The following is a 258,037-nucleotide window of genomic DNA, read 5'->3' as shown; positions in this document are numbered from 1 at the left end:
GAAAATGGTTATGTTTTACATTACAAAATCCAAGGGGTTACCAAAATCATTCAGGCGTGAACGTCTGTATTAGTGAAAGAGCTGCAAGAGGTTTTCTGCGACTAACTTGTATCTTCGCTTGAATTTCATAAATATTCAAACTGACAACTGTTCCTTAGATCGTTAGGACTTAGAAATCACCAAATCTTGCTATCTATCAACTTTATCATTATGCCCTGGCTGTCACAAGTACAGAGAGAAAGGGCTGTAGGCATGATCCAGGCTGGGGAGTCTCGCCGTCGAGTTGCACGGCATTTTGGTTGCAGTGTTAAGACAATTTGCCAGTTGGTAAGTCGTTTAAACAAAACTGGTTCAACATCCGATCGTCAGGGATGACCGTCGTATACGATTGATACACTTGCGCAATCGATTCGTAACCGCAGTAGAGACTACAAGGAAATTGTTTGGGCGTCGTGTGTCTCCCCAAACAGTCCGCAACAGGTTAAGGGCCTACCAATTGAAAGCACAGCGTCTCTACACTGGACCCAATTTGTTGCGACGTCACCGTAATAATCGGCATTACTTGACCCATGTTCACTGTCGTTGGGCCTTACGACAATGGAACAATGTTCTGTTTTCATATGAGTCCAGGTTTTGTCTGCAACATGGTGACGGAAGGCGCAGAGTGTGAAGGCGACGAGGGGAGCGTTTTGCGAACTGCTGCGTCGCAGAACGGGACCGCTTTGGCGGCGGAAGTGTAATGGTTTGGGATGGTATTTGAGGGGGACTCGTACCAGGCTTGTTGTGTTAAATAGCAATTTAACCGGCATTCGAAATTTTAAGACCAGTGGTTCTGCCATTCTTAAGACGCCATGGCGTTGGCGCCATTTTTCAACAGGATAACGCACCAGCACACACCAGTCGCGTCAGCAGAACATTCTTGCAGCAGAATAACGTACAGGTGTTAGATTGGCCATCTAAATCACCTGATTTGTCACTGATTGAGCATGTCTGGGACGTTCTTGGGCGACGCGTGAGAGAACGTCAAAATCAGCCCAAACCTTGATCGCTGAATGGAACAACATCTCTCCTCGAATTATCCGCCGGTTTACGAGTTCCGGCGCTGCAATGCTGTTTACTTCGCAAACGGTGGCCATACCCGTTACTAATGGTGTTACCTTTGAAATTGACCCCAACGTCCTTTACAGTCGAATAAAATCAACTGAACGCAAAGTTTTATAATGAACCATGACTGCAGTTTTATCAGAATTTATCAATTACTAGGATTTATGAAGGGGTTAATTAATTAATCATAGAATAAAGCAGTGTTACCTTTCTTTTTTTGTTTAGTATATAACGTCATGGACATATCATTAGGACAAAGTGACGTCATACATTACATATAACGTCATGGACGTATCATTAGGACAATGTGAAGTCATATATTACATATATGGTCACTGATATATCATTAGGACAAAGTGACGTCATACATTACATATAACGTCATTGACATATCATTAGGACAAAGTGACGTCATACATTACATATAACGTCATTGATATATCATTAGGACAAAGTGACGTCATACATTACATATAACGTCATTGATATATCATTAGGACAAACTGATCCTAGTTGAGGTCGATTGCTAGTTTTTACACGTTCTTACATACATTGTCATTATAAATCATTACACAAGTGTATGTTTTTAATGAATAAATAATACTAAGTATAAGAAACAGTCAGGTATTGTAGTAACTAGCATGCTAGCTTATATGAATAGAAAAATGTAATACTATTGATCAGACTTGAGAAATCTATATTCCACTTCAAACATATCTACTTGCAATAAAAACAGCCATTTGTAGAAAGTATTGAAATATCTTAAGAAGACGTTGAGACTAGCAACCGTCGCAGAGATATTATATTATTACCAGAGTACCGCCTATTCCAGCTAGGACCAATATTGATATTTCTTTTGTGTCTGTTACTTCACCTAGAGAGGTATGTACACAAATACAATACGTATAGATTTGTATTTTATAAAACATTACAAAACACCCACAGTTTTATTCTCCTCTTATGTTTGTTAAGTTAGAGGGAAAACTGAAACTTACATTTCAATTTATCTTTTCAGCGATTACCTTGTTATCTCGAAATTCACCCGAATTATTTACATCATTGCCCAATAATATGTTGTTCTGTCAATCAGCAAATTGTGTTTGGTACTGTCATCATTAACTTGAAATGGAGACTGATAAACAACAAACAAATAAACTTGGGCTTAAATCTGAATTACTGACTTATGAATCATAATATCTGTTTTTGGGTCTATAAATGGCAGTTGTTTGTGTGTGACTGCGGTAAGGTTTTGACATCACAATAAACTAGGCATAACTCCCGTTATTGATTCCTCTTTCCTACTATCTCTACTGGCCTGAATTATTGCACAACTCTTAACATTCCAAAGGCACTTTGTTTGGCGCAATCGAATTTTCTTATTTTAGAGCAGCATCGTTAATCTGCAAATTAGCACGATAATGAATTGGCACATTCACAATAACATCTATATAAAGAACGCATAGAAACTATGGATGATAGCAATCAAGACATCCACCTCAAACAGCGCTAAAATATAATTACCTACGAAAATATGTAAGATCTTTTGAACGTGTATCTGATCTAATAGTTTCAACATTAATCAGCAGATGAACAATGTTGATAAGTTGGAAATATCACTTGATTTCATTTTCATATGAAACGTTTAAGAACAAGGAAATGTTTTTAAATGAATATAACACTTTTATTGAAAAAATACCATTGCCCTATCTATATTTGTGTAGAAAAAAGTAACTAATGATAAAAAACAGCGCAAGAATATTCATACAGCGATGTTGCGCCGTAAGTTACATAAAGCTGAAAATTGTTCTATAAATACATTACTTCCAATAATTCATTTTATACAATTTACATATAATGGACGCAATCCCTTGGTAAATGTGATTCATACCTGCCAGTTCATTCCATCGATAAAGTTCTGATGGGATTTCATAGCACAAGTATACAAAGGTTATACATTAACACATTATTTTTTTGCTATTCTTCACGTTCAGAACAAAGATCACATGATTTTGAATGTGCTTGGATTTAATATATGAAAATGTGAAGAATTTTCCGAGCCCAGCAAAAATATAAAAAATCAAAAGACTGGAAAACACGATGAGCTGTAAAGCGCTTTCATTTCTTCTTCAGATGTTTTACATAATGTGCATAGATACAATTGTGAAATATTTCCATTTCATAAAGTTATAAAGTATTTCATAAAAACATTCAATCCAAAACTAAATAGTTTAACCTAGAATTATCAATTGTACTTTTATTATCTTCCATATAAATATGACGTCACTATTGAACTGCGTTATTAATGACGTCACAATTGTATCTATTTACATTATGTAAAACATCTGAAGAAGAAATGAAAGCGCTTATGTTTAACAGCCCATCGTGTTTTCCATTCTTTTTGTTATATATATATAATATATATAAGCTGTTAATACTGTTTTCATATAAATAGATAGATGAACACGTTAAAGATAAGTAACACATTCTCAACAGAGAGAATATTAATAGTTCCAGGTACATGTAATTAAGAAGACGTTGAGACAAACAACCGGGTGAGAGATGTTATTGGCACATATCAATAGCTACCAGGACACCGCCTATTCCGACTAAAACTCCCCCAGCAATGGAAAGACCAAACGAACCAGCCCAGATGATGGCAGAAAGGATGATACTTCCAGCTGAAATAAGCGAAATGATCCTTATAATACCGATTGCACTCAAATGAAAATAGTCCCAGAGGCAATATCCAAGGCACTAGGGAATCTCCGATTTATATTATAAGTAATGACGATAATCTCCATCCATAAATACTTTCCAAAAATGAAAATAAAAACAATAAAAACGCCATAAGGACGAACATTTATTAAAACCAAAAGATAGCAAACTATTAGAGAAATATCACTTTCAAGAAAAAAACCAAAAATCCTTTAAACATTTATCAAGTCTTTCTTAAGAAATATGCATTGACTGATGACGGTCAGACGACAAACGGACAATGAACCACAGACGTTGAGAATAGATATAACATGGATTTAAACATGAACTTGATTTTGTTTTAAAATGATGATATGCAATGCATATGAAAGTTACGAAATTTATTGAATTATCGAGCAAATGCAATTTTCCTTCTAAATTTTAACATTTCTTTCAATCAACTTTGATTTCCTTAAAGTGCCTTCTTGGTTTTAATATTAAATCACTGTAGCCGATCTATGCCGAAACCCTTAATTTGGTCAAAAGGCCTAGCTGAATTGTGAAAATAACTGTGTTTTATCTTTAATATATGTCGTTATAACAATCAAACTTAGCTGCTGTTTCATGATTTGACTTTCAAAGGTTCTTTCGTAACTTTATTGATATTAATATCAAAGGGAAGATTTCCTTATTTTTTATAACAAATGAGGTTTTGAAAAGAAAAAAAAAGGAAAAATACAACGAAATAACAAACTTTCTTTGGATAATGATATCAATATCAATTAAAAAATATATTGATAGAACTTTCAGTTATCAAAACATTTTCTATGTGAACATATTATGTATCCTTGCAATATTATAACAAAAATCACATACAATCATATTAATTTTATCCATAAAAGTTTCGACTTAAATAAAATTTTCTCATGTAAATGTCGAAGTGTTTCATACACACAGGGTACAAAGTCCTTTGTCAACTACATGTGTGATTTTACATGTTTACACAACAGGTAATCTAATCGTTTGGACACGTCAACGGTAACGAGTTTGAACATGTTAGAAAACTTCAAATTATTACGATAAAGTGAGAAATCAATCATATTAAAATATTCAAACTCTAGAACACGAGTCCTCTTTTCTATGTTAAATGCATATTATTTGTTAACCAACCGCAAACAGATCTTCTGGTTTTAATCCATTCTTGTAATTGTACCTGTGCGACACAATAATGTATCGTGCAATTGTGTAGATCTATTTCATTAAGCAAGAGTCAATTGACATTCCAGTGCAAATGTAGATATTTTCAGCAATACTTTTTCGATGGCGAAATATAGAAAGGAGGGAAGCAGCTTTATACTCAGACCATTTTTTTGAGGTCACACAAGGTTACATGAATTACATATTGGCATTCTCATCATTATCACTATCTTTCATCACAACACAATATGAGGATATTTGACATTCTACACAAGATTAACATTCTGCAGAGTTCTAGAATCAAAGGGTTTACTTGTTATCTTTTATACACAACAGTTTTATATTTGTTTTGGACATGAAAGCTGACACCTAACCTCATTTTTACATGGTAATAAAGATAATGTCGTTTATGGTATCTGTCATCTTTTAATGCATCTCGGACTAGCATGTCCTAAAATCATTGGTCAAGAGACGTCACATGGTGACACGCTATTAGAAGTTAGATAGTCACTTGCTGACCCTCTATAGAGCAAGAGAGGGTCAGTCAAATTTATAGGGGGCGAGGGCGGAGCCCCCTATTAATTTTACTGACCCTCTATGGCTCTATAGAGGTTCAGTAAGTGACTATCTAACTTATAATATCGTCCTATTACAACCAAAACCATAATATCGCAGGCAGCATGCATATCCAACAATGTTCAGGTATAGAAACGGTTAATATGCTGAAAATGTCAAATTAAAATGACAATGATATTACAAAATTACAGGTGTCATCGCTGGTTTGAAAATGTAGTGTGATGGTTTTTAATAACTTGGTCTTTTAAGTGTAATTCGGTGAACTATAATGTTTCAAAATAGATGCTCGTGATTGATTTTCTGCTATCTATGAAATTATATGCACTCTTTCAATCTTTCATATCAACGGCACTTATACATCGTTTCCGTCATATCACAGAGAAAAATCATACAAATAAAAAAATCCAGGTGAAAATCAGATTAAAAAGTAAACCTTGATGACTAATTCGTCCCAAGCAAGGGTTGGATTTTCCAAGATTGATAACGTGAGCAAAAAGAGAGAGGTCACGTGATCAATCACAGTAAACCCCATTGTATGTGTATTTACATACAATCAATATGTTAATACATTCAACAAACGTGTTGGCAAGTAAATACCTTATAAGGAAGATTAATAACGTATTCCGAAAACAGGACCCCGTGAATCGCAATCATTGCCATCTATAAAATCGTTGAACTTTAATGATTTTGTCTTGGAATTTATCTTCACTGGGTTCATGAGTGTTATGGTTTAGTTATTGGGCTATTAGTATTTAGCCATTAAAGGCCAATAGCCATTTCGAGGCTTATAACTTAATTTTGTATGTTTGCTATGTTCCTTTCTTTTTTCAGATATCTTTTTTTTTTCGTATGTTTAGAGAGTTACAGTCGTCTGGATATCGGTCGCATTGTTGTATAGAGAATTGTGTTTTGGGGAGCTTGGCGTGAGTTGTTTAACTTGAACACGTGTTTTCAATCTCTTCAATTTTGTTCCGGAAAAAGGTAAATTGCAACTAAAACAAGACCCAACATTGAAACGATACGGAAACGAGGACATACCAACACAAAAACAGTAAATTCCGGATATTCATTAATGGTGCATATTTAACAGCATAATACCCATAATCATCATGCAGGTGCTTATCAGCCAAGTTATTCATGCAGAAGGTATATAATGCACATAATGCAAGTACAAATATAGGTTTTCTGGTTCTCATTGACCCCCTGTAAAAGTTTTCCCCAAGAAAATATAAGCTGACTCAGACATGAGCATTTCTATGCAAAATCTCTTTCCATATGTTTGTGTAACAGCAATCATCTACCATTGTATTCTTATGCTGCAGGAGCGTCTGTGCGTATTTAAACGCATTGTCAGGTTTAATTGTCTTAGCTTGAGGGCAATTGAGTATTTCGAATACTCTGTATCATCAGAACTATGGGCTCTCTTTGGATCTCGACTTCCGTATTCGTGTGTAGAGTTAATAGCCTTTTCCCTTTAAGGACAAAAAAGTATCACGTTTAATCATATTTTGTAGTTTAATATCGTGTCAATGACGTAATGGCTCGTTCTTCGTAAAGAAAATGTTATTTCGGATAAACATAAGATGGATATTTATGTAGGGTGCCTGGACAGCCAGCACTGTATAATTTATCGCATCATAAATCACGTTTGTCGAAGATCTACAAGGAAAAGCTTCCTTCATTCACAACGTTTAACTCATTACGTCATGATTTAGCCAAACCCGTGTCTGTTGTCAGGTTTACTGTGCGCTCTAAAGTTCGAGTCAATGCTGTGCAGTGAGTTCATTTGTTCCGACAGTAACCGGTGTTCCGTTGTAATAGCGATGTCAGTTTTGCTCGGTTAATAAAGGGGTGTCATATACAATACCCCGAATATTCCAACACAAGACCGTGACACAGAAAATACACCATGAATGCAACTATGGTATGCTATTTCATTTCCATGATGAATGGTTTGATCGCAAAACACCATCGAATCGATTACGGTATTCCCATTCGCGTTCAAGGACGTTTTAAGGCTGAAAAAAATCCACAAATCTTGACTCCGCACAGAAAAACACTCGTATCGTTCATAGGAAAGCGAAACATCTATCGATCAAGACGTTTTAAAGCATGTAATTTCTATGAAAAATTAATATAACTGCCATATAAATAAACATGAAAACTACTGATTTGGTTGCAGCATGCCATTCTACTTGCCATGAAAAAGGAGAATCGTAACGAGCTTTTCGTATAGTTGTAAACAGTGTTATAGTATCACTATGAGATCACCCAGTACACTCCAGGCGACTGGGTCGACTCCGATTTCTCATTGTACTTGTTTACTTTTACATAAGTTTATGACATTTGATGCAATGTCATTGATCATTCCTAGGTACTGTATTGCTTCAGTTGTTACTGGGACGTTTAACCCGAAATTAACCAGTGCCAAGAATATCATCTGTAGGTTCTTATTCTACTAAATGTACATACCTAAACATCAATACTGAGGCAATCGTGTATTGCTTTGCATTCAAATGCACCCCAATTGACGTCCCCCATAGACCCGTTTCAACTGCGATTACGTACATACTTAGAAACATATATTAGTTTAAGGACGTAAAGTATGAAAGTTCTCACCAACCAGGAAATTGAATTATTCATTAAATATTTCAACTTATTATATTTGACACATGTTGATGGAAATTTTAGAAATAGACAGGCGAATGTCAAAATGTGTTATAATAATTTCATGGGCGTCTCTCGTACAAAATGACTTTGCATATCAGCGTAACAGAGGAGATGGAAGAGAGTTACGGAAAAAGTCAATAACCATTTGATAACCGGTTGATTATATATTCGTGAATGTCTATTTCGACTGGTAAATGTGTAAAAATGTATTCCGTATATATTACTCATATGGTTATGTACAGGATTCTTAAATTTTATGTCAATATTTGTATCTAGCAACAAAACTACACCAAAAACGTAATACGTCTCTTTTTACAACTTCAGATTTCTACTTTCTCATCAATTTAAGCTTTTAAAATGTTCTTTATGTGAACAATATTGTTGACATATTTCAATTTTTGATGCACTTCCATGTGCTCTCTACGAAGGATCATTCATTCATTGATAAAGATTGTGCTGATATCGTTCTTATTTGATCTTATTTGCACCCTTATCTTGAATATGTCGTGTCGTAAACACTTCAAAGAAATAGGAATTCACGTGATTGACAAGACAAAAAAATGAACTTTAGTATGAGTATTGATAATGATAGTCAGGACTGATTGTCATTCTGTTTACGTTATGCAATAATATTCATATCAATGTACTTTAAATGTAATCAAGTTCAGACACATATGTGTATAAAACGATTTTAAATATTCGTTGCCTTCATTCGATTTCTTCACATTAATAAATGCCTATTTTCAAACTAAATTTCTTATTTCAAATGCGAAGAAAATTACAATTAAAATGCATTTAAATGAAATTAATTCGCATGGCAATCATCGCGACAAGGTCTCTTCTCCCAGGTTTTTTATGCATTTTCAAGGACATCGTAACATCTCTTTTATCATATATTGTAAAATTAATGTTATTTTCACCTTGTTATTCAGGTATCAGAAATCAATCACTAAGTTTTGTGTACATTTGTTTTCATTTGTAAATCAAGCTAGCGCAAATGGTAATATGATGAAAGCGATAATATGAAAGTCAGAGGCCCTGACATAAGACACTATAGGAAGTCAGAGGCCCTGACATAAGACACTATAGGAAGTCAGAGGCCCTGATTTTAGACACTATAGGAAGTCAGAGGCCCTGACTTTAGACACTATAGGAAGTCAGATGCCCTGACATTAGACACTATAGGAAGTCAGAGGCCCTGACATTAGACACTATAGAAGTCAGAGGCCCTGACATTAGACACTATAGGAAGTCAAAGGCCCTGACATAAGACACTATAGGAAGTCAGAGGCCCTGACATTAGACACTAAATGAAGTCAGAGGCCCTGACATTAGACACTATAGGAAGTCAGAGGCCCTGACATTAGACACTATAGAAGTCAGATGCCCTGACATTAGACACTATAGGAAATCAGAGGCCCTGACATTAGACACTATAGGAAGTCAGATGCCCTGACATTAGACACTATAGAAGTCAGATGCCCTGACATTAGACACTATAGGAAATCAGAGGTCCTGACATTAGACACTATAGGAAGTCAGAGGCCCTGACATAAGACACTATAGGAAGTCAGAGGCCCTGACATTAGACAGTATAGGAAGTCAGAGGCCCTGACATTAGACAGTATAGGAAGTCAGAGGCCCTGACATTAGACACTATAGGAAGTCAGATGCCCTGACATAAGACACTATAGGAAGTCAGAGGCCCTGACATAAGACACTATAGGAAGTCAGAGGCCCTGACATTAGACAGTATATGAAGTCAGAGGCCCTGACATTAGACACTATAGGAAGTCAGAGGCCCTGACATAAGACACTATAGGAAGTCAGAGGCCCTGACATTAGATACTATTGGAAGTCGATCATGCTGTGATAATAATATACATCAATAAGACAAAATGAACTACTTAGAAAGAAAAACTTAATCATTATTCGGCGAACCATGATAATGGGTATTTTAATATAAAGAGCGGTAGCTTAAAGACTGGTGTCGTATTATCCATGTAAAGAAAGCAGTAGAAAATACATATGTATTTTCATGTGTAGATTAAAAATATCAGCAATCCCTTTGTCATATTGTATACTAAGGATTAACTTGCAATGTAGAAACATGTTTTACCCACATAGAAACAAATTGCCTGACAACGACTGCTTTATCGGTGTAAGTAGGAGATTTATGTGGAAATATACTAGCGACATGTTCGAATCTACCTTAAATTGGGTACTTTTTATCAGTTACTCGTTATTAAGTAAAATGAAGAGCATGATATGATAATATTTTTTAAATAATATAATATGTAGCAAGAGAACAACACATCAAGAATTAAAAAGGTGTATAGATATGAAAATATATTTATATTTATCAAGAAAATGGATAAAGATAAGTTATAATAAGTTTTATAATTCTTATGAAGGTATAGTAATAATAAATTATTACTTATCAAATGAAAGAATTATTATGTAATAATATATATATATATATACTCATACAATATTCAATCGTTCTTTTTACATGAAACACTGAAATTAATCTTAATTGTTCAAGATCATGTTTGTTGTCTTGATAAGTCATAGGGCCTTCCAGCAAAATATTAGTTATATTTTCATCTGACAATGATTGTAAATATGAAGACAATTCAATTGCAGAGATTGACACAATAGCACACCATAAGTCATCACGCATAGCTTCTGTTAGAGAACAATGTATCATAACAGGGTTCAGAATATCTGTGTAAAAATATCCACAAACAGGACACAATAAAGGTGTACTTACAAGTCGTATGGAAATGATAATTTCAACAATGTTACTTACATTGTAAAGACAACTTGGATAATGTAAAGCTAGTTTCCATAAACAGTATGGTTTTAATTGAAATAAAATAAAGTAATAAAAACCTCGAACAATCGGTATCATTGGTTATTCTATGCAATCAAGCACTTGTTTTATGATCTAAAACGAACTTATACAAACTTTTCTTCCAGTATATTTTGTTTGGAAATGTGCCAATATTCTAACAATGTTTGGTAGATAACCGTCTTGGGTATATTCATTTAAGGTATGTAAAAAACACCCCAATAAAAAAAATTTACAAGATAAAATACTTCTTTCTAATCTGAACAATCTTCCTAAAATTTAAAATACTTTGATATCTATATATGCTTCTAAGGACGTCCAACCCAGTAGGGAGGTGCACATGTAAGTTCTAGCCCTTTCCAGGATCAAAATTTCAAAGTTTGAAAGTATCCAAAGTCACAACCGTACAGTGCAGGGGCTATACTTTAATCTATAAACCGCTTGAAACAGTTAAAGGATTAAGAACACATTGATGAGCTCCAGAACGTAGAAGTGCCATAGTACTACTTTTCAATGTATTACAAACCTGTTTTGTTCTCTCAATAGTGTCATGTCTAAAATTCATCAGAATACCAAGATGAGTAATATCGGAAACAACTGGTAATACATTATCATGAAGACAATTTATGTCTATCAATTATTTCTTTGGAAATATTCTTACGTTTTGATGCTGAATGCCAGAATCTCCATCTTTGGCTTTATAACTCCCAGATGTTTAAAATTTTGTGAAGGCTCATAGTATTTGTGCTCACCAAACAGAAATCATCAGCTTGAGTTGGAATAATTACATGTTTATATTTGCACCCCGGCCACAAGTTTCTACTAAATTTAATAATTCAATGATATAGACTAAATATATTTTTGCAGAGAGCCCAACCGCAACCCCCTGTACTATTCCTCTCTCTATCTGAACCGGTGGAAAAAGTACACCATGAAACAGTACATGTACATCAGTATACATATGTTTAAAAATACTCCATACTTTATGATACAACTTTGCAAGTACGCCGTCGCGCCAAACTGTATCAAAAGCTTTTGAGCTATCTTAAAACGAGACATATACGTTAGAATCATTTTCCATATTATAAAAAAACACATTCTTGCAAATCAAACGTTTGGAAATACTTCATAATCAATTATGTAAGAACTTCTACCCGCAATATCCATTTTAAAAATAAAAAAAATACTGGTAAAAGTGTTATTGCCCTATAACAATTTCGGTCATCTTTTGGCTTCCGTTGACCTTTGTGAATGGTTATGCTTCGTTTCCAGGATATGTTATGGATGGATTGATGAGATGGCAGTCCGGCTTCGATGTCCGAGTTGTTTAAGAAGCCTTATGCGACTTAATGTCTCGATGTTCGGCGTAAGCGTTTGTATCACATCACAATGGGTCAAAGCGGTTTTCTAGTGTCACTAATTGTTGTTCTCTAACTGTCGATGTTTTGGTCACCATTCTGTCAGTATCAGTTCTAGGTTCGCTTTTCTGTACATTGTCATGTGCCTTTCCAAGTTTCCTTAGCTGTTGTTGGATGTTGCACCCGTGGCTCGTCGTCTCTTGTAGGTATCAAGTTCATATTAATCAAGATGTTTCATTTCTATTGTTTTATGTTAATTCCAATACAGAAAGATATTTGTTTTTAACGTTTTCCAGGTGCACATTCGATAGTTGACATAATCGAACTTTTAAATGAAAGCCCCTAATATTGCCATTGGAGAGGTTGACTATTTTTCGCAGACCCGAGAAAAGGCGTTTGCTGTTTTTCTATGTATGTATTTTTTAAGTGGAAAATTGTCTGGAGTCGTGCCGAGTGTTTGGTATGGTCGGTATGGTAGTTTCAACAGCAGCAACCACTCTGAAAATGTTGTGAAATATTAGAATGTATACCTTAGATAAATCACATTTGATTAAAGCTCGATAAGATCTTTAGAGTTGAATGTCAAATAATGAGATAGTAAGTTAAAAAGTTTAGAAAAGAATGAACTTTGACACATCAAAAGAAATTCAAATATACAATCAAAATAACAAAGACCATTAAATATATGTAAAAGTCTATGTCCTTAACGCCTATTATCATCAGTGTGTATCGTGCTTTATATCTTCATGAATGATTCATCTAAATTTGATAATCAAAATTCTTTATAAACATTTCGAAATCCACGTCAAACTATACTTCATTATCGTTACATGTGATATTACGCAGGAGAGGAGGGGGCGTATCATGTCCACAAGACGTCCTAGCTGTCAAGATAAAATTCTCGAGATTACATGCGTTTTCAGGAAACAAATCGTTATCTTTTCCTGTAATAACCGTTGAGGTTTCCTTTCCTCGATATTTTCGTCCTTGTATTCATTTTGTCGACGAAAAGCGGTATGTACTTAGACAACAAAAACAGGTGTTTTCAAACAGTTGATATCGATTTATTTCAACAATTACAAATTACAATTACAAATATCACAATTAATAAAAAACACCGATACCAACCTCCAGTTCCTTTTCAAATTATCGATGTAGAAACAAATAATTCAATAGCAAATTTCAATATAAATTCACTTATATAATGCATTATATTCAAATAAACTAAGTTATAATCCTCTTCGGCTTTCGATGACTGATTAACCATGTAAGGAATGACAGTATAAAAATATATGGTCTTCAATAGGCTAAATAATGTTTAAAAGGGTTGTAGAAATGAAACTAACTTACTTAAATCTCTGAAATCGACTGTTTACGAGAAAAGCGTAAGATATTTAATATACACAACAGAAAGACTATCAAATTAATTTACATGTTCTCAATTCGATAAAGTAATAAAGGAGCTACTCTTTTGTTGTCTTATTGAATCGCGGGGTGCTATTGAAAAACAGGGACCGTTTTGATTTAGATAAAGACTGTTGTTGCCAAGTTTTATATTCTAAATCAAACACATAAGAGATAAGCGGACAAGTTACAGTTTGTCGCTTCAGCTACTTTATCTTAGAGGGCTGATAACGACACCGATATCCTCTCATGTCCTTGTATTTTAGACATACAACAGGCAACCGAAATAGGACACAGAAAGTGATTGGATAAAGGTAATTTCACATTCAGCATATCAATTATCTGGATTGCAACATTAGTGGCTGATACCTTCGTGTTATTGCAGATATTGAAATTGTAAATACAGGACAAAACTAACAAAGAATAATTATTTCTTAAAAAAAAAAAATGGCGAATTCATTGGTTTTTTTTAATTATCAGTTATTTCATTTATTAAGATCTCGACCAAAAAGCATTTACCACACGAACTGAGCTAATTCTATAATCTATTTTAACCTGTCATTACAGTTATATTTATATTTTAATTTTGCTTGCAAGTGAATTTCACCTGTCTATAACCGTTTTCAATACGTGGGAGTTCATGCAGTGGTTGTCAAGCACTTAGAAATGAATCTATATTACATTAAAAATGGTTTATTATATACCATATCAGTTTTCCTATTTTTTCCTGAAATATATACAACCTAACACATCCTTGAGAATATACTTCTTGTAAATAACAGATTGCTTGATACAAATGACGGATATAGTTTGAAATCGATTTAAAAGAACCTCACATAAATAAACTCTTACACAAATCCGTTTTATTGGCAACATCTCCGCCAACAATTTAATCACAATTTATTGTGCCAGATTATATTCAGCAGATAGATGACAGAATAAGACATTAGTACGAGAGTCTAAGCGACTAATATATTTATCGCAGAAGATCGAAAAAAAAAAATTCGATACCCTTGCATTACTTTCTGTTTCATACATGGAAACGGAAATATGTTGAAGTAACTGGCTGCAAGTCAACCACTGCATGGGATATATGTCAAATAAAAGGCGACAACATGTGCATGCTTTATGTGTGATTTCCACTCCAGCTCGTTTAGGATCAGTGAACAGACATGAGCTTCTCCGAGTCCTCTATTCTGATGAGGATAAACCTCTTCATCTTTCCGGTTGCTTTGACTTTACATATCATTGGATTAGCCACCCCAAACTGGAGCTATATTAACATTCCTGAGAGTAGATTCGAAGGCAGTGTATCATATGGTCTGTGGAGTAGTTGTGAAAATGAAAATATATTATCTCAAATGATATGTCAGAGCTACCCCAATGGTATGTATTGTCTATCTAAGTTCTTTTCCTTTTCTAATGGTACATGTATAACATATAACTACACTAAAAAACATCTTTACTTACACAAGTATACACAAAAAGAGCATGTATATATTATACTTCATATGCCATTATTACATCATATCAAAGAAGTTTGAAAGATTTGAATCCTAACTTGTATACCTAAACGTGATATACATCAGGGATGAAGTAGTAATGTTATTTATCATTTTACCGAAATGAATACTTTATGAATTTTTTTATTCCTCGGTTCTTGCTGAACCCAATCGCTACTTTCGTATGGTTCTGGCATGGAGTACTGGAGATGACATCTAATTAGCTACGTCACGATGATTTTCTGGCTCCGCTGCAGCCTTACCCCGATGTCTTGTCTCAGTGTGTTATGCAAAACATCAGGAGAGATGGGACGTTTGTTGTGGCTTGCTCTCAGCTTATCTTTTCCAAGGTTGGCGCTTGGCTAAGTAAGATCAAATGACATCGAGTAGCATTTGGGTATTTTTCTGTCTCTCACAAACGGTAAATAGGTTCTGTGTTCTGTCGCGTGCCTCTGTCGCGTGCCTCTTCTGCCGCCACTCAATTGGGCTTGTGCTAGTGTTCCTCTGCCACCGGACAGGGTACAAACTGGATATTCCAAAATGCCCCATCTACACAAGTTGTTTGTGATCGTAGTGTATCATATAACGACATAACCATGAAGGAGATGATAGCTTGTTCTATACTTCCCAGATTACTCCTTGTGATCTTGCATTCAGAAATGTTCTACCGAGTCCACGATCTAAACTGTCTATTCACTTAGTGACTACAGAATTTTCATATTGTTTTATAGAATTATTCTATAACAAATCTAGGTACTTCACCATTTTCTATTTTTCCTCTCCATCAATCTTATTATGACATTCCACATAAGAATACTTAGGTGTTTTGTTTATGTGTCCTTTCTCTATATTTTCTTCTTTCTCACCTTTCACCTTTCCTGTCACGACCTATATATATATCATCCCTTAAGACTGAGTGTTTTGACAATTACATGTTTAATTTAACTGTGGTTTATTTGACCGATGGCCTCTCGATGTTTAAGTTATTGTTTGACGATCAAGGGTAATGATCTAGCCCAGTATCGGGCGGCTATCGGTTGTTTCTATCTTCGTATCACCGGTATACCTATTTCACAAAAGTTTTTCATCTATATGAATATGTTTAAGTGTTTTAATGACTTCAGGTTTAGAGTGATATTTATCTTAACAAGATTGTGCTGTTTCTTTCATGTCCTTCTTTCTTGTATAACTGATAATTCATGTTTCCTGATAATACTGCACCTCCTTCTACTAGTCTGTAATGATATCCATCCTAACCCTGGCCCCTCTGAAAATAACGATGTATCTATCTTTCACCTTAACATCCGTAGTTTGAGGAATAAATTATCTCAAGTAGAAAATTTGACATCTGATTTTGATATTGTCTGTGTCACTGAGACTCACCTTGATAGATCTATAGCGGATGCTGACGTAAGTATCCTACGTAAATTAAAATACATGTTAAATAGACAAACTTTAGTCAAAATCTATAAGGCTTATATACTTCCATTATTAGAATACTGTTGTGAAGTTTGGGATGGGTGTTCTCTCAGTGATGCAGACAAACTTGAAAAACTTCAGTTAGAATCTATCAGAATTATCACTGGTTTACCCTCTTATACCAGTAGAGAATCACTGTATTCTGAGAGTGGTCTAGAACCATTATCAGAAAGACGCACTAGAAGAAAACTACAGCTTTTCTACAAAATAGTTAATAATCTCACTCCAAATTATCTGTCTACTCTATTGCCCCCTTTAGTATCTGAAAATTCACAATATAACCTCCGTAATGCACAAAATTATTCTTTACTAAATTTCAGACTACAACTAACAAACTTATCTTTCTTTCCGTCCACTATCCGACTTTGGAACCAACTTGAACTTGAACTTAGACAAAGTGTTTCTTACTCTATCTTTAAACATTCTCTTCGACCCACTACACTAGTTCCATATTATTATTTGCTTGGTAGTCGTAAGGCTAATATACTACACGCTAGGTTAAGAAATAAATCCAGTACCTTAAATAATGATCTTTTCAGATCCAATCTAATAGATCATCGTTTCTGTCAATGTGGACACCCTGTTGAAGATACTTACCACTATTTTTTTGTTTGTAATATTTATTCGGACCAGAGAGCCATTCTGTACCGAGAACTAAATAATTTTATCCCTCTAGACCTGCAGTTACTCCTACATGGTAGTATTATCTACTCATATGAAGATAATGTAAAAATATGTCAAATCACTCAGCAATATATACTTAATTCAAACAGATTTTGATCTTTATCTCTCTATCTACCTCCCTCTATCTCCTTCCGTGATAAATGTAAAAATATTTGGTCACTCCTTGCTCCGACACAAGTGGTGACGTTTTTTTTTTTTTTTATGAAGGACCCGGATGCCAGGAGAAAGCGATATTCGCACGGGATGTGATGAACTGTAGAAAAGTTTGAAAGTTATGAAAAGCGTTTTGTATTTTTACTTGTGTTGTTTGTATCAGGAGAGACCGCTCTACATGAAGTTATTTAAACTCTCTCTCTCTCTCCCTCTCTCTCTCCCTCTCTCTCTCTCTCTCTCGTTTTTTTTTCGTATAATATAATTGTATTTAAACATGTCGTCTTGTCTTGCTAATATGTATTATGTAAAATTTTATAGGAAAGGGCTTTATATAAGTTAGAAAACTTGTGCCCAATCCTGCTTGTATACTTTGTACAAATAAAATATGTTTAAATCAAATATGCGCCGTTGTTTCTCCTCTGATCTCACCACTATTACAATTCTGTCCCATCTTCCCTTGCCTTCTGCTTTGCTCCATTGCTGAATGTGATCTGCTCCCAGCCCTCTTCTATCAACACAAATATTTTCTAAGATGTCCTGCTGCTCCAGTGTGCTGTCAGGTTTCCTGGATGCATCATCAAATGTCCATTCTTAGCCTGTCCTTATCACCACCCCAACTTTGTCACCTTCAGTTCTCCACCGCTGATGACAGTAAGATATCTAACTTAAAGGTCTTGCTGTACAGCCCTATCACTGTAATACTTCAAGCGCTCAAATGTTTCAACCTCTGTCTCTGGTACCTCTTACAGCAATTTCCTAAATCTATATCTGCTGTATGATATGATAACGTTTTGTAGCAAAATTATTTCCCCATTATATATATGAAAAAAATGCCTTGCCTGTTTCTCAACGTGAATTTCCTTACAGAAATCGAATATTATGTTACCTCCCTCCACCTCGGCAGACCATACGAATGGTCAGTAACAACAGTTCTAACATGTATATCTTTGACGCTATCCATTTCCAAACTAGTACACACGCTTGCTAAAAATACTAAAGATAGACACACTGTCTAAATAAGTGACATATAATAGCCCTGAAAATAGATGGAATTATTTCATTTCAATTACACAAGAGAAATATGTGATCATCAAATTGGTCAACAACACATTCCCGAGAGCATAAAACCTGTTGTAAACATTGTCAATGTAGGGGGGATAACTCTAGAAGAATGTGGTTTTAAATATGTATACATTTAATACATGTAAATTGTACATGGACATACCACAATTTCGCTAATTGTATTAAACCTCTGAAATGTTGTCATTTAGGCTCAAATGAAGTACATAGATAATTGTTACGGTAACTTAAATTTGCATTCGTTGCTTTTTCAGAGATCTTGCCTATTTGGTTTAAAGTATGTCGGGCAACTATTATTGTCGGTGCGGTGGTTGTCGCTAATGCAGCCGTCTTGGAGCTGTTGTGTACGGTCGTCCTGTCTAAGGCCTCCCACAAGATCGTCTTCATTTTGACTACATTAGCAGCCTTCTTTGGTGGTCAGTCACGTGATGAACTTGTATATTGTTTCAGAAATCGAATTTATCATATAACATTACTGTTTTATCATTTCATTGTTGAATATGTTTATAGGTAGTATTAATGTGTAACACCACAGAAACAGTGCGTCACGCGATAGCTTCGACGGTAAAAAAACGTAGTCTGAGTCATCATTATTTTGTTCTTAAAGCAATTTTGTTACAGGACTCGCTTTTTTCTCTCATTGATATATGAGCTATTGATAAACATGACACTTCTGGTGATATTCTGTCAAGTTAACTTAATTCTATTAAAAAAGAATCACCTCGAATCATAGCTGGTTACTGGGCGGTACCTCACATCGTAAATGTAACATGCTTTGCTGTGTACCTTTGCTGCAACAAGGAAGGCACATAAGCTTGTTCTATCTTACAAACTTTACCAAATATGTTCCCGCACTTGTACAAAAATACTATAATGAGTTTGTGGAACCTCACTTTAACCATAGGAATGGCTCATTAAAGAGCGTTCATTATTTCTATGCTTAGAACAAAAAATATTGACCGAAATCTTATACTGATATGTCGCAGAGGCATGTAGGCCTGGCTAACCTCATATCATTGTATTACTTGAAAGAACAAAAAAACTGTAAAGTTCTGTAAGAAACTTAAAGAATAGATCACGAGACGACGAACGTTAACTTGTATAAGGTTGTAGAAAACACTAGTATACTGCCCGTTAATTCAAATTAAGGTACATTCTGATAGAATATTACTTATTCGTCAAGATGTGAAAATGATTTTTGTTTATCGTAGAAACTTTAAAGTACCCTTTGCCATCCTCAAAGAAAGGTTATTTTTTGATACAGAACACAATCTCTTCAGCTTTGATATACTTTTTCCCTGTTGTGGTGATTGTGATGATCAAAGCGATAAATCGAAGAATATCTACGAATTCTAAGAATAGATAATCTGCTTCCATAATTTACGATCAAATTGAGTTAACTTCAAGGCAAACTTCAAACAATTTTCGCGTATTGATCCGTTGTAAATATTTGGTGTATGGTGTTTAAATGATTAACGTCAAATATCAAGACCAAATTGAAATAATGGGTTGATCTTTCATACTAAAAATGCTTATTCTCTTATTATATTTGAATTTGATAATTTCGTATAAATACGAAATGACATACCAACACATATATTTCAGAATGCCAAAACTATATTTTTCCGGTTCTTTTCTAGAAAGTAAGACGTTATCTTAAAATGCGTTTGTCATTTTTCAAGTAATGATGTATATATCTTGACTATAATTTCTGTTGCTAAATCTTTTCAGTGGATTATTGTTTTTCAGCTGCATGTATCCTTTCAATGGCCATTTTATGGGCCTATAAGATTCGCCATGGATTCCTGACAGGGGACGTAGATGAACTGGTTCTGAATCTAAGCTGGTCTTTCGGACTTTCTATCGCTGGCGGACTTCTGGCCGGGATAGGTGGATTATTGGTAGCAATTGACTTCTGTCGTAAACCTACTTAGTGATGTTTCGTGAGGAGGCCGATCTTTCGTGAGGAGACCTCTTTCGAAAACCTTGCATGATTTGTGAATAATGAGAATGTTGAAATGTTTAAAATAGTGTTTTTTGAACTTGGAAACAACAACAACAACAACAACAACAACAACAACAACAACAACAACAACAACAACAACAACAACAACAACAAAAAAGGTTTATATATTTGTGTTACTCCTTCAGGCGACTGTTTACTGGGGTGATTATGTTTTACAAATGATGCTTCATAGTACATGTACCACATACATTATGTAATATAGGTTTGGCGCACTGGAGCGATGGGTAGAAATGGTTGATCTTATAATAATAATAATAATAATATACAACATTTATATAGCGCACTATCTATTTTGACAAAATACTCTAATGCGCTTCACAATTACATTATAATCCTACTACAAAATTTATAGAACATGTATAACACAGTAATCAACATATGTAACACATCTCACCGCAGCCCAAACAGCCCAGTCAGTTATAGACATACGTATCCCATATGTCTTACAGGGGGCGATAGTCCAGTCAGTAAGAGACATACGTAAACCATAGATCTTCAAGGGGGCCGATAGTCCAGTCAGTTACAGATATACATAACCCATTAATCTTACAGGGGGCCCGATAGTCCAGTCAGTTATAGACATAGGTAACCCGTAGATATTACAAGGGGCCCGATAGTCCAGTCAGTTACAGATATACGTAACCTGTAGATCTTACAGGGCCCCTGATAGTCCACTCAGTTATAGACATACGTAACCCATAGATTTTACAGGGCCCCCGATAGTCCAGTCAGTTATAAACATCCGTAACCTATAGATCTTACAGGGCCCCCGATAGTCCAGTCAGTTAGAGACATACGTAACCCATAGATCTTAAAGGGGGCCGATAGTCCAGTCAGTTACAGACATACGTAACCCATAGATCTTATAGTGAACCCCGGTAGTCCAGTCAGTTTGAGACATACATAACCTATAGATCTTACAGGGCCCCCGATAGTCCAGTCAGTTATAGACATACGTAACCCATAGATCTTACAGGGCACCCGATAGTCCAGTCAGTTATAGACATACGTAAACCATAGATCTTAGAGGGGGGCCGATAGTCCAGTTAGTAATAGACAAACGTAACCTATAGATCTGACAGAGCCCTCGATAGTCCAGTCAGTTAGAGACATACGTAAACCATAGATCTTACAGGGCCTCCGATAGTCCAGTCAGTTAGAGACATACGTAACCCATATATCTTACAGGGGGCCGATAGTCCAGTCAGTTACAGACATACATAACCCATAATCTTACAGAGTCAGTTATAGACAGATATAGACAGGGGGGCCCATGATAGTCCAGTCAGTTATAGACATACATAACCCGTAGATCTTACAAGGGGCCTGATAGTCCAGTCAGTTATAGACATACGTAACCCATAGATCTTACAGGGCCCCCGATAGTCCAGTTAGTTATAGACATACGTAACCTATAGATCTTAGAGGACACCCGATAGTCCAGTCAGTTATAGACATACGTAACCTATAGATCTTACATGGCCCCCGAGAGTCCAGTGAGTTAGAGACATACGTAACCCATAGATCTTACAGGGCCACCGATAGTCCAGTCAGTTATAGACATACGTAACCTATAGATCTGACAGGGCCCTCGATAGTCCAGTCAGTTAGAGACATACGTAACCCATAGATCTGACAGGGGGGTCGATAGTCCAGTCAGTTATAGACATACATAACCCATAGATCTGACAAGGGGCCCGATAGTCCAGTCAGTTATAGACATACGTAACCCATAGATCTTACAGGGCCCCCGAGAGTCCAGTGAGTTAGAGACATACGTAACCCATAGATCTTACAGGGGGCCGATAGTCCAGTCAGTTACAGACATACATAACCCATAGATCTTACAGGGGGGCCGATAGTCCAGTTATAGACAGTTAACCCATAGACATACGGGGCCCGATAGTCCAGTAAGTTACAGATAAACGTAACCTATAGATCTTACAGGGCCTCAGTTATTGACATACATAGCCCGTAGATCTTACAAGGGGCCTGTTAGTCCAGTCAGTTATAGACATAAGTAACCCATAGACCTTACAGGGCCACCGATCTTCCAGTCAGTTAGAGACATACGTAACCCATAGATCTTACACAGGCCCCGATAGTCCAGTCAGTTATAGACATACGTAAACCATAGATCTTAGAGGGGGCCGAAAGTCCAGTTAGTTATAGACAAACCTAACCTATAGATCTGACAGGGCCCTCGATAGTCCAGTCAGTTAGAGACATACGTAACCCATAGATCTTACAGGGCCTCCGATAGTCCAGTCAGTTACAGACATACATAATCCATAGATCTGACAGGGGGGCCAATAGTCCAGTCAGTTATACAGACATACATAGCCCCTGTAGATCTTACAAGGGGCCTGATAGTCCAGTCAGTTATAGACATAGGTAACCCATATATCTTACAGGGCCCCCGATAGTCCAGTGAGTTATAGACATACGTAACCTATAGATCTTACTGGGCCCCGATAGTCCAGTCAGTTATAGACATACATAACCCATAGATCTTACAGGGTCCCCGATAGTCCAGTCAGTTAGAGACATACGTAACCCATAGATCTTACCCATAGAGTCTTACAGGGCCCCCTCGATAGTCCAGTCAGTTATAGACATACGTAACCCATAGATCTTACAAGGGGCCCGATAGTCCAGTAAGTTACAGATAAACGTAACCCATAGATCTTACAGGGCCCCCGATAGTCCAGTCAGTTACAGACATACATAACCCATAGATCTTACAGGGGGGCCGATAGTCCAGTCAGTTATAGACATACGTAATCTATAGATCTGACAGGGCCTCCGATAGTCCAGTCAGTTAGAGACATACGTAACCCATAGATCTTACAGGGGGCCGATAGTCCAGTCAGTTACAGACATCCAGTCAGTTAGTCCAGTCAGTTATAGACATACGTAACCCATAGATCTTTACAGGGCCCACGATAGTCCAGTGAGTTATAGACATACGTAACCTATAGATCTTACAGGGCCCCGATAGTCCAGTCAGTTATAGACATACGTAACCCATAGATCTTACAGGGGGGTCGATAGTCCAGTCAGTTATAGACATACGTAACCCATAGATCTTACAGGGCCCGAGCTGGACCGGTAAGTTCTCGACAGCCGTCACCTAGAGGTCTGTGGGGACCCCCGATAGTCCAGTCAGTTAGAGACATACGTAACCCATAGATCCAGTTACGTACAGGGTCCCCGATAGTCCAGTCAGTTAGAGACATACGTAACCCATAGATCTTACAGGGGAGGCCGATAGTCCAGTCAGTTATAGACATTCATAACCCATAGATCTTACAAGGGGCCTGATAGTCCAGTCAGTTACAGATATACTTAACATGTTGATCTTACAGGGCCCCTGATAGTCCAGTCAGTTATAGACATACGTAACCCATAGATCTTACAGGGCCCCCGATAGTCCAGTTAGTTATAGACATACGTAATCTATAGATCTTAGAGGACACCCGATAGTCCAGTCAGTTATAGACATACGTAACTCATAGATCTTACAGGGCCCCCGATAGCCCAGTCAGATACAGACATACGTAAACCATAGATCTTACAGGGGGGCCGATATTCCAGTCAGTTATAGACATACATAGCCCGTAGATCTTACAAGGGGCCTGATAGTCCAGTCAGTTACAGATATACTTAACCTGTAGATCTTACAGGGCCCCTGATAGTCCAGTCAGTTATTGACATACGTAACCCATAGATCTTGCAGGGCCCCCGATAGTCCAGACAGTTATAGACATACGTAATCTATAGATCTTACAGCGCCCCGATAGTCCAGTCAGTTATAGACATACATAGCCCGTAGATCTCACAAGGGGTCCGATAGTCCAGTCAGTTATAGATTACGTAACCTGTAGAACTTACAGGGCCCCTGATAGTCCAGTCAGTAACCAGTCAGTAGATCTTACAGGGCCTCCGATAGTCCAGTGAGTTATAGACATACGTAACCTATAGATCTTACAGGGCCCCGATAGTCCAGACAGTTATAGACATACATAACACATAGATCTTACATGGTCCCCGATAGTCCAGTCAGTTACAGATAAACGTAACCTGTAGATCTTACAGGGCCCCTGATAGTCCAGTCAGTTATAGACATACGTAACTCATAGATCTTACAGGGCCCCCGATAGCCCAGTCAGATACAGACATACGTAAACCATAGATCTTACTGGGCCCCGATAGTCCAGTCAGTTATAGACATACATAACCCATAGATCTTACAGGGTCCCCGATAGTCCAGTCAGTTAGAGACATACGTAACCCATAGATCTTACAGGGGAGGCCGATAGTCAAGTCAGTTATAGACATACGTAAACCATAGATCTTACAGTGGGGCCGATAGTCCAGTCAGTTATAGACATACGTAACCTATAGATCTGACAGGGCCCTCGATAGTCCAGTCAGTTAGAGACATACGTAACCCATAGATCTTACAGGGCCTCCGATAGTCCAGTGAGTTATAGACATACGTAACCTATAGATCTTACAGGGCCCCGATAGTCCAGACAGTTATAGACATACATAACACATAGATCTTACAACAGGCCCCATAGTCCAGTCAGTTAGAGACATACATAACCCATATATCTTACAGGGGGCCGATAGTCCAGTCAGTTACAGACATACATAACCCATAGATCTGACAGGGGGGCCAATAGTCCAGTCAGTTATAGACATACATAACCCGTAGATCTTACAAGGGGCCCGATAGTCCAGTCAGTTACAGATATAGGTAACCCCTGATAGTCCAGTCAGTTATAGACATACGTAACCTGTAGATCTTACAGGGCCCCTGATAGTCCAGTCAGTTATAGACATACGTAACTCATAGATCTTACAGGGCCCCCGATATCCCAGTCAGATACAGACATACGTAAACCATAGATCTTACAGGGGGGCCGATAGTCCAGTCAGTTATAGACATACGTAATCTATAGATCTGACAGGGCCTCCGATAGTCCAGTCAGTTAGAGACATACGTAACCCATAGATCTTACAGGGGGGCCAATAGTCCAGTCAGTTATAGACATACATAGCCCGTAGATCTTACAAGGGGCCTGATAGTCCAGTCAGTTACAGATATACTTAACCTGTTGATCTTACAGGGCCCCTGATAGTCCAGTCAGTTATAGACATACGTAACTCATAGATCTTACAGGGCCCCCGATATCCCAGTCAGATACAGACATACGTAAACCATAGATCTTACAGGGCACCCGATAGTCCAGTCAGTTATAGACATACATAACCCGTAGATCTTACAAGGGGCCCGATAGTCCAGTCAGTTACAGATTAACGTAACCTGTAGAAACTTACAGGGCCCCCGATAGTCCAGTTAGTTATAGACATACGTAACCTATAGATCTTAGAGGACACCCGATAGTCCAGTCAGTTATAGACATACGTAACCTATAGATCTTACAGGGCCCCGATAGTCCAGTCAGTTATAGACATACGTAACCCATAGATCTTACAGGGGGGTCGATAGTCCAGTCAGTTATAGACATACGTAACCCATAGATCTTACAAGGGGCCCGATAGTCCAGTAAGTTACAGATAAACGTAACCCATAGATCTTACAGGGCCCCCGATAGTCCAGTCAGTTAGAGACATACGTAACCCATAGATCTTACAGGGGGCCGATAGTCCAGTCAGTTATAGACATACGTAAACCATAGATCTTAGAGGGGGGCCGATAGTCCAGTCAGTTAGAGACATACGTAACCTATAGATCTTACAGGGCCCCCGACAGCCCAGTCAGTTACAGACATACATAACCCATAGATCTGACAGGGGGGCCAATAGTCCAGTCAGTTATAGACATACATAGCCCGTAGATCTTACAAGGGGCCCGATAGTCCAGTCACTTACAGATATAGATAACCTGTAGAACTTACAGGGCCCCTGATAGTCCAGTCAGTTATAGACATACGTAACCCATAGATATTTACAGGGCCCCCGATAGTCCAGTCAGTTATAGACATACGTAAACCATAGATCTTAGAGGGGGGCCGATAGTCCAGTTAGTTATAGACAAACGTAACCTATAGATCTGACAGGGCCCTCGATAGTCCAGTCAGTTAGAGACATACGTAACCCATAGATCTTACAGGGCCTCCGATAGTCCAGTCAGTTACAGACATACATAACCCATAGATCTGACAGGGGGGCCAATAGTCCAGTCAGTTATAGACATACATAGCCCGTAGATCTTACAAGGGGCCCGATAGTCCAGTCAGTTACAGATATAGGTAACCTGTAAAACTTACAGGGCCCATGATAGTCCAGTCAGTTATAGACATACGTAACCCATAGATCTTTACAGGGCCCACGATAGTCCAGTCAGTTATAGACATAAGTAACACATAGATCTTACAGGGCCACCGATAGTCCAGCCAGTTATAGACATACATAGCCCGTAGATCTTACAAGGGGCCCGATAGTCCAGTCAGTTACAGATATAGGTAACCTGTAAAACTTACAGGGCCCATGATAGTCCAGTCAGTTATAGACATACGTAACCCATAGATCTTTACAGGGCCCCCGATAGTCCAGTCAGTTATAGACATACGTAACCTATAGATCTTACAGGGCCCCGATAGTCCAGTCAGTTATAGACATACGTAACCCATAGATCTTACAGGGGGGTCGATAGTCCAGTCAGTTATAGACATACGTAACCCATAGATCTTACAAGGGGCCCGATAGTCCAGTCAGTTACAGATAAACGTAACACATAGATCTTACAGGGCCACCGATAGTCCAGCCAGTTAGAGACATACGTAACCCATAGATCTTACAGGGCCCCCGATATTCCAGTCAGTTATAGACATACGTAAACCATAGATCTTAGAGGGGGGCCGATAGTCCAGTTAGTTATAGACATACGTAACCTATAGATCTGACAGGGCCCTCGATAGTCCAGTCAGTTAGAGACATACGTAACCCATAGATCTTACAGAGGGGGCCGATAGTCCAGTCAGTTATAGACATACATAACCCATTGATCTTACTTGGGGCCCGATAGTCCAGTAAGTTACAGATAAACGTAACCTGTAGATCTTACAGGGCCCCTGATAGTCCAGTCAGTTAGAGACATACGTTACCCATAGATCTTACAAGGGGGTCGATAGTCCAGTCAGTTATAGACATACGTAACCCATAAATCTTACAAGGGGCCCGATAGTCCAGTAAGTTACAGATAAACGTAACCCATAGATCTTACAGGGCACCTGATAGTCCAGTCAGTTAGAGACATACGTAACCTATAGATCTTACAGGGCCTCCGACAGCCCAGTCAGATACAGAGATAGGTAAACCATAGATCTTACAAGGGGCCTGATAGTCCAGTCAGTTATAGACATAAGTAACACATAGATCTTACAGGGCCACCGATAATCCAGCCAGTTAGAGACATACGTAACCCATAGATCTTACACGGCCCCCGATATTACAGTCAGTTATAGACATACGTAAACCATAGATCTTAGAGGGGGGGCCGATAGTCCAGTTAGTTAGAGACATACGTAACCTATAGATCTGACAGAGCCCTCGATAGTCCAGTCAGTTAGAGACATACGTAACCCATAGATCTTACAGGGCCTCCGATAGTCCAGTGAGTTATAGACATACGTAACCTATAGATCTTACAGGGCCCCGATAGTCCAGTCAGTTATAGACATACATAGCCCGTAGATCTCACAAGGGGTCCGATAGTCCAGTCAGTTGCAGATATACGTAACCTGTAGAACTTACCAGGCCCCTGATAGTCCAGTCAGTTATAGACATACGTAACCCATAGATCTTACAGGGCCCCCGATAGTCCAGTCAGTTATAGACATACCTAACCTATAGATCTTACAGGACCCCCGATAGTCCAGTCAGTTATAGACATACGTAACCCATAGATCTGATAGGGCCCCCGATAGTCCACCCAGTTAGAGACATACGTAACCCATAGATCTTACAGGGGGCCGATAGTCCAGTCAGTTACAGACATACATAACCCATAGATCTTACAGGGCCCCTGATAGTCCAGTCAGTTAGAGACATACGTAACCCATAGATTTTACAGGGCCCCCGACAGCCCAGTCAGATACAGAGATACGTAAACCATAGATCTTACAGGGGGGCCGATAGTCCAGTCAGTTATAGACATTCATAGCCCGTAGATCTTACAAGGGGCCTGATAGTCCAGTGAGTTACAGATATACGTAACCTGTAGATCTTACAGGGCCCGTGATAGTCCAGTCAGTTATAGACATACGTAACCCATAGATCTTACAGGGTCCCGATAGTCCAGTCAGTTATAGACATACATTGCCCGTAGATCTGACAGGGCCAACGATAGTCCAGTCAGTTACAAATATACCTAACCTGTAGAACTTACAGGGCCCCTGATAGTCCAGTCAATTATAGAAATACGTAACCCATAGATCTTACAGGGCCCTCGATAGTCCAGTAAGTTATAGACATACGTAACCTATAGATTTTACAGGGCCCCGATAGTCCAGTCAGTTATAGACATACGTAACCCATAGATCTTACAGGGTCCCCGATAGTCCAGTCAGTTATAGACATACGTAAACCATAGATCTTAGAGGGGGGCCGATAGAACAGTTAGTTATAGACATACGTAACCTATAGATCTGACAGGGCCCTCGATAGTCCAGTCAGTTATAGACATACGTAAACCATAGATCTTAGAGGGGGGCCGATAGAACAGTTAGTTATAGACATACGTAACCTATAGATCTGACAGGGCCCTCGATAGTCCAGTCAGTTAGAGACATACGTAACCCATAGATCTTACAGGGCCTCCGATAGTCCAGTCAGTTAGAGACATACGTAACCCATATATCTTACTTGGGGCCGATAGTCCAGTCAGTTACAGACATACATAACCCATAGATCTGACAGGGGGGCCAATAGTCCAGTCAGTTATAGACGTACATAGCCCGTAGATCTTACAAGGGGCCCGATAGTCCAGTCAGTTACAGTTTTACGTAACCTGTAGAACTTACAGGGCCCCTGATAGTCCAGTTAGTTATAGACATACGAAACCCATAGATATTTACAGGGCTCTGACACCTGTGCAGTTCCCTTAATCATGACCTTTCTAGAGTTAACCTCGTTGATAATGCATCTTGTGAATGTGATCATCCCTGTGAGAATGTCTTGCACTACTCTATTGAATATTACCGCTTCTCAAACGAAAGACGTATTTAGTGCATAATAGATAAGTGGAACGCTGCGTTAGATATAGAAATTCTTTTGTTTGGTAATTTTCAGCTTTATGTAGACCTTAATTTAAACATGTTTAGATTTGTGCACAACTATATTAAACCAGCCAGATATTTTGATGTAAAATTGTAACAATGGCTATATTTGTATTGTCAGTATTGCAATGTCATTAAAAATGTGTACTGAGAGAAAGCGTTGATAAGTTGCAATAACTTGTGCCTTATTCCTTGTCTATCTTTTGGCAATAAACATGTTGAAACTAATCAAGATTTCAGTTCATCATCAAACATCGTCTCATTTGGACATTTTCCTCAAAACCACATATATCAATGCTTTGACTGACCAACGAGATACATGTGCATCCCATATAACGCTGAACGCGTGCGTGTTCTCAGATGTACGTTACAGTAAATGCACGCGTACACACTAATGTAGCTACACATAAAACAAATACGGTATCACATTAATGAAACTTGGTACGCAAGTTCTCTGTCCGCAATTACGAATTCCGGCACATGCGAGCTTTATCTGTTTGTACATTTCAGCCACACAGCAACCTATGAGTATACATAGATTATTTATATTAGGCTAAATTACGGTATAACAATCCTTTATCGCAGACTATAAAAATAACCACGATATGATAACGACGACTAAAGTACATTAAAATACTGCGTGTAAACTGGACTGACCTTAAAAATGTATTACTCTACGATTTACATAGAGCGAATCAATTTCTGTCCTTTTCTACTAAATAAGGTTTGCAGAAATAAACATGTGTTGCTATATAAAGCGAGGGTATCAGCTTACAGTATTAAACGCTCAAATAATTGTTGACCTTAAACGCTGGAGGATAACGTAACAGCCGGTTGTAATCAAATAACTTCAACAAAAACGGGTAATGTGTGGCTATTTACGGATGTGTTAAAAAGTAAACAGTGTTGAATTGAAGTATTTATGTGAATAGCGTGGGCGAACTTGAGTATATATTTTTTTTCTTCGTCATAGATAGAACAACGCATAAAACGATTTGTTATAAAAAGGTGACGCGCTTATCACCGGGAGTTCCAACCTCAAAGTTGTAAAGCAGCACTGCATATCCGAGAATCAGAACAAAATGGGCAAAATGGACAAATGTTTGGCTGTAGTGAAGGACAATCTACTTGTTGTGACGACACTTTTGGGAGTAGCTGTGGGATTTGCGATAGGTTTCGGTGTTCGAGCAACGAATCCCACAGAAGATGAATTGATGTGGCTAGGTAAGTGTAAAACGTTTGTCATTTTCATTTATACTTACAAAATCAATATTGCTAGCAAACAATACAAAGTATTACAAAGTGTATAATTCATGGAACGGTTGACCAATATAACCGCACATGAAGATCCGAGGTTCATGGTTCGATGCCCTATACCAGCAGTGGATTGTGTTTCTCAGGAGTCTGAGGGAAACAAACCAGTCTTTGTTGACGTAGTGTCGTTTGGCAGGACACTCTACCCTAATTGCTATGAATGGTCATTCTGCACAGACTGGTCTTTTTCTTAGCTTCCTGGGAAACACAAACAGCCGGAATAACTGTTCATCCAGCAAACAAGCAATTAGATCTCGTGCGATAATTTTTTTTTTTCACTTTTTCATTAACATAAAACACAAGAGTTATGATCTCAGCTTCTTGAGAATTCAAGCAATTCCCTGTTCTGCCCACCGACTGAGAAATATCGTCAGTGTACGACAATTCTGTTTAGAGATAGATTTTTGATAAGTGATATATCTTTTACAGGGATGATCGGCGAACTCTATCTCCGGATGTTGAAAATGATGATTGTTCCTTTGATTATTGCGTCTGTCATCGCAGGTAAATAGATTGTAACCCCAAGATATTATTAGAGGAATACAGTTCATTGTATACGTCAAACAGATCAACCATCAACATTGTATTTTATCTACAAGAACACTATATGTTACTCTAAGATAAAACGGTTTTATCACACTATTTTTTGGTGAGATAGCAAACACTTGCATAATTTTGGTGGCATTTTTTCGAAGTTATTGTATTAAAATATTTGAATAAATATGGAGATAAAATGCTTTTAGGATCGTATCTCGCTAAAATTCGAACATGACATGAATGGCGCTTAACGGACTTAAATAAATTGAAGCGTGGAATAAAATAGTCTATATTGCTTTTATTATCATCTAATTATCATACATGTCATAATGGACATGAATATACTATATTTGTTGTTTTCTTGTTATAGGTTGTAATAAATTACAATATTTCTAAAAAAAATCCGGAATTATCAGTTTTGGATACTCATTAGAGGTATTTTACTTCCGGTCATGTTACTGTAACCAAAGTTCGCAAACATATTTTTTTTAATTAGAAGAAACACGACCTAATCAACTTTTTGTTGCGTAACCACTATATCAATCACATCATTTTCGCTAGAGATATTTATACGCGATAGAAGTTGTTTACGGATAAATGCATTCCAAGAAAGTTATTTTCTTTACGGATAAATGCATTCCAAGAAAGTTATTTTCTTTACGGATAAATGCATTCCAAGAAAGTTATTTTCTTTACGGATAAATGCATTCCAAGAAAGTTATTTTCTGATTAAATGGTATAAATATTGAATAAATTCCTTTATTGAAGTCTTTGCGAATAAAACCTATTAATAATATTTCTATTATTCAGTTTGACTTCTCATCATCAAAACTTACAAAAAACTTAATGTTAACTTATACAAATTCAATAGCCTTATCTTCTTTGCTTTGTTATATGGAGAGTGATAGCCAATAACCATTTTAAAATCTATTTCCTTTTTCCGATGTGATTTGTCAGAAATGGAAGTCTCTGTGTGTCTTGTATTGCTTCGTGTGCGTCATATGGAAGGGTGTAGCAGTATTAACTGGGAGCCTTCGACATTTTCTGTAAAAAGTTGATTTTTTATTTTCAGGAGGTTCCCTATTGTTAGCTATATTACAAAGTAAATTTAGAAAAAGCGGACAAAAAGTTCCGGATGATTGTAAACCTTTCACTGTAAATCGCTGCATTACTTAAATTACAAGAGTTGAAAAAATCACTAAACAAAGTAATTTAGCTTTATTGGAAATCTAAAACCGGTTTTGTTTGTTATTACGCAGTGTAATGGACGGCAACACAGCATTCCAATCATAGTTCAGCATATGTGTGATATAATTGTCTTTACCATGTGTATATATGCCTCGCAGCACCAAATATTACGTCGATGAAGTTATTGGCGGAATGTCATTGTTCATTCTTATAATAATATTATGAAGATATATGTAAACATGTTACTTTAAAGCGATGGAACGGGATGGAGTAGTGGGTTGTTGGCGGCGAAGACGTGAGAGGAGGAATGAAAGAAGAAGCGGAGAGCGAGAGAGAGAGAGAGAGAGAGAGAGAGAGAGAGAGAGAGAGAGAGAGAGAGAGAGAGAGAGAGAGAGAGAGAGAGAGAGAGAGAGAGAGAGAGAGAGAGAGAGAGAGAGAGAGAGAGAGAGTGTGTGTGTGTGTCATTGATGAAATGAGAGAATGTAAGAGAGGACGGTATGTCTGAGTACGTCAAAATGAGTAATAGAAAGAAGCATGAAAAGTGGCAGCGACTGGAACTGAACCAAAGCCCTGGACATCAGGGTATCGAGTGCGTTGTACAATTAAGGAATGTATTTATTGGAACAACATAATATTTCCATATGAACTTTCACTGCCCTCTGTTTCCCGCGGGTAATTCGTACTTCCGCTTTCAAGATAAAACAAGAAAATGTTCAATATCAGAACGTGATCATGTTGCACCAGGATGTTGTTTTTTAATTTCACCACATTTGCGGTACGTATCTATATTTTTCTAAACCGTGTTTCCTGTAATTAAATTCATTGATGTGTTATTATTTCACAATCAGCGGTACGGAAGTCACCATGGCTTGATAATTTGATAGCCGTCAATAGTATCCCTTCAACGCATTTTTGTTCTGAAACATCGCTTGATTATATTGCCCTTCCATGCAATATATATATATTGTGATGTCCATTCCCAATCGCAGTAAATATCGTTGTAAGATGTAGTTTTTTAATTATCATTTTTAGTTATGTTGTGTTCTGATAATGAAAATAATCACAGTTCGGTTTTGATTGTAACATGTAGTGTGTAGTAGTATGTTGTAATTACAAATGTCTTACCATTGTCGATAAACCTCAAAATAAATAAATAAATAATGATGAAATGAACTACTAAAGCAGTATGGTCGGGAACTATCTTAAAACGTTCGGGAAAGAAATTGAGATTTGAAAGCACAGGTATATGCCAGAAATAAGATGTCATCTTACGTATTCAAATCACGCATAATAAATCTAAAGTCAAAATTGAAATATTGACAATAGAGTGAAATGCTGTATACAAGTATACATAAGTAGATGTAACATCTATATTTCATGACCATAGATTTGAAGAAATGCCGAGACATCAGCAATGTAAAGGTAACTGCTAAGAGCAAGTTATCACAACAAAATGGAATGAAAGAACTGAGAGGCTAAACGTATTGAAAAATGTTCACAAATAACCGCAAAGCTATATTACTTTCCCAATACTCCTACACTTTGGAATGCAAAAATTACTAAAATAAGAGAACCAGAGGCTATTTTTCTTAATTTTAAGCGAATTTATATCTTCTTTAATTCTTATTTCAAATTTTGACGACAATAATGTGAATAAATCAAAATAGGTAAAAAAAATAAGAAAATACACACAACCATATATTTATCGCCAACAAGCCAAATGATAAATAGCTCTATGATGAAGTTGACTAAATAAAACCTTTGAAATACCCAAGATGTTGCAATTACTATCCTATCAATATGAGGATTTAAACAAATCGAAAGGACTTTATACCTACTTCTTTATTTTGAATGTATTGCAAAGTAATAATCCTTACTTATTATAATTATATTTGTAGTTGAGGATAGTAGATAAGGTGTACACAGCATTTCAGATAGATAAAGGTGTAAGTAATTACATGAAATGTATTTACATGCCTATCTTCCTTGAAGTATCATGGTTAGACTTTTCTTCCAGTAATTATGTCTATAAAGGCATAGTTCTATGAGATTAAACCAGACTTCCATACATATACAAAATTTACAATATTTTCACTATAGCTACTACTATTTCTGATCTCCAATGCATTAGATAATGTCACCATGACACGCTAAATGAATAAATATGTTATTTCGTTTTAGTTAATTGATAATTATAAACATGAACATTTTGGGTTTTTTATACGCGCTTTGTTTGAAGGAATATTTCCATTTCAAGGAACTTTGATACACATTAACAAACATTGAGAAATCAGCACAATCAACCTTCATCAAATAAAACTAAAAGGTAAAAAAATATAAGTTATATAACAAAGTCAACATCATGATCAGTACAGTATTAAAATATATCATTCATAAATCATGAGCACCAAATGTACCTTGCCTACGAAGCGCAAACTTTTTATCTTCAAAAACTTAAAAAAGTGTCATGGCGGTGGGTGTGAAAATCCTGAAAAAGTGTCATATCGACGGGTGTGTGCGTGGGACGTACAGTCCAATTTTGTGACGTCTAATGAGGTAAAGTGATGTTATATATTAAGACGATCTTGCCACAACGACAAGGATTAAAGCAAAATTGATGTTCTGTTTGTAAGTTTTGTTTGTTTATAAGTGCTGTTAGTTGATAATTCAAACCAAGCCCCCAGACTAGCTTCTTATCATGGCGCCAACTCGCACGTACAGTGTTCTGTACGCTTACGTCATGTCGAGAATTCCGTAAAACATATTGTTCAAAATTTATCAATAGTTCAACCACATTTTGAAATATATAGTAATCATATTGTTATAAAAAAAACACCTAATTTTGGATGCTTTTAAAATAGCGATTTGAAAAATCGCGGCATTATTTACGCAGAAAATTGCCGCTAGAGGGCTCTAACTCTTTTCGATATTTCAGCCAATGAGAAGGCCAGGATCGGTAAATTTTGTCTGAAAGGCCGTCGCAATAGGCTATGCGTACTGAGTACGTTTAGCCTAAAAACGACAAACAAATGATAGAAGAAAAGCTGCACGCGGTGTTGTCTCTTTATATTACGATGTTATTTAGTACAGTTCACGTAGAACATTTGGTACACTATAAGGATGCCACAAAAACAGATAGGTTCACAGACATTTTAACTATTCAAACAATTTTTAAAATTTGGTTTAAAAAGCGGACACAAAAAAGATCCGTGACCCGCGAATATATTAACCAATAATCATGCAAGTGTGAACTACATTGCTACCGGGTTCGTAGTTAAAAAAGGAGGACAGTTACCTGAAAAAGATTGCAAACCAATACTTACTTTGTTTGAATTATAATAAGATTTTGTGATTATTCATAATTGTAGGAATGAAAACAAACAAACAAAACAAAAGTGAGATGAGTTATTTCTACTTTCACTTTCATGTATCATTTTCATACAATTATTCAACTGGTTGTTGATCGTTGTACTCTCTTAATCTGTACAGCACCAAAGTGACTTCTGAAGTATCGTTGTACCAAAATAATTCCATATCGTTTTCTTCCTTCGTAAAAATCGTTCATAAGTTTAAGTCTTCATTTAATTTTTTATTCACTGTATGCTTATTTCACTCTTTTTGGAGAAGAATATACCAGGTACCTAATAATAATGATAATAATGATTATGATGTTTGATCATAATTATGTAACATGCATATATAATTAAGAATATATATATATATATATAACAATACATTTTAAAACCTAAGTCCATCCCACTACCTATTATCTCAAGGAAGTAGCACATTTTTATGCTTACAAATGGATCATTATGAAGAATTAAGAACATTCACGTTTCGGTTTATACTAGTTTCGATGCTTATAGTTCTGATAGGCAGTATTAAGGTTCATTTTTAAAAATATTATTATCCTCGTTTCAGGGACAGCCACAATGGACCCGAAATCTAACGGAAAAATCAGTATGGTGTGTATTGCCTACCTAATCTTTACCAACTTTCTCGGAGCTCTGACTGGCTGCATCATGGCCGTCATCATCAGACCAGGTAATGTCGCATCAAAGCGTGACATTCAGGGTCAGATGCAATCACTTTGACACAAATGTCATCTACACGTAGCTACAACATCTATCACTACTGACGCTTGCTTAGTAAGCCTTCTTCTGGTTTGAATATTAATATTGATCAGCTAATGCCTTACGCTATGAATGTTCGATATTTTTGGATAAGGTGAACGTGCCAACTGATTTCGTTAGGGATCATGATGGTGACATAGAATTTTGTTAAATATGATAAATCCTTTGGAATTTGGGTTGTCAAGAGTTGTCAAGGGTTGTCAGTTGGTACCTTGGACTGATGTAACTTTGCATAGGTTGAAAACGTTTGCCGGTAGGTAATGTTAGTGTTGCGTTAACATTTGTTCACCGGAGAACTGTAAGAATGAGATAAACAATAACTTATCGACGATTTTGTATCAAAATGGTTTTACGTTTTTGTCAGTTAAATATCGCTGGGGGATGCGATTAAGTTTATATATTAGTTTAGTAAAGTTTATTATATATTATGTATTTGGGTTTGGGAGGTCATGTTTTAGAAAACGTATTACATCATGAAAAATGTGACTAAAACAGACAATAGGACTAATAAATAACCTCCTGGACTCCGGCATTGGTCTGGGATTGATCTATAATGATGTAGTCTTTGATGACATGTTCACTTTATACTGACAAAGGGCTTACACAATTCCAAGAGCTGATTGTCATATAAGCTTTTAGTCTAAATATGAATTATAAAATTAATCCCCAATATTTAACATTAGTTGATATTCTGGTTAGTAAGTATATTAACCTTGTCAGTAATGCCCCAGTGCATCTATTTTTCTGTCTTCAGCACTGCCTCGTCAGCACTGACTTTAATTCTGAAACCCCCAGAAGCATGCTTATTAAAAAAAACTGGTTTATTTCTAAAACGCCAATTTTCATGGAGCAAATTGTTTGTCAGTTGATTGAAATAATCCATTACAAGGTTATAATGACAAAATGAATCATATTCTTACTTACGTAATATAAACTGTTGTCCCTAATAAAACAGTAAGAATAAGACATATTAAATCGTCAGGATTCTAAGGCCACGGACGTATTATACGTCCCTGCTAAGGCTAAACTGAATAATGCCTTGCTGAACACAAATCTAGCAATTATCCTAATCCGCGAGGCCAAAGAAAATTAATTATCTAAATTATAATTTTCTCTCAATGACGCAACTATTCCTCCAAGAAAATGGTGGCTAGTTATAAAATCAGTAACGAATATTCAAAACAATTGTGAAACTGACTAATGAATGGTGAAATATATCATTGATTAATCTGAAAGATTACTACCACTGTAATCAATCTCGACGGGAAATTCCCTGTCTTATGGACAATATTCATTATACACCTATATACAGGAAGAACAGTGAACAAAGTGATTCATCCAACTATAGACTTATCTCTGACACTCCTATCTCCGCAAGAAATCATAAATTTGTTTTTTGATATATGTTTTAACTACCTCTCTAGATACAATATGGTTTCTGCGAATAAATCCGGTTTCTTACCAAAGGATTCCATATATATATATGATAAAGTTGTAAAACGTTTGGAAAAAGATAAAGAAGAAAGAATGAATTTTGAGATATAAGTAAAACATTTGCTGGGAAATGAAATTGCATGGCGGTCTAATTTATAAATTGAAAAAAAAATATGGCATTAGTAACAACATGTTGAAGTGGTTTTCTTGCCATGATCAATAAGACAATATCTGTTGTCCCATTCCTTTGTCTGTAAAATCATGACAACAAAATATTGTGAAATGATATCGTCAAAGAGAGGGAAATATTAAGTATTTTGTTCTTGACATTAATTGCAAATTAATATCGCATTCTGGCGACTAGAGATATTGTAAAGTTATACAACAGGAGGCAAAAGAAGTCAGTAATGCTATATTACGAAAAATCCTCATCCGTCTGTCACCGAAATTTATATCAAATAGTGCGGAAAATTGTTCAGATTATCAAATAGCTTATTCTTCTTTTACTTTACTATTCTCAGTCTTTCCCTAATTTGGTATGATACAATGTTGATATGTCATCCTTTAAAACAGGGTAAGTTAATCAATGGCATTAATGATATGGTTTTAACTTACCTTACAGGTGTTGGTCTATCCAATTCGGGATCAAATAGGCAGTTAGACACAGTTCCCATGGAGACGCAAGACATATTTGCAGACCTGTTGAGGTATTTTCAAAGCACTAATTGATTATCAATATGCTTCCTTTATGACGTCATAGCGTAAGTTAAAACTCATTTTTATAAAACATGTTAATATGATATGTTTTAATGTATATCGTTCGCACTAGATTCAGTACATCCTTATTACTGGTTAAGTATATATATCTCAGTGCAACATTTCACTTTTGTAATATTGAACTAAGATATTTCTTTGTCAAATATCTTTGCAATTTTATTAACTCTATCTCTTTCTCTTTTTTAACGTTCTGTTTGATTTCTCTTTAATCTAGGAATCTGTTTCCAGATAATTTGATACAAGCGACCTTTCAACAGGTAACGTATCAATATCTATAACTTTTCGGATGAGATTTTCATTGATATACAACGGTTCAATGTAACCATACACAGGTGTACAACTATTCCAATAACTAATCTAGTTAAGTAAGATTTCTATTCTGATTCTAGAACCAGTGAAATTAAGTTTATATTCGAAATAAACATTAGTATCTTATGTCTGTGTATAAAGGGAGATAAACCGTATTTGTTCTAGTTCTTCCATCGCAACCTCGTTTGGGTCTTAATCACTGAGCGGATAGAAATAGTACAAGTAAGCCTAACCTCTATAATCAAAGACATTGTAAATTTCACCTTAATATTAGAAGTCGGAGATGAAATAATTGCGAAATTTTCAATGCAGTCTTGCCCAGTTGCTAAGATTTTTACAGTGAAAGACTTAGCTTATGCCTTTATCACTCACCGCCGATGATCATTGTGATGTAATCAAGTCACTGCGGCATTTAAATCGGGCTCGCTGTTACTGAAAATATAATTCTATCGATTATTTACACTGATAGATATTTTGAGAAACATTAGAGCAAGGATGAAAAAATACCAATGACAAGATAATTTTTTTTCAGTTTTAAGTGGTAAATATTCTAATATGTATTAATAAAGTCAATACATCGATTTCAAATGAGAAGTCACCTAACTGCAAGTCAAGGTCAGAGGTAAACTTCAGAGGTCAAGGACAGATTTTTAAAAATTTTTTTCCCTCATGTATATTCTCATCACATTAAGATTCAAAATTGATCAAAATATTAAATTATTTTTAGAATAATAATTGATTTACAAACGGAAGGTATATTTTCTACTTATAAAAATACACAGAAAATTCGACTAATCAACAGAATCTTCACTCATATGCGATGAACCTAGGGTCAACATAAGATTGCACGTTGACTTATGAAATAAAGTTGAAGGAAACTAAGGCCATCTGAAAACAATACAATACATATAGTGTGATGCACAGTTACATGTTTTGTTTAATGGAAGCTATTACAACTGTAAACGTTGTTAATGTCGATTAATTCTATAAAATTTTCATTATGTTTCCCAATTAGAAAATCTGTAATATTTAGGTATAATTAAGATGTTACTAACTTCCTTAGTAAGTTTTCAATGTGAAATGTTTCGAACCATTTTTAAAGATTTCCTATGCTTGTCTGTTTATTTCAGACTCAGACAAAGTACAATATTGAAACTGTCCTTAAAAATATGACGATGAACGGAACGGTTATCCCTAGACAGTTTAAAGAGATAAGCGGCAAATACATCGGTTCTGCAGGTTCCTCAAACATTCTCGGTAAGGTCATAGTTCATGACATCTAATGGAAAAAACGGCGAGACTTTAAGTGATTTGATGTTAGCTTCACATTATGAAAGAATATCGAAAAAAGAATGAGACAATACGATATAGGTGTATACTTCCAGGTCTTATTGTCGGCAGTATGCTGTTTGGTGTAGCTACTGGAGCAGTGCGAGAAGCCGGTATGCCGTTTGGCGCTTTCTTCACCTCCGCTACTGACGTCATCATGCAAATATTAAAATGGATTATACGGTAAATTTTAACCCACAAACATGTAAGCAATGTTATGCAAGGAAAAAATAAATAATAGGAGAGATTTTGTTTGTTTGTTTTGTTTTCGTTTTTTTTTTTTTTTTTTTTTTGGGGGGGGGGGGGGGGGGGGGGCTTATACAGAGTCGTCTTTCAGTTACTTTCCAATATAGGAATTTTTTATGTTGACCATGTAATAAGTATCAATCTCAAAGACAACTCCACCGAAATTTTGTTGATTTCTGATTCAAACCTTTATATTGCAGATATGACATATTTTCTAATCATTCACATTGCTTTCGTTATGACGTCATATTATCATTACATGGCGTCACAATAACAACTCCATCGGATTTTAAAGATTTTTGATTTTTTTTCAGATCGACACCTTTTGGAGTGGCCAGTTTAATTGCTAAAACAATAGCGGGAACCGACAACATTCAGGAGGACTTCCGCCGACTTGGTGTGTACGCGGCCACAGTCATAGTGTCTCTCTTGATTGTTAGTCTCCTCCTGGTTCCCATTGCTTACAGCCTTCTCACCAGGAAGCAGCCATTCTCTTTCCTGTTCAGCATAGTCAACGTTATGATGATAGGATTCGCCACTTCCAGTTCGTAGGTTCACGGCTTGGGTATTCTCCTTCTCAACGTATCAATGCACACCTCACTCTTCATAACAAAAGAGTATCTTCATCAGTGCCCGTATTCATGAAACTGCACAAAATCTATGCGTGAGCATGAGAATGGTTTCATGAATACTGACCCTGTTCTCGTCCATATCATATTTATATATATATTTTACTCTTTATCTCCTTATTCGATCAGTCCACAATAAGAATGAAGATGTGACGTTTTAATGGAAAAAAGGCAACCTACTGCCAATTGCAGCTCCGTTAGGGTCATATTATCTTCAACGATAAAAATATGTAAAGGTTAATTTTAGACTAATAACAGAGTAGATATTCAATAAAACGCGTGTGGTTTTGTATCTGTAAACATTGTATCATTGTAACCATATGTCAGACAGAGAATAAAGTTATAAAATAACCATACGAAAATCACCACTATTTCTAATTGGTCAGATTACAATTTTGTGACAGTCTCTTGAAACAGATTTGTGTCCGATGAATAATAAGACAATCACATACCACGTTGTTTTCCGTGTGTTTTTGTATACTCAGACGGGACCATGATCGCTAAATCGTTCCATGCACTCTACCCTAAGTGGTCTGGAGGGCATACAAACCACCCATATGTCATTCAATGCCCCTTGCTGTTCACGGGAAGATAAACCAAGCAAACAAACTAACGAAAAATCTGTTATTTTCGCTGAACTCAAATTTCGTTGTTTTCCAAAGGTATACATTTTCGTTGCTATTTGAGTTCGTGATAAACCGCTTGAATTAAAATACACACCAACTTTTATGCGCTTATCATTTCGTCAACATATGAATTCATGGATTTAGAGAATCCAAGAAGTCAACGAAAAGAAATCCACCTCGAAAAATACTGAATTTACGGTATATTATGATGTTCATCCATTCATCTTTTGTCTTCCTATTTACCAAATTTATCACTGAAGTTGGAAATTCCATTGTATATTAAAGCTGTTACTTCCATTTCCTTTTGTAAACTGCTCTGTATATTCACAGAGCAATATCCATTCCGGAATCACTGAAGGCTCTTGAGGATGTTAACAGAATAGATAGACGCGTTACTAGATTTGTGGTGCCACTTTCCGCCACACTGGGACGTTGTGGAAGCAGCATTTACATTGCGGCGACATGTGTGTTTCTCATGCAGCTTACCGAGACAGATACGGACGCTGGCAAAATTATACTAGTGTGGTGAGTACATTGACACCAAATGCTATAGTGTTTCCTGTATCAGATGACAGTTTCAATCATCCGTTAGAGACACTTGGTCATACTATCCTTTATTGTAACCTCCGGATGTCGAATTCATTCGGCCATCTTTCAACGACACCTTGTCATATTTATGATTGCAGTTTTTCTATGGTTGTTCATGGGTAGGTATTTCTTCTCAGCATTTCCCATGGTTTCATCGACGTAGTCTTTATAACATTCTGAAGGCATTATGACGGAATGTTTTTATCATTGGTGTTCTCAAAGTGACATGTAGATCGCCAAACTATATTCACGACTATTTCATGTAAAGTGGTTAATATGTTCTTAATTATGGGTGAATAGCTAGAATAACTACCGTGCTAAGCATTAAATAAGATGGCATATTATTTGTTGAAGGTTAATATCGTGCCATTAGCGGTGTTTTTTTCTTAAGCGACTACAAATATAGTGCGGACTTTGGTGTCAATATATCTGGATGGATAATTGTGTGTTGTGTACTCATTTATCATATCATATCATTCTCTCCTTAGCGTATTGACAACGTGCTCGTCTCTGGCTATTCCGTCTGTAACTGGGGCTAGTCTGGTCACTGTAATCATCTTGCTGACTGCTCTGGGTTTACCAGCAGAGACGGCCACCCTACTTTTTACGCTTGAATGGCTTTTGTAAGTATAGAGACAAATATGAACGTGCTGCTTTGTTATAAAATTAATTTGTACAGAAAATATTCAGATTTCGAACTGGGGGCTCTTCTTTTGGACTATCACTAGAAACATGATGAATGCAGTGTTTCAACAAAACATATATCAGATGGAAATGATTTGGTTTCCTTGTTAAAATTACACTGTTAATGACATATAGCTTATTCTTTCTTTTTCACTCATTAGAAGCAAATAACGTTATTGAAGGTTGGAAGATAAGGGTATTCAGACTTACAGAATACCAAATACAAAACTGATAGTAATGTCTGTGCAATACCCTACTGCCGTTTTATATGATAAATGGATACATCAATACCAGTTTAGATATGGAACATTGTAGACACTAAAGGTACACTTTTAGTCCCTTGGTTTACCTATGGTAACCTGCCACATTTTAATTAATTCGAATAATGGCATGAGTAAGAATACACACATCATTGGATATATTGAAATTACAAGATGAATTTACTTACTTTTGTAATGTTTCTCCTCGTCTACATCTGGACATTTCTGTCGATGTCTTTAAAATTTTTCTCAGTCACCTCGTTGGTTTAACATTCCCTTATCATTAGAGACAAGCCCTAGAAGGACGAAGCAGCTGAATTATACAGTTTACTTTATTATTTGGCTCCACTGTATCTGATTCTAAAGCTTGTATTGAACGGTCTTTTCTTTTATGTACAATCTCCGATGTTTTAGGTGAAAGTTGAATCTGTGAGTGTATTGTTACCTGCATTCCACGCATTGTTCATAATACATATATGTACTTGAAGTGTTGTTTTAATTACCTAATATACAGTATTGACATTACGAAAGCTAGTATTTAATTCACGTCCCTCTACATTATAACTTTTATTTTGATCAATTTTAGTCTTTCTCACTTGCCTCTTAGGTTTAAAAAATAGCTTAACTCCACTGATTAGTCCCAGAAGGACGAAACAGCTGTTTGATGCTGTTTACTTCATTACTTCAGTATTCTTTTCACATTATAAATTAGTGTAGAAAAGATTTTATTTACTTTTGTGTTTTGTACAATTTTAAGTGTTAAAAGACCAATCATAATATCTGCGCGATACACCATTCCTAATTAAGATATGCTTGGTGTAGTGGTAAAAAAAACCCCCTCATTATGGAATATGTAGATAACTCGACCGTTACATCACGAACACGATCTTCTCTCTACCGAAAAGATCGAAGTCTTCATTATTATATTATGTTTGTGGTCTACCACCGACATAACATCAGCGTGTAGACATGGAAATAAACGATAAAGTGTGTGTCAAACATTTTATGTACTAACAATAAATAAACCAATCACCCTAGCCTATAAAAAACTGTTGATTTTCGTGACGGGAAATTCTGTTGAGGTTGATGTGGCTTGACTTTTTTGAGAATATTTCCTCAGCATTAAATAAGTTCCGTGCCTGTCAGTGACGGTACAGATAAAGATAATTAAATTTCTTTGTTTATGTTTGTCCATAAATTTGTTGATGTTCGTGAATGTTCTGTAAGGTTTACCTGCAGGTGCACGCAAATATTTATATGTTTATTCATTGCAAATACTACTTTATTCGCCAACAGTTATGATCGACCGTAGTTCCATATTCTCTAAAAGTTTATTAAGCGAGTACTACTGATATTATTGTAACATATATCATTAAATAAATAACAGTTGTTGATAAGTGTTAATGTATATAGATACAAAATTTGATATACTTTTTTTTAAAAACGAGTTTTCGTGGTTTTTATTTTTGCGAGCCTTGGCTAGCAACAATGAAAACTTTGAGACGAGTGTTACAATTCTAGATATAATAACAACTCGTGTGGTAATAAATATTACATTAATCGTTACGACTGCTATGCTTATTGTAATAAAAATCAAAATTATTACATTAAGTCTAAAAGTTTCAACGCCAATGTAATGAAAGGAGTTTATTATAATGTATGTAACAGTCGCAACACCTCATGTAGGAATTATTACAAAAAGCGTTGGTATTACAATAAGAGTTGAATCATTGTCCATATTGTTTGTTTTAACAAAATATTTATATCTAATAGAGGCAGCCATTTCGTTTCGCCATTTTCAACCTGCAACGTAGCGTCATTGTCCATATTCTATTTAATTTCTGACTGGATCACTCAAAAATAAAATTTAAAGTATATTGAAATAGTGACATATTCATGGGTGAATTCGCACGATAACTAGCCTGGTTTGTATATGTGCTTTTTCAGGGGTCTCCGCATAAATCTTTCCTTTGTTGATATTTTGCCCTAGTTTATTGAGTTTGAGTTTGCATTATGTTTATTTTGATATATTGATATTTTCTTGTTTTCTTATGATCAATGCTTTAAGGTACATATCGTGTATGTATTCCATATCACTTATTGTTATTCTTCTTTTTTTTAATAATTTTAATAGTCTCGGAATAGATCTTTTCTTTGTTTGTGTCATTTTATCGATTCACAATTAAAACTACTGTTTATCGTACCCATTAGCATATTTTCCAGTTTGTCAAATAACCTCATGGAAGACATATGAAAGGAAACAAAAGGAAAACACATTGATATTTTTTTGATAAAATATAAGAGTTCCTTCAATTATTTTGATTCATAGAAAAAATATTGATCAAAAATACAAAATTCATGCTTGAAATAAAGTTAATACAGCTATCATTTGAATTCACCATTTCAAAAACAATGAAATCAATTCTTAATTAGAACCAAAATTTTGCGAATGCTCTTGAAAGATATAGATATATAAACACCATTGTTATCATGTGTAGGTGTTTACATACCACAATATATTAACAGGAAAAAGTCATAATGGCTTAAGGTGGACAATAAATGAAGTTATGATCATTTATGCTATATATATTCTATGTATCTGTCATAGGTAGCTTCCTCTAATTGTTTTTTGTGATTGAGTGCTACAGCATATAAATAAACAGGACTGTCAGGGATGTTGTCCATGTCGAAATGTCAACAGTTTTGTTTTGTCAAAAAACTTTGTAGATACCTTAATATAAAAAAATCAATACCAGTGTCGCTGACCGTCGCCTGATACTGACCATCACTGCAGTAATTACCAGTTGTTTCCTGTATTATTTTGACCAAAACAAATGTTTGTACTTTTCCAGGGATCGTTTGCGTACTCTAACCAACTTGATTGTCCAGGCTCTCGGGTCAGTGGGAACGTACAGAGCATGTCGGTCAGCCCTTCCTTACCAACCACGACCTAGCGTGACCCTTAGTGACGGATACCAAGGACCACTTTCGCGCCAACACTCCGGTGTTACCGCTTCTGGTTTGCCAAAAGAAGTACCTGATGAAATGAAATTTGGTACTGAAAATAACGCTTATAATGAGATAACAACGAAGATTTGAATTTCTGCAATGAAAAGAGAAATACTATTTTATGTTATTATGCATATATTGATTCATTTTGTATACAATTATGATTATGAATATATCCTTTTTAACACACAGGTAGACATCCAGATATTATCCTCTTATAAACGATATAGAAGTATTTTTGATTACTTAGATGACGTAAAACGATTGAATGAGATCTTCGCCTATGTTTTTTTTACAACTTATACAACCATTTTTATAATCGTTGCATGTTATTTAACAATCGATATTGTAAACAAACCATTAACGTAAAGTAGCATTTTCATTTTGTACGAAAAGACCAGCAACTGTTTTTATTGTTGCGTTTGCGAAACGGGCCTGTAATAGCTTAATCTTTTATTAGCATTTTTCTACTTGTAAGTGGTATAATTTTATGTAGGTGAAATGATGGATATTTTCCTTTACGGAACAATATGCACAAAATCGAGTTATTCCAGCAAACACGCTATATAATGGTTTCCTTTAGATGAAAAATGCATATAAGTGGCGGCTTTGAGAACACCCTTCAACTATAACCAAGTTAATATATTGCTATCTATATAAGTAATACCTGGCGGCTAGGAGAATACCCTTCAACTATAACCAAGTTAATATATTGCTATCTATATAAGTAATACCTGGCGGCTAGGAGAACACCCTTCAACTATAACTAAGTTAATATATTGCTATCTATATAAGTAAGTCATGGCGGCTTTGAGAACACCCTTCAACAATAACCTAGTTAATATATTGCTATCTATATAAGTAATTCATGGCGGCTTTGAGAACACCCTTCAACAATAACCTAGTTAATATATTGCTATGTATTACCATATGACGATTCATATGACAAAAGGCATAGAATTTGACATAAACATTATAATGTTCCATTTCTTTAAAACAATTTTTCTTAAGTTACATTTCAACTAGTTTTTCAAGGTAAAACGTTGCAAATCATTATCGTGATCTTTGTTACATATTGCCATTGTTATATATGACGTCCATCTCGAATTTTGTTGAAATCCTGAGTTATTATCTACAAAAATAAATATGAAGGACTAATTCCAACATATGGGTATGCGATTTTCTAACAAACGTCGGTGTTGACAATACATATAATGTTGTATGGGGGTCTAGAATGCTTTTTAACATGATGATTAGATAATGAAGATGACGCATATTTAAGTGATCCATACCTCCTATATAGTTGAATAGTTTGGAAATATTTTCAACATGAAATTTTTGGTAAGTAGTGGATATATCTTACTCAAATTGTAAATTGAGCGATTTAGTTAAAGATATATACGTTTTTGTGTAAATATCTTGACATAGCAGTTCTTTATTTTGCATTTATCAATAAAATGTTATACAAATACATGTCTTATAGTTTCGTTAGTGTGTACATCATGTTTTGGTACACTACCATTGTGAGGGAATCAGTGTATCCAGAAGGAAAAAATATGTGGATTGGATGAAGGTGAATAAAAGAATGTCACTGAGCAATACAAAGAAAATATTTAGATTTCCTGAACTTTATTCATGCGTCAACATCCTTATTTCCAGTCATAATACATAGTATGAACAAATCAGGGTTACAGTTTTATTGTGATAATGCTTACTTGAGGTGTCAAACCCTTGCCAAAAAACTTGCATTGAGAACGAAGGTTTGTTCTTATCGTTGCATTAAAAAACATTATTTGTAGCGTAAAAAATTAAAGTTATTCTTGCTCTTCAAGACTGTGTCAAAATGAGAATTGGGGCTGGGGATGGCAAGAAGCGGACGCTTCATTTTCTCTCAAATTGTTATCAATCATTAATGGCTAACCAAAAAAATCTAGATGGATTGGATCAACATTTAGTAAGTTTGTTAAACTACTAAGGAGAAACTTTCGTGATAATTTACAAAGGGTAAGTCATGACATACGTATATCTACTAATGAAGAGGTGTATCAGACATCAGCTGCTGACACGTGATGGAGACATATTAATCACTGTTGTACATTTGTTTATTGTATTTCAAGTATACTAAACATAACGATACAGCACACAACATTAATCACTTAAATCAAACACATATAGAGAAAACTAGCCAACCAACCACGTCGACGTGTTTGAAATACATAAGAATTGGTAAAACATGTATATAAAGGTTCTCCAGTGTTCCAGTATCAACACCATCGTCTTGACGAGTATTGTCTACGGAAATTTTCTCTGATTTCTTCTCGAAACTCCGGTTAACGTCGAAATCGTTCTCTTGCCCGACTGAGATTATCGAGCTTATCAAAACATTTCTTCACTATTAGAATAATTGATGATATCTTTTCTTTAAGTAACATGGCATCTGATCAGCTTCTACATCAGCTTTTTACCGTGAATTTTCCTTACAAAGAAACTAATAAGAGTGATGAATTCTATTTCCCTGTTGTGTAATTGTCATTTCTGGATTTGATGTTCATATGTCATTTCTTCAATATTTGATAACTATTTGTCAATATTAGTGAATGTACCACACATGAATAGGGAATATATGGGTTAATGAAAATATGGGAAAGTTTTATGGCCGTCATATCCTTGTGTGATATAAAGTTAGATGTGATCGATACTCGTGGGTAAAGTCGATGAAGCAGAATACATTTACTCTTCTGGAACACCGTGTCCTTGTTCTGTAGTATTGATATCTTTGTTTCTTTTGTTCATATTTTGCCCCAATTTAAGCAAATTTGAATTTAAATTTTGTTTCCACAATATAGTAAAAATTCTTTAAACATTGGCAATAGTTCCATAAAAAGAAGACAGTATGTAGTTAACTCAGGTGCTTGTAAGTCGGCTATATACAACTATACAGAATAGGTGTTGATGTGAAGGCCACATATGTTTTTATCTAACACAACTATACAGAATAGGTGTTGATGTGAAGACCACGTGTTCTTATCTAACACAACTATACAGAATAGGTGTTGATGGGAAGGCCACATATGTTCTTATCTAACACAACTATACAGAATAGGTGTTGATGTGAAGACCACGTGTTCTTATCTAACACAACTATACAGAATAGGTGTTGATGAGAAGGCCACACATGTTCTTATCTAACACAACTATACAGAATAGGTGTTTATGTGAAGACCACGTGTTCTTATCTAACACAACTATACAGAATAGGTGTTGATGAGAAGGCCACACATGTTCTTATCTAACACAACTATACAGAATAGGTGTTTAAGTGAATAGGTGTTGATTAGAAAGCCACATATGTTCTTATCTAACACAACTATACAGAATAGGTGTTGATGGGAAGGCCACATATATTCTTATCTAACACAACTATACAGAATAGGTGTTGATGAGAAGGCCACATATATTCTTATCTAACACAACTATACAGAATAGGTGTTTATGTGAAGACCACATGTTCTTATCTAACACAACTATACAGAATAGGTGTTTATGAGAAGGCCACATATATTCTTATCTAACACAACTATACAGAATAGGTGTTGATGTGAAGACCACGTGTTCTTATCTACCACAACTATACAGAATAGGTGTTGATGTGAAGACCACGTGTTCTTATCTACCACAACTATACAGAATAGGTGTTGATGGGAAGGCCACGTGTTCTTATCTACCACAACTATACAGAATAGGTGTTGATGTGAAGGCCACGTGTTCTTATCTACCACAACTATACAGAATAGGTGTTGATGTGAAAGCCACATATGTTCTTATCTAACACAACTATACAGAATAGGTGTTGATGGGAAGGCCACATATGTTCTTATCTAACACAACTATACAGAATAGGTGTTGATGAGAAGGCCACACATGTTCTTATCTAACACAACTATACAGAATAGGTGTTTAAGTGAAGGCCACATATGTTCTTATCTAACACAACTATACAGAATAGGTGTTGATGGGAAGGCCACTTTTGTTCTTATCTAACACAACTATACAGAATAGGTGTTGATGGGAAGACCACATATATTCTTATCTAACACAACTATACAGAATAGGTGTTGATTAGAAAGCCACATATATTCTTATCTAACACAACTATACAGAATAGGTGTTGATGGGAAGACCACATATATTCTTATCTAACACAACTATACAGAATAGGTGTTTATGTGAAGACCACGTGTTCTTATCTAACACAACTATACAGAATAGGTGTTGATTAGAAAGCCACATATATTCTTATCTAACACAACTATACAGAATAGGTGTTTATGTGAAGGCCACATATGTTCTTATCTAACACAACTATACAGAATAGGTGTTGATTAGAAAGCCACACATGTTCTTATCTAACACAACTATACAGAATAGGTGTTTAAGTGAAGGCCACATATGTTCTTATCTAACACAACTATACAGAATAGGTGTTTATGTGAAGACCACGTGTTCTTATCTAACACAACTATACAGAATAGGTGTTGATTAGAAAGCCACACATGTTCTTATCTAACACAACTATACAGAATAGGTGTTTATGTGAAGACCACGTGTTCTTATCTACCACAACTATACAGAATAGGTGTTGATGGGAAGGCCACATATGTTCTTATCTAACACAACTATACAGAATAGGTGTTGATGAGAAGGTCACACATGTTCTTATCTAACACAACTATATTATTTCCCTTCTAAACGTAACAAAGACAAATACACAATACTGCAGATGTGTTAATATCATCCGGTCTAGATACTCTTGCCAAGGATATTTATGAAAAAAAAAAACCCACCAAAATGTGATTATATATAAAGTTTTGCTTAAAGTGCTTCCGTCAAATATAACTTACACGTTAGAATTATATAGTATGTATACATTAAATATAATTTACAAGTGATAATTATATAGTATGTATATATAAGTATGTATGTATATATATAAAAAATATACTGTCACAAAATTTGTATTCTAATGTTCCAATGCTCTAGAGATGCACTATCACTTCTGATAATTATGCATAACTATTCATTGTCTGATATTCTGATCATTTAATACGATAAAAACGACTAAAATGACAGTTTACATGGTTTTTTCTTTTGAATTCCGAAAAAAAGTCAAGTACAAAAGACATTTTCAACTCAACGTTTCGTATGCGTGTTACGCCACGTCAAACTTCGACAGATCGATTATGTCAAATACAGATTTGCTTCATATCCCGTGAAATGTGCTTAATAGAAAAAAGCATTGAAGTTAATCGCTTTACTAACGCCTTGTTAAATAAATGAATGATTCTGTAATTGATCAATTTACGGGCATTAACGGTTTTATAATTATTTTTGTTTTTTTATCTATATTGCTGAAATAAACACCTAATTCATAAAATCAATCAATTAATTGACATCTCCGTAGAAGGAAGAATATACACCTTTCTGTCTTATCACAATATTATCCTGTTAATATTAATAATTGTATAACAATCATTTTTATGACGACACTAATTACCTCTTGAACCATGGGATTTCGAAATGAGCTTTTGACGCACCTGTTAACAAAATTGAATAAAAGAATGACTTTAAAAACGTCACTTTTAAAAAAGTTTTTTTTCTCGGATGATTTGTCTTCAATTTAAATATAATCGCAGCATCATTTGGTTAAATCGGTATCTTTTAAGTTCTACCTTCACAAAACACATTTCATTCTCCTAATTTTATTCTTAAACTTGTATCTTAATGGTGCTTTTCACATTTTTAAACAAAGCGATCTCCAAACATCTGGCTCAAAGCCCTATTATTAAGAAATCTGTTGACGACGTTTTTTTCATTCCTGTGCTTCGAGCAATCATTTGGATCCATTTCGTGCTTCCTCAAATGGAACTGAAAACCACAGACAACTCTTTTTTATTTCATATCCGGGAAGGTATGTGAATAAAGCACTAGTGTTGTGTATTGACTACGTCAGCTGTCATTGACTTGGCAAAGCGGAGGACAGGACGGATGACGGATCACTTTATAGCAAGCGAGTGCCAAAAACATCAGTTTTGTTATAGTCGTGTTAGCGGATACACGTTCTGCCCGGAATCGACAGCATGAACACTTCTTGGTGTTGACGGTACTGAAACCATTTCCCAAGCCTAGTTTTAACATGGGATTTTCTATGCGGATTATCACATAACGCCAAAATCATGACGTTGGCACAAGTGTTGCCCATAGTTACCCTTTACGCTACTGTGTTCTGTCCAAATAAGCAGCCTCTTGGTGGGAATTCCGGGAGAGACTATCTGGAAAGGAACGGTCCGGAAACATGGGAAATAAAGTGCTGTCCTCAAGGTTGGAGATTTGTTCACAGGAGATGTTCGTGTGTCCCCATTAATGGATTATCAGGTATTAAACATATCTCAATTAACCTTTAAAGCTCCAAAATGTCCAGATTAATACTAACAAAAGCTGATTTAAGTAATTCATATAAAATACTATAAAGTAATGTATATTTGTCATTTACTGCACAATATGACGGGGTTTCATTAAAATAAGAAGTGCTAATGATCACATGTATCAGCAGTGACCGAAAAAAATCCGCTTAAAATTCACCACAAGTCTCATACAACTTTAAATGCATTTTTAGATCGTTACTTGTGTTATTATAGTTAGTTTTACTTAAGATATACGTCATACATAATGATGGATAATCTTTCACATGAAGTTCTACGCACTTCTCGTGTGAAAGAATTGTGTTAAAAATGTATAATATCTGGATTTGTTAAAAATATAAAAGCAGACGTTACTTGTCACAAGGCTGGTAATGTTAATTGATGAATTAAGATTAAGTGTTATATTTACATGTCTGATAAATCTACGTTTTCACAATATGCGACGAATTCAGGTCTAACGCGCAAGACTTAGCGCTATAGAATTTGTAATATAGAAATAGAAAAACGTGTAAAACTGATATATTTAAAACAAAAAACAGATCAATAACATGTCATACAATCTGGGAATTGATATTTCATGACAGTATTACGGCCAATTTGTCGTCTTGATCTATTCTATAAAGTTCAAGTTTAAAAAACAGGTGTAGAGAGAGAAAACAAAATACTGTGGAAATCAACAACACGCGTGCTGCGCTGTAATGATTTCAAATCTTGTACACGAGTACATCATGATCCGAATTCTGTACAGTATAACTACGGATAAATTGTTTGCAGCATTGAAAACAAAAACCGTTGTATGTTTTAGTTGTAATCCCCAAAAGTATACGTCTAGTTTGGTATGACACCACACATGATATGGACGTATTTTTTTCTTCCTTATATTTATGGAAATGTAAATATTTAGAATAGTACTAAAATTAACATATTTTGTACAGTATATATTCAACAATATGACATTACGCATTACTAACATATAAAGTTTATGTCGAGCGAAATGATGTAAAGTTATATCTGATGTCGTTACTTTTAGCTCCTGAAGAAGTCTAAATGAACTAAAACCTTAGGAAATTTACAAGTACTCTCAAACAAAGAAGTAAACATCCTGTAAAAACTTCAAAATACCACATTTAAAATAGTGTCCTAGTTTGCTTGAAGTTACAGTTCCGATTTCTTACCAAAAGTATTAACAATCTATAGAACAAGCTGAAATCATCATTCCTTACTGAGACATTAAGGACGAAACATGTTCTGTGCTCACTGTGCTGTTTTCATAACATGTGGTCCATATTCTATGCATCTTAATTTGGCAATTACCAAGAAACCATGAAATCTGTCCAGTTTTCACTCTGTAACCTATAGATATATATTAAAAATGTAACCGCCTATATAAGTACAATTGGCCAGCATTGGCACTATATCGCCCGTTCCAAGTTGATAATTTTTACAAGCAAATGATTTTGAGTGAGGTGATAATTTTGATAACCTCTCTCTGAATTGAACATCTATATCGTTTACTAATGTGCTAATTGCTAATTCAAATTCGCCCAAGTATAACACTATCTTATAACATAAATGGCTCACTGCATGATTGAATAGCATACCCTTCCTTGAATTAATTATTATTATGAAAATATAATACTATTTGTTCAATCAATCTTTGGTGCTTGTCAGTTTGTGCAAAATGCTAGATTCTTCCATTGATCGTAAATTACTCATTCCTTCGTTGCTAGGCAACAGTCGATTGACCTGGTGATTTCCGAATATAATGGTGTATTTGACTAATATCCGACAGGTTGATTACCATGACTGACCTACATTAGTCAGTCTGTCCACAAATCAGCAGTTTCACGGCCAGGTGACATTCTGTTTTACTTATTCCATTCCATAGGATGTGGGTAATTGTCACGAAACGGAACCGAACTCGTCAAAGGTAAACTGGGAAAAGGGACTATCTATGATATACCTGTAAGAGTACTCGTATATCAGACCTTGATCAACAAAGATCATCAGCAGTGCTGTTTATCAATGCATAAAAAACAAGAAAGATAGAAAGGAAAAAAAAAACCACTCTCCTAAAGTCTACTTGACTATGAAAGTTTTCCACTAGAAATAAAAGTTTCTGTACACATATATATAATGTATCTTTCTTTATGTTAGACTCTTTCTGAAGGATCAGTGTAGGAGCTTATTTCGACTAATTCATACTAATCAATGCTGTAGGATGAATTATTCAACATAATTAAAACAATTTACAATTATTCAAAACATGATCAGGGACAAAATCGTAGAATACCAATTAAACCAAAGTAATACTGTTATAGGAGTCTTTATTAACTGTCATCCAAAAGATAAAATGACGTCAACCAATTCAGACGAAGAGTTGAAATGAATTAGAAATAATTTGTCGACAAGGAATTATTTTGTAACATTTTGATAAATTACATACATAAGTTCATGGTCGTTTTCCTAATTCACATTTAGGGAAGGATCTGCCAACTAAAGCGGTAGAGGGGAGGGCTTGTGTAGTTCATTGATTACAATACTGTTCATGGCTGTATATATGGTGTTATGGAATTATGGATCCTGGATTGACGTGTTCTGGGGCAAATACTTTAAAAAGGACGTGGTGAATTGTTAGAGCTGAACTATTCGATAACTTACTCCGACGCCATACTCGATGCGCCCTGTTTTATTTGGTTCATTTGGTATCAATTAAGTGATATGTAATGCCTCGGATGAAATGTCATTCAGGGAGGAATATCGTTAAATAAAAAAACCAAATTAAGGTTGTCTTCAGTTTAAAAATGTAGCTCATTCGATAACACTATTAACGCTATTCTGTGGTAGATTTATGTGGTAGATCCTGATCGCAAATGTAGTAAGATTTTAATAACCGATATCGTCCATATCACAGCTGTCACTTATTTACGTTTTATAGCTAAAAAATTAATGAATATACATGCAAGGAAAAGATATCAATCACATAATAGTAAGCCATGTTCCCGATTAGGGCCAATTTCACTGAATAGTAATGAGTTTATATAATAACCCGGGATTTCTGGAACTGTTTCCACATTTTCCACAACATATTGACTTTGAAATCGTATCGATAAATCGTCCATGTGATTGTGACACACTCGAGGGGAAAGGTCCGCTGCTACAAATTTCTAAATATTTTCAAGCACCAAAAGTGGATTGAATAAACGGAAATGAATACGTTCGCATGTCACCCGATGGACACCACACACGGCTGTTGTAAACAAAATGACGTCATTGTGATGTTGACAAATATTTACATAAGTAAAACAAAATCTAAATGAAGATACTTGGACTATTTTGTTTCATTTATTTCATTTTTTGGATTCACATCACATAAGTGACAATATAATTTGTATTACAGAATTATATTGGTATTTTGTTTGTAGGTTTCCGCCGACATACTGGTGTTGGAATGCATAGACTTCAGCCATCCATGGCTAAAGGTTCGGGAAACCTGTACTTTACTCAGGATGGGCGTGGTCAAGTGGATATGAGATCTACTTCCGGTGCCGATTTACATCATTCCATTAATCATAATACATTTCAGCTTGCAAATTTTATAAAGGGCCACCGTGCTAAAGAAAACTTGAATTCCAATCGAAGAAACGCATTGTTACTTCGACAACATAGACTTAAACTTCAAAATAATCTGCGTCAAAACCAGCTGACGCAGAGAAATACAATCAATAGTGACATTCTGCTGAAAGGAAAGCAGATCGTTCATATACAACATCCACACCGTAATGACAAAAGGAAACTCGTGATATCAAACAATAATTCAGGGCAGGAAAATAAAATAAATGTAAACCGCGGACAAAATACATTGAATATCAACAATGGCGGCTTTTCAAACAGTTTAGGAAGCAAATCTATATTAGGAAGTAATGCAAACACTATCGAGGGAACACAATGGTTTCCTGATATTTCACGTGATGGCTCCGGATCCGGAAACGGTCTTCCAGCAAATAATGTTGCTAGTGCGAGCATCTTAAAGAATGGATTTGGTGCAGCTGGGTCTTCGTCAAGTAATGGTAACTTTCGGAACAACATTGGAGCAGGGACAGCTTTAACATCAACAGAAACTATTGATCTCGGCGGTCGAAGAACACCAGGAATGTCTACAGGAATAGGTGGCAATGGAAATACCCTCATAAATGGAGGAGAAAATCTTAATACAATGGTAAACGACATCGGTTTCGGTGATCCTCTACGCTCAAATGGTATTGGAGTTGGAGGTTTTAATGGTAATGGAGGACCAACGGTCAGTGGGATCATTGAACCGAATTTGGCTGATGGCAGAAACTTTGGTTTTAATAATGGTGATTCTTTCTCAACAAATGTGAATCCAGAAACGAATTCTAATTTGAACATACGTAACACATTAAGCGGAAGTTTGAGTCATGGAGGAAATTCCAATGTTCCTCTCCATGTTGCTACTTCAAAATTAAGAAACTTGAATGATAGGAACTCTTTGATTATTCCGTCGCAATCTATAGAAACGGGTTCTGATTTAAACAACTTTGGATCTACTAATTTACTACCTGGCAGAGATTCAAACGTAATAAGTGAAAATCTCATCATGGACCCTTTTATTTCAGAGACACGTGGAGCCCAAAGTTTTAACTTTAATTCACTTGACACCAGTCGCAATCCAGACCATGGAGCAAATAGCTTTGATCAAAGCAGTATGCTCAATATGGTTGGATCATTATCAAGCAAAGACATAACCGAATCAGGTCAGCAATCTGGTAATACTAATACAAATGGAATCGGACTAGGTTTATCAACCGTACATGGAGCTGAACAGTTTTCAGCTTTGATGAGAAATGGAGATGGCTCTGGAGAAGTGGGTGGACACACTATTCCGAATGGTAACAGTTTGGAATCTATAAATGGACAACAGCAAGCATTTTCCAATTTAAACGGCGGCTCTTTTAATGAATTACTAAACGGTCCTAACTCCCGCACGACCATGTCATTAATTGATCAGCTGATCGCCTTAAATATGGCAAATAGTATGCTTGAATCTGGGTCCAAAACTGGAGATTTGTCGGCAACGAATGTCCATGGTAACTCGATGGGTTTACGCGATAACACAATTCCGCCTGCAAATCCTGAGATCATCACATCGTCCTCATTTGAAAACAGTCTACCAACAGATCCTTCAATGATGAATAATGCAATGCTTCTTGCCGATACGAGGATCTTGGAAAGTCCAGTTTCTCCACCGTCAAGACTGGTCACGGAAACGATATTGTTGAACACTAAAGATCCTGGCAGCGAAATGCACACAGCTGATAGGATGGTAAATGTTGATATAACTGCAAGCGATGCCTCATTTCGAGAAATATTCAACAATGATTTATTAGCGAAGAAGACTTCAACTCAAGGACTTTCTGCAGATGAGCTTACAAAAGGATTTCAAACAGGGAGCTTTATTGATAATATGGGTATGGAGGTAACCAGAGGAGCAAACACAGGTGGGACTGATATTGATGTCGTAAACAGCGGAATTGTAGGTAAAGGTATGCTCGGCAGTGATTCAAGCCTAAGGAAAAGGACGGATGGAATGCCTGTAGGATCAAGTCCCTTCAGCTTAAACACAGACATCGGAATAGCTGCAGTTTCAAGTGGTGGTACAAAGGTTCTCTTTGATGGCTCCATTAAAAAATCACCACAACAGCCAATCAGACCTTTGAACACGCCTGGTACTAAGGCATCTATGTCTTCCAGGGTAACTAGCAATGAGTCTGGATTTGGTTTTGTGAACATCCAAAATGTACCTCAAATTGTACCGAGGCCTTTAAATGACCAATCTGCAATAGAGACATCCATAAACCAGATCCTGACAATATCAGCAGCAGAAACAGCAATAGTCAAAGCAGCCAAAAAATCCATGTCGATTAAGGAAACAGCACCCGACACGTCAGCGAAAGGACGTTTCGTTACTCAGACTGGACTGGAATTATCATCTCTCAACATCAACAGAGACAATACCCTCTCTGCAGGTAAGTAAGACATATGGTATCTTGTCTATCGATTGTTTTTTTTAGAGTCAGATGCCTGTAATTAGACTGTTGATGGAAACACCTTGCCTTTTGCTTTTTTCTCTTTTCATTCCAACTACAGTTTAATGTATTTTAATGGAATTTATTTGTTCAATAAAAAATAGAAGAATGTAGACAATCCATCGATTTAACCTTTCTGTAGCAAATATCTCAAAAATGCATTTGCAACTTGAACAAATATCAGTAAAACAATGTAAGGTTTTAATAAGCGAAGTCATCTTGGTTCAACTTTATTTTACCTGAAAGATAAGTGCCACCAGATATGCAAGATCTTCGATGGCCGATCGAACACTACTTGCAACACGTGTTACTTCACAGGTGTAGATTGCCTTTTTAAAGTAGTTGTCTTGTAAACATTCGTTTTGGATTGTTAATTAATTATCTAATTACACCTTATCTGATGATTAATACAAAATTTATGTTTTTTGCTTTTTTTTTTTTTTTGTTTTTTTTTTCGTTTTGTTTTGTTTGTTTGTTTGTTTTTTTTTTTGTTGTTGTTTTTTTCAAATAAACAACACTTAAATAATTCATAGCACTTTATAATATTCACTACAGATGACACAATTAAAGTGTGAAGGAATTTTGCCACAAAATGCCTTTCAGAAAAGGGAAGAAAATCCTAACGAGCCGGAACGTTGGCTAACATGTTTTTTTTTTCGTTAGAAAAGATATAAAATCCTCTTTGCTTAATTCGAGGAATTATGTATCAAATATGACCGATTTCTAGTCAATTGAATCATTCGTGATGAACTACTGTATAACAAAGTATATCAGTCATTCATAATTTTCTCCCAAATCCCCCAAAATATGAATATGAAAAGAAAAGAAGTAGTTGATCTCTTCTTCGTTTTAAATGCTATTTTTTCTTTATCATCTTGTTTTTTTTTTTTTTTTTTTTGTCATACGCAGATGTTTGTATGGGTTGTACTATGGATGGTGGGCTAGGCTACATTAGACATCCCAGCCGCTGCGATCAGTTTGTCGTCTGCTATCCAGATCGATCTGGACTATTTAAGCCCCATGTCCAAGATTGTCCTTATGGTCAATTTTGGAGCAACATTGATGTCACTTGCAAACCTTCCAAGGATGTAAACTGCGAAAACGGTGAGAGGAAATAACATGCTGTTTTTGTTTATCTGTTCAAGCTTTAGATTTTAGTTTTGGGGGTTCTAACTTGAATGTATGTCAACAATTGTGTCATTTCATTATCAATACATGCTCATATAAGGACTGTACACTACACGAAATCGGTTATGTATTTGCGACAACGTGCATACCTATGTCAAATATATTTTGAGGGACATTTGTCTTTTGACAAAGAGAATTAAGGAAATACCAACATGACAACATGATCTTAATCCAAACTCAAATTCCATAAAAATTAGGCCAAATACTATCAAAAACGATTGACACCGATGTTCTTGAAAACGTACAAAAAAAGACCATTCATCGACGACACCTGTCATGTAAACCTTGGTAAATCCGGTACGAAATGTCACGTTCCTATACTTTATTAAGGTATGCACCAAATTAACGAGCATCAAAGACGTCCAGTTTCATATAAGACAAGAAAAGAATGTTTCTCGATGAGATCATTATCTCGACCATAAAACTTCTCCATAATTTTCGTCAACCTTCCTCATTTGAACTCCAGTATTACGAATTTGTTCGTCAGTTGACGACTTTTTGCACGAAAATCGAAATAATGGGAACAGCTCCTTGAATATGGAATCAATTGTGGCATGTTAATACCATAGGTTGGAAATGCAGGATTATTGCTATTCAGAATTGGAAATTCACAAAAGGGAAAATGATTTTTTTAGGTTTATCATACAGCTTTGTGGATGGGTGTCCATGTTGGCTTCGTTGTAAGAATAGATCGAGACAAGGAACTGAGTTAAAAGAGTCTGTCGTGTCTTTGATTTCCAATTGTGGTGGATATATACAATGGACCTGGTCAACAACATTATTGTGTTTTAATACATCTGAAAATGAAATAAAACCACTTTTGTGACCTGGTTTGATAAGCTCTTCAATAAAGTCTGCTTCGTTTGAAAATAAGAACAAGTCAGCCAACAGAGGAGCGCAGTTATTTCCCATAGGTATGCCAATAGTCTGTTGGAAGATCTCACCTCCACATTCGACTAAAATGTTGACACCGAGAAACTCTATCATTTTCATAATTTCGTCCTCCATGTATTTCTTCATTGATATGGACGTTTTTTTTTACCTTTGTTTACAACAACACATTTATACCGCCGGGTGGACAAATCAAACGTTCTTAAAAGAAAATCAGCAGTCCTTCAGTGATTTTGAAGCAATATCAATAGTTAATCTGCCTGATTATAGACATATGGCAGCAATATGAAAAATGGATACCGAATAACAATTTCACATAACAAACTGGATGACCCTTTCTTTCATAAAAATGGGGACAACTGTGTAAATACATGTGATAACGAAAACAAGGAAAACAGAACGAAAAAAACCTTTTTAAGTCATTAGCAAAGGTTAGCCTACCATTAAAATTACGTCTCTTATATGTACATATAGGTTGACTGTACATGTGTTTTTCTATCTGTTTGGAGGGAAATTTAGGTCGTCATGGTGATCTAATTTTCGAATACTCTATTTCCTTTATTTTTGTTTATTGCTCTTGGCGTTTTTCTTCGATGTACACATCTTTCCGTCTTGAAATAACAATGCAGCTAAAACAGAACCGTTTTAGTGCTAAGCTAACAATATTCAGTCCAGGTTGTATCATGGTACGTGTTTACATTTATATGTTATGTATTATTATATATAACCAGGACTTTTTTTATCATGAAGAATATATTACTACTGATCATTGTAATAACATAATTCCCCATATACGTCATAATAACTCCCCCACAACAGAATAATTATGGTGTTTTACCTATTAACTCAACACTTGAGACGACTCCATAGGTTTGACCTGTAGTGTCATAGCATTTGTCCTTGGGCGTTAATGGCGTGAGCATAAACATATTGCTTGACATTTTTTCCCCTGATGTGTCAGTGTGGGATCACAGTGTGGGTTAAGATATTATCAGCAACGTATAAAAACAGTATATATTCCTTAAGACAGGTTGGACATTGACGGTGTAAATTTATACACAAGAACCGGCTTATATACTATGGTCAATGGTTTTGGCTAACACCTTATAAGTACCAAGATATTTAAGATACTCAGCATCGTCGGTATGAAATAATGACATAATACTATGTTTTATTTTTATTTTTTCATTTACACAAATAATTATGTCTTCAAAAGTCGTATTAAAAGGATCTTGCATGAGTAGCTGTTCACTTGAGATTTATGATAAGGAAACACATTTAAGATTTTGTATATCATATAACAATAATACTTTACTATATAATAAAAACAGGGACCTAAGGTAAATGAATAAAAAAAACCCAAACAAAACAAATTTGGAAATGTAATGGGGTTATAACACTGAAAACAAGAAGATTTATATGAAACTTTGTATATAAAATAAGACAAAATGAGAAACCCAATATCCAAATAAGTGAGAAAAGACAATTCGTTTTTGAAAACGCTTAAAATTTTCTCCAGAATAAAGTTTGGGTATATCTTTTTTGTTCCGTATAATTTTCCTACTTTTGTTCGTTAGACCTGGTTGAGATGTGGTATGTGGGAGTACTATGACACTGAGAACACATCCGTTTCATGATTTGAAAAATTGGCTTTCATCACTTATGAAGGGAGGATTAATTTGGGCGGCATTGTAACTATTTCCATTCAGATTATAATTTGTGTTTATTTCTTACTAAATCGGTCCTTTAGCTTACATGTAATTACATGAGTTGCTAATTTGTCTTTTATTTTGGCATACAGAATGGTGGCGGATAGAAATATTTGAATATTTTTACTGTTTGAATAAATAATATGTATTCCGCACTCAACAGATTATTGTAAAAAGCTCACAGACGGGTACCAGTACTCTCATTCAACCAATTGTGTAGCATACTGGCAGTGTCAGGCAGGCCATTCGGTCATCCGATGTTGTCCAGAGGGTCGAACTTTCGTCCAGGGGGAGGGATGTGTTTACAGCTCTGTTTGTACTGACAGATGTCCGGTCAGCAGCCCACTACAATTTATGTGGCAAGGTGAATATTACAAAAGTGTAGTTTTTTGATGAATTACATATTTGATTAAACTTGTGATAGCTATTTCAAGTCTTAATTATAGAGAACGTGAATGAGTGCATTCCTTTTACGAGAAGGACAAAAACAATGCAGGATGCAAAGATCTCATCATTTGCCTATACTTACCTAATTCCAAAAAAATTGTAAAATGTGTTTTTAAATTGTATGTCTTGAACAGTCATAGAAACAAGACTGCTATATAAAGTTGGTTCCATACTAGCCTCTATGTCTTTTGATTTGTTCTTTGTTTAGATGATCATACCTTTGATATAGACTCTCCTGTCTCTGATAAAATTCTGTTTTCGGCGACATTGTTATATCCAAGTTATTGTTTTTTGCTTTTAGTAAATTGTAACAAAAGACCAGTGACAACTGATGTAACGACGTATGAGAAACACGTTTCGACAGGCTGGGTGTCTGAGAAGTGTAGTGTTGGACAGATTTACAAAGGCGAGATATGTGATTGTATACCAGCACATATGGGTAACCCTACCTATTCGTTCCAAGGAGGTATGCATCGCTACTGTTTAAACATTTTACTTAACTATTATTGTGCATTCTGTCACATATCATATTCTCCTGGACGCTATTACTTTCCTTGATTACTAGAAAATTCGAAAAATTATAAAATAATAAAAAGTAAATAGATAAAACAAAATGACAAACCAAAATCAAAAATAGATGAAAATGGGCCACAAACCATTCTATTTGGTGACGGTTATCATGAAAAAATAATCATCACTTCAGATTTGAAAATAGAACCATACGCAAATATTCAAAGTTGATATAATGAAATGTATCTTACAATCATAAACAACCTCAGTTTAACTACGCAAATATAAATACTCTTCCTTTTCATTTTAGATTGCAAACCTGAAGTTTTTCTCCCGTTTGACACTGATTTCAAGGATTATTCCGGAAGCAAAACCTTCGTTAGGACTGAAAACGTTACACTTTCCAATGGCGCTGCGTGTTTCGATGGTACATCTGTTATTGCTATGCCAAAATTTGCAAATATGGATTTCGGTAAAACTGTTTTTATGAAAATCAGATACAAGCAAATGGACCTTAAAGTAGACACCGAAGCATTGTTGTACAATGGCGACTGTGAAGACATTCCAACATTAGTTGTGGGCACAAAACCATCAGGAAATTCATTTTCCGTAAAAACTAATACCGGAGCATTTCAGACATCTTGGGTTCCATCATCTGTAAGTTGAATTTATGGTAGGATTTTACAAAGATTGGTACTGTTTCAAATTCATTGGTATGGCGTGCTGGGAGTAAGAATAAAGACAACTTTTTACATGTATATATGTCAAGCAGTTTGTCAGACAGTTATGAAATCACAGAAAATATAAAGATGTCTGATATATTCTGTATCTTTTTTTTTTTTGCTAGAAGTTCTGTTTACAAGTTGTTTTTTGCTTTAGTATGTAAAATTTTGAATACCAGCAAAAGTTTTCCCCAGGTTCGTCTGTACACTTCGTATAAGATCGTATAATCATGTTATTCTTAACCAATTAAACAAATGTGAATGCAAGTAAATATCAAATAATCTTATGTAAAATATTAATTGACATAAAATATTAAAGTAATTTCATGGCAAATTTCTATTGTGAACAGAAACATCTTATCTGAATACATTGAATGCATATTTACTGCTTATTCAAATTACTTGATGTCTTATGGATAAAACTTTTCTATTTTGATTGAATTTCAAGATATCTTTCAGTGTAATGTCATCTTACTTCAGCAAATGGCTATATTCTATTAAAGAGTAATAATGTTTTTTCATACGACATTTATAACTTAAATGGAATGTAGGTTGATCCCGCAGACTGGAGAGATGTCACTGTAACCATCAGCGGGGGGCGACTTGAGGGTCAATCTGGATTCAACGCTAGGGATTTAGACGTCTCAGGTAAATGATAAAATAACCATTAGCATTATACATAATATTTCTCTACCTTGTACAATGATTTTCTAAATAGTTGTTCAATGTTAAAGGCTTAACCTGAAACGTATTTCGGTATTTGACACTATGCTATATAACTACCAAATCAGTTTTGAGTGTATATTAATATCGCCACAACAATCCCACATTGTCAATGATATCATCAATCATCTGTTCTGTTTCTTAAAAAAAAATCACTTATCATTATCACTTAACACATCATCACTTTTAAACACAAAACAATACCGATGTCATAATTGTGATACTCTAAAACACAAAGAAAGAAAAATGCAACATCATTATCATATTAAATTGTTGATTAGAAAATAAGATACCTTGGCTACGCTATATGTTTGTGAAAGGAAAATAATAAAAATGATAACAATATGGTTCATGTAAACCGTGTAAATATCAATGTTTAGTGTGTGAATTTCATCCATGTATTCTAACTAAACACATGTTAATCCTGCAAACATCTATGTTTAGTGTGTGAATTTCATCCATGTACTCTAACTTAACACACGTTAACCCTGTAAACATCTATGTTTAGTGTGTGAATTTCATCCATGTATTCTAACTAAACACACCAAGTCTATTGTTAAGATTGATATAACATTAAGCTATCTAAGATGCATTGCATATACTTTTTGCGTCATATAAGAAGACGGATTTGATGTTAAGTATGTACAGCATATGGAAATCATCTACACATGGTATCAACAACAATGCAATTTAATACGTAGTTTATATTTCAAAACATTTATGACTTAGATAATCATTCATTTTTTCTGCCGATTTCTCGCTTACTTATGTGAATATTTCTTTTCAACGACGGATGATTGATGAGTATAAATTCATCAATTAATCAACGTAGGTGTTGATATTGTTAATACATAGCATACCGAAAACAATACTTCCCTAATTCTGAGTATAGTAGCTGTTGTATACATATAACACTGCGTTATAAGCGATATGTAATTGATATTTACTTTACCATAAAGGAAATTCTTCATGCATTCAATTAACAATAAAGAGTAACAATGACGTATGATATTGCTACCGTTTAGAATCTGTCTTCATCACAATAAAGCCAGGCAACGCTGAAGTATATAACGGATAGCATCATTAATACACATGTAGATATATGTATATTGGAGAGTAGATATTGATATAGTAACGCTTAAGAAATATTGGATTAATGTTCTAAAAATGTTCAGAGACACGTCAACGAAAAGTTTGAATTAATAATGATCGTTGTGGATTTATTTTCATTTATTTTCTGTTTTTTTTTTTTTATCTCATCTACAGATTTATATTCCCACTACCAATTACTCTTATTCTGTCGAAAACTTAATATTCATTTTTCACCTCAATGGATTAATTAGTAATAATCTATTATTATGGTTATCAACTTATTATTAAAATTAGATAAAGGAGAGGATGTCATTGATGTGTATATTTGTGTGGGTATATGTCTTCAATTTTCAAATTTTGCCAGAATACGGTTCTTTTGCATTTTACAAATTATACATTCACAGAACAGAAATCGAAGTTGGTCTTATATTCTTCTGACGCATACGTTTATGGGACTCGAGTGTTGTTGAGATAGTCCCATTAATCATAATTTCATGTATACTACTGTCCATGGTATGTCCATCGGTAACTGCACACAAAAACTGACCATCACATTGCTGACAGACACATCGTGTACAATATATATGGCTTGTCAACTAGTGATCATCTGGTCAACTCGGTCAAGACACAATGCCTCAGGCTAAATGGTCTCAATACCTTTGTTTGAAAAAAGTAATTGGAACAAGTCTAGATAACACATACGATAAGAAGAAATCATCTGTATATCTGTGAATTCAAAGGCGGTTATAGATACAAATAGAAATAAACCGATAGGTAGCAGCAAATTTATGATTTTACACTACGGAGTATATTGCGGAATTTCAAATGGTGTATATTTGCGAAACACATGTGTTAAGAGAAAGTGATTATTTATGAACATTGAATATTTTGATGTTTTCATATCACCATGTCTAATCACAATATTTCGTTATTGGAAACCTAAGATTTATGTAGCCCTGTTTATACACGTTTCTACATAGATACTTTGCAATATACTATCATGATATAATGTCATGTGACGCAATAATGTATCATAATAACCATTGAACAAAACCATTCTACAAACATTAAATAGTTTTCTTAGGATACATTGTAGGCGTTTTTGTTAATCAATCTGACATGCCTGATTTATTTTAATATTATATAGTATAAAAATATAGCTGAAAGAGACAAGAATAATGAAAATCCATAAAGAAGACAACTAAAAAAAATGAAAAAACAAAAAGAAAAACAATAGACACATCAGAAATAGTATTTGATATTTTTCATTTAAATTGTCTTTATGCTCGTCAGACGTAGCTTTTTTTGATGTATTCATTTCAAACATTCAATTTTGTCATCTCGTTTTGTCACTTTTGATATTTTGATATATTTTGACTTTTGACACACAGTTACAGAACTACCACGGCACAAATAAAACGTATTTTGTGTTTTGCCTTTTATCATTAATATGTTCGATATCGTGATGCATTGGAGATAATTAATATACTTTATCTTGTTTTGAAATCTTAGGTGGGATAGCCAGGTCTCACTGTGGAATCAAACTTGGATGGGGAAAGAAGTTTAAAAGTTTCGTCGGCTGCATTGACGAGGTATGCTTTAATGACTTTAAAAGATATGTTCAAATAATGTTTATTATGACTTTTGTAGTATTGTGCAAGACATTGCGCTGTTTAAAGAAGTACCTAATTTGTAATACTACAATGATAAAATAATAAGGCTATTTAAATCAACATGAAAAAACACTTTTTATGATAAATGGTTAATATCTTCTCTCTTTTTTTTTTTTTTTTTTTTTTGGAAATGCGGCTTCATGAAAGATTTAATATATTTCAACACTTGACAAATGAAAACTTTATCTATATTTTCGATCATGATAACGTTTTGGTTATTTGTGCAATATTTTTTAAACATCATCACGCTTATTTAAGAGATATTGATCGGTAAACGCTGGCATGTGTTATACCTAAATCGATACCACGAAAAGGAACTGTAGGCTAGCCTTGCACTGTCACTCACTCTGCCTATAAGTCTTTCAGTATGTCACATTACCAAAGCCATATCTCAAATACTGTCACCTCCTGTAGATAGATTCGGTATGCAAGTACATTTTAAGATATCATAGCGTCGAATACTGATCAGCGCTAAACAATATTTAAACGTGTATTGTTTCTTTAATTAATCACGTGTTTTGCTCATAAAATCTTCTATTCTCTTATTTTCCCTTTTTAATTCGTTTACCAATTTTTTCCCTAATTGGACATTTTCCTTTTTTATGATATTGATTGTTTTTAACTTTTTTCCATTTATCTGACGTAGTTAATTGCCTACCATTGTTCGTTTGATATGTTACAGGTATCAATATACCGATGTATCCCGAATACCAGTATGGCAGCAGATGGCTCAATACGAACCTCAATTGCTGCAAAATGACAAAACAGAGATCACAACAAGACAAACAAGATTTCAAATAATATTTTTCATTCCGTTTCGAGGTAAATTATGTTATCTTACACCGTGGGGAAAGCTAATTTAGTGAGCAAATACGATGTTTGCCTACCGTTTGAGTTATGCCTTCCACGAGTTGAGAGCCATATGTCTCATCAACGAGGGCATGGATACGTGTTGTCATAAATCTGTTTTGTGAACATGAAGTCATAGTTGTGAAAAGTAATTCATCCGTCTTAACCCTTTGGAAATATCATAAAATATCACACCACCAAATGTTTCGATAGACCTATCCAGGAAAGAGAACATTTAGCTTACTATTACGTGTCAGATGGCATAGAAAGTGTAGGTATATAAACCATATGTTTCACGTTTAATGTTTTAATATTGTACGTGATTAATAAATAAGCTCTGTACACGATTTATTTAAAAGTATCTATTATATATAAAAATAAGTATCTGTGTTCTCGTCTCGTGTTATGAAATTCCGAATATTCAGTGTACAGAAATTAAAAGGTTTAGCTTTCATGTTCATTAGCATACTCTTGAAAAAGGCAATTCCACCTAATTGAGTAATGTAGTAAATTTCAATGTACCTGTAAAGCAAAGAATTCATGTACAGTATTCTGTTATACTTTGTCAAATTATGCTGAATTGCTCATTTGAAATGTTGGATAAAGATCATTTATCACTAGATAGGCCGGCAATGGAAATGGTGTCAACAGGTGTACACCTCCGATGTACATCACATTAGCATATATATGTAAGCATTGAACTGTCTCCCTTTGTTTTATATGATCGGTATAATGCACAGATTTGTATGCAAATACGATACATCATACTAATACAATGTGTATACATTTTTGTGCAAAGTTAGTTGATATGGCTACAATTATGACGTTTAACGATAGCTACGTTAATTGTACTCCTTTAAGTGCATGATCACTTCTTAATCGCGACCAAAAGACTATATTGCTCATTTCACTCTTATTTCCTACACGTGACAAATGTCATCACTCCATTATCCTTGTGCAAAATAAAGGGTGTTTTAAGAAATACAGTTAAATCTTCCATCAATTATATCTAAATAAATGCCATATCCTCGTATAAAAGAGACTTAAATTTTGAATGTTATATTGTTATACCAGAATCTGGTCAAGTCCTTGATTGTATGATGATATGGGGTAAATATAAACCCTAACAATTCTCACAATATGACGGATATATAACTGTATATCCTTAAGAAATGGATAGGTATATCCGATATTTATTTTACAAGCATTGGCAAGTAATATGACAAATAAGTTAACTTTTGATTTATCAGTACCAGTGATTGTATGTAATATATTGGATTTATTTTCTATACTTTGTATATCCCCTTACGACTTTTCCATAATGAAATCTGTATATGTTGTATGTTTTTTTTTTATATAAATGCTTACTTCCCCCTCCCCCCATTCAAAAAAAATATTTTTGTTGTTGACTTAAGTTCTATAGAAATGCACTTTCTAGCTAGTTTGTTTTTCCTTTTTCCCGAAAACTTATTTTTTCTATAATAAACAATCTTCAAAGACAACAAATTTGTATATGATTTTAACATGCACTCAGTGCCATTCTGTGTGCAATGATTAACTGTGTTAATATTTTAAGACCACAGTTTGATTTCAATTTAGAAATATGCAAGGCGATGTCTCAGTGAATTGATATATAGAGCATACTGCAATCGAAGATATCTTGGTTAAAATACATACCTTAATTGTTCAGCATATTTTCTCATTCTTTATGGGACAAAAAGAATACATTATCAAAAAGGTAGATAAAGACTTTGACCTTTAACATTTAAGAATGCTTACTGGTTTCTAAAATTATTTTTATTTATAAGTAGTCCCGCTAATGTTCACGTAAGTTTTGGTAGGTGATAAAATGCGAGATTTTCTCCATACATTTCTAAGTAATATTCTTAGTGTATTGCTTACGATCGTCATATTTGTGAAAGTATCCACAAAGAATGATCTCATATAGCGCAAATTCATTTCAGAATGAAGTATTCAGTATTCTGAATGCAGGACTAATTCTATTACCCATAATAAAAAGTTTAACCGAGTTGTACACCTGAACATCTATGAAAGAAGGGGAGTAACTCTTTTTTCCTCTTTCCTTTGAAATTGAAGTGTTTTTTTTTCAAAGACAAAAAATGTTTTAATTTGTAATTATCAATAATCAGTTGTTGTAATAATTCATTTTTCAAAAATAGGTACAATTATGCACTTTTTTTTAATAAAACGATATTTCCATAACAATCTAGCACATAACATTGCATTATGATATTGCTAAAGTATTATTTCTCTTTATTTTCATATTAATGCTGTGTACCTTAGGTTGGGTATCGACATACATCGGTAAACCTGTTTGTAGTTGTAATTGTTTTATAAATAAAGATACTGAAATTGTTATTAACAAATCGTTTTTTTTATTGTTTTGTTTTCTGACAATTGGACACCAAACTTGATTAAATATTTTAGTACAATTTCTTTCTTGTACATGCATTCTTTACCATCAAACGGAATATGGAAGACATCTCAAATTTTAGCTTGAAAGTATAATAGCTTGTTTGAATACAATATATAACTCTTTTAGAAGCAGATCGTGTTAGAATTAAACGTAACCATTGTGCTCGGATGTATGGAAATTGCGTTTTCGACAAATAGGGTACTGATACCTGTTTTCAGAAAGTTGCGGTCCTGACTATATTTTCAGGTGAAAATGTGCTTTGTATTTCTTTTAAATAATGTCGTATACACTTAAGAAAAGAAAGAAATGAAAAAATACCGTTTCTTTACATTAAGCCACTTTATCTTTGGGATCGTTGTCAAAACACAACAAAACAATAGTTTTAAACAAAATACAAAACAACAAAATATTAGTTATAAACAAACAACAAAATATTAATTATAAACAAAAACATTTTGTATATTAATATTGTATGCAAACTGAATGCATATTTAGTAGTGAAATTAAGAACAACAACAAAAATCAAATGCTGCTTGGAAGATGAAGTTCACCTATGACGTTATATGCTACAAAATTTCACGAGCAACATAATTTCAGATTGTACAATAGACACAAAAATAGATTGCAACTGTTGATGCAGATTAACAGTAGATTAAAAAAATCAATTACATTGCATTATACCGCTGTTTCATCCTAGGACTCATGAATGGGCTAAGGGCCTGCGAAGGGTTTTCGACATTTAGATAATAACCTATACATATGGCAGAGAGCAGACTCAAACCCTAATGTATTTTCAAAACCTTTATTTTCATAGCATCAAGAAACATAAAAAATATCAACATAATCAAAGCCAAAACTTAAACCTAGGGCAAAACATGAACAAAAAATGATTTACACGGTAGCTCATGAACATTTTTCATCATCCATCAGCTTTTGAAACACTATATTACGAGTTTGTTCGTCAGTTGACGACTTGTTGTAAGAAAATCGTGATAATGGGAACATGCCGTTGGATATCGAATCAACTGCGAAATGTAAACGCTATATGTTAGGGATACAGGAATATTGATACCAGGAAATGAAATATTAACAAGAGGGAAATTGAAATCATCATGCTTATCTAACAGCGTGGTGGAAAGCTCTCCATGTTTGTGTCGTTGTACGAAAAGATCGAGATAAGAATCTGATGTATAAGAGTCTATTGTGTTTTAATTTCCAATTGTGGTGGGTATATACGATGGACGTGGGCGATATATTTCTTATTGTCTAAAGACAACACGTCATCAATATATCTAAAAGTGAAATTAAACAAATTTGTCTAGTATTTGTGATTAGTTTTGAATAAACTATGTCAAAGACATAGGCATTTGGATGATTGGACGAGTGCAAATACAGATAGACATGTAGAAATTAAATATCACTTCATGATATCACTGACATTTAGCATGTAAACAACTGAACAAATCACCTGCTTCTTTGTATCTGTAATGATGATCTTATTCAAAGGCAGTGGCATACATTCTATGCTTTACCCAAATCCAAGTCAATCAATGGACGTATTAGTAATTCTTCACCAAAAGCATGTAAAACATTGAAACAGTTCGAGTAGTTTACTGAATATGTTTTTTTCTGTTGACGTTGGTACCAGTGTTAATCACGACAAAAATAATTTGTAAATCAGTGTAAAACTAAACTATCTATCTATAGTGGTTTTCTATGGTATAAACTCGTTGGTCATGCTGTTTATCAAATATGTCTGTTCTATAGGACTTGCCCTGAATTCTCACTGCAGTATACATCGGAACTGAGAGACAAATTTACATGTAAATCAAAGACTAACGGGTATGTAGGGGTGCTGGAAATGGCAGATTTTTTTCAAAAACTTCCTCTTCTATGAAAATACAAATAAGAAGTTAGAAGTAATACAATGCAAGGGGAGTTATGTCCCTTTGGTAGTCAAAGTGGCACGGTCAAATTAAAAAATGAAATAGTACTAAAGCAGATATTACCAGGATGATTGGATAACAAGCTTATAGCTTATGTAAAACCATCTCTTAATTAGTTATTTGTAAAGATATATCAGTAGAGTGATATTGTCTGACTGAACATGGAACGCTGGTGTCAACAATAATCTACATCAACGTAAGTGTTAGTTTATTACAACTACATAATTATGAAAAAGTATACCTACTAGGGTAAGTAATTTACGCTACATAAATATAAACTGATTAACCTAACTAAAGTAAGTACATTTTACACAGGTATGAACTAGTTACATTATACAGGTAAAATATATATATGACCTTGATAAAATTAATTACAATGTTTTACATAATTATAAACGATTATCCCTATTACAGGTAAGTAAACTGTGAGTACATCAATACAATTGTATATACAAATTACCTTAATACTGTTGAGTACATTGAAATCATATAAGTATAAATGGGTATTTATATTAAAGATAAGTACTTTGTAACTTTTTAAACTCTTTAAATCTTAAATAATTCTAAACCATTAAGCCCCATTCCATACACATTCTTAAACTTTAGTCCTCACTCATTAAACTTTCAAAACCCTTTAGCCCTCACTCTTCAAACCTTCTAAAATCATTATCCGTCACTCCTTCAACTCTCTAGAACCTTTGACCCTCACTCCACAAACTCTCTATAGCCTTTAACCCTAACTCCCCACTCAAACTCTCAAGAATCTTTAGCCGTCACTCACTTATTTCTCTAGAACATTTTGTCCTCGCTCTCAAACTCTCTAGAAACTTAAGCCCCAACTCCCTTATCTCTCTAGAACCTTTAGCCCTCCCTCTCAAACTCTTTAGAACCTTTAGTCCTCACTTCTCGAACTGTCTAATACCTTTATCCTCCATTCTTTCAACTTTTCTTAGTACCCATTCTTTATTCCTAGTACTCTATGTATTAATGATCATAATTGTGTTAGGTAAATTAAAATATATAAAAGAAAGAAGGGGTATTCATGGTAAGTTTAAGTTGATTGTTACTACATAAGTAAGATCGGATAAACCGAGCAATCCTAGATAAGATAAGTGTATTGTTGCTAGGTTTTAGCTTTGACTTCTTGTACAGTTGTACAGCTAAGCTAATTTCCTGGTTTTGTTGTACAGTCTGTCCTGGAATTTAAAAAAGTAATCAATCGATATTCGATCCATAATTCCATGCCATGATGAATTGTTCTCTTGAATTTATATACTTTACTCAAAAGATTTTAAGCCGCTGCATTGTAATCGTGATCTGAAATGATGAATGATATACCTTGTCTGTTCGATTACCATAGGAATGGTAACTTAGCGATATACTTATGTCTCTATCAAGATATTTTTACAGACACTCACAGAATCATTTTCTAATAATGTGGAAAGTAGGTTCCGCAAAGTATGTTGTAAAGAGAAGACGTTACATGATTTTTGATCATGTAAGGAAGTTTGGTTATCTTGGGAATCCCAAACAGCATCAGTATATTCGAGAACTGGTATAACATATGAGAAATATATCCTTTCTAAGGTGCCTTCTAAATGCCTTCGAAATGATACCGTCTACATGGTTAGTTCAACTTAAATCAGCACCTTGATGTTCATGTGTTGTCACTTGTTGGATGTAAGTATTGTCCATAAATTGCATTTCGAAACTTTCTTACTAATTATCAATAATTCTGGTGGTGTTAAACGTTATTAACTATTGTTTAGCCAATGCAACAATTTTACATAGGTCGTTCTTTATGATATTGACTGAGTAAACGGCGTTGTCTATTACAAAATAAAGTGTAGCGACATCATGACCTTTTGATGGAGATAAGATATTGTCATTTAGATCACCTGTAATCAGGATGTTTGTAATATCGGTACTTGATGCATTATTTAGCCATACTGTAGCTAATTCTTCATTTTCACCAAAATATGCTATTCACTTGAATTTTTTGTACCATTTTCACTAACAGACCTATCTATGGTTATGATTCAACTGGTTTCTATCTATTGTTGTCACAGTCTCTGTCTGTGGTTTGCTTTTTGATATAGTCCATTTCTGTTACGGTTTCGTCGTTTTTAAAAGTCAATTTTTTTAGGATGCACGTCAAGGCACTTCAAATTTTTTTCATCAATATTATCGTCGGTAAAATGTTTTTAAAAAGATAAAAAAAAAATGATAATAATACTAATGATAATAAAGAACGGATTAATTCAAACAAAAATATTCAACGGCAACATAATATAAGTTCAAATTCTTATTCCATGAAACCAGAGCAAAATTTGAGCAAAAGAAAGATTTACATAGAGACTCATGGAAAAAACGCACAAGGGGAATATAACCAGGTATGCAAGAAGAAACTTGCCTTCTGCTTCATCGTGGAAAGTTTGGTTAATTTAAGTAAGCAATGTCATGTTCTCAAAGTAAAAATAGCAATTTCACATCATTTCTCATCCTAAATCGTTATTTTCCCTGTATGATATGAAGTCCGATGTGTCCAAAACTAGCTAATAAGGCGCAATTCATTTCATGAAGTTATATTGAGAAAATTAAATGTATTCAATCAAACGTCATTAGTTGCATACATTTTTATATATAAATATATTTCTTTCTGATTGTTATCAATGCTGAAGTACATTTTTCAGCATCAGTCATACATTATAATATCATTGAAATCACTGCAAACTGCTTTCTCCAATATCATCAGATCTGACTGGACCATACCAACCAGAAAGATACATGCAATACAATAATTTTACACTCGATGAGGTGACCGATGACATGCTGTCTTAGATAACAGGAGACATCGCCCCTATTTATGATCACTGAAGCAAGCAACATTAATATGACATAGGTAAGATAATTTCCCCTCTATTTTCTACTGTTCTGTTTTACCGGACGTACTCGGTCAGTAAAACAAAAAAGGTTTATTATGACCGTTGTGAGTGAACACTAATATTCCAATAGGATATACTTTTTTGCCATAACTTACATCATGCGTTTGGAGATTTTTTGCCGAGATTAATAAAGCGAAAATGTCGCGTTTCCTCTTTAGTTCAATACAAATCAAGGAATGATAAAACAGATTATTATATATATCAGGGCTGATAACAAAAATAATTTATTTTTAAGCTAAATTAATACCAATGTTTGAATATATTTGCTTGCTTACGTGTAATTTGGTTTGATAAAAACTGAAATGTAACTGATTTGTTTATAGTCTAATAATTTTATTTTGATTGTTTTACTCTCTTCTTACTCTAGACAGTTATATGCTACAAAGTTTCCCGACAAAATGGTACCTACTTGAATTTGTTTGAATATTAGACACATTACAATATTTTGATATGGAACATTTTTATAAAATCATTAGTTATCTATATTTCATGGTCCATTCTGAAATGAGGTACTGATGAATATTGAGTACTATTATAGAATTCATGTCTAGAATCATGTTGGTAAAAATGGGGTATGAAAACAAGTTACAACTCACAAAACCATTTTGTCATGAAAACAAAAAACATAGTTCACATTGTTTCATTAATAGCAAATTCAAAATGGTACGAACCGATAAACAAACAGTATCTAAAATAGATGTGATCAGTAAAACGGCATCGACGTCAGTGATGTGATCAATGAAAGGAAGTCGATAATCTGAAATTCATTTAATATGAACATGATATATGAAAAACACGATATGATAGTGTTTTGTGTGTTTAAGTATGAGTAAGTTATTTGACACGTATAGCTGAGATATCAGAATACTTTTCAGTCAAGTTAATATACCGTGGTTATAGTCTAACACCGAAACATGCATATACTATTTTAGTCTTCATTCTTTCAATATAATCAATTTGTTTCCTTCAAACTGAGATTTATTTTGGCCTTGATGATAAAATCCGATATGGTGCCCATCACATATGCACTTCCCTACAAATGAATTATTTGTTTTTATATAATCTTATACAGAAAAATGACATTTTGAATATATTTAATTGATTTTAAACCCAGCAGAAAGTTTTTAATGAAATACGCCTTCATGAAGCTAACAAGCCTTAAACAGTGTAAGAATGAGAATATGTGATACGCCTTAGGCAGGTAAGTGACTCGATCAACTACAGCATTGCACTAAATCTGCAAACTAGCATTACCTGTCGTTGGTAGAAAGCTAAAACACATTCTTTGAATTGTCTTATGGTATGAAGGTGTACTCACAATAATAAGAGACCGTAAAGTGTTATGGTAGAGGTGTTAATATATTATCTGTATTTCTGTTAAGTTGACCTATGTGAGTATATAAAATGTTTAATATATTATCATGATAGACAGTGATATTGTTATGGAAATGCATTCATAGATTCTTGATGAAATAGATGAGTTTGAAAACTATAGAGATGAAAACATAACATAATTTTATAAATAAACAAGTGATGCAAAATATTTCATAAAAAATCCTTTTTTCGGCAAACGTGTTTTAGATCCAACTCACAATTTCATCTTTTTGATAACGATAACATTCGTGTAGATTTATATTAGTCATATGAAAGAGAGTTGACATTTGTCCAGAAAATGGATCTGATAATAAGAAATGTAAGCAAACTGTAGTACAACATTCTAAATGGAAATGTGGCAGAAATAATTGTAGTTGAGATTTACCGATATCCTGTTAGTGGACAACAGGAATAATGATATAATACAACTTTGTATGTAGTAATCGGTGCATTTAATAACATATTTTGTATTGTTTTCGCTTCTTTATTGGACTAGCATTTTTTTCCTAGCTAGTTCCAGAACGCGTGGCTGTCACTGTAATTAAGAAACCTTCGATAATGACATATACGATATGTCAAACAATGCCCGCAGCATTGTCTATAATCCGCCCAAGCTGTACAGCTATTGTCGCCCCTGGCAATATTGACATACGGCGGCCAACCATATCCACACGTACACATTTTCTCGCAGTGAAAGGTCAGATCTCATCGTAGTAACGATGGTGAAGTATAAGTAATAATGAGGTAAGACTATCCTTTTTGTTCATTGATACTTTTTTACATTTCAAAATTAATTACATGTTTAAATTATTCGTTATAGCATTCAATGTAAACTGATTGGTTACCTTTGATAGAAAGTTCACCACAGAAGTCGTGATTGTGACCTATCGCCTTTCTTTCAGACAAAAAATTTCATTGTTTATATCCTGTCCTTGTCAATACTTTCCAGGTGTATAATGAATCTGTTTGTTTTTGCAGTATTTAATTTGTAATGATTGCGTCATACGATCTTCCTAGTTCTTCCGAATGGATGCCAAACCTACTAAATCATCAGGGATGAGGTTTAGGACTAAACGAGCCTTATCGGCTATACTGGTCTGCTCTGGGATTTTTCTGTTATGGTATATGTAAGTACAAATTAAATAAGTATCAATTTGTTTTCTAACAATAACAAAAGTTGTATAATGAAAACATAGAACTGCTGACAATTTATGTTTAAATATAACCAAATGATTTTAACAAATCTCAGGTTGATGAACGGACATCGTTTCATAAAAAATACAACAGTAAATGACAGACACTTCTTTAAAAAGAAGAGGATCGTAGTTAATAGCTTTAATGCTACAATTCATACTGGTAAATATACAGGGAGTTAATACAAAGAACTGACAGCCTGAGGCTATTAGGCACACGTCTGAAGTGTTGTCAGCTTCATAAACCAAATTTTAAAAATAATTTCTAATATGTATTTGGTATCAAATATCAGCAGTAGACAATTAAATGTATTTTCTGTTTAATGATGATAAAGGATTTTGACAAATATTTTGACCCGACAAAATATATTTATAAGTGATTGAAAGATATCAATTACGTGGTAAGACGTGGAAAGCATTGAACAAAAGATGATAGGTCAGGATATCACGTGATCACTGTCAGATCTAATGAATAATGTATGTATTTTGGACAGTTGTGTAACTGACCGATATCATATAAACATGTGTTCTAAAGAAACATTTCCTGTTCAGGTAGGTAAAGCTGTAATGTAGGTATTGATATACCATCAATCATAATGCCAGCTCAGTGAGTAATGAAAATCAAATATTGATACAAATGTCATTTACCTTCATCTTTTTTTATCAACTCTAACAATTGGATTGATGATTCTTACCACATGTGAAGGGTTGAAATATGAATTGTATCCAGTTCCAATCAACTCAAAATATTCATATTTTCATATCATGACTATGATTTTAGTACAGCACAATTAAAAACCCCGCTACCACCAGTAAAAGCATTAGATATAAGGTTGATGATTAGACATGGTGTACTTATTTCATTAACGTTCCTCCGCCAATTAGTTTCAAATATGAAGAAAGTACAAAGAAAGTGATGTTTTGTAACGTATGTTGCCCTAAAAAACGGCAGTATGCATATTAACCTGAAATTTTAAGCAACCTTGTACTACAATACTGTAGGATGATTCTGCAAATCGGAAAGTCATGGCAAACTTTAAACATGCTTCTATACCTATAGTCTTACAATGTGGTATAACATTTGTGTTTTTCTTAAAAAAAGAGTCATAGTTTTATAGAAAATAAAACTAATTTTACCAGCCTACGGATATGGCGTTATCACTCTGCAACATTAGTTATTAACATGTCATTGGATATGCAGCTTGTCTCAATTTCCGCACCAACTGTTTCACATAATAAATGTATTGTGGTGTAGGTGAGTTGCAGTTTGCTTACCACAAAATTCTGGAGTCAAAGAAATTCCAAAAGTTTTAAAATAGCATTGAATACATAGTCCTCAACAAGGCGTTGTGTTAATCCTTGGAAATAATTAAGTTCTACTCAAAATGCACCTTTGTGCTCGGAACAGATGTGTAGCCATTCTAAGGAGTATGGCAATTTCCTTGTCTCGCCATATGGTCGAAACGGAAATTGTTAAAGCATTGGGTAGGGTTGGTTAAAAAGGTATGACGTCACTCTGATAGGATAGCTTCGAGAGAGATGATCAAAACATAATCATTTAACACCTTGTTAGTGAGAAATGTGATATCAATCTACGGGGTAAGGTCATTTAGTTAATTAACCATTCGGAAACCTCGCGTGTTGGCTGAATCAATGATCTTTATCTCGCCCCAAATACGTGAAATATTCTACAAAATCCCAAATTGGGTTGAGGGGGAGTATTAAATTTGTAATAACAATACTTACCAAAAGCATATTCTTGACTTTGATGATCTCAAACCAAGAAGGTCAACTTACTATATAAGCGCAAAACTTGTATGACAACTAAATCATACATCATTCATATATAATATAATGGACCAATGTTCATACAGAAAGAACACTGTAAAAGGAATAATTTTCATTTCCTAATCAAATATTAGCGCACAACATATTATAAAAAATTAGCACAATGTTGATTTTGTATTACAGCAATAATAATCTTCACATAAACGAAATGGAGAAACGGTGAAATAAGATTACTGGTAGAATAAGATTACTGGTGAAATAAGATTACTGGTAGAATAAGATTAAGATTACTGGTAGAATAAGATTACTGGTGAAATAAGATTACTGGTAGAATAAGATTACTGGTAAAATAAGATTACTGGTGAAATAAGATTACTGGTGAAATAAGATTACTGGTAGAATAAGATTACTGGTAGAATAAGATTACTGGTAGAATAAGATTACTGGTGAAATAAGATTACTGGTAGAATAAGATTACTGGTGAAATAAGATTACTGGTGAAATAAGATTACTGGTGAAATAAGATTACTGGTAAAATAAGATTACTGGTGAAATAAGATTACTGGTGAAATAAGATTACTGGTAGAATAAGATTACTGGTGAAATAAGATTACTGGTGAAATAAGATTACTGGTAGAATAAGATTACTGGTGAAATAAGATTACTGGTGAAATAAGATTACTGGTGAAATAAGATTACTGGTAGAATAAGATTACTGGTGAAATAAGATTACTGGTGAAATAAGATTACTGGTGAAATAAGATTACTGGTAAAATAAGATTACTGGTAAAATAAGATTACTGGTAGAATAAGATTACTGGTAGAATAAGATTACTGGTGAAATAAGATTACTGGTAGAATAAGATTACTGGTAGAATAATATTACTGGTGAAATAAGATTACTGGTAGAATAAGATTACTGGTGAAATAAGATTACTGGTAGAATAATATTACTGGTGAAATAAGATTACTGGTGAAATAAGATTACTGGTGAAATAAGATTACTGGTAGAATAAGATTACTGGTGAAATAAGATTACTGGTAGAATAAGATTACTGGTGAAATAAGAATGTTTAGAGTTATAAAAATCAAAATGAAATACTCATTGTATTCTTGCAGAAAGTATCAGCATCATAACATAGACGTCCATACATGTATTCTGCTGGATATCTTTCGTATCAATATGACATCGATCATGACTATCAAGTTTGGAATCGCATTTTGTCTTGGTAATGTTCATATACTCTCAATTACAGGTATCAATACACAACTGTACAAGACTTATCCAAATTCGAGAAAACTGTGGGAAACATACGTGTGTTTGATATATCGGGAAAGCATTTTTTCGAACATGTCAACGGATCACCTGATGTCTTACGTATTGCTCATTCTGAGAAACAGTCCAGCCTGCTAATTCCGAGAACCGCTTTTCAACGTTATGAGGCTTACACTCATCTATATGTTTCCGATAAGGACCATTTCTTTTCTATGAACAACTCAAAAATTGAAATCCCATTTGGTGCATTCCATGTTGGAGACACCCTAAAGGTACGGATATTATTGTATGACAGAAGTGGAATTCCAATTCCGACAGGAGGAGACTATGTTAGAATATGGTTGAGAGAAAAATCAACCAAATCTAGTGTAAATGGTTATACAGTTGACCATGGTAACGGAACATATACAGGAGTAGTAACTTTGCCATGGGCGGGGTCACCAGAGGTCATCGTATCCATGGGCAACACACGGGAACATGTGACGTTTTTCTTGAATACTACCGAAACACATGGGTTGCTTTTTGCGATGAGATCACAATTTATTAGCTCAGATGAAAAACACAAGGAAAGTTCAAAGTGTAGCCCGTTACTTCAAGGTCTGAAAGACTGTTACACAGGACAAGGTTGCAATTTAACGGGAGTAAATTTTGGAATACCTTGGTATTGTTGCCAGCCGAAATCAAAGCATTTGACTTGTAGTGACATGAAGAAAATCAAATGTAACGATGAAACAAACTTTTTGACGAATGATATGATGTTTGTATCAGAGTAAGTACATTCTTCTCAAAGTAAAACTAAGTTAAAAATAGTGGCATTAATCATTGGAATGTCGTGAAATTGTATAAAAATACATTGTTAATATTAATGACTTAAACATCAATACAATATCCACCACACAATATTATCACATTTTTGAGACTTTTATGGTTAGTGAATTTTCCTATCTTGTTTTTAACGTAAATGTCGAGCATTGGTTTTGATCTGTGCTCAGTGTCTTTATATAGCTGTCAGTTTTATTAGGTGCTGAACAATACTTAACAATCCGACAACGAAATAGTTGTGTGATGCAATTCTATTTAATATTAACCCATACTGTAGATAATTCTTAATTAACATGGACAGGTAGTGTTCACTTCTGTGTCTTTCATTCATTCTTTTAAAATTATTGTGTATATGTTTTAAAGTAATTACAGTTAAGACTTTCCATGTACGTTTATTTACTGGGGGCTTCCTGAAAATCTTCTAAATGATTGATACCAAGCTATAGTTTGCTATCCGAGTGGACGTACACAGCGGTAAAGTAGCAGAAGTCCTCATTCAGAGAAAGGCGTCATATTTTGACCTATGGTAGTTAATAGGGGGTCCTAAAGCAAAATGTAAAGTACACTTTTAAAAGCAATCAATGTTGTTACTGACATAATGAGAGATATTCAATCAGAATGTAAAAATATCCATTTGAAAATTGTTCATGAGATCTTATTGGAAAGAATTGCAAAATAGTTCGTATATGTTTACCTCTAATTTATTTGTTTATTCATTTTATTCGGGGTAACTTCAGGACTTTATAAATTTATTTAAATATATCTAGAAAAAAAATTTCATACTTGAAACAAGACAAGTCAGTATCAGAATTGCCCTGATAAGGCAGATACTTCTGATTAGTGAACTTTATGCAATGAATTTTCTAAAATTCCGTTCAGAAGATAATTATTTATCAAACGTTCTGTTGACATCACGTTCCATTACTCTGTATATGAATAATGGATGCCCGTATTGGTAGACGTATCAAGTGTTTAGTGATGTCGCGTTGTGAATATAAGGATAAGTGACATGGGACATACTTTGCTTTGGTGTAATTAAAACAAATTGGTTTGGGTTTTTAGGCTAAACGTACTCAGTACGCAAAGTCTATTGCGACGGCCTTTCAGACAAAATTTACCGATCCTGGCCTTCTCATTGGCTGAAATATCGAAAAGAGTTAGAGCCCTCTAGCGGCAATTTTCTGCGTAAATAATGCCGCGATCTTTCAAATTGCTATTTTAAAAGCATCCAAAATTAGTTTATTTTTTTCAATAACAATACGATTACTATATATTTCTTAAAAGAAGCACAGTGTGGTTGAACTATTGATAAATTTTAAAACAATATATTTTACGGAATTCTCGACATGACGTAAGCGTACAGAACACTGTACGTGGGATTTGATAAGAAGCTAGTCTGGGGGCTTGGTTTGAATTATCAACTAACAGCACTTATAAACAAACAAAACTTACAAACAGAACATCAATTTTGTTTTAATCCTTGTCGTTGTGGCAAGATCGTCTTGATATATAACATCACTTTACCTCATTAGACGTCACCGAATTGGACTGTTCGTCCCACGCGCACACCGGCCGATATGACACTTTTTCAGGTTTTTCACACCCACCGCCATGACACTTTTTCAAGTTTTTGAAGATAAAAAGTTTGCGCTTCGTAGGCAAGGTACATTTGGTGCTCATGATTTATGAATAATATATGTTTAATACTGTACTGATCATGATGTTGACTCTGTTATAACTTATACTTTTTGTCTTTTAGTTTTATTTGATGAAGGTTGATTGTGCTGATTTCTCAAGGTTTGTTAATGTGTATCAAAGTTCCTTGAAATGAAAATATTCCTTCAAACAAAGCGCGTATAAAAAAAACCCCAAAATATTCATGTTTATAATTATCAATTAACTAGAACGAAATATTTCCATAACATATTTATTTATTTAGCGTGTCATAGTGACATTATCTAATGCACTGGAGATCAGAAATAGTAGTAGTAATAGTGAAAATATTGTAAATTTTGTATATATATGGAAGTCTGGTTTAATCTCAAAGAACTATGTCTTTATAGACATAATTACTGGAACAAAAAACTAACCATGATACTTCAAGGAAGATAGGCATGTAAATACATTTAATGTAATTACTTACACTTTAATATATCTGAAATGCTGTACAATGCAATACATTCAAAATAAAGAAGTAGGTATGAAGTCCTTTCGATTTGTCTAAATCCTCATATTGATAGGATAGTAATTGCAACATCTTGGGTATTTCAAAGGTTTTATTTAGTCAACTTCATCATAGAGCTCTTTATCATTTGGCTTGCTGGCGATAAATATATGGTTGTGTGTATTTTGTTATTTTTTTACCTATTTTGATTTGTTCACATTATTGTCGTCAAATTTGAAATAAGAATTAAAGAAGATATAAAATCGCTTAAAATTAAGAAAATTAGCGTCGGGTTCTTCTATTTTAGTAATTTTTGATTCCAAAGTGTAGGAGTATGGGGAAAGTAATATAGCTTTGCGGTTATTTGTGAACATTTTTCAATACGTTTAGCCTTTAAGTGCTTTCAGTACTTTGCTTTTATTCGCGATCGCGCTGGTCTTTAAAAACCGCAATTTCGCAGTTTTCTATTTATATTTTCAAAATGGTTACCATGGTTTCGGGTTAATGTTAAGAAATTCGTGAACTGCTAGAAAAAACTCACGGAATTAATTTTGCGGCTAAAATAAACGGCTGTATCAGAACAACATAGTTTGGCCTAATGATGGCATATCTAAATTATGTGGATACCAGGTGATAGTCAAAGTTGCAAGCCTATCCAATCTATTATGACGTAAATATGTTGATTTTTACAAAAATTAAAAATAACAATAATACATTAATGTATGTTGGATGTCCAACAATACTTATAGTTTCATCACGATAAACGTATCATGTCTATGAGCCCAAAGCAATCATCTTTCACCTTGACTGAGATTTGCTTTTGTTTATATGTACATATTGTTTTTGTGTTTGATTCTCAGTTGCAAACGAAAATTATGATGCTGGTTTGTTGTACTTACCCACTGCAATTTTGCTGGACCTTACATACTTCTGTTATTTATGCTGATCGCCGTTTTGGACGTCAAGTACTTAACCTTGTTTTTGATAATGGTTAATGACGTTATGAGCTACAGATCGGCGATTGGCACTTTTTATTCCAAATCCTATGGTGGCTTTTAAAATGTATGTACTCTGGTGTACCTAAACATTATATCAGTTTTGGGGTTTCTGTCCGTCTTCTCGTCCAAGTTTTTATCTATGATACATTCTCTAGTCCTGATCCTGAACTTAAGTTTTTTTAAAATTAGAATTCACTTTGGTTTTTATAATTTTATTTTGGTCTCATATGGATGCTGAGACAAATTCAGGTCCAAATGAATTATCTATTTTTCATTTGAACATCAGAAATGTCTGAAATGAAATTCAGGATTTAATGGACCTGACCGAGGAGTATGTTACTATTTGCCTAACAGAAACACATTTAGACGAGCATGTTTCTTCAGACAGTTTGCTTCTTGTAGGTTTCCAGGAACTCTTTCGTTTAGGTCGTAATTTTGCGGGAGAGGGTATTCTAGTTTATGTGAATGACAAACTCAAATTTAAGTGTTTACGTGAACTAGAAACTACAGGATGTGAGATTCTTTGGACCCAGATATAATTTCAGCACTCTTCTATCATTGTATGTACTAATTATCGACCAGAAAACTCTAACAATCCGTTTTGGGAAAGTTCATGTGAATCAGTAGACAGAGCTTTAGATATTTCCCAAACTTGGTTATTAATTGCGATTTAAATGTAGACATTTTAACAGTTCAACCTAGACATAACTTGTCAGAATCACTTTTGACTTATGGTCTTAGAAATGTAATCAAAGAACCAACTAGGCAATAGTTGGCAATACTAGGGCCAGTTTACTTGATCCTATTCTATTAAGTGCCCCAGTCACCTGTATCGAAGCAAATATTTTGACCGTTGACAGATCTTTAAGTAATCACGACGGTAGTTTGGCATCTATTGAAATACCATTTAATACGAAACCTGTGTATAAACGGAATATTTGGTTATATAAACAAGTGGATTTTGTTCGTTTTAATAATTTGATTTCAGAATATGACTGGGAAAGTTTCTTTTCGAGTACTGGTTCTATTGATGGTTCTTGTGATGGTTTTACTCAAACTTATCTTAATTTTTCTAATTCATGTATCCCTAGCAAAGAAGTTACTGTTAGGCCAGGTGACAAGCCCTGGATGACTTCCGAGTTAAGGAAAAATATTAGAATTAGGGACTGATTACACAAAAAGGCACGACTTTCCAGTAAATCTGTCGATATTATGAAATTCAAAGCGCAACGCAACAGGGTCAATAATATGAAGAAGCATGCTCGTTTAAACTTTTATGAAAATGTTGATGGTTTTATAGATCGATATTCAACTAGTGATCCGAAATATTATTGGAAATTAATCAAACGTCTTATGAAAACTGTTGAGTCGTCTCAGGAAATCCCCGCCTCATACATATCACTGAAGGAAATATTGTAATTGAAAATACCGAAAAATCTAATATTTCCAATTCTTACTTTTGTTCTATTACTGAAGTAGCTGATGATAATGTAGAAAGTCCTATTGTTCAGGACAGGACAGAGTGTCGTTTACATACTATTAGAGTTGAATACTCAAAGATTAAGGATATTTTACGTATATTGAAACTTGGAAAAGATTCAGGAAGTGACGGTATTAGTCACTCTATGCTTAGGTACACCGCAGATGCTGTTTGTAAACCTCTTATGTTACTTTTTAATTTATCCCTTACTAGCGGAGTTTACCCTAAAGCCTGGAAATTAGCAAAGGTTATGCCTCTTTAAGAAATGAAGGTGACAAACGTGATGTTACAAATTGTAGACCAATTTCCTTGTTATCCACTGTTGGAAAAGTTTTCGAAAGAGTCATTTTTAAACATATGCATAATCATTTTTAAAATAAATCTCTGTTTTACGAACACCAATCAGGATTTATGCAAGGTCATCCCACGGTTTATTAATTAATATAATGTTTTCATATAGTTAAAATTAATGTCTGGTCTAAAAGGTGGTTGGTAAATTTCAATCCTAATAAGACCGATGTAATTTGTCCTTCTAATGCTATGAATTTGATGTTTTTGAACTGCAGTTTGATGGAATATTTTTAGATTTTAGCGAAACTTATAAACATTTAGGGTGACACTGAATGCTAAAGGTAAACGGGGAGACCACATCCATGGTATATATGTTTCGGTTATGAAAAAAAAATCTATTTATTGAGGAAACTTTAACATATTTTAAAAAGGGAGACCTTATCAAAGATTTATCTTACATTTATTTTACCTAATTTTGAATATGCGTGTGAAGTGTGGGACGGTTGTAATAATGAATGTAATATGTTAGAAAAAGCCCAAAGGGAAGGTGCTAGATTTATTTCTGGTTTGCCTTCCTATACAAGTTATGCCTCGCTTTATTATGAAACAGGTTTTGAAAAACTTTCTGAAAGACGTAGAAGACGTAAATTACAACTTTTGTATAAGATGAAACATGGTATAACACCAACTTTTCTTAATATATTATTGCCACCAACTGTTGAACAAGTTAACCCCTATAGTTTGAGAAATAGAGATAATTTTGCATTACCTAATCATAGATTAACTATTACAAACTCGTTACTTTGTTCTTTGAAAGAATTAGATTTATCAGTTAGATTACAGCCGTCCCTTAGTTTATTTAAAAAATCTTTGCTTTCTGGTCAAAGACAGTTGCCTTCACCACCATATTTTAATTGTGGTCAAAGGGAAGTTAATATTATTCATACAAAATTAAGACATCAGTGCAGTTCATTCAACTATGATCTTTTTCGTGTTAACCTTGTGGCTAGCCTAATGGCCCAATGTGTTCCTATGGCTTTGATGTGAAGATTTACATTATTTCTTTTTTTTTGTTTGTCACAATTATCAAAATCAGAGACTAGCAATGCTAAATAATTCAAACGTATCAAATATTAATCATGACATTGACATAGAACTACTACTTTATGGGGATAGACAATTACCGTCAAAACTTAATTGAAATATCTTAAATTAAGTGCAAATTTACATAAGGTCCAGCAATAGATTTACATTTTAAGATAGGAAACCAGCTTTGTATAAAATTATTATGATATATTAATTGTTCAATGTAGATCATACCTCATTATTTTGGTCATGTATGCCATTGCCTTAAAATTTATATGTATATTGTACTGTATATTGATTGGAGAGGGCGTCGATAATGTTGATAAAACTTGTGCCCAATCCATTTTTCCTTTTTTTGGCAGTAAAATATATTTAAACTAAAAAATACGAAAAGAAATAATTTCTTGATATATATAGCAAACATTGATACTGAGCTAAAAGTAAAAAAAGTGAAAATTCTCTCTTTTCATTTTGCTTGAAATAAATACAAAACTACTCTTAAAACATATATCAGCGTCCTAGCTTATACATATTCAATGTCCTTAGTTCCAATGCTAGAACATTTCATTTCTTGTCGCAATTTAGCGGATAACATTAATGCCGAAACAAACGCCAGCTTGATTCAAACTTTTTTTTTAGAATGGCGAGCTGGAATTTGATAAGACATTTACCGATTCTGTGTTATCTTAGATATTCATATTTGTTGCAAACTGAACATACCTATAACTTTTCACGTCATTTAACAATATGACAACAGTCTAGACACTTAATATTATTTCTATCTTAGTCTTGTTGGTTTTAATTCTTGTAGTATTAACTCTTATGTTAGATATCCACGCAATGACTTAACACGTGTTTCACATTATGTCACATTTCTATCTAAATTCAGTTAATTACAATAAGCACTTTTTTGTGTTGTAAGCAGTAGTCATCTATTACCAGTGATGACGGTATGAAGCTTAGCCCTTTATGTTTCCATCAATCTTGGGAATATGAAACATCTAAAAACAGAATGTGTTGGTCTGCAGTTAATGTATTTTATGTTCGTAACACTTTCAATATTTTAGCAAACATAAAAAAATCACGTATACAGAAAAACATTGTCATCGTTTAGCGAATATATATACACACAATGAAGCCGTATAAAAAAATTCATGTGACTATTGTCACAATCCAAATTTCATAATTCTTCCAACATTTCTTTTTTCATCGGTATGGGCGTATCACGTATATTCTTTTTTCTAATATTGTTATTGATGAAACTGATTACAATATCTGTCATAAAAGTGCATGAATACATACATTTCAGAAATGTTACATCATCATTCATTTCATAACCTGATACCACCAATCACTATTAACATTCTTACGAATAACGCTTAATCATTAAAATAATTTGTTTTATATAATGGTTATATAGATCATAAATGTGAATAAGTGCAGAGATGTTGTGGTAAGACGTTAACAGACATTCCCTCGGGGCGCAACAAAAGACTGATGGAATAGCCCGGTCACTATTACCTGTTGCGTAACCACGAGTTACCATCATAGTTGTTGACGAGTGTACATTTTTGTGTAGGGGTGTTAGGTAGTTCAAGGGAAATGATGATTGAATCTACAGGTGTAAAGCTGTCAGGACGTCCCATCTGAAAGAAAATAAATCACACAAATTACAAACATAAGCGACTGCGGTATATGTGAACAAATATCGCAGGTCAAATACTGTAAAATATATGTTTTGATGACTCCAATTTTCACGGATTTAACAGACGTGTTCGAAGAGGATTCATTTTCGAGCAAGTAATTAACTCTTCTTTTCTTTATTGGTTCTATTTTCATGATATCTATCTATGTCTTTCTTATTTTTTGTTTTTGTTTTTTGTTTTTTTGTTTTGGTTTTTGTTATTTGTCTTTATTTAGAGAATAAATAAAGACCATCCCGCAATACCTGTTTATATTACCTTGGTCTTCTCGCTTGTTTTTTTATAGCTTGCCACCATTTCATCGATCGATTTTGAGTTCTATTTAAAAATCTATTGACATTTTAGTATTGTTGGCGATCATATAATCTCCTTTCCATACACCATATTTTTACCTTTATTCAATGTATTACATGTGTATATTTTCCACCCTGTTACCATATTACACTAATATGTTGATATGTATTTGATGTTACAGTGTAAGACATGTCCGATTTCCCCCGGTGAAAATTAAAGTCAGCGACGGTAAGTAATAATTAATGGATTCTGCGAAACATTTTGATAATGTTTGATCACTTAAAGCTACTTTCGCACTCTTATATGTTATAAATACTCAGTTTCCAAAACATTGCCTCCGGTTCTAAATTAACCTTATAAATTAAAGATTTCCACTATTTTGATAATTCTGCTGTGAGGAAGAAATCGATGGCGCTACACCATTCCTTGACATCCATATATTACATAATAGATGCGATACTATCGGCACAAAAAAGCAAAAAAAAAAAAAAAAAAAACGTACGTCAGCAGCGCCATGTTGATACCTGATTGGTCAATCTAGAAAGTGAACAAAATTTGGTAAAGCAATTTGGATAAAAGACAAAGAGACGAAACATTAAAAAACAAAACAAAATGAGAGTACGGGTTTTAATCCCTTACATCAAAAGTCCATTCGAAGCCATTTAGAGGATTTACAGTGGTCATTGTATTGCAACATCTATGGAACCTCGCAAGCATCCTAAGGATACACACCTAAAGAGAACCTCGCAAAAAGCTTATACAAAACCATATGCAATAACTGCAACACATAGTACATCACAGAAACGCACAGAAAATTCAGTGTCCCACTTTATTAACATTAGAAGGATATGGGATGCCAAGAAGGCGACAGAAAGCACCAGATTAGAAAGTGTTGTCATCCAAATGTCACTCTTAAATCCTCGAATATAAGAATTTTTATCCTATTAACATTACTGACCTGAAGTAACTTATCCAAGAGACTGACTACCGTTAGGAGATGACTCTGAAATCAAATCAGTCGGTTAATCGTACATTGTTGTTTAACCCGTTCGAATCGTTGTAGTACTAGAATGTATAAGATTTATACATGATTCTGTATAAGTATGTCTGTATTGCGTATTCCGTGTCTTTTTTCCAGGCCATTAGCATCACTGTCTTAGAATGATGGAACAGATGTGACATGAAGTTTATTTCATTGTTTGGCTCTATTGTGTCTTATTCTTTTTTTTGTTTTTTTTTTTTTTTTGTTTTTGTTATGTGTCATTCACTTGTGTATCTTTTGTATAGTCTTCAAAAATGCAGGTGATAGGCATTGCTGGTGGACTTTTAGTACCCGAGGTTTGCTGTAACTGAATATGGGGCTGGTGCACTTCACCATCTATAATTTTCCTTTTCTTTTGAACACTTTGGATTCTACACAGTCACCTCCAAAATTTATGCCCTTGGCATCACTGACGAATTCTTGAGGGACGAAACAGCTGTACGGTGTAGTTAAATGCATTGTGTGTTTGGGTCCACTGTACCTAATTCTAAATTTGGTTTAAAATGTGATTTTCACTTGTGTGTCTTTCCTATAGTCTACCAGGAACTCGAAAAACAAAGATGCGATATTTAGGACCATAAATGAGTTTTCATTCCATATGAGACAGTTCTTAGAGGGATTGATATTTGCGCAAATTGGCGAACAAAAGTTGAAACGAATTTCGTATTATATAAAATGAAACCTAATTCGAGATACGTTTTAGAAACATCGCATCGCCCAGAAAAAAAGTTATGTTTTGACAGGTTTTAAGTAAAAATGTGGAGGACAACATTAGAGGCCGTCAGACATCTTCTTGCCGAAATACCAATTAATTATAAATGACAGTAATATTTTAAAATAAGTGATTTTAGCAAATATTTATTTTTATAATTGAATCGGGTTTATGTACTTCATTTTTGCTGCCTGGTAACAAATCAAACTAGTTGTTCTATATATGTTCAAACATGTATTCATAATACCTGGCCACATGTTTAAAGTGACACTACAATATACTGCTGGCTCAACTGAATGCGCAATCGAAAGCATTCGGATTTTTTTCCTGAAATAGATTACATACTTTTAAGGATTGATTTTATGCATGGAATAATGCAGGGAAATGAACCTTGTACAAATGGGACATTAACAGCGTCGCAGTTCACTTCATATTTGAGAGAATCATTTCCCTTCATTAACCCATGACGGCTAAAATAAATTATAGTTCATCCCTGATATTGTATGATATCTTCCAGTTCACGCTTTTTATGTCAATATTGACAAATTTCAAAGTTTTGTCGCATGAGCCGTTCTGATACATTATTGATGATGTGTCATATACATGTAGAATGAGCAGTAAGAAGCCCTTTATTTCCCCTTAAAATTATCTGCCGTAGTTCGCTTATCTTTTCCATTAAAAGCGACGTGATTTCTGCTTGGTATCTGATTGAACGCGGCCCGTGACCACTGGCGACTTATATGCATGTACATGGATAGTTATTACGGGAACGTCAAGATGAACGTTTTATTTATGTATATACACTGTATTGCTGTATATCTATGGGGAGGCGTTAATTCGTCCTCAGTTTTATTTTGACTTTTATAGCTTTCTCGTATATCGTGTTCTGTTATTTTCGTGGCTTTCGTTTTTCTCGTTTCGTATTGAAGTGAGTTGAGATGATCTGTGGTAAGAATTATTACACTGTACATAAAATGGAAGCAAAATAATTATTGTATAATTGAAACTATAAACAAGTGTTATACAATTATAGTCTTTGCCTTCATGTCGATATCCAGATCTATAAACCCAAAACATGGTCATATTAACCAAGACGTAATAACTGTAGACAAACTACATGTAATAAAACTGCGATAAAGTTGTCAATATTTTTTATTTGCAATAACACAAGACAGACAAACTCATTGTCTGCCAACATGAAAAAGAAATAATGTAAAATCATGTTTAGAAAGTACAATGACAATGATAATTAAATAGAGCTGTCGTCTGCAATTCTCAAATTGAAACGCAAGTCATAATGGTTAACAGTAGAGCGTTTGAATGAGAGGGCGTGTTTTGCAGACGTTCTAAAGCTAGAAAAAAAACTTCTAAATTTCTTCTCGCAATAAAGTAGCGTATAAAATGACAAATCTTTTAAGATATTATATCTATAAACAGACGCTTGACTTAATACAGATCAATCTAAACACAATTTTATATATGCAAAAATATAAATATAAATGTGATTTTTGTATCATTCATTTTTTATGAATGCATTGTAAATTCGTCATCCAAAAGGAAGTCAGATATGCTTTGTTCTATGTGACATCAGATGTTCATACAACGCACCTGTCATGTCAACGTTTTCCGAAATATCTTGGAAACTCAACATTTTTTTGATAATTGAACTCTATTTGTGTTTGAAGGTTCAGTTCTTCTTGTTTTACAGGTAAGGTATCAAGTCTGAAATCTCCATCCGTCACATGCTATGATCGGCCCCGAGTTGACACTTGGGAAGATTCCAACCCTGCAGGATACTATTTTCACAACCAGTGGGTCAACCTACACTGTACACCAAAGTTCCGGTCCGGAAGTTATACGTCATGTTTTAAAAACAAACACTTTGTTGTGTTAGGAGATTCCAACAGTAGAGGGACATTCGTACAGCTAGTCACATTATCAAGGTCGACGTTTAAAACATCAAAATATAGAAAGGGAGACCACTGGCATGAACTCTTAGAGGCTGACAACAGTGACTTAAATTTGGAACTAATGTGGGCTCCGCATAATGCTCCATTGTTTGTTTTGGATTTTCAGACACTAGACACTATGCGGTCAGTAGGATCCTGGTTAGACGAAATAGCGACTGACCGGCCATTAGTTGTGGTCATTCACTTTTACTATCACTTGACGAAAGCCACCATTGACGTGTATAAAGCCATGGTCAAGGATGCGCGCGCAGCTCTGATAAGATTATGGAATAGAGCTCCTGACACAGTTGTTTTTATACAAGGTCCTCATTCAATCACCTATAAAGCTGTCCTGGAACCGCTTGATTACATACGAAGATGTTACAGCCAAATTTGGTATGAAGAATTGGAAGGATTTCACGATAAGATTGTTTATCTTGACTGGTGGGATATGACGGCTGGATCAGAAAACGTCAACGTGCATCCTTCAGAGGATGTTCAAATGGATTTGGCACAAGTGCTTATGTCATATTTATGTCCAAGTCATTGACGCGTTTAACTTTTATAAATCATAATCTTAGAGGAATTAGCTAGTTTAGTTTTGGGTTTCCGGTTATCCTGATCACTGATGTGTTTATTTAAAATATCCTAGTCAATGAAATGTGTTTTAGTTAACATGTGCTTTATGGGATTTGTTTTCAATTAATATTCAATTAACTCTTATGGTCCTTTCAACGGCACATAGTCAATGACATTTTTGGATTGTCTCCCCATGTGTTTTATGGTATTTTCACTTTATGTCGTAGTTAGGTTGTTTTATTTATAATGCCGGTATATCGGTGCCATGATTTCGGGGACTAAGAAAACCTTTCTTGAGAAAGATGTTTTCCATGCTCATCAAAGCCATTGAAGAATCAACATTGTGAATGAGAGAGGATGTGATTTAGATTCTATTTAACAAACCACTTATACTCACTCAGGACGAAATGTATTTTGCGCTAAGCAGGAAAAGAGCTGTTGAACGCATTGCAATGGTTCAGTCAATATTTACATGTAAGTTTTAGTATTAGAGGGATTTTTTTATCTAATTCCTGAAGGATTAACCGGTATATAGTAAGAATTCGGAATGAATTTCCTAACATCGGCAATCAGCTAGTTTGTATTACTATCAGAATCAATGTCATCAAAATCTCTATTTAATTCTAAGGAAACACTGACATATCTACATGTAAAATAATATTCTAAACAAAGGAAACACTGACATATCTACATGTAAAATAATATTCTAAACAAAGGAAATACTGACATATCTACATGTAAAATAATATTCTAAACAAAGGAAACACTGACATATCTACAGGTTATTCTGAACAAAGGAAACACTGACATATCTACATGTAAAATAATATTCTAAACAAAGGAAACACTGACATATCTACAGGTAAAATAATATTCTGAACAAAGGAAACACTGACATATCTACAGGTAAAATAATATTCTAAACAAAGGAAACACTGACATATCTACATGTAAAATAATATTCTAAACAAAGGAAACACTGACATATCTACAGGTAAAATAATATTCTAAACAAAGGAAATACTGACATATCTACAGGTAAAATAATATTCTAAACAAAGGAAACACTGACATATCTACAGGTAAAATAATATTCTAAACAAAGGAAACACTGACATATCTACAGGTAAAATAATATTCTGAACAAAGGAAATACTGACATATCTACAGGTTATTCTGAACAAAGGAAACACTGACATATCTACAGGTAAAATAATATTCTAAACAAAGGAAATACTGACATATTCTAAAATAATATTCTAAACAAAGGAAATAACAACAAAGGAAACACTGACATATCTACATGTAAAATAATATTCTAAACAAAGGAAACACTGACATATCTACATGTAAAATGATATTCTGAACAAAGGAAATACTGACATATCTACAGGTTATTCTGAACAAAGGAAACACGGACATATCTACAGGTGAAATAATATTCTAAACAAAGGAAACACTGACATATCTACAGGTTATTCTGAACAAAGGAAACACTGACATATCTACAGGTAAAATAATATTCTAAACAAAGGAAATACTGACATATCTACAGGTAAAATAATATTCTAAACAAAGGAAATACTGACATATCTACAGGTAAAATAATATTCTAAACAAACGAAATACTGATATATCTACAGGTAAAATGATATTCTAAACAAAGGAAACACTGACATATCTACATGTAAAATAATATTTTAAACAAAGGAAACACTGACATATCTACAAAGGAAACACTGACATATCTACAAAAATAATATTCTAAACAAAGGAAACACTGACATATCTACAGGTAAAATAATATTCTAAACAAAGGAAACACTGACATATCTACAGGTAAAATAATATTCTAAACAAAGAAAATACTGACATATCTACAGGTAAAATAATATCTATATCTACAGGTAAAATAATATTCTAAACAAAGGAAACACTGACATATCTACAGGTAAAATAATATTCTAAACAAAGGAAACACTGACATATCTACAGGTTATTCTGAACAAAGGAAACACTGACATATCTACAGGTAAAATAATATTCTAAACAAAGGAAACACTGACATATCTACAGGTTATTCTGAACAAAGGAAACACTGACATATCTACAGACATATCTACAGGTATTCTGAACAAAGGAAACACTGACATATCTACAGGTAAACAAAGGAAACACTGACATATCTACAGGTAAAATAATATTCTAAACAAAGGAAACACTGACATATCTACAGGTAAAATAAAATAATATTCTAAACAAAGGAAACACTGACATATCTACAGTAAAATAATATTCTAAAATAATATTCTCAACAAAGGAAATACTGACATATCTACATGTAAAATAATATTCTTAACAAAGGAAACACTGACATATCTACAGGTAAAATAATATTCTAAACAAAGGAAATACTGACATATCTACATGTAAAATAATATTCTGAACAAAGGAAATACTGACATATCTACAGGTTATTCTGAACAAAGGAAACACTGACATATCTACAGGTGAAATAATATTCTAAACAAAGGAAACACTGACATATCTACAGGTTATTCTGAACAAAGGAAACACTGACATATCTACAGGTAAAATAATATTCTAAACAAAGGAAACACTGACATATCTACAGGTAAAATAATATTCTAAACAAAGGAAACACTGACATATCTACAGGTAAAATAATATTCTAAACAAAGGAAACACTGACATATCTACATGTAAAATAATATTCTAAACAAAGGAAACACTGACATATCTACAGGTAAAATAATATTCTGAACAAAGGAAACACTGACATATCTTCATGTAAAGTAATATTCTAAACAAAGGAAATACTGACATATCTACAGGTAAAATAATATTCTAAACAAAGGAAACACTGACATATCTACAGGTTATTCTGAACGAAGGAAATACTGACATATCTACATGTAAAATAATATTCTAAACAAAGGAAACACTGGGAAACACTGACATATCTACAGGTAAAATAAAGGAAACACTCTAAATTCAAAGGAAATATACATTCTGGAAACACTATATCTACAGGTAAAATAATATTCTAAACAAAGGAAATACTGACATATCTACAGGTAAAATGATATTCTGAACAAAGGAAATACTGACATATCTACAGGTTATTCTGAACAAAGGAAACACTGACATATCTACAGGTAAAATAATATTCTGAACAAAGGAAATACTGACATATCTACAGGTTATTCTGAACAAAGGAAACACTGACATATCTACATGTAAAATAATATTCTAAACAAAGGAAATACTGACATATCTACAGGTAAAATAATATTCTAAACAAAGGAAATACTGACATATCTACATGTAAAATAATATTCTGAACAAAGGAAATACTGACATATCTACATGTAAAATAATATTCTAAACAAAGGAAATACTGACATATCTACAGGTAAAATAATATTCTAAACAAAGGAAATACTGACATATCTACAGGTAAAATAATATTCTAAACAAAGGAAATACTGACATATCTACGTGTAAAATTATATTCTGAACAAAGGTCATCTGCCTAGTTGTTGTCTCCTAAATATTTCTTTTCCATTTCTGCCTCCCTTTTCTATTTTTCTGTTTCTTCTTTTGTTCTAAAAAAATCTAAAACCTTGTAACATATCCTTTGTACTGATTATTGTAAAGTCATTGCCATGCTTTGTATTTGTATATTAGTACCACGAAGAGGGAATTGATAAGTTGTGATAACCCGTGTCCGGTCAATTTGTATACTAGTGTTATGGAGAGGACATTGATAAGTTGTGATAACCTGCGTCCGATCCATTTGTATATTAGTGTTATGGAGATGACAGTGATAAGTTGTGATAACTTGTGTCCGATCCATTTGTATACTAGTGTTATGGAGAGGACATTGATAAGTTGTGATAACCCGTGTCCGATCCATTTGTATACTAGTGTTATGAAAACGGTAACTTTTCTCGTACTATTTTGAATTATAAATGTATATCCACACTGAGAGTTTGTTTGATATTAAATAATTACACTTTGTTGATATAGTACACGATGGCGACAACTTTTATGCCAAAACATAGATATGCCTGTTTATGAAACTTTGACATTTGATGTCGGAATGGGCTTAATGATAATAATAATAAAAGATTGGGGCTAAAACGCATATATAGACAAATCATTTCTTAATTCATTGCATCAATAAAATCACTTCAAATAAAATTGATTTTATTTATCTATTTATTATTAAAAGAAATCAAATAAAGTTTATTAATTTCAGCTAATTTGCTTATACGATCTCTTCATTCCATGGGAATGCAAGTAAATGTTTCAGTCCTTTCTTAATGTTTTTATATGAAATTATCATTGTAGGAAATGGTCCTAAATATAAGGGTTGACGTCACTAACACCAATTCATTCGTTAATTCATTATTATGTTGGAGTTACTTCCCTTAGAACACGTTAATGATCGATTGACGGCACTAGCGAATAAGAAAAATATAGCAAAACTAAATCATTTAGAAATCTCAATACGACGCATCTTACGTAAGGACATTCTCAGAATGGGTTTAAGCACTAAAAACGCATGTATTAGTCCACAAGTTCTTTCAAAATGAAATAAGTATCAAAAGATAAATGTACGTACAAATCTAAGAGACCGAGACGAGAAATAACTAGTGGAAAAGTTCATCTCTTAGAAAAGTGTAACCTCCTTGACGAATACTCATGTTCACATAAAATGTGCCCTAATTTTGACATCTATCTTTATTTCCATTGCATAATGTCACGTGTATTATCCTCTAAAACAGTTCTTCCTTTACACACACACACACACACACACACACACATATATATATATATATAATTTCAAAAATATATTCACAAAAAATAATAGTGATATTAGCAACGAACACTCCCTCCATTTTATCCTTGGAATATGTGTTTAAAAAATCAGGTCCTGTTATGATTTTTTTTCATTTCTGTATAATATCTCTGCATCCCATTATATCGTCGCAATTGATTCGATATTCTCGGACCTGTTCCCATTATCACGATTTTCATGCATGACGTCATCAACTGACGGAGAGACTCGTCCCACAGTTTCAAAAGATCAGGTTTCTGAAAATAATGGAAAGTTTTACGGTCGTCATAGTAATCTCACTGAGATATATTATATTTCTTTGCGCGATGAAGTAACAGATGATTACTCTTCCGGAACACCTGGTCTTAATCTCATTGTAATTTTTTTCAAAAGTCTCCGCATAAAACTTTCTTGTTTTGCCCTAGTTTGATTGAATTTCAGTTTGGATTATGACCATGTTGACATGTGGGTATTTTCTTGTGGTTTTCGCTTACGTTTACTAGCTAAACATTCAATTCATGTCTATTTACTAGTCTATATAATACGCATTTCACTGGCCACTCCTGTTCCGTCTAGGTATACTTACCAATGTACCAGGCAGAGAAACTCACTATATACTTCACTAAACATGGTATGCTGAGCCAGTGACAGGTATACTTTAATCACCCAGAACAGAGAGAAGTGCTATAAAGAGAAGATATTGTACAGTCAGATTAGAAAATAAATAGTCTTAACAGTTTCAAAGATATTTTCATTTTCTGTGTAGCTTGTTTTATGAAGCTTCACGTGAAACCGATTCCAGTCATTCCTCTGTCATCTCCCGGATTTCTTGTTGGTTTACATAACCATACAAATCGTATCCCAAACGTCAGTGAAAGCTTCTCAAACATATAATTTTCAGTGATCGAATGAAACATCTAGAAAAACACAAAATATTTAAGCCGTTGTTTCAGTAGTCACCATTTACCATTTAATGTCATGAGACTGTATTTCTCAAAGGCGTTCGACACTGTCCACCACTAGAGAATTATGAGATCACAGGACACATTCATTCATGGCTACATGTTTCCAACATCGTTCGTGACACAGGAAATGTGCGTGGAGCTGAAAGGGGAATACCCTGACGAAGTTGTTTTTGATTCTGGAGCAGCACAGACACAGTTCTAGGCCCCATAAGCTTTCTGTGTGCGGATACTAATGTTTAGACGAAGATTGATGCAGTTATTAGGTTCGTTCTGTTTAATGAGTACAATGTATATAAAATATTGAAATGCAGATGTTAGGATTTTATGTAGATAACAAATCGCTGAGGATAAGAAAACCAACTTAAGCTGTTTCAAGTTCTGAGGCTTCGTTCAGCTCTGTAGCATTTTACTTTACTGAAGATTTATCAACCGCAAAAAGGCGTAGAGAGGAAGCTTCTTGTATTGCTTTCGGTGAACTTATAAGTTTAATAGTATCTATAATAAATTGTCTTATCTTTGGTATATGAATCTAAGTAAAACTCTCTTTTTTTCGGAATTTTTCATATTCTGCATTTGATTTGCTCCATTTTTTTTTATTGTTTTTTCACAGCAAATAATGTTGGATTTTTAATCAGTACAGGCTTTTTCATGTGATCATCACGTTTAAAATAGTATGTATCATAGGTGCGATGTTTTTAAAAACTTTTTGTATTTCAGGCCTAGATGCCTCTTTCCTTTAGTATTTTTTATCACAAGAATGAGACGAAGTGTTGAGGTTGCTCAATTCGTTAATTCCACTTTATTTGTTTTATGCATTGTAACTACCAGGTAGAACGCGTTTTACAAGATTATTACTATGTGTTCAAGAAACATCTTAAGCACTGGGTTGGAATTTCATTTGATCAAATCGCATTATCCTCAAAATGGCAAGTACCACGGTCCCAGGGGCCGGAACAAAGGGCATGTAAGAATAAAACTATATGTCGCTCAGTGTCAGTGAATGTATACCAATCTACGTCTTAGCCTGTGTTGATTATACATTGTCTGTACATGTTCACAAATACAGTCCGCCTGGTTGATCTGTTCTATCAGCGAACCCTATTCATTGTGCTGACAGGAGACTTGTCGCTGTCTAGTGTTCGCCAGAATACATAACAAGCGATGGCCAGCTTCCCATTATCTCCTGCACGTGATAAGCACATTTTTGTACAACCGTCAGGCTGCATTATCCTAAACAATTCGTTCATGTACAAAAGTAGTGTGACATCTAACAGGATACACATAAAAGAAGACTTAAGATACCTATATATCTTTTTAAATATATCATATCAATCTTGTGTCAATGTATCCTTGGATAGAGACTATGAAGTTTAATGCAACTTGCAAGTATGCAAATATGTAAGGTACACCTTTGATTTTATATAAGTATGTGTTTTATATGAAAAATATGCAGAATATTTTTTAACATCATGATATCTTACAAATCTGATTCAAAATAAATTACATTAAAAAACATTTGGGATTTTATGACTAGAAACAGTTGTGATTATTTAAGAAAACGAGATAAAAAATATGTTGAAGGATATGGACTTGTTCAGCAAATAACATTTATATATAAATAATGTATAGAAGCGAGCGACATGTTGAAAACACTGTACGGTTGTCAGGAGCTCATTATAATCACCAGATAAACAAGGAGTTGAGTACATTTAAGTCAGTCTTTATTGATGTTCTTGATCAATAATTACATCATTTATACTACATCATTAAAACCAATTCAATCATCTTAGAAATCAGCATTGCAGGTACTGGTAACTCTATGCATGCATTGAAAAAAAATGATCGGATACAGACGCATGTCTTTTCTGAAAAACAAACCTTCGACAGTTAATTATTGTTTCGATTCTCTGTTTAATCACCAATGCGTGTTTATCCTACAGGACATTGGCATGTCTGTGAGATGACAATGGATGAGAATTAATGAAACAGCAAAATATGTCCAATTCTGTTGTAATGATGCATCGTTAATTTTACACCAATAAAAACATTCGACAAACATGCTTCATTTATCTGATCACATGCTTTGTAACCAGTCGTTTACATACAATCCCATGTCAGTTCTGAAATCGAGTCATTTTAGTGCTATAAGTTGAGGACAGTTAATCCTTCTTTAGATTTGCTTTTAATTCACAAATGCATGCGACCGGAAATTGACATGTCTACTAGGCTGAGATAGATTACAGGTAAAGAAACATTAAATATGTCCATTTCTGTTGCAAAGATTATTTTTACACGAGAAAGTGTATTTAGCAGTTTTGTGTCATTTATGAAATAGAGTATATTTTGTGCTTAAAGTTCATGACAGTTGATGTCTCTTTCGATATGCAAATGTGCGCTTATCACACGACAGCAAATTGGCGTGTCAACTAGGCGGAGATGGGTTAGAATTTATGGAGCAACTCAATATGTCCATTTCTGTTGCCATGATAAATCCGATTGAATGATAATTTTAAAGATCGCAAAAGTTAAGACATGACATATCTAGAACAGGGCTTTTGTTTAGACACATTTAAAAATCAATAATACAGAAAATGCAGTGTTTGGGGAGGAACTAACGTGATAAGTCGAGAAAGCCATATGGTCAAACCGTATAAATGGATGATGTAGCCAGCAAACTTAATGATAAGAGTAGCTAAGGTTCAAAAGTCAAATAGTTCGTCTATGAAGCATTGGCCTTGTCTTGTCAATGGACAAAACACACACATTTGTTTTGATCTCGTTCTAAATAAAACGAGAAAAGTCTGCATAGTTGACACACTTTCTCTGTATGTACATAACACTTCAAACAGAATGACATTTTAATTAATCACCTACCGGACGGATAGAATACAATGAAAAAACACACGCGGACTAAAAATCAGTCAACATATTAGTTTGTATATCTCTAATAATGGGGAACGTTATCATACCTACCACACACTCACTGGGGCCTATCCTAGTGATCTCCGGTTATCTAGGTTTAAGCGCGTGCTTTCCAAAGCCTCGGATGGGTGTTCATATCTAAACTTCAACGAATCATCTTAATGTGCCAAAGTTAACAGTCACTATGGTCAACGTCATATGTACTAGAAAAGCGTAAAGACACGAAATATGCCAAGCCCTCACTAAGGTTGAGCTAGCGAACACTCTCGCTCACTTCTAAAACATTCTTTCACTGACTGTCACCAGCCGAGGTACAGTACACTTAAAACGGTTCATACGCTCAACGTTTACAACAGTTTTAGATTAAATCATTCTTTCGTTGAAAGAACGTACCATTTACAGAATACATATATTGAGTTTAAGTACCTTTGTCCAGTTGTCTGAATATTCTTAGTATTCTCTAACACTTGTCTGCTTGTGTCGGGTCAAGCTATTTTAAACAATATCCTGATATGTTTTTACATGTAAGAAAACATTCGCAGCCGAAATTTGTCCAATCCTTTAACTTTGCACAAACTATGTTTTTTGTTCCTTATCATCATTATTGTTGCTATTATTATTATTGTTTGTTTCACTTTTTTTTCTTTTTCGTTTTTGTTTTTGTGATATAAATTATTTGTGTATCCAATTGAATAGCACAGTAACAGAGAAATTCAACCGTCAATTTCGTTTTTTGTCGACGGCTTTCGTAGTATTCCTGGTAAAATGTCACCTTTTGTCTTCCCGGTGGGGACCTAATCACTGTAACGCCACCTGGCGTCGGCTTGAGTCATGGCTCTGTAAATACGCACCATTAAGAAACAGAGGATGAAACTCCCACATCAGTGATTACAGTTTGATTCTACGTACGAAAATGTGACATCAGTGTCATCTATTGTTATTGTATCATTAGGTACGACTACTACGTCACTACCCAGAATGTATTTATGCTTTGTTATCGAATAGGTGTGACACTGCCACCTGGTGTTGATATAAAATGTCAAAACCTCAACAGTATTTTGATTAAAAAAAGGTGTTATAGAAATTCTGTACAGCTTTCTTTCAATGTGTATATTACTTATCATCAGCACCACAGTTGTAACAAATCGACCAAAAACAATCACCACTTCTTTCACTTAACGGGGGCACATTGTACAATGGAAGTCAGTGACCCATACCTCAATCCTGTAACAAGCTCGAGAGTCATTCTGTAAGACGGTAACCGATAGCATACTTCAGTATTTTACCCAATCAGCAGTGCCACGTTTAAACCGATGGCAGTTAATTATGTAAATAACAAATTACTTCACAGCTAAATCAAACTCGTAAAACCATCTTCAACAGTGGCATCTAGCTCATAGTGGTACCACGTGACATAGTGCCACATCGCACGTTGGTACCACGTGACATATGCCACCATACTGTATCTCACATTGTCTCATCTTTAAAATAACCATTGGTTAATATCAATACCGCATGCACCTTGTTATGCAATCTCGGTAAAAAGTGGAGTGTCTTGGCACTGACTGACAGCCCTTGATGAAACATTCTCTGATGATAATCAGGTCTCATTATAGCCAACTATTTCCGGGTCCGAGTGCTCTCTTGTGACAGGTAACCATGTCATCCAAACAGAGTTCGTCGGCACATCTTCTGGCAACATCTAGTTGGATTGAAATAGCACATCAGCGCCACCTGGCTAATGGAACAAGAAAGAGTATACGAGCGCTAAAGCGCTTGTCATCACTAGCAAGTTGTCCAACGATGGATTGTTTCCCTTGTTACAGAGATTTGTGGAACAAAAACAGTAGAGGGCGGTGAACCCGATCTCGTTAGTCCATTCCCTGCAACCATCCGTCTCATTAAGGCCATACAGTGTCCCCATCTCATAGCAAACTCTGGCAATCCCGACATATCCATCTACAACAACAACAACAACAAAACTATCAATAAACTATCAATAAACTATCGATAAACTATCGATAAACTATCAATAAACTATCAATAAACTATCGATAAACTATCAATAAACTATCAATAAACTATCGATAAACTATCAATAAACTATCGATAAACTATCAATAAACTATCAATAAACTATCAATAAACTATCGATAAACTATCAATAAACTATCAATAAACTATCGATAAACTATCAATAAACTATCGATAAACTATCGATAAACTATCAATAAACTATCAATAAACTATCGATAACCTATCAATAAACTATCAATAAACTATCGATAAACTATCAATAAACTATCAATAAACTATCAATAAACTATCAATAAACTATCAATAAACTATCAATAAACTATCAATAAACTAATCACGACATTGCCATTTTTATCACGTGGTCTTTGTGGTCCTTACATCCCGAGCTTAAATGTACTTATATTTTAAGACACTGACCACGTATTTTATTCATCCTGCAACACTTAATTAAAATTCTTACTGTCGAAATTCCAACACGTCTATGTTACGTCTATTCAATGTTTGTTTACCTAGCGTTGACGTTACGCTGAATTGTGCCTGACGACGCATATCAAATTAATTACTCCACGCGGAAATGTAGTTCGAACTTCACAGATATAAAAAGCAATTCAATTAATTATCGTAAACAGACTAAATTGTTACAGCAGATAAAATCGTTTATTTAAAGAGTTATTCATATTTTCTGCAGAATTAATGTATGTGCTAATATATACAGCTGATTACAGCGAAAAATATATATTTATGGTAGGTGTATTTCGACAATGGCAGTTCCAGTTGCAGGATGAATAGAGAATGCTTTGTCAGTGTCTACAGATGTAAGCCGTATTTTGGCGAGTGTGAAGAAATCCAAACGGGCGATCCTCTGGCGTTTTGTTTTTCAAGTTTTGTTTAAATAACTTTGACGTTACGCTGAATTTTGTCTGATGTACGTCAAAATAATTAGCAGGTGTATTCCGACAATGGCGGTAAAAGTTTCAGGATAAATCGATATATATTAATCGCACCCTCCATGTGATTATCACATGTGTCCATACGTGTATCACGACAGACATACGTGTATCCAACAGACATACCTGTATCACGACAGACATACCTGTATCACAACAGACATACGTGTATCACGACAGACATACGTGTATCACGACAGATACACCTATAACAGACATGTACCAAACTTAACGTTGTCCCATATTTATCACGATCTTTAAAAGCAGCGAAATACAGAACTCTTAAAATCATTTAAGATTGGTAGTAATTGAAATTCAGTGTCCACCTTTCTTGTCACAGTGTCTTTCGTACTTTCACAAATATGTTACCGGATATCAACGATAATTAATTAAGGACATTTAACAGCTATGATGAATTATAGTTTTGAAAAAATGTATAAAATCTTTTGATTTTACAGAGAAAGTATGCAATTTTAAACCTACAAGGTAGGAACTGGCAGAATCAATTAATTTTCTTTTATTTCAGATCTAAAGTCTATAATTACAATAGTGTGTTTAATCATTAAATAAATCGATACTGGATCGCACATGATTACTGACAGATAAAATCTTTGCTGCGATGAAATCTTATAATTTGATATTCAATATGCCCATAAAAAAGACCTTTAAGTTATGTTATTGCTTACAAGAATATGGATTTCTAAATGCATTGCACTGACTTGCATGTACGAACGAAACGTCTTGGTTAACTAGAAACCTTATGCTTTTTTCTTATATTGTCTCTCATGAGATAACCCACGAAACGCACTCAGTTATACAGTCGCTGAATCACAATGCTGTAAATTGGATAAGAAATTAATAAATGATATCTGTGCGATTAATTTTTGATTTTCTCCTTGTTTGGCTTTCAGCGATTACGTCATCATTTACATTCTTCCGTATAATATATATTACATTTCTGAGTCTAAATGTGTAGGCGTTATATTTAAAATCCAAGTTTTCACAATTTTTACTGTTCTTAAATCATTTTAATCACTTCAGTTTAATTCCGTTGAAATACATTGCTATGTTATAATGATATACTTTGTAACATTATTGTTCTCAAATATATGTACTTTTACTAGTCAAACGAATCGGTCTGAGAGGCTCACTCTTTGACATATTGCAAATTGTATACAAGTTGGTGGCAAAGAGCTAGTTTTCAAAACATTCTAAAAATTGCTGCTATTTTGTTACAACAATATCACCTGCTCTCTCCAATACACTCCAATATAAAACCCCTGCGTGAAATCACACAAACTGAAACAGTAAAACGATTCCGCCATTCTTGTTTATTGCATTTTGAATTGTATTTGGTTAACGTCAAACGGGATACTCATTATACCCATTGGTGATATATATTTGCGGCGAAGAGAAAATGCAATATTTTTCACTGTTATACTACGGAATTTTCATAATAAATAATAGAATGGTGTCTTTCGATGTATAGCCAGACAAAAGATCAGCATCAATATGCTTGTCATAATTGGGCGATAGGAAAAATGCGTAATTGAACAAGATATGAACTAAACGGACACAAACTGTACTGCAGTTTGTTGTAATTTTGTATCAAAATTATCGGTCCTTTTTAGAGCACATATACTCAATTGGTTTCTATTTTGTTAAATTTCTTATCTAATATCTCTAATGTAAAATTTTTAAGAGTAAAAAACACGGATATGTGCTGATGATATTTAGTGATGAAAAAACTTGAGTGAAACTGTTTCTATTCGACTGACGCTCCAAGATCGTAAAAGATAAAAGATTGAAAGTAGGAAGGGGAGTGTTTATCAAAATATAACAATCATGCGACTGTAAATGAAATAGAAATTAGTCCTCAAATGAAATAAAAAGAATTATAGATGAATAAGGATTCGATTTGAAAACATTTCCGAATGAAAGTTTTCCTAATGATCCTTAAACAACCTATTTGTATATGGTTTCACGACCTAGTCAATTACAACATATTTGTAAATGGTTTCACGGCCAATTCCAACATATAAGTACATGGTTTCACGACCAATTACAACATATAAGTACATGGTTTCACGACCAATTACAACATATTTGTACATGGTTTCACGACCAATTACAACATATTTGTACATGGTTTCACGACCAATTACAACATATTTGTACATGGTTTCACGACCAATTACAACATATTTGTACATGGTTTCACGACCAATTACAACATATTTGTACATGGTTTCACGACCAATTACAGCATATAAGTTCATGGTTTCACGACCAATTACAACATATTTGTACATGATTTCACGACCAATTACAGCATATAAGTACATGGTTTCACGGCCAATTACAACATATTTGTAAATGGTTTCACGACCAATTACAATGTATTTGTACATGGTTTCACGACCAATTACAGCATATTTGTACATGGTTTCACGACCAATTACAACATATTTGTACATGGTTTCACGACCAATTACAACATATTTGTACATGATTTCACGACCAATTACAGCATATAAGTACATGGTTTCACGGCCAATTACAACATATTTGTCGATGGTTTCACGACCAATTACAACATATTTGTACATGGTTTCACGACCAATTACAACATATTTGTACATGGTTTCACGACCAATTACAACATATTTGTACATGGTTTCATGACCAATTACAACATATTTGTACATGGTTTCTATCAGGAATGAACTGATTGATTTTCAATTGTAGTAAGAAGCGACGCATTCTGCTGTTAACGTGCTCTGATGCGATCAGGTATGAATATTTCTAGTTTGAAAAGTAATGGACCAAACTGGATTTGTGGACGGCTTTTACACCGATAATGTAAATATGTAGATGCGAAGATTTTTGATACTTGTAAGTAAAATCAACTCGCATCAATTTCAGAATAAGATGAATCAATCTGGAAAATTGTCATTACAGCATCTCCATGACCACTTCGTAGGACTGGACCTTTAGGCAAACTATTACGGTAAAATACTGAGACAATTACAGTACATTTTATCGACATATTGCAAAATAACCTTTTACTTAATTCCCGTGTGGCTGTTAAAACACGTTCGGACTTGCCTAAGAGACCTTCTCTTTTCAAAATGGACGAGTTAAATTATATCAACAGTGACATACCAAGCCTGGCTGTTACGTCAGCTGTTACAGTATTGGATCAACCTTAGTATCAGCAATAGAAAATTAAATCCAAGACATTGAAAAGGATTTACTATAACGTGTCGCGGCAGACTGTCTGGTTCCATGAGATTAACGAGTAGCTTCTATAGACGTTTATCACCGTCTTTATCTTACGATAGGGTGAATCCTTAATTGATCATTGTAGACATTATGACTCATATCTGATGTGTAGTTTCAAAGAAAACTGTAAGAAAAAATCTTTTTCACACTCCAATTCGATGAACGAAGATAAAAAATATGAACAAAGTTAAGATTTACACAAGGTCTATTGAAAATGCTTCACGGAAGACAGAAGCAATTTCATGCTGAACAAAGACAGATTAATACGACACAACTATGTATGTAACTGGGTATAGAACTCATCTAACTTCATGTCCCTCAATGTCTTCCCAACACCCCCGTAACCATGTATTGTAAAGATATAATTCAGTTGTCGAAATATTAAAAACTGAAGGTGAAGAATGCGGAATGACATTATATAGAAACGGTTAATTCAAAAGAAAAAAAATATCAAATGTCTTAGTCGGATGTCGCGCTCAGAAATACCAATGATTAAGTTCATATTGCGAAAATTTCTTTTCATTTATGTCATTTGCATATTTTGACTATAAATAGTCCGTATTTACATATTCGCATTACTTGAACCGTTATATTCTCCGAAAAGGCTATAATAACGTATGATACATTAAGTTCTGAATCATATTGCGAACATTTCTAAGGCATATTTTTGCAATCGTATGAACTACTTTCATTTTTCAAAATAAACTCATTTTTCATACAAGACATATGATGTACATGCACATCATATCAATGTTTTAAAATTATACCGATATTTTCAGGTGAAAATGACGTTTGCTGATGTTTTACTAATTTTCAACCAATCATAACACAATATTTGCAGTGAAAATATCAATTTCTTTTCTCCAAGAATACAGGAACGACAAATACACCCGGATACTCACGCCAATCTAAATGTGACAATTAGAGTGATATATATATACATATGAACTTTATTTCAATCATTTTGAGACTTGTATCTTAACTAAGAAAGTACCGTATATTAACTACCTAAGTAAGGATAAAACAATGCACAGATAGACAGCGAGGCAAAATTCAAAATGGCGTCAATAAAAGTTGAGAAAGTTTTTTTTTAGCTAAAAAAAAAAAAAAATAAAAAAATAAAACATGAGAATAGAATATTGATTTTGTAGTCATCTAAGAAAAAAATATAACTGTTATTTATCAAGAAACAAATAATATCAGCTATATAATCAAACATGATATATTTCTCAATATAAAATTGCAAAAGTTTCATTTCGATTTTTAAAGTGTAAATTACGCATAACGTATATCTGCGTAGCGGTATACGGATGTTTTATATACATATATAAGGACTAACTCATTAGTTGTGAACCAAATATTTTAGGGTTTGACTTTTGAGGGACACAAGTTTTCAACATAATCCCCTTCAGTACCTACACAATTTTTCCAGCGATATTTAATAGCCTCAACGCCACTTTTAAGGACGTCCTGTTCTTGACAGTTAATACAGTCCTCCATTGCATGCATGACGTCATCATCTGACTGAAAGTGGGTACCGAAAATGGCCTTTCTCAATTTCTAAATAGATAAAAGTCTGATGGAGCGAGATCACGCGAATAAGGCAGATGCTTAATCAATTAAACCACCATCGGTTATGGCAGCCATGGCAATGACAGACTTATGTATTGTCCTGGTGGAACAACACACCTTTACTGAGTTTTCCACGGCACCTGTGTTTAATATTTTCTCTTAACTGCCTGAGAAGTGATGCATAATATGTACCATTGATTGTTTGTCCCTTTTGCAGATTATCTACCATTAGAATACCATCAGCATCCCAGAAAACCCGAGGCCATAATCTTTCAAGCTGATGGATTAGTCTTTGCCTTCTATGGCGGGGGTTAATCAGGGTGCTTCCATTGTTTAGAATGTTGTTTGGCCTCTGGGGTAAAATATTACAGGTAATGTATATAAAAATTGCAATAGTCCTCTTTCAACTTAATCAATAGTTAGATACGACACGCACATAAAACTGCGTTTCATAATAAAATTATTTATCTCGCTTAGCAAACTCTACAAAACAGAGACACCAAATTGGATTACTCTGAAAAAAGTAAAACAATGCGAGCATATTCCGTTAGGCAATATTGTTTTCTATTCAAAACGCTGATAATAAAACGCCATAATATTTCTTAATAAAAACTGACATTCTGTGGAAAGGATAGGTTTGTCACCAAAAGCAGTATTATTGTCGATTCGTCATTTACAAGGACATTTCATTTAAAAAACGACATGTGCCAATTCATGACGTTAAACACACATAAAGACATGCATTTAGATTGAATGTGTGATCGTTGCAGTGTTTAACTAGGAAATGGTTCGGGGAACTTTTACAGGATTTCATAAATACGAAACAATGATGATCCTCAAGCACCGAAAGCTGTCAATTTCTTTATTTCCCGGATGTCCTAGCTGTTCCATTAACTTGATGTGCGCTGTCATATGTCAATGGGGACTCAGCAGTTTTCGTCCTTTCTTGTCGCTTGTCTCTGACAAGATCTTTCGCTACAGACCGTTCGGCTACTTGATGAGTATTCACCGTAACACGGCTTTCATGATTGAATGCATTATCACCCAACGTGCCAACATCTTTCCTCAGCTGTCTGCTCAAGAAGAACTGACCCCGCAGGTTCGTTATGAGGAATTGTCTACTAAATAGATTTCATAGAATTCTTCACGACTGAGACGCGAAATACATGTATTGTATTCCACTTATAAGATTTTGGGGCTCAAATTGGGTAAACTAAAACACTTCGTTTAACGATAAGAGACATTGATTTTGTTTATTCGTCGCCATGACTGTATGAAGAAAACCCATTAGTGTTATCAGAGCTATGACATTTGCCTAATTGGATGTTTAGTAAATATCCCATATACCATAGAGAACGTATTTGTTTTATAGAGGCGGCAGACATTTGCCTAATTGCGTGATTCGCTGAAAAAAATCCTAATCCAAGATACGATGGCTCATAGCAGCAAAGCATAAAAACGTGAATTGGTTATAATCTTAAATTAAAAAATTAATCATAGGCTAATGAACAGCAACCTGAATACAAGTACACACAGTCATGATAGAATGGTTACAATGTTGACATTAGACCTTGTTTAAAACGATAATCACATTTTGTCGTTTTATCATGTGTCTCATGTACAATTGTATGTAAGAGTTACAATTTATGGTACAACTTTATGTCATAATTGCAATTCAATGTACAACCTTATGTCATAATTGCAATTTATGAAAGAGCTTCATTAAAGCCCAAGTAATAGATTGAGGTTGTATAAGTGACAGTGCAGTAGGTATGAAACAAAAATTACTTGTAGAACTACCAATGCCTTGTTCAACTTTGTCTCCATCTACCAGTATTACAGTAATATTGACTCTTCATGGCACAGATATGTTGCGATTCCGTTTGATCTTTAAAAGGATTTTTATGAATGCTCATTATCTCTTTTAATGTCTTTTCTTCTTCATTGGAATTGTCAGTTTAGATAAGAAGGCGCTCTATTTATCTTTTATATTCTGATCCTTCAAACATTTCTAATTACATGGGAGTGGGAATGTTTGAATTGAAATAGTTAGATTAACATTGTAGGCTTGGTCGCAATTTGTAACGTAATCAAGCATTTTTATATAAGGTTACAATAAATAAGAGTGTGTGAATGACAAATCAAATAGGCGTCTTCTCAAGGTGTTATTTCACCGAGAAAGAGTTAAATCAATAGAATTAATGTTATCAAAAATATTAAGGTATTGAGGAACATCGCAATGTTATAATTCATGTTTTAAATTTACTTTGTAATTAGTAAATTAAGTTGATTGCTCCTTGCAAGTTGTATTAACAGTTATTTATCTAACTTATACCTCGAAAATAAACGATCATTTTCATCAGACTTACTCTTCGAACACGGAAGAAAAATATCATGATTTCAGAAACCTTAACAGCTAGAGATAATTAACAGATTCTGATACTGTAGATTAGAGAAAAATCTATTATCCCGTAAAACAGAATTAATTAAAAATAGCATTTTTATTAATGTGGATGTAGTGTTTCATACAACATGTGTCAATATAATGTATATTTTTTTCAGTGTGATCCTTTTTTCTTAACAGACCTGGCTGTATCAAAACATAAGCGACTTTTAGTCGAGTATGAAAGCCTTGAAATCAGGCATTACTGACCTACTCTATTATTCATGTATATTGTAATTATCCTTATATCCTGAGCTATTTCACACCAATACATACATACACTTGTATCAGGTCAAAGACAGCTTTTCATTTGCATCTTTCATACCTTGGCTAAAGTTCCCAAACACTCGCAAGGCAATATCAACCTGACGACATTCAGACATAATTGTTTCAAATGAATATCTGGTGTTCCGCGACGAATTCCAAACAAATAAAATTTGATATCGTTTCCGAAACAAAATATATCCTGAAGCCTCAGGATACCGCTGTTATGGAGAGTTGTGCGGTAGCCATTCTCAGCGGAGATCACAGATTTAATTCCTGTCAGCATCAGTGAAATTAAATGTATTTCTCCAAATAACGAGGTGCCAGAATTTAAATCAATTATTTGTTGCACGGAGATAAGGCTCTTTTATTTTCTAGATATATAACACTATTTCGCCCGCCTCAGTTGAGATCATATTCGTGAATCCCAGTCTGTGACTGAGACAATTTTATGTTTCAGAAATTCCACAGAAACATTCAACTTTTCAATACAAGATAAGACAATAATTCTCTGTCTTTTACCTACAAAAAGGCATCCCATAGCCTTTATTTGGAAAATGCTATCACTTACAGAAAGTCATTTTTTCATGTACCGTAATCATTAAAACACGCCATCCATAATGTCACAGAGTTTATATACAATCCAAGACTGTATTTAGATCCATATTACCGACTTAATTTTTTACGATATATTTGTGGTAGCAAAATTTCACCACCTTGTGATGTCGAAGGAAAAATCTCAATTTCTAGGATTAGATAATTTAAGCTCTTTGCTTATGAAATAGCCCCATCCTCAACTTAGAACATCTTATCATGACTGTTGATATATCACTGAAATGATATTTGTAATGCCGTTATAGAAATGTAATAATTTTGGTTGTTCGCTTTACCTGATTCTGTCTGGCGCTGGAGGGCGCACTTGTAGTAAGGACTGCCGTCACCGCATTTCTTCGCCTTGAACTGATACGCTTTGAAGTACTTGCCACAAGCTGGATTAACACCATTTTCACACTCGTAGCAACGGATGCTGGACACTGTTGAAAGTCAAAATATAAATAATGTGTAAGTAAAGCTACAAAAAATCAATTATGTATAACGTCGGGGAATTAATATAACCAATAAATATTGTCAATTATTTAATATATCGTTTTTTAAGAATAGAATAAATGGTTCACGCCTTATAAAATCTATCAAAAACAAAGGATTATGAAAATAACGTGAAATGTGAAACAAGTAAATAAGTAAATACCAATTCGCCAATGAATGCAATATGTGCAGGCTGATGAAAACGTATATTGCATCTCTTTTACATTTCGAAAGATCTTGTATTAACGCTAGAGACCCAAAGTGTTAGAATCTAATGAAAAAGTCCAAACGTTAATAAGCATGTAAATGCCGTAGCCTAAACATTCAATCATGTACCATTGCATACTGAAGATTGATTGAAGGAGATCATGTAAAATGAAACATCAAGGTCAATTGGTAATAGCCTTAAGACATTTTTATACCCCTTCCAGCTTTAATGTTTATGATCAGTAATTTGAACCCTAAAAATGCAAGATTGTCAAACATATCCTTGTCTCGAAGAGTGCTTTATCTGTATAAGTGATATGTCAATTTAAAATTTAACATCGTTTTTGTTGAAAAAATTACTATTAAAACTGCATGCAATATTGTTTTTATCTGTTATGGAGTTAATATGCAAATAGTGACAAAAAATTCTTCCATTTATAACAAAACATTTTGCTTTAAATCTGCAATTGCGTGGGTTGTTGACTATTAAAGAGGAACAACGAAAAGAAACACAAAGTTAAGACCGACATTAAACATATTCAAAATAATGTCATTAGGACATGATTCAATATGACACCGGCTTACTTGCTATCTAATGATACTATTAAGATTTAGAGAAATGCCTCGGCTCTGTCAGAACTGGCGACAGGTCTCTAAGGGTCGTAATTAAGTCGTGATGCACTTCTGTTTGAGCATCATTCTAACTGCAACCTTCTGTCAAAAAGTCCATAGATTGGCGACATTTGCTCAACATTTACTGTGTAGGATTAGCTTAATTTATTGGATGGGGTGTTCAGCTTGCATATTGAAATCATTCATTGCCTTGTAATTGTCAGCAGCTAAAATAGTAATAAGCTCTGTGTTTTATGGCTTTTAATGTATGATACATGAGGTGGTCGCAAACGGCCCTACATAATTTCTTTATTTAAATGGATCTGAACGAGTTCTACGTTGATTTTTCCTATTTTTATTTCTTTGATTTTTTAAATTATCACTATCTAGAGTGGCTCCATTCAATCATAAAAAAATCTACTTGTTAGTTTAACCTTGCTATTTGTTTTTAAAAAATCGTGATATTATTATTCTATGAAAAATAAAGCTATAAACATGAACTTCATATATTTTACCTGTCTATATGCAATACGTTATCTTTTAAACATACTATGATTGTTAATTTCCACTTTTTCCTGTTTTAGTAGATTTCGTTGGCACTCTAGTTTCACGCATTATTTGTTAAAATCTATTTAACTTGTTTTAATTCTATTCTTTTATTTATATTTACGAGCGGAATCAAGAGTTCGGTTTTTTTGAAAAGCCAAAAAGATTGAACGCCACCAAAATATATGATTCTTCACTTTCTTTTTACTGAAATTGCTAACAAGTATTCTTCTCCGTTGTTTTTACCTCTTCCTTATTTCTACGATTTTAATTTCAAATCAAGACCTAGTTGGCAAGTCGTTATTTTCTTGAGTGTTTATCATGATTTCTATATCGAAATATAATGAGTGTTTTAATGAATGCTTGTCCATGTATGAAAAGCAGTAAATTTGTGACGTCAATATCAGCTGATATCTCTTTGATGGACCTCTCGCGTTCCTTTTCGCAAGACAAATCTTCAGACCTATTCACACATCTAGGCGCAGACCAGTTTCTGAACTAAGTCGTTCATCTTAATCCAGTTCATTACCAAATGCTTGGGAACTGTACATTGTCACCAAATGTTGGCTTTTCATAATAATAATTGATTTTAAAGTTCCGTGACAGAAACAACAAGAACATGCCAAAATGTCAATCATAATTCAAACTCAAGTTCAATGATATAAGGGGATATATGAACAAAAGAGAGACCCTTGAAAAAGTACAAGGAAAATTAGATCAAATCTTCAGAAAGAGTAAACCTCTTCGGCTTCACAACGACATCCGCCATGTAAATTTTAATCAATTTAAGAAGGTCACGTCACGTTCGAAAATGAGAAGACGGCAAACAGTAACGAAAACAACAGGTATATTTACAAGTATCAAACGCGCCTAACTTCATATCGCATAAAAATGTAATATTTTTAAATGACTTATTACACATTGAAAACATCACGCTTATCATACAGGTTGGTAAAAAGCTGTCCCTGTGGATATCATTGTAGGCAAAGAGCGAGATAAGCGAATGTCGCTGATGAATCTTTCGGGTCCTTGATTATCAATACAGGTGAGTTTCTATAGTCTTAATACTAAAGACAATACATCAATATAAGATGGACGGCTTTCAACCTTTTATGAAAAGAATGACAATTCAATCAAAGGAGGGGCACACACGCTATTACAATAGTCCGATAAAAAATCTGTCAAGCAGAAATTCAAACTTCTATCATTTCATCAGTTTCTTCTGTCGTATATTTCTTCTTTGCTTTTGAGCTATTTTTCACAAAATACCCTTCTTCGTAGTTTACATACATCTTTAACATCGGCCACCCTTGTTCTAAAACAAAACTCTAATAACAAGAGAACGAAGACGTTTCTTCAGTTTGGAGTGGAAAAATCAAAAGTTCTCATCAAATATATTCTGTCAGAAATGAAAATGTAATGGTGGACATGATTGCCAAAAAAAATATCGCTAATGTTTCAATTCCAGACAAAACTAAAAGAAAACTAATGATTTAAAAGTTATCTGTATATATAGAGAACACGATATTATCAAAGTCGCACGTGGCATTGACGAAACAGAAGACTTTTACCATTCCGGAATACTTTGTCGCATAACCTTTTTTGAAGGTTATCCGTGTATATCTTTCTTTTGTAAACATTTAATCAATTTGGTTACATATTCTGTAGTGTATCGATCTATTAACAGGTTACATGGCTTTCTGTGACCGAGTTGTTTGCATGAAGGTTGACGGTTAATTGAGTCTGATACTTGACTTTTCAGTCTCGTGCAGAATTTGATAAAAAGCGACCATATGATGTGATTATGCAATATGAATAACGTCGATGGTTTCTTCCTTTTCCATCTTTATTGCCCTAGACATCATTGTCTGATCTCGTATCATGGTTACTATAAAAAACATATCTGTCAAATGCATAATCTATCATAGGCGAGGATGGTTTTATACGGACACCTTTCACCTCGCAAATCCACAATAAAGACCAATAAAATTTAATGCATTTCTCAAAAAAAAAAAATAAAATAAAATAAAAAATAATAATAATGAAAAAAATAATAAAAAAGAAAGCTACAACATTTTATCAAATGTACATGATTCTACGTTATCTGCAATTGCTGTAACAACTATTAATCTATTCGATGTCTTTAAAGCAACTGTCTCTGCTTTTTACCAATTGACAAAAGCAAAACTCAACATATAATTCTGATCCATACGCTATAATGCAGCTCTTGGCTGACAAATAAGTGAGTTATTTTTAGAGTGATAATGAAATACACAGTGACTTCACAGATATATTGTTTACCATTATTGAGTGAGTTAAGATGAGGATTATCAGGTCATCAGTCCGTTACGGAGCTAATATTCTTGATACCCATGTCTGGTACTTTTTTGGCCGACTGCTGGTCCTTATTTTGACGGACAAACGCGTTACACAGGGGTTCAAAAGATTTTATGGTCACCATAGTGAATTCTTTTTTGTGTGATATGAAACTGGTCGTGTGTGATGATCGTTTGTTTGTCTCGGCTCCGTTGTAGTATACCTTGTTCCCTTTTGAGAACGTGGCATTACTTACTTGGATTTACCAAGATTTCCATGGCGGATGTCGCCAATGAAACATTTGACGCTTGATCTTCCGGTCTTATTCTTCATGTACCTTTTCACAAGTCTCCGTGTGAATCTTTCTTTTGTTTAGATTTTGTCCTTTTTTAAGGAATTTGAGTTTGGATTTTGATTATGTTGCCATGTTGGTGTTTTCTTGATTTTTTAAGAACAACATATTGATTTAACCTAGAATTACGCTTTGGCTTAGATCGGTTAACGGCTGTTCCTGGAGACCATCTAGCCTTGTTCAGTAGAATACATGAAGCTCTATGTCAGTAGAACAGATATCAAAGAGGCGAAGGATAACCTACGTATAATCAAAGTGGAGTAACACGAGATTACTATAATGGATGACCCATATCTCTCAACGATCTACCAAAGCTGCAGTTTCTCATCAGATATCAAAGCTACTCAATGCCTGAGATCTGATTAAGGTGTGACAGGGCTTCACACACCCAAGGCCATACGCAGAAATGATCATGCTAAGATAAGACTTTTTTATGATAGATGTGCTGGTTTAGTCTTCAACACGAAACAGTTGAATTAAAATATTTCACAAATTAAACATTTCCTTTGAATAACATTATCGACAACATTCTTTGTCTCATATTGAACTATCCAATTTCGAGACAACTCAAAATTTCGAAATTAAATCTCGTTACTTTTAACCAAATATGTAATACATTAGGCAGCAACACGTTTTCATACATCAGCGTATACTGACTTCATCGAAAAATGGATAAATGTACCGATTGACAGTACAAATGCATCTGCAGAAATAGTTCAAGATATTAAAGTTTAAGTCTTGCCGTCAAATGTTGAATTTGATGACGTTAACAAATACATTTGGAATATATATATTTATTCATATTTACGGTGAGAGGATGCTTTTGATGTGTTTATACACTCCAAACCAAGTCGTTATGTACATGTGCAATGAGGTTCTAAGTGGAATGGAAAGACATCACATTGACCTAATTGTCTCTGATTTAATACAACTGCTTGCACATTCACCACCGAAGTCATTAATCTATCCCGCAGATGACAATGTCGTTCAAAACCGTTCTCGCGTCTTGAGAGACTCTCGACTGGCGATATGTTTGATTGTCTTTGACAGAACCAATACAACTTTTCCTTGTCGTAGTATGTTATGGTGGATTAAAGCACAAGTTTTTACATACCAGCCTCAACGAGACTAAATACATCTCTATTCCGTTAAACATTGCATAACATTACATCATAGACGTTAAACTCACGATGATATCATGAACAGATAACACGTTGGTACAGGAAAACGCGGGAATCTTTCACTGAAATTCATGTGCCACATATTATTCAATTTTGCCTAGAAATGATGATATGTTCAATCGAACCTCTGTCGATTTTCCAGGTAAATGTCGATAGCTAATGTTTTATTAATTCGTATCACCAGTAGAGAAACCCTAAACCTGGATGTGGATCAGATTTGATAAAACATTTTGTTTCATCAGTACAACCGCTAATTCAGCATGTATTGATGAAATGTCCATATATATGTGTCAAGGGACCTGTTCTTATTTATTCGTTCACTTTTGAAAGCTTGCAGTTTTACCGTTTAAAGCGGAAATCAAGAATGAAAGAGACTATGACTTGTTCTGATCTGGCTATTTTATTTACAAAGTACATTTTTTTCATTATCAATTATAATCAAATCTGGAAATGCTGTAAAAATGGACACCTCAAAATTAGCATTTACAGTACCTCTAAGCCCAACCATGACATAAAACTGAATCAAACATGCTGTACAACATCGTTACTAGCAGAACTTAGTTCTATAAATAAAGTAATATTCTCATCAAAAGCTACTACCAACGCAGAAATTACATCAGGCCATTAAGTCATTTATATGTATAAATTGGCACCCTGGGGACAAATGATCGTAAATGAAGTTATTATTGCACCTAGTACTCACGAAACAAGTTTGTTTTTAATTATAGCCTGAAATTTTCCTTTATCCTTTTTCACTGCGATGCCATAAAATTACTAATGATTATCAGAAGAGACATTCACGTTCGAAAACATTATAATGGATACAACATGGTTGCCCTTTCGAAATGTTGCATTTGGTAAATTATGGACAAATAATTGTATAGGCATGCTGATAGATATTCGTGATATTTATAGGTGTTTTCAAAAAATATATATAAAGGTTTGAAACCAGAACCAACAACAGTTTTCGTCGTCGTAGTATTTACGGCGCGGAACACCCTAATGGCTTTGAGTAATACGGAAAGATTTTATCATTTTTAACTAGAACAATCCACTTACAATGAGTTGTAGGAATCCCTCGTTTAAAGATATACTTACTGGCATAGCAAATACAAACGGGAAAATAGAAATTTAAATCTTAACTGTATGTTAAAATTTGATTACGGGCCTCCCGCATCCTGTTAAGAGAGGTAGCCACTAGCTACTCCAATAAGATCAAACTAACAAAACTGACCCTCATTTGCCTATAATTCCAGCAAGCAAAAGCTGTTAATGTTTCATGTTATATCGGGTTATAACATCTTGTGGGATGCATATTGTTTCTGTATAAAATGGTAAAATGGTAAATTGTAGTCATATTGATTGTGAACAAAATCTGCAATCCTTAATTGTATTCAAAATGTTTCGTCATATTTTGATATTGCCTACCATTTGCTGTCAGCTCTGTCACATAATTACTGTCAATGGATTCGATTACAGCGTGACATTGTTGATGAACCTTTTCTACTATTTTGTCTACCAATACTTCAATGTTGGGTTTTTATATTATTATTCAGTATTGATCCATTGTGCGTGTCATCACTTTACACACAATGTATTTCATGCATTTAAACACTATTGCCCATATATACAATATATATATATATGTATAATAATATTGACGTTGCTTGTCCAGATAGCAAATATCATTTTGAAATAACCAACAAAGTTATCAGAAAGTCAAGTTGCAATTTGTTATTGGCAATAAATCCTTTGAAAATTCTCAATGAATTCTTTCTCGACGATTTTCCTGATTTGTTTTGTAAAAGATTAAAAACAATAACATTAAAACAAGCTTATCTTTCTGCTTGGTGGAATGTTGGCCATGTTACTTTCACTATAGCAAACGATTGAGATAAGCGGCAGATGTAGAAGAGTCGGCCGTGTCCTTGATTTCCAATTATCCTTGGTATATCCGATGGATATGTTAAAATACATTTTGTTTAAATCCATCATACAACTCTTTTGTCGGTCCTTAACTGCGAAGCCTATGACATGATTAAAGAAAAAAGTGATCCAAACAAAAATCAAAATCTACATGGGAAGACTTGCTCGCCCCCTAATACAACAAACTTTGTAATTCTTATATACAGGTTATATACAGAGTATCTTAAAATCTTGTAAAAACGTCAAGCACATTTGTTTGTTCCTAACAGTACCACTTTTTGAATGAGTTAAAACGAGGCATGCATGTTACACGATCAGCATGGACTAGTGTCTTCAGTGTCGACACTGTCTGCCACCTGTAATATTGTATATTGTACACAATATATTCATGCGAATATCAACTTTAAATACAATTTTAGAGTTAGATAGAGTAAAATCTGACGATGGACTTGACTGCATCATTTAAGCGTTTCAGTATTGTAGGACACGTTCTAAAATGGGAAGACTAGGAGGCAACTAAAAGCTTCCAACGTTATCGAAAGAAATGTCAAAATATAAATCGGAAGGTGCACTAATTCCTTTTTTGCAATTCACATATATCTGAAAGGTTCCAGAAAGAAAAACGTCAAGCACATGAGTATATTCTGAACGCTGACAATCCTCGAATGAGTCAAAAAGTATCTTACCGCAAACCTCGGAGACTTCGTCAACCGACAGTGTCTACCCCTTGCAAAAGCGGAAATTAGCCCAATTCTGATATCTAAAAACGATTACAATGCAGATTTACTTATGTAATATCGTGACGGTGTGATCAAGTTGCTTATATTTTATGATCAGTAGTCGACTTAACACAGCTGGATCGGTGTTAGCCTTGGTGTTATAAAGCTTTATAGGACCTGTGTTATTCATGCCATGTATCTTTTTACCAATTATTTCTGTAAAATCGAAAATACCATCCATATTTGAAGGATGCTGAAATTTCTAGACGTCCGTCATAAAATCTACAGCTGTCGGCTGCTGAAAAAGGTCTGTCAATAAAGACGTGATGACAACCTATACATTTTACTGAGTGTCTAAAAGACACTGGTTGCCATGGTTAATGATTATCGATAGAAGAAGAAAAATGATTCTATTTAAAGTTCTGTGTGGGCCAGTAATATCACCAGTACTAGTAATATTGTTTTAATCAGTTCATACCGCCTGGCATGTCCTTGAAATGTAGGGTGGTGGTAAAAATACAGTAGCGGCAATGTGGACACCATCCGGGCTAAACTAATGACAAAGATCCCATGGAATTTTTTAACGAAAAAATTTTGAAGGAATATATGTATGAAGTTACATACGAACACGATATTCCTTATCAGCGTAAAAAGAGGAAGGTTTTATGGCCATGAATATAAACCCAAACTAACACTCCCTGTCCATTCATGCTCAGGATAGAAGGAGGGGGGGTTTAGGGCCATGAATATGAATATAAACCCAAACCAACACTTTCTACCCAAGATTGAAATAAAAATAATGACATGAACACATGTACTCAGCGAAATACCATCATAGGGTATGATATTATGGTTATGTATCATGTAAACATTATTTCGTTTCTACAGAATTTCCACGTGCTATATACAGTTGCTGTCAAGGTGTACGATTCTCCTTGAATAAAAACTAACGAAGAAAACAACCAATTTTCATCTAAGTTCGATAACAGTTAGAGATAGATAAACAACCCATACTCTTTGAAAACCCCTGTGCGCATGGTTCGCTTGCAATAATATTTTCTTTCTTTCTATTTAGCCATTGATATCTGGTATATTGGTTAGCAACTAAAGAAGCATCAATATTCGTTCTAATGACAAACATTATTTTCCTTATTCCATACAAATATTCTTGTCCCTGTTAATTTGTCTTTCTTCATATCACATGGCAGCCATAAAGTATAAAAGTATGTGATTATGCAGAATCCTCGTTTAGTACAAATTCCTGAATAGAAATATATTGGTATGTGGTTTCTCCCATGACAAATCCATAACGTCAAAAACCGCCGTTAATAATGAAATTATACATATGAACGAAAATGCTAGCAGACATCTGTAAAGCAATAAGCTGTGTTGATTTGATCTCTGATATAATTTGAAGAAAGGCTTTCTTAGACGGGATGGAATGTAAATCGGCCACAGAATACAACTGACCTTTGTTGCTTTGTCATTATTGTCTTTCCTGAACAACCGATATATGCATATATATATGAAAAAATCTTGAGATAAGAAGAAACACCATTCAAAACGACAACACGATGGTAAATATTGAACTCAATACATATTTCTCTATCAAACTAGGGTATAATTATGACGAATCTATTTTAAAGTTTGCACGACTCTTATTAATACCCTTATTGTTCGCAGGTTTAAACAATATCTTTGCGCATCCAATTTTAGATTGAGATTTGTTCTATAATTTCGCTCTGTCACGTGTATAGCATGAAACAAGAGGTCATTTTACAAAGTTAAAGTTGAAACATGGCTGGCAAATTAAGTTTTGGCTAATTACATAAGTATACATATTAAGAAATCATATCAAAACGGCGGGTTATACGAGACTCCGAAAGGTCACGTGACGAAGTCGTCTATCTCCGATCAATACAGCGATGGGTGGTAGACACAAGAGCGAGCGTCGGCTAACGTTAGTTTAGCTGATAATCTTTATCTTTTTCAAACGCATTGGGGGAAAAAAAAAACGTTTAGTCCCTTGAACGGAGAGGTCGCCGCCAAATCACTAAACTATGTGTTACTTAATTAAAACGATTGACTAATTGACTATGTCAATTGTACATGAAAATGTCAATACCGGGTAGAGCCACCACGTCTAGTCTTGTGCCCAACGTCGGGTAACATTGCCCAGACGCCGAAGCTTGTTCTGAGGGAACCTCTGCTACTCCTGAATCAATGCATCCCGCGATTCTCAAATGATTGAGCGTTTACTTCTTTCCGCGATTATCCCACACAAGCTCTCTTTGGTTTATATCTGGTGACATTGTGACGTCATGGGAGCACCTTTGTCACTTTGTGATTCTGACGGCATGTCATATTTTTTAGAGTTCAAATATGGCCAGTCAAACTATATAAAAAGCGCCTTTCATCAAACCAGTGGACTGTTTGTCAATACCTTATATTCAATATCCAGTGATCACGTGTTCCTTGCAATTTTGTTTGTTTGCTCTTTCCAGTCAACAGAGTACGTTTAACTGTTCAGCAAAAGCGAAGACGCCTATTGTTCAAACGTGTGTACGCCAATTAACGTGGACATTACACTGGTTTCTGTGCCTGTTGACAGCGGTAACTGAGGCTTGCCTTGCCTGTCTTCAAAGAAGTCTGTCCTCTCCATCTGTTTTCTTTCAAGCTCTGTTAGACCTGACCGCTCGGTCAACATACCTGGCTTTCGTCAGACGCTGCATTAACGAAGAAATAACAGAATGGCTGACATTGAAACGTGCAAATCCTCGCCTGCATGTTATACCACTTTGAATCATTCCAGAAGCTTGTCATCTTTCAGCATTTGACAATTGTTGACGCACCGTCTTTTAAAATACAGTAGGAGGATGCGTATGACTTACAAACGCTGCTTTATGTGGCAAAACACCTTGAGTTTTGTTAGAGTGTGTGATATCCAACCTTAATAAGACTTTTTGATAAGTTGGGTGTATTGCAAGGGAGCATAAGGATCAAACTAAAAAGAGACACCGCAAGGAGTACAACAAGGTTTGTTATTACAAAAACAATAAGATCAAAATCGATTGAACTTTCGTACTGAAATTGTTGGTCCCTGACTTACGGACAAGTTATGGTTCTGCGCCTTTGTTCTGATAAAGATTTTTGATGTGCGCATGACAAGATGAATGGTGGGTGAGTTTGGTGGCACTCATTGAATTTTGAATATTGACTGTCAAAAATTTACTAGCGCCTTTGAAAATGATATGGAATTATAGTTAAACATCCAGTTACGGTATATGGCTAAGGGCTACACAAGGAAGAAGCTTAACAATAATCGTTGATGGAAAATCAGGAATCACTCCTCCAAGCAAAACACATAAACCCGATATGAATGACGGGTGCACGAGACCTACAGGTGAGAAAAGCGATATGGTCAATTGGGCAATAAAATCTTAGTAGCATAGTCTCACAAGAGACCTCTGCGGGCACTTATTTGTGAGTCAGTACTATGACTATTATTCAAGGATGCCACACCCGGCACCAATATCCCCCAATAAAACACCACTTCTGCACACCAACAAATGAAAACTCCATAGGTGAATGCACCGTCATTTTTCCTTGTGGACATATCATTCCTAATTACACCTATCGGATTTCCGCCTTTCCCAAGCCCTCCACCTGTATCCCCGAGTCCCCTAACAAGGGTAGCGATGAATATGATGTTGCACAACTTCAGCATTTTAAGTGGTAAAGTTGAACAGATGAGTTTTGAACTCAATTCCCGACTTGGTAAACTGGACATGCTTGACTAGATAATGAACAAAGTTGAACGTTTTGAAAAAAGTGCATGAAGTGAAAAACTGAAATAGTGAAAACCATGGTAACACATTAGAAACGAAAGAAGCACACTACCATGACATTGAAAATCGGGTTCGTGATCTTGGAAACCAAAAGTGGATAATTGAACAAGAAAACAATAATTTAAAGACGATTCGTTGAAAATACATGCTCACTCTATGAAACATGAATTTATTTTCAACAATATTGAGGAAACGGTAGGCTACATAGAGACAAAGGTGTTGAAACACCTACTTTTAAAGGAGTGGGCGTGGTACCTGTTCAGTACGGATAAAGTGAATTTTGTTATTTGTTAATTGTTTTACGTTATATTTGGCTCCGAAATAGTCTCCAAGTCCTGGAAGAGAGGTATAATAAAACCTATCTATAAAAATAAAGGCGACCCAATGGATCCAGACAACTACAGGGACATCTCATTAATTAGCTGTCTTTGTAAGTTATTTACACATGTGTTGTACAATAGGCTCACGTTTTACTCTTATAAACACCATAGAATTTCTCGTTGCTAAGCAGGATTATACAATGTATATGATAATATTAAATCATATGCATGTGGAGTTGTAAAATACAGGTCGGAATTATTCTTTTGTCTAGTAGGGGTAAGGCAGGGCGAAAATTTATCCCTATTTTTATTCTCTATCTTCCTCAATGACATTAAAGACTTCTTCCTTCAAACTATTATACTTCCTTTGGAACAATTAAAAGACAAATTCAAACATTTTAATGGAACGTTTTGTCCTGCTTTATGCTGATGATACTATAATTCTTTCCGACACTGGTGAAGTGTTTACAGAAAGCTTTGGAAGTATTTCAAAGGTATTGTTAAACTTGAAAACTTTAATGTGAAAAAAACAAAGTTTGTGATTGTTTGTAAGAGAATGTCAAAAAGGAGCCCTAGTTTTAAAATAAACGGTCAAAAATTAAATTCACTTACAATGCAGATTCTTGATACTCTAGGGAAGACTATTTTACTATAGGGGTAAGGAATATGGTGGAACTAGTTCATTTGAAATTTGGAAAAGAATTTAAGGGTTGAGAAATACTACACCAAATTTTTAGGGGTTTTTTGCGAGCTTGGCCTTTATCCTAATGAATAGCCGTAAAAATAACAAGTCACTAATTAGAAACGAGTCTAAACTCAGTAGTTTGGTATACAGATGGATGTACCAGTGGCATGCTAGTAATTTGTGTAAGTTCAAATGGATAAAATTTATCCAATCATGTTTTGGTGTCATTTTCCAGAACCAGTGTAGCATCACTAAACACTACAGACCTAACTGTCTCTGTTTTATCATGTTTGGTTGGGACGGTACGTATCGCTTGATAATTCGTGGTTTCTTACATAATTGAAACAATGTAGCAATATTGATATTTTGAAGTTGACCGTTCATGTTATTTCTGATAGGAAGGATAAACAATGGCCTGCTGCCGAGGTTTGAAGGTTAATTGTCCTATATCAATTAGTACCTATATCCAGGATAAAGGTAAACGTATTGATGATGAACCAAGTAGTACATGAGTCATTTTGGGATGGTGTAGACAAACGTCTAAAATATGAGCTGTGCACAGATGATGACAATACAATATTGTGAGAAAATTTTTTATAGGGGCGGGACAGGGACATGTGTTCATGCGACGGGATATGAAAAATAGATCTTACTCAAAATTATCCCCTACATATTTACATAGGTATACGTACAAATGTGTGTGTACTTGACTGTATCTTCATTGAAGTGGGTATCAAATAAATTTCGAATGCGAAGAATCTTAAATAACCTTGCAAAGTTCAACAACTGTCATTACTAACATTATCCAATGATCACAGGGTAAGGAGTAAGGAGGGTAAGGAGTGATTGTGATATTATCGACACGGAACTGATTATACAAATTATTGACGGAAACCTGGATATTGGCTGAGAAACAACTGAAAAACAAACAAATCAAACAGACAACAAAGCAATTAGCCTTGATCACTTCCGTACACATGAAAATCTGATCGAATAACTCTTATATATTTATCATTACATTATATGGGCGTGTCGGCAGACCTCTTTAAAATTTCCGAAAGTATCTGAAAGCATTCTGAACCCAGCTGAAACCAAAAAAGATTTGTTATAATCATGGGTACATCGTACCGTCGTTAAAATTGGCTGTACATGTAAGTATGTTCTTAAATGTATCTGAGGAAATGAAATAAATTTGTAAAAAAAAACATACTGACTTAGTACATCATGACAAAAATTTAGGCCACTAACCACGACTTAGATTTCAAAGAGTGCACCAGTCATAATAACACAGATGATTTCTATGATATCGTATCATTTTATATGTTGCTTTTGGTAAAACAGTAGGTCTAATGCATGACGCAAACATACATGTTAATTCTGATATCAGATATAAGATCTTTAATGAGTTTTCTTTTTAAAATAAATTTGAAGAAGCCAGTTTTGAAGTAATTGGTTTTCGAACATGAACGAGACAGGTATTATAACATCTCACGAAGAACGATGTTTATGATTCTATTGATCAGATAACTCACAAACTTTATATTTTGACAGCTTTTTACACCAAATTGTGGAGAATACAAAAATGGTGAAACGTCAACGATTAATTTCTGACTCCGGTGGGCAATGCCAAAAACCCCAGTGACACAAAAATATCATAGGGACACATTCACTAGAAAATAATCCTGTCATCTGATAAAACTATGTAGCAACATGATATCGAGATTCTGAATTATTAACATAGAAAATAATATTGCTTGAATTCGCCATTGCTTATTTTAGGGAAATCGTTTTCCTGTTGAAGTATTATACAGATAGACACAAAAATTTTATATTGGTAAATTATTAATACGATACTTCAATAGGAAAGCAGTTATGATTACAATGCTGTGCGATGACCATCATCATAAACGGAAGTCTCAATACGGTATCTTCATTGATTTTATTGCTATTTTCTAGAAAGTTCCAAAATCATATTTGAATGTCCTTACAAAAAACGACAGAAAGAAAAACACGAAAGGCGTTCAGGGTCTTCTGTCCACTATCGTATCATCAGACAATAGGAAAGTGTACTTGACGGACACGCGACCGTGCGCGTGACTGGTATATGATAAGGCTTGTTTCTCCAATAAAAATCTGACGATATACTTTATAGAGCTTCTGTGTTTAGAGAGAGCCTGCTGATCGTAAGGCAATCTGACAAACAACCTTTTTTCGAGGGGAAATACGTAGCGTGTGCCAATACCGTTATATCTGTGTATATAAACAAACGACAGCGACAAGAGAGGCAAATATCAACTAAATATAACGTGTTTTACGTTATATCTCTTCTTTTCCAGACGCTGAAGTGATTGGGCTATTTGTATCTTATTATGGACGTCATCCTATAATTGGATGTGTCCGGTCTCTTTAAGCACAAATATTAAGAAAAAGAATTTTGCTGTCCTCGGCATTTGTTAGAACTGAATGGTGTATTTAGCAATAAAAAGTACCATTTTCTGTTGATTTATGCAGATAACGTTATCTTCATATATAACATATAAGTGATTATTTCAGACAGGCCATGGTGCTGGTAAACAGCATTACTGCAGAAGACCATTTAGGATATTTCCATCAAAAACAAATAGATGAACCGGAAGTAATACTTGCTGAGCACATTAAAACATCTTCGGAAAACTCACGATAACAAAAATCAGTGTCCATCTTGTGTCGTTAATGTTTTGACAAAATTATTTATCTTGTGCATCGCTTTACCATTAGGCAAAACCAGCGAAAGATATAATATATTATCTATTTTTGTCCGTCGTGTAAGACAATAACTATATGCTCACTTTAAATGTCCGTTGTTAAGACCATCTGAATAATGTCATGTCCGAAAATACTTGTATGATATTGGCATTCCTATTTAGAGCCTAAGTGTGTTTTCCTGTGTGCACTTCGTCCCACTTATTTTTAATGAAAACTTTAAGAGTTTAAAATTATATCATCAATTTTATTGTCGTTTTCCTAAATTTTGAAATATTATCCTTCGTTTTTATTCAACAGAAGGATCCTGTGCTATTTTGCACAATGTTTTAAAAGTAATATCTGCTTAAATAACACAAGAATAGTGTTTGAAAATGAGGCAATCTTTCTTTCGGTATATTGATTAAGTCTATTTTTTCTTTGTGCGTGTACGACGATTGTCTGACATGAACCGATGAAAACATTTTACGGCATTATAATACTATTAATAACATGAACACTACTTCATTATTGTAGTCATCAAAATAGTGACAACACGCTAGCACGATGACTGCTCCATCTGAAGAATCACTTTGTCAACGCAATCGTCAATGTATATTAAACAGTGAAAAGCGTATAAATGTAAATATAATTGCCTTGATGATGAATTTATGGGTGTAATGAATGACAAAACTCTGCCGGTAAACACATCTTACTGTGTTAACACACATTGCAATACCGACAAGGTCTGTTATTAACGGCGGTTATAAATGCTATAACAATGTAATGCTTTATTAATTATTATAATTTTTTTGAATTTCTCATTATTGATAAAAACTATTTTTCTGCTTTGTAAAAAGTTATTGTAGTATTGTAGGTGTTTAATTTTTCAGAAAATATTCTGAAATAATGGAAGCACAGAGTATGTATATTCGGACGAGTTGGAGAACTTTCAAATTGTGTCAATTTGTAGGTATAGGGTCAAAATATTTAGATTCAAAGTCTTAACAATTGTTGTTTAACTGCTGCTAAACAGTTGCTATTAACATTCAGAAAATAAACATTCTATTTAGATATTATTGATTTTTTTTTCGAAGGATTCGGAGTTTTAAAAAACTACTGGATGGTTATCACGCATCACTGTTGATAAATGAATTCTAAAATATTTTTTTCATTCGTGGTGAATCGTATTTAAGAAATACTGTCACTGAGATGGAGTATTAAGAATTTTGAATTTTTACACTGTATGGTTTAGAAATGTTTTGAATTCTGCTTAAATTTTATTTCTATTGTCGGAAATCAGAACTTTCAGTAGCAAAGACTAATACATTTAGTAATTTTGATTATCAGACTCTTCTGAATCTCCTAGTTTAAGGAAATGATATAAAAGTTTCTACAACAATAATAATAAACGCTATTTCTTGTTTTGACGATTGCACAAAAGACATACAATTTAACATTTATGAGTAGAAAATTTAAATAAAATACCGTAGAGACAAATGAGGAATGATACTGCATCATACCTTTGTTTGATGGCTTGTGTTGAAACCCTTATGAGTGACAGCTGAAGAAGTTGCAACGTGCCACGACAGTTGTATCACAAGAACATCATACTTTATGGATGTGTGTTATATCGTGGCTGGCTTCAGGTTTTTTGGGAGTCCATGCGGTCTCGCCGCTGGGAGTAATTAAATTTGGCCGTAGCTATACTGTTTTCAAAGGATCGGTGGCATATGCCAGTTAAATTTGGTTTACTGTTTTGCCTGTGGGGTGAGGGATGCGTACGGTTTGACTTTTGTCTAAGTGTTGTGTAACGATGTATACTGATGGTGATTGATCTAATATCCTGTCTTGTTTAGAGGCGCATATTGTTTTTATATTTCTCAGAGTTTATTTTCAAAATCAGGAAGTTGTGACTGTATTTTAGAGTTGCCCAGGGAAGCATGCTAATGATCGTTTTGTTTATATATGTAGTATCGCGTTCTTTTTGATATTCCTTCCTGTAGTCTTTGTTATGTGTAAAGTAAAAATAGCAATTAACAATGTACAAGTCCTGATACATTCTCAAGTAGTCGCTTGTGTTTTTGGCATTCCTAATCTGATGTACTGGTCATTCAACTTAAATGCAATTTAGTGAATGTCAGGTATAACGTCCCCAATCCATTTCAGTAATTGAAACAGAACTGAATCATTATTCATCCTCCTAAACGACTTCACTGATTAAAACCTTACGCCTTAGTTCGTGACAGTTAACAGCTACCTATTCCGTTTACCTTTCATTTCCATTAAGTTGTTCGTGATCTCATTACAATAACATCATTAAAAGCATTACTTTTGATTACTTGTTCCATGAAACTTGCCAACCACATCAGTGGATTAGTGGGTTTTTCTCATCCTGTAGATTTTTAATGCATTTCTTAATCGCACGTTTGGCTCCTTCCTGTCTTGGCCATCATTTTTGTTTTTGTCCTATTTTTTGTACTTGGTTTCGTTTAGTTTCCCACCATTTAACAAACGACAGTAATTTGTGTTATACAAGGGTCACTGATAGCTAAACTATTTGATTCCTTTGTGGTTGAGTTCGTCTGATGTCATCTCCATACTTTAGTATACCTGTAAAAAGGATTGTAACTTTTCACAAATGTCTAGACATGTAGAGAACAACCAGAGTGGATGTTAGTGTACTTTGTTTGATTATCGCTAATAATTTGAAAAAAAAACTGTTCATTGTGATTCTTCAAATTATCTGAATACTGTATATGTTTTAAAGCAAGTTTGCACTATTTGTAGATATGCCGACGACAGCAAAAATAGAAACCATAAAATAGGTCATTATGAACTTTCCCATCATGATAGTCACGTAAAAATAAATATAAACTAACAGAGTGCATTCAGTGCAAATGGACGAACCACAAAGGCAGTTTTTATGATATCGAGAGATTCCAGGGTGTAACGATAAATTTCTGCATCGATCAAATGTCCGAAAAGCTGTAAAAAAGGAAACATAAGAACTTTCAATGTAGCAATTTGCCTCCAGGATTTTATACATCATCCTGCGGATATTTTCAGGAAGATTACGGTCGGTACCGTATCGTTTCCATGGCCTGATGTTACTGCGTGCGAAATCTTAACGTAAGAAGGAGTGCCATGGGGAAACCAATGCAAACGGGCAGGTGTCGCAACTACCTTTTACATGAGCGCGGGGAATCGAATTCCGATTGCTTAACTTAAAACACTCACTCTACAAACCTCAAACCTATCAATGTTGTATAAAAACTTCATTCGCAAACAGAGCATACCTTTTTCACGTGTGAACCACATATCTGTCTATACCGTCTGGTTAACAAACACCAAATGTTCTATCTTCTCGCCGTGAATGCTTCTGTATAAATAGATAATAGGTCTGTACTATGCTAAGAGCGTAATAAGTATTAATTTCCTTTACCAAGACGAATATTCTCACCTAACGTCATGCAGTGTGATAAATTGCTTCCCACAAACACGGCAGGTGACTTCCCACACATTGCTGATATCAATAAAAGTATATCTCTTTTCTCTAATGCTTTGCCTATCGGACTGATAACTGCTTTAAAGGATAACGTTTCTGTAGATCTCAAACATCCGCTAGAAAGAACATTGAAATTGATTTGCAGTCATCACAATTTGGTGTTCCTATTGCCTGATTTGTATAAAGTTTTAGGCTGTAGATCATCAATATACAACTCAATCAAGTCCTGATCTTGTGATCAATATTAGTTGGTATTTCAACAATGACTTCGAAGGACATTGAACATACAATTGCCAGAGGTAAAATCCTTCTCAATGTAAAAAAGGGGCATTGGTAGATAAGACTTAGGATCGATGCTTAAGGTTTTTGTAGCGAAACATTTCCGAAGGCAAAATAAAACACATATAATACCACAGGGATTCACCACAAATTCCCGACCCATAAATATTCATTATAGTGTTAAGGGGTTTAACTCCGGAGAAGGTAAACACCAGACATTTCTTTTTCAATGTTTTTTCTATATATATTCTAGCGGCTGCAGATCTTAGTAACACATACATTTTCTCGAAGAGAAACGTTTTTAACTTTATTTATTTTACAACAAATGCGAAGCATGTTTTCCCAACTTATGTCAATCACTCTTGTTGGCTCGGATGGAAGAGGTCTTGTTGTGGGAGGAAACTGAGGTACCCGGGGAAAACCCACGTGGTCGGGCAGGTGACCCCCATACCGTTTCACATCCATTCCGGGAACCGATTCCCGGACGGCGTGGTGAAAAGTGAGTGTGTTACCACTGCGCCACCCGACCACGTTTTATCTTTAAATGAGTGTTGTATGAACGAGATTTACCAAGTATAAACGAAGTTACGATCTGAGGAATTCGAAAAAATATAGGTAGAAATTGATGGGAAGATATCTCAACGACTATTCCGAAATCTCAAAATCTAGGCTTGTGGCAGTATACAGTAAGCACGACCACCTTGTCCACACGGTGTGCCCTTTGATGTTACAAACGTCATGCTTTCTTTAATGTTGTCGATTACTGTCGTACGCCGTGTCCGGTCTCGGCCCGGACTGAATTCATTACAGTTTACGTTTGAGTGCTGCGTTCAAATCTTCACTCCTTCAACAACTACGATATTACCAGCATACGTCCAGGATATAAACAATTAAGGTATTTTAATGTATTCATTCAAAGTGTACGACTTCTGAAATACTGAAATAGATTTTTAAAGGAAAAATCTAAATGAATTTTGTTTTTGTTTTTGAGAATATAATTACTATTATTATCCTAGACTGGGTTTTTGATCTGGTCAGAGACCGAGTACCAGTTTACAGTGACAGTTGTAGGGCGAGGTTGTACCCAACATACGAAGCAGTCTTATATAAAAAAACATTTTTAAAAAAATTGAGATACCAAAAAAATTAACTCAAAGACTTGTTATTTATGTAAAATTTGCCACATACTCGTTTATTCTCGAAAACTCCTCAAGTGACTACCTACGTAAACATGTTATAATATGACTTATGCCAGTTTGTACGTCGTTATATTACTAAATATCGCTTAACGGATGAAGGACTAGTCAGCAAATATTTTAAATGCTATAAATAAAAATTCAAACTGAAAAAAGGTGTTTTACAAATATTGCAGGTATTTTTTACATGCAAACATTTTCGACATCAATAGCTGAAACAGAGAACAAGCATGATATTGGATGTCTGTTTGAAGATGTATTGGGATAATTGTCCGAGTTCTCTGAGTTGCTTGTTTATGATTAATTGATAAGATGTGTTGTTAAGATATTATATGTGCTGCCTGGCGTCCATGTTTCCGTGTATTACACATCTGATATGTGAAAAGATGAATGATTGGAACTAGATGCGTGACTTATACCAGAATTGGAAATCCTTGTCTGATGATCTTATTGTAATGATTAATCATCAGAAATCAACTTAACCGTTGACCTTTTTTTAGAATTGAGACTTCTATGTTCTCAGCATACAAAGGTGATTTGCATTCCTGCAGAACCAAACGGGAAAAGAGTTCACAAGTGATTGGTGTGACATTCCTCTACCAGTAGAAACAAGAAATCCATTCAGTAGTCTTGAGGGAGTATCTGAATGTCAGCTTTGCGATTTTTCGAAAACAACTGCCCTTTTGTCTTGTAAAGAGTGCAAATGATCGGTGACGTTATACATAAAGACAACAAATCAATTAGGAACGGAGAGATGCGGCCCCGATTTTCAGGTGTTATGTATCCAGATATTCAGTCTCAGGTTCCCTAATTTTAGTAGCCAGACGGATAGGCCATAGGCTTACTCATTCGTCCATCTCGAGGTGTTAACATTAGACAATTTATATAAATCTATCGGTATCTTTCTTGCCTTTATCTGTTATCAGTTCATCTTGTGCAGACACTTATGTATATTTTTCGTATTTGATAGTGTATTTTCTGTCCCTTTCTAGTACAATTTGAATCTCATGTAGTCGATCACAAACCTATATTTAACTATATGTGTTAACCTTAATGTACCAATAGCCAATGGACCTTCTGATAAGTCCCATAGAACTATAGTGGAAGTCCAGTTAAGGGAAGAGCTAAACTATGACATGACCGGTATACACATTATCACACCACAACACAGAGGGCCAATTGCAAGCATCATAATTATATTGGTCATCTAGTAATGTTGTGATTGGATATGGCTGGGTAAATGTATTATTTACCTATAGTTTCAAATGCATCGTTTTAAACAGATTTATTGTACTTTTTCAATGGAATATTGGTGGTGTTGCTTCTGATCTGTTTGGTGTCTCAGAGAACGATCAAATACTTTAGTTCACACTAAAGAGAAAATATTGACAAACTACCGACAGAAGCCAAGATTTTTAATCAAATTCCTTGTAACACTTGGCAATATTTTTGCTGATGGAACAAGGTCTCCACTGAAGGCACCACAAGAGCATCAGAGAGATGTCAAAACCGCACAGCATAAGGTTCACAATCACTTTTCACAGAAAAAAATATATAAATAAAATAAAATATATAACACAGCCATTTCATGCGATATACCGTTAAATATTTTATTGTAAAAACTTCATTTAAAAGACAAAATGTTCGTTCAATACTAGTATAAAGTCGAAATCAATTTCAGCAGTTGCTTTTGATGACAGGCACACCTTGTGTTTGATCTTAGTCATCATATATATCCGTTGGAATTTTTAGAATAAATCTGCCATTGTTTCATTGAATTAAGGAAGCACTATAATAGATTCATCATACATGTAATACTCTCAGAAATAAAAAAATACCCATTACTGAATAGATTACTTAATGTTATATGTTGTCACGATAAAAAGCAAAGTCGCATGTCTTTGATTGATATGCAGTTATTTGATATGTTCCCAATATCGGAGATTGTACATTTTTTATCTTCGAGACTACATTTCACAAAGTGTTTCAAATCACTTGATATATTGAAATGATAGTTAATACTATACGCTAAATCCAGAAAAGGTCGAATTAATGCCTTGATTTTTTTTATGTGTGTCTTCATCATTGCAAGACAGACAAACAGACAGACAGATGTTACGCACAAATTCATAAAAATTATATTCCACACTTATAATCGATAAAACGTTCAAAACACGAAAACCCGAAAGCTTCACATGAATATTGTTTTTTTTCATTGACAGCACCCATCATGTGAAAAATGGTCGATTAAAGTAAGTAATGCAACACTCACAAATGAGACCAAGATTTATAACAAAATCGACGGGCATATTAATGTGTGTCAAAGGCATGTTCAGTGAAAACATTTGCTGTTTTTTTACATTATATCTTCTCATGCTGTTGTGGCTTTGGAATTAGCTTTGTTATAACATTAATACACAGTAGGTTAAGACACAACAGGTTTACTTGTCTATATCAAGCTACACAGGAAAATGCATTACCAATACTACCGATCAATGGCTGTTATATCTGACAATATGACAACTAAATCTGATAAATGTGATTTATTCTTCGTGGACTCGTTTGATATTAGATGTGTCTATGATGAGCTTCTGCAGACAACGGCCAGGCATTGCTGATCTCCACTGGATGTACTGTTTTATCAAACATGTTTTAATGTAGAAAAAACATTATCGTTTACTGTAATGTGATTATTTTTCATTGAGTATTACGTTTTATGGGTCCAGTTTATCCACGAATGTATATGTCAATGGCCTGTATAAGTAGATTTGTTTTACCCTACAGTACTTATTCACGGTATCAAGTGTTCACGAAAGTTGACTTACTTTGAAAACACACGCACTTTAATTCCCACGAAAATGTATATTTTACAGTAACTGTCGTAGCAGAAACATCGTGCCGTTTCCGTTGTCTGCAAAAAACAGGCACTTCAGGAGAAAAGCCATATTTATGAAACCCGTATGGAATACAAGGCCAGAGTTAACATAATGTCATTGCTGTCTTCAAATGATGCAGGTGGAATCATTATCTGACTATTCGTCAGTGATGCTAGGGGCCTAAGTGTTGACTACTAGCAAGCAAGTTTGGAGAAAAGTAATACATGTTAACATGTAAACCTTATGATTCATAAAAATTCATATTTTTTCGGTAAGTATTCCATTGTAAACTGAGTCGTTAAACTTCACCCTTGCCATCAGCAAGGTTTTACCTATTTGCGATATCAAAGGCTATGGATCTATGATATATCACTATTTTATCTCGAACATGTAATGGCGTCACTATTTCGGGCGCACAAACGCACTACACAGTATCGTACGGTTTGGTAAAAATGGTTAAATAACATTACGGATTGCAAATTAAACGGAAAACTCGGGTAGTTATGACTAAATAGCGCTCACATACATCGTATAACGTTGTGCGATCCCGTAACAGTATTCCAAAAACTCGAATTCTAATTTTGATTTTGATCTTCACCTCTGTTAGTTGACTATGTATTGATCCTTCAAAAATTGAAACTAAAAACATGTCAGTCGTTGACAAAAGGTAGAGAGCAAGAACATCAGCAATGTCAAAACAACATATAAACGAAATCATGATTCAAATTAGGAAGCGCTAAAAGGATGGTGATCTATCAACAAAGGAAAGATTTACAGAGACACTTTAAAAGCGATGGAAATAAACTTATCTATTCCTCCACGTTATTCGGCGTATAAATCTTGTTCATTAGTTCATTGTAAGAGGTGTCACATTCCCGTAAGAAAACATGATTTATGACATCAAAACCACCAGGAATACTTAGGAGCCCAGCAAATAATTCGATAGTGCTAACGTTGATATTGAAACGTCGAGATAAGGTTTTGTTCCACAACAGTCCGAGCAAGCAACGAAACCGGCATAAAATACTTTGAAAGATTGCAACACTTAGGGCATTTGGTCAGTATTTCGCCTATGGAAATGTTGGTAAATGTGTAAATAGGATTTCCTTGGTTATCGAGCATTGTCTTGTCAACAACGAAACTGTAATACTATTTGATAATAAATACTTTAATGATAGTTTTCTATCTGCTGATCACATTAATTTACAGAATATTTTGATGCAAATCATTTAGTGTGTTCTTAATACAGAGATCAAGAGAAATAAATTGATGTGTTGCTATCAGTCAAGATTCTAAGCTTCCCATTCCTGTTAAATAATTGACTATGAATTCGATCGACTAAGTGAATCAGGGCCTGCATGTTTTTGTTTCACCTACCCTCAATCACATTCTTTCATGGAATCCACCATTAATGTGGTATTCACAGATTAAAGAAAAAATACACGACATTTTCCCTCCTTGATGAAATGCCCTCGTAGATTTTCCAAGCTATGGTGATGGTTCGATATTCAAGGGTTTGTTCCAAATATCACGGTATTCGATGACGGCTGTTGGATGATAAACTCACAGCACACAGATTTCAGGACGGCATCAAGGTAGTCTGAAAATTAACTCATTTAGGAAATAATCGATTGCCTTGTGTTTTATGTGTTCAGTAAAGTTGGACATGTTTGAAGCTTGCTCTACTGGTAGTGAATTTATAAAACACACTATATATATTGTCCAATATTAACATGGCTGGTGTCGTCGCCGCTTACTCTTCTAGAACATCCAGTCTTTTTTTCCATGTATTCATGCTGTCAATATGCTCCGTGTATATCGTACTTTAGATTTTGTTTCCTTCATTTCAACGAATTTCAGTTTATTATAAGACATTGTTATTTTCGTTGTTGACTGTGCACAAGCATGTAAACCAATATGACATTAACCTTTATGAACGAATTGGATTCCATGAAATCTGTGCGATTGTGTAGGTCTCGATGTATGGACCAGAACAATTTCCTTATAATAGATGATCTTGAAACGACACATTTGCATTATTATAGTTCTGTAGACAAACATTTAAACGAGAGAATCGCTAAGAATGAACATCAATTTTACGACCTACAACTGTGTGTTTATGAAGTGCTGATGTTATCAAGAATATCCACATAAACGCTAGCTATAATAAGGCAAATAAATTCAGGATGAACGGAAACATTCCGCCTACGGAATGGTAATGACTACAAACTCGATACACATCAACATGGTGATGCCGACAAAATGAAGCAATATCGATGCAGAATTGACAATATGGGAACCATGAATAAGCAATATATGGCTTTCAGGATTTAGAAGACAACTCCGATTCGGTAAGTCATATCGGTGAAGATACACTTCAAGGATATTGTGTTGTAAAAGATCTTTATATATAGACTAAACCTAGTTCTTGAAAGACAAAAATTCTTCATAATACTTGAGCATGAGTCATTATTTTAAAGCAGCAGATGTTGGTCTTCAGAGAACTGAAATTGCTTTCACGATTGCAAATTAAACCTGGGATTGGTTGAAATCCAATGATTAGAAAATTTCTTTATCGAAATACCAGTATTGATGTTTCCTATTGAATTATTATAAAGAAGAATTAATCTTTTATCTATCGAAATACCAGTACTGATGTTTCCTATTGAATTATTATAAAGAAGAATTAATGTTTTATCTTGAGAAGGACATTTACCGTCACCGATCTATGTTCTAGATAAGTTTAATCCAGTCACTAACCGATTAATTCTGTCAAAAACCTGATATCTGTACAATGATCAATCATGTCACTAACCTGATATCTGTACAAGGACTCATCATGTCACTGACCTGATATATGTACAAGGACTCATTATGTCACTGACCTGATATATGTACGACTCATCATGTTACTGACCTGATATATGTACAAGGACTCATTATGTCACTGACCTGATATATGTACAAGGACTCATCATGTCACTGACCTGATTTCTATAGAAGGATTCATCATGTCACTGACCTGATTTCTATAGAAGAATCCATCATGTCACTGACCTGATTTCTATAGAAGAATCCATCATGTCACTGACCTGATTTCTATAGAAGAATTCATCATGTCACTGACCTGATTTCTATAGAAGGACTCATCATTTCAATGACCTGATTTCTATAGAAGAATTCATCATGTCACTGACCAGATTTCTGTACAAGTATTCTTCATGTCACTGACCTGGTATATGTACAAGTATTCGTCATGTCACTAACCTGATATTTGTACAAGTATTTATTATGTCACTATTCTGATATCTGGACAAGAATGATCCTACCACTGACCTGATATCTTGGCATGTATTGTATTCATGTCAATGACCTTATATCTGAACTTGCTTCATAATATCCAGACAAAAACTTATCCGGACACTACCCTAATATCGGTACAAGGACTGACTCTTTCTCTAACATTGAATCTGAACAAGAATTTCTCCTGTCCCAGACCTGATGTCCAGAAAGGGTTGTTGTCATCAATATCTTGGTATCTAGAGCAAATCTTTTGAGATAACCTACCTTATATCTGACATGTTACCTTATCTATCTTTTTTCCGGCAGAATAGGGGAGGTTATGAACATAAATAAATCAATGAATTCTTAAATCATTGAGGGACCTCTTTAATCTGACAACTTAATTTGTTTCTAAGGTTTAAGACGATGGTTGGTTTATTAACCAAGAGCAATCAGTAGCATTATGTCGAAATGACACAAAGGTACAGTTTACTTTAATTCAATAAAATTATATACGACCGATTTTAATTTTAGTTTACTGACTAAATCATTCCTTTCACGATGCTAAATAACTCGAGTTATATCCAAGCGCAATATTGTCATCACACTAGAATTATAGATAATCAATACACTAACTCTATGTCATTTGATTTTTCAATGATAAACAATCATTTACAAATTGGTAGCGGGGGCGATATGTCGTTAGTGAGTCAGTGTGCAACCACCGGGACTTAAGCAAGGACACAGTGGCCCTATCATAGCTTACAAAGATTATTGATTCCTTCATTAGTTTCCTTAGGTGCATACGACTTTGGAATGAATGGAGCTGACGATTACGGATTAAATCAAAGGCAAGTAATTCATCGCTTTATATAAAACAGTTAAGACACTTAAGAACATAGATCGTTAACAATGGTTATTTGATAACGACGTTTTCATTACTGGACAAAATCGGATTATTGAACAACGAGTGATAAGATATTTGATATTACACGGTCTTCCGCTACTTATCCTCGTATATATGTTCCGGAATACACTTCACAGTTCTAGGCTGTCATAGCTATCTGATATAACATTTACAAGTATATCATCATCAACAAAGCTTGGATATTGCAAGAGCTACGATGAAAAAAATCCTGTAACAAAATTAAACCAACAAACCAAAGAACTTAACCACACACCAAACCGTCCTCCAACCAATCGACATTACACACGTTAACGAACACAGCAAATGTAATACCATATTAATGTATGTTATTCCGGTACGTTCCTCCCAGCTATCCGCATAATAATCAGACTAATATGCGGATAGTTGGGGAACCAAGCGTGTGTATAACGTTCACGCTGTTCTCTGACTGCGTGTCTCTCCCGTCGAAAACAGCAATTAGACAGCATGGCTGTGTTTTGTTTCATTATTAATTACGTAGTACAAAAACATTAAAAAGAAAGGGAATATAATTAGTAGTTTATTAACGCCATATATCCTTGTTGATCAATATTGAAGTGTCAATAGATATGTTACCCAAATTTGATTACTCGAAAGTCAGCCATAATTTCGGCAGAAATAGGAAGATGCTTCTTTACGGAATTTCATCTAAAGGCACTTTCTCGTGATAACTTACAATCGATATCCACGTTTTTACTCTTAGATTTCAAATTACCTTACGAACATGTGTCCCTTTTTAAAATTTGTCCAATACATGAGCTAATGATGGTGTTTCTGTATGACGTTGTTTAATCATTGCTGCTATTTGTGATGAGACGGTAACACAGAACTGTTTTATAAGTGCATTGCGTCTACCAAAAATCGTCGTTTGTAAGTCCAAACAAACGATGGTAAAATAAGTGCATTTCGCCGTGTCAATATTGTTGTTTCTTGTGGAAGGAAAACATACATGTCTGTTTCTTTTTGTCTCAAAGATCATCTTCAAGTAACGTCGTATCCAAACAAATCCTGATAAATCTTGATGCGACACACACACAGATACATAAAAAGTACAAGGAGAATACTCCGACATTTGAATTCGGTCAATCCGAGAAAGTCATGTAGTGATTTTAAATGTGAATCAGGTACATCTATAATACAAATAAACAAAAGACGATCCGTCATTTCCATTCCATATGGCGTTGTTAAGCACTGTACGATAACGTATCGACAGAACAACAGAGGCTCGCAGCATATGAATGGTAAGCTGTGAACTGGAGAATAGTAACATATTTCAGGAAGCAAAAGAATTGTTTCAATTACCACCGGAAACATTTTTGCCCGTTATCGACACTTTTTCGAAAAATTACCAAAATGAATATAGTCTCAAACGATATTAGAAACACGTGCCTCTACTTTATAATTAGCAAATGTTCTGATATTGTAATAAGATGCGGGAGGCCTTAATTGGTGCATGCTATTCCTTCACACGTAAGGGGCTATTACATCGGGATAACCAAAGGAAGCTTAATGTTGCTGAAACATAACGGATTTCGTTACTTGTTTTCAACTTTCCTCGCACAATCCAGTAACTATTATCTTATCCTCCAAATACAAATATCATCCATTTTTCGTGTTTATCTCTCAAAGCTCTCAACATGGAAGACATTTCTTGCATGGCATTTCGATCATTACACGGTCACCTTTCTCAGACGAATGCGCAATGCCAATCAAATAAGCACTATACATGGTATACATTCTATGATGGTAATAAAACCAAGGGAATGACGTAACTATCGCCAGTAAACAAGGATATAAAATATTTACAACAACATAGTCGACACAGCATAGAAACAAACACCGTTAAGTACATTTAGAAGGAACATTTTGAAGCATGCAGAAATGATGATTTGTAAACATCACTACTCATCAAAATCAGCAATCTGTTACATGTGTTATCATGATAACTACATATTATATATTAAGTACATTATATATAATAGGTGTGTTATAAACTTTAGAAGAACAAAGTAGGAAGTAAGGAGCATACAGAAAAGGAAGAACAATCGTTAGTGATTGATCCAGCCAACAGTCCCCGCTTACTTCACATTATATGTTGAGCTCAGATAAACAGATTTAATTTAAAAGATAAGAACATAGCTTGTCACTGTCATTACAATTTCCTTGGAAACTGTATCGTTATCGTGAAATATTATGAAGTAAAAAATAATGGTGATGTCACGCATTATTTTATCGGATAATTTCATAATCCAATCCCGATGTACTCATGAATTCTGACGAGAGCCCAGAAATGGCGGTCCTCTTTCCGGCTGAGGCATAATCATTACAGATATTTATTATAACGACATGTTAGAATGTGTCATTGAAATGAGAAGTGGAAATTACGACGATAATAATCTCTATGACATGTTCTGATTTACCTTTCTCTGTTTCAAGTGTCTAATCGTTACTGTAAGTGATGTTTTCAATCCCGCGATCAACTTCAGTTATAACATCACAACTTAAATCATGTCACGTGGTATTGTCTCCTAACTTTACTGGATATTTTTTAAAGAGAAAGATACATGGATCCCAATCTCCATTTTGAAAGAAACGCACTGACAACTTTAGATGAGTCTCTCGTAATGATCTCTTGTCGATAACTCTCCCCGATGTTCATTGTTTTTTCGATCTAATTTAGAGACCAATAAACTTTGTACCTGTATAATTGACGGACAGACATGACGAATTTTGGGTATGTACACCACGAATCAGTGTAAATTACAATTTAGACAGATAATTTCCACAGAGAAACAATTAAAGCGGATCTTCTACGTCATTAGTGGTTGAGGAGTGTTTTGATAAGCTAAGACAAAGTTAATGATCGGTTGGAACAAACTAATGCATGCTTTTTTATTTCTTATGGCGATGTTTACTTTTAACTCAAATTATATTATGATAATAATCTACTCTCCATTGTATGCATCAAAAGAAGCATATTGCTCCCTGAATATCTGATAAAAGCGGTACTTTAACGGGGAAGTCTAAAATTGAAACAAATACAATTTAAATATATATGTACCTATATGTAAGGATATAAAAAAAAAACACACAAATAAAAAAGGAACAACGTTATAAATGTGGGCATAATATTTTGTAGTTAGTGGTTTTACCGTTAACAGTGCTTTGGGAACGGGCACGTACCCGAAGTCCATATTTAACTGTTTATGTAATAGATGACAACACAGTAATGAGTAAATATAAACAGTTAATGTCCTATTGTAACAACCGAATAAGATGATACACTTTCATTAATGACAGCGTGATTTTGATTTGACGAGATAAAAACACACTTATTAATGATGATAAAGTTAATAATTTTCCCGAATAATTAATTTTAACAACCATCATTTGCTGTTTGGTACACGCTACGGCAAATACAAACATACTGGTGTGGTTACTATTATCTTTATAGCTGACAAGAAAAGGAGATTGGTCGATAATATGTAAGGACAGTATTGCATGTTTTTGCCAGTGAGGTCACGTGACCTTTCGTCATTTCCGCTGGGTAAGATACTTTTCGAGGTTCATTTCCCGAATTTCGAGTTTAAAATCTCTTTATATGAGGTTTTCAAGACAACATTGCGTGTCAAGCATCCGAAAAGGATAATTTGTATTCGTTCATCCCTGATTTCTATGACAAACTTCTAGTATTTTAGATTTATACATTGTGAGCAACTAATATAACGACCCTAAGAAATGCTCAGACGGTCTCGTCGACTTGCTAATTACACGAAACCTTAGATGTCCATCACATCTTTGTGGTGTGAAGCTATATGTTCAGTACAATGTCCATGCATATAATGTCTAAGATGACACAGATAATTCGGTCAACCTATATTGTTACAAAGTCGGTTGTCAATATGAGTTTGAAAGGTGAGTGCGCCTCATGCATGTTAAGTAAGTTGATGTCATAAATAGAATAATAACTGATATCGCTAGATTGTATGTATATATAAATATATGAAGTTATGAAGTGTTAATTATTCTTGATGAAAACAATAACATCTAATAATTTCAGAAAGAAGTATGCGTAAGAGGGCGTGTAAGTGATGAAAACTGAAAAAAAACTGTATGAGATTATGGTGTTTGGACGACTCTAATGGACGTTGTAAATATTATACAATCCTGTCTAGTATGAAACATCTAGGTATTACCATAACCCACAGATTAATATGTCCAGTGTATATATGAATATCTCTTGTCAACCTGAGTAAACGCCATTGTTCTTGTAAAATACGTATTGTATGTAGTGTTTCGTTCAAACCTAAATTTCATAATCTCTCTTTCTTCCCCTTGGCCCTTATGTGAAGATGCAAAGACGCTTAAAACAATGACAACAAAGGGATTGTTTTCATTATTTTGGCCTATATATGAAGTGGAAAGGAAGTGAAAACACTATTAGTTTCCGTCCCTAGCTAAGATTATTAACCTTTTATTGGTATTTGTTTTTCATCCATCTGTCTTTTGTTACTGTTATGTAATACTCGCCGTGATGCCATACGGTAAACCATCTCACTTATAGAAAACCTATCAATCCTGTGATATTTGAGCCAAAGTATACAGTAACATTAGATAAATAAGAAACGAACAGAAAGATAAATATTTCAAATTATCTTCCGTGTTGATTCAAAAAGCAATTTTCAACGAAATGCAAATTGCACGTTTATTGTAGTCTTTAAGATATAACATATCTTTCTCGTTGATGCCAATCTAAAAGTTCCATTTTCACAATTATGTATGTGCAGAACATTTGTTTCTTGCCTCAAGACAGATTCGATGCAATCAGTGTCGGACCAATTCATTGACCACTAAGTGAATAACGATACGTGTTGTGTCATTCCATGCTTAATGCGATTGGTAACCAGTGCTTCACATAATCTTGACAACGACGCCAAACAATATTTATTGTTGTTTATACACCTATATATCAGGCCAAGAAATTGTTGTTAAACAAGCTATATCACTGCGTTGATGGATACGATAGAAGGCTTTCTACACAGACAGGTCATTCGGTTACGGCGTTAACTTGGTACTGCATCGCACAGCATGCTGTGTTGGCTCCAGTCTGCTGCTATCCTTGAGATAAGAAAGGAACCTCTTTCACGTTCCATGTATTGAAACAAATTTGATTAAGTCTCCGAAAAGGATTCCAATTTTATTTAACGACGGCTTAATAATTGGTATATGTGTTCATCAACAGTAGATACGATGCTTAATCGAGATAAATAGAAAACACAACCGATTTTAGTATATAACAACGTCACTGATGTTTGCTTTTTATTTGTAACTATGTCAGAAAAAAATAATGATGATAATGCAATGTTCTCATATTCACATGGCTCTTACTTAAAACGTTCTTTAATTATAAACATACACTAGTGGGATATAGGTGTAGTTCAACGGAATATAACAATATCCGGTGCTAAGAGCACACAGGGAACGATACGCGTCGGATGCCACAGTGTCGAATCCATGGTATATCAATTAAAAATGCTTAAATCCAGTTCGATATCGTGTAATGCAATTCATGAGAATTAATTATTATTTTTTATTACAGTCATAATGGCCCGTCAACACATAAAAAGTCATTAGGGCCATCAACCGGTGGATTCATAAGATACTTTCAATATATATAATACTTTCAACATACATATTTTGACGAGCTCAAAAGTCTAGGGGGTAATTACACTGCAACAATAATACACATAAATGAATTGTCGCCTCTGACACAAGGTTTTATACATGTGAGTAATATTAACATCACAAAGAAACTCAAATGCATCATCTTCATGTTTCGATGTGACTGAGAAAAATTTCACTAAATTTTATCATGCAGGGGCAGATTATGTTTATCACCATTCCCTATTGTAAAACGTTTCAGCCACTTTAACAACGAATTTTTTAAAGCAATTAAGTATTTACTGAATGTAATTATAATTGATATACTTGCAAGTGACCGACTGGAAAATCCAATGCAACCAGCTAGGAGTTTATGGCATGCTTACCAGCAGGGCATCTAGCAATAATGTTGATTATAATCATATTCAGAAAATGTTATATAATTGGTATTTAAACTAAAAACTTTTTTTCACAATATGATTAATGTAACTGGTTTTAAAGGAAAATCATCATCTCAAATGATGGGATAAAGAAGTCATTCAAACAGCCGAAGCACAACAGTTGCAATCAAGAGCATTGTGACATTGGAAAACAGCAGGACCAGTTGCCTTATCATTACAATTGCATTCTATTGCTGATATACAGAGACGCTGACGGCAAATTCAATTTTAAAGTTGTAAAACATTGATCAATTGGCTATTGAATCGGTAGATAACAAAATAGCAAAATGAAACAGTTATCAATCTTATCCCATTTTTTCGAAGCTTGGTTTGTATCAGCCAATGTTTGGTGAAAAATTTAAAGTTGTTGCCGTTGGAAAAAAACAAGAATTTCCCCAAGGAAAACAGGCATTCAAAAAAGATTTATTTAACCAGATGCAACATTTCAGCTGTGAAATATTACCAAAATTTTAAGTGTTTCGCTAAATCTTGTTAAATCTATCCAAACCTTGAACAACTGGGACCTGATGTGAATTAAATTTGCCCTCGTGAAGATAACTCCAAATAACTATGATCACAGATCACTAAAAGGGATTAGTATAATCATTGGCGCTGTTGAAGGACATTGTATTAGATAAACAAATATAATCAGTTCAAGCATTTTTTAACATAGAGTTCCCATTGCTTTTATCATTGGCATTTACCGGACAATGAACCATAAATATCCGTAGTTGAGATGAAGCCGATTTATCGGTCGATATTGGTCTGTACCGGTTAGATTGTGGCACTTAATTGAGCATGCAGTTCAGTTCTCGTATGATCAATGATGTCCAGAATTTGATTCGGGCGAACCTAATGGCAGGGTACAGTATGTGTTTTGTTTTCTTTTTTAAGCCTCTTCACTATAGTGGTGAAAGCGTTGCATTCATCATATAAACACATAGTGTTAGGAGAAAGAATGACATTCTGGGATGTGATCAGGTTAAAGCGAAATTCCCCCATAAGGTGTCTTTATAGGTGCTGAAGTAAGCTGTAAACAAATATAAGTCATCGTAATAGAATAAATCAGTCTTGAGACTGAATTGTAATGACACAAACGAATGCCTAAATTTGTCTGGAGCGCTTGTTTTACAGTTTCATATCCTACATTCAGTCAGGATCATATAAAGATGGTTTCAAAGACCCCGAAAGAGCTTTCGATTAATCTTCAACCTTCTCTTCTGAAAACTTCCATAAGAACATTTGATTTTGCAACTCTTTACACCACCATACTCCATTCTTAATTGAAAAAACGCCTTTATTCTTTAGTCATGAGAGCTTCCTCTTCCAAGAAAGGTGAACGACGATACAAATGTATGGTCAAGAATTTTACTGAAGTGTATTTCGTGAAAAAATCAAATAAGAAATTTACATAGGACAATATCATTTAAATAATCGAGTTTCTGGTTCACAACTTCGTCGATATTTGTGGTAAGATCTTTCAAAGACTATTGTCATATTTATGGAAACTAACTGTGTCCCTCTGTTGGCCGAATAGCTTTAGTTGTCATACGTGGTTGAATTTATTGAAGAGCTTACCAAACATGGCACACAGACTTTCTCCGTCAATTCAATTTTTAGATAGTTTGATGACGTATGTGTTTAGATAATAAGACATCTATTAACCACGTCCATTGGATGAGCTGACCAGAATTAGAAATCAAGGGAAGACAGAATCTTCTTCATAAGCAGCTTCTTTCGACATTTTCCTATAATGAAACCAGCATTTACAGCTTTCCACTAAGTTTTATGACAAGCGTTATGATTTTAGTTTCCCAATAGTGAACTATCCGTTTGTGGATATCAACATCAGTGCAAACAAGCTATGGTATGTTCTTATCACAGTTGATTCGATGTTCAAAGGCAAGTTTTAAACGATGCAAGCTGTTTAAAATAGTGGTGAAGTGTTATAGCTTTCATAGTGATTTCATTGAGATATATACTTTTTCGTTGTGCGATACGTGCTTGTTGTTTCTGTTGTTGTATACCTTGTTCACATTTGAAAACGTGACATGTTTACTAAGATTGACCAATATTTACAATATGAGTGTCATCTAAGAAGCATAGGACGCTTATCCTTCCGGAACGCTTTATTATTTCTGAGAATCATCGTGTTTATCTTTCTGTTGTTAATATTTTGTCTCCATTTATTAAAGTTGGATTTTCGATTATGATTATGTTCACATACTGGTAAGACCAATTACGTACATTTTATAGTGTCATTACGCAGAATTATCATTTACCTAATATGGTGTCAAAACGCTCTCTTTTTTACGTAGCAGAAAAAATATCTCATTCATAGATCAACAATAAAGGCATAAATACAATGTCGAATCCTATTAGAATTGCTTAATTATCTTCCTGACATGAACACAAAACGACTGTAATTATAACATGGTTTCCATTTATTTGCAATAATTAGAGGGTCGTTGACGGTATCATGCATCAAAGAAATCAACATTCAGGTACTGTCAATGAAAGGTATCTTATTTTAGTCATTGCTAGTGATTGACCCCATTTCATATCAGCTTTCCAAATCAATTTCATTTGGTTTGGTCGTTTTTGTAAATTTGATGTTTGTTTAGGGAAGGATATGTTATGCTATTTTCTGGAATTTCCTAATTCCCTTTATTTACCGGATTGTCTTTCCATTCTTACTATTTTTACTTTTCTTACTTTTTTACTGACAAACACTTTTCTTCTTTTGAATTTTTTTCTCCATTCCTCAAGAAAAGCGTACCTAACATGTTCTGGCTGGTATCTTTCGTATCTATTAGCATTGCAAACCCATTAGTTTAGGGATTAGCTGTACCGTGTGACAGGGAATCCAGCACAGTAATTAGCACCATGTCTCGATAGCCGTACTTTGTCAGAAAACATTTCCATAGACATGATCAGAGCTTATTGCTTATTACTTTTTTAATGTCACTTTTATCTCGACTACCGCTTCCAGTTGCACATAACGATTCCACAAAATGTATGATAGGATTCAATGTCATCTGTATTAGAAGTTCTGCAAACAATATTGAGAAATGGTGTTAAAAAAGAAATTTACTGCAAATGTATAGTTCAAAAATGTGGAGTCATATAATTAATTAATCCTATTCATACTGCTGGTCGATATTCTAGAACTCGTCAATGATGTAAAGAGTGTGAATTATTGAAACCTCGGAGGTTGCAGGTGTAGTTTTGCACCTAAATGTACTTAAGCAGGTATTCGAACTTGATAGAATCTGTTTCACACCTATATAAAGACAGAAAATTCCTGATGTGGCGATGATTCATCGGACTTATCGTGAATGAACATCATACGGGATACGGGATATGAAATTTCGATGTTAACCTTGTTAACATTGCTAATCAGTGAAATAACCTTTAATGAACAAAAATGACATACCTTTTTATGTTTAGGTATTATTTGACAAATAACAACCTAGCTATTACCACACACTTATAGACAGCTAATTGCTGTAACTGAATAGTGAAAATATAGAATTGTTTTACATATATATTGTTGCTATGATATCGTAGATTGATCAGATGACATTCACTCTACAGAAATGTGTTTCTGGCTCATTTTTCTCTAATTTTGTTGTTTTTGTTTTCAATTTGTCTTTTTTCTCGTTATGGAACTCGTTTTTAATAAATATGGAAATTATGTGATAAACATACATTGAATCACCACACGTTGTACTTCTGTCCTTGTGCTTGGCTTCATCATCTCCTTTCCAATATCACGTAAACAATTAATTTTCTGCTTTTACATCAACAACTTGATGTAAATATATTTTATCATTCACATACCATAGTGTTTTGTTTTTTCTGAAGCTGGTAAATGTCACGTTAAGAAGAAGTCTATAACCGAACTATTTTCGACATTTATTTACATATTATATTTCACTTTTCCTCCCTTTGTTTTTTTTTACTCATATTACTATATCTATTACCCGAACATAGTTTTATAATAATGACGTGTTGCAGTTTTGAAAAAATGTGGTTAAAACTTGTAACAACATGTATATAATACAACGAGTCAAGTTTAATCCTATTGATTTACAGAAATAGAAAAAATAATGATGCTGATGGTTGATTTATTCATTTAATTCTACTTTGTATATATACATATATATATATGAACTAGTCTACATTGTTAAAAAAAATATGTCGTTCACTTTATTTTTGTTAATAACATGTCCTGATCCGTTGGTAACCATTAGAAGCGCTGTGAAAACATAAATTTCCTTATAACGAGACATGCACCTGCTCAAATATCACATCATCAATTCTCTGTTCTGAATCGTAAAAGGCTTTATTACTTTAATCAGCTGCAAAATGAAATCCAAAGACAACTTTAGTTTTGAAATGTATGTAAAACACATTGTTTTTCTTTAAGATCTACCACTGTGATTTCTTTTCATTTCTTTCGAAGTCGTGAGAAATTAAGAACATCAATTAACGCTTAAATTGAGCTTCCAACATATGACCGAATTAAGCTTCCAACATATGATCCAATTAAGTCGACATTTTATCTCTTGTTTACACGTGTTTATTAGGACACTTAATTTGCGCATGCGTACCCTTTCACCGTTTTCTTTCGTTCTAATACTAAAGGAATCAAATTGCACTATGTAACACTTTTTTCAATAAACTTAAACATTTTTGGCAAATGTAATTGTGGGTTATGATTAGAATGTATGAAAGTAGAAGTATTTTTGGTAAGTTGTAAAATTTATCTATCTTTGTGGACTTATTATCTTATTAGTTCTCATTGTCATTTTCAATAATACACTATTATTTTAAGGTAGCAAATTTAATCTTAATCTGTAGTTTGATGAACAATGAAGAATCGACAAAAAACATTTGCCCTGAATAAAAGAAAAATAGAAGAAGATGGTGATGATGTATCAGCTAAAGGGACTTGACTGCCGTGTTTACCTTATTTAAACAATAAATTGCTACTTTGTCATTTACTTTAATGAAACGGAATGTTTTCTACTTAATAATAACACAGTACACAAGGAATTTGGCAACAGGGATTTGTAAAATGCGTGTATATATAAAATATGTAATTATATGATATACTTGATGTACTTAAACAGAGAGAGAGAGGGGGGAAGAGAGAGAGAGAGAGAGAGATAGAGAGAGAGAGAGAGAGAGAGAGAGAGAGAGAGAGAGAGAGAGAGAGAGAGAGAGAGAGAGATAGAGAGAGAGAGAGAGAGAGAGAGAGAGAGAGAGAGAGAGAGAGAGATAGAGAGAGAGAGAGAGAGAGAGAGAGAGAGAGAGAGAGAGAGAGAGAGACAGAGAGAGAGAGAGAGAGACAGAGACAGAGACAGACAGACAGACGAAGAAACGTACATTGTGTTGAGTAAATTCTTCTAAAGAATGACGAAATACCAGCAATAATTTTAATAGAGACACTTCTGTAAAAACAGCAAATAAGACTAACTGTTGCTCTCAGCTATAGGTGTTTATTATCTATCAAGATCGTCTCGACACATTGACGCATCTCAAGTAAATAAAGTTCATACAAAGACAACCGATCTTATCTGAAATATTAAGACAATGCATGATGAAATATGTATCATTATACAGAAACATAAAACATACGTACCCACTGTTGAGGAAAACAGCAGAAACAACAGTATCCGAAGGATATGCAGGTGTATCCGGAGCATTGCGCCGTGTCCGGATCTACACATTAGTTAATATCCTCAATAGTAAATAAAAACACATATTTCATCTCCTGTCCAGATGCGATTTCAATGCATTTTGCAATTCATCTTAACAAAATCACATAGCTTTCATATAAATCCTACTTTCAATAAAATGAAAAGGAGCTGTTTATGTCGTGATAGCGATGACGCAAATGCTTATTTCACTGTTAGGTAATGTACACCTGGCTGTTCAGTACACGTGGAAACTCGTTGTGTTCATACAAGGCATTTACGGCAGTCACTATAAGTTAAAACGCCTACATTACATAGGGGGCTCCGACGTTCCGTGATATCACAAGGAAACCACTGCGAAACGTTATCGAATTTGCGGCGATTGTTTCTGTAGCCATGCCAAAATTAGACTCTACAATAATCATTAGTGGCCAAGGGTTTGCTCTCTCTCATCAGCGAACACAACTGGTTCGGCGTAAGTGCGTTGTGGTGTTTACTGACTGACTTCCCTGATACCTTTATATGAGACGGGCGGTCAGCTATCACTCAGCTATACCCCAGTGCTTACTTGCGTGTTGGTAAAGCGCTGTATGCTTAACGAATGCCTTCGACAAGCTTTTTTGCGTTGTTTTGTTACTACCCGTTAGCTCAAAGCGATGTGCGAACGACAGCAGGTCTAACTATTACTGAATGTCTGTCTCTATGCTAGCGTTGTTCACGATTTATCATGCTCGTTTGCCATTGATCTATATAGCGTTCAGATTGGACACGAGAAGCGCCCTCAAATGTAATTATAAGGAAAGGCTTTGCACCTCACGCGTCAAAGTCAATGGTCGCTGTGACCTCGTGCCTGCCGTTGTAACAAAACATGTTTTGCGGTATTTTGATGTGTTTTCATAGCATAATCGAAATTGAATAAAAAGAAAAGAAAAGAAGTCAGTTTTTTCTTGATATTCTTTTCTTTTTTCAGTACGGAGATAATCTCAAATATGTGTAGCAAATATGATATTTTCAGGCGCTGCACTGCTACAATTGAAAGCATTGCAGTTCTGTGGCGTATTTTGTGCTTTTTGGCTATATTAAAATGATGATATTATTTATATTGTTAATATGTTTGAACAACTTGATTGACATTTTTTTACCATGTCTGCCATGTTATACGTCATTTAGTCAAACATTACTGAATATGTGTCTTTTTTGTTGGCATTTATGTATAATATACCCAAGAACAAAGCTCATTTATCGGAATAGAAATTATAACATAGATGTTATTTTCACCACTATGAGTTATGAGTACCACGTATAATGAAATATAAATGGTCATTGTAACGACAAATAGGGTCAGAAATGATAGATTAAAATATCTGTGAATTATCAATACAAAAGCATATAAATATATTTATTTTAAGAAAAGTATATCCAAGTATTATTATAAAAGAAGACAATACCAACATGTAAACAATATAATATTCCAAATTCTGGACAACAACAACCGTCAGGTAAATATATTCTAGTGCAGGCAAATAATGTCGCGTTCTCAAATGAGAATAAGGCATACAAGAACGGAACGAGCACCAAACACGTTCAGCTTCATTTCACATAAAGACTTAGGTTAGGATTTAGTTATTGACGTATTGCACGAAAACCGTGAAAATGAGAACAAGTTTTTCAATATAGAATCAGTGGCGACATATAAACACCAAAGGCTATGGACAAAGTAAACGCACGTATACAATCTCTCACAGCTGCTGAGAAGTTTATTCTCGACATTTCAATAAATAGGGCAACTGTCAACTCTTCGCCAGATCAAACAGTGATGTAACCCATTGTTATTTGTGACTATTAAATTTTCACGCTTGAATGCAGTTTGAGTCCAGTTTCTTTCAGCATCTGCTTACAGGATTTTTGTGATAGAAACAAATAGTTTTGTATGAATTAAAAAACATTGATGAATAGACCTGTCTTATGTTATACAATTCAAATTCTGAAGGGGGAAACCCATCTCGTTTATCAATTAAATGTACATTCAAACTTAAAGTGAGATAGTCAATGTCACCCTTTAGTCTAAAGTCATAGAAAAAGACTGGAGATTAAAATGTTTGGATGAAAAGACATGTATCAAATTGCCATGTCAATGTTATACATTTCTTTTCTGTGAAAAAAACACAATTTACCAGGTATAGTTGATATATAGCTGGTTAATTGTTTTTTATTTGACAGCATTTGTAGAAACATTGACTGCTAACGAAAAAAGGTTTTGGAGATGCATGTTTATGAAGAGTTCGGGATGGGTTTATAGTCGCGATCAGTGTCTCCTTGGGAAACAGTGTATTTTATTTCGCAATACGGAGCTAGATTTGATATATGCGCGTTAGAGTGTCTGATGGTTTCTTTATCGCAATGTTATTGTTCTATGCAAATATTATGGACTAAACAAAATCGAACACGTTTATCCTTTTATGCATATTCTTTTTCCCGCAAGTTCACAACATCCTCTTACCTTTAACGGATGTTTTCGAAAAGCATTATTCTGGCATTTCTAAGTTTTTGTACAACGAGTCATCAAGGACTGCTTCTCATCAAGCTGTATGGTTAGGCACGTGATTTCAATTTCCCCGTTGTGAATTTGTTTTTGCTTGTTCATTCCTGCTTCTCTCACCTATCGTGGTTGCATGTCGCAGTTAATTCGTTATTTCTGAGCTTGGTATCAATATCATTGTTTTCCTGCAAAAAGTTGACAACTGACAGACAAACCCCAATACGGGGTTTAAAACTTATTTTACAGACATCAGTAAATTGTTATATTCCTATTCATATTTTGTAAATAACAGAGGTGTCTCTTAAGATAGTTCTGTTGAAATTAGGTGGTCTTCGGTTTGAATGTGGTCTTCAATAAAATTCCTTATAGTTCTGTTTATGGTTAAAATAATTTCTTCTTCGCTATGGAAACATTATTTTATGAAGGTTTTCTTTGAATATTAATTAACTGTTTAAAATAAGCACCCACAAGCTTGATAACGAGATCATGTGATATTGAAATGGCGTAAAGAGGTTTTTGACACAATTTATCATAATGCTTTTAATTTTTGTATTAATAATTTCAATTCAAAATAATACAATAATATATATAGACCACAGTATCTCATTTCTCTCGGCAGACAGACGACCGCGAACATCGGCCCTCTAGCTTTGTCTGGTAAATATATGTTTTTAATGCAAAACGTGATCACGTGACGTGTAACGTAAATAGCGATATCTGATATTTGTATACATTGTATAATGTACATTTTATATAAAGATGTTTGACAACAAAAACATAAAGTGTTTTTTTTCTTTCTTATCAAAAATTACTTTGAAAGGGAAGCCACAACGTCAACGACATTGTCCGTGATGATTCATAGCCTATTTCTTGAATAAATATGGCTAATTGTTCTTTTAACGAGTTTCTTTTTCATAATGTGGAATTTGGAAATAGTAAATTGTCAAAGAAATGCCACATTTGATTGTTACAGGATGTATGTTATTGTGTCGCACTCCACACGTAGATATACATTTATCAACAATATACCATTATCAAAGTAGTGACCAAATAAATAATATCAGAAATTTAAAGGAAAATTAAAAAAAGAAGCGTTATCAAATTTCAAGGTAACGATGTAAGTGAAATATGACAAGGCCATATAATTTAAGTCATAATAATTGAAGTGGCGAGAAAAAGGAAAAAAACATCTTGTGTCAAACGAACCTCTCCGGACAGATGACAGTTAAAGTGAATGAAGATTATAACTTGCTCTGTTTAGCTTTCGTGTATATTATCAATAACATTTGCTCAATGTTGTTTTTGATTCTCTTATGAACCAGTTATAATTACAATTTAAACGTGTTCGAGGACAACTTTTGACGTGTACACTACGTACATCCACGTATATGCATGCATGGATATGCATAATATGTATTGGTATATTATACATGTATATATATATATTTCCTCCTACCTCGAAGATAATTCTTGTACTTTGATGTTTTGATATTTACGTAAATGAATGTATACTGTATCACAATCTGGATTTGTGCACGCTAATACCGTAGCATTTCCGTGTTGATATAGACATTTATATCTTAAAACAGTAAATGCATTTCAACGTTCAACATTTTCAACTTTCATATGCTTTTACTGCCGCATGGTTGCTGGAGTCATATTTGATCAATTAGTCCTAGAAACTAGCATAATTACCTTGTTTATGTCAGAATTAACTGTCTTCTATATTACTATATATTAGACACATTCAGTCGAAGTAACACCTTGACATCAGATGGGTCACGTGACTGGTTAACTCGTTAAATATCTCACTAATGCGTAAAGAGTATTCTCGACTGCCTCAAAGCAGGTATCGAGGTATGTTTAAGTGGAGGTTGTGCTAATTAAAAAAAATAATAAAAATCGTGACTTTAACACTATTAAGCGACAGGCGTCATATAAAATATATTATTCAGTGGCATTGACGTCACAGCAACAATGCAATGAATACTGAGATAGCACCAACGATAAATGTATGGAAATACGTACATGCCACCAAACATTAATTCATATTAGATGAAACTAGATTTAGATATTAACAAAAGAAAATGTTTACATGGGAACCCCTGAAAATGTATAAGAGGAATAAAGCCAGATGTTCCGGGATGGTAAGAGGATTTCGCTTCAAAAACGAAACTCCACAACCCATGTAAGTAATGTCATATTTCCAAATGAGAAGAAACTTAACAACGAAACCACCTAGCTTACTATAGGGGATTGAACACTTCATATTGTAAGAGAAAATAAACCATTCCATAATGAGATGATTATGTCGACTATAAATCTTCCCCATAGTTTATATTTTTAAACACTGTATTGTGAGTTGTTTCTATCAGTTGTACCTTAAACCTTGATATTCAGAACAAGCCCGCGGACATCGAAGAAACTTGAACATGTAAACATGATAGGTTGGGAAAGCAAGATTGCTCAGGACAGGTGATGGAATTTCTGAAGGAAATCATCTTGCTATCATACGGATTAGTAGAAGGTTATGCTTGTTGATGTCGGTGTGCGGGAAGAGTTAAGTGGCTGATCAGGAAGTGTCTATCGTGTCATAGGTTTAGAATTCTGTTGGGCGTATAAGATGAACGTTTTCAATAAATTTCTAGTTATTTGAAGGCGAGACACCATCAATATATGTATATAAGAAGGGAAGTGGAAGGATTTAGCAAGGTCTTTGTAACATGCTTTGATAAGCATTTAGGTAACGTATCAAACAAAAGCATCATAGCAAGTAACTGAAGAGAAGGACACTGCAGGTATGATAACAGTTGTTTGGATGACTTTATCACCAACCTCAAGGAAAATAAAGTCAACCTGATTATGGTTCTTCCTTCACTGTGTATTTCTTCTTTGAATATGACGTTTTCTCCTGTAAAATATAGTACTTTTTATCCACAGGAAGTATAAAAATATCCATTAAATGTACTGGATATATGAAGTATACAGCTTAATAAATTCCTAATTCCATATGTATTTCAATCTCTATTTTGTAGTTTGTAGATTTATAAGTACATGCTGAGTGAGTATGAACGTAATAGATTTATTGCTTTGAACTACACCTTTTTCCTATTCTGAGAAATAGAGTGTAAAACCAGCATTTACTCATGAACGAAATCAACATACCAGTGAGAGTTAACGAAGTCAACTCAATTTCTTTGTGTAATGTATATTTCTCGGACATGGATGTCTCGGAAACACTGCGGTTAGATTTTAAACCATGGCATCATTATCCCTCCTTATTCTATACGATTTATGTCTACATTATGAATGGTTGCCTTCGCTGATAAAATGATTGATATCAATAGAATTATAAATAACAAAGCTTGTAAGTCCTCTATGTATTATAAGGATAAGGAAATATGACAGTATGAAACTGACTAACTGTGTATGCTCATACTCGGCCGAATTTGTTTTGCACGGGAATATTGTGGATACCGAATTATATTTGCAGGCAACACTATTTATGATGAACGATGTAATATATTAAGTTTTAAACGAAGGACGTGCGTTTTTTTTTTCAACAGCGATGTTTACTCTGTAAACCATAGGTACAACACTGATACCATTTCTACAAGAATGTAGTTAGTATAACAACAAGCAATTATATACTTGCATACGGTATTTGTTTAGTCACTGGAAATGATAATTGGTCTGAACATGCATTACACAAAATACGTGGAAAGGTATCTGTCAATAAATGTATTTTCATTTCTAAGCTTGCTGAATCTTAGTCCTACTTATATGGTCCTTAAAGCAATCAGTAACAACTAACATTCATATTTCCCACGCACTGCATTGTTTAATTTCCTTTCAAATGGCATATTGCATGCTGACTTTGATTTTACACGTTTGTTCACTGCTTTGTCTTGCTAATCAAAACTCTTTAGAATAAGCGTAACTCTGTTTCTATAGATGTCCCAAGAGCTGTCAAAAATATTTAGATTTTTTATATTTCCGAAGCGAATGGTAAACAAACAATTCCTTCTCTCATTAACACAGCTCCTTGCTTCGATTTATGGCTCTGAATTTTCTAAAGCATACCCATGTGCCGTTGTCACTGAATTCAGTTAAACACTAACAGTATTACCATGATGTCTTCGAAATGATAACATTATTGTAGGAAATTAAACATTTGCCAAATGTCTGATTGGCATGCGAAGATGCAATGGTGTGAAGAGTTACTGCGAACACTTTGGTGTGTTAACCTTGATAGTGTGTATCCTGGGTTTTCCTTGGATATTCCCAAAAGCCACGTTTATTTTTGTTTTAAAAAAGGACGGGTTCAGAATATACACTATTTATATAATAGAAGCGATATTGAAAACAGCGAAAATTGGAAATTCCTAAATTTATTGAATGATGGGGTTAATGCTTCGCTGACAGATTTCGCAAAAATATCGTTCTGCAGACGCAAAGAGGTTTACATTGCGGGTGTCGTTGATGAAGCAGATTCAGGCGATACATATTTAGGATATATACTTCTATTCTTTATTTTGGTTTTGTCTTTTTTGTGTAAATGCTTCATTTAACCTGGAAATGTTTTCGATGGGAATGGCCCAATTAGAATACTCAGGTTTAAGGATTCATGCATGGCTTCATAAAGCTATGCAGAAAATGTCATATACAGTTGATGATATTCAACGTTAGACAATGATACATAGTCATGAACCTAACAATACTAATAAGACCTATCAATAGAAATCACATTAAAAACAAAAGCCCAACAAGTTACCACTTATAAAGCCATGTCTCGTAACTCGACTCATCAAATTCATTTATTTCTAGCATTTGTAAAACAGTAGAGCTTACGAAATGTTTCCCCTATCAAAAATATTTAATTAACAATATGAAGTTTATCCCAATACGCGTCGGAAAATATACGTGAAATCTCTTGTAAACAAGTATTTTTTAAGTAAATGGATTGATAATCAAATCAGCGACCTGCAAGCATTATAGTTTATTGTGCAGTATGGAGGTAATATTTCATGTTTTGTGTAAATTTGACTTAATTCCTGTTCTGTACATTTTAACTAATTGTGATTACCCCTGGATGTATAACTGTCTTATATGTTTTTGTTTCTGTTATACACTGACAATATTTGCATTTGTTAAAATAATAATTTTGTGAAAATTGCATCAATATGTTCGGTAATTGTCCAGATAAAATGCGACATGGTAAACATACAATTTCATCTGGAGTAAATGTCCAAATCAGAATTGTGTTATTATAGAATATATTCATGTAACGAGATGGCACGTGAATGTTTTTTTTATAATGTCATTACCAAAAATAGCCGCCGTATTTGAATAGTTCGTAATAGACGCAGCTGTAAAGAGCGACGGTATTGTCGCGAAACGTAATTACACAATACATCTTCATTCGAAAACTTTCTAATGAGTAGCATAGCGGTGCATTTGAGTAATGAAATACATTTATAAAGTGACCGGATTTAGATAAGTTATCGACCCACGTAGAACATGATAAAATTTCGCGAAAACCAAGTTTAATGAACAAGTTGTTATCAAGACGAATAAAGAATTGAATTGAGACGACCATTTTTTAAGCAGGGATGACCTCATAAAGGTACAATATGGAAAATTGTTGATCCAAAGGAATTGAAAATATGTTTACGGTGTGGTACAGTTTAATATTTGATATGTATCGTCGTGTCGACACTTATGTAGCTATACTTAACATATCATTGTAAATATATTTTTGTGTATCTGGTTATGTCACATTATTTCAGGGAAAAGACGTATTTCAGAAATTCAATTCATTCATAAGCACAAGAAAGTGCAAAGTGGTCGATTAAAACAAACCAAAAATATTTGAAGTTAACATTTATTTGGTTCGCTTGTGTCGATTGATTTATTTTCTTTGTTCTTTCTTTAGTACGTGTGAGGATTGGGGATGGGGGAGTGCATTTGCTTTGTGATAGCAACAAACCTAAAATCTGTCTTTTTGCTTTCCTTAAAGGCGAACACATTCCAAATAAAGCTTTGATCGGAACTGATTATACAATGCAAAATAATCATATAACTATTTATGCATATTTATCTTGGTTTTTAGAAAATGAAAATGAATGTAAACAAAAATATGATAGTACTATTCAGGAAGAGACCAACAAATAAACATAGTAACTATCATTTAACTACTAAATGGGTAGTGGGGTTTTTCCTTGTGTTTTGCAAACTGATCGTTGTATCTCGATGATATAGCTGACTAAGAATTAGACAGAATTTACTGTTAAATAATAATCATTTTAAGTGGTTAATTTGATGTTTTTTTCATTTAAAAACACTATTTAATTTCGTAGATGAATATAACTGTAAACATCTACTTACACCAGTTATAACAGTTCGGGGAAATATGAATTCGTGGATTAAAAGTACTCACGAAATAAAATAAACTCCCCACGTAAACAATATGTTTACAATATGTACGGTAAAAACAGTTGAACATTTTCACATAAACATGTATGTTCATGCATTTTAACAATAATGTGAACATTTATGCATCATAGTTGTGAAATATTACGTAATTCTTTACTCTCTATAGACCCTTTCCGGGTTTCAAAATTAAGTGGAACGCTTGAACTGCGAAACAGTTGTAGTATAGATTCACTAGTGTGTCTTTTGCACAATCTCTATGATCTACTTTACTTTTTATATAAAAGTGTCAGTGCAATGCATGTTTCCATGCTAGATTTCGTTAATCCATCTTTAAGAAGGATTAGATTGTTTTACACCGCTGTGACAAAAGATGATGACAATATCATTCAATGATATATTTTTCGATAGAACATTCTATCTTTGCAATGTTTTCGTCATTTCATTACAAGGGTACTAGTTTGATTGACATGTTTTCTAGATTCTCTACTGACACACTGCAGACTGATGAATGGTGTATTGAATTTGTGGAAAATACAACACGACCCTTGCATAGAACAGGCGATGTTACTCAGTTCTGGCCAAGCTGTTAATTATCGCACTCGGTAGTCAAAAGGATAAAACGAAAATTTAATAGTCCATTTCCATCCTGGAAAAAGAAATAAATGAAACATGTCTTGGCTTTAAACTTTGGTTGTCGTGCTATTGTAAATATGTTGGCTCTTAAAAACAACCCATGCCTTGGTGACAATCGCTTTACTGCAATATAATTGAGCGGATTAGATAGGAGTAAAACGATCCCATAGTAACGTAATACGTGTTTACAAGGTACAAATAACTTCTATGCACGCCTATGCAATTTAAAAACACACAAACATGTGCTTGAACATGAAATGCAGACAGGAACTGAGTACTGAATTACATTCAGGTGACTTAATTGGATGTCAGTTTCAATGGACAGCTGAAATCACCTTGAAATAGGCATCAGCTGCACATTACCCTCTATCCCCCAACATTATGGAAATGCACAGTGCACCAAGCTCCGTCATCAACCGGCTATTATTCATGGCTGAAATGTGCACTTGTACGTCAACATCTTATTGGAAAATTTACAGTACCAGTAAACCCGTTTATTTTGTTAGAATTATGCACTTTATTTGATAACTGTGCGTAGCATTAAATGCATGTCTTTATCCAATGAAACATAATCATGTCCTCATTAGCGAAATCTACCTCTAGCAAGCAATTTCGATAATATGTAACACTGATAGTAAGATATAGGAGGAGTATTGGTGCCATTATAGATGCATATATATATGTACTGTTACAAAAATTCATTAAATATATGGGAACTCTAAATTCATGAATTGATATGTCATCAACGGATTAAAGTTGATATGGATTATAGCACTACCAGATTTTATTAGCAAGAGTTCAAAAAAAATAAAATCATGCTGCGACAAAAACGTGGATTTTTCGAAAACCAGGAAATTTGAGCCTTAAAAAAATGTAAGGGTTTACAGTAACATCAGTGTTGAATCTGTTATCTTAGTTTTTATTGCATATTTTCCATCGGCAAAGATTTGTTTATATATAAATATACCTGATATGCTTCGTTTGAAGTTATTACTGTTTGAGTCTACAAAGAAAGAATGTATCGACAATGATACAAGAATACAACACTATCTTGTTCGTGTGAATTTCAGACATTAGTGTTCACTATCTGAATCAACAGAGTCACTGCAAAAATAAACTAAATAGATTTACGACAAGAATGTGCTGCAAAGAACTTAATTAAATTATGTTCACTAAATTGCGGTGTAAATTTGAATTGTGATATGGCGATAAAAGCAATTTTAAGAAGAAGACTCTTTCCTTAACCAATAAACACTTAATCACCATTAATAAATGTAACTAACTGTGTTGATCAGTTTTGAACCAAAACAAGATGATAAACATCAATTAAACACATTTAAGATAAAATGAATATTCTGCTTTCGAAAACGCACTAACATTTAATTTTGCATGATGCCTTGTAAAATTCCACATACTATCAATAACAATCACATTAGTGAATTACGTTAATTACACTGATACTATAATTATGAATAAAAATAAATCCACTTTTTCAAAACATTATCACAGATTGTGTCATCTGATCAGATGATATAAATTTGTGATACTAATGTTTTATCCCTTATAGCTCTTTAGTCTTTTGAAGAAAGAAAACTCAAAAGCATTATTCCACCGTCTTTATATTCCAGTTCAAAGTACGAACATCTGAATATTCAGCTATGTCTTAATTATATAATATGACTTTATATGGCAGCATGTTTCCTGAACTTTTGTTTCTTCACCACAACAGAAGAAATTATGTCTTTCCATGTGCAAGAAAAGAAGCCATGCACTGTGTCTCTGTGGTCCATATCACAACCAGTTCCTTATCCATTACGATCCGACAGATTCATCGCTGTTTTAGGTTTTGGTAGTGTTGTATTCTATCATGGTATGTTGGAATAAAATCCCTATTGGATTCGACATTATAGGTGAATCTCGTAAGGTTTGCGTGACATATTGGGGGATAGTTAATCATTTCACCGTAAACTCTATGGATTTCGTACGAACTCTTGCTCGTGAAAGATATATATTTTTAACCCGTAGTCAACGTTTAAAATCATTTTTGTGTACATTCAACAGAACGCATTGCTCTGATAGATCAAAATGTCTTTAAAATTTGTGAAACAAATTTTGTCCTTTTGGTTTCTATTATGGATGTATGATTGATTAACACTGTTCATATCGATAAATACTTAATCAAAATGAACAGTAACAATACTTTTTATTGCGATTAATTAAATATTTAGATACAAACCATTGCCTTAAGGCACAAAGAAGGAGAAGCAAAGTTACAGCGATTATCGCGGACTGGTCTGTGCTGTCTTGTCTGTGCTGTCTTGGGTGTGTCCTCACGCAAGCCCCTTTATCATTAGTGCCCAAAATGGGCCTCTTATATGTTATTCAGAGAAGTAGACAACCTCTACATCAAGAAGACCACACCTAAAAAAATAAATAATGGTGCTCAGGAATCTACTAACAGGTAAATACATTCCCAATAAAACCCTGCTCTCACTAATGTATTTTCTGAACAAATTATGAATATAAAGACATGTTAAAATTGGGGCGGCATTCTACATCAGATTCGACTCACATTCTACGGGAAAAGTTCTTCTGTACAGGCAAAGGAGATTACTTTCCTGCAGTGTTTATATGATGGATACAGTACTCCTATTCATCTAATCTAATCACAACAATTTGTCATCTGGCCTTCAATATCCATGTCAGTGACAAGCAGTTTTAATTACGAACTGTTAACGTCAAAATGTACATGATTAATCGTAGGTTGATATCAGGTCTAACACGTAAACGATATCATTTATATATATTCAAGCCATAATTAATGACGTCGTATTGTGTTACCATGTTACCATGTAGGCAACCATGTATACCTATTGAATAGCAACACTAATTGTAATGCGTCCGAAAATTTGATATGAAAGTACTTCTGCTTTACAAATCAAAGTGTTTCCAATTTCATTAATTTTCCACACACACACACACACACACACACATATTAATATATCTGAACTTTCATAGTTCAACTGCTGCGATGCATTCGCGTTTGTAAATAATTGACTTCAAAATGATGTCATAACTTGTCAGAACTATAGTACAAATTTATAGTTCAAACTTGCAATATCTAAAGTTTTGGGATCAGATCATTAACGACATACGTTGTGATAATACATTTCATAAGGAATCAAATTAACACCAGAATTTTGCGTGAATACTCTCTGCTATAATCTCTAAGGTATACGATATATTAATGAAAACGGACCTTTCGTTAATGAGAACTTAGGATAATAGATTTTTGATAGTTGTAGTGTCATGTTTCCAAAGTTGATACAGTATTTCTTTATCCATCATTACCAAGGCAGAATCAAGCCACCTTTATTCAGAATTGCAATAGTTTTACGATCAAGATTTACGAATCGGCAGCGTGTCGACTAAATATATACCGTCATACTGTGAATATTGATAGGCTCGAGAACTTAATTTTATCTGGATTTATCGCACAGTGTGCGAAGGTATTGGGTTTATACAGCAGACAATTCGGCGTCCTCCCAACGTAGCAGGCATAACCCACGTAATTAATATGGAAAATAGGTGGAAGAACGGTTGTCTCTTTTATTTACACTTTATTAACAAGCAAATTCATCAAGTTTTATGTATCTTTTTGGTGTTTTATATTGTTGTGTATACAGGGTCTTCTCGTTTCGGTTTTTAATTAGCTTTTCCGCATGACAGAAATCAGAAAACTAACGTCAATATACAGTGTACAGGTTTCCTTTAATCCTTTCAAGGGGTTTTGAAACACATTCTAGTTCCTTTTACCTTTAAACATATATTACCAATATATTACCGAAAAAGTATATATATAGATAAATAGATAGATGGATAGACAGACAGACAGACAACAGACAGACAGATAGAGAGAGAGAGAGAGAGAGAGAGAGAGAGAGAGAGAGAGAGAGAGAGAGAGAGAGAGAGAGAGAGAGAGAGAGAGAGAGAGATTTTTCCTGCTTGTGTAATTTGTAATTTCAAAAACTGAAAATTCAAGTATGTAAAATCTTCTGTTTAATTATTCCGTTGTATTTAAATAAATCGGATCCCTTTGCAAAGAAACCACAAACGGGCTAGACCTTGTATATTTCCCTCTGGACGAAATACTTCATAGACATGTATACAGAATACAGTGATATCGATCTAGGGTGTTTTGCAGATTTCAAAATCTTTTAGCCAAAGTTGAGTAATAATTTATTTTAACGCCGTGGTTGCATTTGGTATTGCCTTTTTCACATTGTTGACAATCTAGACGTCTATCCATTCTATGTATTTTCAAAGTGTATAGTAATGTACTTTGGTACTTTTTGTATAATGAATAACTTACTTGCAGATGTCAGGGCCGCGGTGGCTGAGTGGTCAATATGTTTCCGACACATAGTACATGTAGTTGGGTTTGACTTACACATATTACTGTGATTATTTTTGGTGAGAGTGTGGTTGTACACTTAAATGTGAGTTTGAATGGTATGTGGAATTGGAGATGAAATTCGCCTACATATCTGTAAAAATATCAGAATTCAAAAAAATATTTACTATTTATTTATTATTATTATTGTTTTTACATATTTCTATAAATTAGTTTAAGTTAATAAAATTTACATTAGCAATAAGCCTCTGACCGTTTTTTAAATCATATGCCCTCAGTGGGTGCGAACTTGAGGCCTACGTTGGGTATATCAAGGTACTGGCACATACTTAAATACTACTGACTGTCAGCAGGACGTAAATCAACAATTCAGCAATAAATTCAAAAATTCTTTTATTGATATTGAAATGGCTTTTATGTTAAAACACATCTCATGTATATGAATTATGGTAGGAGATGGTTTTAACATGTTTCTTAAGATTCTGCTACAGGAACAGCCACAAAGACGTGGAGTCTTTCATGCAATATGAAAAGGCAAAAACACGTTAGAGTGTGATCCGGCGTGTAGTGTAGAAGTCAAACATGATTGTACATGTATCATGTACGCTCCTTTTAGCATGCCTTTGTGTCCGACTGAAAGTGACGACTGACTTTTAAACGTTATATATGGATTGCATTTATTTCTCGTGTTTAGTGATTACGGATGAGAAGAGCTTTTGTCTAATTGTAAGATAGGCCCAAAGTAAAATGTAGCGTTTTCAATCGATTTCTCACATCAAAAAGTGTTAATGATTGTTCCAGACTTGCCTCTGAGATGTCATATGTGTGCTTCATTTCCAAAAATTTCAACTACACTTTGGCAACAACTTTGATCTTCAAAGAAACCAAGGTAAAATATGACTGGAACAGCGAATCTGAATTTATATTATCATAGTTGTAACGTCCTAAATATATATTCTAGTAGACAGATTATTTATGTGTAATAATACTCATCAAAAAGCTTTGTATCAGACCAAATTATAAAACGCCTGTTGGTTCTTCATTTTAGGACATCAACATTACATGGATTGAACTGAATTGACTTAGTGTCACACATGAAGTAGAAGACGCTAACATTTCCAGAACACCTGGTCTTACTTGATCTTTGTTTTTTTTTCGGGAGTCTGTACGTAAATCTTCCCCTCTTCTTTGTCATCGTTGTCTTCGAATGTTGGGTAGAATTGCGTCTTTCTGGTGGTGGTAGAGTCCTACATCGACCTGGAATTATTTGAAGGAGATATCTTAAAGACGTTTCTGTATATCAAATTAGATAAATATAGCAAATGGATCAGCCGGAAGAGCACCAGACTTTTCATCAGGTAAAGATCCATGGTGGCTAATTAATCCGCAGCTGAGACGGTCGGTGTTTCTCAAGAGCTGGGGTCACGGTCGACCTTGTGATATTCTTGGGAAATATCTAGAGATCTAAAGAGCCTACATTACTGTTAACAGAATGTGGCGAGCCTTCCACACGTTTTACAATGAGTAATACACCATTATTTTATTAGGAGATTCCGCCTTAAGATTAACTTATCAACAGTTCAATAATGTCCGTGTGAATAAAGGTTGTAATAATGACCAAAACGTGAGTAATACTTTTCGATAGAATTTGTACTTAGAAACGGTAGAATGGACAATGAAGTTGACAGCATTATACCGCAGTTTCGTCCACCTAGAACTCGTAAGGAATGATACTTACAGGGACCTGCGCATGTATTACATATGTATTTTGACCCATCCAGACATGTTTATAACATTCTATGTCGTTTTGGGAGATTCGGCCAAATGTCAATTAAACGAGACGGTATCCCTCTTTGGTATATGATTATTAAAGAATGGAAATAAAACCAAATGTCAAAGATTCGTTTCACTTGTCGTTCGGGATTGAAGATGTATTATCAATATATTATCAATAAACATGTATTTCGGACGAATATACAGACATTGCCACACCTTTTCTGTGTTCTGCAATATGGTTGGCTGTGCAATGGCTGTTTATATGTATAGGTGGATTGACAAAGGATGGTATGGCAAATTCTCCTGACACTTTGTCAATTTGTACCGAGAATGGATAATTATACTTAATACAGTTTTATATTTAAGTGTGCTGATTTCTAGTCATAGATTCAGTGAGGACTTTTAGTAAAAGGAGCAATTGAGATACATAGAGATCTAATATTGACAGAAGGAATGATAACAATGATAATGCTTTCATTAGATGTAGGTTCATCAAAATGTTTACAACTATCGTACGCCATGATGGAAACACCATATGACTGTACGAACGACACGCAATTGAACAGCAGCTTTCTACAAAAGTTTAGAGTTAGATACTGTAGAGTTAAAAATCAAACTGCCCCATATAGCTGTTGCATCCCTCTGAGGTTCCTTTTAGGGTCTAAATTTTAAAGTCTGGTTGACGACTGAGTAACAAAGTTTGAAGCCTAGGAGGCAAATGAAGAAAAAATCGAATGTGATGGAACGAAAATGAAAATTCCAGATTCAGACTAGCACTATATTTACTAAAAAGGATATAAATATCGGTGATATACAAAGTAAAATAAATATGATACAAAATATAACAAAAACGTTCAAGACACAAGTATATGTTTGGTAATAATTTGGGTTATTTGTTTTTTAATTCTGTATAATCTTATTAATATGATATACAATAGTAAATAGGTGTGTCAGCCCTTCCTCAATCATTTTTCCTGAAAAAGCCATCATGTAAATTCAATGTATAAATGCAGATTCAACGGACAACAGGACGATGTAACAATTTTTGAAGACGGGTCGGAAAAGCTGCCAAGCCGCCAGCACGTACCTATGCCTACTATATGGGCCTTACTAAATACATGAACTGGCCTGAAATGAAAATATGCTATATACAGCTTTTAATCATATTGATGCAAAATGATGAATTTGAATATTCCATTTCTTATTTGATGTTACAAATAAATCATAATTCAAAACACAGGTAATATCAAACTTTAACAAATGACTGACTTGTTACACGAAATCGGTCAGTTTTTTTGGTTGTTTTTTGTTTTTTGTTTTGTTTTGTTTTTTTTTTTTTTTTGCAAACGTAAATCTTATACGGAAACATTGATACCGACCGACGGACTTGAAAGAGATTGATCACGACTTGACTAAGCGTTTATCAATGTTAGTACAATGGGAATGTGATCAGCTTATGAACATACAATCTTGTTGTAACTAGAGGAAGGTGGAAAAGGATGGAGGATGGAAGAAAAAACATTTAGCCGGGGATGGGTTTTTAGTAATTACGGAAATAAAGATACATCTCACAGTCAACTTGACATGGACGATTTTCTTCTGGTTTAGTTCGTGATGATGAGTGCAGTGCGTTTGTTATCAAAAGTGTTAAATATCTGTAACAAAAACTGTCAGGAAAGTGTACGTGATAAACACATCTATGCCTCCGATACAATTACAGAGAACGTCGTGACGATATGATCTTACTGACATTGGTGTTTAATCGAATTATTTAGAAAGAATTAACATAGACAAGTACATGTTTCCTATCATAGATTGCCCAAAGTGCAACCAATTTTGAGCTTCATTTGTACGTCGTATTTGTCTGACTTCCATAAAGATTTGTGTAATTTACCAGCCCTGTATAATATACGAAATCTAACACCCAATCCACTTTACAGAACCTCCAAGGACGGCATACACGTGCATGTACTATGTGCACACACCATGTTTGCACGTAGAATATACACCTAAGGTGAAAGTAACTTTGTTAAGTCGTGACCTCTTAAAAATATAAATACGGCTTAATTTAGATATCACCTCCCTCTTTTTGCAACTGGACAAAACATTTGGATGTCATTCACCATATGGAAAGGAGGAATATCCGTCAGATCATTTTGAATTGTCTTGTTATTATATCTCATTTGATCATATTTGGCACTATTATTTCACCAAATTCGACTCTAAGTTAAGATTATGTTAACTGTTCGGCATTGTCTATGTTGGGTTTGAAAATGTGCTCATCAGTTTTGCATATAGGATGTAAAAACATTTATATAATTTCAAATATCGATGTTTATAGTAAATGTCCCCGAATTTATGTGGAAATATCATTGTTTACACCAGTCAATGATAATATCAATTATCATTTGACCTCTTTTACTACTGATATGAATGAATGAAGCATTAACAAGACAAATTGTTCATAACGAACATTTAATTTTGTATCGTATCAGCACGGATACATAATTTGACTCTCAGTGAAATACTTCTGCGGAAATATTTTTATGTGATATCTGATGATATCGTTTTGCGAAAAACGGCATAACTTATTCGTAAATGTCATATATGTTTATAACCATAAAACCGAAATATTACATCCTCATGGTGCGTTCATTAATTTAGTCCCTGATGAGCAAGCTCTTCATGTATTTGTTGCATATTTCGTTGTTAATGAACCTGTGTTTCTGACTTCTATTCGTTATCTATATGTCTTTGCCACTTTGAGATTACTTCTTTGCTAGTTATTAATTTTATAGACAATAAAGATAACGATTAAAGATATATCTCAGCATGCCTGGGGACAGCTGTTTGGTTACCAATGTATTCTGCTATAGCAATTCTAGGTAGTTGAATGAGAAATCATTTAAAGCATTTCTATTATTTTTGGTGCCATATTACAATGTTATCACAAGTAAAAGTAACGTCGCTTAAGGATTTTACTTCATAATGAGTTACTTGCAAAAGATACCAGATGTGCAGTTAAGAAAAAACACTTCTATGTAAATAGCTCTTTTGTGTCACCGCTATTCAGATACCATGGGAAAATACAATTGATTAGCACCTTATCTCAATGAATGACTGTAGTCTTATCACCAGATATACAATTTATTTCCATGCGTCATTTATGGATGCAGATTTTACGTCTTCTTTCCCTGAAACCAAGGATGCTGCTGTCATTGGTGCCGACAATTGTTGACTCCTTGTAGACCCCGGTTGCGGAAGATAAGTGACTTTTTTCCAATTTTTTTGAGTTCTTTTAGTGCCCAGAATGCGGCTGACCTGTGACCTTTGGTCTCTACAATTAGTTGTTCGTCAATATTGTCACGACAGCTGCCCCACGGGAATGACTAGAGTGAAATTTTTCAAGTCAGCATCTTTACAGGGCCTTACAACTGTTCGCCCACCATACACAAATGCTTGGGTTGTGTATTCCAAACCTTTCAGGTTTTACTCTTTTCATTTATTTCATATGCTTGCATGAAATCGCAATGCATTGATTGAAGTTTTGAATAAATAAATAAATTCAAGGTGTTTGTGTTTCCATTTATTTTTCTCTCTTTGAAGGATGCGTACGCATGCAGCCATGAACTGATATTGTTGAGGGAAGTTTGGGTAGGTAGGATTGGGACGCTGTACACTTCACATATATAGAGGAATGGAATTTTATATAACGTGTTTGCTGGATGGGTCAAACGTAAAACCCATGGAGCACAGAGGGGTGTATTGTGGTTTCATTTTACCAGTTTATCATTGGTATCATTGTATTATATACTGATATGACAAAGAATAAATTACTTTATAAATTCGATGTATTTGATTAGGCATATTATCAGTGTAAACGCGTTTAGTACCTTGAAATAGTCCCTACGGTCTGCACGGACGGTTTGTAAATACATGACCGTATGCAAATTGCTGAAGTTGAAATAATCATTCATTATGATTCCAATACATGTAGAAATGAAAAACAGGAGTGGTCAGAATGGGTGATAATATCGGTCTTCAAAGACAGCCAAGTGAATAGCACATTTTAATTAGAATCTCGGTAGTCTGAAAAAGTGAGCACGTCTTGTCATGTTGTAATGTAGTCTTCTGTTCCAATATCTGGAGGTTCAGTCGTTTTGTAAGAGTGTTCCTTGTTCAAATTTAGCTTTAACCTATCAAGGTTGTTGATTTTATCATTTACTCATCGTTCTATATATTTTCATACTGCCAGGACAAAGTGGGGCTCATGTATAAAAGTTGTCAATGTCATTAACTTCGAGTACTTAAACGTTACTTTGATCTAGTAAGTTATCAGATTTTTTATTCAGATTATAGCTAAAAAGAATTTCTGTTTTCTCATTAAATCGCTATTTCACTTTGAAATATACAAAAACAGTTTTCTGGTTAGGGCCAGATGAAAAATATTGACCATCTGGGAAATGCTACTCATTGACAGAATACAAAGACACTGTTTTGGTTTAGTCAAACAGGTCTAGTTGCATTTATGATATACAAATAATCCAAGTGTGCTAGCAGAACAGAGATTGTGGTTTTGGATTTTGTTATCTGCTTTTGTTTTATTTATAACCTGATGAAATGTCGTTTGATGTTTGGTCTCAAAGTTTGTACTCTCATCATCCTTCTCCAATTGGTATACTCTGTGAACATAGCCTATTGTGAATGTAATTACCAGTGTGGAAGAGCATGGTTAGCCTACATTCATTCTGTGCCATGACCGCTGGCATGTTTTGGACTTTTCTTTTGTTATTCGTGTATTTGAACTTCTCTTGCACTTTGTCTAGATAATGCTATTTATGATTATGTCATAGACAAACGATTCTCATTTAAACAAACTAATTTCAATGTTCACTCAATTGTCAAGGCCCGGATCCCAAGTTCCGTAGATTATGTAAACCGTCGCTGTCTTAAAATCAGATCCAGCACCACGAGAGCGTTACTTCCGCATGACGAAATATAAATATATAAAAAAGGAATTGTGATAGAATAGAAACAAAGGCGAAAATGCTTTCAAAGGTATGTGGACTTTTGCTTTGCCTATTTTTGTTCTGAGGTTTGTTATGTTAAGGCTCCACCAGTTATTTAAGAATGCAATGCAATGCTTATAATATTTATTTTATATTTGATTGCTTAGTGCTTATCACCACATGATCAGGTTATAAAAACTATTTTAATGGCGAATAAGAATAGCTATTTCAAAGTCAGTTATAACAGAAAAAAACAAAACAACCAAATGCAAATTTTGACCTAATCACACAAAATGATACAAACATAATTAAAGTAATTATATTATTTTGCCATCAAAACAGTGTTTCAGAAAACTGTAATTGGTCTATCACGAGACATGGAGGTTTGTCTATAACAAGGCGCTTTTTGATAGTATATTGATCCCTTTGAGCGTCGCCGAAACATTCGTCTGTTGTTGCTATTGGGCATGACATTGATTCCATCAAATTCCAATCTAGCGTTTGAAACCTTATAATGAAAATATTTCTTTTCCCTTTGATAAATGAAATTGTTGGTCTATCGGTCCATTCCCAGACAATATCCTGATAAGCCAAGAACTGTTTAGAACATAATTAACTTCCTTATATGGCTACTTCATCTAGAATATCTAGTTTTTTATGTACTTTAGGACAAGTCATAACATCTTTAATGGAAGTAACAGGATCTTCCTGCGACATTATTTGAGATGCAGATGATTACCAGTTGCGTTCATATCTTAATGAAATACTTTTTCGTGAAATATCTTTCTAACATATCCATCGTAATGGAGCATATGATACCTATCATGTGCTTCAATAATCATTGTCAATTATTTTGATTGGTGTAATGGTATGTTTTACATGAATGTGATTTATATGATCTTCAATATTCAGCACAATCACTATTGAAAGAACTCGCAATGATAAGGTAATAGGATTTCGCGATATTGGGAGTCATGATGCAGACGAAACGGAGGGATTGAATTGGTGATGTTGAAGCAAGGAATCGTTGATGACAAGGCATAATGATTTATTGATATGATGATAAACCGCAGCTGTATGTTGTTCCAAAATCAAGCAGACTCTCTTAAACACACAATTGTATTTCTATCTTTTATTGATTTGAAAAGATAATTTTCACAACGGCAGGAATCGATTTTTGAACATAATAAATATGACCAAGAATTGGAATTCGTAACGTAGTTTTGGTAAAGTACAAGAGATTTTCTGATACCGGTTACCACATTTAAGTTCAATCGGATAGTGGTACATTTCAGAATAAAAACGGTTATTTTTAGAAATATGAAACAAAATGAAATATGTAGAATTTCTTTCTGTTTGAGACCTCCTCATCTCAATTTTTACATTTCTTTCGATCGCCTTCTTCAGTCGCCTCCTAGATTTCAACATGTATGTTCCTAGCATCACTGACACGTCCTAGAAGGATGAAACCGCTTTATAGTGTAATATACTTCCTGATTCGGCTATATAAATTCGAGTGCTATTGATTTGTATATCCGGCTTACAATCTTTGGCATTAAACATGTAAATGTAATTCCATGATGTGAAATCACACAAAATGAACTCTATTATTCTTTAAAAAAAGTTGATGTAAATAAAAAACAACATTAAATAAAGGTGAAAATGTAGTCACAGAATTCACTTTCCTAAAGCTGCAACAGGAGAAATTAGATGATGTCTTTACAAGTGGGTCTTTTTTTTCTAATATTTTAGATCTTTTAACAGAAAAAAAAAATGAAATTAACAAAAAGTCGGGAAAATCGGCAACATCACATACATATACTGTAAACTGTTAATCTCGGGGGTTTCTTTACGTTTATTTTTTAAGTCTTTATTAAGAATTCATTTGTCCATGAAGTGATCATCATATAGAATATGTACATGAATTCAAGAAAAGAAAGTTGGTACACTGTATGTTGAAAATAGTATAAACCAATACATCTCACTAAGAACAGCACCATTTACGCACGTTTTAATTCATCCGAATAGTTGCATGGTTCAGAATATACATATCTACTTGACGTTGTTTTTAAACTATTAAACTATAAGGATTACGAAATTATGGAGCTAGTTCATCAAGATTTTTTATGTTTCTTTCGATCGCTTTGGAGTTTTCTCAGTCGCCTCCCAAGTTTCACATTTTAGGTCCTCAGCATCACTGAAGCCACAGAGGAACGGAAAAATTGCATGATGCTGTTTCATTCACGGTTTTTTCACTACTGTATCTAACTCTAATAATGTATTTAAAGGTGCTATTTACTGGTATGTATTTTATACAATGTTCTATATAATGTCTGTTCTTCATTATGTAACTTATATCTAGGTTTCATACATTTCATTACACCTAGTCATAGATTATTGATAAAAGAGTACTTTTTGGATAGATGATCTTATTCAGCTGGTATGTTTTACTATTTTCCATTACAGAATTATCTTATAACAGACTACAAAATCTGTTTACTATTTGCATGGAATTTGACATATCCAAAAGGCACGGGAAACTAGTAATATTTCAGTAAGGATAAGGTCGTTTCTTTTTTCCAACAAAACCGAGTAAGAACGAAACTAGTTTGAATCTTTTATATCACACATCGACGTGTTATTACACACTGGAAAAAAAATTGAACTTCTTCAATTCTGTATTGAATTAGTGCAATTTGAATTGTCTTTGGGACTATCAACATTTAACTTGCATGTCTGCTGTGCATTCCTTTTAAAAGGTCACTGAACATGTTTTACTTAACAAAAACCTTCAGCGTTGAATTAACAATCGCATTCATCACTCAGATTTGCACATGCACCTGACCCGCTGATATTCAGCAAAGACAGAACAGAGACTTAATGGAGCCTTTCTTGAAGTTTTCAATCGAACAAAGTAAGGTCAACTTGCTTTCATAAAAGATGTTGCAGATTGTGAATGTTCTACTCTTTTGTCTTCTTTTGTGCATCTTAGTTAATAAGGGATCCATGATTGACTGTTAAGTATGAAGCAAATTTTCTATGAATTCATTTTTCGAGGATGTGGGGAATCCTTGTTTTTGATCAAGCACTTCTACATCTAGAGTTGATACATGTAACGATATTCATAGTTCGAGGTTACTGATTTATCGAATAAACAGGCAGTCATCAGCGAGAATTTATTCTCAACTTGTATCTGATTTTGAAATTATTCTAACATGCAACAATGTCGGTGTACAATTTATTGGTGATAAAACATAACATATGAACAAAATAATGATACCGCAAATTATATTTCTCATAGTTCTATTCGAAACGTTATCTTATATATGGGCTATAAACACCATTATAGTTTCTTATCTCATGTAGGTTGTACTCTAAATGAACCGTGGGTATGCCAGCAAGACATATGGACTGATTTATACTGACAGTGTCCCTACAATTATCACATCATAATGGACACACAGCGATATAATTGAAGTTGCATTTTGTGTTTGTTTATTGAGTGTCAATTAAAATCTGTATATAGGATTAGAATAAAAACTTATTTAAAAAATACCTGTCTGACATTCTGTTATGGAAAAAAACAAGTTCCTTGAAAACCGAACATATAATTCTTCCAATACTATAGGTATATTACAAATATATATATAACTGTATTGATTAATCATAATTTCAAAATCTTTAGTCACCGTTACCTCAGACCGCAGAATTTGTGAGCAGGCATGTTCATATGACGTTTTTATGCGGGTAGTCTGTCCGTAAAATGTTATCAACTTAATTTCCTATATGTGTAAATAAAACAATAATGAACATGTTTACAGCGAAAACTGTCACAGCGACAATGGCTTACTGACCTTGAGTGTCTACATTATCGGTCCATGAGGCATCTGCCGCTGAAAATTCGATCTGCACGCAGCTCAGGCAGGATTCCATGACCGTCTGTGTGTTGGGATTGATGGAACCAATTCATTTCCATTTCCTGCAGAAAGTATAAGAGACTTCGTATTTTTCTTCCTTCTTAACACAATCTATCTCCAAACCTATAGAATACAGCTTAAAGGTTGCGTCGTGGTTTGTTTGCTGAATGTATCAGCGCGTCACCAATCAGAGTCATTTTGAATCGGAATCTCCTTGGAGTGGAGTTATTGAACGGCATACTCGATACCCGTTCCATTCCGTCTGTCATGATTTGGGTAGTAGAGTATCTTGCCCTGGGACACAGACACTACCATTACAGTCATCTTCCATTTTAACTGAGTGACTTTTACACTGCAGAAATGCGATGCATGATTCGCGAAGGTGCAAAAAAAAAAAAAAAAACATTTTCGATGCTTTTTTGCTAACTTGCCTTTGCTTACTTTGTTCGAGATTGAATTGTAGATTCAATTATGTATTGCTTTATAATTCTGATGACGTTATGTATCAATGTACTTCTGCAGACCCTGTCAGATTAAAAGGTTTAATTCAACTTATAAATATTTATCTAGAAAAATCAAACATTTAAGCAATTCCCATAGCAACGAGCGCGTGATCATGTAAAGCAAAGCATTCGTCACATTTGTTTATAGACATATTTATGATAGCAATGCTTGATATTTTGACACCATTATAAGTGTATTTTATAAACATGTGACCGATAACTGTAATACATATAAACTTGTCCCGGATGGAAGTGCGCGAGGGGACTTATTTAGAATGAAAAATGGGGAAACCCCACTAGGTCTGGCAGGTGACCACATAAATTTTCAAATGTTTTCGGAGAATTAAAAGTCTAAAAATGAAAAACGAGTGTGTTACCGTGCGATCCGATCATTATCTCATATCTAATAATTGATTTATATACTACATTTTAAGTATTACTGACCTTGCACAAAGTCCTTTACAAACACCCAACAATTAACGCTTATTTATAGTCTTTATCAGTGCTATTGATGCCAAACTCCTCTGTCATTGCTTATAGACGTGACTGTCTCATTTTGTAATTTGTTATGTGTTATTCCAGGCGCTGTATTGAAACTGATTTCTAGTGCAAACTGAAATAGCATAATTGGGGTGCATACAATATGCTCACATTGTATCACGTTCAACTGTAATTACAACATTTACAAAATAAGTAGGAAATTCGTACTTTTACTAACTCGAAGGAAATGTTCTGAAATATTATAACATTTCTCGTTCGTCCCTATAAAATCAAATTATGTAAACACTGGCATGGTCATCAATAATGCTATATACTAATCAATCTGAATTAATTGCGAATTCCAATTCTTTCGAATAGCTCCCGATAAAATACAACTCCTGAAAACAACACATTTCTGCATTTGTCCTGTCATTTTCAGCAGCTGCTTTTGACATGAAAAGACCTAGAGATTACGGAAGAAGCATATCTATTGTTTCATCTTCGTAATACAACTGGCTTCAATGACAGTTTTGAATGGTTGGAAACAGACTAAACCTCGTTAGCTTCCAAAAGAATTATCCTAATGCGTAACACCAAGGGTGTCCTTCACCAAATCTGGAAAGAGACACTTAAGCTTTGACGTCTGTCAGAACTTGAAAAAAGAAGAATACAATACCTTGTTTTTGAATGATGTATCATAAAGTTGTTAATAATTCGAGTCTCATGTTATAATGTTAAGGATGACATTTAAAAAGGATTTAATGTAATCATGAAAGACATTCACAAAGCCCTTGTGAGATCTTTAATACACTCGCCTTTCCGTCCGGAAATGTCAAGTCTTAAGAATTGAAATTAGTACTTTTTTTTCTAATTTTATTGGGTTATGGAATTTAAAAAGTAAGAAAAAAATCTTAAGTGCATTTCCTTGTTTAATAATGTTGTGCGAGCGAAACGAGGCATGATGGGACGATATTAGAATTTCCATGGTTTCGCTAAATGTAGGAATATCAAATAGAGACAACAACAGGAAGATACCAACATGTCAACATAATCATAATCCACAATGAAATTCAATAAAACTAGAGCAAAGCATGAAAAGAAAAAATTACAAGAAAAAGTACAAGGATCATAAGACCAAGTATTACTGAAGAGTAAGCGTCTTCTGCTTACTCTACGACATCCGCCATCATGGTCAATCCAAGTAAGTAATATCACTTTCTCAAATGATAACAATGTATACACAAACGGAACAGACAGGCAATCTAAATTTGTTCTGGTGATGATTTGAATAGGGAACCAAAATGAGTACTTGAAATCATCATATATTGTTGTTGTTGTACTCAACAGCTTTAGGCAATCTAAAAAAGGCGTTCATGGATAATGAAGGCCATCTAAGAGTTTTTCACGGAAGTTACACTGCAGTATCATGACCTTGATAACCAAACTCGGCCATATTTTACTGAAAAATGATGACCGTTGAATCTGAACGTCCAAGAAGGAGTAGCGCTTATCAATTTAATTTCCTTGGCTTATTTCGATTAACCTAGCAGCTAAAACAACTAAGCAACTTTTGTTTCAGTTCGATACCTTTAGACAAAAACCAACAAAATTAAATAGGATACTTTTTGTCTTCTCACAGAATACTTGCTCGCCATTCGCTAACGTGCTGTACACACCTTACTTCTCATCCGCCTACATCCAATACAGACCGCATGCCAGACATCCGATTTATCAAACAATATAAATATATATCTGAGATTGCAGGTGGTAGACTCTACACATTAACGTTTAGTTCACTTGGTTTGTTATAACTTGCATAATTCATCAGAATAGTAGCACAGTCCAGAATACACATATATGCATAACGTTCTTCATAAATCATTAGATCTCAGATGTTACCGTTTAATTTGTTTCTTTTGACAATCGCAATTAAAAAATGATAACATTATAAAAAAATCGAGCAGGCAAAATTGCTAGTTCTAAAGCACAGACGGTCATGATAGCAACTGATTAGATAACAAAAGGATGTTATTCTTGGTAAAGACAATGATGATAGAAAAGTGAACAGTGCCTTTTGTATGCACATAATGTATTCTTTTCACTTGTACTAAATTGAAAATTTGATTACTTTAATTTTTTGGAAGGTAGCTCAGTTAACAGTGATGAATCAAGACATTTGTTTCCATTAATGGACATGTACAATGTACATGTAATTATGCATGTACCGTAGAACATTCCTAAGACGAACAGGGTTGATACAAATTTGCGAAATATTTTGAAATGTAGCTCTTCTTTATTACTTAATACGAAATATAATTTACTTCCATCATTGAAATTAGTTGCATCTATAGCAAATTTCCGAAAGTGCTATCTGTAGCCTCGCATTGAAAGTGAAAGTGCTATCAATGGCCTCGCATTGAAAGTGAAAGTGCTATCTGTAGCCTCGCATGAAACATGAAAGTGCTATCTGTAGCCTCGCATTGAAAGTGAAATTTAGGGTCCTAAAATGGTATATTATAATGCGTAATTTTATATATGAAGTAGTTATATAGGTAAGTCCATGTATAAACACCGGGACTATAAATGTGCCGATCTATACTAAACGCTTGAATGTTTTTTTACAAAGAAGTCTCTTTACGATATATACCTACGGCAAAAATGTTCACTATTGTTTTGAGATCCACCATAAATGTCTTCAGCTGTAATTACGTGGTTATCAATTGGTTGTGTAGAATAAATAATGGTGTAACATTGTTTGTTTCTTGTTCTCATTTCTGTCTGTGGTTTTGTACATACCAGTTCATGTGTGTTATCCATCATGTTACACCACTGAAAAGAATGGCGCTGTGTTTCGACACAAAAGAACAGATTTTAAAAGCATTTCCTTGAGAGAATGTACCGATAGAGCTATTCCGCAGCCCGTCGGCATTTATCCGTGTTTTGAAAAAAAAACATGTAATAAATAAAATAAATCACTGATTGTTTTCATAATTTTGAAACTTGTCTTAATATCTTTGTGTATTGAGGACTGCACTATCGATTGCTCCAAACCCTTTAACGAGTAACGGCTGTGAATATAGAAAACAAATATATTGTTATTACTTTACAACATTAAAAAACATAGCTAGTAGTCTTCCTCATTTTTTTTCATCTTACTAATAAATCGGTATAATGTCGCGCTCGACAGCTCAAGCAGGCCTCCCATTACTAATAAAAAAGACTTAATCCAAATCCAAATTCGATGACAGGAGGGCAAAATCTGAACCAACAAATATGTGTTCTGTCAAAGTAAACACCTTCAACTCAAATAATGATAGGAATATCATGTTCCAAAATAAGAACAAGGTAACAAGATTATGGGCAAGTGTTACGACTATCATATTGATCTAATGGAGAAATACTGCATTTCTTATGTGAAATGCAGATAGAGGTGTTTGGAGCTCGTTAGCAAAGTTGCTGGTTCCTTGTACATTTTCGGATTTCTGCTTGTAAATCTTTCTTATGTTCATATTTCCCCCCAATCTTTATCCAATTTGTGATTGAAAGTAACATGTCGGTATTTTCTTTGCTGGCATCCCAAAATGATATTTTTGACGATTATAGAACCTTTCAGTAAAAGTGAAACTCTACCTTCCAGATTCATGCCCATGTCAAAGTAGAAAAGTTCATGTCATTCGAATATTTTGATAGATATAAATCTATTGAATAACAAGCCCGATTACTACACGAATTTTTGTTGTGTGTAACTGTAGAATAAAACAAAATTTCATACACAAAACTGAATATCTTCTTTCAGCCATTTTAACTTTGTTAAAACAGAACTCTAGATAGTTTTATAGGCCTTGCCTGTTGCCGATTTCCCTTTATTTTTTTATTTAATGAAATATTTACAAATGGCTCACTAAACCTTGATCCTAATGATTTTTATTAGAGCTGTAGAATGTCTTTTTAGGAAAGAACTCTGTGACCTGATCGTGTTTCATTTGGTTTTAAGGTCTGGAATTACAATCTCGTTATAACATACAATGCGATAAAGATTCTGTCTAGCGCTCCGATCGTGCATAGAATAATTGTAAAGCATATGTTTACATTCCAACGTGCATGGAATACTCATCATATAACGAAGTTATTTTTTACACATAAAAATAAAATGATATTTATATGATTTCCTTTTGTTAACCATTAGCACTGCCACACTGACAAAGAAGTGCGCATTATATATCTTAAAAGCATATCCCTAATACGTTTATCGTTGACGTAACTTACAGCTTTCACACTAATTTAATTGTAACTTCTCTATCTCTTAAAGCCTGATAATGTTTCTATGTGGTTATTAAGCGCCTAAGTATGTCCATAATTTATCATACAAGGCGGATGTTATTACTTAGATATATTGCAATCCCATTTACATAAACATACTCTAATGCATCTAAACAGACCGTTTCTTCCGTTCTGATTATAAAAGCAATTAGTTAGTAATCTATGAATACATTAAGGAAGCTTTTTTGACATAAACGTATTGTCATGCTACTTAATTCCTACATCCATTTTATCACTTATATGGCGTCTCAGGAAAGTGTATACATGTGCATTACCATGTTATGGAATCCACTTACTTTTCATACTCAAGTTTACGCTTCTTGGAAATCTACGGCGTCCAATCACAATGCAGTAAGAAAGTACATTGCAACACTCTTTTCTTTTGCTTTGTGGGTGTGTGTTTTTTGCTTTTACTCTTTTTCTTTAGCTTATATTGTTCGTCCCGCTTTTTGTTTGACATACACGTTCTTGAAGAAGTCTTAGACTTAGAATAACCTGTGCTGTGCATTAACCTTGCGTATTGAATTCTGTGAAAAATGAGTCGAAAAATTCTGATTCACATTGCTTCTGAGATACTTTGCTTGCTGGAAATCTAGTAAAGCAATACCTATAATACATTTGAACATTTGTAGTAGACATTGGTTGTCAGGCGTTCTGTTAATAGTTATATGGTGGGTTCTATCCTCTTGTTGTTTGTTCTATGTAATGTACAGCAGATTTAATCAGTACATCGACCCCAGCTCTAACTGTGAACATGTCCTTTTGGTAACTAAGGACATAGACTTACCCTGGTCCGATTGTGATAAGTATATAAGGTGAATTACCCTTTACTGACTGTTTTCCTAAACGAAAATGTTATACAGCAGACTTGATAGGACTTCTTCCAAATGTCTCTATTCTACCAATCACTGGACACAATACTGAAGTTGAGCCGTGGGTCTCTAATCCTTTTTCAAGGCAAACATGCATGTTTTCTTTATTTTCTTATTTATTAAAAAATTGATAAAACTCAATTTTAAAATTAGCAACATTGACAACACATAATTATTGTACGTCGCAGACTAAGCCCAAGACAGGTATTCTCGTGTGTTAGCTTTGTATGAGTTATTTCATGTCTTTTCAGTAAACAGTGAAACATGTTTCTCTGTGGTATTGGGATCAACTTGATAGACTGTATCGTCAGGTTGGTTTCATCACCTGAATATAATTGACTGTTGATTGATATATAGATTGTACAAAAGACATGCTATTGATAAGCGCCAATGCGAATTTTAGAGTTATTCCAGTATAAAATTAATCCACTAGAAACACCTCCGTATTAGATCAATCCATTCTTTACATTCCATTGGGCGCGTTCAGATGTTCCACATCGATCAACCCCGCCGTGTAACGTTTTTTTAGAAACAGTGGAAAATGCCGAATTTACTGAGAAAGCGAGTGTGGTAACAATAGATAGTGTCGAATGGTTTATATCACTGTAAGAGTAGGCTCACCCAAAGTGGTTTTAAAAATACTTTGGAGTAATGTAAAAATATCGGGCTTCCATGTATTAGTAATGCGACCTAGCTGGTTGTCTGACTTGCTTTATAAAGGTACATGAATATTTGACTCCGTAGCTTCTTGGTTATGCCTTTAAGTTTCGGTCGTTGTTTTACATTACATTGGCTACAGACTGCGCCGAACCATTGCCAGTGACATGATATCCTGCTAGCTCAAGCGCGATACGTCCTGACGGTATCAACTACTGGAAGATTCCTTGCTAGATCAGGAAGATTAGTACAAACGAGAAGACGGGACTCTGCTCAAGTGATCTTTGTCAATTAGTCTGTACATGTTTACTTACATCTATTTTCCCTACAGGTTTAGCCAAACATATGTTGCGTATCCGTGCCTATTTATTTGTTTCATGGGATTTGGTTAATGCTATCTCAACGGTTTTCTGTTTGATGGACTGCATGTACCGCTGTCAATTCGGTCTACGCGATCATGCCCCTGCTTTTCTTAATCTGATGGCGATAATAACGTATAAATTATGGATGGTCGGATGGCGCAGTGTAAACGCACGCGTCATTCATCTCTGGACGTCCGAGTTCGATTTCCCGAGCAGACATGAAAAGGTTGTTGGTTCCCCTACCCATCAATGATGGTTTTCCTGTTTTCTTCCTCACTATGACCACACTCACGCTTTCAGCCGAACCAACAACAGTGTGTAATATAAGCTGATTGTTCGTTTCACAATTTTTGCAAATACCTTTATACTAATGTATAGGTAGATTAACCAATTATCAAAGAATAACTGTAGTTTTCCATTCAGTGGAATGCGAAGTGTATTCACTTATGAATGAAATATTTGTTATTTTTTTAATTGATTTTGATTATCATTATTGATATCATTTTTTATTTCATTGTTGTATTAATCTATGGAGAAAAAACAATGTATGAAAAGATTTAATTGTGAATTAGGACTGAGAGAGCAGTACACAGTTTCTCGGTGTGGCCATGGGTGATATATATATATTTTTGCATTAGATTACCCCATTATAAAGGTTTTAATTGAAGTTAAAAAAATAAATCCATGATAAAATTGGTCTTGTCATGTTAAAGTGGACAATGTGAGGTTTCACTGTTTTCAGAATCTGTGTCTACGTACCGAAAACCAGCTTTACAGAAAATGAAATTTTCATAGTGTTTACGTGTGGTCATGTTATGAAGGATTTTCGAGTTGGAATTTGCTGAAATGTAAGCACTTTGTTACCACGACAGTGTTGTTGATTTTGAGATAGGTGTTTAGAAATAAATTTCTTTTATAAGGTTGTAGTTTTAGGTTGGAATTAGCAGTATTTTTGCATTTTTAGCATTTTGTCAGTAGGTAACCACGTCAATCGCATGTCAGAAATCAGAGGAAATTTTTGCTTGCCACAAATTTTGTCTCTCTATTATTAATATAAATTATTATGTAGTTTATACATATATTTACATATCATGATTTATTTTGCATAAGCAAACTGCTATATATATATCTCAAACATGACCAATAATTTCATTCTATTTTTGAATTAACCGCCAATATTCAACTTTAGATGTCGCGCCTGCGTGCATGATTGGGAGATATTTAATCGGAGGCGGATATATTTGACGGCTTGGTTGTATGTTTTTACTAGAACGCAAAATACCTCTTGCGGTGCGGTGAGTTTATTAACATAAAACCAGTTGTGTGTATAGAATCTTTATTAACTGTCGCTAAGCTTTCCATTTAGTTGCTACTCTATGAATCGGTGTAAATCAGTGATACTTGCGGTGTACAGGTGCGCTATTGTTTACATGTAACTTCTATTGAGACTCCATAAATATTCGTTAGTTGTTTTGAGTAGTATTTGTTATTGTAAGTCATTTAGATGATTGCTAGCGTAAATTATGTAGCTTATAACACTTAAAGGTGTAATTAACGTTCATATACACGATGCCTTGTTGGAATGCTGTAGGTATTAAAGGTCACCTGACATCGTTTTCGACAAAATATTTTCAAAGTCCAATTAAGTTTCTTAATGTTTTTTACGGATAAATTATAGTGTTATATTAGGTTATTATAAGACATTGTTTCTATTTAACCAGCAGAAAAAAAACAACAGAGCCTCTGCTTCAGTCTTCAGTTCGATTCTTCTTTAATTTTAGCGACAGGCGAAAGGCATTTGTCGGCAATAAATTAAAAACATATCATTCAATAGCAACACAGATAATAACGCACCTTTAACTAATTAACATAAATGAATGAGAATGATTAACATATTGACCATCATCATACACTTACATTAATGGTGGCATCTCACATAGGATTACATACACATTTGTCATACGTTATACCGAGAAACAGTGTGTATCAACATGACCTATGTCAACAGGAATCAGAACAGGGTTAACAAAACTCACCCTAAGTAAGGTAAACGAGACATAATAGCACAATCTTTCTTCGCTTCACAATAAATCTCGCCTGAGATGAACACCTGAGATGGACAATCTTTTTTCAATAGAAATTGATGATATATGAAAAATACAAGAATAAAATTCAGTAACTGCCGATATTGGAACCTCGGCTACGAGTATTAGAAATGATCTCAAATACATTTTCAGTATTTTTGGGTTCAATTCTGTCTAAGTAAATTATGATCCTGTACATACTACCTGAATAGTCCCCTCTTACCACCAATCATTCTCCTGTGTGGAGTGCTGCATTATCCTGGTATCCTCTATGGATGTAGTCTACTACAAATGATGGAACAAGACACATATCCTTTAAGGATGTAGTCTACTAGCTGGCGGTGCAACATGACACATATCCTTTGTGGATGATGTAGTCTACTAGCTAACGGTGGAACATGACGCATAGCCTTTGTGGATGTAGTCTACTAGCTAACGGTAGAACATGACATATATTCTTTGTGGATGTAGTCTACTAGTTAACGATGAAACATGACACATATCCTTTGTGGATGTAGTCTACTAGCTAATGGTGGGACATGACACATATCCTTTGTGGATGTAGTATACTGGCTAATGGTGAAACATGACATATATCCTTTGTGGATGTAGTCTACTGGCTAATGGTGCAACATGACATATATCCTTTGTGGATGTAGTCTACTAGCTAACGATGAAACATGACATATATCCTTTGTGGATGTAGTCTACTAGCTAATGGTGGAACATGACATATATCCTTTGTGGATGTAGTCTACTAGCTAACGATGAAACATGACATATATCCTTTGTGGATGTAGTCTACTGGCTAATGGTGCAACATGACATATATTCTTTGTGGATGTAGTCTACTTGCTAACTATGAAACATGACATATATCCTTTGTGGATGTAGTCTACTAGCTAACGATGAAACATGACATATATCCTTTGTGGATGTAGTCCACTGGCTAACGATGAAACATGACATATATCCTTTGTGGATGTAGTCTACTAGCTAACGGTGAAACATGACATATATCCTTTGTGGATGTAATCTACTAGCTAACGATGAAACATGACATATATCCTTTGTGGATGTAGTCTACTAGCTAACGATGAAACATGACATATATCCTTTGTGGATGTAGTCCACTGGCTAACGATGAAACATGACATATATCCTTTGTGGATGTAGTCTACTAGCTAACGGTGAAACATGACATATATCCTTTGTGGATGTAATCTACTAGCTAACGATGAAACATGACATATATCCTTTGTGGATGTAGTCTACTAGCTAACGATGAAACATGACATATATCCGTTGTGGATGTAGTCTACTGGCTAACGATGAAACATGACATATATCCTTTGTGGATGTAGTCTACTAGCTAACGATGAAACATAATAATAATAATTCTGGACGCAGGCTTTTAAAGCCTATATATATCCAGATCTGAGTTATAAAGTTTCCCGAGATGATTAATTTTGTTATTCTCTATTTCATGACACATATCCTTTGTGGATGTAGTCTACTAGCTAACGGTGGAACATGACTCATACCCTTTGTGGATGTAGTCTACTAGCTAACGGTGGAACATGACTCATATCCTTTGTGGATGTAGTCTACTAGCTAACGGTGGAACATGACTCATATCCTTTGTGGATGTAGTCTACTAGCTAACGGTGGAACATGACTCATATCCTTTGTGGATGTAGTCTACTAGCTAACGGTGGAACATGACACATATCCTTTGTGGATGTAGTCTACTAGCTAATGGCGGAACATGACATCCTTTGTGGATGATAGAATTGGGATTTAACTTCCTTCGTGGACCCTGTTATTGAACTAACTGTACTTACCTTGGAGGTGACCTCTGTCGAGAGACAGTGTCGCTGAACATATATAGTGCTTACATTGAACTACTTACCTGCAGGCGGACCTTTGTGGAATAGACTATGATTTGGCACATAGTGCTGGGTGGCTATTACCTAGACCATGAACTGATGTAATTAATTATACTCTTTTTAATGAACATAGATGCACTTTTACAAACTGTGAATAGATTCTGTAAATATATTTCTGTCTCTCTCATTTCTTTGGTGTATATTGCAATACGACCCGTGACACAGAGAGAAGATCCTCCATATCTCCAGTTTGACCAGTGTGAACTACCCCGTACGTTTTAACATGCTGTCACACATCACCTTCGCGACAAGATACATTAGCCCGGTGGCAGATACCATCAAGCGTGCATCGCGGTCCGTACAAAGTTTTTTTTCTGTTTCTATATCTCTGATATGTGTTCTTTCAAAATATATTTGATGCCACTCTGTCATTCTTGGGCAAAGCGAATAATATGCAAATGAAGGTCGCCATTACTAAAAATCTTGTTTTTATCCATTTCTCAGTAACAATGAATGGTATCGGAATCATTTTGGTGTCTATCCCCATGATTTAAGGGGTGAAGAATCAGAATAAGTCATTTCAGTGAAGAACGCACCAATAACTTTATGGTGAATAGACATATTGTTGCGACCATCACTGAAAATCTGGTTTTTGACAATATCTCAATAATCACACGTGATATCAAAATAATTTTCGTGTTCAAACCTATGTTCTCTTGTGTACTCTTGCTACTCATTGCCTAATTTGGTGTAAAATAGGTTAAACGTATCTTATTGTAACGAAAAGGTGTCTCAATCGCATATCTGATGATGATGGTCTCATGTACTTCATACCTGTTTCGGTCATATTGATAAAATGCCAGTCTGCTGAAATCGGTGATTATGTAACGTGCAGCCTAGCTTTGCGCACGGCGGGTAAGTCTATGATTCCTTGCAGAGATACTAGCTAACAAATGCCGATATATACATATAGCGTGCAACGGCAAACTCTACCTGAGTTAACAATAAAACTAACGAACGAACTAGTATTCACATGAACTGCTGTCCCGACACAGACTGTTCTGACTAGCATGTGAGCTTGAGTGCAAGCTCGACACCCAGTGACTTTACCTAACCCTAGTTCCAACTACTGAACTAGTCGCCGAGCAATACCACTTAGTCGGCCCTGACTAAGCCCTAGTTTGTCCTACCAACTAAGTCAACCCTTGCTCGTGTTCCTAGCTCGGGCTCTTACCTAACCCTATAGCTAGCTACCCACAGTCAAAAGTCCAAGCTTCGGTGAGAACTAAAGAGCCCTCGTACCAGCTTGACAAGCGGTTTCGGATAAGCCACTATTTCAGACTTTCACCAACCACCTGTTACAAATAACTTTGTTACGTACTTTGTAAGAAGTCTTTCGTCGTCTGTGTATCTTTGAAAGCTTCACCAACAGTCAGTATAACAGAGATCTCAATCATTCAAAGTAATTTCTATTTACACGTATAATAATCTCTTTCATTAGGTATGACAATCGTTGGTATTAAATTTACCATGAATGATGCATACTAAAATATTAACATAGTACAGAATACCTTTCCATACCTTACTACAGAATTACAAACATTTGTATTAGTCGACAAAAATCATTAGATGGACAAATTAACCAATAGGTAATTAGCTATAAGTCATATTCAAGGGACATAACTCTTATACTTCAATTTCCATTACATTTATACAGTAATATCGCAGGTATATAGTTGTATGTGCAAAAAAATAAAACAAAAAACAAAACAAAAAACAAACTTGATAATGCGATAAACGAATGTTCATATCGTATGATTTCTGTTTTTACACTAAAATTTTGCAGTATTGAAATGACTGATATTTTTGTATTAGATGACTGTCAATGGATTTTATAAAATCACCCTATAAAACACTGCTAATTCAATTCAAAGAAATGTTTGTGGCGAAATAGCTTGATGGTATGAGGTTTAATGTCGTTTGAGTAAATCCTCTTCTCTGCTAAAGATATGCTTCAGTCACGTTTACCTTAGCTGTGGTGATATTTCAGAAATGATGACATTTTGGCACTTTATATTTTAACATGGCCCTCCGATTCCTTATTATGTGTCATTGTCTGAACGTCCTGGACGTTTCCATCACAGTATTGATTGCTTGTTTCGTTATGAAAGGCTGTATAGTGTTATCATTTCGTACATTAGGAATATACTGTATAATGATCCGCGGAAGAACCAATCCGAAAAGTGATTTAATCATACTTTTGTACTTTCTACCCTTAATATACACTTGTGTACCAATAATTGTGAAAACGATTTACTTGCAGAATTAGGTTATTATAACATCAATCACTATATACAAGCCATATCGAGCCTTTTAAAAGACTCCATTAAAAGCTTTTTGTTGAAAGTATTTATGATACAAACCCATATTTCATTTCTACACTTTGTGACAGTGTACGGAAGTCTGTCTGTACCACGTTAAACATACAAGATGATAGATCGCCTAAGGAATTAAATACACAATAAGGAACACCCAAAATACAATTAATCTTAGACATTAGGGCTCGTTTCCATTTTACCTTTTAGTATTATTATCATGTTGTAGATGGTAAACACTGCTGGTTAACATTGAATCCCAACGATTGCCGCAACTAGCATGCCACGTTTTGATTGGCACCGTTTATAATACTCTGAATTTATTCAATTATGGTGTTGTTCAATTCATTTTGTTAAAATACATATACCAGACGATACAGACATCTTTCCACACACACATGCATTTCTGCTTGTACAACAATTAATTAGGAATCATCCCTATGCCATCATCCTCATCCTCATCCTCATTGTCATCAATCATCTTCATCAACATCGTCATCATTACTTATGGGGTACTGCATCTTCCTATCTAGTATTTTTTAAAAACTTTTCTTTAGATGGCTTGAGTTTTCCCCTGCTGCCACAAAGGTTTAAAAATTTAGGCTCTCAGGATAACCATCGGTTTTTAGGACAACAGGTGCATTGTGCCGTTTAATGTATTGTTCGACTTTATTGCTTTTGATACTAAATTTATATTAAAACGTATTTCATTTGTACTTGTTTTGGCAGCAATACGGTTAAGCTTGGTTTACCTTTCTATCGATTTATCTACATATCTCATCAGGAAAAAAGGAAATCATACAAGGTGATTCGGAAGAGTACGTGTTGTCTGTTTCATCGCCGATACATACCATACAAATTAATTTGCCAAAGTGTGTGATGTCTGTTTCATAACAACGAAAACACCAAACATCGAATGTGACATCTCTTACAAACCCTTTATAAAAGACCTCACAAAAGCATCATTTTGATAAACGATCGAAACTATATCTATATAACATACAACAAATCAAAATACTGTAAAAGTGTAACCACATGGAACCATGTCCATGATTCGAGACACAACGGTTCGGGGAATAAAAGGTTCATTAACAAGGAATATATGAGGACAGTATGGGGTCAAAGTGATCAGCTCGACGAATTGGGGGTATTCGATTATTACGTGTTCGCGTTATTGGGGATCATATATTACACTGTATCATTAAGCTGTCTGTCCTTCCCGGATTCGTCAGTGATGTTAAGTGGTGAAACCCTAGATGTGACAGGTTAAAGACAATACTGGTTAAACTGAATATCCAAAATTCAGAAGGGAAGTTCGACTCACCCAAAAAATGTTAATATTTTTATAAACTTCGATAGTTGATTGCAAAAGGAGATATGCATGTGAATGTTTTAATCGTGACAACTTCAAATCAATTTAAGCATGACGTTCACTGCAATAAAGACGGATTCTTCAAATTTCACGAAATATCTGATTGTTATTATCGTGACCTCATAATACAATTAGTTATACCATACTGGGGCGGCTGTCGTCCTTCCGTCTTCTGTCATCATTTCCCTAATACCTCGTTACTAGTCACGAAGAATTTTGGACCTAAAGTAATCACCACTTCAAAAAATCAGTCTAAGTACTTTCAAATCTGGGATACATGATATTGTTATACTGTTTTCTCAAGAAATGGGATTAATAGAATGTGGATTTTAAAGATATCCATAAAGATTTTAACCAATTAACACTCTCTTCTAAAAACAATTTCTTTTACAGGAATATTTGCTTTTACACACTGTAAACCACCACATCTCATTATAAAATGACAGAACGCCTTCGTTCTCTTGTTGTGTGAGCTTTCCTTTCCTAGGAAGGTGAAGTGCGGTATAAATATATGGTTATGAACTATTCTAAAGCGTTTTTCGTAAACAAATACGTTCTAATCAAAGAAGAAATATATGGAGGACGAAATCATAAAAATAATCTAGCTTCTGGTTGACAACATCTTCGTCGAGGTTTGTGGTAATATCTTAGAACAGACTGTTGGCATACCTATGGGAAATAACTATGCCCCTTTATTTGCTGACTTGCTTTTGCTTTCATACAAGGTTGGATTTATGAAGAGAAGATCAAAACACAAAGACCTCGCAAAGTCGCTTTATTTCACTTTTAGATATATTGATCACGTTCATCGTATAAAACCATCAAAGACAGACATGCTCTTCTATATCAGCCGCTAATCTCGATATTTTCCTACAACGAAACTAATTCAACATGGACAGCTTTCTACAAGGCTGTATTATAACCGTGATGCTTTCGATTTCCCTACTGGGGATTCCCCCTTTCTGGATAGCAAACTTCCTACATAACTAACCTATAGTGTTTGCATGTCGCAGGTGATTCGATATTCAAGGGCCTGATCCTATCATCACGATTTTGGTGTAAGAAGTCGGCAACTGACGGACAAACTTGTAACACTTGGTTTCGAATGTGGAAATATTGAAAGGATTCTTTCTATGTGATTTGGAACATACATGTGGATGTCTTAATTTTGTAGGAAAGACAAAACTTTGTTTGAACGTTTTCTAAAACATCCTTTGATGAAGAAGACTAACTTTGATGTTAACCCTAGGTGATGCAAATGTTAGGTGTGTTTTACAATAAATGCACTATGATTCTTATTAACATTATGTATTGGAAATTACTGATTTGAAAAAGATTAACGAATGGTAATGTCTCAGTGTTAATACCACACTTCGTCTTGGTGGTACATATACGTACATGTATCTGTCTTTACAGAATTTGCAATGTCAAAAGGGATTTCCATGCTCCTCGTGAAATAGTGTCGATCATGTCATTGATAAATATATATTTCTCAAACATTTAAAAACTCCAATATAATACTATTCATTTCTAAGCTTCAAGATTTCGATATTTTCTTACTAAATTAGGATAGGTAATACATTCCCAGCATAGGAAGTCAAGAGCGAGGTGATATATGTAGATATCTAGAGGGTCGACCATTTTCTGTCAACATATGAACTCCTCATCAGATTTTTGGTTGTTGCGTAGACAGGATAGAAAACATCTATGGAAAATACCTCTGACAAAGTAAGCAAGTTTTCAACCATCAGTTTTATCATAGATTGTGATAGGAACCCAGGTCCTGATTAAAAGATGAAGTTTAACGTTTTTACTTTACAGAAACCTAACCTTAAGTGGAGGTGTTTATTAGATTGACGAGCCTACCAAACATTCCATAATGAATTTGTTTAATGTGTGATGATGCTTCTTTGCCACTGATCACCATCAGTTTTATGTGGATACAAAATGGTAGTTGGTTTCCTTTGAGTAAAAAGCTCTAAAGGTCAAAATCAAAGATAATTGCATGGTTTTTATTTTAGTATTAAGATCAAGTTTGAAACCCTAGAACCAATAATTTACTTGCTTAAGGTAAGGGCATAATTTTCATATAACTGTAAAGGCGAATCTATTGATCTGTTTAGCTGAAACTGTTGTGGGTGAACTGTGGATAGTTAGCACGATGGATTTGACAGGTTTTGTAATTAAAATGTAAGATTTGTTCAAGTTGTTAGGACGGGAAAGATTTCCTATAGTAATGGAGCTTTGAGTGTCGACAGCCTTCTCTGTTTCTTCCTTCCGGTTCGCTTTGCGTAGATGAATATAAACAGTACTGATCCGATTTATATATGAAACATGTGCTGGAAGACCTCTCCCACAAAACAAGTGCATTGCGTCTACGCGTATGTTTTCTATAGAAGACGCAGTAAAACCTTGCTTTTACTGTGCTAGACTGTCTCTGAAGACATACTTCTTTGGTAAAATTGCAACTTTATACTCAGGAAATTTGATCAGTACCGTTTGCGTATGTACATCATGGAGATAATTTGAGTTTAATGTGTATATATGTATCAGGTGCCTAGAAACAGGTTCAATCGAGCTTAAATCGTCCTGCTTCTGACTGTATATACTGCCTTCATCGTCATAACATTAGATCGAATGTGCTTAGCAGAAACTCTAAACACACACGCTAGTGCTTACAATTTTTCCATTTTTAAATTCCAAGTCTGTTTAGCTACTTTATGTAAGTCAGTTTTATGACAAAAAACGAATGTCCTATTTTTTGCGAGGCCGATATAAAGTTAAAAATACATATAAATTCTTTCTGATATATCTCTTTATTAGCATATACATTCCAGTGTCAATGATAATGATTCCAAATTGCGATGTCATAACATCTTAACGGATAATTTTCAATCTCTTAGCCAGGTTCATAGCACATGTAGTTATTTAAGACAGATAAAAACACTGTCTTTTATGGCATTCCGTTATAAGACTTAACAAAGCATGCGCTGTGAAGGCCAATGTGTTTTTCTAACATTGTAAAACGACGATCTAGCCTGGAAAAGTGTACTTAATGATAGTATGTACGGAAGATCACATCTCGATTAGGTCTCAGTTTTATGCAAATCGATAACAAAATTTCAACGGAACCAATCATCCCAGACTTTTAGATTTTATTTATAAAATGATCGAAATTTATCAAAAACTGGTGTGTTCCGTGTCAACATATCTGGAGGATTATTGCTGATAGGTTATATGGTAGGATTTATGTGTCCTGTGTCTCGATTTCTTTTCCTGCAATTTAATTTGTCATTTTGATTAACTTGATAAAACATGTTGGCTGCAACAGTCCAGCTTTGCGTTACGGTTTTTAAATCTAAAATTCGAGTCGGTATGGTTATATATACAAGAGAAATAGGACGCCTGAAAGAAAGCTTGACACTCATTCCAAAATTCATTCTAGTGAAAACTTAGACATACTTGTTTTCTTAAGAGTAGGTGTTATCTATTTGAGTATTGCTGTGCGTATCGAGATAAATACTCCAAAAGCATCAAAGGCCACATTCGGTTCAACAATATCCGTTTTTAATGATTTTTTTTTATGAAACTTATCTGTATCTAGTATAACAATATATCACCTTAAAAAGTATGCAAACTGCAACGGCATGCTTTCAATTGCCACATGTAGCGTTTTGTCAGCACTACAAAGGCAGAGATAGCTGGAACAGTTTAAGAATATTGTGGTGGTATGGCCAACGATCGGTAACATTCCCATTGCAACACACATTTAACCACCAATTATAAAGCCTAATCAACTATTAACCCTATCGCTAGAGCAGATCTCTGCTCAGAACAAATGCTATTTGATTGATCAAATAGATCATATGCTTCTGTGGGTTTTGAATAATCGCCAACAGATACAACAATTTGCAATAGTGATAAATCAATAAACAACAAAACAGTGATGCAGTGTTATGTTCCATATTACACAAATAATCATCATACCTCTTCCGGTATCAAATATTGAGGTATCAAGCATTTCATGGCCCATTGAGGCCGATAACACCTCATCCTGCTTCAGTCTCAACATGTGTTAAAGAGACACGTTTCAAGTTCAATTGTATGTTTTTGAAACATGCCTTTTATCCATATCAATGTTTCTATGTGATTACTTTCAACACATCCATCTGGTGAACTTAAAAACTTCACTAAGTTCATTGATTGTCAATATAATTGAAAAAAAAATCACAATATGACGTCAGATTTTGATAACGAATATCTCATAGCTGTCATCTTCAGTGTCTCAAGGCCAAAATTTGATTGCAACTGTCAAGTTCTCATCGGCTCATGAAAGAACCTTACGGCATGATATTTTCGTTTTTATGAACAGTTTCTGCTCTTTGGATGCATTTTCTGGTTGTTCATTAGTTAGCTAGAGTTAACCATTGGTTCTAAAAAACTCAGATGGTTACAATGAAAAACAAGTGCACTAAAGGCAAAATTTAGACATAACATATATCGATCTGATCTTTTCCAACAAAATTTCAGTTGTGAAATGTAAAAGAGTGTTCCCCTTTTTGTATGATTCACGTTTGAACACTTCCACTAACCAATGATTTTCTCTAACCACACTTGAAAAATGGGCTTAAATAAACAGATTTATCTTATTATGGACTCGGGATGATTTCTATTAATCATTCAATGTGCAGACCGAAAAAGCTCCTGGGAGAAGTTTTGATCGGAATTCCGACTCTCAAACGAATATTACGTCTAATGGTCTTCCTGAGCCTTGTAAATTAAATTTTTGCAAAATTCAAACAATGAAAGGATCAAACGACATTCTTTGATAGCCATGTAACAGCCTGTGGTTGTTTCCTTCCTGAATAGCAGTATTCAAGGATTGAAATAAAAATGTACAAAGACGCGAAGTCTGGTTATGTCATCTGAGGATATCTATATAAGGGGTCATCGCGTGTTAGATTTAACCTTTGATAACGATGACCGTTATCTGATCACGTGCGTTTTGTTTCTAGTGTCATTATTTTACTCTATAAATACACAGAATTAGTGTTTTATGGATGATTCACTTACCACTTGTCAATAACTGTTTTCGATGTGTGTTTGTTTTGCTGGTTAAAGTACAATTGATATCTATGTTCATTCTAGAATCCAACTACTCCCGTATGTGGTGAATGCCTGTGCTTTATGTTTCATGTCAAACGCACCAATGTTATTATGTAGAATAGAGTCAAGTAGCAGAGTGGTTATGCTTACGGCTTTCATTTTCTCATGTGTAACTATCAACTTACTTTTAATAAAGTTGTTTATCACTTGTGTCTCTTGTACAATCTTAATTCAACTTGTTTTTGAAAAGTCGCTTTTTATATGTAACCGTCCCCCAACAATATTCTCCTCACATAAATACCACATTCATCAAAAACCCATTTAAAATATATTATTAAGACGAAACAAAAATACTGCATTCTGCTAATGATAAATAACGCAGAAACTACACTCAAATGTTCCAGAAAGACTCGATAAAGGTTTGCTTTGCAAGAAGGGCGAACTATTGCAGCGCCATCATCCTAATTCCAAATTCACCGATTGTCAGAAAAACGATGCGAACGCAAGCAACGAGAATTTTGCCAAAAAAGGTGTTTTTGAAAATATTTATTTATTTCGAACTGATATTTCAATCAATGAAAAAAGGTTCTCGAAATATATCAACGTGCGAACTTCAGCTTATTTTGACGTCACTTCAAATAATGAAATGTCACCACACATTCGCAAATGACATGTAGACAATAAACATGGCTTCGTATTTGACGTAGAAACATCCTTTCTCTGCAATATTTACTTGAAAATATATTCGTTTCCATTTGATATATGATTTATAAAACTCGTAAATAATGTTTCATTTTTACTCACCTTTAATTCGAAGACTTGCTTCGTAAATATACACATCAAATGAAAACGGATGTAAGTTCCCATATATACTTTAAAAAGAACACGCAGAAGAAGCTAGAGGCGCAGAGCGAGAAATGAATGAGAAATCAAATTACATTATTACGTGACTTGCTTACGTACACAAATTGCACAGCTTGTAGTTAATGTGTATAACGTACACGTTCCACTGACAAAATAAATAAACATCATTATACTCAATATTTCCCAATGGTATATATAGCTTATTAATCAAGATACGCAGATACCTAAATAACATGGCAGCATGTCAGTGTCCGTTCCGTTGTTGTTTACAATGACCAAATTTGATAAAAGCATACATAAGAAAAAAGAAATTATTTATACATAGACTTGTAAAAAGTACAAGGATAATGAGACCAGGTGTTCCGTAAGAGAATGCATCTTCTACTTCATCGATGACAACCGTCATGTAAATTGTGGTAAATCCAAGTAAGTGATGTTCCGTTCCAATATGAGAACAGTGTATACAACAACAGAACTAACAGACAGATCAAGGATAATCAGACTTGGTCAGCTCCTTTTCGCATAAAGACATCGAATATTCCTCAATAGCATCATTATGACGACTGTAAAAGTCATAATTTAATAATAGTGATATTTGGAACAAGCCCTTGATTATCGAATCATTTGTGACATGTAAACATCATAGATTAATGATGCAGGTATACTGCTCTTCACAAATGGAAAATTCTACAATAGGAGAATGGAAATTATCACGCGTACCATACAGCTTATTGAAATTCTGTCCCTGTTTGGAATGCAGGCATGTTGCTATCCAGAAATGAAAAACGCTTTCATCTATATTGCCTTTGGTATCTTTGTTACGCATTCCGTTGACTGCCTATATATACATCGAAATAAGATTGGTAAAATTTCGTAAGGTGTAGAATCACACATAAATGCTGTAACCTGTTTAAGCTTAATTAAAAGATAAAACCACTCTACATTTCTCCGACGTATCAGTTAACCCTTGTCTCTCTTATAATAAACTATATATAGTAAAACATATCACGATTTGGCATAAAATGTATGGATTATCTGGCATGGTTTCTGTCCCTAAATCGCATTTTCGTCTTGCAGGAAATACGTTCGTTCTATAAAGATCAAAGCTGTCACGCCGAGTAGAAAACATGGCCTCACAACATGACGAAATTGCCACTTTATTAAGCACAAGGTTTTTCACCTAGATATTTGTGATGAGTTTGATTTGGTCAGTTGCAAATATCTCTTTGTAATATGTACTTTGTTATCATCAACAGAGATATTTCAGATTCCCGGCGAGCTAATTGTACAGATGTTTCCATTTGCATTGTATATTATCATTCCACGTGATGTAAAACTGGTACTAGTATATTTATTTTGCATCGAGACATAAACGATGTATTTATTGAACAAAATGAGCTGTATTTCAGTTAAAATGTTTACGTGCATCAGTAAGAAAGTAAGGTTATCTAATGGAACAGTTGTTGCTCTAAGTATCTCCAGGAACACTCTTGTTATATCAAGTTTCCAATGTGGGTATTCCGTAATCCTGTATTTCCCCTTTTCTAATTAGTTAAATATTTGCTGCAAGCATTTTGAAAAAAAATCCTCCTTATTATACACTGTAAATTGATATGCACTTTAAAAATTGTCTCTGTAAAACCAGATATTACATAATTAAATAACATTCATGCAAGGCGTCTCGAAGTATATTTGGAATAGATCAAGCGTCACGCGTATGTCATTATGGACATGTATGGAATTAGCAGTGTCATTCAATCTTCAGAAAAACGTATTATGCCATACAAATTTATAGATTACAACTTTGCTTCCTCCACAGTAATGCTTGAGACTTATTTCATGAAATAGTCTAGTCTAATCAATATCGATTTTTCTCGCTACAGAGTAGTTGAACATCTGTCTTTCGAATGTTTTCCCCTTTCTATAGAAAGGTTAAACATCGCGCAACCCTTGATCTGCAACCACACATGCATGTACAAGAAATATTGCCCTCTATTAAAAGTTCGTTGATACTCCGCTAGTTTAAAAGGCAAATGTCTATTCTCTAATGTATCTTTATGTGGGTGTGTTTTCCCGATCAAGCTAAATTGTGGTTTATAACTTAAATGAAAACCGTGCTTCTTCTTTCTTTTTTGATTTTCCGTCTCTCACCGTAGTAACCATAAAAAACACTGCATAAAATGAAGAGTCAGCTTAACGTTTATATGCAAAAGATTTTCACTTGCGTTGCATATTATATCGATGAAGCCAACACATCCACAATATCAGTAGTTAATGTTTACATTGTCTTCACTACTTTTGTTGTGTGAATGCGCGATCGGGTTATATAAAAATGTTCTATTAGATATTTTTCATATTAAAAGATGTGAATCCGTAGATTCAGTACTGTACTCTTGGAACTATCCGCTGATGAAGAGAGAGAGAGAGAGAGGGGGAGGAAGGGAGAGAGGGAGGGAGGGAGAGAGAGAGGGGAGAGAGAAAGAGAGAGATACAAACAAAATTTAGTAACCTTCGTACACTTTACCAACGTATTACCAATACAACCACCTGACCTAATGTTGTGGCCTAAAGATATCGTTTCCGCTAAACCCAATGGATATGCATACAAGAAATATCCATGACCTCTATTGATTAATCTGTGTATAATAAGATTGTACTGGAAATCCGCGCCGCTCTTCTTCCTGGAAAGTAAAATGTTATTGATGTCCGTATACATCTTACGGTGTAATTTGACGGGGAAAATGTCATATTTGGTATAACAATTACTGTTGTATTGAACAGGTATTGTGCTCTGATTGATTAGTGTATATACAAAACTTGGTCGTGACTCCAATGCATATTCCCTGATGTCCTCATTTTCATTCTTGTCATACAAATCGAATAATGGTTGTTGGTCGATATAACCAATTAGATAGATAGTACAATCGTAATGCCATGCATACGTTCAATGTAGAATACAATAAAAGTCCATTACAGATCAGATTTTAATGACGATTTAGTGTCTTCTTCATTCGAATGTATATCAATGTAAAACATGTACAATAGTGAATGGATGAATAGATATCAGTAATAAACAATATACGGAAGACGAAGATCCCGACCATTTCATGAAAATTGATTCCATTTAGGTAAGAATTACCTTCGGCATTTGCCATTTATACCAGGAAGGTATTTTAAATGATGTATCTTATATTTACAATTTTTTCTGTTATTGTCTCCAAGAGAACTTAAAAAGAACATGGCAGAATCTAAAGGGTAACATATGTCTCACCAGTGTTATGGTTAACTGGAGAGCAACTGATGCCAATAGCTCTCGATTTAATCCTACGTTTATCGATATGTCAAACAGTCGTTTAACAGTATTGCTGAAAGTAAGTAAGGCTGTTGGTATATAGACATTTTATAGACCAATAATAGTTCGTATCTGCAATAGACTTCGTTTTTAGCTTAGAGAGTTCTTCCTTGTATATGAGTGTAAATATCATTCGATTTCATTACCTTTCCAAGTTATACTGACAGACACTTTGAATTGAGTTTGTGCGTGCATCTGGTAGCCCACTATGAAAATTCATTTGTTAAATCATTTTTGCCAGTCTGACATTCTTTAGGACCTGCAGTTTGTTTGCTGATGTTCTTAAATAAATCTAGTGAAAATAAAAATAACATAGTCTAGAATTGTTGCTGAAATGGTAATTCATTAATGAAATAATAATTGAAATGTTGATACATATTTATTGGCATAATACGTATCCATTGTTTTTTGCCAATATTCATGTTTTATACTGAAGAGCTGCATAGATCGGTACAATGATCGCAATGCCCAAGGTTAAACACCAGAGGAAACACTGCCCTACTTGGAGTCGTCCCTACTTGGTCGATTGTAGGACTAACATTGGAAGTGACCAGTTAGGGCACAACAGAGATGGTGATCAAGCGCTGCTGGGTGTCCCATCATGGGCCAATCCCCACTGGTCACCCCAGCTACAGCCACCGACCATTGACCAATGAGTAAATACAAAGCAAATGATCATGCGCTGAACATGCATGATACATAATTTATCTTACGTGTTGGACATAAATGTCCAAGTTGATAAATATTGAACTGAAACTACATAGCCAATATCCTACCGTTCTTATAATAATAAACAATATTCAGGATACATCTTACATAAACACCTTCGTTATTGTATAATAAATTCAATATATTTACATATATACAAGTACCTTCCTATTGCCAAAGAGAACTAGCATTTGCTTTGATGATTAATATACGTTATCGAAACAAAAGGATAGTTAAAACATTTTATGAAGTGTGCAGAAAAAATGTTATATTAACATTGTCCCTAACTATTGTGTACTGTCGATGAGTGTCAGCATTCCTGATAAAGTTACAATAATGTTAAATATCATACGCTCAGTTCACCATGCCGCATACAACGCAAGGGGCACCACAGTACACTCATTTAAACTGCTGCGACATTTGTTTTCGATGACCGTGTGGACAATGCTCCTGTTCACACCTCAAGTTATACGTAATCGTAACCACGGGCAGCGGTATTTCATCAAATCTAGCGGATACACTGTAACGTTTGAAGACCATATAGAGACTTAAGACAAACCATTAGATATCAATTATCTTCAATATGATCATGATGATAGCAGGTGGTAGACACTGCTGACGGACTTTGAGTCCCCGAGGTTTGCATTCTACCATTTAATTCAATACAAATGGACTTGATGCGGGTCCAAATTTGTCTGATATAAGAAAAGCACGATATTTATTCAATTATTGGAGCTACTGAACTTCTCCGTCTAGATTTTGACAATGATTTCGATCACTTTGGATTTTCCTCAGTCGGCTCCTGGGATTCAAAAGTAAGGCTCTTTGCATCATTGACGAGCATAGAAGGACGTAACACTTGAATTATCAAGTTTAATTCACTTGTGTGTCTTTGGTAATCCTGTTGTACGCTTCCTATCTCCGTGTTCAGAAAAGTGGATTCAGCTTATTCTAATACTGCTCCCAATGACCTTTATGGAAATAAGCTTGGAAACTCCGTGTGGTATATCTAAGACGTTTTATGCCTGTCCAAACGGGTAACCGTAAATCCCCCAACAACGAAAGAAAGGTGAGTTTGCGAATAAGAAAGGGGATGCTATCAACATCAGTAATACTTCACATCGAAAATCTAGGCTTACATCTCACAATATTTCTGATACAAAAGTTTAATCCTGTCATTTTCTACAATTACTCCACGCTCAAACATCCAAACATTATTGATACGGATACTGATCTCCCGCGATATGTGTAGCATTTCTAAACACCATAACAACTCATATAAACATATTTCTAAAGCTGACTCGTCCAGCAGCTAAACTAGACTTTTATCAAACCTGCTTGTTACTATTTCAGTGCTACCAAGTTTGCAGTTTAGTCTTACTCAAGAGGTGGAATTAATGGAGTGTTGATATAAAAAAGCAATCCAATTTCTTTCATAAGAACTTTCAAATTTTACACCGAATACACCATAATTCACCATTCAAAAATGTTTTTTTCGTTATGAGAACGAATGTGAAGATGATCAAATCCGTAGTCGATAATATTTTACTCGTGTGTGGTGGTATCTTCCAGTAGACTATTAGAGTACCTATTGGAACAAATTGTGCTCTTCTTTTGTCTGGTATGTTTTTTATTCCATTATTATATAAGTTTATCGAATAGCTTATCAGTACCTTGTAAAATCCTTCAATTTCCTTTCAGATACATTGATACTATCTTGAAATCAAAAAACAAGAAACTATGTCCATCGTATGTATTAACCTGAATTAGAAATAAAGAAAACAATGGGCTCTTCTGCATCAGCCGTTTACCTCGGTCTCTTCCTACAAGGAAAACAACAGTGACAGTCTTTCGAAATAAATTTTATGATACGTGTGATGATTTCAACTTCAACTAGAAATCTGAATGAGAACTATTCCATTTCCATTCAGTTGAGCAAGGACGTGACATTATTTTCTCTTCCAGCAAACCTGGTGTTACTTGCCTTCAACCTATTTCATCAATCTTTCTGTTAATTTATGTGATTGAATTCGATTTTGGAATATGCTTGTGTTGAAATGTTGAGAGCACAGTAAGTTTGACATAGTTTACGGTATCTTAACATGACTTCTGTAGACTCATATTTACACCGAAGAAGAACCTTTATCACACCCAAATCTAATTCATAAAATCGTTCTGACACGGAGAGATAACAGAAAAAAACAAATATTAGTCGACCACAATGTCAAAATCTAGATTGCGATGTCGCTAACCTAATCATGAAATTAGATATGCTTTTTTCTTCCTTAAAAAAAGGAAAAAATAGATTTCAATATTCGTTGCTCTACACGTTGTCAATGACACCCAAGTTACATAGTTTTTACGGTATTATACAGCTGTTCAATTAAAGTCTCGCAATCTTTCTAAAAAGTTGTGTTAAGCTATTTGTTTTCAAATGCTTGATGAAAATGCAAATACACTTAAATGCATATTCAGAAAACAAAATACTCTTTAACCGTCCCACTCTCCAACAGCATTAACCGCTATCACTACGGACATAAAATATCAAAAGACGAACAAAGCAATCGCAAAACAACTCAGTACTTAACCTGAGCCGTCAACATTTCTTGTTTTCAAAATGTTGTGTTATATGTAACCCACTTATCCTATTAATAACATTCAATTTTCAGTGTCGCGTGCTGACGAAAACAGGTCGGAGACACAGTGTATAGTCCAGACACGTACGAGTTTGTCTATACGCTATAAGACACCAGTCATTTTTAGCAATAAAAGATATATGAAAAACTGTTATAATTGATTCTTAATAGTTTGTAAAATCAATGACATCAAAATATTTCCTCTGTATGGCAGTTTCAATCATCAGAACAAAAGTAGTTTGCATTAGAGAAAGAGAAGGGAACAAAATCCCTACACAACATCAAGCTTAACCTGCCGACTTTGTTAGAATCAGACACTCTATCAGTGTTCGGACAATGTCACTATATTACATCCGAAAAAAGGTTTTGTATCCATACATGATGGTTGCCGGTTCCGGTTGGAATCACAGTAAATGTGTGTTGACTATATCCGGTCACGCAAGGATGTGAAATCTTTCAGTGATCATTACAGGAAATGACCGATTGCTTAGATATTGTGTGACCACGTTCTACCATCACATAAATAATGACATATTCAGTGAGTTACAAGACTCAATATTCAATTTTTTTACATTTTGTGATTCAGACGCTTTTTTTGACACTTATTTGATCGTGTTTTCAGACATTACGATCTGCCAGTCAACCACCTGCTTTTGCTTTTGTCATACATTGATATGTATTTACACTTGATATAGATTCGTAATCACCTACCTCCATGTACATTGTTATCCGTCTTGTTCGACAATTGTTGACTGTGTGCAGTAACATAAATGTTCACTTCTATTTTAGTAAAGTTGTCATGGAATGTTTTCAATGCATGAAAGTGAAATTGTGCCCGGAAATTATTTTGGCATTAAATTATATCAAATTATGTTTTTATACCCTATTTAAAAGTGAAAGTTAAATGCTGAAATAATATTGCCTTTCTACGATATTTTTTTCTTTTTTTCATTTTTTCTCATGGTCTGTACATAATGTTTCTTTATGACCAGTGTTATATACCATGGTAAGAATCATTACTCAAATCACATAAACCGGTGAATTCACTAATGTGAAAGCTAAACCTTTCTAGTGTAATAAACCCTTGAATGTTTTTTCATTGGTGGGGCCAGTAAGAAATCAAAGGCGATGTCATTGTGGCGTTACGTTAATTGGAAATGGCAAATCCAAATGCTCTTCTCATTTGGATAATTCTTAATATTTTCTTTCATTTCATATGAAATTTTATGCAACTCGTCGCGATGTTTAGATATTGCTTTTGATGTTCCGGGGGAAAACATGACCCGTTCCATAAAATAATTAAATGAAAACTCATCTATGATCCCGTTCCCATATATACTATCAATTACTGTTACGCGTTTGAGAAATGATTTAGTAAATATGCTGATACGTGTACTTCTAATCAAAGTTTAAAGTAATTTAGAGACTGGCAAGCTAGTACTGAAAAGTAAAATATCGTGAATATGTCTTAAACTAATCTGATGTTATCAGTTTTGAATAGTGTGCGCCTGTCGTAATTCAACTGCACGCTATACTCCACGAGATGCTAGTCCTGTTCTATGTAAGAAGTAATGGCGCTTTGGGGAATTACATTGACGACCCTCCTTTATACAAATTGACACCATCGTCACGTCTTTCTGGTTCTTGTGACTGGCTGTACCGTAGCACCACATGGGATTTCAAAACGACCCTTCAACGTCATCACTGTCACATGAGCTCCACGCTTGTCTTATTAACCAGCAAGCGTGTTCATCACTATTGAATATTGCATCTAAGAACAGTGCTATATAAACCATGACCATAGCTCATAGATTTGAGTAGGCTCTTTCACATAAGAGAGGAAGCAAATATCCTTTTTCGTGTGAACATGAACAGCTAGATAACACTCTGAAAACAATTATGTAAATCAACTGCTAATTTGGCTATTTCAAATTAGGTAAACAATTAAATAAGAAAGGTGTGATACTAGATCTTACACCGTGTTTATTTATCAGTTCTAACATATGTATATATTTGTATTCAACAAATATCATTATTTTACTGCAGGGGTACTAAATTATATGGAAAAGTGACTTTAATTTAGTCGGTAGCAGTTTCTGAAACAAAATTAAGACAATATCTGATCTTATATTTTGTTTCTTAATTTGAGGTTATAAGAACATGTCTGCTTGTGATATTCTTTATCTTAGTGAACACTTACATTCAATGTCCAATAAGGGAACACTTCATCAGCTTTCACGTTAAGAACACACATTATTTTGTAAAGAATCGCGATGCGATTGTTTAAAAGGAATTTGTTATTTCCAAGTTGTTAGGATGCAATTCTTTACCATTGAATTGTTCTGAAGCCTTTTTATTGCCGTCATGTCAGTTTAAACACATGTTATTTCTCTCCATAGATTTCGGTAATCATCTCATTTTGAAACGTGCCTCTATCATGGAAGACATTTTCTATCCATTTTCCGCTTTAAGGTTTACTAAACGCGATAGTAAACGCGTGAAAACAATACTTGAAACGCTACTGACTACATCTGTTCTTCTTCAGAAAGTCTCTATAGTGTCATTCTAACGTCATCACTTTTTTTCTTTTCGTCTTCGATGATTCATGTTACAAAATTCTCAAAATAAGGCGGCATTAACATGTAATGTATATCCTTATGATAGCTGTTTATAGATGATGTTGACATAAATGGGTAATTATTATGTTAGTTATTGTCACCAAAGTTTTGCGTAACCACGTTTTGAAGTCAATCGAACATAGGTACAAGTAAGCATATACACAGGAAATCAACCGCATTTGACAGTTTTGATGTTTTGAATTTTGCATTCACTCGTCTGCATTTTGACAATTACTGCGGCCGACTTTGATTTTCTGAAATCAACCATGTTTAACAATTAAGGTCTTAGTATCACTGACGAGCATTGGAAGGGCGAAGCAACTTTCATCATTTATCTCCTATGCATGTAATTTAAATTCATTATAAATTTGTTTTCTCTTGTGTGCCTTTTTATACAATCTCCGAGATTGCACGATGTAGATACTACCTGTGCACTTTAGTCCTTTATGTTCTACAAGCTACCTTCTCTTTATTTGCAAGCCATTGCTAAGCACTGTCTTTCCCAGATGTCCACAGAACATTCATGCGCAAGGACTTCATTCAGAACAAAAACAACATCACCTTATTACAGAGCATTCCTTATAATATCATTATGAACGAAATTATTCAGCAAGGTGGGTATCTAGTTTGGAAAATGCCAACGATCATTAAATCTGTTTACTGCTGTACCTTTCATTTAGCAGGCGTTTTCCTGCGTACCTTTTGACATTTATTTTAAATCTGTGTAAGTACACATCATCCTACTTTGTCGATGAGCTTCACTTTCCATTTGACGAGAAGGCCATTCAAAGATGAGCCTTGAACTTATCTTCATCTTTAGTTGTTTATCTCGCCATGATGTTACTGTATTGAGAAATCATGATTTATTTTGAAAACAAAAACAAAAACAAAATATGACAATTGAATACCTGTTTCTTGAATACCTGTCTACAGATTCAATGAAGCCCACTGATACTAGAGAAGCTTATGGTCTCAAATATGGCCTGAAAATAATAAGCGAATTGTGCATGTTTTGAACCATCATGCTATAAAAAAAAACAAGGACACGAGCCATAGTGGATGAACTCATATTTCAAAGAGCCTTAATGAACTGATCAATATTTCAAAGAGGCTTAATAAACGGACTAAATAAATGATAAATGAGCCTCAGTGAACTGTCTCATATATTAAAGAGCCTCAGTGAAGTGACTGACTCATAACAAAAGATCACGGGAAAATGAATTATGATACATGTAAACATATTTTATAAACAGCTATGTGCTTTGGCAGTCTATATTCAGGGAGTTCCTCCTGTAGTACTGGTCGAAGGTTGATGGTTTTTCTTCCGAATCTGTAGCTTTCCGTCACGATTCTAATTAACCCAATGCAGTTGAGTCATTTAAATGCTTGTGGGTTGTTTTTTTTTTCACTCAGAAAATAGCAAATCAGCAGGTCTCACATAGCGACTCAGTTTATGCTTTTTCATGTTTTGTTAATATCGCTGTACATATTTTCTAAAAAAATTGTTTCTTCCTTCTCCTTGCTTCCCCCATCTCTCTCTTACCTCTCTCTCTCCCTCTCCCCATCTCCCCTCTCTCTCTCTCTCTCTCTCTCTCTCTCTCTCTCTCTCTCTCTCTCTCTCTCTCTCTCTCTCTCTCTCTCTCTCTCTCTCTCTCTCTCTCTCTGCCACTCTTAGTTCTGTCTTTCCCTCTCTCCCCCTCCTTCTTTCTCACTCCCTCTTAATCTTTCCTTTCCTGTCTCGCGTCTTTTCTCCTTTCTCTTTCCTCTATCCCTTTTCTCTCATCCCCCTCTCTCTTGTTCACTCTCCCTCTCTCACTCTCACTTCTCTCTAATTCCCCCCTTCTCTATCTCTCCCTCCCTCTCTCTCCACTTCTCTCTCCTCTCTCTCTCCCTCCCTGTCTTTCCTTCTCTCTGTTTCTTTCTCTTAACTACACAAATCGAAGATCAAAGATAACACATTTGTTAACATAGTATAGACGTTATAAAAAAGAAATATATAAAAAAAGAAATGAATTATTTTGGTTCACTTTTAGGCTTGTGGGTTTTGTTGTTTCATCAGATATGTTCACTAAGATCATACTAGATAAACGGGTGTGACGATATCAAGATATAGGTCTACTTTATTGGTTTTCAACATGTCTATCATGTTTCAAAGGAATAAGATATCTCCTTTTCAACCGCTAAAAAGGTAAGTGAGTCAACCATAATCAATTTGCATTAGTATCTTCGATATCTGACGAAAAAACGTTTTCTTTTCCTTTCTGAAACTTTCTAATAACTTTAAATTGGATATCTTTTTCATGTAGACAAAGGTAAAATTTAAACATCAAAGTCAGTAAAATCACATCGCCGTGATAAAAGCACGCGTTCAGCTGGCTTAACTAACCTTTTGACGCCATGGTGAATTATAGTCCATGCTTTGCCATGCATTCCACCCTAGGTGACGGCTTCTGTGGTGAACTTCAACCCAGTTGGTGTTGTGTAGACCTCTAGCTGCGTTTAATATGGTCCTTCACTCTGTACAAGCCAGTAGCCAATTGAGCTCTACTACTACTGCTCTGCTTGACCGCACTACATACTTGACCCATGTGCATATGCTGAACCCTTTATAGGCAATCAAGCATAACACAGGTAAGCAGGTGACCAGTAAGACATGGCAGTGCTGTAGCAGACGACATTTAAAGTTGACAAAAATATCCTATTGAGGTGAAGAAAAACCAGATTCGGTTACCTTCCGGTGATCGTTCCCAAGGACGTTGCGGTCATTGTAGTTCAGGTCTTGTCTTGCATAAAAACGAATATGGCATACCGGGGTACAAAAGGCGTGCAAACCCCTATCATTTTAACATTGATCACGTAAAGAGAAACACACCTATTCATTAACATAAGAAGAGACCAAGAGTGCGCTCACCCAATGACGTTGAAGAGGGTGAAGTTATGACGAAAAAATAAACTAAAAGGATACAACTGAAAATACAGTAAACTCGTTACAGTTGATCACGTACATATACATGTGCACTAAATACGGCAAATAAGATGTCACTTAAACGCTTTTAACGAATGCTGAAATGCTGAGTATTGGTTAGGTATTTCTCAAAAGTGATCGGGTAATTGCTTAAGTAATGAGCTGTTGTAGATGGTGCGAATTTTGACCGGAAACTTTTTCTGGTGTAAATAACTGTAAATAGTAAAGCTGAATTCGATTCCGTCCTCTGGTAGGTTTCAGTTGTTTAACTTCATGATAGATAATTTTCTGTTATTTGGCTTATATAGATACCAATTCAGCTTTAGGTTCGTGAAATACTAGAAAAAGAAAAATAATAGCATGTATACTCTTATATCTTAATATACCTATCAGTCGTGTTGTCATTGAAATAATGATAACCTGTCAGATTGCAGGTCTTTTATACCCTGAGATGCTCGTATACGTTTCCTAGCAAGGCATGGACTAAACTGTCTGTTACTGCCTAAGATATCATGACTGGATGCTATCGTTAGAATATGGGGAAGATCTCAGACGCATTCTGACAAGTGATATTTTTTGTCTGAGAATGAAAGTCTTTTAGCTTGTATTGTCAGCTTTAAAGTACACGATTTGTAGCAAAATGTTATTGTTAGGATGAATAGTACCAGTAAGATCATTGATAAGTTGTACGTAAACCAATTTCATATCCTAGAGCTGAAAAAGTTTGTAATACCTACAAATAATGGATAGATTTCTTATTTCTATATTTGCCCTTTTCAATGAAACCTTGCAGTAGTACAAATCAAATCACATATCACATAATGTACATATTATTAGAAAAGTTCACTGATAGGACAAAGAGGAGGAAGTATATGGCATGTTATATATTATACACGATGAGATTAAGCCTGGTCATTGTGTGAAGACAACTGCAAATAGATATCGCAAAAATATATTCAAAGTTCAAAATAAACGCAACACTGATTAATGGCTGATATTTCATATGAACTACCTTTGCACAGGAAAACTTTATTGATTTCAAACGGTGAGCATCGCTGCTTTCCATTGTGAATTTAATAAACCACGTAGAAAACAGACGACTAAACTATTGAACCGTGTGTCAGCGTTCCTGGTAAAATTGATATAATTTCAGTTTGAATAATTGTTCGTTGTCCAGAAAACAAGTAAAGTCATATTATAAATGAATTATTCAAAACAGAGCCCATCCTATCGAAAAATCTTCAAACCATATGGCCCTGTGTAGTAACAATCTAAATCAATTTGTTCTAGGTACAAAATACACGTGTTATATAACGTTTTTGAGTTTATAACAGAGAATGAAGTAGAACATCAATTTTGAGAAGTAAGCTAATCAAATAGTTACATATACAGTTTGGTTTTCGAAACCCCTGATATCTTCTTATTATGAGAAATAAAAGCTCTTGGACTGTGACCTCTAGCCATAAAAGGTCATAGAGAGCATAATAAACCATAACATGTAATTTCCTATAAGTATAACACATTATGGTATTCGAGATTATTCAACACTTATCATCTGCAAGACTGTCGCTTAAAAAAGAGTTTTTCTCCAATCACATATCCTAAGGTTGAAGGCAGGATAGGTACATAAAGTATGAAATCAGTATATTTTGTCATTAGATTTTAACATTTTGTCATTGCTTGTAATATACTATTTGTTAGAGTAGATGGTATATTATGTATTATATATATTAGAGAAGATGTCCTCAGAACGTTTTAACCAACCATTGATGTTTCGACATAAAAAAGCAATTTGTATCATGTATTCAATACTGCAAAGCAACATATGATAAAGCTAATAACTATAGTTCAAAGAACACTCTTTAAATCACGGGCAGATTTAAAATACAAAATTCTCAACACAGAACTCGCTAAATTTGGTGTTTTTACTAATCACCACTTAGCAGTGACATATGATAAATCATCTTCTCATGATATGGTTCGGGAAGAACGCTGGCTGTTTCGGGGGGATAAGCACCGTTTCTATTGCGATGTTTCAGTGCGAAATGGGCAAAAAAGACATCAATGCGTTGGTGTTCCAATAAATGTCCTTCATCCAGATCCTGTCACTGATGTAGCAACACCATAAACGAGATAGCATATACTTTAACACTAAAAGGCCATGCATTTCTAAGAGAACAGTTAGTTACAAGATGTTAACGATAAGCCAATATAATGGCGTCGTGGGATCAACTCGTCTGTCGTCTACAGATCGTTCTACCTTTCACACATCATACTTATGTTAGTTTTATGTATTGCAAGGCGTCTGTAAACACGAGAAGAAATGTTTTACGTAAAAACAAGGATGAATTCGAAATACTCTCGACGTTTGGACTTCATGTTGATGTTTATGGTGCATTTGTTTTAGTCGCAAGGATTAGAATATTGATACTGGGGAAAAACTGAGTAAAGATTATCCTTACAATTAGATTGTGGAATCGAGACATTTTATATCACCTGTAATAAATCCAAACATTTATAGTAATCTTCAATTATAATTAGCATCGCTGATGGATTTGCTTAACATTGTATCATATCATTGTACGCTATGATACAAGTACGGGATTTCCTTCTTCATTTTCTCTGTTGTTTTTCACACATGTCGACGTATTAGAGAACGCCGTTAAAAGACGGATCTAACGAGGAAGAAGTAAATGATAAAAATGATTTGTAAACGAGACATCTCTATAACTACGCTAGAGATATGCCTTTAACACGTAGCTTCATATTGTTTAACTAGGCGCATGACAGGTTGTTGACTAAATTTGAATAATAAGCAGTAAATTTGGTTGAAAATGCTTCACACGGGAGGTATTATATTAATGTATTACAATACAAAACTTAATGTTACTGAATATACATGTAAATACAGATACAAACAATATTAAATGTGTCTTTCCTGAAAACTTACTTTGATATCTAACGTCTATTTTCAGTTTAAACATTACCTTGCCAATTATGTTTTGTGTAAAGCAGGCCATGATTTTCGATTTGGCTGGTGCATAAAGGAAGTTGTTGATCTTACTTATGTAAATAAATTATTTCCTATACAGAACATAAAGATCCCATTCACGTCCGAAATAATTGATCCTCAGATTGTGCCTATTATTTCGAAAATGTTCGTACGAAATTCTGTTCCTATTTTGCAGGGAAAGAAATGTTGTTATCTTTGCAACTAATAGTTAGAGATGCATTGTACCTCAATCTATGACCTGTTTGATTATAAAAGTTGGAGAGAGATAATAATTAAATGAAGATACGGCCTGCACGGTATCGTTAAACAAAGCCAAGCCTTTTAATCTTTATTTTTTTAAGACTCGGGATATTTATAAGTTTCATGATACTTCCATGATTTGAATAAAATATTTCGTTTAAACGCCTCCTGGCCTTGACTTGGGCAAATTTAAGACGGCTTTAATAAACGCATACTCCCAAGCTTTCCTACGCCACAGAGATTTAAAACGTTACAGGATTCCAAACTTTGCCACATGGGCGATACAAAAATTGAATTTAGACTACGATATTCTTCAAGACGTCAACAACATCATTTATATGTCGATGGAATATGCAGGTATACATATCTGCTTGTGTTAGATCGATAATTGAAACTCGACAAATTCAAACAACCCGGATACCTGAATTTAAAAAAAAATGATAAGATCAAGGCAAAGTCTATACTCGGAAAGATCTTGGTTGGGGATCTTTTCAGTTTATATGAAGCCATAGTGAATATGCATTTGTAAAATATAGTTATCCTTGCATGTGCTTTGTTTTCAAAATATTTATCGTAAAAGGTATAATTAAGAGACATGGGAGCAATACTGCTTTAGGACCTGGAAATCTTGATGAAACTATGGAAAAAGAATGAGACTTAAATGTTTTTTTTTAAATATAGAGTAACTTTGCTTTCATTTATTTCATCCTTTATGTAATTTAAGTTGAATGTACGTAATACCATACCCTCAAAGGGAAAATTGTTACAAAACACCACAACCATTCTCAACAAGAAAATGTATTTTCATATCACAAACGATTCAATTTTGTCTTAATTAGCAATAACCTGCATTAAAGAAAACCTTAACAAATATTTTGTCATGAAAACAAGGATGATTAAGATATAGGCCATCAACACTTTTCATTTTGACGTGGTTATGGAAGCATTGATTCAGTATTATTCTTCCCTACTTAGTTACTCGACCGTAGCTTTCGGATGTCAATGTCATTGTTGAATAAGGTTTTACTATAAGTCTGGGAAAATGTGTGCATATAAGTGTATATTTTCTGCCTAGATATCCCAGATTGTTTCAGAATAATGTCGATCAACAAATTCAATCGCACACACATGGGTCACCAGACATGCTTAAAAATATCTATAACAGCTAATTAGGGCAGATCTATATAAATATACATTTACAAAAAAATGAACAAGGAACAGAAGGAAAGTGTAGGAATGTGTTTTTTGCTTCACTGACTTCTTTCAATCCAATCATGCCGTCTTATTGAATACTAGTTGTTTGATACAATAGAGATTATCAGGCTGTAAACGCCTGTTAAATCGTCAAACTTTATCAGTTTCTTATCACCATAGTACTATACATTCCGGCTCCTTGTTATGTACTCGAAAAAAGCAGACTTTGGACAAAAGAAGTGGAACGATTGTGACATTGCGCTGTCAGCTGTCAATGTACCTCTCCCGCTTCGTTTAAATGATGATCTTGGCAGTTTACAACTAAACAAGTTATACCACTGTCAAGAAGATCAAGTTATATATCAAAATATGTTTTGTGATATACCCCCGGGTTTTTCCTTCAGCACAGATCAATTTTGAATTGACCGGTACAGGTTTTGGATAGTTTCAACCTTAAAACTGGCCCTAATGGAATTTTTTCTTCGGTGACGTTGCTTGTGCGATTCTATTCTATCAATTGACTGTGAAACTGCCCTTTTAATAATCAAGCACAAATGTTCTATGTTTAAGTCGGAGCTCTTTGACGCCAGATTACTGTGGTTTGTTTCCATAAATACCTTTGTGAAAGCAGAGCGGTGAACATAATCCCTCCTAAAGGCTTCACGCAATTCAATCAATCACTCTATGTTATTACATATCACTTAAATTAATAGCATCAATATTTGAAGTTCAACACAAGTGACGACTGTTACTAGTTAACTACCCACTTCGGGAAAATTCCCGACATTTCACACCTGTCTAATTCCGCTCCAAATCATTAAAATGTATTAAAACTATACATTTTCAGGAAGCCAAATAATGCAGCTTTCTTTCATATACTATGAATTATAAATTTAAACCCCAAGAGGTAACAATTTTCTACAAATCTCAATTTTGGTAAGGATTCTATCAGAATACACCTGAATCCTAGTCGTTCATTGGCTGATTTAGTTGCGCGAGTAGTAAACACATATTTGTTATCCAGAAAATGTCTAGCAATCATCAGCAAGTTTTGATCTATACTTCCAATACATTTTTCCGAATTTATGGTATCACCTAACACAAGAGAGTGTCCCCCACATCTCGATTCGTGATGCATTCCCAGATCATAAGTCTTAGCTCTTTATTGTTTAGCTCTTGTAAGAATACACTCTGGATGATATGCTTCGTTAGATCACATCCATACACACGCTTTATGGTCTTTTCCTATCACAATCTTACTTTTACCTGGAATGTTTTTCCAGTCCTCCTCTGTATAGAACCATTGTTCATTGCACATGGTCACCTGTTTCCCTCTGTTGACAAGAAAAATTTTAATTCGTTTCTTATTAGCACATCTACTATATCTATTTAATTTTAAAAAACATCCATACAGTTTTATTTAAAATTTTACTTCCGTCACGTACGGTTAAACTTTTGGGTCGGCCCGGTTTATCAGCATTTTCCACACTCCCGCGTGCACAGAATTCCTATAATTTCTATGCAAAGTAGTCTAAGACATAATCAGGAACCTAGAACATAAGTCCTTCTGAACAATACATACTACACTTTGGTTCCAGCCCTCAGTTGCATATCTCGACTCCATTTCGCTTCTTCTCAGTGTAAAAAATACTACGTGAGCAAATAACAAAATAGAACGCCAATCAAAGCACGAGACCGTGACGTTTACTAATGATGTAAGAGATGTATCGTATTTTACAGTACCGACTTATACAAAGCAGAACCCAACATAACGTCTGTTACATAGCTTTGTACTACCCTATTTGTATTTCTCGCGCATAGACTGTTGTACGCGCACCGGATGTGCGACATGGTATACTAGAGGAGAGAGACAATGGACACTACCGGTGTAAACAGCATGTGAGGGTAGCGGTATCTCACCGGGGCATATATTACCTTTATGGGACCAATATACGCAAACTGCAGCTTGCGGTGAGTACCGACCACACAAACCCATATGTGGATATGTTTATATATGTTGTTCAACTGCTGTGTAGATAAACAGCGAGGTTTCATATTATTGTCTATTTATATATATCCACCCGATACGTGGCACAGGTGTGTACAGGTGCACGTGTTGTATTGTTTAAGGTGTATAGGGCATTACATGACCTGTAGGTTACATTGGTTGTATTATAATCATTTATTATCATATATGTAGTTGTAAATATAGATATCATATATAATAAAGGGTTGTATGCCAGCATGACAGATATTAAGGCGTCGTATGGCATACTTTAGTGAACTTTACATTGAAGTTGATTTAGCTGTAATTATGTATTATACCATATTATATATATTCATATATGTCCATATTATTGCTGTAAATAGTTGGGGATGATTTAATAACGATGTAGGGTTATATTTATATCTATTGTAGTTTAACCCAGTAGAGAGGGATAACTGCCAGAGGTGCACGCATGTCTTACTAAGTGGTCTGGGGTACTGGGTTGCCTGTTGAGGGACACGGCCAGCACTTATGATGAGGATAGACTGTCCACCTTGTGTTCAGCATTTGGCTCATGTACAGCTCTGGACTTTTTCTGGTTGTTGTGTTCCGGCAGTCTTTATGTGACGGTGACCACATCACATGTGTACTGACACTTACTCCGTGGTGGATATCAGCCCATCAGTATACGGTGTCACTGTAGCAGGAACATTTGGGAAATAATGGAATACTGCCCATTTATAGAGTGTGACTGTTACTTTGTATATATCTTATGCCTTTAATCTATGACCTTGTTGAATGTACGAGAGAGAGAGTGTATGAAGTGCAACCATTGTTAATAGTGTATAGTGTAATTAAATATTGTAAATAATGTAAATACTCTGTGTTGTGTTGCTTTACCGTCATCAGAGTGGACAATATGCTCATCCCGTTACAACGTCATCGTGAAACGAATGCGTTAACAGCCAAGAAGAACTACTGAAAGGATGAACTCGCGCAAATGATTGAATTTCTGATTGGAAATATCTCCGTCGAGCTTGTTAAGATATTTCGACAGACTACTGGCATACGAGGACAAGCTGCGGCACTTCTTTTTGCTGTTCCTATGTGAAGCCCAATCTTTAAGTAAAACACTCTGTCAGTTCCTCCTTCGCAAGCTCAGATATTTTATATTGCTGATGCACATGAACTTATTAGTGTATGGCAGACTGTTCTACATCAGCCGTGTAACACAACTTTTTCTATCAAAGCAGAAAATCGGACCAGTTTCCAATGCGCGATGTCTTTAATTAACCTATTGTGAATTTCAGTTCTAGATAAAATTATCTCCGCTTTTCAAAAACCATGGTGTTTATATTTCAATTTCTTTGACAATCTGAAACTTGATTTCAATATCTCGATTGTGGACCTGATTTTCAAACACAGTGTTTATAAGTAACACTGGGACTTGTTTACAGAGAATAATATGACAGAGGCTGATGGCGGGGACACATTTATACTTGTAGCGAATGGTTTGAGATTTGCAAATTGTAAGATATAAGTTTTGTTGTTGTATAAGCCTTGTTCTTTTTTTATATTACTTACATGAATTGACTGACGTGAGCATGAAATGTATCTCCAATGAAGGAGAGGTTGTTTACCTTTCGGAATGCCCCTTTTTTCAGGGGTGTTAATTAGAAATTTTCTTCTTTATTTCTCAGGGGTATAAAATCATCCTAATTTATTAGTGAACCAACGAAAGAAATGTTGCGTCATTCCATCAGCAGGATAGCACTAGTCAAATTTCTAGAATCACTTCATCTCATCACGCAGCTGTTTATAGTTTACTGAACATTTCAATTCTGTATGAAGCAAATATTTCTTTAACATTACTAATCATATTTATACCAGCTGAACATCAAATCTACTACCTTTATGATCAATCAATGGACATTTTTTAAAGCATGACCAAGCACCAAATACAAAACAATATTATTTATCGTCATTTCTGATGGTGACTTAATCTTAATACATATACTTCATCTATAATACATACTTTTCTCAATTGCTCTATCATGCTAAGCATTTACCATTACGTTATAGTATGGCGTTAACTTACTCCATTACCCCTAGCATTCTTCGATGTGCCTTGAATCTACCTGAACGATAATTGCTTGATTGAATTTAAAACCAATTCCAACATTCTTTAGTTTTTGGCTTAAAAAAACAATTTTCCTTCTTCGGTTACGAAAAAAAATGAATATGACGTGCCTCGTGATTAATTTTCCAGCCAGATGCTTCCCAAAGTTTATGGACTTGATCACTACTTAGAGCGGTTACTTCTGTGGGCTATATAATTGCCACCATATAACGCCGCGGACGCATTTGATGCCTTTTTATTAAATTTTAACTTCACCAATGTTAATTGGAGCACTTAACTCAGCGTCACATGTTATCAACTGTGTATCAGTTGCGGCACAATGACAAAATCCCAAACATGTCATACGGAGGGTTTCCCGTATCAAATATGGTAATTGGTCTTCTGAAATTGCCTTTACAATATTGGTGAAATTTGGTTTAAACATGCTTTTAACCACTTATGGAAAATAACATTTGCTCCTCCAATATAAGTAGATGCAATATTTTGTTATTTTAGGTTAGATTCTATGTGGAAAAAACATTAACAAATGCCATTTCAGAAAAGTTAGCAGATTAAAAGCATCAAAATGTTTGGTGTCATCTCACGCCTGCATTCAAAATAATGTTTATATATCAATAAGGTACAGAAAACAATTTAATGACGGAAAAAAGAATAAACACTTTAAAAGCTCTAGACGCTAGATAGTGTGCCTTTTCGTCGTTCTCGGCTTTCTGTTTCTTCAAGGGGTGTCAAACTAGTCAGAAACTTTGTACTTTTCCTCAACGTTTATGTTGTAATTCAGATAAAGAATCAGGATTATAGAAACTCCAGAGTATTTTTCCAAGTTGTTTTAATCAGTATCTTATCAGTATTTTCATTTAGGCCTCGGACCAAAATTATACTTCCTGGTCAATGTACAAGAAGTAAGTCCACAAGGAAATTCTAAGTCAGCAAATATTTGTTCTGACTTATGTTTGACATTTTTTTTTTTTTTGATGAAAGATTTTAATGCCCCAGAAACTTAATTAATGAGGGTCTGCCAGGGTTGGGGCCCTGGGGTCAGACTCTGTACAAACATGTTGTCCTCTCACAGGAGGGCTATCTATCATCACACACACTATCACTACATACATATCACTTACACAGCCTTTCACACTCATTTTATTACAATTGCTATGGAATGAAATCTGGATAGGAATAAATACCTGTTAGTTTTACCTTACTTGTACCTCATTCATTCCCTTACACTCACTCATCATTGCTCATTACAGTTACTAATTCATTTTCTCACTCACACTTCACAGTCTTCCACCCATTCCCTGATATACAATGTACTGGCAACGCCATTGGAAATTAATATATTAAATTCTTTTGATTAGAAAATAAATAAAGTGAGCTGACTGCATATGGATTGGATTAGATCCCCCTCTGACACAGATCATATATAAATGATAACAGCTAATTAAATCTTTTACACTGCATTGCATAGCCCTTTCATATTTATTTACATTGTGTAAATAAAAATATTAAATGAACGCATAATCTTAAAAATTTTAACGTGTACGTTATTGTACACAATGCATGAAATTGATGTATGGGGAGAGTTCTCTTACATTACGGATTATTTGTTTTAATTGTTTAGAATTATTGTGAATATCCCCCACTTATTTTGAAATTTTGATTCTAAATTATGTTTTTTTGCAATATATTTTTCTACTTTCAAAACCTGAGTGAAATACAGTTTACATGCTTGGAAGGATGGTAGTTTATTTTTAAATTTACATGAATAAATGTGAAATTTCAACATTAAGAGGAAGTGGTTTAATCTTTGACTAAAGTTTGCATTACCAAATATTACATCAGTGGCATTTACTACAAGATCATTCTGGGTATTATCATTTTCAGAGTACCACATAATAAATTCTTCTAATAATTCATTTGTATAATAACAATAGTATAGAATGTGTTCCACTGTTTCTTCCTCTCTATTGCAGAATGAACATAAATTATCTTGTTCTATATCGATTTTAAATAAAAAGGACTTAGTAGGTAAAATTCTGTGATGTATCTTATACTGAAAGGCCTGTAGTTTAGTTTCTCTAGTATATTGAAAAACAGAAGCATAAGTATCAAATATGAAAATTTCCCTTAGATCTAATTTGGCTCTCCATTTATCCTGACTCGTGAATGGATTAATAAACTTTTTATCCAGGAAGATTTTGTAAATAAATTTCAAGCATGGAGAGGTCTTTATTTTATGAATTACATTGGTAGTTTCACACAATTCTATATATTTCCCCAAAAAAACTCCTTCTTCGATATTCATCTTTCCACCTCTGATTAATTTTGTTTACAAGAGAATAAAATTGCAAAAATCCTAAATTTGGAATATCCTGAACATCCTGATATCTTTTTAAATTACCATTCTGAAAAAGATCCTTTATTTTACTAAAGCCAAACCGTTTCCAGCTGATACCCAGGTACATTTTGTTGTGTGGTAGTAGGTTAATTAAATCTTCATTTAAATATTCTTCTAGACTACCAGACTCATTTTGGATCTCTGCTAAGGCAAATATGACATCTTTCCAAAACTTGTTCTTAATATGTTTTCCTATATTTTCAAGAGAGTGTGAGTTCAGCTGAAAAGCAATGTTTGGATCAAGTTTCAAAATATCTGGAACTAAAGTTTTCCATGGTACTGATTCATTTTCCAGTAATCTTTTTAACCATTTCAATTTCAAGTATTTGATAAAAGAAATAATATGAGTCATTTTTAGGCCTCCAACTTAAAGCAAACCAATAGGTATCTCTCTTAATTTTTTCAACTTTATAATTCCATATAAACTTGTACAGTATGCTATTAAGCTGAGTTAAAATTTTTGATGACGGGTTTGGGATCGAGCTAAGATATGTACATATGTAGGAATGATTATTGATTTTACCACTGTTATTCTGCCAAGTAAAGAAAGATCTCTTTTGGTCCAGAATTTCAATTTACGTTCAGTGTCTTTAATTTATTAGAATAGTTTAAACTTTCCATATCTTCCAAGTTCAGAGAGAAAACTATTCCTAACAGTTTGAAGTTCCTTGTAGACCATGACAGGTTAAGATCTTCACAGATTTTTTGTTCTGAAAATTTTTGCTACCTAACCAATAAACATTAGATTTTAAAACATTAATTTTCAGACCTGATATGATAGCAAATAATCTTAGTACTTCAACAGTTGCACACAATGATTGACTTGAGCGATCTAGTAAAAGATATGCATCATCTGCATACTGACCTAGGAGGAAAGTTTTACCACCTATCTGTAGAGGTTTAACATCAGGATTAGTTTTTAGAGATATAGATAAAATTTCAACACCTATAATAAAAATATATGGTGACAATGGGTCGCCTTGGCGACAACCACGGTGAAGACTGAAGAAGTTTGACAGATGACCATTATTAATTACACAACTTTTTGAATCCTTATATAAAACTCTAAACCATTTTCTAATAGATTCCCCGAAATTAAAACTTTCCATGGCCTTATCAATGAAATCCCATTCTATCGAATCAAATGCTTTTTCGAAATCAATTAGATACAATAGTCCAGGCTTATTTTTTTCTTCCAAGAGCTGCATTAAATCATAAAGTTGTCTAGTGTTTTCCCCAATAAACCTACCCTTAATGAACCCAGTTTGAGTATTGCTAATGATATCCGGTAATAATGGCTTAATCCTATTTGCGATTGCAGCAGCTGCTATTTTATAATCAACATTTAGTAACGATATGGGTCTCCAATTTTTTATATACCTTCTATCCCTTCCCTCTTTTGGCAAGCATGTAATAATACCTTGACATTGAAAGTCTGAGAGTTTCCCATTTTCATATGCATAATTTACTGACCTACAAAGCAGAGTTCCTAAATCACGCCAAAAAAATCTGTAAAATTCTGCCCCAAACCCATCTGACTCTGGACTCTTCCCATTATCCATGTGTTTAAGAGCTTTTGCCAATTCATCTAAATTCAGTAATCCCTCACAACTCCTTTTCTGTCCTTCATTCAACTTAACTGTATGATTAAAAACATCTGAGTTATCGATACCCTGTGGCCCTCTGTCAGATTTGTATAGATCACCGAAAAAGTTTGCCTCCTCCTGTAAAATATCCTCCACATCATCAAGAACATTACTGGACTCTGTAATTAGTTCAGAAATAGTTTTGTTAATGTATTTTTTTTTTCTAAATTGCAAAAGTAATTAGTATTTTTCTCACCATCTTCATACCATGATGCTTTAGATCTGAACATAACACCCTTTATCTTATCCCTACGAATTTCTTCCAATGTCTGTTTTTTGTTTTCCAATTCTGTAAGAGAGTCTGTAGAGGGGTATTTATTAATAATTTCTTCTAATTTGATAATATCACTCACTAGAGCTTTCTCCTGTCCTTTTCTATTCTCAACCTTATTTACAGAGAAAGAAATAGTTAGTGTACATATTTTCATTTTTAATATTTCAAATAATAATTGGTCATTTATCCGAAAAGTGGTGAACTCAAGATCCTGTTTGTCCCCAGTTGTGATGTACTCATCTATAGTTTCACTAATACAGTTTTTAACCTGCCTGACATATTCTGCTTCCCCTAACAGTTTGATGTTGTGCTTCCAATATCCCCTTCCCCTTTGTATATTGTCTAGATTTAGTTCAAAAGAAATACACGAGTGATCAGTTCTGTAACCTGGAAGAATAGCCGTGGCTTTAATTTTTGTAAAAATATCACTTGTAGTTAAAAAATAATCTAATCTGCTTTGCCTCCAAGTGAAAGTTTTTTGTTCTGGATAAAAATTCCTCCAAGGATCAACAAGATCAAAACTATTTATAATATTATGAATGCTTAGCTGACATTTAGGGTTGTTATTTCTTACAATATTATGAGTGTCCATATCCCTGTCCAGAACTGTATTCCAATGCCCACATATAATCATAGGATACCCTTCCCAAGTTTTCAACGTTTCACTAATGTTTTCAAAAAACTGAGGTTTATCTAGGTTGGGCCCATATATACATGTAAAAAAAACTGAGGTTTATCTAGGTTGGGCCCATATACACATGTCAGTATTAGCCTATTAGTATTAATAGACATATCCAAAATAATAAACCTACCTACTGGGTCTAATCTACTACCATGTATAGAGTAACTAAATGTATTTCTGAACAAAATAGCCACACCTGCAGATCTAGAGTTCATATTATTGAAAACACACCGATACCCCCACTCCCTTTCCCATAATTTTTCAACTTCATTAGTACAATGAGTTTCCTGTAAACAAACAATATCTGCTCTTTTTTGTTTCAAGCAATGGAACACATCCCGTCTTTTATGTTGATCAGAGTACAAACCCCTTACATTCGTAGACAGAACTTTTAAATTAACCATGAGTTAACTTAATTGTGCTAATGATACTGTGCCAGAGAGAAGCATCCAAGCTACCTACATTCCGATCACCCCTTCTACATTCCTCTAGTGTACTTGTACCGCTAAAATCGATCTCTGTCAACATTACTGCCCTGTTCGAACCTTTATGACTAGTGATGCCGGAAACCGGAAGTAGTATTCTAACGTTATGCCGGACCTGAATTCCGGATATCTTTGGTGTCGTCAAAAAAAAAAATCATACAGATTATAATTTAGAGGAAGAGATAATAGTATTTATAGTATATGGTGATAAAAAAATCACACAATATAGAAGTAAAGAAAATTAGAGTAATATCAGAGTAACTCATATTCTTCTCAATTATTATAGACAATTTTCATTACACTCAGAGCTATCCTTCCAAACACATTTTAATATTATGAACTAGATACAATTTGATAATATAATACATAAATAGAAGGAAGTGTCTTCCGGTTAACTCATTTTCTAAGCAATAACAGCTATCTGTTATATATACAATATAATTATAATATTTTTATGAAGACTTACCTCCTTCAAACAGAAAAGCATATATCCCACGCACAATAAATCCTGTTATTTAATTGATAACTTTTAGTATTGACTATTGTTCAAGGAGAAAAAACACTATACTAATGAAATCACACGTGGAAAATATTTGCCACTTCATCAAACAGGTCTAATTGTTTTCTTACTCCTCCACACTCAGCGAACACTTTCCCATTGAAATACCAGGCATTGTCAACTTTAGGGTTTTCCTTTAACCGTTTAACAAGCAACACATTGTCTTTGGTAACATCGTCCACTATCCTGATTGTGTCGGTAAGGGTCTTCTTCTTCCTCATGACGGAATTCCTCACTTCCTTTTGCCAAAATTTTGCCACAATCGGCTTGGGCTTGGTAGGGTCCCTTCCTGGTATCCTATGGATCGCCACAATATCTCGAGGCGAAATCAGCTGAGTATGTAGCTTTCCATTAACCAACTCACAGAAGTCCACAGCCAGATTCCTCTTGTTCTCATCATCTTGGGAGTCTAGTTCCTTCATGTCCATAATTTTGATGTTGTTTCTCCGACTATACTATTCGTTGTGGTTTCCCTTTTGTACTCCATCTTCAGCAAGCTTTCTTATTTTTATCACCTCAGCCTTTAAGTCTAGAATTGTGTCCAAGTTTTCTTCCTGAAATCTTTTAAGTTCATTTATTTCTCCTTCCTTGTCTCTGATGTTTTCCTGAAGCCTGTAGTTATGATTATTCATTCTGTCCATGTCCTCTCTCAACTTCTCTGTTTTCAGTTGAACTTGTTGCTGTATCTGCAGGTCCATGGTTTTTTTCATATCTTCTCTCATCTCTTCAACAATGGTATTTACAATATCTGTGACAAGTTGTTTGAAGTCTGATTTCTTAACCATATTTAATGGATAACGTTTTGAAATCTTCCTTTTTTACCACATTTTTCAGAGAATTTCTAATACTGTTTAGCTCTTCCTTCAGTCCTTCTTCTGCTCTCCCTAAATTCCCCATAGAGGACCTAGTCGCCATGTTTAACACTCAACAATATCCACAAGAAAGTAGTAAGTCTGTGTATACTATAAGTCTATACAGCTGGGCACTATACACTGACCACAGATGTCCACAGGTAAATCAGGTGAGTACTTGTCACTTTAAGAATTTGGGGTGAAAAAAAACCTCAAAAATCACACTTATGTTTGACATATATAAACTATTATCTCCATAAAAACCATGTACAATATTTGTTATAGTCATATCATTTGTCGATTTAGTCGATGTGCATGAAATAACATGCTATATAGTAAGGACTTTTTACTCGAGAACTGTGACAGATAGTACTTTTCTAAAATAATGATTATGTCTTTTGATTTGATAAGTTCAATGGTAATTCCCGATATACAAGCCATTGTAATTACAGTCATTCTAACACCATCTTTCCCGCTGACGCAGATCGACCTCTACCCTGGAGAAATTTATGATGAAGACATGTTCAAATGTGCCATCGAAATTTTCTCTGGACTTGTTACGATTCATCTTTCTCCACTTAAAGTTATTTTATTGGTAGTGTTAGAATTTCGATATATGGTGCCACGGTGCCAGTTGATAATTACGCATTCAACATTTATTGTATATGCTAATATTGGTTTTGTTTGTGACTATGTTATATTATGAGAATACGCTGAATTCAATAGAACAGCAAATAGATACAGATATATGCCGTATTTCAACAGCTGAATATCACAAGTGTGACCTTATTTTAAGGGAGATACCAAATATTCCCCTACCGCCAATGTTTAAAATAGTCTATTGCAGTTGGATTTCAACCAATCAGGTAGTACGCTGATTGAATAGCAAGGGAATTCTCTTCAATCAGCCAATCACAAAGAGGGTTACAAACAATCAATTTCAAATGCGTATTTTTCAACTTCTTGAACAAGCTGAAAGGACCGTTGCGTACACCGACAACCGCTACGGTTCATTACTTTATAGAAAATTTCGAAGTCAAATGGTGAGAATTTAGGTTCAAGTAAGAAAATATGATTGCTTACTCATATGATGAACACACCTCTCCCTGAAGGATGTCCTTCTTGGTCGTCTATTTCCTGCAATTTCCTCATTCGCCTCAATCGCCGCCATGTTACACGCGCTTGCCGCGCCGCAAGGGACACACCTCCTTTTTGACACGATGATATGATGTAACAAATACATTTGCTATTCAGATAGACCTGACGAATGTCAGGTGTGTATCTTCGGAAAGAACAAAATAACAATTTACTTAGGTAATTGAAAAAAAAAAAAAAAATGAAACTTGTCTGTATGCCACGGACTAAATCCTGACCCTGATCAATCGACTTGGACTTGACAGCGGGCGGAGTATCCACATCACCTCTGGTTGAAAGGAGTATTTGGATTGATAGGGAAATTTTCAGTGACCGCTACAGACAAATAAGTGCTGATTTTAGGTTTTAAATACTGAAGGGGTTACAATCACTTTCGCTCTCTGCACCCCTGTAACATGTCATGGCAAAATAGAAGGCACAAGCGAAGTAATTTCATTAGTTCCAGGAGCGGAATCTGACCGATCACAGGATGATTGGCTATTTGGAAGATTACAAAAGAGCGACACCTAGTTCCAAAGCCATTACAATATAGATTCGTTTGATGTACATCAAAGGATTACACTTGTCTTTGTCTTGGCTTCAAGGTGTCATACATGGAATCTTCAATTTTGCTATGACATGTTCAAGGGGTGCTGAGAGCGGAAGTTTTAACACTCGACAAAAAACAAAAAAAATCATTATCTTGTCTCTGGTATTTGCAAACAAACAAGCATACAATCCCCTTACCTAACTGTTTCTCAGTCCATCCAAGTTATTTAAAAAACATGACTAACTACACTATATCAGTTATACAAACACAAATGTTTTATAAATAGTCACATGTACAAGTATGCACATGTCTCAATGATGATCGCTTTATAATTAGTGATAAGTTTCCAAAACAGGCAATGTTCACTAGCACAGTAACATTGATGGCGCCGACATGGTATATTATGATATCGAAATATAATTAACCAAATTTGCACGGGGTGGGGGGTGGGGGGGGGGGGGGGGGGGGGGTAATTATTATAATCATAGTTGCAGTTTTAGTGTTTCTGTATATATTGATGTTTGTTTGGTCGTCCATGAAAAACAGCGCCTGGTTGAATTTAGAACAACGTAAAGGAGGCTTGTTGAATGTCATCTAGAGTAATAAGCATAGAGTGTCTTTCTTGAAGACAACTACGATTGCAGAGACCGGTCAGTTTTTTGGCTTCCTGAGAAACACAAACCGCCTAGGGTAGGGAGCGCCGAACCACAGAGATCACAGGTCACGTAAGCGAACGTTCTAATTTCACTCTCAGGTATATTGTTGACGTCTTGTCTTTAAGTAACAAGAAATCACACGACAGACTCTTCTACATCAGCTGCTTATCTTGGTCTGTTTCTACAACGAAACCAACATGGACAGCTTTTCACCAAGTTGTATGTTAAACATGATGTTTTCTATTTAACTAATTTTCCATTTCTGGACATACTCAAGGGCCTTTTCCAATTATCTAGATTCTCAAGATATGGTCAACTGAACCTAACATAGGGTTTAAAATGATGCAGGTTGATGAAAATTATGCGAACGTTTTGTGGTTGAAATAATGATCTTAATGAGAAATGCTCTATTTCTTTGTTGGATATAAAGCTGTTCGTGTTTGGTGCTCGTTATTTTGCCTTTTGATTCCGTTGTTGTATACCATGCTCTCATTATAGAACGTGACATTACTTCCTTGGATTGACCAAGATTTACATGGCTGGTGTCCATGATGAGGCAGAAGACGTTTACACTTCCGAAACACCTGGTACTTCGCCAGGAGTATCTGTGTAATATTGATTTCTTCAGCATCTTGCCCTGGTTTCAGTGATTTTGAGTTTGCAGTATGATAACGTTGACATGTTTTGTTTTCTCGATATCTTTTTATTATTATTATTTTCTATTGAACCTTCTGAACCATCCCGATTCCTCTAATGATGTTTACGAACACCGAAACGCTACCAAATGTGAAGAGTTGCATACACATTTGCATTATACGTTGGAAGAAAACCTCTTAGGGCAGATATAATAAATACAATTAATATTCATCAACTCTGTGCCGCGTTTCCATCATTGGATTAAACCATGCATTTAACCCATAAAAAGTTAATGCTCTCTTGCCTTTTTAAATGCTTTTATCGCAACATATTATAAAAGCGCAAGTGTGAATGAAAGTAGCACTATCACTTTGCGTGTAATCAATATTTTGTTTGTTAAAATAATAAAAAAAGAATGAATATTCCCTAAAGCTACGTCGTTTTTGTTTCCGTATTGTTTAAACCCCATCGACAATTAGAGGCACTTAGGTCCAAACTATACCAGAACAGACAAAATAAGAAATACATCAAACGAGAATTAAAAAAAAATAATTTCGAAAATCTCATAACAACCAACTAGATGATGAATATGTCATATTTTGCTGTAAAGCTTTGGTTTGGTTTAACGGGCTTTCCACAGCGATGACTACTTAAGAAGAGTTAATGTGTTGTTCCAGGGATGTTTTTGTGATATATTCCTGTAAGCCTCTTTCTGATAGTGCAGAATTGAAACCAACTTTATAGTACTACCACACTGAAGTACAGTGATACCACATTGATACCACACTGTAGTACACTGATACCACACTGAAGTGCAGTGATACCACACTGATACCACACTGAAGTACAGTGATACCACACTGAAGTACTGTGTTACTACACTGAAGTACAGTGATACCACACTGATACTACACAGCAGTACACCGATACCACACTGAAGTACAGTGATACCACACTGAAGTACTGTGTTACCACACTGAAGTGCCGTGATACCACAATGATACTACACTGTAGTACAGTGATACCACACTGAAGTACTGTGTTACTACACTGAAGTGCAGTGATACCACACTGATACTACACTGCAGTACACTGATACCACACTGAAGTACTGTGTTACTACACTGAAGTACAGTGATACCACACTGATACTACACAGCAGTACACTGATACCACACTGAAGTACAGTGATACCACACTGAAGTATTGTGTTACCACACTGAAGTACAGTGATACCATACTGATACCACAATGAAGTACAGTGATACCACACTGATACCACACTTAGGACACTGATACCACACTGAAGTACAGTGATACCACACTGATACCACACTGAAGTACAGTGATACCACACTGAAGTACTGTGTTACTACACTGAAGTACAGTGATACCACACTGATACTACACAGCAGTACACTGATACCACACTGAAGTACAGTGATACCACACTGAAGTATTGTGTTACCACACTGAAGTACAGTGATACCATACTGATACCACAGTGAAGTACAGTGATACCACACTGATACCACACTTAGGACACTGATACCACACTGAAGTGCAGTGATACCACACTGATACCACACTGAAGTACAGTGATACCACACTGAAGTACTGTGTTACTACACTGAAGTACAGTGATAACACACTGATACTACACAGCAGTACACTGATACCACACTGAAGTAAAGTGATACCACACTGAAGTACTGTGTTACCACACTGAAGTGCCGTGATACCACAATGATACTACACTGTAGTACAGTGAAACCACACTGAAGTACTGTGTTACTACACTGAAGTGCAGTGATACCACACTGATACTACACTGCAGTACAGTGATACCACACTGAAGTATTGTGTTACCACACTGAAGTACAGTGATACCATACTGATACCACAGTGAAGTACAGTGATACCACACTGATACCACACTGTAGTACACTGATACCACAATGAAGTACAGTAATACCACACTGATACCACACTGAAGTACAGTGATACCACACTGAAGTACTGTGTTACTACACTGAAGTACAGTGATACCACACTGATACTACACAGCAGTACACTGATACCACACTGAAGTACAGTGATACCACACTGAAGTATTGTGTTACCACACTGAAGTACAGTGATACCATACTGATACCACAGTGAAGTACAGTGATACCACACTGATACCACACTGAAGTACAGTGATACCACACTGAAGTACTGTGTTACCACACTGAAGTGCAGTGATACCACACTGATACTACACTGCAGTACACTGATACCACACTGAAGTACAGTGATACCACACTGATACCACACTGAAGTACACTGATACCACAGTGAAGTACAATGATACCACACTGAAGTACAGTGATACCACACTGAAGTACAGTGATACCACACTGAAGTACAATGATACCACACTGAAGTACAATGATACCACACTGAAGTACAGTTATACCACACTGATACTACACTGCAGTACACTGATACCACACTGAAGTACAGTGATACCACACTGAAGTACAATGATACCACACTGATACCACACTGAAGTACAGTGATACCACACTAAAGTACACTGATACCACACTGAAGTACAGTGATACTACACTGCAGTACACTGATACCACACTGAAGTACAGTGATACCACACTGAAGTACAATGATACCACACTGAAGTACAGTGATACCACACTGAAGTACAATGATACCACACTGAAGTACAGTGATACCACACTGAAGTGCAGTGATACCACACTGATACTACACTGAAGTACACTGATACCACACTGAAGTACTGTGTTACCACACTTAAGTACAGTGATACTACACTGATAACACACTGAAGTACACTGATACAACCCTGAAGTACAGTGATACCATACTGATACCACACTGAAGTACAGTGATACCACACTGATACCACACTGATACCACACTAATACCACATTGAAGTACTTTGATACCACACTGATACCACACTGAAGTACAGTGATACCATACTGACGTACAGTGATACCACAGTGAAGTACAGTGATACCACAGTGAAGTACACTGTTACCACACTGATACCACACTGACGTACAGTGATACCACACTGAAGTACAGTGATTCCACACTGAAGTACAGTGTTACCACACTGATACCACACTGACGCACAGTGATACCACACTGAAGTACAGTGATTCCACACTGAAGTACAGTGTTACCACACTGATACCACACTGAAGTATAGTGATAGCACACTGAAGTACAATGATACCACACTGCAGTACACTGATACCACACTGAAGTACAGTGATACCACACTGAAGTACAATGATACCACACTGAAGTACAGTGATACCACACTGAAGTGCAGTGATACCACACTGATACTACACTGTATTACACTGATACCACACTGAAGTACAGTGATACCACACTGATACTACACTGCAGTACACTGATACCACACTGAAGTACTGTGTTACCACACTTAAGTACAGTGATACCATACTGATACCACACTGAAGTACAGAGATACCACACTGATACAACACTGATACCACACTGATACCACACTAATACCACACTGAAGTACTTTGATACCACACTGATACCACACTGAAGTACAGTGATACCACACTGACGTACAGTGATACCACAGTGAAGTACAGTGATACCACAGTGAAGTACACTGTTACCACACTGATACCACACTGACGTACAGTGATACCACACTGAAGTACAGTGATTCCACACTGAAGTACAGTGTTACCACACTGATACCGCACTGACGTACAGTGATACCACACTGAAGTACAGTGATTCCACACTGAAGTACAGTGTTACCACACTTTTACCACACTGAAGTATAGTGATAGCACACTGAAGTACAATGATACCACACTGAAGTACAGTGATACCACAGTGAAGCACAGTGATACAACACTGCAGTACACTGATACCACACTGCAGTACACTGATACCACACTGTAGTACAACGATACCACACTGAAGTACAGTGATACCACACTGAAGTATAGTGATACCACACTGAAGTACAGTGATGCCACATTGAAGTACAATGATACCACACTGCAGTACACTGATACCACACTGAAGTACTGTGATACCACACTGCTACCACACTGCAGTACACTGATACCACACTGAAGTACAGTGACACCACACTGAATTACACTGATACCACACTGAATTGCAGTGATATCACACTGAAGTACAGTGATATCACACTTAAGTACACTGATATCACACTGCAGTACACTGATATCACACTGAAGTGCAGTGATACCACAATGATACCACACTGAAGTATAGTAATACCACACTGAAGTACACTGATACCACATTGAAGTATAGTAATACCACACTTAAATACACTGATACCACACTGAAGTACACTGATACCACACTGAAGTACACTGATACCACACTGAAGCACACTACCTAAAGACCTCAGAAGAACACCCCGCCTTGTATCATTATACTGCCTACATTCAAACTAGTCATTATTCTACCACCAAAACGCTCTGAATAAAGCAAGGAGTAGTAACTAGCATCTGTAATAATATGTCTCAGCTAGGGTAAGAACTCAAAATCTTCCTCACAATAACGAACGTTCAGCTAAAGGCCGAAAGTGAGGTGGTGTCAAGAGGGGCATTAGGAAGAAGAAAGATCTTCAAAAAAAAAAAAACACGAGAAAAAATATAAACATCTACGTTTAGTTGCATCTTACGGTCATATCAACGAAGCACCAGCTAACATCCTTACCGCCTTCCTGCTAAATAGTTAAAGTAAATGTCTGCAACACGTAAATGCCAGGGTCGTTTCAAGTCAGCGAATGACACGTTTTAACATAGCGGTAACAATAACTACTACCGTTTGTACTTCTGTATATAATATGCAGGTGTCTTAGAGGGATTTCCGACCTTCTAAATTTGGGAAATGTATTTGCATACGGGTTATTTGTAGAAAGAGATTAACAGTGAGACAATGGCATAAGCTAATGAGGGACCGTTTTGTTGACATCGTAATGGAGTTCATTTTAAAAGTTGTGTCATATGTTCCACAATCATCAAAATGATATTGTTATCATCCTATTCATGTTTGAAGTCTGAATTTAACAACGTGTAATTGAATAATTAAGAAACTAATATAAAAAACACGAGATAAGTACTTTTATTTTTTTAATAGTAAGATATACAGTTTGTCTACTATCTTACTTGCTGTTAGGTTTTACCGTTCGATCTACTAGCAGTCGCGTTTTCTCTTTTTCATTAAAAGCAGATTGCCTGATTTGTTGAAAGCTGCCAAAATTGGTATCGATATATATATATCCAAAATATCAGCGCAAAACTAAAAACCAACACATACCGCTAAATAATGTACGTCCACAGCACATGGAAACGTTTTAGAATGCAACGACTATAATTCGACGACACAGGCTAAATAAGTAAAAGTTCGTATCATATCCATGTTATTCGAACCGATTTTATTTTCATATGTAAAATTGTAAATCCCACTACCATAGACGAAAGACCTGAAATCATCTTTGTGGTCTATCATAACATAACATAGCTTCAGAAGCAATGGATTTGCACATATTTGGGGAACTTTTTCATGGCGAGATCTCACCGTTAGTTATCTTATACTATTGGGAGAAGCAATCACTGCTGCGACAATTTCCGTCAAAGATTGCCACTGTCAAAAGTCACCTTTAAGTAATGTTAAAATGAAACGTGCATGATTTGATACGGCTAAATCTACCGCTTCACCAGTTCGAGTGGGAAAGGCCTATGACATGTTCTCGCAAGTTGCTTACAACACAAACATTTAAATGTCAACGAGAAATCCAAGCGATGTAGTTTTAATGGCACACGTCGATCGGATGTGACAGATCGGCAATATGCCGAGAGTTTTCTACTTTAAGAAACCTATGCAAAAACGTATGACGCGTTGTACAATTATGTTTCGTTCAGAAACCCTGTAATGCTCTTCCAAACTCACTTTGGAGGTTTTACTCTTCTGAGTGTTAATAACTTTGTGTTATCACTATCACAAAAAAAACTGAGATTTCATTATAGTAATAACAACTTCTCAGTTTGGCATCTTCTGTTTGTTCAAGAGCTTCGTCATTTAACCAAAAGCTCCTCTCTTCCACTTGATCCACAAAGCCAAGTATACAAGCCATGTCATATTCATACATAATAGACTGTATTCTTTTGTGTATTTAATTGCTGATGTTCCTGTTTTATTTGTTATTCATTTATTTGCATCAAGTTTTAGAGTTTATTATTTCATCATAAATGTATGTTTCATATTTTGAATATTTAGCTGTCTTATAATATATATTTCTTATTTCTCATTGAGATCGTCCATATATTAATACCGCTTAATAATTGGCTGCTGATGAGCTCATCGATCGTTATGTAAGTAATGGTCATCGACTGGTCAGTTGGGGTGAGGGATAGCGTTACTTTCTTCACTCAGAAGCCATCTTTGAATGAAGCCAAAATCCCGGGTCCTTTTTTTGTTAAAATCCCATTCACAGAATACTACACTTTGTGTTGATTTTTATTTTCTAATTTGTACATGTTTGTGGTTGAATAAATGGTGGTTGTTCGGTAACTCCACTTTGGCTTGGTGTTATATTTCGAGAATTTTATGTAGTAGTTGCTATTGGATTTATAAGACGACAACTACAGTTGAATGAAATCTATTTTGAATAATGTAAATTTTCCCAATAATCGTCATCAACCTGCAATTGACAGAACTCTGTTGTGAATGTCTTTTACAAACAAATATCTTCAACGAAATTTGTGATTTTTTTTTTTTTTTTTTTTTGATATTGGCAACTAGTCTTGAATATCAAAATATGACAAGCCAGGTTAACACCATAATTTGTGGATTGTCGGGCTTCGCAAGGTTCTTGTGACCTGTTTTGATAAGCTCCTCGATATATTTGTATCGTCGTTCACCTTTCCTTCTTACCAGGAGACCGAAGGCGTTCCTTCATTTTTGAAAAGTGTAGGGGTGTTTACAAAATAGAATTATCAAAAGTTCTTACAAAAGAAATGGTTTTAGATGCGGATGCTCAAGATTAGTCAAAAGCTATTTTGGGTTCTTTAAAATCCACATATCTTTTATTTTACTTCCTAAATAAAGAGTAGCCCATTAAGAGTGTAACCATGAGTTTTATAACGAGCAAATAGACCATCCAAAATAAAACGCGAGAGAGGTGCATATCCTGATCGTTAAAAGGCTTTATACTGAATCATCTTTAGCTGGTTTTTCTTCTTTGGAAATGTTGAAACGTCTGGCTTCGTTGATGGCAGTTTTTCGGTGTAACAGCCTCTAAAGGTTATCGATGAGTGGACATAATTTTGGATAAAGGAAGGCGTGTCGGTGTTATTTATTGTGAATATATGAAAGCTTTTGATATAGGATATAGCATATAGGAGATCCCGCAGTGACATGACAGAGGTCTACTGGTCGGGAAATAGATTGTCAAGTGTCTTTTTTAAAATCGATCTTGAAACAGATTGATATGGCGATTTACGGAATAATTTCCTTTTTCTCATAGTTATTAAAATCTTCATAATTGAAACTGATTAGACCACTGTCCTGGAAGAGTAAGCGTCGTCTGCTTCACCGACGACACCCGCCATGTAAACCTTGGTCAACTCCCAGATATTTATGTCACATTGAGAATAAGGAATACAAGAACGGAACCAACTATCGAACATCAAACACATCAACTAGGTTAAGAAATGGAATATGAAAATCAATAAGACGAGATCAATGGAGTGCTGTTTTAGAAGACATACGTAGATTTCTTTTGGAGTAAAGACGCATCTTGTTTACAAGTATCACTTTTATTCACTTTATCAAAACATGTTAATAATGTTTTGTCTATATTATGTACGATCGGTTTTGAGAAAACGTTGTTCTTTTCACGCTGGAAAGCTAGCAATGTTTGCACAAAATGATTAAATTATTGGGTTCCTTATCTGCAAGCACAAAACAAATACCTACTTTGTAAAGGGTGGGCTTATCATCAGGGTGAAGGGATACACACTTGTGTGTTGTCTTAGATTTAGATTGCAAGCTGCTAATTCTTGTTGGAATGGAAAACTGAAAACCGAATGGATTTCATCCACTCTGAATCCACCGCGACATCCACTCTGAATCCACCGCGACATCCACTCTGAATCCACCGCGACATCCACTCACCCACACACGTGCTTAGTTTTCTACAAAGTTTACATGTATCTTAAAATTCACATTCTAAGAAATCGACAAAGGTTCGCGATAGCTTAAGCCCCCAATGAAAAGAAAACACTTTATAAAGAAATGTTTTGGATAATGCTTAAATCGCCAGTTAATACGTGGCCAGCTGAATCAAAGTTACATGGTCGCGTACATTTGGTCATATTAATTCAGTTGTTGCAGCGTCTGTTTGTAAATGAAAAGTTTGAACGAAATGGGTTTCAAGTAACTGTACATGTATTCGAAGTGTAGTGTAATGTTATTTTCGAAAGAATGATGTTAAAATGTTACTAGTATTATTTTATTTACAAACTTACCTTTTATAAATTGCCGCGTTGTTAGCAAATGACATTTAGTAGAGTTCGGCTAGAAATAACCGGTTTTTACAGATTTTTTTCCTCTTTATTTTACATTATGAAATTGTCACTGGTTCTTCAGGTCATTAATAACAGGAATATATCAAAGAAATTATTGAATGTATTATAAGTCTCATCAAATGCTCGATTACATTCCATGAAATCAAATTTTAAATTGTTCACCCTGAAATTCTATTCTATTTTCTGTTGATATTACACAGAATTATCAAGATTTTTACGTCTAAAAACTGCAAGTGAAATAAAAAAAGATATCAACTACGTACCGATGACGTCTCATTTGGAAACGGAGCTTTACTAACGCGAAATGACCAAGATTAACATGGAAGATGTATTCAACGAAGTAGAAGACGCCTACACTTCCGGAATGCATAGTCTTACTTTGTGCCTTTTCAAAGATATTTACATTGATATAGACAAATTAAAGTGACAGGAAATTGATATTTGATCTTTTTAAAATTCTGTTAGTTAGTGATGTACTTTAGAGTGGGTTAAACTGGTTCTGTTTCGGTAATAAATATAGTATTTATATGTTTTACTAGATTTATAGATATATACATGTTACCATTCACATTAGTCGATCCTAATTCTACAGCACAATATTTTAGATGTTTTATGTCCACACGCGCGGAAGAAAAAAACTAACCGTTATTTTGTCATTAGCGAGGGCCTAAAATTACCAGTGAATGGGCAGCCATGACTAACGAGCTATGTGAAAATACATCACGGGCGGTTAACTGGCTAATCTAAAACCGCCATACAGGGATTTACTTCACAAATTGAGTGTAATGACCACAAATGTTGGCAGCATAGAACTGAGAAACGACCTCTCGGCGTACTTCAGCTGTACAATATGAAAAAGGATTGTCAATCTTTAAAACCACAATTATCGGAATGGAGGTATTCAAGGCTGTCTTGCTAACTAAAGCCAAATTACGCATCTTACAAACTCTTTCTTCTGTTCACATTGGATTCAATGGATAACTTATAGTCATTAATGAACAAATTCATCCCTTTAAGTCAAACAAGGCAACAGAAAGAAAGTCGTAGATAAAGCGCCAGATGAAATCTAATATACCAACAATTTTACCCTTCTTCATCGCCGGAAAGCTCCATAATTGAAAATGCCGTCTAGTCATATAACTAAGTAAACGTTTCCGTAGACTTTCTCAGAAGTCCAAATTTTGCTTGTCTTTTCTTACTTTTCTACGTATTAACACATTATTCCGTTAATTGTTGCGATAGATTGGGGATGGCACTATTAGAGAAAAATATTCTTGATGGCAAACCAAGAACTGATGTGTGCAAATATCACACGAAAGCACGCAGTAATATCATTCATGCAAACTTTTGATTTCGTTTTCAACTACAATTTTACGTTTTGTATTCATTTTCATTCATCATTATATGAAAAGCATCAAAGGAACTGTGACATAAATAACACTCTGAATTAATTTCATTTAACATTCCTCTTAACTTACACTTCAGGTAGTGTCAATCACAATTGAGAAAAAGTGGCCGTATACACACATAAGGAGTTTTCTGTCCAAATTACCATAGAGGTGTAAGACTTCAATGTGAATGAAATTTGACGCAAAACAGTTGACTATCGTGATGAATAGGTGCGGCTAATCAATGTTATTGCATGCCTATGTATCAGATTTCAGAAATAGAGTGTGCTTCAGTTACAGTTCGATTGATCGATCTGAACATTTATATCATAAATATAATTTTGAAATTTTACAAAAATAATGAGAAGTTCGTTTAATACGTTTGATATCATGTTAAAATACACATTAAGACCATGTACTAATATTTACAGACCTACATGGAGACGAGTATATGGTAAGTCAGATCTGACTAGTGATTTGTATAGGAAACTTGATCAGATCTAAGGAGTGTTTAGTAAAGGACTACTGAGTGTTTGATATAAAACAAGTAAGTCAAATCGTTCATCAAATCTGATAAGTGTTTAGTCAACTCGGATGAGTGTTCAGTCAAAGTTATTAAAATCTAGTGTGTGATTGGTGTAGAACATCCTAGTCAAATCTAGTGTGTGATTGGTGTAGAACATCCTAGTCAAATTTAATGTGTGATTGGTTTAGAACATCCTAGTCAAATTTAATGTTTGATTGGTTTAGACCATCCTAGTCAAATGTAATGTGTGATTGGTTTAGAACATCCTAGTCAAATGTAATGTGTGATTGGTTTAGAACATCCTAGTCAAATTTAGTGTGTGATTGGTTTAGAACATCCTAGTCAAATGTAATGTGTGATTGGTTTAGAACATCCTAGTCAAATTTAATGTGTGATTGGTGTAGAACATCCTAGTCAAATGTAATGTGTGATTGGTGTAGAACATCCTAGTCAAATGTAATGTGTGATTGGTTTAGAACATCCTAGTCAAATCTAGTGTGTGATTGGTGTAGAACATCCTAGTCAAATGTAATGTGTGATTGGTGTAGAACATCCTAGTCAAATGTAATGTGTGATTGGTTTAGAACATCCTAGTCAAATGTAATGTGTGATTGGTTTAGAACATCCTAGTCAAATGTAATGTGTGATTGGTTTAGAACATCCTAGTCAAATGTAATGTGTGATTGGTTTAGAACATCCTAGTCAAATGTAATGTGTGATTGGTGTAGAACATCCTAGTCAAATCTAGTGTGTGATTGGTGTAGAACATCCTAGTCAAATGTAATGTGTGATTGGTTTAGAACATCCTAGTCAAAGGTAATGTGTGATTGGTTTAGAACATCCTAGTCAAATGTAATGTGTGATTGGTGTAGAACATCCTAGTCAAATCTAGTGTGTGATTGGTGTAGAACATCCTAGTCAAATCTATTGTGTGATTGGTTCAGAATGTCCTAGTCAAATTTAATGTGTGATTGATGCAGAACATCCTAGTCAAATATAAAGTGTGATTGGTGTAGAACATCCTAGTCAAATCTAGTGTGTGATTGGTTTAGAACATCCTAGTCAAATTTAATGTTTGATTGGTTTAGAACATCCTAGTCAAACCTATTGTGTGATTGGTTTAGAACATCCTAGTCATATTTAATGTGTGATTGGTGTAGAACATCCTAGTCAAATTTAATGTGTGATTGGTGTAGAACATCCTAGTCAAATCTAGTGTGTGATTGGTTTAGAACATCCTAGTCAAATTTAATGTTTGATTGGTTTAGAACATCCTAGTCAAATCTATTGTGTGATTGGTTTAGAACATCCTAGTCAAATTTATTGTGTGATTGGTGTAGAACATCCTAGTCAAATGTAATGTGTGATTGGTTTAGAACATCCTAGTCAAACATATTGTGTGATTGGTTTAGAACATCCTAGTCAAATCTAATGTGTGATTGGTGTAGAACATCCTAGTCAAATTTAATGTGTGATTGGTTCAGAATGTCCTAGTCAAATTTAATGTGTGATTGGTGTGGAACATCCTAGTCAAATCTAGTGTGTGATTGGTGTAGAACATCCTAGTCAAATCTAAAGTGTGATTGGTGTAGAACATCCTAGTCAAATCTAGTGTGTGATTGGTGTAGAACATCCTAGTCAAATTTAATGTTTGATTGGTTTAGAACATCCTAGTCAAATGTAATGTGTGATTGGTTTAGAACATCCTAGTCAAATTTAATGTGTGATTGGTTTAGAACATCCTAGTCAAATTTAATGTGTAATTGGTGTAGAACATCCTAGTCAAATTTAATGTGTGATTGTTGAAGAACATCCTAGTCAAATCTAGGGTTTGATTGGTGCAGAACATCCTAGTCAAATCTATTGTGTGATTGGTTTAGAACATCCTAGTCAAATTTAAAGTGTGATTGGTGTAGAACATCCTAGTCAAATTTAATGTGTGATTGTTGAAGAACATCCCAGTCAAGAACATCCTAGTCAAATCTAGTGTGTGATTGGTGCAGAACATCCTAGTCAAATCTAGTGTTTGATTGGTGCAGAACATCCTAGTCAAATCTATTGTGTAATTGGTTTAGAACATCCTAGTCAAATTTAAAGTGTGATTGGTGTAGAACATCCTAGTCAAATTTAATGTGTGATTGTTGAAGAACATCCTAGTCAAATCTAGTGTGTGATTGGTGTAGAACATCCTAGTCAAATCTATTGTGTGATTGGTTTAGAACATCCTAGTCAAATTTAATGTGTGATTGGTTTAGAACATCCTAGTTAAATCTAGTGTGTGATTGGTGTAGAACATCCTAGTCAAATCTATTGTGTGATTGGTTTAGAACATCCTAGTCAAATTTAATGTGTGATTGGTTTAGAACATCCTAGTTAAATCTAGTGTGTGATTGGTTTAGAACATCCTAGTCAAATCTAGTGTGTGATTGGTTTAGAACATCCTAGTCATATTTAATGTGTGATTGGTGTAGAACATCCTAGTCAAATTTAATGTTTGATTGGTTTAGAACATCCTAGTCAAACATATTGTGTGATTGGTTTAGAACATCCTAGTCAAATCTAATGTGTGATTGGTGTAGAACATCCTAGTCAAATTTAATGTGTGATTGGTTTAGAACATCCTAGTCAAATCTAGTGTGTGATTGGTGTAGAACATCCTAGTAAAATCTAAAGTGTGATTGGTGTAGAATATCCTAGTCAAATCTAGTGTGTGATTGGTGTAGAACATCCTAGTCAAATTTAGTGTGTGATTGGTGTAGAACATCCTAGTCAAATCTATTGTGTGATTGGTTCAGAATGTCCTAGTCAAATTTAATGTGTGATTGGTGTGGAACATCCTAGTCAAATCTAGTGTGTGATTGGTGTAGAACATCCTAGTCAAATCTAAAGTGTGATTGGTGTAGAACATCCTAGTCAAATCTAGTGTGTGATTGGTTTAGAACATTCTAGTCAAATCTATTGTGTGATTGGTGTAGAACATCCTAGTCAAATCTAGTGTGTGATTGGTGTAGAACATCCTAGTCAAATCTAGTGTGTGATTGTTGAAGAACATCCTAGTCAAATCTAATGTGTGTGTTTTTATAAGACAACTGTGTCAGATCAAATGAGTGTTTGGTATAGTACAACTTATTCAAATTTGATATATGCTTGTTTTGGGCATGCTAAGTAAGTCAGTAGTCAGATCTGACGTGATTTTGTATAGGAGAACTGAGTAAAATCTTATGAGTGTTTAATAAAGGACACCGTTTATTTATATGAAGTATGAAAGCGCTGTCACATAGGTTAATATCGAATAATACAGTAAAATAGTGATACCATTGAACCTGCAATGATTTCAACTTGTACCTGAGATTTCTGAATGTGAAATGGATCTGTTTTATTTATAAATTATGAGAAATTTTAAGCGTACAAGGTGATGCAGAAACTTATTTCTTGTTCCTGAAATGTTCCGAAAGGCAAACACGCAGCGTGTCACTCATGACCTTACATGTGATTCTGAGTGAAGATTTCTCTGTTAAACTACAAGTATGATGTCTACAAGTCACAGTTGATTCGCTATCCACGAAATAGTTCCCAATATCACAATTTTCATGCAAGATGTCGACAAAGGACAGAAATGCACTTCAATAGGTTTCTAGAGCTACAGGATGACGAAAATTAATAGTGAGTTTTACGGTAGTCATATTAAAATCCTTACGGAAATATTAGATTTCCATAACAAGTTCGGTATGTTTGAAGCCCGTTGTACTTGTAAGTATGCCTTGTGGTTCCGTTACAGTTGTTTGCCATCTTATCATTTTGGCAGGGGACATTACTTACTTGAGTGACCATGATTATCATGGAAGATGTCGTCATGAAGATGACCCTTACTCTTTTGGAACACATGGTCTTAATTTCCTTGTTTTTCATGATTCCTAACGTAGATCTTCTTTGTGCCAATATTTGCCCTTACTTCGTTGAATTTGAGTTTACATTAAGATATTGTTGACTTTCTGTTATTTATGTCCTTCTCTGACGCCAAGGAATTTATACAGTTTGTATTGCCGACAATAATGTGAACGATATGACAATAATAGTAAACAGGAGGTATATGGTATTCAGTGATTTCGGTATGTCAGGGAACGTCCTACACGTGTTCCTGCCTGGCTTCAATAATAACATTGAAAAAGAAATGAATACATACAGTATCAAATATCTCCAGAATACACAAATGAAAATGTCTATATATTCTGCTACAGAAGACAGCTCCTGACCCATATAAAGTGACATGGTAATGTTTGATCGATTTCTTTTGATACCCATTTAATATATTTGGTTATGAACCCATAATAATATGACCTTTGTGACCTCTGAATAACTTAAAGAAATGACATTACGATTGAAAGTGACATTGTAGACGGTATATATGGAGAGGAAATTTGGAAATACTTGGTGATGTGATAAAACAATTATAAATTTCGTTTCTATTTGTTATTAGAAATAAACACATTCTTGGTTCTTTTATTTTATAACAATCAATAAGTCATCGATGTTAGTGTGCATGGATTCTACATTAACACACACACATATATATATAAATCAAGTATTCATTCAGTAAACTTCGAGGGAGTTTTATAAATGAGCAATCCACAGGACAATGCTGCTATTCGGTTACCGCACACTTACACATCTGGTAGACAATGTTGCTATTCGGTAACCGCACACTTACACATCTAGTAGACAATGTTGTGATCCGCACTGTATGAACAAGCCAAGAATCTGATTGAATCAGAACACCCCTTGACATACTGCCATTAGCAGCTATTGGGTGGCACCACGCAATCTCTTCGAAATAAGTAAGCACGAATCGGGAAATCAGATTACTCCAGATCGATACTGGACTGTGATGAATTCGTGCCCAATAATCTCTGTAATGGTCAAGAAGTCCTTAGCAGTTTGATATGTGGTTTGATACCTTTAACTGTTGTTACCGCCATCACAAGTCTAGCCGAAATGTGGTTGTTGTAAACATGTTGTGTATATACCTCAACCGTTGTATGAACGGTACGTGAATGGTTTCTATTTTTGTTAGCCAGCATGATAAAAGATTTAGGGATTTCACAATCGCAAATAGATTTCCATTTGTTATCACTGCGAGCTCAATATTGCATTCAGTAAATAACAAAACACGATCAGTTCTTTAAGAGTTATGAAAGAGAAAATTGTGCAAACTTTCTGTTACACCAGTTTTTCAGACATGATTTGTAGCAATGTCATTACATAGTCTGTAAATGTGCGAGGCAAACGGAAATAGATATTTATCAATTTTCCCATATTTCTTCGTGTTAAATGTAAATGTCAACGTCAGAAATACCAATAAAATGTCCGTGCATTTTGTACCGTCCATCCCTAAAAACGTCAAAATGTCAGTAAATTTTGACGCCATTGAGAAGGAAACGTTGGAGTACTAGAATAAAGATTACATAATAGCACAACTCAATTATTGATGTAATGAAAAAATTGAAATGATGAAAAGTTGTCACATCCAAATCTAAAAAAAATAATATTCTTCAGCTAATCACTCTTTAGAAAAAAGAGCTCCCATTGGTGTTTGATCGCAATTTTTCCAAACAACGACGTGTGTAAAACAATGACTGGAACAGTAGGTATACACAGTGCGCGGTTTTAAAATATGCAAGCTGATGAAGACCATAGGGCAGTTTCATGGTCACCAACATGATCTCGTTTGGGAATAACATTTTTCCTTGTGAGATATGACGATATATGACGATATTAGGTGTGTTCTATGCTCGTTACTACGCGTTGTATTAATTCATTGTTTTCTAGTTTGTTCTAATTTGAGAAACACTGAGAGCATGATTGACTTAGATTGACCAATACATACTTGACGGATATCGTCGATGAAGCTTGAGACTTTTAGTTGTATTATCCTTACACATAAGAAGTCTCTGTGTTTTTTGTTTGTTTGTTTGTTTGTTTGTTTGTTTTTTTTTTTTTTTTTGTTTTTTTTTTTCATTTTATCTCTTTTCATCAGTTTCTAGTTGGGATTCCAAATTTTCTATATAACATATCAAATAACTGCCATACATGTTTTAAGGCGAATTGGGTTAGGAAGACAATGATAGTTTTACTGATGTCATCCTTACCTTGAACAGTCAAGGATTAACCAGATGATAATTAAAAGTGACGTGTTCTTTCCTCTGTTGGAGATATCCCTAAGATTGATCAACACTACATAAGGTGTTCAAGCGTGTCTTTTCTGCGTCAAACGTACATATATTTGAAAGGAAATGAATAATTAGCACGTTGTCAGAAAACTGTGACCATATAAGGCGTTCACTTAGCATGTTCAAGCCTTTAGATTACAGTAAAATGTCAACATCAAAACACGTTTCATTTATGTACACCTTAATTGTGACGTGTTTATGAACCATAGATGTTTCTAGACCAGTAAACAAGCATCAGCTTTGAAAATAGGTCTTTTTTTAAATATTATCATTGCAAACGGTAATTCAGATTCAGTATTACTATTGAAAACACACAATAATAAATGTATTTGTTACCAAAGCACCTGATTTCAGATGAAACTTTGGAACGATTTTCCTTGTAGTTTAATTTTTAAGGATTTTTGTAAAAATTGTGAAGACCTCTTTAAAATGTTTTAAGTCACCAGTATTTTTCTGTTAATAGGACTGGAGGCGATATTTGACCGGTTACTTGATGTTGCTGGTAAGATAAAACCGGGAGATACTGATCTTATCAAAAATGCTACCTCAGTTGCTGATTGTGAAAACCAAGCAGTGCCTAGGATTTCTGATTTCTACCAGATATAACAATTCGGAATTTCCAACATTGACAATGAATCACATAAGCAGTTGCACAAAGGATGATTGCTTAATATATAGGGCAATAAAGCTGGGTCGAACTAGAAACGCTATAAGTGCATTCACTCATCAGTATTTTCAGTTACTACATGTTTTAAAAGACAGGTCTGTCATACACATTGTCCATGAAATCGCTTGTAGTGTACATAGTACAATGTATGTTGCGTATTACTGAGATTACCCAAAAATTGAGAAAATGCACTTTAGTCTTTGTTTCAATAACATCCATTAAAGAGCATTTATAATAATCATGTAGCCAATATTTTTTATTTTGTGCAAAGGAACGAGCAACATAAAAGCATCCCTGATAATGATATTTTTATTTTACAGGTATACCCATATTGGAAACAAAGCTATATTGTGTTTTCATCGGATATGGTGTGTTAGCATTAGGCAATTCTCCTCGCAAGAATCAAATTGAAAGTCGAGCATGGAGTCCAAGCAGATAAAACGATCTACAAAATCCAGATCAATTAATTCATTAGCATTTATCGTTTTCTTAGTCGAAATCATATCTCGTCAAATGGAAATGGAAAGGAAGTAAACATTAACACACATATTAACTCAAAATCGTTTGGAAAATTTCCTCATAAATCGTTTCGCTCTATAGAGAGTCGAACCCCTTGATTCATTTACAAAAGGGAGGCAACTTTGAATACAGAATTATACTTGATAAATTGACATTATATCTATTCCTAACAAGAAGTAATGGATAATGTCTGACTCGTACTCTGAGCAAGCGGCAGCAAACTAATGTATCAATGTGTCAAATACTTGCCTCTAAATAATCCATTTGACGACTCCAAGTGACGGAACATATCATTGTCTCACCGTAGATACTTTTGACGAATGGACCAGTCTCCGAAACGATGACTGGGGCACTTGTACCTTCAATAAATGGTGGTAGTTCTTTGACACCACGACACACGCTGAAGGGTTACAAGCACTCTGAAACGAAACGGAGAGAAAGTCGATATTTCGATTTATGGAACAATGCAGCAGAAAGTTTGGCATGAGAGGAGAAACATTTTTAACTTTGTTTTTATTTTTCTTATTTTTTTTCGTGATTTGAACAGATTTAATTCCGATATTTTTTAGAGTTTATGGTCCTTTGGATGTATGAAAAAGCAGTTGTTGTCAGTTTAATGTATTAAGAAGGAAGGTTTGGCGACGGTCACTGCGCGACGTTAAGGAGAAGTCGTGATTCATAGCTGAAAATCAATGCTAATTCTGAATAAAAGAGAGGTATAGAAATGTGACGAGCATGCAGACAGTGGGTAATGGTAGTCTAACCAAAGAGGTCGAATGGTCATTCCGATATAACGAGTAAGTGTGCGGCCATTCTCCCCTTGGAATGAGGTGTAGTGGCGACATGAGAGCCATAGCTGTTGTTTACGGAGGTCAGTTTTTCCCCTGGTCCCCAAGAAGGTACTTAGGAAAAAGGAGAACTTCACATCATCGAACGTCCGCTCTAACCATATGACAAGGGGGCATAACTATGTCTCAGCATTGCTCCTTCAGCATCTATGACCTATCTCTTAGAAATATTATTCTTTAAAATAATAAATTCGAGTATGCAATTTCTTTGTAATGATACGAATCTTTTTACTATTATTCAACTTATGGCTTATGTAGGCTGGACTTTCATTCATATATGAAGTATTATTTTATAATATTACAGCTTTATCGAAATTAGGAAAACAATTTGGAAAAAATTAACGAGAAATTATAATTCAAGCAATGTTTTTTGAAAAATAATTCATTAATGTAGTATTGATATCTTTTTCAATCAATTAGAATAGCCAGCATACACTGTTTGTCCATTCAGTTATGATTAATTTCATATAAAACATTTAGATGTCGATCGCTATATTCGCATTTTAACTTTTATCTTTCAACTTTCTCAATGACCTGTGCAAAAATTCCGAATTTTTTATTCCGATTCTTTATTGCTATGCATTAACAAGATGTCGGTCATATTAAGCTGACGGCTACGTCGTTAACAGTAGACAGATTAAGACTTTTTCCCGTATAAGTAAATGAAAGATAGTTATAATCAGTGTTTGTTTTTGAGTTTGTGGACCCTGGTTGTAATGACAGGCTAATTAGTAATTTAATGTGTCAATTGTATCGCCAAAGGTTGAAAAGAAAATAGGACACCCCTCATGCCACAATGGTCTCTTATCGAAATGGGTTGGGTCGATTTAATAGAGGTGGTTCATATCTCCTGTGTGTACAAATAAATCTGAGCCTGAATAGGAAGGACTTGCCCCGAAATTAATTTGCGATATATACTAACCACTGGAGTTGTGATTAAGAAGGTGCCTCCATACTTTCTTGGTTGAGGCAGGAGGATAGGGCAAGATAGCGTTGAGGACTGGAACGAAAAATAGGGGGCAGGATATTGGTTAGAAGAGTAAAATAGAGGCAGGATGGCGCTGAGGACATGCTGTTTATGTTGAGGGAAACCACGAAAGGATGTAGGAGAAAGAGTATCTTCATCATTACTACATTGTAAACTGGCATAGAGGTAGATATACATCATTCTGACGGAACGAAAACAATAAGCTGTTACTAGGTATTAATACTTTGAAACGAATAAGAGACGAGTGGTCAGTCTGACGTGCGGGCCCCTTACCTAATATACATCGCGGTGATGAAAAGTGCAAATCACTTGTATAACTTATGACACAGATATCACGGCTCCGAGACCAGTGTTACGTCTCTACTGAATCACATTATTGGTAAATTAAGAAGCCATTTAACACCTTATGTGCAAAACTTTTCTCATGGGTTCAATAATATTTTCTCTTAAAATGAAATAAACTGCGCCATAAAGTTGAAATTCACGACGAGATGCAGTAGTGAATCAATATAACGCAGTCAGCTGTAGTGTTTTAAGAACTGTCTACCATATAATGGATAGAATCATCATCATTTATGACGCCATTATTACACCTGTGTTGAGCAATGCCACAGTGATTTCATTTATTGTCTTTAGACCATACCGAATTACCATTCCGTACCTCTAGACCAGGAGTCACGAAGAATATTGTGCCCATAAGTTTGTCTTTATGAGTAATCGTTGTCTGGTCAGGAAACTGGGACTCCTTGCTCACTAAATAAATCAATATCTTTCTCCTTCCCTCAGCACTTGTTTGTTGTCTGTATGAAAAATTATCACATTCAGTGACAGTTATAAGTGATGACGTCATGAAGTTGCTGTAAAATTGGTTTTATACGGTATCCGTTAAAACCATTGGGACGTTCAAAATTGTCCTTACCGTCATTCCGTCAATCTTCCATTCCGTCATTACGACGTGATAACGTTTTTGATGATATATCGATTAATTGATAGAAAAATTAAACTTAAAGTTACTAACGAGACAGTGAAGGTTTTTAGTTTGTGTCCGTCAACTGATTTCTATACAAAGTTATGGCCCTTGAACATGTAATATTTTAAAAAGGTCAGTTTCCAAACATTTTTCCAGAACACATTCCTTCAAAATGCAATGTGTCGCTGTTATCTGAGACGAACTTTGTTTCATTGACTTAAACTAAACTTACATTGCGTTAATATCACATCAATAACGAACGCCCTAAAAAGATTAAAAGATAAGATAAACTACTGAAACTTGTAAACAACATTATCATTAATAGAAACAAGTCTTGTCTCTTTCGTAATGCAGGGTTACTGCTTTTGAAATGAAGTATTGATTGTTAGTTAATTCGTTTGTGAGATTAACATTAACATGATTAATAATGACCGAACATGCAATGTCCGCTCACATGAACAGACAACTCTGCATTACTCTGCAGTCGGAATTGGCAAAGACCGATTTATACCGAGAACTTTGGATCTAATGAAGAAAAGAGAGACCAGATATCTCGGATGGATTACCGTCTTTCAGTTCATTAACTGGAAATGCAAATATAGGTTTTATCCAATTACACTTTGTTCCACCATCAAGACAAAACAAAACCAAAGGCAGACTAACGAACATAGATCATGGTCTCCAAGAGGTCATAATTTGGACAAATATTCTTCTTCGCTTTCAGAAATATGTATCATTTATATGTTGAAGGTTCTCGTCCTTACAATGAATGCATCTATCAAGGCAACAGACTTATTAAAAGCATGCAAATGAAAAATATCACTGCGCACAAAACCAGTATTCAACATAGATCAGCAAAAAAGTTGATATCTAAAAACGAAAACATTGAAAAAAGAAAGGGTCAGTTGATTAGTTTGTAATAAACGGTAAAACACTGTTTCTACAGAGTCTGTCGTGTCTTGAATTTGATTAGTTTGTAATAAACGGTAAAACACTGTTTCTACAGAGTCTGTCGTGTCTTGAATTTGATTAGTTTGTAATAAACGGTAAAACACTGTTTCTACAGAGTCTGTCGTGTCTTGAATTTGATTAGTTTGTAATAAACGGTAAAACACTCTACAGAGTCTGTCGTGTCTTGAATTTGATTAGTTTGTAATAAACGGTAAAACACTGTTTCTACAGAGTCTGTCGTGTCTTGAATTTGATTAGTTTGTAATAAACGGTAAAACACTGTTTCTACAGAGTCTGTCGTGTCTTGAATTTGATTAGTTTGTAATAAACGGTAAAACACTGTTTCTACAGAGTCTGTCGTGTCTTGAATTTGATTAGTTTGTAATAAACGGTAAAACACTGTTTCTACAGAGTCTGTCGTGTCTTGAATTTGATTAGTTTGTAATAAACGGTAAAACACTGTTTCTACAGAGTCTGTCGTGTCTTGAATTTGATTAGTTTGTAATAAACGGTAAAACACTGTTTCTACAGAGTCTGTCGTGTCTTGAATTTGATTAGTTTGTAATAAACGGTAAAACACTGTTTCTACAGAGTCTGTCGTGTCTTGAATTTGATTAGTTTGTAATAAACGGTAAAACACTGTTTCTACAGAGTCTGTCGTGTCTTGAATTTGATTAGTTTGTAATAAACGGTAAAACACTCTACAGAGTCTGTCGTGTCTTGAATTTGAATAATTCCTTTGCCGATTTAAGAAATACTTTTCTTGGTGCTGAAATACAACACAACATCGCTGTATCTAAACGTGATATTGAATAACTTCACGGTGCCTTTGTTAATCATTCTGATCAATTCTTTCTTATAGTCCGTCTCTCATGAAAAGGAGGAAATGACGTTTTATGCTGCACAGATGTTAAATTCGGGGAGGTAAAATTTTACAAATAAATAGAGTAAGTTGTATAGTGTGTGCTCAGCCTCTTTCCATTTCTTAAACTTCTTCAAAATAACTCTTATTTCGCGGTCTCTGAAAAAAGATAGATTTATCTATTCCTTATAGGTAGTAAGTAGACAATCAATGAAAATAAATCAACACGAAAATTTTGTTTTTACAGTATGTTTAAATCAAATTACATTTAGTACCGATATCAACATCAATTTTGCCATGTGTACAAATTCATCATGTCGAACATGTTACATGTACGATATTAAAATCGACGCGAAAATGACAGGTAGTATTACATAGATACCGCGTAAATCAAGCACACACATGATTAATTCGTTACAAATGTCCAAAGTCCACCCCATTTAAATATATTTTCAATAACGATTCCAATTTCACGCTTACGGTCTGAAACGATTGAATGATAAACAATGGCATACTACACGAGACGGTCATTCTAAAGAATAAAAACACGAAAACATCTACCAATGTACGCCAAACCGAACAACATCAGAAGGGCTGGAGTAAGGTATTCTGATTATTCGAACTCCCTCCCCCCTCCTTTCATCCTATCGGCAGTCATCGGTAATTGTGACCAAAACACTACCAAATTCACGAGACAAGCAACCGGGAGGAAGCTAATGGGCGGGTTTAATCAATCCGAAGCAATAGTATTACATATAATTGTCGGGTCCAATCTGAGGGAGACTTCCTCTCGGGGCTATAAGCGTGATTTAGGACCATAATCCGACATATATCCAATTGCCTGTTCCGGTCTACTAGATCATGTGGGCGCTACTTCGTAGCTTTTATGCGCCTGCATAAATCTGATCTTCCGCTTCAAAGACAAAGAGAAAACCTAATGGTATTTAGTTTCAGTGTTTCACTGATACAGACAGTTTACTCCGAAACATGTTCTGGGTTCATTTCGTGCATTTTCTAGCGGTAGTACATTGGAAGGCACATGCAGTCTCATAAAATTGCATGGAAAATAAACCAACTGTTATTCGGTTGTTGTTGTTTTTTTTTTTTTTTTTTTTTTGGGCGGGGGGGGGGGGGGGGGGGTTGTTCTTATTGTTTTTTTTTTTTTTTATAAGCAGACTTCATGTTCATTTGGTTATTTAGTAACCACAGTTTTTGAGTATCGCGGATAGGTTTTGTGTAAAATATCGATGCTTCAACATGAGTACGAAACAAACTATCATGAATACAATTCTTTGAATTTATTTTCAATGTGTATAATTCCACCTTGGCTATATATTTGAACATGTCTAATATAAATATTGTAAAACAAAAAACACGCAAGTCAAGAGCACGGTGACACTTGTGAATACAAATTAAGTATGAGATAATGTTGGAAAAGTTAATTAATCAAACTTCTGTACTTTGCTGCCTAGGATGGTTGGTAACGCACTCGCCTTCCACCCTCACGTCCAAGGTTCAATGCGGAAAAGATCATTTGCCTGACCACGTGGGTTTCCCCCCGGTTACACAAACGTCCTCATTGTCCTGTGCTGGCTTCCTAATTTGATCGTAATTGTTGTAAAATGAACAAGGTTTATATGATACATGTATCTGTTTCCTCCTTCTAGATCTCACTATGTATGTGAATGATTTAAATATCGTCCTGCTTAAACACACACACACACACACACACCTCTACACACACACAACCACCACCACACACACATACCTCCACACACACACACACACACACACACACACACACACACACACAACCACCACCACACACACACACACACACCTAAACACAACCACCCTCACACACACACCCTACCACACACACACACACACACATCTTAACACACACACATACTCACACACACACACACCTAAACACACACACCACCACACACCTAAACACAGTCACACAAATCCAAATACACATCACACACACACACACACACACACACACACACACACACACACACACACACACACACACACACACACACACACACACACACACACACACACACACACAACCACCACCACCACACACACATACCTCCACACACACACACACACACACACACCTCCACTCAACCACAACTCTCCACACACACACAACCACCACCACACATACACACACACACCTAAACACAACCACCCTCACACACACACCCTACCACACACACACACATCTAAACACACACACATACTCACACACACACACCTAAACACACACACCACCACACACCTAAACACAGTCACACAAATCCAAATACACATACACTACACACACACACACACACACACACACACACCTACACACTCACAAACAAACACACAACCACCAAACACACAAACATAACACCTCCACACACACACACCCTCACACACACACACACACACACACACACACATACCCTCTAACATACACACATTAGGATACACATAACTGAACTCAGAACAACATTAAAACATACATATTCTGAACCATGCCACTATTTGAATGAATTTTAAATATTGATAAATCTAAAATAAGACGTAATGTCTCCCTGACTTACAGATTGTGATACGCACGAACTTCATGTTTAAGATTGTAAATATTTTAATGTTTTCCTACCATTAACCTACTGTATATACTTGGGCTATATCTGTAGACCGATTACAACCAAATCAAAATTGGCAATAATCAATGATTTTTATGATAAAAAGTCGCACGCTGTATTATGCATGTCTTTTCATAATATGATAATGATATTTCCTACTCAACACTCTGTGCTATGGATGCAGTTTCAGATGAGCCAGCAGACAATTTACTGCGTTAATTGTATATTTGCGGTAAATGTAGACAGTTATCTCTTACTGCTTAGATTGATCGTTAAGTCTGTAAATGTCTCCAGTTTTATTTGTCTGTTTATTGACGTTTAGATTATACGGCCCGAGTTTTTCTCTTTTTTTATTTGTCTCCACCGCCATTCTTGATTATCGAATATCATTGGTTTTGAGGTCACAAGGTCAACTTACGGTAATGTCTGAATCTATGTCTTGGAGAAAATAATTGACATAGATCTAGACGACGGCTGCAGTGTCAAGGTCTACACAAGTAATTATCTCAAAATTCGATTATGTGAACGCATTACCATACCATTCTCATTTCTACAGTCCAGGACCATCATGTTCATCGAAAGGTCATTTTAACTGAAGAAAGTTCAACGAGTTACGTAATGTTATTCTCAACGCAGAGTATGTCCAATGAAATGTTCCAGTAAAATAACCTATGTAAATACAGAATGTACCAGTGATATCTGAGACAAAAATGTTCCAGAGACAAAATAGCCAATGCGTTTCGCAAAAACCATTAAAAAAAACTTCACACCAAATAAAAAATCATATTTATGTATTTTACAACATTTTCATAATATCTCATTGGCATTAGATGGAAAACACATGTTTGAAATACAACAGAAATAGAATTTGCCTTCATCTGGCAGCATTCGTTTACAACAACAGGAAGCTTTTTACTGCGATAAGAAAAAATCGGGAATCAATTTACCACTCTAGTACAAACAAGAACAGCGTTCGATCACCAATAACATAATTGTTGCGGGTCGGCCTTCTATAAATAGATAAAGTTTTATTCTTAATGTGACGATCCGGGCTGCTAGACATTTTGGAGACAGCTTTCGACTTTAGTCTAACAATTTGTAAAATGCAGTATCAAAA

At 34.7% G+C, this 258,037-nt stretch overlaps 5 protein-coding genes across 6 annotated transcripts; 4 read left to right on the top strand and 1 right to left on the bottom strand.

The window, feature by feature from the left end:
* Window positions 1-19,009: 19,009 nt before the first annotated feature.
* On the top strand, window positions 19,010-20,689 carry LOC132561957 (uncharacterized; the record flags this gene model as incomplete). The annotated part of the gene is made up of 2 exons (XM_060226677.1): window positions 19,010-19,171; window positions 20,505-20,689. Coding segments are annotated over 2 exons (347 nt in total), but the record flags the coding sequence as incomplete, so codon positions are not given.
* Window positions 20,690-30,988: 10,299 nt separating this feature from the next.
* On the top strand, window positions 30,989-48,628 carry LOC132561953 (excitatory amino acid transporter 1-like). Of its 2 annotated transcripts, XM_060226673.1 has the most exons (11): window positions 30,989-31,316; window positions 31,836-31,910; window positions 37,053-37,175; window positions 39,321-39,405; window positions 39,690-39,732; window positions 40,915-41,041; window positions 41,170-41,296; window positions 41,674-41,907; window positions 42,945-43,139; window positions 43,691-43,825; window positions 46,999-48,628. In XM_060226673.1, the coding sequence occupies exons 1-11, from the start codon at window positions 31,175-31,177 to the stop codon at window positions 47,243-47,245; spliced, it is 1,533 nt and encodes a 510-aa protein (XP_060082656.1). In that variant the 5' UTR covers window positions 30,989-31,174; the 3' UTR covers window positions 47,246-48,628. The 2 variants fall into 2 exon arrangements, with proteins under 2 accessions (XP_060082656.1, XP_060082657.1); XM_060226674.1 differs by lacking the exons at window positions 30,989-31,316; window positions 31,836-31,910 and adding an exon at window positions 33,586-33,906.
* A 4,760-nt stretch (window positions 48,629-53,388) lies between these two features.
* On the top strand, window positions 53,389-69,456 carry LOC132561956 (uncharacterized). The gene is made up of 9 exons (XM_060226676.1): window positions 53,389-53,587; window positions 57,060-59,681; window positions 60,651-60,845; window positions 63,693-63,893; window positions 64,278-64,442; window positions 64,797-65,143; window positions 65,760-65,856; window positions 68,536-68,615; window positions 69,379-69,456. The coding sequence occupies exons 1-9, from the start codon at window positions 53,389-53,391 to the stop codon at window positions 69,454-69,456; spliced, it is 3,984 nt and encodes a 1,327-aa protein (XP_060082659.1).
* A 9,817-nt stretch (window positions 69,457-79,273) lies between these two features.
* On the top strand, window positions 79,274-95,595 carry LOC132561951 (NXPE family member 3-like). The gene is made up of 4 exons (XM_060226670.1): window positions 79,274-79,374; window positions 82,485-83,273; window positions 91,524-91,570; window positions 94,805-95,595. The coding sequence occupies exons 1-4, from the start codon at window positions 79,274-79,276 to the stop codon at window positions 95,593-95,595; spliced, it is 1,728 nt and encodes a 575-aa protein (XP_060082653.1).
* Window positions 95,596-106,116: 10,521 nt separating this feature from the next.
* Window positions 106,117-155,371, bottom strand: LOC132561950 (uncharacterized). Its single transcript, XM_060226669.1, has 3 exons — window positions 155,284-155,371; window positions 115,817-115,960; window positions 106,117-106,337 (listed from the first exon to the last, which is right to left on the bottom strand). The coding sequence occupies exons 1-3, from the start codon at window positions 155,369-155,371 to the stop codon at window positions 106,117-106,119; spliced, it is 453 nt and encodes a 150-aa protein (XP_060082652.1).
* Window positions 155,372-258,037: the final 102,666 nt, after the last annotated feature.

The sequence above is a fragment of the Ylistrum balloti genome, unplaced genomic scaffold (assembly GCF_031769215.1).
Source record: "Ylistrum balloti isolate Yb309-2 unplaced genomic scaffold, AGI_CSIRO_Ybal_v1 Utg371312, whole genome shotgun sequence".
Taxonomy (NCBI): domain Eukaryota; kingdom Metazoa; phylum Mollusca; class Bivalvia; order Pectinida; family Pectinidae; genus Ylistrum; species Ylistrum balloti.
The sequence above is the reverse complement of the archived record's forward strand: the minus strand, read 5'-3'. Positions and strand labels throughout refer to the sequence as shown.

Coding starts and splice junctions, on each gene's coding strand:
- LOC132561953 (XM_060226673.1), top strand. CDS start 31,175: ATGGGCAAAATGGACAAATGTTTGGCTGTAGTGAAGGACAATCTACTT. Junction 41,042..41,169: donor AGGTTCCTCAAACATTCTCG/GTAAGGTCATAG, acceptor GTATACTTCCAG/GTCTTATTGTCGGCAGTATG. Junction 43,140..43,690: donor GGCAAAATTATACTAGTGTG/GTGAGTACATTG, acceptor TTCTCTCCTTAG/CGTATTGACAACGTGCTCGT.
- LOC132561956 (XM_060226676.1), top strand. CDS start 53,389: ATGACGTTGGCACAAGTGTTGCCCATAGTTACCCTTTACGCTACTGTG. Junction 59,682..60,650: donor AGACAATACCCTCTCTGCAG/GTAAGTAAGACA, acceptor TGTCATACGCAG/ATGTTTGTATGGGTTGTACT. Junction 65,144..65,759: donor CATCTTGGGTTCCATCATCT/GTAAGTTGAATT, acceptor AATGGAATGTAG/GTTGATCCCGCAGACTGGAG.
- LOC132561951 (XM_060226670.1), top strand. CDS start 79,274: ATGGATGCCAAACCTACTAAATCATCAGGGATGAGGTTTAGGACTAAA. Junction 79,375..82,484: donor ATTTTTCTGTTATGGTATAT/GTAAGTACAAAT, acceptor TCTCAATTACAG/GTATCAATACACAACTGTAC. Junction 83,274..91,523: donor GATATGATGTTTGTATCAGA/GTAAGTACATTC, acceptor TTGATGTTACAG/TGTAAGACATGTCCGATTTC.
- LOC132561950 (XM_060226669.1), bottom strand. CDS start 155,371: ATGTGTAGATCCGGACACGGCGCAATGCTCCGGATACACCTGCATATC. Junction 115,961..155,283: donor GCTGTTTTCCTCAACAGTGG/GTACGTATGTTT, acceptor GACTTTCAACAG/TGTCCAGCATCCGTTGCTAC. Junction 106,338..115,816: donor CCAGCGCCAGACAGAATCAG/GTAAAGCGAACA, acceptor TTGTTGTTGTAG/ATGGATATGTCGGGATTGCC.